Here is a 252631-nt window from a genome sequence, read left to right as displayed (position 1 = left end):
TCCTGGAGCTGGGAATAACACTCCCAGCTTGAAGCATAGGTGTACTCAAGGTACACTACTGAAGTGGTACAGTGTGTTTTAGCCACATAACTCCTGCTAAAATCTGTCAGCATCACATCTGTTTCTGTCCCCACCCCTTCTCCAGTTTTTAGGAGTGAGATTTGAATCTTTCCTCTATCTGCATCCCCTCGTGGCAGTTCCTTTTTTCTCCTCTCTTTTGGGGTGGGGAAAGCTGTTTCATCCCATATGATGAAGGGGGTTGTCCGTCCAGTAAAATGAAAATGTTATGGCATCATGCAGAGACAGATTAAGTGGAGCCTATGTTCATCATATCTTCAGCTTCCTCACATTCCCTCTAAGGATCCACTTTCATCTTCCATTAGCCTCGTATAAATGAACATTTTAAAAACAATGCCACTGGAAAATATAACATACACCTTGTGATATACCGCAGGTTGCTAATTTTATCAGTAAATAGGATCAACCAATCCCTAATCTTGTTTGTTGCACAGTTCTGTTTATTAACATCTATTGGACCAATGTCCATTATACAAAAAACAATTAAATGACTATGATCATTTGTAAGAGAAGTCATTGTGATGAAAAATGAATCACAGGGTCAATGTCTCTGGCTTTCACCCTTAGAACACTAAGTACTTTTGAGGGAACAGTGATCTAAGGGCTGTGAGGTAAGTCAAGTGGGGAATGTTGAAGGGGCTTTCCAGAAGCTGAGTGGGTTGCATGGGGAGTGATGAGGAGAGAGAGGGAGCTGGCAGCCAAGGATGTAGTATGTGGGAGTTAGGTATCTGGAGGTGTTGGGGAGTGAACCAATTACTGGGAAGGGTTAGACTGACTAGATGTCAGTGACAGAAAAGGTTAAAGTGGAAGGAAGGGAACCAACAGCTGGGAGGAGGAAGTTGGACTGGGTTGTTTTTTGAGGGTTGTGGAAAGGTTGGGATGAATGTTAGGGTGGAGGAATGGGAGGTGTCAGCAACTATACACACCCAGTACCTCAGTGCAGTTTACTGACCATGTTTAAGTGTTCTAACAAAAGTACACAAATTAGCTATGTTGTGTGTGTGTGTGTGTGTGTGTACACACATATGGATATATATAGATAATTGTCTTGTAGGTCCAGTTCAAAGCATAGAGCCAAAGAGTCTGAGATTATACACCAACATGTTTAAATACTTCAGCTTCTGCTTGGCAGCTGGAGATCATTATCTTGTGCCAACATCATATTCTCTATGAATAGTTTTGATACTAGCTATTTGTGTGGGAAAAAAACCCTTCTGTTATGGGGGACTTTAATTTGGGAGGAAGTCTTATGCAGCCAGTAGTAAAACTTCACTAGTTTATAAAAATTACAATGATAATTTTATTAACACAAAAGTCGATTGCCTAGAAACCAGTGATCATAACCTGATTACATTCAATATGAGCAAACAGAAGATAGTCTCAACCAGAAATATATATGTTTAGTGCTTCAAAAGGGCTAAAATTATAGCAAAATTGACTGGGAAGAAAAATTTAGACAGAAAAATTTGAATGAAAATTGGAGTTCTTTAAAAAGAATTTATTAGATGTCCAAAAAACTACAATTCCACATTCAGCAAAGAGGACAACTTTGGCTGGTTCCTTGGTGAATGAATACCACAATTAGAAATTAAAAAGCAATAAATAACAAATGGTAAACCAGGGAAAATAGATAGCAAATATATAAAATAGAAGTTATGAAAAACAGAAAATTGATAAGGGAAGCAAAGGATGTTAGGGGAAAATCCATAGTTGGCAGGGCTAAGGGCAGTAATGGGTCTTAGGTATACTAGGAACAAAAGAAATCCTAGCAGTGGTATAGACCCATTACTAGATGGAGATGGTCAAAGTGTTAATAATTGTGGGAAACATATAATAAATATTTCAGTTCTATATTTAGAAAGTATCAGGTCGATGTGCTAGTATCACATGAGGATGATGTACTTTCCATTCCATTGGTAACCGAGATGGATATTAGACAACATATAATAGGAATAAACATTTTTAAATCAGCAGGCCTGGATAACTTGCACCCAAGAGTCCTAAAAAAGTTGGCTGAGGAGACCTCTGGTCTGCTGATGTTCACTTTTATTAAATCTTGGACTACCAGGGAACTCTTCCAAAAGACTGGGAGAATGATAAAATGTGCCAATATTCAAAAAGGGAAAAGCTGCATGAGCTGGGTAATTATAGGTTAGTTAGCCTGACATGAGTCCTATGCAAAAGAGTGGAACAGCTGATAAGAGGATTCAACTCATAAAGAATTAAAGGATAGTAATATAATGTCAATCAATATGAAAATAAGTTTTGTCAAACTTGATTTCATTCTTTTGATATGGTTTTGGTTGATAAAGATAACTACATAGATGTGTTATAGTTAGACTTTTGTAAGGCGTTTGATTTAGTACAGTACAACATTCTGATTTAAAATTTAGCACTACACAATATTAATAGACCACACATTAAATGGATTAAGAACTGGCTAGCTGACAGAGCTCAAAAAATAGTTCTCAATGATCAATCATCAATTCAATGTTTCTAGAAGGTTCTGCACAGACTAGCACTAGGCCTGATGCTATTCAACATTTTCATTAATGATCAGGAAGTAAATATAAAATTACTGCCGATAAAATCAGCAGATGACATAAAGAATGGAAGTGTGGTAAATAATGCTGAGGACAGTGCAGTCATATAGAATGATCTGAATTGCTTGGTAAATTGGGACCATTAAAAATGCATTTTTAATACATCCAAAATTAGACATGTAGGAAAATTAGACATGTAGGAACAAGAAATATAGGCTATATCTACAGAACAGGGAACACAGTGACATAGGCTATGTCTACACTGATGGTGGCAAATTCTATGTCGGCAGATACATTTTTCCCGTTCAATTGAGTGGCAGTGAAGACACGCTCAATCGATCTGGAAGTCGATTTAATAAAACCACCTCCCCCAAAAATGTAGCGCTGCATCAACAGGTATGCATTTCCTGTCGGCACAGCACAGTGGATACGGTGAACTAAACAGAAGTTACGAAGTAAACGGGAGTTACGCAAGCTATTCTGTGTAGCTTGCGTAACTCCCATTGACGGCCGCCAAATTTTGTCAGGCCTCTGAAAGGGGTCAAAGTGGACAAGTAATTCAACAAGAGCTCCCTCTGCAGTGCTGTTGTAAAAAGGGCCAACTATTAATTTCCTTTACTCTATTTCCTCTTTTTTGGAATAAGGAAAAAGCAGTACACTGTAAGGTCTGAAGCCTGGTTTCTTTGGCTAAGCTTAGCCCTTGTTCTTGGTGTAAGCAGTAGTAGTCATATTAGGAGACAAAGCAGCCATAAGCTAAGTAGCATATAGTCACATCGTCACAATCCTGAAATTACATCAAGACAATGTAGTATCAGGCTGTTAAGAAGGTGCTATTGTCCTAATAGTATCTACCACCACTAGATAAAGAAACATATCTTGAAAGGTGTAAAAAAACTGTTTAATAGCATTCTATCTGGCAAGGAATCACTTTTCAATAGTTGTGGTTGTAAAATCTACACTTCTTATTGTTCTTCTTCGAGTGATTGCTCATGTCCATTCCAATATAGGTGAGTATATGCCAGTGTGCACAGTTCCTGGAACCTTTTTCCCCTTAGCAGACCCTGGATGGTCGGCCCTAGTGCCCCCTGGAGCCCTGCACACATGCCACGGTATATGAGGCACTGCCGACCCTACAGCCCCTCAGTTCCTTCTTTCCACCCGTGACAGTTGCATGGAACTAGCCTTGCTCTCTGCAAGTGCCATTCCCCTTTGTTTGAACTCTCTGCTATTTGAGTTAGTTAGTTTTAAGTAGCTGTTAAGTGTAGTTAGATAAGAAGTCCCTGTGGGACTTGGAGTGGCTGGGCCATGCCCCGGTCGCCTAGCTCAAGCTCCCCCTTTCCCCCCAAACGATCGGTGCCTGAAGCGCCTGGGGGAAGGGCACAGGAAAGACAACTGTAAGATATGCAAGGCTTTTAAACCGCAGACTCAGAAGGACTGAGAGATCAGGTTAAAAGCCCTGCTCATGGAGGCAGCGCTCCGCCCGGCATCCGAGTGTCTCCTCGGTGCAGAGTGCGCCGCCAGCACCGGGCTCGACTCAGCACCGAGCAACATCCCCGGTGCCAAAGAAGAAGAGAGCACGCATAGCAAGGACACTCCCCTGCGCCGTCGGTATGGGCAGGGTCGAGTGCAGAGATGCACCAGCCACGGCCCGTCGAGTCTTCTCCGGTGCCTGCATCCCCCGAAGCCTGGGAGTGGGAGAGTGCCCTTGCCAACGCCATCGACACCAGAGGCTTTCTGGCAGCAAGAGCCTTGTTGGCCTGCCTATGCTGCCTCCGCTCCCCCAAATCCCCTGCCAAGAGAGATGGGGCCAGTGTCCTGGAGCAAGCCCGTGTGGGGTCCCCCCGAAGGACGGTGGAGATCCCCGGTACGGGGAGGAAGATCTCCCACCAGACGGCCATTGGGGGTAGAGCGAGATGCTCCCCCAGCAGTCGCTCCAGGTCGGGCATCAAGCCAGCCTGCTTCAACTCGGAATGTAGAGTCTCCCTCTCGGGGCTGACATCGGTACCCAGCACCAGAGGCAGCGCAGGCCAAGAGGCGGCACTGGTCAAAGTCCGCCAGGTGGCGCTTGGACAGCTCCTGTCCCAGATCCCCAGCACCGGGAAGTTTGCCCACACCAAGGTGGCGCAGAACCCAGTCACCGTCGGAGACCTCGGCACCAAGGGACTCATCCCACACCGAAGCGGCGCAGAACCCGGTCGCCATTCGAGGACCCCTCACTGCGCAGTCCCCAACGCAGAACCCGGTCACTGGAGTCAGGCTCGGCACTCGCGGTGACGGAGGCAGTCCTCGTCATCCTCCACGTCAGAGGTGGCGAGAAGACGGTCCCAGCACCTGGGACCAAGGATGGCCACGGCACCGCCGGTCTAGTGGCTCGGGGTCCCACAGGGGGGACAGTCGTTGGGACAGCCGATGCCCCCACAAGGTGTTACAGCAGGTGGCACAGTCAGCCCTAGTTCGGCCCCAGATGGGGGCAGCCAGATGGGACCAGGGCCCCAATCCACCCAGTCAGCAGGGGTGCAGTCCATGCCCCCGGCACAGGAGAAGGCCCATTGACACCGCTCCTTGGACAAGGAGTTGGACCCCACAGAGGGGTGCATCCCTTCAGCAGTCCTCTTCCCCCTCCCTGGACAAGGCAGTCTCCCGGGACCACAGTCTCCTGGGACCACATGGCCACTGGAGGGTTTCAGGGTGCACCAGGAGCTCCTCAAGAGGGTGGCTTCTAACTTCAGACTGGAGGGCAAGGAGTTAGTGGAGGCTGCTGATACCCTCTTCAATGTGCTGGTGGCAGCTACCCCAGTGAGAGTAGCCCTACCAGTCCACGATAGGGTTCTCAAAATTGTTATGGCCTGTGGCAAACCCCTTCCTCGGTCACCCCTATGTCGAGGTCACTGAGAAAAAGTATTATGCCCAGCTGAAGGGTTCGAGTATCTGTTCACTCACCCGGCCCTGGGAACCCTGGTGGTGGACACAGCCAACCTGCAGGACAGGCAAGATCAGCCTTGTTCCATTCCCAAGAACAAAGACAACAGAAAGCTGTGGATTTGTTTGAAAAAAAAAAAAAAAAAAATTCCACAGCAGCCCTGCAGTTTAGGATTGCCAACCATCAGGCCCTCCGGGGGGGATATAATTTTAAATTGTGGGATTCCCTCAGGCGGTTTGCTGAGGCCCTGCCCCAGGACCAGGCCGCAGACTTCACCACCATCCTGGATGAAGGAATCACGGTAGCTAGGGCAGCGCTCCAGATGTCCAGTGATGCTGCTGACTCAGTGGGTAGGGCCATAGCCTCCGCCATTTCCACAAGGAGGTGCTCGTGGCTGCAACCCTCAGGCCTGTCCCAAGAGGTGCAGCGATCAAGCCAGGACCTCCCCCTCGATGGGTCGGCCCTCTTCTCCAATAAGACCAATGCAAAGCAGCACAGTCGGAAGGACTCCGCCAGAGGGTGTGCAAATCTTCCCTGACCTGGATGATTGGCTGGTCAGGGTCAGGTCCAGGTTTCAAGTTCAGAAGAGCGTGCCCCTCCCTCGCTCCATGTGCAGCAGGCTGGGACTGCTCATAAACAAGCAGAAGTCCACACTAACTCCTGTGCAACGCATAGAATTGATTGGGGGCACCCTGGATGCTTCCCGGATCACTGCCTTCCTGCCTCAGCCACGTTTCAAGGCAATGGTCTCTATCATCTCCCAGCCTCACCGATGCCTCACGACAACAGCCAGGCGCTGCCTAGAGCTGTTAGACCACATAGTGGCCTGCATCTAGTGGTTAGCTTCGGTGTACGTGCCGAGCAGACACCCACTGAATTGGGTGGTCACAGTTCTCCTGCCCATCCTAGCCTCCCAAGACTGGTGGAGATCCCCCACGGCAGTGTTGAAGGGCATCCTGTTCAGGGAACTGGTCCCGTCGGTCATCCTAATCTTCGACACCTCAGATGTGGGATGGGGAGCCCACATCAGCCAACCTGAGCACACAAGGGCTCTGGTCGGGGGAGGACAGGTGCCTGCACATCACTGTGAAGGAACTGAGGGCTATTCGCCTAGTGTGCAGGGTGTTTCTCCGATTCCTGACTACGATCCTGTAAAAGTGGAGTGTTCCCCAACGGGACCCATTTGCATCAGCCTGGAACGCGAAGTGCCCAAGGTTCTGCTCGCTCTGGGGTCGCACCGGATCAATTTCTGACGCGTTCCTCACCAACTGGGTGGGGACCCTCATGTACGCGTTCCCGCCCATTCCGCTCCTGCCCATGGTCCTACTGGAAATGAAGAGGAACAGGGCGGACGTCACTCTCATCACTCCGGCCTGGCTGAGACAGCACTGGTTCAGCATGCTGCTGGACCTCTCGATCGCCCCGCCCATGGAGCTCGCTAGGCGGCACGACCTTCTCTCCCAGGACTATGGTCACCTGTTGTACCCGGACCTGGACTCCCTGCACCTCATGGCCTGGAGGCCCTGTGGCTGATGGAGGGAGAGAGAGCCTGCTCGGTGTAGGTCCAGCAACTCCTGCTGCGCAGCAGGAAACCTTCTACACAGGTTGTGTATTGACCTAAGTGGGGACAGTTTACCTGTTGGGCGGAGTCCTGGGCCATTCCGCCCAGCCTTTTGCCTTTGCAGGCGATCCTGGATTACCTGCTCCAGTTAAGGCTCCAGGGTCTGGCGCTGACCTCATTGAAGGTTCACTTGGCAGCCATTTTGGCCTTCCATCAGCTGCGAGAGGGGAAATCGCTTTTCTCTCATTCCATGTCGGTCAGGTTCCTCAAGGGGATGGAAAGGCTTTATTCGCAGGTCCATGACCCGGTGCCTTCCTGGGATCTCAATCTGGTCCTCTCGAGACTCACGGGGCCCCTTTTGAACCCATGGCTTCATGACCTCTGCTCATGCTTTCATGGAAGGTAGCCTTCCTGATGGTCATTACCTCAGCGGGGAGGGTCTCCGAAATTAGGGCCTTGACCTCGGAGCCCCCTTATACAGTATTCTATAACGATAAGGTGCAGTTGAGGCTGCATCCAGCCTTCCTGCCCAAGGTGGTTTCCCAATTTCATTGTAACCAAGATAATTTTCTCCCCGTGTTTTTCCCAAACCACATGGTTTGGAGGAGGAGAGGAGATGGCATTGGCTGGACGTGAGACGAGCCCTGGCCTTCTAAATCGAGCGTACAAAGCCGCTCTGGAAATCGATGCAGCTCTTTGTTGCAGTGGCAGACCTGATGAAAGGATCACCTGTCTCCGCCCAGCACATCTCCGCATGGATGACATCCTGCATCAAGTGCTGCTATGAGCAGGCGAATATGCTGCTTCCAGGTGTCAACACAACGCACTCAACCAGAGCTCAGGCCTCCACTGTGGCCTTCCTGGAGAGGGTGCCCCTGCAGGTCATCAGCAAAGCTGCCACCTGGTCATCGGTGCACACCTTCACATTCCACTATGCCATTGTTCAGCAGGTGAGAGAGGACATGGGTTTCAGCAGAGCCGTGCCAAGGGCAGCTCACTGGTAACTCCTACCCACCTCCAAGGTATTGCTTTTTAATCACCTATATTGGAATGGACATGAGCAATCACTCAAAGGAGAAAACATGGTTACTTACCAGTAACTGTTGTTCTTCGAGATGTGTTGCTCATGTCCATTCCACACCCACCATCCGTTCCCACTGTTGGAGTTGGCAGAAAGAAGGGACTAAGGGGCCGTATGGTCGGCAGTGCCTCATACACTGCTGCCTGTGCGCGGGGTTCCAGGGGACACTAGAGCTGACCCTACAGGGTCTGCTAAGGGGAAAAATGTTCCAGGAACCATGCACGCTGGCATGCAGTCACCTATAGTAGAATGGACATGAGCAACACATCTCGAAGAACATCAGTTACTGGTAAGTAACCATGTTTTTTGTTTTTATGGTACCCAATTCTCTATTGTTTATCTGAATAATTTCTGTCTGGTTCTTTGATTGTTTTATAACTAGCTGTGAAATATTTAAATTAATTAAGGTGGTCAGGTATGATTGATCAAAGAATTATTTTGCAATATATTGGGATTGGTCAAAGAATTATTTTGTAATATGATTGGTTAAGGTACAGCTAAGCAGGACTCATGTTTCACTATATAAACTGAGGTCCAAAAAGAAATTCTTTGGAACCTAACTCCTGGACACAGCCCACAGAGCTGCCAGACCTCAACACCCCTGCCAACCATACTGAGCAGAAGCTGGAGTCCCCAGATGATATAATCCTGATTAGCCACCAGAAGAAGTTTGTCTGCCTTATTGGGAGTGGTGAGCTTATTGGGAGTGTATGCTTAGCGTGTGTATTCTGTTTTGATAATTGTTAATAAATAGAGAATAAAGATATTACTGTGTAATGTTCCTTCACTGGTAAAAGACCACTCAAGACCGAAGAAAATTTTGTCCAGAGCCCTACGAATAGGGAAAGGGTGGTTACTTCAATTAACCAGGTTATGCCTGGAGCCCTATGGACTGGGAAAGAGTGGGGGTGCCTTAACTGGGTTATGCCTTGCGCCTTATTGATTAGGGTAAAGATGGGGTGACCTAGTGTGCGGGTAACAGTATGGGTAGACATGACCTTAGGCTACATTAGAAGAATTGCTGTGGAGCTGATTCTTTTCCACTCCACTCACTGACAGGTCAAAATTCAGCTATTAATTTCCTTTACTCTATTTCCTCCTATTTGGAATAAATAAAAATCAATACTCTCCTCAGCAATTATTTCAGTCAGTACATTAGGAAATGTAATATTCTTATTTATATTGATTAAATGGCAAAAGATATATTTGTTTTAAAGTACCATGGAGAAAACATACAGAAAAATAAAAGACAATCCCCATAAACAAGTTACAGTCAAGATCTGGCACAAGACTAGAAATACAATTTCTGAATACAATATAAAACAATGGGTACAGTCAATAATGGGAGACCCAGGCTTTTCGCAAGGACAAATTGATTCTACAGTATATTCCAAACGTGGGCAAGTTTTGGCCTAAAAAGCTATTTCCAAAAAAGCACAGAAATTGAAGGTTTCACATTCCTACAATAAAGATGCATTTTACACAAACACTGACTGCACAACCTGCAGCTCAGAAGCTACATTTTTACACTTCAGTCCTCACAAAAGTCTATAGTATCTGCATCCTACTGAAAAGTTGAAAGGTTTATACCAGCAGCCTGTAAAATACTAATGAATCTAACTCAATACAACTACATAAGCACTTTTGCCTTTGAAATAAATATTTAAATACAGAAATGAGTCAAAAACAGTGGTTTGAAGCTATAAAACACACTATATTTCCCAGAATAACAAACTTATCCTGACCTGTATCATCCTTAGGAGCTTTATTTCATAAGGTTTAGATGACAGAATATACAAAAAAAAAAAAGAGTACAGCATTTGAAATGAATGTAAATTATAAGAAGCTGCCTTGTTGTTAATGCCATTAACATTTTGTGAAACTGTTATAAAAACTCTATTACTATTGTTAATACTGTCTAAAATAGTAATCCTAAGAACATAGATGAATCCAACAGGATGACAACAACCTGGCTTCACCTGATATGGCTTCACCTGATCTGAATAAACCCCATAATGGAGCAAATCTCAGTGTGTGCAACACAAAACTGTGATCTTTTTGCAAGTAAGTCGGGAAACAATCACTTCTCTCAATTAAACAGCATATGCTTTTGGTCTGGCTTTTTATCTATTTGATATTTGTTATATAGGCACAGATCCACACCCTTACTTATTTAGATTTGTTATTATATAAAGATGTATAATTTCATTTCCTAATTTTATTTTTAATTAAAGAGTTTGAAGGGGGAAATCCTTTCCTGTGGCTTTTTATTGTCTGTTTTTATCTGAGTAATCCAAGAACTAATAGTCTTTATAAGTCAAGCAGCACTGGTATATATCCATTAATACAGAATATAAGAAATTTTTTTTAGTGAGCAAAAGGTATTTTTAACCAGGAAAGGATCTAACTTTAACCTTCCTTAATCCTCTGCTAGCAGTGATGTAACCTACATTAATTAACTATAGATTGAGTGTCTCATTATTTTAATATCCACTCATGCCTTTGTTAACATTTCCTTTTCTTTCCCTCCTTCTGTCTGGTCCAATTGTCTGAATGTTTTCCACCATAGTGCTGAAAGGCAGTGATAGCTATACCTGACTCTTCTGGGGCTGTTGTTAATTGAATAGACAAGTAATTAATCTTGTCATCTTTTTTATATCCCCTCCCCTGACACCTTTATTATTAGTCTTTTCAAATAACAAATACTAAGGGCCAATCCTTTTCCTCTCCCCAGTGCTGCAGTGCTCATGAAGGGGATAAAAGGAGCAAAGATCATGTTGAGGTCCCTAGCCAAGGGGCATTTGTCGTGTGTGACATCCTTTGGCAAACCCTGGGAAAATTCTTGCGGAAGTGAAGGCTGAGTTTAATAGAATGATCAAAGCTACTACCTCAAGGTAAATATTTATAACTTTAAGCATTGTATAAGGATTTCTTTACTATTTTTGAGACTAGTTAAACCTGCTGGTTTCACTTGAGTGATCAGATTACAGAGCTAACAGTAGCTCAGCACTTAATTTAGAAAACATGCACATTCTTGATGATTAAACAAGTTTATTTTAAAAGGGTGTTTCAGATCTGTAGTGATTGGTATTCACAGAAAGCAGATCTCTGATCACGATGGTCTCAATTCCGTCACTTAGGCCCAGATCCTCAAAAGTATTTAGGCTCCTAATTTGGAGCCTAAATACCTTTGAGGGTCCAGCCCTTAATAACCTACATTTTCAAACTGCATGAGCATGATCTAGCAGTCCACTACAAAGGAATAGGCAAGTGGAAGCCATGATGCTTCTGTAGCCTAGCAGGTGTTTGGTTATCAAGAAAATTTCCTAAAATATTTAAAACTGATGCTGAAACTTTTTTTTTGCAGCTTTTAGTAAGGAGCAGAGACATTACTGATCAACGTACATTGTTGAAAGTTAAGCCTTTCCAGATTATTTCCTCATGATGGTTAAGGATGTTTCAGAGGTTATTTACTTACGTGATACATTTCATTAAAAGGGAAGGCTAGTGTAAATGTAAATATTCTGATTCATGCCGTATTGTTCTCTGTACTGAGCCAAGGTCCATTACACAAACAACAGGTTTGTGAGTTCTAGATATTTGCTTTACACATAAAACTGCCACTCTCCTGTTCTTCATGTTGTGGGAAAGTTATCCGTGAGGAGGATTACAATAGGAAGATCCCAACTTGGTACAGTTAGTCCTTTGGGCCCAATCCTGCAAATCCCATTCACTGAAGTAATTTCATTCAAGGCAATGAGGCTACCCAAGTGTGTAAGGATTAGTTATGTAAGTAAGGATTTGCAGGATCAGACTGTTAAATGATACATGTTATGTTCTTATTTAGATCCATTTATTTGGTCAAGTTAGGTGCATGTTGGTTAGGGAAAGGTTGCTTGATTTGTGACATACATCAAATCATGATTATTTTGTAGAGTATTATCTACAGACCAGGAAAACACTTCTCAATCTACAAAACTGCAAACTAAAAGGCAAAGACTTACAGTCATTTTGCTATCTATGTTTAATAGGAGGATAGAATTGCTTTAGCTTGGAAGAGAATATAATGCAAGAGTATAGTTTTGTTCTTGACTTTTAATTAGATTTGGTCCTAGCATATGGCTTTATCAATAATTGGATAATTGCATGAGTTCATGCTAGTGGTTCCTCCTGTGTTTGAGAGCTGTCTCTGTACACTTCCTGCAAATAGACTTTTATTATTAGCAACAACACATCTTTGAACAATATATTTCTTTTTGTATGTCATTAGTTTTATCTGCTGAAGGACTGCAGTGTATTTAAAGGAGTGTTAAGAATGGGCCACAGTTTAAATTAACATTTTCAAATTCACATTTAATTTAGATTGCAAGGGACATTGTCAAAGCATTTAGATCCTGACTGTTAACTTGCTTGTTATATTTGTAAAGATGCTGCTTATTCTATTGGCAGTGGGGAAGGATGGGGATTAAAGTAACCTTTCTAGCACTGAGTAACTTTCTTTTTCTAAAGCATAACCTATAATAAAACGTGCCTGTGCAGCTGGGTTTATTAATAATACTTTGTGGCTACAAACATAGCTAATTCCTGGGCACCCTGCTGCCCTGAGTTAGATACCAAGGTACCGCATGTAGTGCACAATGAGAGTTAAGCACCTAATAAAAGGATTCTCAGTTACAGCAAACCAAATGGGGAGCCACTTAAACTAGTCAGATCGGGAAAGGAATGGGGCTTGGTCCTAAAGCCACAAAGGTATTTAGGCCCTAAATCTGATTGATCCGCGCTTTGCGCACCTGACTGACAGATTGGAGAGAGGCACTTATCTTCACTTGGGATTTGCAGCTGTGAATTCTCCCCTAGAGTTAGGTGCTTTCTAACATTAAATGAGAGAGCCTCAATAGCCCAATGGTTAGAGCACTCAACTTGGATGTAGGAGACCTACATTCAAACTCCTATGCTGCCTGATTTGGTGTGGGGACTTGAACCCAGGTCTCGCACAGCCATGGTGAAGGCTCTAAACACCATTCCTCAGTTGACAGAGAGAATTTTGCTTGGGTATGTACCTTAACTCCATTTCCTGGTTTTCATAAGTTTGAGTTTTTATGAACTTGATGTTCTGTAAGGGCACAAGATGCTGTCTGGGCAACATTAGTTCTGCATTAAGTTTTTGTCAGTGGATTTTGTCTGGTTTTTTGTTTTGTTTTTTAACAGAAAAATAATCATTTATTTGTTTATTTAGGAGTTAGTGATTATTGGTACATGAGTGTTAGGTGCAAGCCTAGCTTCTGATCCTATCCATAAAGCTTAATCCTTTGTTGAATAACATTTTCAATATTGCTTCCCCAAAGGAGTGCTGGGTGCCATGCAAAAGCAATGGTAAGTGTTAGGCAATTTAGACTCTTTGGGGCCCAATCACAGCTATGGTTTGAACCTCAGGTGTGTGCAAAAAAAAAAAAGGTTGGTAGAATCTGTCAGTGTCAAAAAATGCTGCTCTTTTTGGTAGGGGGCTATATCTTAGGAACCCATTGATCAAATGGTCCTAAATTTGGTTAGGTAACTCTGCTCTGCACTTTAATCAGGCATACCAAATTTCAAGGCAATTTGAATAACAGCACTCGGAAGAGTCATCCTTTAAAAAGAAGGGTCTTCTCAACCTTAACTAAGTGGAACTGGTGCTCCCCTATAATGTCCCCTATAATGTTCAGCAAATGCTTGCCTGCATAGTGAAGAACAAAATAAAATCCCTCACTTCGTTTCATCTGCTTTTGCAATGGCAGTATATATGTTAGTGATCATGAAGTAATAACATTCACATTGTGAGCAGCCGTGGCAGTGTTTCAGAATTTCTACTTATTAATGTCACCGTACTTTAGAAGTACTGCAGTTATCCATAAAAACATCACTGTAACAGTGATTCTAATCTAGTGCCAACCTAGAATGTAGCTGTTAATTTAGGGGCAGAGTAAATAGTCTATACAGCAATAACATTGGTGATAATTAGAAAACAACCTCAAATGACAGGCTAATATAATAAATATAGTTTGATTTTAAAAAGAGGTACATGGTAGTTCTGTTCTGTGTAAAACTAGTAAAATAACAAATGAGCATATTTTATTTTTGCATTTAATATAAATATACCAGATAATTAATGAAGGAAAAATACACTGACTAAGACATATAAGTACTTAATAGGAGAAATGCTGATGTGTTATTGATGAAAAAGAGTTAATTTCTGAAACATGAAGAGGACTACCTCAAGAAATTTTTAATTTTTAAAAGATTCTACAATATATTTCTGTCTCTAAAACAAAGGAAAGTTTTTGCAAGAAACACAATTGAACTGCAACTTTTTACAGCCACACCCACATGAAGACTTCTACTCCGCATGTTCTATTGCCTGTATGACAAAATGTTTGATCAGATAAATTAAACTGATACATTAGAAAGACTATGTTGTTAGAAAATATAAATAAGGCTTCTAAAGATAAACACTGGTATGAAGCTCACTGTCTCTGAGATGGACTAATGCTATGTGATATTCCAAGAGATTCCTTAATGAAACACAAACTTTATTAACCTAACATTTGAACAGACCAAAATGTAATTAGTAAACCTGCTGGCTCTAAAGTTAACAAAGCCTGGTTAACATATTAAATCAGGTATACTGTATATGAGGGAGAGACACTGGGTTACTATGAATCCAATTAAGGAAAATTATCTCACTTTCTAATTTATTTTTAATTTGCAGGAATCAACTTGGAAGGCTGTTATATAAAATAATTCAGTGAGGACACTTACCTCCCTGCATCAAGAAGGTCATGGTGTTTGTAGTCCAAAGATCAGTACCATGATTTCCAAATATAAAATCTTAGCAGAGTTGGCAGCAAGAATGGAACTATTTCTACCCTCATTTAACCACACTTGACAAACCAGATCTATTATGACTCAGTGCCCCAGGAACAACTGGACAAGGTTATCTGATACACATTACACCAAGATAAATAAGATTAAAGATCTTATTATATCTCTGGAAACCAAACAAGTGTTCTAATGAGGCTATGTTCCCTCCACATACTCTCCCACCAGTACTGAATATTTTTAACCTTAGTCCCATATTTATATCCTGCATACACATATGTGCACAACTACAAGCTTTTGCTTCTAATATCTTAGCTGTTCTAATCTGTGCTATTTGTCAGAGATGTCTCTTTCCATATTTCCACATTTAATAACTGAACATCTTGCTGTGATCAGTCACATACAAGGGATCTGATTTTACAGTTAAAACAGGACAGACTATCTCACTTCTGTAATGATTGATTACAAGCCTTCCACAATCAGCTTCCTGTACCCACTTGTAATTGCTACCCATCCATAGTGCCATCCTGCTTTTAATTTCAGCACTTGTTCAAATTGTGAGATGCACAGTGAGATCATTTTCTAGTTTACCTTCCTACCTTTGCCTATAAATACAAGGGTAATTTTTTAATATGAGACTCTTTTTGAATCTAGTTTAGAATTGCTCTCTATTCTTCTAACCGTGTCTCCTAAAGATTTGTATATCTAGGAAAATCATCACTTAGCTATCTTACATAGAGATTAATTGCATTGTACACTGTTTACAAGTAGTAGCAGTATCAGCTACTCCATCAATGAGTTTTAATTCTGATCTCATGAGGCTGCTTGTAGAGAGTGAAAGAATAGTTCTGCTACTTCTCCATTCAGTCCTTGGGAAATGACCTTGTCTGAGACAACTGCATTGATACCTTTCTTAGCTAAGGATTAATACCCATATATCTTTTTGTTCTATATTGTGCTAGCTGCTGTACAGTCAGAGTCCTGGTCCATGATTTGGGGCTCCTAGCTGCTATTGTAATACAAGTAATAAACATGGTTCATTTACAATTAAGATTGCTACAGTAAATCTAACTCTTATATACAGCACAAAATGAAAACATTGCAGGTTTGGGTTTTTTTAAACAAAAGCCTAAGCCTTAAGCTACCTTAACAGGTACTTTAAAGCCTTAGCATTCACATATTTTGTTAACAGTGATTGGATAGACCCTCAGCTGGTGTAAATCAGCATTGTTCCATTGACTTTCAATGGAGCTATGCCAATTTACCCCAGCTGAGGATCTGGCCTATACTATTGCTGTGTGAAATTTCATCTTACATATTTCAGTAACAATCTTAGCTCTGACTAGAACTGGTCAAAAAATAAATGGATGTAACTTTTGTGAACATTTTCATGCAATGCTCATCCTTTTCTCTCCCAGCAACTCTTCAGTGAAAAAAATCTCATTGAGATGTTTCAATCAGTTGGCTGAAAAATGAGCTGAAACTTTCACAAACACATCAAAATCTTAATTATGTATTTTTGTGATTGAAATTCAAAAGGGCAAGGGAAAATTTTGTCAAAGTTATGAATTTCAAGACCAGCTATAACTCAGACCCAAAAGACATATTGACAAAAACTTCCAACATGGATGTTTCTAAATTATACACTAGACATGGTCAAATATATACATCTATTAATGATGTAATAGGGCAAAAGAGTTTATCCATATGTCCTGTGGATTGAAGTTAAGGCTGATACTAGCTACCTTGGGAAAGCTTCTCTGGGAAATAAGAGCTATTCAGTGGGGGGTTGAGAATGGCAGCTCCAAGAGGCTCTTTAAGTCAGGAATAGCACTTAACTTGTTTAAAATTGTATAAGTGTAGAAGCAAAAGGCAATCTCCAGCAGTCACTACCGCCCCCCCCCCCCCCCGTTTTGAAAGATGCAGCATGACAATTTCCCCCAGCACCTGCTGCTGGATGCTGCCACACCCCACGCCTTTCCTGGTGAGTCCCCATTTGGGGTAAACAGTGCTCATGGACACACTGGCTAGTCACCCCATTTTGGTTGGAGAACATTAGTGGCAGCATTTTTTCAGACCCTGTAGTAGCACAAAGGATTGGGGGACACTCTCTGTACATTCTTCCCTCCCCTCTCCCATAGGAAGAGCTACAACATGGTTTTTTTTATATTTATAATTGGCATAAGCAAGGATTTTAACATCACTGTTTGTATGAACAAAAATTTCAATCTTTTCTAAAATTTGGCATTAAAATATGCTGTCTTGAGTCCATATAAAGGGTTTGTTGCTGGAATGACACTGTGCAGCCAGTTAGGTATGTCATAATCCTGAAAGCAGAGGTGTATTCCTGCAGAGATCTTTGGCCCTTAATGGAAGTGCTTAGCCCATCCCCTCACACCTCCTGTGAGATTACTTAACAGTGGTGGATCACTAGGGAAAGACCACATCATCCTGATGTTGACAAATACATTTCTAAAAGGAATAGTAATAATAATGAGAAAAATGGGCACATTTAGGGATGAGATAGGCGAGAACAATGCAACTTTCAGTGGTTTTAATTGAAATTCCTGCACTGAATAGGCGAGTAATAGAACAGGGGCAGCACCCTAGTTCCCGTAGATAAATTTGCCATCCTAAAGGGTCCTGGAAATCCCACTGGATGAAATAGAGGACAGATATTTCATTAGTGAAATATTGTCATAGTAACACTCCATCAGTTGCCTATGGAGGGCCAGATTGTGCCTGGCTGCTCCAGAAGTGCTTGAAGGGAAGAGGCAAGAAGGCTTCTCACAGCCTTTGCACCACTTGCAATGGCCAGGAAAGGGACAATGTCAGTGCATGCCTTCCCTCCTCACATCTTTTAGGGAGCATAGTACAGGAAGCTGTCCAGTGTACAGGGGAGAGTATGCTGCCCCAAAGGAATACAAAAGTGTAGCGAGGAGCTCCAGGAAGGCTTCTGTTTCTCTGAGGTACAATTCCTCTCCATGGCTCTGCCCTGCCTCTGTCTCCAATGCAGGTCAACGTTTATAAGTCTCCATGTGGCCCTGAATGAGTAGCAATGCTTGTATAAACAGTGGAGGAAAGAAATGTCTGTGGAGTAGTTAAGAAATTATTCAGGAGTATGGTGCAGTATGTAACTAGAGACAGTAACGGCTATACCCAGTTTTGTACATTACCTTATCCTGATTTATGACATGTCATCTCTATTCTGCTGAATAACTATAGCAACAACCTTTCAGAGTTGTCTCCAGCAATATTTTAATGTTGTTATAAGTAACAATTATTATTATGCAGGCAAAAACTCCTTGTCACTCAATGCATGTGAACTCAACTTTAAAAGTGATTTCATGTTGGTTATTGCCTTTTGACCTTGTATTTTAAGCAGATGGGATGTTCCATAACTGTCCATGTAAAAAGTTAAATTCCAGAGAGTTCAATTAAAAAGAGAAAAAAGACACAGGATTATAAAATGGCAGAGAATTAGTTGCTTTTTTGGTGGTGGTTGTTGTTTTGTTTCTTTGGTTTATTTAAACTGAAATCAGACTGGACATGACTCTTACAAGTTCTAATTTTAATTATCATACTTTTTAAAAGAGTAGGTTACATTTAATAACATTTCTTATTCTGAAACAAAACTTTCCTGTCTTCTCTTAGGAAAGAGCTTAAGAAATCTGTGTGACTATGGGGAACTAAAACTCTCACTTAAAGTCACCCTTGTGGAAGGTTGCTGGGTAATGCAGAGGACTTTAACATCTTTTGAAAACTTGCAGTTGTTGGTACTATTGATTTAATTTAATGAGTGACGTTACTAATTAACGTATTACATGAATGTGTCAGATACACTCCAAATACAGAAATTAATATTGAATCGCTGTATGATGCTATGGTGGATAGGATATACTCTGATAAATTATATATGCCAGCCAATTACAACATAAGCAAAATACTGTTGCTTAAAAATGATTGATTGGGTCTTCCTGTGTATGGCTGTTGGAGAGATTGTCTGGGTTTCTTCCTCACTATCACGTTGAGATATTTGCTACTGAAATTGCATCCATTTACTTTTTTTCCTTTTTTAGTTCCTTCTCCAAATTTTATTGAGCCATCATTGGAGATTTCCTTCATTTTAGTGCTGTTTCTCCTGACTCTGCATAAATTAAGGGTGAAATGGGAACAATGAATCATCACAGCAAAGGAAAAAAGCTTATTGGTAATAAGAAGAGTAAATGAGGCCACAGGGTTCTGCTGTTTCACATTTCTAACAATGCTTTCCTTTCTTGTGTCATTTTCACATTGATCAGTTTAACTGATGTCTCTTTAGACACTAATTGCTGTATTGATTAATCTGAATTGGCTCATCACACTGGTTAGCTTGGGAGAAAAAAAAAATATTCCTAAGAGGTAAAAATGTTAATTGTATTAGTAATTACTTTAAAGCTTTTATCTTACTTTTGCCAATGACCATTTCCATGGAAACAGGAACAGGTACAGCAGCATTTAGCAGAGCTGTTCAGAACTCTTGGCAATATCAGCCATGGCTGAGGTTGGAAGGACAATTATGCAAACTTCACTTACAGATTATATAAAAGTCCTGAAGTTTATAGTGTTTTAACTTAGAAATATAGTAAGGAAATTCATCTTAAGGATGAGACTCTGCCTTCATACGTAGTATGGACCAAATTATGGTCTTGATTTTGCCCTCAGCTGCTTTGCAGGGGGTTCTAAGAGTTGCCTGGCAGACAGGCAGAATTTCTCCTGAGGACTCCGACTCAGCAACAACTTTTCCTGGGGGCTTTTGGGCTGAGTACAGTCGCTACACAACTGTTGGGCCTTGTCTACTAGGAACACCTTTGAAAAATTTCCCACCACAGCTACCAGTTCATCTGGAATTATAAGCAAACTGACTACTTTTATATTTCTGGTAGTTTAACATATCCAGATGATTTGCTCTTTTCTGTCAAGCAGTGACATAAACAATTTAAAGTGCCATCAGTGCAACTGTGGAAACTTCCTAAATATCAAATACCTTTTAGTGTTCTGGACTAAGTCTTTTTTTTTTTTCTTTCATACCCTGCAAAGTTTGTCTGTATTTCCATGCACTGCTTTCACTTGCTCCATGAAGTAGGAATTATTTGGATTCCTCTGACTAGTTATTCAGTAGATGATATTACTGGTCTTTATGAAGTTCCCATGTTTTGTGCAGCAGATTTTGCCATGAATTATGATTTAAGTAAAGCATGGATAAGGGGCAAGGGAGGAGAACTATAGTGCAACTTAACATCTGTTAAGGTGAGCTTTGTACAAATAAGAATACCCCATTCGGACAAGTAAGGCAAGTTGACTGATATATATGATGACTTCATAGACCAGTACATTGAGTTGTGTTAGTAAGATTAAATAGCAGTCATGACTGAATACTCTTTAAGTGTTCCTGGAAGTATCATGGACATTTCTAACTATGTAAGTTATTGCTGAAACATAATTCAAAACAAACATTCCTCTGTGTTTCACCTATAAATGGTGATTAAGTTCTGAGAAGCTCCCTTTAAATCTCAGTCTTGCAGATAGGTGATGGCTTCATGCCTGCTTTAGTACCACATAATGCTGCCATATGTTGTAAGGTTTCATGATTCTTGTTTATTTAAAAGAAAAAATACATTCAATTTATAAAGAATACACCAAACATACCATACAGCAGCTTGGGAGGGGTAGGGGGAAAGAACTGGGTACTCAGCACTTTGAAAATTAGACCACTAATTTAGATACCTAAATAAGGGTTTCGGAGCCTAACTTTAGGCGTCCTTTAAAAAAAAATTCTTGGTTAACAGTACTATCAGGCAACAGCAATATCTTAATTCTAGGCAACTAAAATAAATGACAGAGAAATAAACAGAGGCCTTTTGCCCCTAAAACAAATCTTTCTCTATCCTTCATTCTCTTTTAGGGTGTGGAAATTAATTTCATATCATGAGAAAGCCATCAGGATTTATGGAGCTATATGTTCCCTCCAGCGTTCTTGTCTCTTAATATGTCTAAAGGGATTTAGATCCAGGATTGATGGCCTCAACTTTTTCAGAAAAGAAGAGAAAAGAAGGACTTGCTGGCCAACCAAAACCATTATTGGTAATGGCTCTTATATTTTCCTCTATTTTATCCTAGCAATGTGCTTTGCTGTCTGGTTACATGGATTTAAATCACTCCCTATCGATAGACTAGACAAGGAGAAAAAATTCTGCCCCTGAAGGATTCCCACATTTAATCTACTAGAAAACCTTAAAGGCTATAACATCCTACAAAACCTGTATGGGCTTTTTTGTGTGTTACAGCTTGGTCATACAAATCACATGACCAAACAAAAATGGTTGATAATGGATCAGAAACATTTGTAAGAATGGGAGGGGGAGGGAGAGGTCTTCTACAATCTCATACTCCATCCTCCCATGTTTGGGCTATGTCTACATTACAAAATTAAGTCAACCTCTTTTATGTCGGCATACAGCAACTGCAGTAATTACATTGCTTGTGCGTGTCTACACTTTGCTCCTTGTGTTGGCGGTGCTCATCATCACCAAGTGTTTGTATCATCATTGTGGGGTATTGTGGGAAGGCTCCTGAAAGCCAGTAACAGTCGATGTAAGCAATGCAATGTCTACGCTGATGCTGCATTAATCTAATTATATTGACCTTGACTCTATGTCATTTGTGGAGACAGGAGTTATTAAAGTCAACACAGCAGGACAGTTACGTAAGCAGGAGCAAAATTTAAGTGTAGACACTTCCACAGTTAGGTTGATGTAAACTACCTTGTGTCAACCTAACTCTGCAGTGTAGACCAGACCTCAGCCTTTTACTGTTCTGTTGATGTCCCCACACAACATGACTGAAGAACCATAATTTTACTCCCTTTCTTTCCACTTGTCCTCAGCTCTTTTTCATGCAGTGGTACTTTGGCTGCATACTTTGCTGTCAGAGAAAATATGCCAGGAGACAGAGTAAGCTCAGCTGAGCTGGCCCTTTAAGGAAGCCTTTTGGAAAACCTAAAATCAAGAATATATATATAAACCTGCACAAGAGCAGAGGCAAAAGGCTCCTAAACAGACCTGCTAGAAGACCATCACATCAAAACCCAGCAAATCTTTTAAAATTTTCTTTGCAATTGAGAAACTAGAAAACCAAATAAGATCCCATGATATTATGTAAATTGGGTTTTGGCAGACAGAGGGCCCTGATTCAATCTCTTTCACAGAAAAACTTAAGGAAAAAGCAGTGCACCTGGAGTTGAAGGCTAATCATATATAGTGTGCTTCAGAACAGAAAGTGAATAGAAGGGATAGGAACACTTATCTTTATTGGATTATACAGAAGAAACAATGAGTGCAAAAAAAAGAACATTTTGAAGCAGAAACAAACCCTGCCAATCTTCAGATGTACAATGCAGGCAGGCAAATAATTCCTGTCTTCGGATAAGGAATCTGAAAGTATAAGCTTGAGCATTAGGTTGATCAGAAGCATGTCTGCCATTGAAAATTATTTATGTATAAACTAGAGATGGATCAACTAATTTTGTCTGATTTTTCATTAATTCTAATACCATGATTCTGAAAGTTCAACACAAATTCTTAATTTATTGAGTGTAACTCTTGTTTAGCAGACACTGAAAAAGGACCAGGTAGGGGACAGAGGGGAAAACATGTAATGAAAAAATAGGAAAGACTATAAAAACAAACTACACTGAAAAACTACACTGCAGTGAGCTAATGCCTCTGGTGGGTCCCTGGAGTAAGGGGCTCAAGGAAATAGTGCTGGGGCTGTTGCTCCAGGGAGGGAGCAGAGTTGATCAAAACTGGGAAGCTACCAGGAGCAGGAGTACCAGAAAATTATGGGAAAGGTAGCCCTGAAGTCTGAGGTTATTTGTTTGTAAACCTCTGTAAACCAATAAAGCTCCTTGTGTGGGTGTGACAGTGCATGCTTTGGCGCTGGGGAGAAGCACAGCACAGGTACACAAAGCTATCACACTCTACAGCAGATGCGTCATGTTATATCAATGACATAAGTGCCCACTGGGCAGAACTAGCAATGGAAGGAATGCTTGCTGCTGAAATTGATTTTTCTCCCACATATAGGTGTTGGAACTGGGGGTGCTACCACACCCCCTGGCTTGAAGCACTTTCCATTATATACAGGATTTAGTTTGGTTCAGTGGCTCTCAGAACTCCCACAATAAAAATTATTCCAGCATCCCTGCTTCCACATGTCAAATTTAAGCAGGGTAACCAAGCTGTCTCTGTCAGTCACGTTTCCCATAACATTTAATCAGATATTAGCATGTGATCAGGAAGAGTTTAACTGTTGGTCATAACACTGATGTGATATTACATTATATTTTTAAAAATTGTATTTGTATCACAGTATCACTCAGGGTCCAAAGTGCTAGGCACTCTACAAACACTTAGTAAAAATAGTTGCTGTCCCAAAGATCTTACAAACTAAATGAAGAGAGGAATTATTATTTTTCCCATTGTACAGAAGGGTAATAGGGTACAGATTGATTTAGTGACTTGCACAAGGTCAGTCGTATATCGATCGAGTCCATGGCAGAGCCAGGTTTAGAGCCTAGATCTCCTAAATCTTAGTCCAGTAACTTAACCACAAAACCATCCTTCCTCTATAAAACAAGACCCCAAGTGAGAGACTGTGACTATGGAAGATTGAAAAAAGATTAAAATATTTAAAACTGTCAAAGCAAACATGAAGGTTTATAGTGCGTTATTATTAAACAAACATATCTGACATAGAATAAAAGTACTTCAATGCCAACGTTTTGTTTGTTTTGAAATGCCTCCTTGGTTGTACAGATACAATCAAATGTCAGTTTGTTTGAAAGTTATAACGCCTGACATGTTTTCTTTCAATAGCTCATGTGCCATTAGGACTACCTCTGTAATTAAAATAACTTGTTCCATGAGAGAGCAGAGATCCCCCTGCTTAAAAACACAGCTCTGCTACACTCTAAATTGTTCTGCTTAATGGCATTAGAAGCACTCATTTGTCCTGATCAATGGTTCTGCTGACGTCCTAGGTGCCAACTGAGAGCCAGAACAGGTGGGTCTTCCATAAACAAGAGTTTTAATAGGAAATGTTAAGTCATGCAAATACTGCACCACAGAAAAGATCCTGCATCATGGCACTTCTATTATAAACCCTGTTTTCCTGAGGTTTATGACCTGCCTATATGTAGAATTATTCTACACACAAACATTAACATGGGGCTGAAACAGTGCCAAAAAAACGAACTGCCTAGGGGAAATAGAAATTCACAGTCAAACCCTGTGTTTAAATTAGGGTTTAGGCAAAGCACTGCCCTGAAGATTTGGCTATCCTCCTAAAACAAACTGACCTCAAATCTTTCCTGTGGTTCTGTGCCTGTTGGATTAGGCACTACCAGTTCCTAACCTCTCCCCATCTTCCTTCCTCCCCAGGATATGACTTTCCCAACAGACCTGCTTTTTCCTCCATCATAATCATCCCAGACACACCAGTACCCCCTTACATTTTGAAAGAACTGTTTGCAGAACCCAGTAGCTGTGCCAGCCTCTGATAGTCCCTGGCTCCCACTGAGTTAAAATCTCCAATGGTCTGAAGCAAGTACTATAGATCATGTAAGCCTTAAAGCCTGTGAATTTTGAATTCATTGATAGCTGTAGCCCAATCACAAGGCTGCCAGAGCTGTGTGTGTGTGTGTGTGGGGGGGGGGGGGGAGGTAACTGGATTAATTTGCCCAGCTCTGATTAGCCATACTTCAAACAAACACATGGTACCCTTTTATCCATGAAAATTAATAAAATCTAAAATCTTTCCAAACCCAGCTCTACAATACTGCCCCACTGAACCATTAAACTTATTCCAATGATTTGCAGTTATAGAAGATTTCTAGCACCCAGTGATGATGAAAGAAAACTGAGCCATTCTGACTGTGGCCCTGTCATCTAGTGCTGCAGAGTGAGAGACTGTCTCCAGTCCTCTGGCAACCCAATTCCAGGGGTTTGTATTCATGGCTGGAACAATTCACTGTTTGCTCTGGGCCCTAAAGGAGCAATTGCCAAATGTCAGCACAGGCCTATGGTGTGTTTTACAGCTTTGTCATTGTCTGGTGACTAACTACTAGAAATAGCACTTACACAGTATGTTTCAGTAGCCAGTACTCTTAGGTTGGTGGGGAATCAGTAGATAATGTCTGCTGCTTTCCTCACTATATGAGATCAAGGATTCAGTGACTCAGACGCTCTGGAGAACAATCAGTGACTTGGACTGGGTTTCATACTGACAACCAAGAAACTGAGGTATGTGCATATTGCTCTGTGATTGCCCAGCATAATGGCACTGTTCCTTTGGGATTAGAATGGGAAGGGCTCTTGCTTCTTCCTAATACCGCTATGCTCCTAAAGGTTGACCATGTTAGGGAACAGTAAAATGCTATCTTTATGCAGATGTCTTTATCTTAGCAAAGGACAGGACATTTTCATGATGGAAAATATTTATGGGACTATAGAGGAGCAGGTATATGCTCTACCACGCAAGTCAAACACTAGTCACCAAATTTTCTGACACAGTGTATATAATTTAGAAGCTTGCTTCATTATCCTCATTACTGAGCTACTTGCATGCATAGATGATTCTGCATGACTGGATAAATTCTTGGCACGAAATTTCCTTTCTCCTCTTTCAAGCTATTGCTCTTGATGGTGTTAACTCAAATTACTCTACATATTTGTCTGAGGTTCCTGTAATCTACTTTGGTCTAAACATGTCCTAAAAGTAATTCTTGGCAGATGCATTTTTGTTAAATTTGTTTCTGTTTTGAAAATTAAATATAAAAATTGGGAGGAAAAAATCCAACCATTTTAAAGCAGAAATGGTATAAAAATGGAAAATTTAAGGTTTTCAGAGCTGTTTTAAGTGTAGAGAAGTATGAATATTGTATAAGTAATGCTGTGTTATTATTTCCCTTTAACCATAATGTTTACTACCTCTAAACGATAAGTGACTGCACAATAATTTACAACTAGTACATACCACATAGAAGCATTCTAATTTCAAATTTTAATTATATTTAAAACAGATATTTCTATATACAACTATTATCATACTATCATTGAGATTTTTCATCACAGAAAAGTAGCATTCATCAATTACAAAATATCTCTTTAGAGTCTATGCATCTCCTGTCAGTAAGAGTTCCAAATTTTCAAACTGCTTCAACTGATAACTGTTGCTGTCTACCATTGGTTAGGTACTTATTATTAGGTTATGAATTTCATTTGAAAACTAAATCAATAGAGAATCCCTAACATTGATAAGTACTGCCCAGAACACAAAGACCAATGGTTAAATGAGAAAATTTAACATAATCAGACTAACGCTATCTTGAAGATTTAGAAACCTTAAGTAACTATTTATTTAAACATAATAGCATATAACAAAAGCAAAGTTACCCAGGGATCCATGCATAGTGCTTCTGTGTCTCCTGTATTAAAAGAACCGTAATATTCTCTTTATATTACAAAATTAGTCTCACAACTGATAGCATCAAGTTGTGGTCAGATGGAATTTTGGAAGAGAAGAGAACCCTCTAATAATATCTTTGAGTCAGAGTATGGGATATTCTCATAATGAAAAGCTCATGGGTGATTTGAGACATTGCACATAACTGTTTGGAGGACCAGAGCCTTGGACTGGAAGTCTTTTATGGCAAAAGCACATCTATTAAATGTACTTAACTCATTTTAAGAGACATCACTCAGTTTGTCCCAAAGGTACTTATGTTTCAGACAACTTTAGCATTCCCTCACTTTTATTGATAATTTTTTATCTCTAACATAAATAATTATGAAATGGAAATTATAGGATTTATTTACACCATAGAAATGAATCCCACTGCATTTGAAGTTTCCTGAAACTATAATCTAGACAGGGTCTTGCTATTTATAGCCCTTTTAAATCCTTGGGATAACTTTTGATATTTTCTTAATTTCTGCATATATATGTTTTATCTTGTCTATATAAAATGTCTTGAGGAGCTGTAGGCTAGCTAGTTATTTTCTTTTAATGTGGGGCTACATTGTATGGTTTCAGATGGCTAATACTGTAAGTAAAACAAAATTTTACACTGAAACTAAAACTGATTACATTCAATGTTGCATGGGAACAACAGCCACAGGGAATTTCCCACACCCATCTGTTATTTGAGCTGCATTAGGCAATTCACAACAAACATTGCTAAAGAGTAATCTGCACTAACCAAAGGGTATGGTAACCTTATGTATAAGGAAGGTGCCTGCAAGAGTTCATGGAGAAAAAAAAAGGAAGACACCACTGGGAAATTACCGTCTTGTGATAACATTAGTTAGGATAAAGATGCATTGGTAGATACTGGATAGGAAATCTCAATTGTTCATGTGAGATGAGAAACTTGTCTACGGTGTCACTGTAGTGACACTATGCTGGTGAGTCAAGAGCTACTTTGATTCTAAGCCTCTATTTTTAACTATGGCGGCTGAAGCTTCTCATACTTGGTTCTATCCCAAAGGTGAGTTGTTTTGAAGAAAATGACTTGTATGAACATGAGAAAATTATATTGGTTTCATGGTTTGGAAAAATATGTAAGACCTCTTCCCACTTTGATGACTCCAATGGTTTTATTTAAAAGTTTAAAATTTGGCATAGTTTTTGTTCTCAGTTCGGAATGTGTGCTTTATTAAATTGAGAAGGAGGGGATTAGCTGAGAAAAATATAGGAGCAATGAATAAGTGAAAGTTGTCTAATATATTATTGTCCTAATAAAAGTGCACCTATAGATCTATAGACAAAGTATCTATAATTGGATAGCTGAACATTAGATAGTCAAATATGTAATTCCCATATACATATGAGAATATTAAAATAAACATTTGAAGGCATAGTCAAACTTACTTGCATTTATTTAAATATGATCAATTGCACTTAATTCTCAGTTAAACTACCCTCACCCAAAACCCTTTATTGAACTGAATGGTAATAGTAATGCTGTTGAACTGAAGTGGTAATTGACCTAATAATGATCACCCTCAGGGGAATGGAACTTTTCACCTCCATTGTCTTCAGGTACAGTGCCACAGCTGCAGGAGGGCTCTCCCATTGGTACAGCACTGACTACACGGGGGTTAGGTTGGTATAACTATGTTGCTCAGGAGTGTGGATTTTTCTCACACCCGTGATGCAGTTGGACATAGGTCTGTAGTGCAGACTTGGCCTAGCCTGCATGCTGAAATCAGGTGTAGGCTGGTAGCAACCAGAAGTCATTACTATCTGATGGCTGTTCAATGGCCTACATAAAGAGTTTGGGTTTATTCCAGTTGTTAATGTACATTAATGCATGCCCAGAACCACCATTCCTACTGGCACAATTGATTGCAGCCCTAGCAGAGTGGCCAAGAATTAAATGAGCATGAAAACTTCATCCTTAGAAGTGCTCCCTTCAGAACATGATTAAGGAACATAAGGTGACCAGCATGTGGAAGTCTACCCTGCTGTTCCTAGTGCTGTCTGTCTTGTGGCTCAGCAGAACTTCAGGCTCCAGAATTGTCAATCTGGCATCTTGCATTAGCAACAGATTCACCAAAATATTTTAAAAACTAAGGAAACAAAATGCAAAAACAGTTACTACAACATATTGTTGAGATTTAACATACACAGATGAATAAATGTGACAAACAAATCTGCTAGCCACATTTCACATACACTTGCATGTTACGAAACATTAAAGTTAATAGCATATTCAGTAACAAAATGCTGCTTATGTAGAAAGAGATCAAAAGTTTTGGTGGGAAATACAACTTCTTTCCTAGTTTTGTGTATAATATCCCAAATATAAGATGGCATTATTATTAGCATTTAAGTAGTTTAATAGAACACACTCAAACACAGTTTTTTATTTTTTGGAAACTCCCCATGTGGCACTATGCCATCTTTTCCCCCCTACTCCTCACTAAATATATTGGAAGTAAATGGTACATTGGACTGATAACTAACAAGGCTGTTAAGAGTGTGAAAGAAGAAAAGGCTGGCACAAGCCAGACTGTGATAGGTGTAATTAATATATTATGATGCTGAGCTGCTAACACCCAATGAAACATGTCATTCCAGAATCCAGATTGAGTTTGTCCAAACTGACACATTCCTTAAAAAGAAAAATGAGCCACCACACCCTTCTTGCATTAGCTCTGCCAAAAAGAAGCAGAATAAAATAGTTACACCTTTACCCTAGAAAAAAAGACAAAAAAAACCCCACATGGCGATTGCTGAGTAAGGAAGACAAAGGGCATCAGCAACTAAGAGCTGTTGGTTTGTTTTACACACACGGACCTGAATCAGGCTAAAGGCTGCAGCATTTTGGGTGCAAAGAGAAACTGAAGTGAATGTTTTACACTGACAAAGGCCAAGTTTTTACTCCACCCCTGGTGCTGACACAATTTGTACGGGGGAGGGTGGGGTGCTGAGAGCCATTGAACCATACTGTAAACCCTGTAGATGATGGAAACCACTTCATGCCAGAGGGTTCAGCAGCACCGCCCAGTACCAGCACTATGTTCTGGGCTGCTTCTTTCCCTTTTCAGCCTTCAATCCCCTCCCCCAATCTCACTCCTTTCACGTCTTCTACCTTTTCTTGCCACTCTCTTTTCCCCTCCCCCTCCCCCGCTCCCCCTCCCAGCCGGTTTCACTCAACGCAACTTGCTGAGGCATCGCTGGCGGAGCGCAGTGATTGGCTGGGACTAGGCCGCCCCTCGTGAGGCCCTGGCTCCGGATTGGCTATGTCCCGCCGCCGCGGCGCTCGCCCGCCCGCAGCTCCAGACTTGTTGTCTGGCTCTGGGGTGGGACAGGCGGCTTCCCCCTCCCCTTCCCCTAGCGGCCAGGAGGAGGGAGTGTGAGAGAGGCGCGCCTGCCCCTCCTTTACAGGCGGCGCTGCAGTGTCTCCCCCTGGCTGGGCGGCGGTGCGGCCGCCTTGTGTATTTCTGGCGCCCCTGGCCGGCCCCGGCCGGCGTGCGGGCAGGAGGCGACTCGCATACACGCGGTTCCCTGCTGCGACCGCGGCGGCAGCTCAGGGAACGGCTGGGAAGGAGGCAGGGGGGGGGTGGGATGAGGAAGGAGCTTCTCGCTCTTACCCTCGCGCCCCCAGCGGCGGTTGGCGGCGCGGGCGGGGCTGGGCTGCATGCGGCAGTCGCTATAGGACAATAAAGCAGGCGGGGCGGGTTCGGCGTGCGGACCTGCTGGCCTAGTGCGGGGAGGAGGCAGCCGCCGCCGCCGCCGCCAGGGCCGGGAGACGGGGGTGGAGCGGGTAGGGTAGGGCTGGGCGCCGGGCGTTGCGGACTCGTCGTGTGTGGCTGTGCTCGGGGCAGGGCAGGAAGTGATTCTTCAACTTCAGCGCCGCGGCCGAGGGAATGTGACTCGGTCGCGAGGGACCCGGGGTGCCCCCAGAAGCCGGTGCTGCTTCCCCATCCCCCAGCCTGCTGCGTCCCGGCCGAAAGCGGCTGCATCCGCTCGGCCCACGGGAAGGAAACTTGGTTGGATTTAAAATTCTCCTGGGGGTGGAAAGGCGCCCCGCTGGCTTGGGGCGAAGCTGATTGAGGCACCCGCGATCAAAGGTAAGTAGTGCGGAGGAGGTTTGAGTAAGAAACCTTGCGCCGAGGGGAGGGGAAAGGAAGGAGCTCGCGCTTCATTTTGATATCCTGTTTTTGGCCTTTATTTTTCTTGCTGGGTTGTGTTATCTGCCTGAAATAGCCTGACTCTCCTTTTGTCTCTTCCAATGCTATTTGTGTGAGTGGGATCGTTATTTCCATGGAGGCTGCAAGAAGAATCTGGTGAGATCGAAAGTTTTTAAGCTCCTCAAACACAGAAGTTTCTTTGTTCAGCAGGCTGAGGGATTGAAATGAAACTGCCGGTTTATGCATTTGTGCTTTAAAAAAAAATCGTTCTCTTCAGAAATAGTTACTAAACCTGGCAGCTTAGTTCCTTTCTCTGCAAAGAAGGGCTTGCAAGGGTGCTGCTTTTAATGTTTTTACTTGAAAGAAGTTCAGAGGTTTGTAGATGACTGTTTGCTTTTTTTTTTTTTTTTTAAACCTTACCCCGTCAGGGGTGTTGTTTCATTTCCTCTGGCCATCTGATAAATGCACCCTTTAAAAAGAACTAATCTTATTTTAAAAAATAGGTTCACTTAGCTCTTCCTAAATAAGGTTGCATTATTTTTCTTCTGCTCATCAAGATGAAAAGTTTGGCTACCTATTTCATTATTGGAAAGGAGTTAATTTGTTTAGTTTTACCTTAGCTTTTGGAGTAGGAGACCCAATACTACTCATATTGCATCTCCTTACAGCAGTAATTGATTTCCTGTACAAGAAATATGCCCTAAATGTAGAACCTGTAGAAGTTTTTCCTGATACCGTCCATGTAGAAGAAACGATGGAAAATAGTGTACTTTAATACAAGTTACTGTAAGAATTGACTCTCAAATTCATATGGTATACATTTTGGTAAAAAATTGGGTTATTACTTTAGTTTTCATTGCTTTAGGTAAGGCTCCTCAATCTGTTGGAGGGGAAAGAAAATTCATTGTCTCCATGCAATGTGATATCCTTAACAGATGTTGCAGTATTGCATAATTGTAACTACTGCTTGTTACTTTGTCTTGATTAACTGCCTTGAACAAAAACCTTATTTAACAAAGTTTCTACATGCTGTATCACAACTTGGTTTAAGATGCTTCAAAGAGGCAATTGCCAGATGTTGATTACATTGGAGTTCCGAAACTACCTGAGCTGAGCGAGACCCTCTGCGTTTATGTAGAAAATCATTTAAAGTATTGTGTATATTTCCAAAGAATGCATTAAAGGCCATAACTTGGGACTGGCTTGTATTCCTCTTGGTAGAAACCAGTCTAAATTGTTGTCTTTGTATAACAAATTGGATGGTGGTGTTTTCAGTTATACTGATTGATCACACACCATACCCAATCTAGTTTTAGCAAGATGGAACTGGTGAGTCTGAGAATCAAATATGTTAACTTTTTTGTGTGAACCTTTATAACTAAAGTATATATCAATTTTTACTGTATATATCAATTTTTCAAGAAAGTAAAATACCTACTAACCCCGATCAATTAAATAAGTAGGCAGTTTTGTGTAGGTATGAAACAATTATTCATCTAGCACTGACTGGCTTAGTAATAGTCCTTAGTGGAAAAATGACAAATTTGTGTTGATACAAAATAACTTTTACAAGTGATCTGGTTTACAATTTATATACATATACACAGGCAACAGAAAAGGTTATTATTGGGCATTTGAAAGAACTCAACAAAATAGATGACATTGAACTTCATCTTCCTTATAAGGCTTATACTTGGCAGAAAAGCAATGAAGTCTAAATAGAGTAATCCTTTTACAAAGAGTGGTCACTTTCCAAAGCAGTGCTTCCCAGTAATGACTAGGTTCTAAAGGGGGAAAAAATATAGTAATGCATGACATATTTAGTTGTAAACCACTGTGTTCCTAATTGATGCAATTTTGTTTCTTTTCAGACCTTTTGTTTTTCTGATGATGCATTTGATATTTTTTCAATGCCATGTAGGAGAATAGATCTTTGTATTTGGGGCTGCAATTTTTTAAACTACAGTTTTGTCACCATGGCAGCTACAGATGAGGCCCTTCTTAAATGATGAAAGTGCAGTTCACTACTAGTTACAGCTAGTGGTTATGACATAGAATAGCATTCATTTCATTAGCATGGTTCATTATTAATCTGAGAATTTATTCTTTCTTGCAGCCAATAGTGTTTGAGACTAAAAAAATTACAGGGTAGTCAACTCTTTAAATTGTCAATTTTTGATCAATTCACTTTATAAAATGTTAAATCTGCTGGTTGGTGGGTTGTGTGTGTGTGTGTGTGTGTGTGTGTGTGTGTGTGTGTGTTAACTTGTGCTGTTTCAATTAGTATCTTCAAAAATGTGTTGCTGTCTGAGTGGAATCTTTTAATTTGGTGTGCTACTCCCACTTTCCCCTACCTCAACTGAGTTAGATACGTACAAACCAATAGTCTTATAACACAGCTACTTTAAAATTGAAATGCTAAAAATACAATTATAGTGATGTACAAAATACCACTGTGGTTAGGAGACTAGCCACTAGAACATCACTATTCATATGTTCTCATTTGAGTTATTTAAGTAGATAGATATGTACAAATATTGTATTATAGCCTAGTTCAAGTAGAGCTGACTTAGGGGCTTTTAGGGATGATGAGCTATTAGCAATTTTCATTCAAGTGTTCATAAAATATGGTAGTGTAAGAGTAAATGTATGGTTGTTCCCCACCTGCTCCCCCTTCAATGGCATTCATGCATAGTGTATGACTTTAAGGTAAATAGCAATATTAAACTTTTCCATGGAATAGATTTATTATTTATGCTTTTTTAACATATTAGAGAAGTGGTTCTTAACCTTTCCAAACTACTGTACCCCTGAAGCCTGAGTCCCACCCCCACGGGGCTGAGGCATGTAACTTAGTTTCATGGTGCCCCTGTGGCTCCAGGCAATTGCCTTTCTTGTCACCCCCAATACCAGATCTGCACTTGCGACCCCTCTAAACCCCCAGGTTAAGAAACACTGTATTAGAGGAAGGTTGATGTGATTACTTCCACTCAATTTAATGTAAAAGCATTTTTCTCATTTTTACAACTTTAGACCATTATTGATTTACCTCCTCCCTCTGAAAGTGAAATACTTGAGAAGAGAAAACTTACCCAACAAATTGATTAGAGGGATGTTTCTGTTATTGCAGGGTTGTTTATGCATCTCTTTTTGCTTTTGTGTGAACCTTTAGGAGACTGTATGTTCTTCAGTGAGTCTCCCTTCTGGAATAACCTAATACTTTTGAAGGAAGGTTTGATAGCTTTGGGATGGAAAACTTTTTTCCTATTGACCTGAAAGTAGCTGATCATACCAATGAGAACATGGTACTGACAGCTAACATAAGTGCTTACAGGTGATGTGTTGGATTAAAATGTTCACTATGTGGAAATTGCTATGAATTCAGGGGTTCAGATGAAATAATGTGGTTGATGTTTTTGCCTGGCTAAAATAGTTGAACTGCAGTACAAGTGATGATTTATTTATTTCTATTGTGATAAGTATAAAGAAAAGCAGGGTGTTTATCAGTTATTTTAAAATGTATTCTCAATGATGCTTAGTTCTTTTTGTAGTATTCTTGGGATATCCTTTTATCTCTATTTGTGTGCAGTGTTTTTGCTCCATGGTTACCTACTTTTCAACAGTGTAAAATGTTTAGTTTGTTTTACGACCCTTGAGTTTTAATATAGCTGTTTTTAGCACTTTTTCTCTTCATTTCATCTCTTGTATAGTTTTATTTTTTTTCTGCAAGTAGGGCAGAGGAATATTTCAACACTGAGTTGGTGTTTGCATTTTGCAGATATAGAATGTGTCCAGTAGTTAGGTCTAAACAATTATACAAATCTTTCATACTTCGTTTTAACACTAACACAAATTGTGTTTCAGTTATGGTGGAGGACATCAACATTGTACCTGGTTTCTCTAACATAGTTTAATATGGAAGGCAGATTACAATTTCTAAATCTAGCTAATTTGCAGGGATTTGGTGCTAATCAGCCATTATATTTAGGGATAAATAGTGGCATAAAGTGCTACCTTTTTGCTGAGAATGATGTGAGGTGCCAATGACCCAGCAGGTGCACTTGGAAGCATGGCACCTCAATGAGACAATGTCTCCTGGAGCTCCCTGCCTTTGAGAGGCAGTATGCCTATTGGATCATCCCATAGGTAGGTCAAACATGCATTTAGCTCAGGAATGGCCCTGCTGCCTACTTTTTTATGACCTATGCCTGGGGGACACTAATGGAAAGCAGTAGTTCTCTGGAAAGTGCAGGGACCGAAGCTGTACTCACCCTTTGTATGGCAGGGTGGAGGAGGAACACCTTGTGCCCTGCTGCCTTTTTGTGCATCTATGCCAGGATCAAGCACAATCTGGCCTTTAAAGATCGTCGTTTGAATACTCCTGGAGGATTGGTGAAGTCCCAGGGGACTGGAGAAGGGCAAACATATTATGTCTTTAAAAGGTGTGTGTGTGTGTGGGTGGGGGGGGGGGGGGAGAGAGAGTTGGGGATTTATAGACCAGTCAACTTAACTTCAATAGCTGGAAAGATACTGAAACAAATGATTAAACTATCTTTGAAGCACTTAGAGGATAATAGGGTGATCAGGAATAGTCGGAATGGATTTGTTGAGAACAAATCATGCTAGACTAACCTCATTTCCTTTGACACAGTTATTGACACAGTAGATTGGGGAGGAGAGCAATAGATATGACATATCTTGATTGCTTATTTGGGAATGTCATGAAGGATTTTGTCAAAAGCCTTAATAACAAACTAGGGAAATATGGTCTACATGAAGTTACTAAAGGTGGGTGCATAGTCGGTTGCTAACGACTCTTTGAGCATGGTCTTTCAATGATTCAATGTCAAACTGGGAAGGCATTTCCCAATGAGGTCCTGTTGGTATCTGTTCTGGGGCCAAAACTATTCAATATTCTCATTAATAATTTGGATAATGTAGTGGAGAGTGCTCATAAATTTGTGGATGACACCGAGCTGGGAGGGGTTGAAAGCATTTTGGAGGATAGGATTCAAATTCAAAACAACTTTGACAAATTGGAAAATTGGTCTGGATTCAGTGAGATGAAATTCAGTAAAGACAGGTGGAAGACACTATGCTTAGGAAGGAAAAATCAAATGTACAACTAGAAAATAGGGAATAACTGCCTAGGCAATAGTACTGCAGAAAAGGATTTGGGGTTATAGTGGCACAAATTCACAAATTGAATATGAGCGAAAAATGTGAAGCAATAGTTAAAAAGATTGGTATCATTCTGTGGTGTATTAACAGGAATGTTATCTGTAAGACACAGGAGATAGTTGTCCTACTCTGCTCAGCATTGGTGAGACATAATTTGGAGTACTAAGGCCAATTCTGGCTGTCACACTTTAGAACAATGTGGACAAACTAGAGGGAGACCAGAAGAGAGCAGTAAAAATGATAAAAGGTTTAGAAAAAGTGACCTATGTAGAAGAGTTAAAGAAACTCAGCATGTTTGGTGTTGAGAGAAGAGAGAGGCTGTTGAGGGACCTGATAAGTCTTCAGGTACGTTAAAGGCTGTTATAAAGAAGATAGTAATCGATTGCTCTCCATGCCTACTGATGTTAGGACTGCTTAATCTGCAGCAAGAGAGATTTAGGTTGGGTATCAGGAAAAATGTTTTAACTGTGAAGTACTGGATTGGGCTTCCAAGGCTGGTTGTGGACTCTCCATCATTGGAGGCATTAAATAACAGGTTAGACAAACACCTGTTAAGATCAAGTATGCCTAATCCATTCCCTTCTCAGTGCAGGGCACTGGACTAAATGATCTCTTGACATTTCTTCCAGCCCTACATTCATATGGTTCTATCATTACCCATAGTGTTGTCTTGTCTTCTGCAAACAGGTTCCACTTTAAATGTTGGCTTCCAAAAGCTATTAAGCTTTTGTGAGATGAAAGCTTGTGAGATGAGATATATATTTTGGAATAATCTGTATTGAAGAAGTGAGAAATCCAATTAATTAAAAAAAAATTTTGTATAACCCCTGCATTCCTGTCAAGTTTTGTGGATTTATAATCACACTTACATATTCCCTGATGTTGTATGAAAGACTCTTATGAGCAGAGGAAACAGGAATATTGGCTGTATACAAAGTTGTATAAAAGGCACAAAGGAAACAAATGGGGGGGGGGGGGGATAAAATTTATTCTCTTAATTTCATTTAGTGTTCTTAGGTGTGTCTTGTAATAGTAAAAGGTAAAAGCTACGGTCATAGAGCAGATGTTGAGTCTTGACTGTTGTCCTGTATCTTCATGCTGTTCAGTCCGGAACCTAGGTGGACTTCCTTTCCTTTCCCTTCCCATGCCAGAAATTCCACCAGCAAGGGGAATGTTCTCTGCTGGATAAGAGCCAACATAATGGTGTTATGTTGCCACATCTGTAGCCCCTGTCATATTTGTTTGCCACGAGTGAGGGTTGGAGGGAGGAAATGTGTCCTGAGTGCTATGTGTTTTGGTTATTTTGGAATGCCAGACAGCCCCATAGGGAGATGTTGTAGGCAGCACAGTGGAATTGCAGTGGAATTTAACTGCTAGAAACAGCCTGAAAGGAAATGTATTAAAAACCTCTGTACTGAGCTTTCTTTTCTTTTTAGGTCAAATTACCTGTTTGAAGCACACACTCAAGCTATATTTGTCTTTCTGTAAACTGCTTGATGAACTTTATGCACAAACTGAATACTAGCATTAGTTTTAATGACTCTGAAGTGGTGTGTAATCTCACTAAACTAGGGGTTCTCACAACGAGATTTTTGGTGGCCTCAGTGTGGTGGTGGCCTAACCAGGAGTTGGTGTTTGCTCTGTTAAATTTTCCTAAAATACTTAATTAATTTTAGGAAAAACAAATATATTAACATGTCCAACATACATGCGTTAGTCCTTTGCCTTTTGGGTGCGTTTTTCAGCAGTTAAGTAGTTTTGTGGTGCTTTGATGCTTACTGGTGGTACTCTGGCACCTGCTTGTTGTATTACTTGCTTTTCAGGAAATTTAGTTTCCTTAGCTGATAAGAAGGCAGGAATACTGTTCAGTTGCTTCAGGCCATATCCATGCAGCAAAACAACATTTGTAATAGACTAACACACATGTTGCATTGTTTGGTTCAGTGTCAGATTTGACTGTTGATGTCACTCTGACTACTGAGACAACATGGGAAATGCCTCTATACCCTTCTTGAGGCATCTCACGGGGACTCTCATGAAGCTGTTCAGAGTTGCTTAAAGGATTTACCATTGAAAGCACAGGTAGAATTGACCAAGACAATTAATTGCTTGAACTCTGGTTTGGTACAAATCTAACTTCCTGTGGTAGGCCTGGAGGCTTTACTACCAAAGTGTTTTATTTATTTTATTTTTTTTATGTAATATAGTATCCATCAAAGCCAAATGGGTGGTACTCAGCTTCAGCTCCTCTTGGCATCTGGTTTAGCACCCATTGAAGTTAGTGAAAAGACTCCCACTAGCTTCAGTGGGAATTGGATCAGGGCTCTGAGATGGAGCCTTGATGGAAGAAGCTAAGATAGGAAATATCAGGAGAGCCAGTGGATCTTTGATGTGTTGCTGTGAAACCCCACCACTTCAGGAAGTTTCACAACAAGGTTTATGGAATTCCCCAGCAATTAGTTCTTTTGCAAGGAATTAAAATTATTCAGAAGATATGGTGTATGCTCAGTAATCAAGCTAAATTGCTCCTGATCCTCTGTGAGGCTGCTTTGAAGACACCAGTAAACTCTGCCTGGGGAGTGCTAGGAACTCTTGTTGCAATTAGAACGCTCTTTATGCTAAGTTCAATGCATATATTCCAGGAGCAGACTCTTGGCAAATTAAGTTTAGTTTCAGCACTGGTGCTTCTTGTCCCACACACAGGTATTAATAAAGAACATTTTGTGTTTCCTAGAGTGCATACTACTTTCCTGTCCCCATCCTTCAATTGTCTAGGTGATTCCAGATGTTTGGGGACGGCAGGCTGGCTGAGGATGAGAGTGGTGAGGGTTGCTGCCTGGCACCAGAGGAGTTCCAGTGTCCAAAAAATGTAGAAGTTAGAATTCTGGTTGTCTTGTGCTAGGGATCTGAGACGCAAGCCTGAGAATCGCTGTGAAATTTATACCTACTAAGCAGCTAAAGTACAGATCAGTAGCTTTACTCTTTTAAGTGGTAAATTGCTGTAAAAGGGAAATTACAAGTCTCATTTAAATTTCCTGGAAGATGGGAGGCAAGCTTTAATTTGGAATTTAATTTCAGGGAACATTGAGATCCAAACTGATGCAATTAAACTAGTGGAAATTATAGGCATTTTTTTTCCTTTGAAAACTTCTGTGCAAGTTATGACTCTAATCCTGCAAATGCTTATACATGTATTTAAAATTCCTCATATGCATAAATTGTTTGCAGGATTGGGTCCTATATTTTAACTGATAAAATATTACATCACTCTTAAAATGCAGCTTTTTTGTAACCAGGTTGGTACCAGGATATTAGAGACACAAGATGGACAGAAGTTGGTTCAACAAAAGATACTACCTCTCACATCTTTGTGGTTCTTAATAGTAAGTTGGGTGTGTTTGGTGTAAGTCTTTCATGGGAAAAATGCTCAAAGTACAGGATAGAATATGCAGATTAAAAAATTGCATCGTCCTCTTTCTCACTGCAGTGGGTCACAAGCAAAGATATTGATAGGCCATTGCTAACAGAAGTGAAAATGCAATAAGCCTGTAGGGATTCAGAACACTGGCCTGCCATTTTACACTGGATGCATATAAAAGGTTATACCCAGCTGAGTACTTGTAGTCATGTAAGAAAAGCTAACAGTTACAGGTGGTTAAAACACAGGATATCCTGTCCTGGGTCATTGTGCTGGGCAGTTGGGTTGTCTTGAATTTTTTATCTCACACTGAATATAGTACATCTCTGACCTGGAGCATCAAGGCATCATACAACATGTTGGAATGATGGTTCAGCTGGCTACAAGGAAGGTCTTTAAATAAAAGACACTGACAAATACTCCAGTAGGACTTGCTTTAGACTAGTGTTCCCCTTTCTTCCCTAAACAACTATATCCAATAAAAGGAACAAATGGAAGAGTATTCAAAACAAAAACAAAAAAACTAGAATTTTTTTCTGAAGTCTTTTTTTTCCAATCCATTTTACAGTGATGGGGGAAAAAAAGAAAAATAACTTTTTTTTAATACCAAAAATTACCTTGTTCTGTAGGATGTTGATTGGAAGGAATATGTTTTGAAAACACTGTGGATCCCTTTTAAGGTTTTCTATCTACGGAATTTTAAATGTCACTAATTGAGTGTTTCAGTTTTTAAAAGGAAGAAAACAAAACTCAAGAACCTTGAACTTTGAGTCTGATGGACAAGATCAGAAATGTAAATACAGGAGAAGTAGCTAAAGGATTGTTCAGTTACCTTTTTCTCTAGTACATTGCCTTTTTGCCTTTCTTTGATTGATGAATTATGCAGTTTTGGAATGCTTTTTTGTTAACTTTTATGGAGTCATGCTATCAGAATTATTGTACATTAAACAGTCCTTTTCTTCCGGATTATTCCTAACAGGCTTTTTCAGTTCATAAGCATATAGTGCCAAACTCTATTCTGAAATAATAGAACATAAAAAAAAAAAAAGGGAACTATTAGAAAAGCCAAATAGATCTAGAACTGCAGATAAGTTAACTACCTAAACCTTCCCTTCCTCAATCTATCCCAACAGAGCTAAGCTGCACCATTCCCAGCACCCTAAAATAATGTTCCCAACTTTGTCCTGAACTGAAATTCATTGACAGTGGACCACTGAGCCAGCTCCATCTCATTCCTGTCTGTCTCTACCCCTTTCCCATTTGTGTGTACATTGTTGTACTACCCTACTACTTCTAAGCAAAATTGTATTTGTGCTACTGCATTTGTTTTCTTTAGCAGTGTGAAACTGCCAAAACTCATGCAATTCATGCTGTTTCTGTTGGAGATATGTAGCGATATAGGCATATTCTTCTGTAGGATTTTCCTGCTTTAATCTTGAACGGGTAGGAGAAACATGGAATTCTTGAGATCCTGTGCTATATCTTCTGTCTGACCTTACATTTAAGAAATAATAAAGAAGATTGGTGATATTGTGGTAGCAGTAAGTTGGCATCCTAAGTTTATAGCCTCATTGCTGGAGCAAGTGGAAGGAAGTAATGAGATAGATGGAAATTGTTTTAAACACTCTTCTCCTTCTTCTCCCCCGCCAATAGTCACTTCAGTAGTGAAACATGAAAAACTTTGGTCAAGTATCAGGGGGAAAGCCCCTAAGTTAATACCTTGGGGCTGATAGGTGTTCACCAGTAAGAGTGAAGGTTTAACTGTTTACACACTGGCTTCAGTGAGACTCATCACACAAGTCGATATTTACCAATGTGATTCAACAGTGCTGATATTGGGCCCCTTGTAACAAATGTTTAACACTGTAAGAACCTGCAGATACTATTGCAGAGGATTTTGAATCAAAATTATGTTTAAAGTAGAAATTCAGGGTAAAACAGAGCATACCTGAATTTGGTGTGGCTCACTGCTTGATTCTGAGTCTGCAGTGTCTCCCCCCCCCCCCCCCCCCCCCATATTTATTTTCTCCAGTTCACTGCTGTTATGGTCCCTTATCCCTTTTCTAAACTCTTGCTTGTTCAATAGCCTGTGAGAAGTTGTAGAAGGGACTTAAAATTAATCAGGCGTCTGCTACCCAGAGAGTGAAAGCTGGAGCCCCAAAATTACATCCTAAAAGGAATCCCAGCATTCTTTTCCCTTTTTGGTAAGTTTGGTAATTGCTTTTGGCTAGTAGATATCTAGCTAAATTACACAAGTTCTGCATAGAATAAAATAAAAGTAATGGTAGTCAGAGTACTATAGAAAAAAGAATTGAAACCTAGATTAATTTCAGATTTCTAATGAAGAATGGTAGTGGAGAGAGACATCTGAAATTTAGATTAGGTAACATTAAAAAGCTAAAACTCTGTACAGACATGTCAATGTGTTTTTTAACTACCAGTAAGGAGCAGGCAGGAGCAGAACTGTGAAGGCTGTTGTGAATTCTTTTTCCCTTAATTCTTTCTCTCCCTCTGCTCCACTGCATACACGCAAAAAGGAGGGGTAAAACGTGATCATGATTTCAAGGTTGCACAGGCATCTAGAGCCTGGTCTACACTGGAGAGTTTTGTTGACAAAAGTCAGCTTTGTTGACAAAACAGTGCTGGTATACAAACTAAAATCACCCTCCTTTCCCCCCTGACAAAACTACCCTGTTTTTTCAACAAAATAAAACCACCTCAACCAGAGGTGTAAGGCTTTTGTCGGCATAGCTAGGGCAATGCAGCGTCAGTGTAGACACTGCGTCCCCTTATGGTGGTGGAGGAGCTGTCATTCCCGCTGGGAGCAGGGTGAGAAGCCCCAGCTGCTGCAAGCCCAGGAAGGTTTGTTCCCGACTGTGGGACCAGGCAAGCAGTGGGGTTCCCAGTCTTGCACTGGTTCCCAGTCCCAGCTGGAACTGGCAGCCATGTCAATTTCACAGCTCAGCCATGTAATTGAGGTGGCTGCCCTGGTGGGGAATAGGTGAAGAAGCTTCCTGACTTCTCACCCTGTTCTCAGCTGGGACTGTGAGCCAGCCGCTTGCAGCAGCTCGGGCTTCTTGTCCCTTCCCAGCTGAGAAGCTGGGGATGCTGCTTCCGGGTCCTGCTGGGAGCCAGGGCCAGAAGTCTGGGAGTTTCTCCACCTGCTCCCTGCCTGGGAAGCCATGTCAATTACATGGCTGAGCCCTGAAATTGACATGGCTGCCCTTCTGGGGAAGGAAACTGCTTCCCCCAGCTCCTGGCTGGCTGGGACTGGGGAGAGGAGAAGTCCCTGCGTGGCTGCCCCGGCTGGGATCAAGGAGTGTGTGTTGGGGGAAGCTCCCCACACTGCCCCCTAGGTTTGGTGGAAGTGCTCCTGGTGAAGACACATTCCACTGTCCCAAGGAGAGCAGTGTGAACATCAGCCATGTCAGTAATTATAGCAGTGGCTGTAAGTCAACATAACATGTCTACAGTTAATTTTTTTTTTTTTTAAATTGACAAGGTCTAGGTAACTGATTCTCAGTTTCAGAGCATCTGACCTAATGAACAACATGTTTTGGTGTTGTCTGAAAACGAAACTTACCAATATTATTTTAATTCTGCTGCTTGATCAAGACTTTTAAAAATGGATTTTTATTAAGATTCAAAATCCCTATTTGAGCTCCTAAATAAGTGGACTGATTTTAAAAAGCAGAGTGCCCAGTAAAAACTATTGACTTCCAGGCACACAGTAGCCCACATTAATTATAGGTACCTTATTTTTTAAAAAACAAAACCCTAGCAGATATCTCTTGTCCACCTCTCTCTGAATATTGAATACTGGTGGAAATGGGGGATGTAGAAGCTGAATATTTAATGAAGAAATTGGGAAGATGAACTGGCCCATTACCTTTTGGAAGCCCTGGTTTAAAGGGAAAACTCCACTGATTAAGATACAATAACCAAATATTTATTAAATAACGTGTATATGTAATTTTCAGAAGATTAGAAATACTACTTGTTGCTATTTCAGTACCATCACTCTCAGATGGAAGGTGTCTTCAGGGATGGACATGTTAATAACAATATTGTATTTCTTAGCCCATTTCTACTTTGATAATGTTGAAGTAGGACTGAAGGATTTTTCTCTCTATAGAAAGCACCAGATGTCAGGAAGCTAAAACATTTAGAACAATTATAATTTATTCTTAAGGGTTAACCAAAAAATATTGAAGTTTACAGAAGTTTTGCAACTCTCCTGCTTCCAGTGTTTTTTAATAGGAGGGAGAGACGTTAATCCTACTTACGTATTGTAGTGCTGTCAGGATGGCGGCATCTTGTTCTTTGGCTTTTTCTTATTTGATGCTTAGTTGCTTTTTTTTTTTTTTTTTTTTTGTGACTTGTTATAGTTTTCTTCACAAAGGAAGATTTGTATTACAGTGCAATTTTTCTAATTGTCATATCCTGCATGTCTGCTTGGTTGATTGAATGGTTGCTTGATTTCCTTAAGTAGTGGTATCTTTCTCCACTATCTAAAGAGGCAAAAATACTGGCTGTCTGGAAACCACCATAGAATATATTTGTAATAAAATTACTAGGAGAGCTGCCAAACTATTTTAATGCCAAAACTGCCTAAATGCATTGCAACAGAAATAATGATTTCTATAGCTCTTTATTTTTCATCCTGACCTGAACAGTGCAAAACTGAAGAAAAAATAAGTTTGCACAATGGTATCAAATATAACTAATAACTGCTTTCCTTATATTCTACCAAACCAGCACCCCTCCCTTCCCTGCCCCTTGCACTCCCAGAGATGCCAGCAGGATCCAGGAATGCAGCTATGGGCAAAGCTTGTGCCCCATTGGTGCACAGGCTGTGGCCCTTTAAAACTCCTCCAGAGCACAGCTCCTCCACTCCAGCTCCAGGCCTGTGGCAGCTGCTTCTTGGGCTCTGGACTGACCCTCCTGACGGGGTGGTGGTGAAAACAGCTTCCCTCTCCTAGTGGGGTGGCAGGGGAGTGAAACAGCACTCTTGGCTTACAGGAAACAGTGCAGATCCCAGGCTGCTTCTGTCCTGCATGCCCAAGATGGCAATATAGGCACAGTATAGTATGAGTATTGACCTTTTTTTTTTTCGTTCCTCCGCTGCTGCCTGATTGCTTACTTCCAGTTTCACATGGTGTTTGGTCGACTGGTCAGTTTGTAACTCTGGTGTTTGTATCTTTGAGGTTCTACTGTATTTGGAACAAATGCTGACTCTCAATACGGATATCCACGCAAATGTATGTGAAGAGACAATGTTGGAATCAGCCTTCAAAGCAGAAAGAGACTAATCATCCATAAACTGCTGTAAAGAATGAGTCATCTGGACCAGGAGATATGTATAATTGAATATACAATTAACATAGAGGAAACAAAAGTAGATTGAGCTAAATTAGGAGAGAAAGTATGCTTTAAATTGTAGTTGCTGCCTTGTTTGTCAGGACTTCATGATGTTTTGGGTCCACTACCCAAAACTACATTCACTGGACTTGATTCACTGAATCTCTTTCATGATACTAGTTTTATCAATAAATTCTTGAAGGACTATTTTTAACCTGTAATCTAAGAGTTTTCCATTCCTAAATATCCTCTAGATGGAGTAGTCATTACTTTGTCCTCATTGTCTTTCAGGTTCATGTGAATCTGGGAGATAAGCAGGAAAATGCTTGCTTTTGGCTTTTTGTTTGGCACTCCAAATGACCTGGCAAGCATTAGTAATTGCAGATTATTATGACATTTATGGGTGGATGTGGCAGGGGCCAGAGCAAAAGCTCTAATAGGCAGCATCTTTGTTGTATCTGCAGCTACTCTTAGCTCTGGTCTACACTAACTCCACCTCGACGAGATACTTCGTCTTATGTCGATGTAGTTAGGACAGTTCAGTATCTGTGTAGACACTGTATGCCATTCATTGGCTGTTGGCTGTCTTCCAAGCTGTGAAAGTGACAAGACAGCTGGCTCCAGGCTTCCCAGCTGGGCTGCTGCCAGGTCTCTGCTCCAAGCCAGGCTGCCACCCATGATCTCCACAGGGAGTCCTGCTTCCTCCCAGAGTCCTGGCTCTCTGCTCTCAGCCCTGGACTCTCGGCCCTGGGCAGCTTACCCGCCCCTGCTCCCAGCTGGGAGCAGGAAGGAGTGGAACCTGGGGGCAGTTGGACTCCCAGCCAGGAGCTGCGGAGAGCTGAGAGCCATGGCTCTCAGCCCCATACTGCTGTCTTCAGTTGGTGGAAGCAATACTGTTGAGGATGCACACCAGTTACAGGAGGATAGGTTGTCTTACAGTCACTACAGTAATAACCAAATGTGGATCGACTTAAGATTGTAGTGTAGACATGCCCTTAGTTAACTTAAGCTTGTCCACGTAGTGGGCTTTTTTTTTTTTTTTTTTTTGGTGAGAACCAGTTGTAATATATGTGCACAAACCAGTGCTTAAATACTAATAGAAAATAATCACTTTAGTACTTTCTGAAATGTAATATTGCTTGTTTCCTAAAATTTCGCACTAAACTGATGCACTGCAGATTAGATTAATTATCTTTGGGTAATGTGAATTTACATGAAAACTTCTAATCTATTAAATAGATTTTTCTTGAAGTATCAATTTAAAAGTACAGTTTTAACCATACAGCTCACTGCTGCAGATCATAGCATAGTTTGAGTGGTTTCCTGGTTGTACTGTACAGGGCTGTGTCAAATATTATGAACACAGTTCTCTTCTGTGATGCCACAATATATTAAATAATTGAAACAACACGTAGAAAGAATAAAAATGTTACGTTCTTATGTAAAACAGAGTAGTGTATGTGGGTATTGAAAATAAAATCTGATTTTTTTCCCTCTAATTCAAAAGAATGACATTAAATGAAGGACTTGTTGAGCAACTTTCTCAACACCTAATACTTATTGACTTGACTTTTAGCAGTCTCTTCTTCTGTGTTTTCTTGCTGTTTTTCTTTCCTTTCTTCTAACCTCTATGGTCAAATGAACTAAATTTTTTTGGATGGTTGATGAAACCTCCATAGTTATCTCTAAGGTTTATCTCAGTGGGTATTCCACTAAACTAAACACCAAATGTGTTTGGTAACAAATGTCATCTTTTAAGAATGTAAAGTGGAAAACACTTACTTTCTTTCTGCAGCACAAAAATCCCAAACCAAAAAATCCAGAGTTGTAACAAATAGGAATTGGCAGAAAAGGACACTGTTCTCCGCCCAGCAAACTCTGCAGTTCCTAACAGGCTGTTAAGGCAGTAAAGTAGTAACCATTTATGACTAATATCCCCAAGTAGGGTATAGTAGGATTTCATAATAATAGAGAAACAAGTCCAGGGCAGGATTCTTGCATTATTCTTGCAAATGAAGTTGTATTTGAACTAAGGGATAGTAATTCTTTGAGTTCTCTTAATTGGAAGGTGGTACGACAAACTATATTGACAGGAAAAAACAAGTTTTTCTCTTTGGAAGCTGAAATTTCAACAGTTTTTTCAGTTAGTCATTTTACTGTAGAGCTTGCGTAGCTTTGAAAGTGAAACATCTTAGACTTTTTTTAAGAGCTGTGAAGTGACAAGTGGACAGAGAACATTTTTGCTTTGACAATTCCTTATTTTCACCTTGTCCTTGTTCTCCCCTCCGATCAGTCAGGTGAGGCATATGGAAATATGAAGGTACATTAATGTCCAGTGCATGGTAACTCACTAAAAGCAAGTTTAAGGCCCTCCATGCCACTTCTGCCTTGTGTAAGAGTCATTTCACGCCATATGGACCTATATATTCTCTTTCCTGCTGGATCCTGCCCTCAATGACTTTACTATGCATTGCATTGAAATGTGCCCTCATGCCCACATATGTATCTCCTATCGCCTCTCCCCCGACCTCCACTCACACCCCCACACAGGGACTCACTCGCCCTCCCTAGCAACGCCTCCCAGGGATCCCCCCTCGCGGTGGCATGCCACTGTACCCCCAGACCTCCACCCCCACACATGGACCAATTGCCTTCCCTGACAAGTACCCCCCAGGGACCCTCCTTCCTCAACCTCCCAGGGATCCCCTCCACCATGGATAGCGTCCCCCAACCCACATATCCCCCCGTACGCCACTGTACTCCCCAGACCTCCACCCCCACGCATGGACTCACTCGCCTTCCCTGGCAATGCCTCCCAGAGACGCTCCCGCCACGCTGGATAGCGTTCCCCCCCCCCCCCCCAAACACCCTCCTGCAACCCTCAAGCCCCACACCCCCAGCCCCTCCCACGGGCCACAGCTCATCCTCGATCAGCCCCCATTCCCCCCCACTGCGTGTCATCCCCGGATGCTGTATTGCTGTGCTTTTTGAACCTTGACTATCGCTTTATTGTTTTGTGCTTAAACATTTGCTAATAAAACGTTTTAAATTGTGGCTGTGTGAAAGACGGTAGAGTAGGAGGGGTCAGTTCTATTCTGTGGAGCAGTGGGTGTCTTCATGTTAGTCCTAGATAGACCAACATAGTGCTTTGAAGGCTGGGCAGGGCAGAGACCATGGGGATTAGTATTTCCATGATTTACAGATGGCACATGTGTACTGAAATAGCAGCAGTAGGAGGCTGGCAATGCAGCCTGGCCCCCTGTATCTGAGGTTGTGGGAGGGAGGGGGGGAGATTGGTATTTTTGCTTATGTCTTTAACTATTCCACGACAACTGTGTCACCAGTGAAGACTGGATGTGTGTCCAATCTTAAAAAAAATTCTGTGCTCAATTCTTTGTCGTGGCCCTCTGATCAGCTGGCTCCCAACTTGGCATCATGCCTTTTCTGGAATTACAGCAGTCATCCATGGCTGAGATATGTTTAAATTTGTCTGGTCTTGGCCTGCTTTAGATTAGTCCTTGAAGAAGCTATAGAAAACAAGATTGTGGGAAAACAGAATAATTGCCCTCATTCTGGCTTTTTGCTTTAACCTTTCAATGTGGGGCCTGTCTGTGTTTCGTGCACCAGGTCTCCCTTCACTAGTTGAGTGCAGAGAGGTTGCAGAGCTGCTGTTAATCAGAAGCACATCTGAACCGCTTGATTGTGCCAAGTTTCAGTGCTGCTCACCTTTCTGACTGGGCACGGAAAGCTGTTTTTATTTACTGTCAAGAAGGAATTGTAGGAAGAGCCAGAAGAGGAAGGATGTAGGAGATTTCGCCCACACAAGTACTTTTTGTTGCCCACATAAGTACTTCCTGTGCTGCTTGATAGTCTGCCTCTGCATCAATTCTAAAAAGGTCTCAGATGCACCCCTCCAAGAATTTGTGGTATCCCTTGCCCGTCACTTTGTTATCCAGAGACATGTTTTCTGTCTTTTCTAGAGGTGGCTTCCTTTCTCTTTGCCCCCTTGCCTCTCACCCCTTCTTCAGAGTTATCTCAAGAGACCCTCATAATAATTAATTTTAGTCTCTCTGGTACATAACATTACTCTCATAAACAAGAAGGTGGAAGATAAGGAGGAATGAGGTCTTCCTGTCTTGCTCCAAGAAAAGTACAAAGAGGTGCTACCAGTCGACCCTTTGCTCATTATGGTGGTCAAGGCTAGGCATGTATCACCTGTTTATATTACACAGTGTGTGGAGAAAAGCCCTGCAAATCCATAGGCCGGACTTCAGTTACGATTCATGAAACTTTCTTCCTAAAGCAGGCTTAGTAGAAATTTTGCATTCCAAAATACCCTTAAATTCTAACATCTCCCTCTTAAGTCTGTTAGGCAGGCAGGAAAAGTTCCATACAGAATATTTGTCATTTATGCATCATACTAATGATGACCTATGGCCTTGCCACTCAAGTTTATCATTTTAGGCTAAGAAGTGTGTGTGTGTTTCACTGGAAGATTTGTGTTGATCTGTGCAGTTGGCAAATAAGTGTGTGCTGTGATGAGGGACTGTGTGTGTTTGAGGTTCTGGTATTGTGTGGGTGGCTATGAAGAACTGTGGCTGTTGGGCCAACTAATCCACCATCTGCACAGTCTCCCTCTCGCAACCAATGAAATTGTTGCGTGCAAAACAGATACACAATAATGGTAGTGGTTGGGTTAATTACTGCTGATCTTTACAATGGTCTAGAACTCCTGGCATGGCATAGATACATGCCTTACTGTGTTTTTATCTGTATAATAAGATTCCAGAGTTGTCACTCTCTGTGGTACTCTGAAGCCTAGAATGTCTATTGAATCAGCGTGAAGCGATGGAAACAGCTTCAAGTATGACTGAGAATTCTTTTTGTTCAGAATATCACCAGGTTCAATCATCACTGTGATTTGCGGTCTGTTATGGTTTATGTGGTACACTTACTCACTGCAGGTGGCATCTCTTCCTGGCTGCTCTGGGGAAAAATTCTTCCAGGTCTGATGCCTCCCCTAATGGTTTCTCGACTCATTGCTCTCCTTCTTATTCTGTAGCCCCTTCCTCACTCCAAGAGATGCAGCTTCCTTTTTGTGACATGGCCCTCTGATGAGGTCACAGTGTGGTTCCCCTTCTGGGGTACAGTGTCTCACTGGACCCGCTGTTCAGGCAGTGACACTCCGTCAGTGGCTGGTGTGGTAATCTGGACCTGCTTAGTATAACAGGTTCCATCCCAGGGGCCCTACCACATGCGGTCAAGTCCCCAGCCTTGCTGCTCTCTCCCTGGTCTGCTTCTTATTCTGTGTCCCACAGGCTTTCTTTTCCACCCTTCTTCTGGGTACACCCTTCCCTCAGGCTGAGGCTCCCAGGGGTTCTATTCTTTCCCCTGGATTTCCCCCCTCCCTTGTCATCCTGAGCACCTCATAGGGCCAATTAGTGTGATAGGCCACATTTCTCAGCTTCTTTAACCGTTTCAGGTTTGGTGTGAGGTGAACACCCCATCACACGATGCAGTTTTTAAGTTCTTAGCCATTTTGACTTCATGAATTATGCTGATGTGTACAGCTACATTAAGGCACGTTTCATTGCCATGCCAAGAGTCCTAGACCATTGTGGTATCAGAGGTAATTCAGCTAACCTCCACTCTTAGTCTATAGCTAATATGCATGCAACAGTTTCATTGATTGTATGAGGAAGACTAAATAGATGGTGAATTACTTGGCCCAACTGTGCCATGTGACAACATGAGCTTCCAGCTACTGGTATATAGATGTGTGGCTTGTTAGATTGTAAATTCTTGAGGTTAGGAAATGTGCTGTCAGTTTGTGGACAATGCCTAAAATTTTGTGGTTACTACTGGAAACTCAGCCTTCTGTTTTTTCCACCCCCATTCCTTTCAAACCCTTAAAAGGGGATCATATGATGCAGATCCTAAGTCTCTTATCCACACTGGGGCGATCATTTCAAACTTGCTTGCAGGATCAAACTAGGGGGCCTAAAGCTTATTCAAGAAACTACAGAGGCCAAGAGGTCTGGTTACGAGGAGGGATATATGGCCTATTTTGGTCTTAAAGTGGCTGAACCAGTTTGAAATATCAAGTGTTGAAGATGTAACCTGTCCATTCAAATTTACTAGCCGTAAATGAGAGGACTTCATAGCTTTAGTTAGCTTGAAAAAATGGTTGTTCAAACATGCTTGTCTTCCATAGGCATACTGAAATCCTATCTTGACCTGGTTCCATGGGCCAAACGTTATTTCAGATTCCTCCAGCTCCCTTTACTACTAACAGGGGAGAACTGAAGCATTCATATGGAACAACTTCAAGATCTGGCCTTTCCTCTCTGTACAGACTGCTAAAATTCTCATCTGAGCCCGCATAATTTCATGTGTCTGACTCTAAAAGGACCAATATGATCATCTAGTCTGACCTGCACAATGCAGGCCACAGAATCTCACCCATCCACTCCTATAATAGACCCCTGACCCATGACTGAGTTATTAAAGTTCTCAAATCATGGTTTAGTGACTTTAAGGTACAGAGAATACACCAGCAGGTGAGCCGTGACCCATGTTACAGAGGAAGACGAAAACCCCCCAGAGCCTTTGCCAATCTGCCCTGGGGGAAAATTCCTTCCCGACCCCAAATATGGTGATCAGTTAAACCCTGAGCATGTGGGCAAGACTTACCAGCCAGACACCCAAGAAAAAATTCTCTGTAATAAGTCAGAACCCACCCCGTCTAACATTCCTTCACAGGCCGTTGGCATATGTACCACCAGTAGTCAAAGATCAGTCAATTGCCAAACTAGGCTGTCCCATCATACCATCCTCTCCATAAATTTATCAAGCTCAGTTTGAAGCCAGCTAGGTTTTTTGCCCCCACTGCACCCCTTGGAAGGCTATTCCACAACTTCACTCCTCTGATGGTTAGAAATCTGCATTTAATTTCAAATCTAAACTTCCTGATGGCCAGTTTATATCCATTAGTTCTTGTGTCCACATTGGCACTGAACTAAATAATTCCTCTCCTTCCCTGGTATCTATCCCTCTGATGTATTTATAGAGAGCAATCCTATATCCCCTTAACCTTCTTTTTGTTAGGCTAAACAAGCCAAGCTCTTTGAGTCTCCTCTCAGAAGGCAGGTTTTCCATTCTATGGATCATCCTGGTAGCCCTTCTCTTTATCAGTTCCACTTTGAATTCATCTTTCTTAAACATGGGGGACCAGAAACTGCACACAGTATTCCAGATGAGGTCTCACCAGTGCCTTGCAAAGCAGTACTAACACCTCCCTATCTCTACTGAAAATACCTCATCTGATGCATCCAAGGACAGCATTAACTTTTTTCAGTGCTGTTTCACATTGGTGGCTCATAGTCAACCTGTGATCAACCAATACGCCCAGGTCCTTCTCCTCCTCTGTCACTTCCAACTGATGCATACCCAGCTTATGGCAGAAATTCTTGTTTAGTCCCTAAATGCATGCATGACCTTGCACTTTCCTCTATTAAATTTCATCCTATTGCTATTACTCCAGTTTACAAGGTCATCCAGATCTTCTTGTATGATATCCCGATCCTTCTCTGGATTGGAAGTACATCCCAACTTTGTGTCATGCACAAATTTTATTAGCACATTCCCACTTTTTGTGCCAACTTCAGTAATAAAAAGGTTAAATAAGATTGGTCCCAAGACCGAACTTTGAGGAACTCCACTAGTAACCTCCCTCCAACCTGACAGTTCACTTTTCAGTATGATCCGTTGTAGTCTCCTCTTTGACCAGTTCCTTATCCACCTTTCAATTTTCATATTAATCCCCATCTTTTTCTAATTTAACTAATAATTCCCCATGTGGAACCGTATCAGATGCCTTATTTAAATCTAGGTAAATTAGATCCATTGCATTCCCTTTGTCTAAAAAGTCTGTTATCTTCTCAAAAAAGGAGATCAGGTTGGTCTGGCACAATCTACCTTTTGTAAAGCCATGTTGTATTTTGTCCCAACTACTGTTAACCTCGATGTCCTTAACTACTTTCTCTTTCAAAATTTGTTCCAAGACTTTGCATACTACCGAAATCAAACTAATAGGCCTGTAGTTACCCGGATCATTTTTTCCCCTTTCTTAAAAATAGGAACTATGTTAGCAGTTCTCCAGTCATACAGTACAGCCCCTGAGTTTACAGATTCATTAAAAATCCTTGCTAATGGCCTTGCAATTTCATGTGCTAGTTCCTTTATTCTTGGCTGGAGATTATCCAGCTCTCTCCTCTCCTCTCCTCCTCCTCCTCCTCCCCTGCCTCCCACCTCCCGCCCAATTTAGTTCCATTAAGCTGTTCAAGTTTGGCTTCTACCTCAATGTGGTAATTTCTACCTCCATGTCCTCATTCTCATTAGCCACTCTACCACTATCCTCAAACTCATCATTAGCCTCATTAAAAATGGAGGCGAAGTATTTATTTAGATATTTGGCCATGCCTAGATTATCCTTAACCTCCACCCCATCCTCTGTGCTTAACGGTCCCACTTCTTCTTTCTTTCTTTTCTTCTTATTTATATGGCTGCAGAACCTTTTCCTATCGGTTTGAATTCCCTTTGTAAGGTCCAAATCTACTTGGCTTTTGGCCTTTCTCACTTTATCTCTACATGTTCTAACATCCAAGAGGTAGCTTTCTTGCTGATCCCCATCATCTTCCACTCCTTGTAGGCTTTCTGCTTTCTCTTAATCACCTGTCTGAGATGCTTACTCATCCAGCTTGGTCTACAACTCTTGCCTATGAATTTTTTTCCCCTTGCTTGGGATGCAGGGTTCACATAGTTCCGGTAATTTTGACTTGAAGTAATTCCAAGTCTCCTCCATCTTTAGATCCATGAGTTCTTCAGTCCAGTCCACTTCCCCAACTAATTCCCTTAATTTTTTAAAGTTTGTCTTTTTGAAGTCAAAGACCCAAGTCACATTTTTTTTGTATCCTTCCATTTAGTTCGAATTGAATTAGCTCATGGTTGCTCGAACCAAGGTTGTCCCCTACAACCAGTTTTTCTATGAGGTCCTCACTACTTACCAATACCAAATCTACAGTGGCATCCCCTAGTGCATCTGCTACCTTTCTGGCCTTAACTGCTGCAACTTTGTTCCCCTTCAAGTTCATTCAAAATGCTTCTGCTGAGATCCTCTGGTTTGTTGGTCTGGCCACATCAAATCCCTCTTGGAGTCCCTTCAGTGGCTCTCCTTTCATCTCTGCATCAAGCATAGGCATCTCGTTTTTATACCTTCACAGCTTAGCCCCACCCTACATAACTGATCTAACTGACAATTAGTTTTTAATGCTTTCTTAAAAATGTGTTCGCTATCTACAGCAGGGGCCTTGAATTTGGCCAGATACAGTTCATCCTTTTATATCCCAATCTCTTGGCTGTGTCTTTTGGCCTTTTTTTCCTTTCTCCTTCTGTCCATTGACATTGCTAGTCTGACCTAGAGTCTCCACTAGCAGACAAACGTAGCATGGAAAAACAATTCACTTGTTACTTCTGGTGTGGCATCTTCCAAGGACATCCCATTGGGCATGTACAAACCAATTTTTAGGTGTAGGCAGCACATGACGTTTTTAACTTTGAGGGCAGCTGGTATGAGGCTCAAAAGAGAGAGGAGACTCTAAGGGGTTGGAAACTTGCCATCCAGAAGAGATGCCAGTCTGCTTGACAAAGAGGCTGGATCCATTCAGAACTGGCATTAGTTTTGCCACACCAAAGAAAACAATTTACGGATAAATAGTTTACTCATACTTCATGTGAGAAAATAGATTTAACTCTGGAAGTTAGGCTGCAAACTGCCATAAATTTCAGGGATTGACTTCTGACAAGCAACTCATTCTGGCTGTTACAGGAAGTTCCATTTTTTTAGTGGAATTGATGTATTTCAATATCTCTCCTACTGTTGTTACAGTAACACCAATTATTAGTGTTAACTGAAAAATAAAGATTTTTTGTCTTTAAGTTGTTTTGTGTGCTTGTCAGCACTTTGTGTAAAGTCAGTTAAAATTTCTCCCCTGCACAGTCAATTAGCTAGTCAGTTCCCCTGTTTTACAAAACAACAGGAGAAAGACGCTTTAAAAAAAAATGGAACTATAAGCCTGCAAAAGGACTCCTGGGCACATATAGTAAATGAAACGTCTTAACTTTTTTTTAAAGATTGTCCATTTGAGATGTCAATCACAAAATGTAATCTTTGCTGTGATTATCTTCCGTTAATAGAAATTTAAGAAAAAATAAATTCACCAGGAAAGGTTCTTACAACTAACTATTTTTAACAGTTTTATCTTAAGATATATTTGCTTTTTGTTAAAGTTATACATTTTGGGAGCTTTAGGTGTTCTTGTAGCTAGTAGTCTTAACAGAAATTCCATCGGCCTTCTTACGATATAAAATATCTCCCCACTCCCTCAACCCCTCCTAAAAAGTCAGATATAATGTTATCTGGGCATATAGTCTTCTGTGTATTGCAAAAATATGAAGTTTTTCTTAGCATGGGTGTCTTCCAGTTAAGAAGACCACATCCTGTAAATACCTCTTTACAGTTCTGAACTTAGAATGCATACTGCAGCAATTAACATCTAAATTGCTGGCAAATCACTATCATAATCAACATTGTCTTACCTTTTTCTGGGTATCTGACATAGTTGTGGGTCAGAACATGTCAGTAGGTACTCAGCTATTTGGGCTATTGTATATATGTTCTTATACCACACGTGACCGTAGTGTCCCAGAGCCTTCCATTAATGCATTAGTCACACTCCTTAAGTGTCCTATTACATGTTGTTTGGTGTCTCATTCTCTTCCCAGGGGAGAAGCTTGTGGGATGGAGTTCCTTGTTTCCGTAGGGTTTTGTTTTTGTTTTGTTTAAACAGGTTGCTTACGTATTTGTTAGATCGTGCAAAGTCAAAGAAATGCCCCTGGCACTTGCAATGTAATGTGGTGCAGTTAGTGATCGTCCTCTAGTTTTGTAGTTCATTCCACAGTCTCTGACTGCTCTTGTAGAAAGTTCTCTCCCACACAGATGAGTTCTATTCTTATTTGTTGAGAATTCCATTATTCCAGAAAGTTGACCATGGTCTTCATCCTGTAGCTTTAGGTGTTCTTTTAGCTATCCTGGCCTGGACCACAGAAGAAAGTTAAATACACAAATCTCTTCTTCCCAGAATATTTTAATATTTTGTTTTCATTGTTTTGTTTTTTGAAAATAGCACTTGACTAACACAAATCAGTTCATGACATATTAATTGTTAAATTGTATAATCTAATGTAACCTAAAATAGCATTAAATCAGACTGTAAGATTGTACTTTTACTGTGCATACTGTCACAATACTAAAATATCTGTCCTGACATGACACAGTGCTAGTTGTAGTATGCTGATCACTGAAGTTGCTGCAGCACAGTGAAGGCTGCAGGCTTAGTGGGAATCAGTGTGTTACTGATTGGGATTACTGACACATGGTGACAGTTGTTGGGCTAATGAGGTAATTGGTTTAGTAATGGGGAGAATATATAATTGGGAGGAACCAGAAGTAAGGAGAGAGAGCTGTGGAAGGCTCCTCCTGTTGTATACCTGTGCTATGTTCTGCCCTGTTTGGAAATTGAGGATTAAAAGTAGAAGGAGTAAAAAAGGAACAGACTGTGTGTGGTTTTAACAGGGGGAACCATGAAAACAGACTAGGTAGCACTGCTCACTGGCTAGCTGAAGAAGACCTTGTGACATGACATGACATCAGGCTACTTCCTTGTATTCAGTATTAAAAGTAAATATACAGAATGATGAAATTACAGCTTTCCCTTTAAAGGAGGCTGCATTTAGAAACCATGTGACTGACTTGTTTCAGTGGAGCTCCGTTTTAGAATCAGTTATAGTTTTCTCTCTCCTCAGTTTGTCTTGCACTCCAGTAATCCAAGCTGATGGGTTGGAATGCTCCTGAGCTAAGGAGAGAAGAATTTCAAGATAAAGCTGAATTTCACATCTCCACTTTGTTCTGTTCCCAAACCTCCCGTAATATTCAGAACTCCTGTTAGAAACATAATTTGGGAGAAAACCAAGCATTTAACAATAAAATATTAATTTAAAAAAGCAACATCCTCGAGCATTCCTCACCATGTACCAGGTACACCTTCCCTCAGACTTCATCTCCAAAGGCATCATCTCCACTTGTCACCCATGGTTTTCAGAACCCAAAACTGTGATAATTTAACCTGTTGTCTCCAGATGGTGTCAGGAATAAATCAATGGGGACACAGCTCCTCCGTCTGATAAAAACAAGAGTGCTTTTACCCAAAGTTCATTCTTTGAGTCTCAAGCAAACATATATATGCAAAGGGAATAGGTTGAGAGCATGGTTTTGAGTGGTCAACAGTCAGGCTTCTGGGGGCCCTCCTCCAGCTCAGCAACTGGAGAAGGGATATCGGTCTCTGCCTGGAAGAAAAGTTCTCTTGAGCTGCTCCAAAGTATATTCTTTTACTCAGTCTTTTATAGCTAACTTAAACAAAGCTCATAACGCATAGTGTTCTCATAGTGTGTCACAACTTACTGGGTCACCAATTCTCCTAGCTTCAGCAAATTGCTCATTATCGCTTATCAGCAAAGCATTCCTAGTATTTTTAGTCATAACAATAAAACTCATGTATGAGGGGCACTTCAGAACCAAGGTCAGCTATTGACACACTCCCTTCCATTCTCATGGTGCATTAACTGTCTATCACATCCTCCCATTCTGATTAGCAAAACTGCAATCATGAAGCTGTTTGGCCTCGCCTGTCAGAGTCCTAACAATTATTCCTAGCTTTCTGTGGTATTTGGTTTTCAGTTAACTGTGACTGGCCATGCTAAATGGTTGCAGATAAGTCAAATTCAATTCTTTGGTTACAAACTTACCTTCTGTTTGGAATTCTCTGATGCGCTCTCTCTCTCTCTCTCTGTATGCTAGGCACCACGTTCCATGTGCTCTAGTCTCACCTTACAATCTTCACACGGGCCCTTCCATGTGCAGTGCAGTTTTTGTCCTTTTGAGACTTACCCTTACTGAACTTGGTAGAAGGTCTGAACTGGCTTGGCAGCTGATGCTTGAGAAATTAAAATATTTGCTCCCTGTTGGAAGCAGGCTAGCTGTAATGAGAGTTTGAGTGGTTCTTGAATTAGGAAGTAATGGTTGTGTGTTTTGCTAGTGGAACATAGTCATGAGAGCTTTTGAAACAGTGAACAGCAGCCTCTTGGTGTTTGGCACAAGATGCTGGGAGGAGATGCCCTTCCTGTCCATTGGAGAGGGAAGTTCATGTAATTTTTTTTTTCTTTTCCTTGTGGGAGGAAAGGTCTTACACCAAATTCAAAGGCAAAAGTTCCATGATCACAATGTCACCCATTGTTTCCATTTTTCAATCTCAAAATCAATAGAATATGTGCTAATTCCTAGTTGAAGCCTCCTTTGTGCTGAATGGCAGCTGTTTTCCAAGGGCACTGTAGCCTGGGTTCTTTTCTATATCTTCCTGAGGAACAGACACAAACTGTCACTTCAGGAGTCTATTGTGAAGTAACTAGAGGTTCTCTTTATGATAGTCTTTTGGATTTTCTGGTGCTGCATACTGAAAATGAGTTTCCTTCTGCTTGCAAGTGAGGCTGTCAGACATCTAACTAAGGAGTCAGTTACATCCTAGTAGTGTCACTTATGGATGACTGAGATAATAGCAGGGTTACATCATAAGTTCAGATACCTTGTGGCTTCTAAAGAACTGAGAAACTTATTGTAATGGAACTTGGAGGGCCAGGTGGCCTAGTCATGAAAGCACTTGACTTCTGGTCCCCTGCTTGGTTGGCGTGTCTCAGTCTGTGAGAGAGTGACCCAGGCCCTAACACTTTGCTGGGTCCCAGCTCAGAGTCCTATGTAAGTCAACCCCTGAGTAGGGGACCTCCCAGCGGGGAGACTGTCTCTATTACTCTGGGCTACTTCCTACCACCATGCCTTCAGTTTGAGACATGGGCCCTATAGTACAAGTCCCTGTGGTGGCTTGTCTTTAGTAGCGCTCCCTTGTGGACCTTGGGCGGTGTTCTGCTGTGGTCCCAGGTTCCTTTCGGTGGGGCAGCTGTAAATTTGGTGGGGTTGGAACCCCACAAGGTCTCTACTTCAGTCACCCAGTTATCTTCTAAGTCAGACACTCCTGAGTCTCTTCCACAGTCTCCTTTAGCCAGGGAGATGGTGCTTCTTTCTTGGTCACTGCCTTGGCTGGCAGGCTAGTCACCATTCCCCTCAGGTAAGTAGGGAGGCAGCTAGCTTCTACCTCTTAGCCTGGCTCAATTTGGGGCAGAGTGGACTGATTTAAAGCAAAGCGATTTAAATAATTGATTTAAAGGAAGGCGATTTAAATCACTAAGAGAAAATCATTGATTTAAATCAAGTTTCCCACTGATGTTACTTCAGATTTGCACCATTGTTCAAGAAATATGTGATCACTAAAACATGTTCATTTACAACTCAATACATCATTTTACAACATCTAGGAGGGTATACTTTGTGTAATTTTTTAGCTAGCTTGATTTTTATTAATTTAGGAAATAATACATAATACTCATTACCTGTGTCAGCTGCAGATGCAGCAGCAGTACATTAGGAATGGTAAGAACTAAATCACACCCACAAACACACTAGCACTTATATTTTATTAAACTAAACCTTAAATGTTACATAAATGTTTCACATTTGCAATTGCAGCAGTCTCCTGAGTTGCTGGCTGATGGCTGTCCTTAAACTCATTTTTTTTTTTTTTTTTAATTTTCAAATTTTATTAACTGACAAGTCATCACAACACTAAATGTACGCTGTCCTTTAAACTTCTACAACTAGCTCTCATCTTCCCCACTACCACCGTCATTTTTATTCATAGACTGAAACAGAAATATGAGGTTTTCTGCTTTTCCAACTCACAGTTGATTTCTTAGCTTTGAGTGAATAATACCAAACGATGAAAATATTCTCTCTGCCTGCAGAGAAAGCTACTGCTGTGAAAAGTTGGCTTAGCAACTGAAGGAACTCTGTTTCAAGGTGCTCAGCTAATGATTTCCGCCGATTCAGGGGAGTGACTTTGTTCAAAACATCATCAGTAAACATGTACTGTTTAAATGGTTCCGCTCCATTCCTGAAATTTATGATGACTGGCATAACTGAGACGTGATTTTTGAGATGCCTATGCTATGGCAACATCATCATCTTTGGAAGTTAGGCATCTACCTTTATATCTGTGGCTGAGAATGTTAGCAAGAAAATGAGATGGAGTTAGTGCTTGATCCATTTGCTTCTTTATTGCCTGCAGTTTAACTTTCTGGTGAGGTCTGTCTTTCTTCAATATCTCTTGAAGTGCCTTCCAAATTTCGACAGCATCAGCAATGCAGCAACAATTTCTCTGAAGTTTGTTTAAGGCTATGGATGTAGGCTTCAGTAAGCAGAGTATATCCTCTACATTCCTATTTAATCCAATGTTAAATACTTTGGATGGGATACTTGCATCTATTTTATCATGGTTTTCTTCACAAAGTTTTATGAGAATAGGCTAGTTCTTAATAAATTGTTCAAAACAATCAACCCCAGAATTCCATCCAACATCTTGAGGGAGAATTAGTTTGGATCCTCCTGCTCTCTTCAGTGAAGCTGAAGCATAATGGTTGTTACAGAAGTATTTTGAGACTTCAACACCATTTTCTTTTATTCCTGGAGAAGACATACTTGTCTTTGACTAAAAGATGCATTGAATGGGCACTGCAGCTGAATGTTATTAAAGAGCATCCTTCCATTTCTTCTAAGTATCTTCTCATCTTTTCCACGTTTGCAGCATTGTCTGTGACAAAACTGGCACGTGACAGTTGATTTTTTGTTCACAGTTTAATGAGACTGTAAGTGTAGGTTTAGCATATTTGTGATGTTAATTGTAACATTTTAAAAATGAGATTTAGTATTTTATTCATTTTTAAAAATCAAAAACCGATTTTAAATAAAAAACCTGATCTCTCTCTCTCTCTCTCTCTCTCTCTATATATATATATATATATATATATATATATATATATATATATATATATATATATATATATTATTTTTAAAAAAAAAAATCATTGGTTATTATCCACCCTGGTTTGGGGCTGACTAGCAATCTCCTTTTCTTTCTCTGACAGACCTGGCATTGGCTGCAGGTATAACAGGGTAACAACAGCTGGGCCCAAAGACTCTCTCTTTAACACCTTTCATGCTGGTGGGCAGTTTCTCTGCTTACTCACACTTACGTAGACACCTGAGAACTGCTGTGGAATAACTTGGTAGTCAGTGCTATTTCTTCTGTATTTATTAAGCAACTGTGTTCTGTCAGCAGCAGCAGATCTAGGAAGTCAGTTCACTACTGCCTGCTGTCTGAGGGTATGTCTAAACTAGTGTTTCTCAATTGGTGTTCCGCGGAACTCTGGGGTTCTGCGGGAACACTGTTAGGGTTCCGCGAGCAGCTGTTCTCCGCGCCGCCGGAAAAGGGAAGATGTCTCGGATTTTCCAGCGGAGGGTATCCAGTGTAAGTGTAATTTAAGTAAGAAATGCTGACCTTTGCTTATTTCGACATTTGAAGACTGTTAAGAGTTTGGGGGGTTCCGCAATTATTTATGGAGTTCAAAAGGGTTCCGTGGCCAAATTTAATTGAAACACTGGTCTAAACTGATGTCCTCGAGCCTGGGCTGCAGCCCGGACCCAAGTGGCTGTACCTCAATTAAACAGCCCCGTAGCTGGAGTCCAAGTCAGCTGGCATGGGCCAGCCATGGGTGTCAACTTGCAGTGTTAGACATACTTGGAGGTGCTCCCTAGATCTGCCTCAAACACTACTACTGCTTACCCACTCCAAGCCACTCCCTGGGACTATCTTTGTTCCTGATGGAGACTAGATCTCGGATGTGTTGCCTCTCCAAAGAGTTGGAGGGAAAGGGGGAAGATGGATATGAAACCTGTAAGATTTTGTTTTTACACTAATTCCAAATGGCATCCACGTTCTGCAAAAGTTTGTTTAGATAAGATTGATATTATGCATGCTGTTTTAATCTTTTCCTCTAAGGCTTGCCTTTTTTTATTTTACTACAAGCCCTGAAGTTTTGTACTATTGTCTGGGAATTTCACCTGCTGTTCCAAAGAGGTGAAATAACTTCAGCCTCTAAGAAGAGGTTACAAAGGAATGTTATCTGGATCCTATCCTACTCAGAATCTGTCAAGAGTCTACAGATCAATGTGTCTTCTCCCATAAAGTAGGCCATTTTCAGGGTGTGGCCCTGCACATGACTGTGCTTATCAGTTATTGCCCAAGAACTGAGGTTTAAGAACTGTCAAGTAATAGAGGTGGACAACTCTCCACTCATTGCTGTCGTCGTCGGTCCTGGAGTCTTTCTCCTCAGATTACTCACTCTTGAACTTTCTGTCCCCAGTTCCTTCACTTTCTAGGCATCTCTGAGATGGGCTTTGTTCGGTGTTATGGGGTGGAAAGAACCATTTGTGAAAGGATACCCTCTCAGCATAACTCAGTGCTGTTGAAGTGTGGGGTGCTCTCTCTTCCTGTGTTACTGCCACTCTGTTGAATCCCATGTCTGGTGGGAATGGAGATGAGAGGTGTTGGCAGCCAGTAGACAGTGTTACCATGATATTGCTTAGATGTGCAGCTCAAGACTTACAGCCCACTGTGGGGGAAGGAGGCTGTTGCGCCCTCCAGATCTTGGGCTGTTCTGGAGGCCGGAGGAACCCCTGGCCTACTTTAGATAGTCCTGGGCTGCCCTGGAGGCTGCAGTGCACCTTACAGAGAGGCTTTCAACTGAGTCTTTGGGAGGCAGCCATCTGGTGATCTTCCGCAGTACTTGTGTAACAGGAATCTTTTTTTTTTTTTTTTTTTTTTTTTTTTTCCCCCACTGGCCAGAGATGGGGCTTTTAGGGGCCTTTTATGTAGCTCTGGCCCTTTTATGCAGTGTAAAGGGGCTGGAGTAGGACTGAGGAATCTTGCCCAGTTTGTCTACATTATTTTGTATTTCTTTTTCATATCCATTAATAGTAATTTTTAAGGGAAAAAATTTCAAAACTTAGGTTACAGAAAAACCCAGGGCTCCTCATTAGAGTCTAAATGTGGTATTTATTTCCCTTTGTCAAACATGCCTTAGCACCACTTAAAGTAGCTTTGTTATTTCCCCTCAGTCATTGCAGCATTTTTAATAGCAATCAATTCAGCAAGATGAGTTTGGGAGTTGGCTCTTTCATTGAAATCCTACTACTATATGTTCCAAATTGATAAACATTCTCCCTAAGGTAATCTCTACTGTTCACAGGTGTCAAGAAATAGTGCTACCTTCTTATGCCCATTTGTCTAGGTTGTTGGTCCAGGCCTGTTTCAGAAAAATAAATGTTCAAGTTAGCAAACGTTTTGCTATTTGCATGTCCTGTTTCCTACCTTACTGAACACCTCATTTTGGTTCTGATTAGTCAGTTATACTCTATGCTGCATATCAAAGTGAATAAGGTGATTCTCAGAAAGGATGATGCTCCCTTTTGGAATGCTGGAGGGGAAAAAAAATTCCTTGACATTTAAAGCAAAGAAAATCTCAAAACATTTTGGATGATATTGGATACTGTATCATAACTATTTTATGCTTTTGTCTATTTTTTTTTAAAACAAATTCCTACAAGAACAAATCTAGTTGGGATTCATTGGAATTGGGTGAATTCTTTAGTTAATGGCCTTGAGGAAAGTAGCTCTTTGCATGATTTATGTGAATCACTGCACTCAACTAATGTGACAAAACTTTTAATTCTCTGGGACTGGAATCTGTATTATGGGACAGAGAAAAATAATACTTTCTTCAAAGCAGCAGGATAATGCAGAGCCTCTTAATCAGAGTAGGGGGTCATTATTTTTAAGAGTGCACAACCCAAGCGCATCTGCTGTCATAAAAACATCTTAAAACAGCTAATTGTAATGTCCAGGTAGAAGTGCAAAATGCTTGTCTGCTTTCAGTGAGAAGGGGGGAATGATTGCGAAAGAAGCTCTATACTGAATGTGATAGGCAGCGGCAAGTAGTAATAATGGGGAATTTGATTATTAGAAATACAGATAGCAGGGTTTGTGATGACCAGGAGAATCACATGGTGAATTGCCTCCTGGATGTGAAGGTTGTGGACATTTTGAGACATCTAGATAGATTTATGTGTAGTGCTAGGGAGGAGCTGATGGTGGTGGTACATGCAGGTACCAGTGACATAGGGTAAGGTGAGAGAGAAATCCTGGAGGCCAAATTTAGGCTGCTAGGTAAGAGATTAAAGTCCAGGACCTCCATGGTAGCATTCTCTGAAATTCTTCCAGTTCCACATGGCAGCCAGTTAAATAAGCAGAACTGCAGGGTCCAAATGCATGGATGAGAGAATGATGTAGGGAGGAAAGATGTAGATTTATTAGGTACTTGGGAACCTTTTGGGAGAGGAAGAGCCTATACAGGAAGGATGGACTCCACCTCAACCAAAAATGAACCAGTTTTCTGGCATGTAGAATTAAGAGGTCAGAGAGGAGTTTTTAAACTAAGGGCTAGGGGAAAGCTGACAGTTGTGTAAGAGCACACAGTTTGGACAGACACATCTATTAGTGGAGGATTTATGAAAGAGGATACTCTGAATCCTAATAAAGAGGAGAGGATAAAAGTTGATTAAAGTATGGTAGGAGTTGAAGAGAAACAGTCATGAAAAAGTCTCATTCAGTTCCGTTACATGAAAGTAGACAACTAAATATTGACAAACATACAAGTGCTTGTATACAAATGCAAGAAGTTTTAAATGCTAAGATGGATGAACTTGAGTACTTGGTATTAAATGAGGATATTAATGTAATAGGCATCATAAAACTTGATGGAATGAGATAATCAGCTGTGAAATTGACAAGGCTGCAGCTGCCTTGGTTCGCAGCTGGGTGTGGGTGGAGAAGCAGCCAGCCTTCTCACCCTGCTTACAGTCAGCAGTGGGTGGAGAAGTGCCCGGCCTTCTTGCTCCATTGGAAGCTGAGAGTGGAGACTGACTGCTCAGCTCTCATGGGGGCTTTCTTGTCAAATTCATTGTTGAAATTGACAAAAATGACAGCTCCATAGCTGATGTAAGGGATGCAGTGTCTACATTGACACTGCATTGCCCTAACTAAGCTGACATAAGCCCTACACCTCTTGTTGAGGTGGTTTTATTATGTCGGCATAGCAGGGGCCTTGCATCCATGGGAGGAGCATTTTATAGCTCCACTGTTTAGTCGACAAAAGCTGACTTTTGTTGACAAAACTCTCTAGTGTAGGCCAGCCCTTAGTATTTTTGTTTTCAGTTGACTGCATTTTCGTTAAGCACTGTTACTGGAGGAAAACAATTCTATATGCTCATTAAAAATAAAAACTGAATTTTAACTTTTTTACAGTTCTACGTGGATGGTTATATTGAGGTCATTGCTGCAGCCCTCTGAGTTTGAGATCCAAGTTCAAAAACTGATTCAAGCTGCAATGGTGTGAACTGGAAGAGGTGGAGTGATTCGGGTAGGTAACTGTCTGAATAGACTGGTTGGGGAGAAGGACAACACAAAAGTACATATTTTATTGTTTCAGACTGTCTACACTTGCCACTAAATTTGGCGGCAGTCGATGGGAGGTACGCAAGCTACGTAGAGTATCTCCCGTCGACTTCTTAACTGCTACTTACCGCAGTGTCTTCAGTTAGCTGCGCTGATCAGAAATGCCCTCTAGTAGACGCAGCGTTACTCCATCTGGCGGAGGTGGCTTAATATTTTCAATTTCTGGGTCGATTGAGCAGGTCTCCACTTCCGCTCAATTGATCTGGATAAATCAATTTGCTGGATAAATCAAATTCGCCGCTGTCAGTTTACACATAGCCTGTGACTATCCTGTAGGTAAAGGCATGTACACTAGTGGATATGTCTTCCTCTGCTACTGTTCCTTTCTTGTTCTTCTACCCTCCACAAATCAGTATCAAAAATGTTTCTTTTGAGTCTGCATTGATAACATCTAGGGAAAGTATGTAAGAACTGTTTGAGAAGTGGTGTTCGTAGTCTGGCAAAGAGTTAAATACTGATAGAGATGACCACAGCTGTCTTTAATATTTATAGATACATATGACACTTGATCCTTTGCAACTGCTCAATGCATATGCTGCTATACATTTCAGTAATTTTAAAGTTGTATTTTCTTATTTTCTGAATGCAGGTATTGTAGAGACACAAGGTGGGTGAGGTGATCTGAATTGTTGAACCAACTTCTGTTAGTGGGAGAGACAAGCTCTGGAGGCACACAGCACTCTTCTTCCAGTCTGGGAAAGGTACTCCCAGCAAAATAAAGGGTGGAACAGAGTGTTTAATATAAGTAGTTAGCACATATATTGTAAAGGACCAATGAAGGTAGAGTGGCCTGTTAATACCTTTGCAGTCATAGGACAATAAGAGGGGTTTAGTGGGTTACAGATGATTGTAATAAGCCATAAATCTAGTGTGTACATTCAATCCATGATTTTTAGTGTCTAGCAGAGTAATGAATTTAAGCTCCCAGGCTCGTCTTTTGACGGGGTTGTGCAGGTTTCTTTTGAGGATGAGGACTGACAGGCCAGATATGGAGTTATCACTTTGTGAAAAGTGTTTACCCACAGATGATAATGGTGTTTTTGTCTTTTATCATTTTTCTGTGAGAGTTTATTCGAGAGCATAGTGATTCTTGTTTCACCCAGGGAGTTGTTGTTGGGGCATTTAGTGTACTGGTCTATGGTGAGCTTGCTTATGATGAGGAGCTTGGCGAGGTTGGGGGGTTGCTTGAAGGTCAGAAGAGGGGTTCAGGAAAGATTTCTTTAAGGATGTGGTCCTTACTGAGTATGGGTAGTAATTGTTTGAGACTCCATTTGGGTTTCTCTGTAGGGTGATAGGTGACAATTAGAAGTGTGTGGTTGGAGGGCTTTTATTTCTGTAATACAAGTAGGTTCTCTTGGGGTATTTGGGTGGCCTGTTCCATGATGCAATCTACTTCTCTGGAATAGCATCCTTGTTTGATGAAGGTGATTTTAAGTGTGTTAAGCTGTATATCCTGGACTTTTTCCTTAGCATATTTTGTGGAATCTGGGTGTCTGGCTGTAGATAGAGATTTCTTGGTGTGTTTGGGATGGTGTCTGGTTCTGGGAAGGTAAGTGTGGTGATCCGTGGGTTTCTTGTATATAGTTGAAGCTGACTGTGTTGTCAAGGAAGTTGATAGTGTTGGGAGTGTTCTAGAGAGTTGAATGAATGGGTGGTGGTAGAAATCTGTGAGGAATTTTAAGTCGTCTGTCCAGAGAATGAAAATATCAATGTGTATCCAGGTGTATAATTGGTTTTGTGGTGCATTTGTCAAGAAATTCTTCTTGAGGGTGGCCTGTGAAGTGGCTGGCATGTTGAGGAGTCATCCTAGTATCTATGGCTGTTCCCATGGTTTGGACAGTGAGTGAGTGAGAGAAATATAAAATTGTTTATGGATGAAATGGTTCACAGATCCAGTAACCACCCCAAACACCAAGAAATCTGATATCGTGGAGAAGAATGGCTATCCAGTAAATGGCTGAAAATTTGGTTCTCAGCCTCCTACTCCCCATTTTTTGGAGTCTGAATTGTGCCACATTTGTTGCTCTTATTGTTCATAACAGCAAAGCTGAGATATCTGGCTTCCTGTCTGCTTCTAGGCTCTGAGGATAATAAAAGATGCATAGACAGGTTCACATCAGTTCAATGAATGAAGGGGAAGGGAAATAACCAGAACTATATGCTTATATGTAAGTGTGTGTGTGTGTGTGTGTGTGTGTGTGTGTGTGTGTGTAATATAAATTTATATAAATACATATTAAACAAATTGTGTTTAATTGGAATCTGTTGCATAATTCTTTACGAGACTGCAGTTTATTTGACTTGTTGGGAGCAGAGATGGTGGTGATCTCAGCCTTCTTGGGTAACTCCACCATAGACAGCACATTTTTCCCCACTTCTCATAATTTAATGAACACTAATTTGCTGCTGATAGGATGCACCCTAGGGGGACTCCTAACTCTCTCATCAGGGATTTCACTTGAGTTTGAAACATAATAGTTCACTAGTAAAAACACTTTTATTAAGCATTTTCTTGGTGAAATACCATTTTAGAAATGAAATAACATGCTAATAAATGTGAATTCCCAGCAAGACAATAGTCTTATTGTTAAGTGGCTATAATAAAGAGAAGGTAATGTTGCTTGGATGTTGTGTTAAGACTAGGATTATAGCATGACAGTTAATTTAGGAGGCAGAGACAAAAGTAGTAGTAATGGAAAAGAGAGGTGAGACTATCTTAGAGTATAGCTTTGATGTATTGGGAGAGGAGAGGACATTAGCAATTAAGTTTTAAAACGTGCTCTGTTGCTGGTATGCTTGAGGTTTGGAGCAAACGCTGAAAGACATTGTAGACAAGGAGTTCGAGAGGCAAAGAATCATATTAAAAGGTACAAAGAAGGGCAACAAAAATGGTTAGGTATATGAAACAGCTTCCACATGAGAAGAGATTAAAAAGACTGGGATTGTTCATTTTAGAAAAGAGAAGACTAAGGGGGATATGATAGAGGTCTATAAAATCAGGAATGGTGTAGAGAAACTGAATATAGACTGTTGGTCTGGCCCAGAATGGCCCTTCTTATGTTTGCGAGGAGCCTAGATAACTGCGGAATTAGAAATTCTCATTTGTGAGCATAGATTTGACATAGTTGATATTACTGAAACCTGGTGGGAAGATTTACATGATTGGAATGTTAAAACTGCTGGTTATAACATAATTAGGAAGGATCAAGAAAGTGAGAGAAGTGGCACTCTGTCAAAAATGGCATTACCTGTTTGAGTCACTCTCATCTTGGCAGCAAATGATCTCTAATGGTGCAATGGATCAATTTCCTAACTGAATAAGCACAAGATGGGGTAGTAATTAGCAGGAATGGTCCTAAGCATTTTGCTAGACACGTTGAGAAACATTTTTAGCCCCCGACAACCTCCTGAGTGGCCACACCAAAATAACCCCACAACAACTGACCTATCAGCAGAGTAAAAAAAAAAAAAAAAAAAGAGGCCAAGTGGCACAGCAGTGTGGAATCCTCGGGATTTGGTTTCAAGAAGACTGCCCTGCTCACCCACCCCTAAAATGAGCTTTGTAGTTAATGACTGTGCCAGACCACTGAATCACTCTAAAGCAGCGGATGGCTGGGTGGTACGCGCGCCGCTGAATCCGCCGCCGCCGGAAGGGCCCTCCCACCCGCCCGTGTGAAACCCTGCTGCTGAAAATAGGGAAACGGTGGAAGGGTTTCGGCAGCGGGTATTGTTTCCGCCGCGAAACCCCGCCGCAAATCCCTCCCGCCGCCGCCGTGAAACCCCGCCGCAAGTCCCCTCCCTTTTTTTTTCCCCGAGTGGTACTCGGATCGGGTACAGTCGGGTCAAGTGGTACTTGACCCGACTGTACCTGGCCCGAGTGGTACTCGGGGGGGGGGGGGGGGGGGGAAAGGAAGGTTGAGAACCGCTGCTCTAGAGAACATGTTGACCAGCTCTAAGCAATGTGGGATTTCAATCTGATTTGATGTGTGTTGGAAAATTATAGATTATCATTTCCTAATGTTAGAAGTGTTGCATCCAATGGGGGGATTCTATATTAAACCTCATTTTGGCAAATAAAGAGTACTTGATCACACAACTAAAAATTAGTGGGTGTTTGAGCAAGCAGAATAAAGTCAGACTAGTAAAACTATGTAACTATATCCATATAATGTGCTTTTAAAGATCTAGTTTCACAAAGCTGAAAACAATTCTGAGCCAAATCAGGTGAGGGAGAGAATTTAAAGAGGAAAAAATTTAATGACTGTTGCTAATTTGTGTAAGAACAGTTTACTAAATGCCCCAATCTTATAATTGAGACATGCCAGATTGGTTTAAAAAAATAGCCTGGCTTAGAGGAGAACTGAAAGCAGCTATAAAAATATATATAATAAAGGGAAAAAAGGGAAGTTGGTAGCAATGAATATAAATTTAGAAGCTAGGAATTATAGAAAGCTGATAAGGAAAGTAGAAGGACAGAAGGAGAAATCTTTGGCCAGCAGAGTTGAAAGCAATAAGGAGTTTTAAAAATATATTAGGAATAAAAAGGAGCTTAACAATGGTGTTAGTCCACTACTAGATGGAAATGATAGAGCTGTTAATGTAGAAGAGGTAGAAACATTCAATAAATATTTTGTTTTGGGGTTAGGAAAAAACCCAGATGTATTCGTAGCCTATGATTAAACACTTTCCATTCCAACAGTAACTAAGGAAGATGTGAAGCTACTAAGTTAGATATTTTTTAATTGGTGGGCCTGGATAACTTGCATGAAGGAGTTTTAAGAGTTGGCCAAGAGACTTGCTAGATTAATGTTTGTTTTCAATAAGCCTTGAAACACTGGGGAAGTTCCAGAGGACTGGAAGATAACCATGATCCCTGTGTGTATAAATAGGGGGAATATTGAGTAGGAGTTGGGAGATCATGTTGACTCTGTTTTTGATACTGGTATGACTTCTACTGGAATACTGTTTTATGGAGTGGTGTTGTAGCTGAGTTAGTCCCAGGATACTAGGGAGACAAGGTGGGTGAGGTAATATCTTTTATAGGACCAACTTTTGCTGGTGAGTGAGACAAGCTTTCAGGCTTACGCAGAGCAGATGTTGGTCCAATAAAAGATATTCCCTCATCCACTTTGTCACTGGAATACTCTCTGATTTATAGTGTCAACAATTCAAAAAGGATGAAGTGAGGGTAATTATTAGGGTTAAAGTTCAGTCATGGCTATATTTAGTGAAAGTCAGACACAGGTCATAGGCAATAAACAAAAATGCATGGAAGCTGTGACCTATCCCTGTCTCTTACTAAAAATCCCTGGGAGAGAAGGGAAAAGAGAGTTGCTGGGGCTTGTAGTTACTCCACAGGGCTGTTCCAGCAACCTGGCCAGCCGGTCAGCTGTTTGGCAGTGGCTGTGGGCCTGGCAGCAGCTCCAGCCCTGCCCCAGAGATCCCGGAATGTCATTGAATCCATGACCTCCAGTGACCAAATAGTATCTTTAGTAATTATCTTTTGGAACAACTTTCCAAGGGTTGTGGTGTATTCTCCATCACTGGAAATTGTTAAACCAAGATTGGATGCTTTTCTGAAGCATGGTTGGGCCATGGCAGCTGTCTTGGGCTCAGAGTCCCAGGCAAAGGAACTGTGTACTTGCTGTGTAGACATTTGGGGTTTGGTTTGGAGTCTGGGCTCTAAGACCCTGTGACCCTGCAAGGTGGGAGGGTTTGAGAGCTTGGGCTGCAGTGAGCCCTGTGAACCCAGTCAGGTGACATGGGCCAGCCACAGGTATCTAATTGCAGTGTAGATATAGCCTTTGTGCACTAGGATGAGATTGTGGATTTGCTTCCACAAAAGATACCATTCTGCTTTGCTGTTATATGGGAAGATTTAATTTTGGTTGTGTAGTATACTTTTTAATTTTTTTCTTAAATTTGTTCCTGTCAAACTGCATTTGCATTTTTAGCCCTATAAAAGTGCTATTATAGAGAGTGTGTGTGGGTGGAGAGAGGGTTGTCCGCCAACTCAAATACTGCAGGCCTGATTGCTCATGTGCTTTTTCAGTTGTTAAGGTATATGAATAATCTGTTTAAAATCAAACTATTAGAGAATGTCACGGTTTACTGTTACAAACCTTTTAGGTCTAGAAACATCTGTGACCTGCTTTATCATTAATAAATCTTCGGTGGGTAGAGTAATGAAAAATGATTAATTATTAAACAAGTGTAATCTCTTAATTTTATGCAAACTTGAAAATTTAGGGACAAATTTTGCAGGCATACAGAGTACATAGAGCTTCTTTTGAAGCCATTGAGCCTCTGAGTGAGCATAAGTGTCTTCCTGCACAAAGCTAACTGCAGGATCAGGATGTAAATCCCCTTCCATATGTACTATGCATAAAAATCTTATCTTACCTTATGGTTAATAGATAAAATATAAATGAGGTTTACTTAATTCACTTATATATGGGCATTGCTTGTATCCAGCAAAAGCTCTTTAAAAATAATGAAACACTTTCTTTTTTTCCTGGGGAGGCGGGAACTAAATTTAGCTAAAGAACAACTGAGGGAAAATTAAAGGAAAAAATCTTGTAGTAGCTGCTAATCTTAAGTAAGAAGAAGATTTAAAAATCATATTTAAGAATAAGAAAAATAAGAAAATTGAGATGATTGCTGATGTCCTTTGCACCACCAATCAATTATGAGCAGACCGAATAACAGTATACGGGGAGCTAAAAATCTTTGGCTGTACTCTTCTTTCCCACTAAGCCATCAGTCAATATTGTATTGTCAAATATATTTAATTACTATACATCAATTGTACTAAACGTTTATTTTTTTTATTTTGCAAATGAGAATTTTTTTGAAGGTGCACAGTAGTGGTAATTATATCCATGTTTTTCAAAATAAGATGATAGCACTTGCTCTTTCTACTTGAATGCAGAAGGTTTTGGGGCTCATACTGGTTCTGGCTGAAAAAATTTGAGAATGGAAGCCAACTTCAGATTAATCAGAAAGGGGAAGTAGCACATCCCATCTGTCTTGCCAACTTTGAAAGATGAAATTAAGCATTGTGTGTCACAAAGTTTTACTGAGAAACATTTCCTCTGAATTGGAATGTCAGCAGATCAACAATGGGTCTTCAGCTTGCTTGTACTTGAGGGGGCTGAACCAGACCAGTCCGCTACTGGTAGGATCCAAGTGACCTAGCTTTTGAGTATACTGTGTGGTGTTCTGAGTCTGAGGCTTGTCCAGAAAACCAACAAAGTTTAACCTGACCAAATAGATCTCTCTAGAAGCGTGTTTCCAGGCTTCAGGTTTGAAGTAATATTTTTCTCTTTTCACTAAAACACTGTATTGATGACTGCTCTTCCTAGCATCTTTTAGATTGCACACAAGGCAAACAGAGGAAGGCGAAAGGAAAAATCTGCTTCTCTTCTTTCTCTCTTGTGGAATGGATGGTTGGCAATCTCTGCTTTGTGTGATGATCAGATAGGCCTTTCTTCTGAGAATAAACCAGCCCGGGATTGCCCAAAGCAGTGTGTTCAGGTGCAGAAGCATTCAAGTGCCTCTTCATTTTTCCCTTTTCTGGGGAGAACTATTAGAAGCACAGCACAGACCAGTTGTGGGGTAAGAAATGTCCCATGCTCATTGCTTCTGCTTGCCTCCACACCATTTCTCATGCTTCAAAGTACCAAACGATATAGGAAAGAACTTGAAAGCAACTCAGACCCCATTGAGCATAGGTTTGGCAGTGAAGGGTCTACAGGTGTATATCTATCTGCATGTTCATTTAACAGCTCCTGTCTCACTCTTCAGCAGGGATTTGTACAGCCATTCTTAGCTCGGTCTTCCTCTCTCATTCCACTCACAGGGATTCTTCAGAACTTCTGGGGTTGGAAGTTTCCCTGAGTGCCCTCTGAGCCAAGTCTCTAGCAATGCTCTATAATTGAAATAGTTGTGTCCAGGAGCCATCTCTTCAGGGGTCAGGGCTAGTCCCAGTGCAACTAGCAAAAAAATCCCCACTCAGGTCCCCTAAGCAGAAAGAGGGTTCTAGAGCCCAGAATGTTGGGAAAAACCTTTCGGGAAAACAGGCTAAATCCTAGGGAGGGATTACCCTCTTTTGGGTAACTCTTCAGGGCAATCTCCTTCTCTACAAATCTGGAAGAGATAAAAGAACAAAGACGGAGGCAAACAGAAAAGAGGAGAGCCTCGGTGATTGTGGAGAGGTACTCCTGCTTTCCATACATAGAAAAAGCTGGAAATATTTTTCTTGGCCTCTCAGATCTCTCTAGTCAAGTTGGGGGACAGTAGGGACAAACTGATCAAGACTTAAATTACCAGAAAACAAAGTTAAATCTTCTTGTGGGGACTTCAAGACTCTGCTTCAGAATCCCTGGAACTTAACACCGTGAGGCATAGAAGATCGAGAACATATAACAAGTTATTAATTTAGAATTGCCTTTTGTAGAAATGTAAATAAGCCTTGGATTGTGGTAGAGTAGCTCTAAATTTTATGATAAAAAGGAATCCACACATTTTATCATTGCTTATAAAGCAGGTAGTGAGGAGTTTTGAAGCCAAGCCAAGGTTTAATGTTTATAAATTGTCTGAAGCCATGAGATTAGTCTTCTCAAGTGTAGTGTGATAATACCTCAATGGTAAATGATAATACCTAGATGGTACATGTCTGTTTGAAACACAGTAGAATGAAAAATATTTTTTGGAATGATGTATACAGAGAAAGAAGCACAATCCAGTAGCTGTTGAAGCAAGATAAGAACCTAGTATCAGTCACTACCATTATGACATGCAAACAGGAACTTGTACTTCCTGAAACCTGCCTGTTTTTAATTGTCTGTCTGTTTTTAAAATGCCTTGACACTTTACAGTGTCTCAGTAGTATCTTTCTTTTGTGAGGATCCCTCAGGTTTTAAAGAACCTATTCACATTTTCAGTGGAGAAGCATGGGATCTTATCTCACTAACGCTAAACTCCAAACATTAAACAACTTTTAAGAAATGGAACTATAATAAAATGACGCATTCAAATATGAATTCAAGAATAAGCACACAAGACTACAGTATTCTGTACATATTAATCTGTTTAAATGGGTATTACATTTAAATCTCTATTTAAAGGAAAGTTACGGTTGCAAAGTCAAGTACTCAAAAACTAGGAAATTCTGGAATTAAGATTGCTTTAATTTGGCTCACTTGTGCATATATGATAGTCTTGAATTCCATTATTCATACTGTTCTTTCTTCACATGACGGTTGCCTCATTCGGTGCCCAGGATAGACTGTGCTCACTGAATGGGTAGGTATTAAATTTTTTTTTCTCATTCATTGTTTGATACTTTGCTTTCTTTGCTGCATGTCACGCAAACCTTAACAGAATATGGAATCATCCATTTTCTTATGTCCTCCTTATAGTACTCATCACTATAGTGTGTGAATGCTTCACAAATATTTATCTTTACAACACATGTGGGAGGTAAGGTGATGGTATTTTCTTTTTACAGGCTTAAATTGTGAAAAGTATCCATCAACTTGGGGTCCCCAACTTGAAATGTCAGGGGTCTGATTTTTTTCAGAGTACTTAACATTTTTGGAGCACTTTATATAATCACAGTACAGCTCCAATCAACTTCAGTTGGAGATGTGTATGTTCAGCACTCTTGCAAATAAATCCTCAGGTGTTTCAGATCAGCACCCATTTGGCCATCTGTGAAAATTTTGGCTTAAGTGACTTGCCCAGCATCAGATAAGAACTAGATCATAGTTTCTCAACCCATGGTACGTATGCGAGACACAGGCAGGGGGTACAAAGGGAAAAACAGAGTGAAGGGGAGGCAGGATAGACCGACTTCTGGGAAGCTGGATGGCAGCAGCCTACTTTCCACCCGGTCCCAGCTCCCAGATGGGAGGCGTGTGACAGCCCCCGGCTTCTGGGGGAGGCGGGCAGCAGCCCCCCCACTTCCCTCCGGGTCCCAGTTCCCAGGTAGGAGCCCGGTGGCAGCCCTCCTGCATCTTGCAAGCTGGCCTCACAGCTGGGTGGCAGCCACCCATACCCCGGCTCCGAGCCAAAGGACAGCTTCCAGTGCCCTGACTTGAATATGGGCAGCAGCTGCCTGCCCACATCCCTGCGTCCCAGCCAGTGCGGAAGCCTCCTCTGTCCCAGCTCGGATTGGGTGGCAGTTGCCTACCTTCCGGGCTGGCAGCCAGGCCGCAGCCAGCTGCAGCTTGCCCAGGTGGCAGCCCCTCTCTCTGGCTCAAAGGCCAGTGCCTAGAAAACTTGTAAATTTCACTGCTGTAGATGAGCAGTGAAATTGACAACTATGACAGCCCCAGATTTCACCAGTTATCCTCTCTCTCTCTCTCACACTCACACACACACACCCTCCTTCCCTGTCTCTCTCACCCCTTTCTCCTCTCAAATCTATGGCAAAAAATATGGCGCGGTGCTTTATATTCCCCAGGATTGGCATGCCACTCACTCTCCTAGTTTTGGCCAACATCACCTCTAGCCCAGGTACGTACTTGAGTTGTGCACCCCTGGTGTAAAGGTGGTAACCCCACCCACAGTAGATCTGACATCTGTCATATCACGGCGTTATATACTCAGCCCTTCTTCCAACATATGGCTCACATTAGTCTGTAAATATAAAATCCTGTGGTAAATTGAGTGTTGGGGTCCTTATTAAAATTTTCAGAAGTTAGGAGGTACTTGCTACTTAAAAGGTTAAGAAAAACTGAACTAGATTCTCTGCTACAATTTCTAAGGGTGGCATTCCATTACCTTAATTATGAGACCATCCTCTCTTTTGCTGCAGTCCTTTGCCTCTTTCATTACACACTTTCCAATTTCTGCAACAAATGAGGCTGAATTATTGCAGACAAGTCTCATTAATTCATAGACTTTAAGACCAGAAGGGATCAACATGATCATCTAGTTTGACCTCCTGCACATTGTGGGCCACAGAACCTTCCCCATCCATTCCTGTAATAGGCCCATAACCACTTGCTGAGTTACTGAAGTCCTCAAATCTTTATTAAAAGCTTCCTGTTACAGAGAATCCACCAATTACTTTAATTCAGGCCAGCAAGAAAGGTGAAAACTCCTCATGGTCTCTGCCCGATCTGACCTGGGGTGAAAATTTCTTCCTGACTCCAAATATGGCAATGACTGCAAATATGACCCTGAACATGTGAGTGAAACCCACCAGCTAGACAGATGGGAAATAATTCTTTGTAGTAACTCAGCCCTCCCTATCTGGTGTCCCATATTCAGCTGTTGGAGATATTTGCTAATAGTAGTCACAAATGGGCCATGTGCCATTGTAGGCAACTTCCCCATACTATTACCTCCAGAAACGTATCAAGCTCAGTCTTGAAACACCTTAAGTTTTATTTTTGTCCCACTTTTCCACTTGAAAGGCTGTTTCAGAACTTCACTTCGCTCCTGGTTAGAAACCTTTATCTAAGGGTGTGTCTTCACTGCTGTGGCGGCAGACATCAATTGAGTGGGTCTGTGTAAACCAATTCAGTTGATAGGAGAGTGCTCTTTGGTTGATTGAATTAATCCACCTTCCTGAAAGAAATAAGGCTGTGTTGATGGGCGGGCGTCTCCCGTTGACACAGCCCTGTGAAGACGCCATGTTACGTGAACATAAGTACGTCAATGGGAGATACGCCAGCTATATTACATAGTTTGCATATCTCTCATTGACCAGAACCATAAGTGTAGACCACCCCTAATTTCAAGCCTAAACTTGTTGGTGGCCAGTTTATCCATTTGTTCTTGTGCCAACATTGGCTCTTAACTTAAATAACTCCTCTCCCTGCCTGGTGTTTCTCTCTCTCGTATTTACAGAGTGCAATTGTGTCTCCCCTCAGCCTTTGTCTTGTTACATTAAAGAAGCCGTTTCTTAAGTCTCCTCTTTTTAAGTACGTTCTCCATTCTCTGATCAGTCTAGCAGCTTTTCTCTGCACTTATTCCAGTTTTGAATTCATGTTTCTTAAATATGGGAGACCCGACTTGCACAGAGTATTCCAGATGAGGTCTCACCAGTGCCTTGTACAGTGATAACACTTCCATTTCTCCACTGGAAACACCTTGCCTGAGGTGATACTGTACAACCCTGGTTCATTCCATGGTCACTTACTCATTTTGTACACAGAATGAGGCAGGAATCCTGTGTGAGAGAGAAAATACCATATTTCATCACACAAGAGGATTGATTTTTATTTGGATGGGCTACTTTAATTCTGACATTTCCAATTTTTTGCCTGTTTGGACTTTGCAGTCTTAATGTTTTTAATGTAGTTTTTTAATATGAATATGCCTAGATTAAAAAAAAAAAAAAAAAAAAAAAAAATAACTTGGCATACACAATTCCACCATATGCAAGATAGACCCCCCCAGCTGAGTCATTGGCTGGTCTGGAAACTAGATCTGCAGTACAGATTTCCACCACTTGTATGAATGGAATGTAGTAAGCTGTTAGCATCTACATGGGCCAGACACTAAAAGGGGATAAAACATACTTTGCTAGTGGGTTTCATGGATATTGCTGACTGCAGAGGAGTGTTGGGACTCAGGAGCCTTGGGTTTATTTCCATGTTCTGGTAGGGAGTGTGCTCTGTGGTATCAGACCCTTCTGGACCTCTTTCTGCCCCCCCTAGTGCCCTTGCCTATTACCGTGTCCTCTGCCCACACACGGTTGCGGTCCCTGTCTGCTTATCACAATCTACTCTAGCCCCTGCCTACTCCTCCTCCACTTTTCTGCATCTAGTGAGGCATCTTTCTCCTTCTTCTCTGTACTGTGTGGGTGGCAGCATGGCAAACATTTGAAGAACAGGAAAAGACAGGTGCGATGTCTACACTACCTTGCAGTTCAGACGACGGGGTGTGAACAGCAGTGTATATCGAAGTGCTGTGCTGTAACTCCCCCATGTGGACTCTGCAGGTGTGAATGAAAAGGTTCCTATTTTGAATTAATGTAGTTCACTTCAAATAGGACTACATTACCCATCTGTGGTATATGTTCCGTTGCAAGTTGGCTTTCAAGACCCTTTGTAAAGAGTCAAGGGTGAAGTGTCTTGCGTTAGAAAACAAATTATTGTATTTTGCATCTTTAGTCTTTATATATTTTAAATATTTGTCTGAACAGTTAAAGCTTTTAGGGTTTGCACTTTTTAGAAATGTTGAATTATTATTATTTATTATGGTAACATCTTGCAAGTGGATGCTACTTTCCCAGCCTACTCTAAACCAGACTATAAGGAGTGAGAATTGTTTGATTACAGAGCAGTTAGTCTTCAAACAAATTCGCTCTTCCTGTTTCTGGGTTTAATGAAGTCTTGCACAAAACCATTTTCAAACAACTGTACAGGAAACTGTCCTGGCAAAAGCCTTCCCCTCAGGGCTCCTCCTCACTGCTCGAATATGTTCCACACACACTCATTCTTGGCTCATCATTTTGCTCTCCTGGTCCTCACTTCCTCTCCCACAGACAAGGTAGTTAAGAATCCACCTGCAGCAGTGAGTCAGCACCTATTTAAAACTTTTAGCCAACTCATTTCTTGCTAACAAGGTGGGTGTGTTAGGGAACGTTGCTGTCTTGTTACACATTGCAAAGTCCCTATCAGATTTGGTGCTTTATTGTCATAGGAACTGTACAAACACAATTAAGACACATCCCTGTGCTGGGAAGTTTGCTGTCTAATTTAAGATGAGAAATACATACGAGCATAACCAAACACCTGAGGGGGATGAGGATCATTGTGATAAAATAACATGAGAGAGAAAATGTGGCCAACATTGTTTATTTTTATAGTTTACTTATTTAATATCTACCTATTTATAGTTTTTAAACCTCTATTTCCAATTAAAAGACATTTTTTTGATTACTTCCATTTTCTCCTCGCTTTTTCCTTCCCAAGTTTATTTGCTGTCCTCTTTCCCTAGAGTGGATAAGAATGGATTTATATGGGGAAATTAAAAAAAAATTATTTAAATCAGATTCTTTTATTTAACTTGGATTCTTAGGATTTGGTTATTAAATTATATTTTTCTTTTTAAAAATAAACCTCTTTAATATGAAATCTGAATTTAATACAAAATATATTAAGGCCTAAATTTATAATCTCAAAACATTTAAATAAATATGCTGTTGTATGTTTAATTAAATTCCAGTTACCATTCTAATACACCTTAACATAAATCATGAGCAAATTATTTATCTAGTAAATAAGCCCTATGTCACTTACCATTTTCTAACATACTGAAAAGTACAATAAATAAGAATCTGAAAATATTACGGTGAATAATTGCTTAAATAAATGTAAATAGGTATAGGGTACCCTCCTAGGAAGCAAAAACGTACCAAATCTATTGAAAAGGTTCTATTTAGTTGCAAATCAACATGTTTTAATGGTTAGATCAACCCATGAGAATGCACCTTTCTTTAGAAAAATAACTGAAATTCAAATGGAAAAGTTTATTAAAATCAGTGACTTTAAATTGAGACTTTCCATTTGGTGATTTTTAAAATCCACCCTATCCCCCACGTTCTCAGAAGTACACCTATGGTTAAGTTTGTGGTAGCAACTCGGACACCTGAGGAAAGGTTGATGTTGCAAGTTGCTACTTTTTTGCTGCTCCTCTATGTGCTGCCCAGGGAGAACATTTTAATTACTAGTCTATGTAAGATCAGTTGTAAAGTAGAAAGATATGTTATTCTGAATTGTCAGTCTGTAAACTCAAAATTGCAATCTGTGAACAAGTGGATTTTTTGTCATATACATCATCACCAGTAATAAAGGGTCTGCGAGCCAAATTAGGCCCAGTGATTCTAGAACAACTTCTCTTTTCCCATCAATGAGTTAGCACAAATGTCACTTTGGTACTTAGTAAACAATTATGTTGACTCACAGGGCACAGATTGCAGCTTACTCTTAGTTCTGTTGGTTCTGCTTTTTTATAAAAAAGCAGAATTGTATTTTTTACTATGTTACTAACGTAAGCAGATATGACTTTGAATACATATGGGAAGTAGTTTGGAGTTAGATGGGGTCATTTTTCAGAATAGACCTCCACTTCAGATTGGTGGCAGGGCATTCCTGTGGAAATATCAGACATACTGAAAGCCAGGACTGTACCATAAGAGGAATGGAGACAAGTCTGGTGTAGAAAAGTAACTTTTCAAGTCTATTCAGACAACTGTTTCCTTTGTCTTACCAAAACCCCATACCCTACATTAAAAGAATGTTTAGGTTGCAAAATGCCAGTTTTATGAACTTTCAAATGTCATGACCCATGGGTTTCAAACTTGGGTCTACAAGTTTCATGAGTTAGCTGTGCACCGATCTTCCACATGGCAGCCTGCTGGCAATAGCTTATCTGAGACCCATGAAGTCCAGCCCCAGTTGTGACATGCAGTATCCCATGTACACCCTTAGAGTGTGATTTGTGTATCATTCATGTTCACACTTAGTGTTACTGTATTGTCTAATGCAAAGTGTGTCATGTAAGATGTTTTTGGAATGTTTGTGACATGCTGAACCTTATTGTTATGGTATCATGTTTCCTTCTATGACATACATACATATATGAAACTGTCATATCCCCAAATGTGTGTCTCGTGGCTTGAATAGATGCAGGCAAACACTCACTGAGTGTTCATTGGCATGCATACAGGAACATGGACTGGCCTGAGCACCTTTGAGCACTTTCGCTCAAATAGAAGAAATCATGCCCATTGCCGGACCTGGCCAATCACCTGACTCCAGAGAGTTGAGGAAACTTGTTAAAGGAGAGAGGCATCTTTGTCTCAGGGCTCTCCCTTGGAATCCATGTACATAGCAACATCAAGGATACTGATAACTGCCCAAGGGGGGAGGAGGAGGAAGGGGCTGGCTACAAGAGGCATCGCAGCCAGCTGTTGGTAAACTAACATCACAGACTGAAAAGCTACTGAAATATTAAGCTTAGTTTAGGATGTGAATTACCTTTTAGTTAGTTGTGACCAACTCCTTGATTCATGTTAATCTGATTTGTAATCACTTAAAATCTTTCTGTAGTCAATAAACTAGTTTGTTTTATCTAAACAGTGCCTGTGGATTGTGTGTGTAGAGACTTCACTTAGTGACAGAGCTGGTGCATATCAATTTCTTTGATTGATTGATAAACAAATGTAAACGAGCTTGCTGGATGCCATGTACAGCACTGAACCCTGTAAAATGGCAGTTCCTGGGGTTGCATCTGGGATTGGGGGTGTTTGCTGGTGGTCAGTCCCATGAGTGGCTGGCCAGAAATGCTTCTTCACTGGGCCAGGAGCCAGTTACTTTAGGACTCTGTGCGTGGGCTAACCCAGGACTGGGTGGCTCACACAGTAAAGCAGAGTGAGTTGGGACCCAGGAATGAGGGAGTGGGGTGACACAGCTACACACCAGTCTAGATTGCAGGGGGAGAGCATCAGACCAGTGTGAGTCTCTAGAACAGGAAGCTGTCCTGAATAACTGGGCTCTGGTCTGGACTGCCTGCTTCACTGACGTAATCTGGCACCTTGACTTGTGGTTCTAGACCTGGTTTGTCTCCTGCTGCTGACCCTCTAGTATCCTGACCCAGCCTGGCTCTGGTTCCCTATGAATGGGTCTGATCTCCAGTTTCTCTCGTTTTTGACCTCCCAGTCTCCTGACCCAGCCAACTCTTGATTCCTGTCTTGTGATTGCAGACTCTGGCTCTGACTCTTCGGTCTCTCTGCCCGTGACCTGGCTGTGACCGAATGCTTGATTTTTTTTTTTTCCCAACCAAAATAATGTTGTTTTAATGTAACCTTTTAAATGTAATTTCCAAGTTTTTTTTATTTTAAATAAAACAGGTAAAATGATGTATTTTGCATAGCTATAGCAACCTATCCCAATCCGTGGAATGAATCCTCATTAGCATTTGAACCCTGAGCCTTCAGGACTGTAGCACAGACTGCTACTGCTTGAGCTACAGAGCTAATAACACTAACTGGCAGCAGAAGGCTGCTTTCAGGGGATGGGGGATGTATTTAGGTAAGCCTGGTTTTTGATTCACTCTCCCTGGAACTAGGGAATCTTCTGCCATATGTGTTAAACCAAGAGTGGGGATTGGTTGTTGCTATGTGCTGGATCCCAGAAAGCAGTTTTGAGGAGCCTGGCCTATCTTACTCCCCACATGGAGTGCCCAGATGTGTGTTTAAATGGGTCATTGGGGCCATGTGTTAGGTCCATGGTTTGGGGGTGAGGAGGTGGAGAGCAAGGCTCTCTTCTGTCTCCTTTGCTAAAGATACTTCAATAATTTCCTGGCATTCCCAGTGCAATACAGGGTGGATTAATTTAAATCACATGATTTTAAATCACATGATTTTAAATCAGAAAGCAGGAAACATTAATTTAAACAATCAATTTTAATGTTGTTTTGCTTTTGTACTTTTATGTTCCTAAAGAGAGGTCGATTCACAATGGTTGGTATAATTTGGTACTACTTTCTGCTACCCAGGAGCATATACTATATTCATACACATTTATTTAAGCAATTATATAGCTTAATATACATTTTTCAGATTCTTAATTTTTACATTTTTTATTACAAAATGGTGAGTGACACTTTCCTTAAGTCATAAATTTGTTTACTCACGATCTGTGTCAAACCAAGTAAATAGAAACTGGAATTTATTAAAAAAATGAACAAAACTAGTATTTTAAAATTGTTTATTAAATAAAACTGCCTTAAATGTGCTAGTTATATAAGAAGGAAGTTGAAAGTGCATTAACCGAATTATTAAACAAAGGAAGTACTGTGTGTAGTTAGTGAATTGAGCTGATTTTCTGGTCACTGTCCTTCAAGATTTTAGAACTAATAGTACTCTTTTTTTCTTGCAGCTCATTTTTATTCATAGATTTGAAGAGCAAAACAAGCTTTCCTACTTTTCCTTTTTTTTTTCTTTTTTTCCAATTTTGAATGAATTAGATATTGAGCTAAACTAGTTGAATAAACTGAAATGAAGAAATATTTTCTCTGCACCTGCAGAAGAGGCTACTGCTGTCAAAAGCTGGATTAGCACTGTAGTGAACTCTAGTTCCAGTTGCTTAACTAGTGACTTCTGCCCGTTCATTGGTTTAATTTTCTTTAAACTTTGGTAGCAAACATATACTGCTTAAATATTATTTTTCTTATTTAATTTAAATTATTTTAAATAGATTTTAGTAAACTTAGGCTTTAATATAGGTTGTCATAATTTGAAATTTTTTTTTACATACATTTAAAAAAAAACCTATTTAAATCTTTTTTTTTAATCCACCCTGTTGTAATGTGTGATGATGGTACTGGTACTATTGCTTTGGCAGTGGTTTGAACCGCAGTGGTGTGAGCCCAGCTGTGGAATTTTAGGCTTGCTACTCAAATTTTCCTGGGGAACCCAATTGAGAGAAGAGAATGGTAATAATTAATACTCTATTTCTCATCCAAATCTGCATGGAATTTCGTGGAAGAAAGAGAAGACACTTTTGTAAGTTTAGGGAATTCCCTCTGCCAAATATCAAAGGTCTGTTGCAGACAATGGAGATGTGAGAACAGTTTAAATAAAAGGTTGCAAAAATTCTTCATAATGAAAAGTATTTAGTAACTTATCTGCTTTGTATCTGTATATCTACATCTGTAGCTGTAATAGTATATATAAATATTAACTATCATGCTTTTTACTTTCCATTCTTTGACTCTTGGTCTCTGGTTGGCTGATCTAAGAGGCAATGGCACCTTACTACTAACACGTGGCTTATGTGCAATTTTATACAGTATCATTTTGTCCAAGAAGGTTTAATGAAGTATGGAATGTCATGTCCCTAGTTGTTGTTAATCAGGCTCCTTCAAGTTAACACAAACTAATGACTTCCAAGTAGGTAAGCATTGACTGTGCTTCACTGCACAAAGGAATTTTCCCATTATAATGTAGAAACCTGTATTTGATTGGAAGTGAGGCAGTAGTTAGCTAGCATTTATTCGCTGTAGTAATCCCAAGTAACTTGTTTCAATAAAAAGATTCTTTTGGTATTAATGATGGTTCATGTCTCACTCCCTCTCAGTATCCGGCCCAAGCCAGGGAAGCTAATGATCCAATTCATCCAAATTCATTGATGAATCCTGGTCACATGCTACCGGAGGCACATTGCACATATGCTAAGAAGAATGAGGGTAATGATTCCCTGACTATTGTGAGATGTGACATTGTGTAGCATGATATTTATAGTACAGATTTATTAGCCAACCTGTGATTTACTCAGAAATACTCCCTCAAAACTTGAAAATGGATAGCAATCTGATGATAAATCTTCACGTTTGAGAGACTAAGAAACAGAGTATACAGTAGAACCCCAGAGTTTTGATACCTTGGGAATGGAGGTTGTTCATAACGCTGAAATGTTTGTAAATCTGAACAAAACTTTATGATTGTTCTTCCAAAAGTTTACAACTGAACATTGACTGAATACAGCTTTGAAACTTTACTATGCAGAAGAGAAATGCTGCTTTTAACCATTTTAATTTAAATGAAACAAGCACAGAAACAGTTTCCTTATCATGTCAAATCTTTTTTAAACTTTCCCTTTTTTTTAGTAGTTTAACACAGTATTGTACTGCATTTACTTTTTTTGTCTCTGCTGCCGCCTGACTGTGTGCTTCTGGTTCCAAATGAGGTGTGTGGTTGACTGGTCAGTTCGTAACTCTGAGATTATACTGTGTAATACAAATACAAAGCTGGTTTCTGTTCATGGATTGCTAAGAGGAGATAGGTGCCTCCCTATAGCCCAGACTTAAGTACCTGTCTCTCTGAGGGTGTAGTCTTAGTACACACTCCAGCCATCAGCATCTTCTACTGGCTAGTTTAGGGGGGAGCCGCCTAGCATGCTGGATTTTGTGGATGGCATTCTAAGACTTCTATCTCTCCGCATTCATTGTAAGGGGAGCCTAGATGCCTAACTCAAGCTTTGTGTATTGCAGTGTTGTTCCTGTGACTCCTCATAGCACCTAACTTTGGCTGAGACACTGAGGCCATGTCTACATGTATAACACTAGAGCAGTGCGGTTGTACCGATACAGCTGTGCCGCTTCAGTGTGTCTGGTGAAGATGCTCTATGCCGACAGGAAGAGCTGTCTTGCCAACAGAGCGCTGTGCACACTAGTGCTTATGAAGGTGTAACTTATGTAGTTCGGAGTGGAATATTCATACCCAGAGCAAAGTAAATTTTGCCACCATAGGCAGTATTGTAGACATAGCTTGAGTGTTGCACCACCTAAGCCCCTTTTTGGATCTTGACCTTAATGCATGGTTTCCTGTGGTCTTCCTTTTCATTCAGTGTTCTGTAGAAGCACGTTTATGCCCAGCACCACTTCAGTGCACTTTACAGGTTTAGTAAATGCAATGGATGTTAATTCAGAGAATTGTTTTCATAACGTTGTTCATTATTGCAGGTCATATCCTAATGTCTAAATCTAGACATTGCGTTGGGCATTTGTCTCTTTATATGAAATGAGGAAAAAATGGGGGTAGGAGTGTGTGTGTATAACAATACGTTATACTGTATATGCTTTTGAAATGTTTTCTATCATGTCAGAAATATGCTAATGCAAATATGGTGGTGATTTGGCATCCTCAAAGGAAAAAGCTATGTGTTGATAACTCTTGTATTTTCCATACAGTGATGTGTATATATAGAAGCATTTTTAGGTTTATTAAACAGCTTGATCTTCAGGTCTATAAGGGTGTAATGATATCAAGTTAATTGCTATAAGAACAGTTTTAATTACTTAACATGCAGTTATAAAACTGTAAAATAGCATTAGTGGTTTGTAAATAACTTTGACTGTGTTTGACTTTTTCCAATGCTGCATATTTCAGCAAATGAAAGTATAAATTCAGTTTAAACTTATGAATACTATAGATATACACTAAGAAGAATATTCCTTTTCTCTCTCATCATAGCAGAACAACAAAACAAATTAACAATACTACCAGAATTAGATTTTTCTAAACAGTTGTCATTCCCTCATCTCCTCTCAATATTCATATATACATTTATAGTTTTGCTATCAAGATGATTTTTGGTGGAGGAGATCTGACATATCATATATTTTTTTAATTAGGAAATCCTAAAGGTACAGATTTTATGGGCAGAGTTTGAAGGGATGCTTTTGTTCTATTTGAGTAGGCTGGCCTACACATTCTATATCTTACTTTAGAACATTTTAGTAGTATTCCTGAGAATCATAACTATCCAGTTTGTTGGTATGCCATACTAAATCAATTATTCCTCCTGTGGTAACATTTAACAGGATTATTCCTAGAGTTGATGTCATTGATGATGCTGTAGTATACAAAGAGGTAATCAAGACCCCCACGTTGAATTCTGTTCCCTTTCTACATAGAGAAAAATCAGTGATTTAACTAGATGAAAAGCTCAAAATGGATAGAGACTAAAATTGACTTCATCAAGACTGCATTGCATCTGAATCACAAAATATTGGAAGGCAGCATTTTTAGCACTGAGATGGGACTTTAGGATATTCTTGTACTATGGCTTACTCTGTCACTTATTGTTTGATCATGAACATGTAACTGAACCTTTTTCTGCATTAATTTTACTATGTGTAATAAAGTACATATCTTTTAAAAATGGTTTGAGATCCTAAGATGCAATAGAAGTAAAAAGTATTAAAGGAAGCTGTATTTAGAACACAATCTGTTAAACCATTTTTTAGGAATTATGTAACATACGTGTCTGTGAACAAATCAATCAATTACACCTAATGTTGTAGCAATCACTTTGCAGTTAGGTGTTAGTTGTTAGCTTAAATTTAAAGGAAATTGCTTCCTGTGTCTGGAAAGACATTATTTTAAACCATCAAAATAACTTGAACTTGAACTTTTTATTAGAAACTATTTGATAATTATGGAAACAAGTTAGCTCATTTTGGTAAGATTGCATTTCTGTAGTGCATTTTTTTTAGTGTTTGTTTTCATTATTAGCAAGAGTAATTCTTCTTCAAGAGCTTGCTCATGTCTATTCCTTGCTAGGTGTGTGTATGCTGCATGCACAGTTGCTGGAGATTTTTCACTTAGTGGAAACCATAGGGCCAGCTCTAGTGCCCTCTGGAGCTGTGCCCATATGTGCCAATATAAGGGGCACCACTGGCCTGCCCCCTCTCAATTTCTTCTTACTGCCCATGACGGTTGCTGAAACAACAACTCCTTGCTCTGGCAAGGTTTCTTCCCAGTGGTTTTCGGACTCTTCTTCATTTGTAGTGCTAATAGTTTAGTGTATATAGAAGTCAAGGGACTTCTCATCCCAGGGGCCGGGCATGCCCTGGTTCCCAGGTGTCAAACCCTATGTCTCCTGTGGCAAACCTGTGCTCATGAGTGATCTGCTTGAAGTGCTTGGGGGAATCTCACGTAAAGGACAAGTGTCAAATTTGCCGGGACTTCAAACCCTGCACAAAAAAGGATGAGGACGTCAGGCTAAAGGCTATCCAGATGGACGCTGTCCTCAGACTTGTCTCAGAGCCAAGTTGCTCCAATTCTGCATGAGTACATCGGTGTCTGTACAAGTGCTCCCCACCACTGAACTCTTCTTGGCACCATTTTCCATCCCCAGTGCTGAGGGAAGAAGCACAAAAATCATTATGCTAATAGGGGGGGTCTCCCTATTTCAGAAGATAGACAAGTGGGGAGAGGGACTGAGACCCATGCCAGGCCACTCTGTTATCCCTGGACCCACATCAGCACTGTCTACTTCCCCGAGGGTGTAGAATCTGGTGTAGGACCCTCCACTGACATTGGGAAGCCGCTGCGATACCAGCAATCTGGAGGTTCCATCAACGCCAGAGGCCTTTCAGGTGGGTGGGGACCTTCTCTCTCTTCCAGTCCCTTCAATCCCAACGGAGCACCTGGTGCCCATAGTGTTCAGGAGCAGGAAAGAGTAAGGAGTGCTGGTTATCTTCCTGGCCCCGGGCACCATCCAGGGTCAAGACCCACCTGACTTTGGTGTCCCGATCCCTGGCACGCCACCAATCTCCAGAACCCTGACCCTGTATGGAGGTGGAAGTGGGTACCGCTCCACTATGGTCGCAGGGAGAGGAATCCTCTTCAGAGTCGAAAGGGGAATCCTATATGCCACTGAAAGGCCCCTCAACAGCACCCAGCCTATGCCCCATTGGGCTTTTGTACCTGTCCTCCAGCAGGCACCTGGCTGGTGGGTCACTGGCTGATGCAGTGGTCCTACTGACACCTCAGTACTGGGCCTCCCTTTCACTGCTCATTCTCAGTGGTTTCTGACATGGGTACCCAAGTCCAGGAGATGCCTCCAGAGGACATATTGAGGTGGAGGAAGAGGAAGGAGAGCCTCCTCCTCGACCTCCACAGATGAGACTGTGGTGGGGCCCAGCAACCTATTTCTCCAGGATGATTTCAGGGTCCATCTGGACCTCATGAAGCAGGTCACTTCAAACCTGGGCTTGGAAATGGAGGAGCTCAGAGAGACATTGCCCAGCCTGATAGATACCCTGGCTGCAGCATCTCCAGCCAACGTGGACCTGCCGATTAATGAGGCAGTGATGGGACCAGTTAAGGCCCTAAGACAAACGCCTTTTCTGGCCATCACCTCAAAGAGAGAAGGGCAGAGAGAAAGTATTGTCAGCAAATAGGTTCAACTGTCTGTACTCTTCAGGGTCCCAGGTGGTGTCAGCAGTGAATAAGAGGGACAGGCAGAGCCAATTGAGTGCTATACCAAAACAAAAGGATGCAAAGAAACTGGACCTTTTTTGGAAGAAAAGTTTATTCTATGAGTAGCCTCCAACTAAGTATCACCAATCAGCAGGCTTTGCTGGGGAGTTACAATTTTAATCTATGGGACTTCCTGAATAAATTCAGACTCCTAGCCCCAAGAGTCAAGACAGGAGTTCATGGCCCTCTTGGAAGAGGGTAAGAGCATGGCCAGGACCTCCCTCCAGATAGCTCTGGATGCTGCTGACTTAGCGGCCCGGGTAATGGTTTCAGCAGTCACCATGAGGTGCTCCTCCTGGCTCCAGTCCTTCGGCCTTCCCCATGAAGTCCAACAGACCTCCCGTTTTGAAGGTTCCATCCTCTTCTTGGAGCAGAGGAACATGAGACTTCATGGATTGATGGACTCAAGGGCAACCCTTTGATCCTTAGGCCTGAACACTCTGTCAACCTCCAGGAAGCACTTCAGGCCCCAGCAACCTCCTTGGTTCTTGGGGCCTCCCAGACAAGAGCCCTACAAATGGAAAGGCAGAGGTTATAAATGATGCCAACCATTCCTGTCCACATGAGCCTCCCAGTCGGGGACCCAGAGATACTCTGGTGGGCCCAAACAGGCCTTTTGAAGGTGCGCCCAAAGGCGCTGTACCAGTCACTGCTCCAGATTTGCCTCTTATATTTGGACTGTCTGTCACTCTTCAGCCCGCCTCTCTCATTGCTTTCTGGACCAGGAGACTGGTACGCTGCCCTTGACTTAAAGGACGCATATTTTCACATCTCTATTTTCCCTGGCTACAAGATTTCTCAGGTTTGTGGTGGTTCATCACCACTTCCAATTCACCACCCTGTCCTTTAGCACCATGGATTTTCCGAAAGTGTATGGCTGTTATAGCAGCCTCCCTCTGATGCTGAGGCGTGCAAGTCTATCCTACCTTGACGATTGGCTGCTCAGAGTTTGGTTACAGGCGTGACACAGCATCAGTACATTTTGCGCTACCTTCCAGGCACTGGGCCTGCTGATTAAATGAACAAAAGTAAACTCTGATCCTGGTTCAGACAATGGAATTCATTGGGGCAGTGCTTGACTTGACCAAGGCAAGAGCCTTCCTGCCGGAGGCTCAGTTACAAACTGTTGGACCTCATATCTGTGGTGACGGCTCACCCAAGAACAATGGCATGGGTCTACCTCAAACTATTAGGACACATGGCGGCATGTACATGGTGGTACAGTATGCAAGGCTGCAACTCAGGCACTCGCAGAGGTGGCTGAAGTCAGTCTACTCCCTGAGCAGACACTACTTAAGTTCAGTGCTCACAATCCTGCCTCTGGTCTTTGTTTCCCTCATCTGGCAGAAAGACCCAGGATCAGTAATGAAAGGGGTACTCTTTGCTGCCCATCAAACATCAGTAGTCTTAGTTATGGATGCATCGGACTTAGGGTGGGGAGTCCACTTCGGCAACCTCAAGACCAGGGCCTCTGGTCCCAAGAGGAACTCTCCCTACATATAAATATCAGGGAACTCAGGTCAGTATGCTTAGCTTGCCAGGTGTTCTTTCCCCAGATCTCTGTCATGGTGGTGCATGTCCTAACAGCCAACACCGCATCCATGTTTTACATCAGCAAGCAGGGAAGGGCTCAATCTTCGGCCCTGCAGCTGTGCACCTTCTGCATGGAACACGCCATCCACCTCGAAGCGGCGCATCTCGCAGAAGCCCAAAATGTGCTGGTGGATCACCTCAGCAGAGCCTTTTCCTCTCACCGTGAATGGTCTCTCCACCTGGTGGTCATCAGTGTCATCTTCCAGAGGTGGGGACCACCCCGGGTGGACCTATTTGCCACTAGACAGAACAGGAAATCCATCAGTTCTGCTCTCTGTGCAGGCACAGCAGGGGCTCCCTCTCTGATGCCTTCCTGCTCTTGTGGGTAGACCATCTACTATATGCCTGCCCTCCAATCCCCTTGGTTCACAGAGTTCTCCTAAAGATCAAATGGGACAAGGAAAGGACATCCTGATAGCACCAGCATGGGCGTGCCAGAATTGGTTTGACACGCTCCTGGACCTCTCATGGCAGCACCACTCACACTCCTACTCCACCCAGACCTGATCTCACAAGACCACAGCACCTTGCTTAACCCGAAACTCACCTCATTGCACCTGACTTCCTGGTTGCAGGCCTTTTTGGAGCAGGTTTGGCACGTCTTGCTAGACCGTAGCCCTGGTGGAAGACTTTCTATCTACCTGACTAAGTGGAAACATTCCACAGGTTGGACCTCTGGATGGAATCTCTCCCCATACCGATCTTCTCTGCAGTCCATATTGGACTACCTCCTTTCTTGAAGCATCAAAATGTGGTGCTGTCACCTATTAAGATTCACTTTGGCAGCCATCTCAGCCTTCCATCCCCCAGTGAATGGCAGATCAGTGTTCTGAGATGATGGACAAATTTCTCAAGGGGCTGGAAAGGCTCTCCCTTCAGGTTCATGAACCAACCCCCTCCCCACCATGGGATTTAAATCTGGTCCTATCCAGACTCTCAAGGCCCCCCTTCGAGCCATTAGCATTATGCTTCTTGCTAGTTCTCTCTTGGAAGGTTGCCTTCCTGGTGGTGATCACCTCAGCCAAAAGGGTCTCTGAAATCAGTGCCCTTATATCAACAACCCTACGAGGTGTTCTTCAAGGACAAGGTCAAACTGCGCCCCCATCTGGTCTTCCTTCCAAAAGTGGGGTCACAGTTTCATAACAACTAGGACATCTTTCTACTGGTCGTCTTCGTGAAACCTCACAAATCCGCTAAAAGACGGCAGCCTCATACATTGGATGTTAGGTGGGCCCACACTTTTATATCTTATATTCTCTATAAAATGTGCAGCTTGGTAGATGTTTGCTTTTAGAAATATTCAGTTCAAAGGCACTAATGGACTAACAATTTTATGTTCATAGTTGGGAAGAGAAAGGAAGTGGACAAACTGTCTGTAGTTTTCTTACTAACGTCTGACAGGTAATGTTGACTACCACACTATTCCTAAAAAGTCCTGGTCGGTTAGGTAATATCTTTTATTGGACCAACTTCTGTTGGTAAGAGAAACAAGCTTTCGAGTTACACAGAGCTCTTCTTCAAGTCACTGTGTAGCTTGAAAGCTTGTCTCACTTACCTTGACTATCTAATATCCTGGGACCAACATGGCGGCGACAACACTGTATAGATTATTCCTAGCAAATTTTAAAAATGAAAGGAGTTTTCTACCTGTCAGGACTTGTGTACATTAGGGGTTTTTGCACTAGTTAAGCTATATTGAAGTACCTAACCCAGTACTAACTTTCAAGCTTTGTCTACACTAGTACTTTTGTCGGTAAAACTTCGTTTTTCAGGGGTGTGAAAAAACAGCCTGTGTGGACAGTGCTATGTCAGGGAGAGATGCTGTCCCGCCAACATAGCTACTGTTTCTCATTGGGGATGATTTAATTATGCTGATGGGAGAGCTCTCTAGTCACTGAACATTATGGTACCATGTTCTACACATGATTGATTTATTTGATTTTTAAGATTTCATTAAGTGAAAGGTACTTTAGAATAGAATAAAGAAGTCAGTGTGAGAGAATTCACTTCTGCTTGTCTTCATTTTCAGCCTTCTAATTTATCATAAAATTGGCTCTTTTGGCTAAAATTTCTCAACATTCCTATAAGCTTTAAGGTGAAATTTCGGTGGCGTTTGAACATTTCTTCAGCTATTCTTCAATTATTTATTCATGCCTTTAAAAAATTGTTCAGGGGCTTTTTTTTTTTTTTTTTGGCATTTGCCTAACAAATAATTTTGTTATAAAAGTTCAAACTGCAGCTCATTGAAGAACGTGTGCTTTGGCAAATATGAACAAAGAAACTGACTGAAAAATAGTAGTCTACTGTACGTACCCATTACAGTATCTTTACTGAAGGTCAGCAGAGTTGTTATCCAGATACATGCATGCATATAGATGCATATAGATATATGCATATGTATATTCCTTCTCCTCTTCATCTGGGTGAGCTGCTCCACTGGTGTGGATGGAGACACCCTCAAGGCCACATTTCTAGCTGCAAAAAATACAGTGCATAGAGGTACTAGTGTGAATGTATTCACAAGATAAATGGAAACTTGGTATACTGAATTCACTCCTCTTGATCCACACAAGTTGCAAGCACTACATTCTCACTTCTTGGGATTGATAGAGCACGGCAGCAGTCCCATCCCTGGTGAGTAAAGCTGTTGGGGGAGGGAGAAGTTGGAGATAAAGGAGAGATAAGAGGGGAAGGCATGAATATATGCAAATAGGGCAGTTGAACTGAATAGTGGCACCATTTTCCACAGGCTGTGGTGATTTTTAGCTGATGTGTCACTCCTGATGAGGATGGAAGCGGAAAGGGAACAGTTTCTGGAGGGACCCTGGCTGCAGACTGGGCCATGTGCTGCTAACCTATGTGCTGCAATGGTGTCTGCTGAAGTAATCACTGAGTGGTGTGGGAAATTGTCTTACCGTGGTGGAAGAAATAAGGTAGCCCTCCTCAGAAATCTTTGGCAGAGGATTGCAGAGTACTTCCAGTAAAGTTTCCTCGATATCTTTACAGAGGATTCACTGGACATTCCGGTGCACATAAACAGTATTTCTACGGGAGGATCAGAGCTGTGCCTGCACAGCCTCTTCTCCCCATAGACCCAGGAGATCCAGCTTCCTGTGTACTCCAGGTAGGTGTGCATCTCCATTGTGGAGCTGGCATGGTCAGCTGGACAGTTGCTAGGTGTACTTGAGAGTTGAGAGGTGAGCTCTCCAAGCCAGGTAAACAGGAAATGCAATTTGAAAATTTTGCAGGGCTTTAAAGGGTGGGAGCGGCTTCCTGTGTACCGGCTCTGGGCAGCAGAGTTCAAAACAGTGACCAGAACAGTGAAGGTGGGGCATTGTGGGACACTTCCTGGAGGCCACTAAACTTGATGTAAGTAATAGTGTCTACATTGACTATGTCAACCTAAATGCTACACCACTTGAGGAAGTGGTGTTAAGTCGGCATAGTGGGGCAGTTATATCAGCGGGAGTGAAATTTTAGTGTAGACCCTTCTATAGTTAGGTTAACATAAGCTGCCATACATCGACCTAACTCTGTAGTGTAGACAAGGGCTTAGTTAACTGCTTTACTACAGGCTGTGGTCCAGTTTGTGGTCTTAGTTTTGTGGTGTGAATACTTGTCCACTGGACTGTCAGTGTTAGAGGCACTAATCACTTGCAGATACAGAATGAATTGAGCATAAAGACTGAACTAATATCTCCTATTTTAGAACTGATGCTGACTTGAGATGCACTGGTAGAGTGCATATATAAGGATGCAGTGCTGGTCTCTTTGCTTTACCTTTTTTGTGGATTAATAGGATTTTAATCTTTAAGATTGTCACCCACCTTCCATGAACAATTGATTAACTTAAAAACACAAAAACCTAGAACATTTTGTACATGGTTGCAGGAGGAAACTGTTAGGATGGCTGTGGGAACCATAAATGCATTCATCCTGTTTCATTAATGTAACTACAGTAGTTGTATTTAATTTAATTTGTGTTTTGTGGTTCAAAGGTCAGATGCCATATGAAAGTTCTTTGTGGATTTGTATATTGTCAGTTATATTTGAATATTCCGTAGTGTACAACTAACAACTGATGTATCACTGAACAAACTAGATACTGTTTTCTCTTTACCTTGGGAGGTGTAGTGGATGCGAATATATGTCTTTGTCAGAGTACAGTATCTGCAGAAGTGGTATCTGAGGCTTGGTATTCTGCCAGTAAAAGCATAAGAACAAGCACTTGGGCTGTGACTGTCCCAACATTAAAACTGCCCTCAAATTCACTATCTTCAGTATTCTAGGTGAGATCTAGTTCATTGTAGCTCAGTTGCAAGCAATTTTTTTTTCTTTCGGAACAGAGTCTGACAGTTGTGCCAGATTACAAACTTCAGTTTTTGTGATGTGTACTACAGTAGTTTAGAGATTCGTCTAAGGTCATTGAATTTGTGACCTACTTAGCTGGAATTGAAACAAGATCCTAGGGAGGCCAATGTTCTAGTCACAACTTAATCATTGTATGTCTTGTTCTTGAGCATTGCATCTTGAACACTTCTTTTAATTCCTTAACTCAAAACATGAACTGTGAGAAGAATCAAAACTAAATTTTAAAAACTGTTCTGAGTGGTTTAGGCTGCTTGAGTTCATAGCACTTATACTCAAGTCTCTGTACTGGCCTTCTATTTGTTTTGTGTACAATTCAAAGTGTGTTTAATTCTCTTTAAAACTCTGAGTGGAAACCTGATGGTGTTCTGTGTGGTGGTGTTTCGTTGTGCTTTTCCTTTTTTGTTAGACCACAACTCATCACTTACCTCATGTTAGTTAGAATCAGCTGTGTTTCTTGTTCTTGGTTCTGAAATCTAATCGTTGGAGGGCTCCCATTTTTGGAATTTATTTTCCTAGATGGTCCAACTGGCCAGTCTAACAAACTTCAGGGAATTACGCAAGCATGCTGCTTTTATTTAAAGCTTGAGATTTGGGTTTTCATTTTTTGTTTCTAAGAACTATAAATCTAATTGACATTGTATAATCAAACATCTACTTGTCATGGTTACAGGCCAACTGCTCTTTTTCTGGTATTTGAGTGCACCCCCTCATCTGTTAGGCCTTGTGCTTTACCTCTCCTGGGAAGAAGTCAGCTAATTCTCCCACTTTTAGACAGGGTCCTGGGCTACAGTACCCTGTGGACCAACTTTGCTTATCGTAGAGGTCCAATTGGGTTCACATACCTATGGTTCTTCCCTTTGGGAGCTTGTGAACAGCGGTGAATACAGTGACCCCAAAAAGCCCTCTTAAACATTGTTTTATCTTAACAGTAGGAACAAAGCACAACGTAAGAGAAAAGGTTTTTAAAACAACAAAAGGCCTGTATGCATGTCTCTTACCTAGAGTATCCGCCCCCCTCTTAGTGGGGACCCTGGCACATCTGACTTTACCCCAACCCTGAACTTCTGGAATCCAGATTCACGTTCTTTTCCTGTTTCTGTATGTGAGTGAGTCTTTTTATCTAGTCTTAAGTCTTGTTGCTCTCCTGTGTTTTCTGAGCCTGGTTAAGCTGGTTTGGGTGGCTCAGCAGCAGTCAATGTAGCAACATTCAAGTCAAGGGTCATGGGTGTTTGCTGAAAGGCTGTTTATCTGAGCTATTGTCATCCTTCATGCCTGCATTTTCTGACAGTCTTGCTATTGAAGTCACTCAATATATGCATATAGTAAACCACTCAATAAGGGTCAGACAAACCACAAAATATAGATAAGTTATTACAGAGCAGCTCCAAGTCAGTTATACTACTCACTGTGATGATAGGCATTATTAAAAATGAATTAATAAACTCAAAAGACCACTAAATACTTCCTTGAAAGTTTCAAAAAAATAATTTTGCTTTTGGACTGAGTGCGTAAATGAGACATTTCAGCCAAAGGTGTGTAAGTTTAAAGAAAGTTGTGAAGTTTGGTAAATAGTATTTTAGAATGGAAAGGCCCAGCTTGTCCATACCTTTTGCTAAGATACAGATTTTATTCAGTATCTTTGGCCAACCCTGAGAAGTCTGAGCATGACCAAAAACACTGTTGTGTTCTTTGGCTGAGTTGATGACACAGAGATGCATATTGAAACAGGACAGGTTCAGGAAAGTACTGCTTGGTACTCAATGTGACACACAAGATTGTTACTGGAGCTGGTCAAAAAATGGTAAGGCTTTATTACACACAAAAAATCAAATATGCGGCAAATTTAAAAAAAAATGGGTTTTCATTTATTTGAAATGGTTAATGGAAATTTTTTTTAATCTAGAACATTTTGAGGTTTTTTTTAGATTCTAGGTATTTTACCTTTTCTCCTTTATTTTTGCCCCATTTTGCCATTGAAAAAGTTAATTGAAAGGATAAAACGTTAAAAAATAGAAATAAAAATGAAAATTTACTGGCTTGGGTTCCACTGAAAAAACTAAAATTCCCCCCCCCCCCCCCCCCCCCAAAAAACAAACAAACAAACAAACAAAAAATCAAAAAAAAAAAAAAACAATTCAACTTTCCAGATCAGGGAGAAAGAACAACCTTTTGAAACAAAATAAAATCTTCTTATAAAGACTTTTGACCTGTTCTAGTGTTACACAATCCAACTTCGTGTATTTTGGTGGCATATTGACACCCATATAGTTCAGGGTTGGGAAATGTTAGATTCCTTGGACAGACCTCTGCCACTTGAGCTAATGGAGTAACTGATAGCAGCAGTGGGTTCTCACCCTCTGTGTGGACAAGCAGTTGTCCACAATCTTTTCTGTGCCGCGGCACACCTCAAGCTCCAGGGATCTCTTCTCTCCATTCCCAGCCAGCAGCTGCAGGAGGGGAGCGTAGGGGCAGAGGAGGCAACCTCTTGTTCACCTAGAAGGAGAGGAGGGGGGGGGGGGGGAGAGAGATTGAACTCTGGTTGGTTGTCTGCCCCTGGAGGAGGTGCCGCAGTGAGGCAAATGGCCAATCAAAAGGTGGCTCCCCCCCTTGTTCTCACATGTACTTTTTCAAAAAATTCCGCAGCACACCTGTTTGTGCCTGACGGCACACCAGTGGTTGGGAAACACTGCCCTAGAGGAGAATGGGACACTTTGCCAGTGGGTTTCACAGAAGGTGCTTTGAAGAAAAATATGACTAATGGGGTTTAAGGCTGGTATAGTTGGGGAGAACATCCGCTTGACTGCATGCATTATGATAGGTATAGCGGGGCTAATTTTAAAAGTGAAGATAAGTAGTTTATTTTTGATGTGGCGGAGAAGGAGCTAGTAGAGGGGATGGGAAGAGTGGCTGAAGTGGTCAAAATGACAACCAAAAATTTATCTGGGGATTATAACAAAAATTTCTTAAAGGTTAAATGGAACATTTGAATGGAGAATAGGGTGTACCCTTTTTTAAAAAAAATAATCCAGAGTAAGAGATTTAGGCCAGGTCTAAACTAAAATGTTAAGATGACCGAGCTATGTTGCTATGGAGTGTGAAATATTCACATCCTCAACTAAGGTAGGTAGCTAAATTGATCTAGCCCCTGGTATAAACAGTGCTAGATTGACAGAAGAAAAGAGAGTGTTTCATCAAGGATTGCCATCTCTGAGGTACAAAAACATCTGACATCTGGGATGATCCTGAGCCCATAAAACTGGACAGCTAATGGTGTGAACTGAGCACCCTTACAGATTTCCTGGAAAAAGCTACCTCAAGGGGATGATCCTGGGAAAACCTGGACAAGTGGCAATCTTGCATCCAGCATAGATGATGATGGAATAAAATGAATTAACTTCCTAACTTGAAATGGAGAGTTAAGATTGGCTTAAAAATCATGAATTTTTAAAAATAATTTTTTTTTACCCCTTCTGATTAAAAGCTTTAAAGCCTTTTAAGGCACACATTTTCAGCCCTTTCTCTGCAGCCATGATAATTAGGAATTTTTTAAATATAAAAGTTGGATTTCTCATGGGGCTTCATGACTTCAGAAGTTGGGACTTGAAAAAAAACACCAAATATTGTGGAACTTGTGTTAAAATTGCATGACTTAGCTACACTAGAAAGAGACAGCAATGCTCCAGTCCTCTTCTTCACAGTAAGAGCTTTTTGACCCCATCCTGCACCCATTGTTTGTATGCCATTAGTAGTGGTTCAAGGAGTTGAATAAGAATTAGTGTACACTATATTGTGCTCAGTATCAGCTTGATTTTTCTTGGTATAAAGTCTGGGGAGTGCTGGTTCACCACTCCTAGTTTGAACAGGCAGGTGAGTGGATTTTTCAAGCCCTGAAATTTTACCATAATTTTATGCCGGTTTGGCATATGCTTAGGCTTGTATGAAGGACTGATAAATAGCTTATTCATGTACAGAGAAAGAAATGGATTTTCATATTCCATCTCTTGTTTCTCCATCTAATTGCCATATTCAAATGGAGTAGTAAAATAAAAATTTTGCTGCTGCTTGTAAGATGTTGAAGTATTTACTATTGCAATTGAGATCAGTGGTGGCACTCAGCCTGGATCCCCTTTGGTATAAAAGAGGGGACTACTGGCAGAGTGTTCTCCATAAAGGCCAGCTTCCTTTGGAATTCTTTCTTCTAGCATCCTGTTCTGAAATAGCCCAATTTTGTTTCCCTTGTGAGGTGTGCTCAAAGCTCATGTGCTTGAGTGGGCACAGGTGAAGGGATCAGGTGGTTGAGAAGGGGGATTTCTGTGTGGTGCGATAGCGTGGTGGGGACAGTTCAGCTTAACATGGTTTTTGGACTGGTGAGTGGATGATATCTGGAAGTGTAAGGCGGAAGGAGAAGTATGGCATTCAGTGGCTTGTTAGCTACCTTTACTGTTGCCAACTCGTGATATTTAGATATTTTTGTCAAGTCCCGGCTCCCAGAGTCATCTGATTACATGAGAATTTCAGCTTGCATTTTTCTTGTTGTCGTCTTTTTTTTTTTTTTTTTTTTTTTAAAGTAAGTTTCTGGTCTTCATAGCTGTTTTAGTGAAGCTTGAAAATGTGAACCACAAAGGCTCAAAAGCCAGAAGACAAATACTCAGAATCCATAAATTTATTTTTAAAATGTCATGAGTTCTATGAAAATCTCATGATTTTTGGGCATCTGATTCAGAATTATTTAGGCACTTGGATACTTTGGCAATACTGCCTATGGTAGTGTTTTTTAAATGCATGCCAAGGATGCCCAGTTTCAGATAAGTAACCTTAGGTGTGGAATGCTTTAGATTGAAATAAGTAAAATCTTACTTCTCTATATTAGTATATGGTAAAGTCGCTCTTTTATCCAAATACACTCTTTATATACATTCTGTATATTTGCTTCGAAGGATACTGCAACTAACTTGAACTCGTTGGTGCATAATTGTTGTCAGCTGCAGAAAATGTTTTTTAGCTGACAGTATTAGTCTCTGAGCGAAAGGTAGAAACAAGGTACATGGATCTTTAGAGGTAACTGATCCATGCTCATCCCCGTTGTAGATAAAATTGCCTTTTTTGTTGGACAAGCAAATAATTTAAAATATATAAGAATTCAAGTGAAAAAGATGTGTTTTTTCGCTTGAGGGACATATTTTGATTCAAAAGCTTGCTTATTACAAATTGTTTATTCATCTAGTTTAAAAAAAAAAAAATCTAAAATGTGCCTTGTCCAGCATTTGCTGAGAAGGAATCTGGTAGAAAATTAAATTCTTGTTAAATGCATGGGTGAAGTGTAATCTTGTCATGCTCCATTAATTTCTAGTTATCATGTATGGCTTCTCAAATAGACGTCTTCAGGATCACATGAAGAAAATATTGCTGGTCTAAATCAGTTTATTTGGACAGATGTCTTTCTACATCGTTATAATGAATTCTCAATTTAAAAAAAATAGTGATTGGTACTTGCTAAATATTTTAAAAAATGATAGGTAAGGATTATAGAAGAAACAGTGTAGAAATAATTTAAAATCAGAATTAAAGTAGAGGAGAAAGTGATGTTGCCCTGTACTAAAAGGGTGGTTTTTGGCTACCATTTCTGAAAAACCTTTCAAGTTCCCTTCAGTTTTTCAGACCCCTGTCAGCACAATTTTTTTAAATTAAACTGATTTTTTTAAAAATGACCTGAATGCAAAATAAAATATCTAATACATACAGAAGAACTTTATGCAGGGCATTAACTAAATTTGTTTCTTTTCTTCCACAGAATGTTGGCTTTGAAAAATCTAGGGGAAAAAACGTAACATAGTGGTAAGTATCATGGGGTTTTTTTCCTTTTGAACCAATAGCATTTTATTAAAATACATACACACTTTCGATTCTCATACAGGATTGACCAAATTAATGTATTTTAAGACTTTATGCTACATCAATCCCATGTTGTTGTTCTAAAATATTTTTCCACTGAGAACTGATGCCAAATTTTAAGTTGAAAAATATCTGCTGCGACAGCCAGTAGAAAGATGCATGTTTCAAGGTGATTTAGGCATTGTGTTACTGTCTATGTGAAAGGAGAATATACCAGAAACTAAGGGGGGGAAAACCTGCTCTAGAATTAACTGTCCATTATAAAGTTCACTATATTATCTTAAAATGTTTAAAAAATGGTTTCTGGATGATGAAAATATTTTGTAATGCTTTTAAAAATAGGCTTCTTTAGCTTTTAGAGAAAACAAACAAGCTGCTATAATTGTGGACACTAGATGCTTGGAAGATATTCGACAATTTGCAGTGCTTTCCCTTACCTTAATATCAGAATGGCCATACTGGGTCAGGCCAATGGTCCATTTAGTCCAGTATCCTGTCTTCTGACAGTGGCCAGTGCCAGATGCTTCAAAAGGCATGAATAGAACAGGTTTCATCAAGTAATCCATCCTGTTGGCCATTCCCAGCCTCTGGCAAACAGCAATCCCTGCCTATCCTGGCTAATAGCAGTTGATGGAATTTATCTAATTTTTTTTAACCCTTTTATAGTGTTGACCTTCACAACATCCTCTGGCAAGGAGTTCCACAGGTTGACTGTGTGTTGTGTGAAGAAATGCTTCCTTTTGTTCATTTAAAACCTGCTGCCATTTAATGTGATGGTTTTCCAAGTGGAAGCTAGTTTCCATGGCCCTTTCTAGAAAAAATGAACTATGTGAGAACTAGATGATGATGATAACCACCAACCCACCAGTTAAGGTTGTTTCAGTATCCTAATTAATCAAGTAGTGACAATTTGAGGAGGGTGGGGAAGAAAAAAAGCTAACGTCCCTCAAACTAAACTGAATTAATTTGACCAGAAACACTAAAATGCCCTAATCATAATCACATGGTTATTGTAGGGTGTCATTACTGGTCAGACTTAAGGTTGTTTCATGTACCTTACCTATACATTTCCATACCTGAACAAATTTTGGATTTGTTTTAAGTTTTTACCTTAACTCTGAATTTTGTGGGTTTATAACACTTGTTTTTAGGGTAATTAGAACATCCATATGATGTATTTTAACTTAAATTACTGACTATTATGTGTTCTGAACCTTGAAGTCTATGTTAATGTTGTTTGTCTTGGAATATAACCCAGTATTGCAGCAGGTAGAGATTTAATGGAAACACTGTACGGTGGCTTTTATAAAATTCTAGCTTTAATATGAAATTGTTCGCTAAAATTATCTTCTTGTCATCTCAGTTTAACAAGAAATGGTTATTTAAGTTTACAAAGAAGGGCTGATGGTATCTCACTTATAGTTTTGGCCTGATACTTTAACTAGTAAATGGATACACTTTGTGTATTTAATACTAGTATTTAATTATCCTGAAAACTAGTAGAAATAATTGTTCCAGAGACCAAAAAAAAAGTATTAGGAAAGATAAGTTCCAAAAATCCCTGCTAAGGTGCTGGTGGTGGGGTTTGTTTGTGTGTTGTTTTTATGCACACGTCCTAAATAAAAGTTGTGGATTTGTTCAACTGGTTATCAAAACATGGAGTAATCATTATACCAAATTTATGGGTTGATATGGTTATTTTTTAATAAACAAAATGCATTTTTTAATAAAATGTTGTAAAGCAAGAAAACCTTGTATGACACAATCTCCCTTATTAATAGCTTTTTTATTTCTAACTTGATAAAGACAAGATACATGTATAAGATTTAACTAAAGAAAATCTGAGTAGTCTTTCAGTTTTAAGACTATTTTGTATCTTTAATCTTTTTGTTAATTTTTAATATTAAATTATCATGAAGCTATTTAGAATTCATTTCATGAAACACAGTAGCGAATAGTTATTAGTCTATCAATAACAAATCATAAAATTGCCTTATGCTTGGAGTTCAGGGTACTGTCATGTGATGCACATACAACTTGGCATCTAGACTGAAGATAGAAAATGATTAGCCTCCTTCAGTTTCAGATTTTCATCCTGTTGGATGTCAGATCTTTGGGCCTCTGAAATGACTTTTTCCCTTTATTTTCAATTTTGTAATACTTTTTTCTTCCTTTTTTGTAAATTTGCAATTAGTTACTTTTTCTGTACATACTAATATGGGTGAACTAGATGGCCTGATATTAAATGAGGAGATTGATATAATAGGCACCACGGAAACTTGGTGGAATGAGTATAATCAGTGGGACACGGTAATAGAATACAAAATATATAGAAATGACAGTCAGTTGCGCTGGGTGCAGGAGTGGCACTATATATGAAAGAATGCATATAGTCCAAGTAAAAATCCTAAATGAATCACTGTGTACCATATAATCTGTATGGATAGAAATTCAATGCTTGAACAATAAGAGTATAGCAGTAGGTATATACTACCGACCATCTGACAGGAAGATGACAGTGACTGAAATGTTCAAGAAGATTAGAGAGGCTTTAAGAGTAGAAAACCCAATTATTATGGGGGATTTCAATGATCCTCATATTGACTGGGTATATGTCACCTTGGGAAGGGATGCAGAGAAAATTTTTGACGTCATGAATTACTGCTGCTTGGATCAGCTAGTCCTAGAACCCATGAGGGGGAGAGGCAATTCTTGATATAGTGCTAATTGAAAAACAGAATCTGGTCCAAGAGGTGAATATAGCTAAACTGCTCAGTAATAATGACCATAATGTAATTAAATTTAAAATAATTGTGTGGGAGGCGGGACCCACCAAAGACACGCCCCCCCCCCCCCCATAGTAGAATTTAACTTCAAAAAGGGGAACTATGTAAAAATGAGGAAGCTGGTTAAACAGAAATTAAAAGAAACAGTCAGAAGGGTTAAATGCCTGAAAACTGCATGGAGGTTATTTTTAAAAACACCATAGAGGCTCAAACTAAATGTATACCCTAAATAAAAAACAGCAGTAAGAGAAGCCCCTCTCCACCAAAAAATCACTATGGCTAAACAGCAGAGTAAAGGAGATGGTTAATGGCAACAAAGTGTCCTTTTAAAAATTGGAAGTCAAATCCTAGTGAGGAAAACAGAAAGGAGTGTAAACTCTGGCAAGTCAAGTATAAAAGTGCAATAAGACAGGCCAAGGAAGACTTTGAAGCGCAACTAGCTAAAGGCACACAAACTAACAGCAAAAAATGTAATTACATTAGAAGTGGGAAGCCTGCTGAACAATCACTGGGGCCACTGGATGATAGAGTGGTAAAGGAGCACTCAAAGAAGACTAAGCTAAGTGAATTCTTTGCATTGGTCTTCACTGCAGAGGATGTGAGGGAGATCCTCACATCTGAGCTATTGTTCCAGTTTGAGGTGTCAATAGAGGAAGTTGTGGAACAAATTAAACAATAAGAAGTCACCAGGACCAGATAGCATTCATCCAAGAGTTCTGAAAGAATGTAAATGAAATTGCAGAACTGCTAACTGTGGTACGTAACCTTCAATCAGCCTCCGTATCAGATGACTGGTTAATGCGATGCTGATTTTGTAAAAAAGGCTTCAGGGGCAATCCTGGCAGTTACAGGCTGGTAAGCCTAACTTCAGTACCAGGCAAACTGGTTGAAACTATTAATGAACAATTATCAGACACACAGATGAATATGATATGTTGAGGAAGATTCAACATGACTTTTGTAAAGGGAAATCATGCCACATCAATGTCAGAATTCCTTGAGAGTGTCAACAAGCACGTAGACCTGGGTGATCCAGTTGATATAGTGTTCTTGGACTTTGAGAAACTGATTGACAAGATCCCTCACCAAAGCAAAGTAAGCGGTCATGGAATAAGAGGGAAGGTCCTCTCCTGGATCAGTACGGTCAACAGATTGGAAACAAAGGGTAGGAATAAATGGTCAGTTTTCACAATGAGAAGAGGTAAGTACCAGGGTCCCCCAAGGATATATATTGGGACCAGTACTGTTCAGCATATTCATAAATAATCTGGAAAAGGGGTAAACAGTGAAGTAGCAAAGGTTGCAGACGATACAAAATAGGACTTAAGATAGTTAAGTCCAAAGACGACTACAAAGAATTACAAAGGGACCTCACTAAACTGGGTGACCAGGCAACAGAATGGCTGATGAAATTCAATGTGGATAAATGCAAAATAATAAACACTGGAAAACATAATCTCATGATGAGATCTAAATTATTATCATTCAAGAAAGAGATTTGAGGCCATGTCTACACTACAGAATTATGCCGACCTAAGTTAGGTCTGCATACAGTCATTGCAGTTAATAAATCACTTGTGTGTATGCGCACTTGACTCCTTATGTTGGCGGTGCAGGTTCTCACCAGGAGTGCTTGTATTGATGCAGCACACTATGGGTAGGTATCCCACTGTGCAACTCACTACTTTCCAGCGCAGGGTCTTGCAATGCCTGATGAGGCTGAAATGAATTGGACAGGGGTGACTGGGCACATAGGGTCAACTTCCCATAATAAAATGTTCACCATTCCATAATTTATTCTGCAGCCTGTAATATTTTGCGCCACCTTTTTAAAATTCCACAAACCCATGTATCCCTCCTCGCTGTCTGTCGTCTCTGATGGAATGCCAGATTGCTACCAGTCAGTTGGGAATCACTTTGGAGTCAGGAAACCCACTGCAGGGGGAAATGTGCAGGGAAGTTAATTGCCTCCTGCTATGCAGGATTGTGACTCTGGGCAATGTGCAGGACTTAGTGGATAGTTTTGCAGCAGTGGGGTTCCCAAACTGTGGTGGGGCAATAGATAGCCCTCACAGCCCTATTTTAGCACCAGACCACCTTGCCACAGAAAACATCAACAGAAAGGGCCACTTTTTCTATGGTAATGCAAGTGCTGATAGATCACTTTACCGATGTCAGTGTGGGCTGGTCAAGAAAGGTGCATGATGTGTGCATCTTTATGAATATAGAACTGTTCAGAAAATCATAAGTGGAGACTTTTTTCCCTGACTGGTGGATTATTACTGGGAATATTGAAATGCCAATAATGATCCTCGGAGACCCAGCCTACCGCTGACTCGTGAAGCCATACACTGGTCATGTCGACAGCACCAAGGGGCACTTCAACTACAGGCTGAGCAGATGCAGAATGATAGTTTAAATGTGCCTTTGGTCATTTGAATTGTCACTGGCATTGTTTACTCACAATATCGGACCTCAGTGAAAAAAAAATCCCAATGGTTATCACTGCCTGCTGTGTCCTGCATAATAGCTCTGAAGCAAAGGGGGGAAATTTCGTACGGGGTGGAGGTGGAACGGCTGTCTGCTGAATTTGAACAGCCAGATCCAAGGGCTATAAGAAATTCTTGGCACAGAGCTATACAGTTCACAGAGACTTTGAAAGACCATTTTAATAGTGAGCCAGAGCATACGATAGCAACACAAACCACTCTATCTTTCCTTTCTCTTTTATGGTCCGGAATGAATCTTGTAGTGATTGCTGTATGTGTACAACTCTAATGTTGTTAATGCACCTCTTAATAATATTTGTCTGAGAATGATATTACGGGTTCTATCTTTGAGTGATTGCTCATATGCATTCCAATTAGGTGTGTGCGCGCCCCGTGCACAGATTCCCAGAACCTTTTTTCTTAGCACACCTGCAGGGCCGGGTACGGCGCCCCCGGGAGTGCCGCGCTCATGTCGCGGTATATAGGGCACCAAAAACGTCAAAAAAAAAAAAAAAAAAAAAAAAAAGTCAATTGGTGACTGTGTTAGTTGTTAATTGCCCTTAAGGGCTCCTGCGGAGCCATGCCTGGCTCCACAGGCTTCAAGAGTTGTACTCTTTGCTCCAAACAATTTCCAGTGAGTGACCCTCACGATCGCTGCCTTTGTTGCCTCAGAGAGCAGCACCGAAAAGACAAGTGCCGCATCTGTAAGTCATTTAAGCCCCGTACCCAAAAAGAACGGGACGTGAGACTGAAGGCTTTACTTATGGAGTCCGCGCTGCGCCCAGCCTCCGAGCCGTCGAGATCCCCGGCACTGAGCGTCTCTTTGGTGCAGAATGCGCCTCCGGCAGCGGCACCGAAATCCTCGGTGCCAACTAAGAAGAAGAAGCGGTCGGAGATTCCATCGATGGACTCCTCCCTGCGACCAGCTAAGCAGGGAGCTGTTCCAGAGACACCCCAGCCACGTGCCGTGGAGATTTCTTCGGCACCGGTGTCTCCTCATAGGGAGCCTCCCCCAACTCCTGCGAGTGGGGGAGCGCCCCTACAAGGACCGTCGATGCCGGAAGCGTTCGCCGCGGCAAGGGCCCTCATGGCCTTGCCTATGCCTCCGTCCCCCCCTCGGCTGAGGGACAGGGGACCTGCGTCTCGGGGCAAACCCGCGCTGGGTGGCCCCAGTGGGTGGAGGAAGCACCGCTCCCGATCCTCGCCCAGACTGTCACGGAGGGTGGAGAACTGATCCTTTCCGAGCTCCGACTCTCGGTCATTGAGCGCCGCGGCACCGTGGGCGGTCAAGAGGCCCCAAACTCTGACAAACAAGCTGCAGCGCCGACTCCGGCACCGACCGCAGCTCTGGGTCGAGGACCCCAGTGCGGGAAACAACTCGGCACCGCACCGGCTCGCCTACAGACAGCCCGGGTCACCCTCACAGAGTGACGGCACGGGGCCAGGAGGTTCTGCCAAGTACCTTAGCTACGGCACTGACCACGGCATCGTCATCGGCACTGCCACTATCTGTTGCAGCATCGGCACCCTCCCTGACGGGAAGAGCACCGATACCTCCGGTCTCCTAAGCATTCAGGCACCGTCGTACCCGGTACCGCTGTATCAAACATCGTCGGCACCGATGTTACCGGCACCGTCACAACCGGCACTGATGATCCTGGTACCGACGCGCTCGGCACCAGTGGGACCAGCACCGGCACCGATTCCCTCAGCACTGATGAGACCGGCACCGATTCCCTCAGCACCCATGAGACTGGCGTACTCTACGCTCGATCCTGTCGCGGCACCGAGCGGTGTGGTGTCGGCGGGAAAGGCGCATTCCCGCACAGAGTCCCCGGCGCATAGCCGCAGATACCGCCGTTCACACTCCAGAGGTGGTAAGCGGCGCTATAAAGGTCATGCCATAGACATAGGAGGTCCAGCTCCTCTAGCTGGTCTTCGTCTAGACGGCGCCACAGGCGTAGACACGTCTCCATCTCCTCTTCTTCACGAAGTCGCTCCCCGCCTAAGGGCCATAAGAAGCGGTCCGCGGGCTTGGGCCACCGTGACAGACGTGGGGAGGCCTTCCAGTACCCCATTCCGGGCTGGGCCCAAGGCCCTTGGCAAAGGCCATACTGGGGTCCATGGGGCTCCCATCCGACCCAGGGGGTGGAGTCGCTCCATTCGGGGGTGGTTCAGCCTCCACAACCCCCAATTCAACCAGCTCCGCACGTGCCTTCCGAAGCGGAGTCTGACCCGGAGGAAGGTCCCTCTACAGGGCCCACTCCCTTATTCTCCTCGTCATCCCCAGACGAAGGTACCTCAAGGGATCATAAGTCGCCCCTTTTTGATTTTCGGGCGCATTAGGACCTCCTTAAGAAGGTAGCCAATAATCTGGGTCTACCCCTTAAGGAAATGTCCGAGGAGGACGATCCTCTGTTTGGGCCTTCAGGGTCATCTGGGCCCTCTCGAGTGACCCTACCAGTTCATGATAGGGTCATGAAAATAGTTAAGGCGGTTTGGCAGACACCCTCTTCTGTTCCCCCAACATCTAAGGGAACAGAGAGAAAATATTATGTGCCAAAGGAAAACTTTGAGTTCCTTTATAATCACCCTGCGCCGGGAACTCTAGTAGTGGACGTGGCTAACCAAAAGGACCACCAGCGGGGTCAGGGAAGTACCCCCAAAGACAAGGAGGGGAAAAAATTAGACCTCTTTGGCCGCAGGGTATACTCCACCGCCGCCTTACAATTGAGGGTTGCCAACCACCAGGCCCTTCTGGGGAAATACAAACAGAACTTGTGGGCCTCCCTACACCGCTTAGTTGCAGCACTTCCCCCGGATCAAGCTGCAGACCTGGCCACTGTGGCACAGGAGGGAGAGGCAGTGGCCCAAGCAGCCTTACAATCGGCTAGAGATGCCGCAGACACCGCAGGCAGGGCGATGGCTTCGGCCATCGTCATGCGCCGCTGCTCATGGTTGCAGGCTTCTGGACTGTCCACTGAAGTCCAGCAAGCGATTCAGGACCTGCCATTTGAAGGGTCCGGCCTCTTTTCAGAGAGGACGGATGACAGGCTGCATGCCCTAAAAGACTCTAGGGCCACCCTGAGGTCCCTGGGGTTATACACCTCCCAGACATCGGGACGTCAGTCTCGCCCTCAGCCTCAATGTCGCCCGCCTCCCCCGCCCAGGCCACCTCCTAGGGCCACCCAACCAAGGAGGGGTCGGGAACGGTTTAGAGGGCCCAATCACTGTGACCGGCAGGGTTCTTCGGCGCGGGCGCAGCAGGGTGGCAAGCCTGGATCCGGAAATGGTAATAAACACTTTTGACAGCGGCTTTGAGGTTGGCACTCTTCCTTTTCCCCTGGAAGTTAGCCGACCCTTTGAAAACAGGCTTCAGCCATGCTATCACGCCTGGGAGACAATTACTACGGACCGCTGGGTCCTGGGGGTGGTCCTTAACGGATATGCCCTTCAGCTCACGGCCTTTCCCCCGAATTCTTCTCCTACCCCGTCCCCCTTAGGGGTCCCAGCTCACGAACAGCTCCTCGTGCAAGAGGTTCACTCCCTTTTGCGACTAGGTGCTGTAGAGGCGGTTCCGCGAGGAGAAAGGGGAAGGGATTTCTACTCCAGGTATTTCCTAGTCCCCAAGGCCAAGGGGGGCCTGAGACCTATCCTGGACCTCCGACGCCTGAATAGGTTTATCAGACGAATTAAATTTCACATGGTCTCCTTAGCTTCTATAATTCCTGCCTTAGATCCTGGGGCTTGGTACGCTGCCCTGGATTTGAAGGATGCGTACTTTCACATCTCCATTTTGCCAAGACACAGGAAGTTCCTGAGATTCAGGATCAAGGGAGATCATTATCAATTCACGGCTCTCCCATTTGGCCTGTCCTCGGCTCCTAGGGTTTTTACCAAATGTATGGCGGTGGTGGTGGCCCACCTCCACCGTAATGGGGTACAGATTTTCCCCTACCTGGACGACTGGCTCATCAAGGGCAGATCCAGGATCCATGTACAGAACAGCCTTGAACTGACTTGTGCTGTGTGCACCAGACTGGGGTTGCTCATTAATGAGCAGAAGTCCACACTCACCCCGGTGCAGCGCATAGATTTCATAGGAGCCACCCTAGACACCAATCGCGCAAGAGCCTTCCTCCCACAGCCCCGATTCCAGGCAATGGGTTCCATTATTGCGGACCTTCACAGGTCCCCTACGACAACAGCCAGGCATTGCCTTCAGCTGTTGGGACATATGGCAGCTTCCACGTACGTGGTTAAGCTGGCACGTCTCAAGTGAAGGCCTCTACAGGCTTGGTTAGCTTCGGTCTATACTCCTTCCAGACATTTACTGACCAAGGTGGTCACGGTTCCCCCACAGGTGCTGTCCTCCCTCGAATGGTGGAGGATTCCGAGGGAGGTGCTCAAGGGAGTCCTGTTCAGACCTGACTCCGTCAGTGGTTCTTATCACGGACGCTTCGGATGTGGGATGGGGAGCCCACATCAGCAGAGACCTAGGCACCCAAGGGTTATGGTCTCCGGCAGAGAGAGCCCTGCATATCAACGTTCAAGAGCTCAGAGCAGTCTGGTTGGCCTGCAAGACCTTCCTCAGATTCCTGAGGGGCAGGGTGGTGCAGGTCCTCACAGACAACACCGCAGTCATGTTCTACATGAACAGGCAGGGGGGAGCGCGTTCCTCGGCCCTGTGCCAGGAAGCTATACGTCTGTGGGACTTTGCAGTGAGGCACAACTTTCATTTAGTCGCCTCTCACCTCCCTGGGAGCAGGAACGACGAGGCAGATCGCCTCAGCAGATCGTTCTCACCCCGACACGAGTGGTCATTACACCAGGAGGTAGCGGCTTCGATCTTCCAAGAGTGCAGCGCTCCCCAACTGGACCTGTTCGCGTCATCTTTGAACAGGAAATGCCCGAGATACTGCTCGCTCCAAGGTCGCGAGCCGGGCTCCCTGTCGGACGCTTTCCTAATACAGTGGGTGGGGGGCCTGATGTATGCATTTCCCCCCATTCCGCTCCTCCCTCAAGTTCTGCTCAAAATTAAGAGGGACAGAGCGAACATCATCCTGATTACCCCAGCATGGCCGAGACAGTACTGGTACAGTACCCTGCTCGACCTCTCCATCGCCACTCTGATCACGCTCCCCAGGTGATACGACCTGCTTTCCCAGGACCAGGGGCGCTTGTTGCACCCGGATCTGGACTCCCTCCACCTGACGGCCTGGAGACTCTCTGGCTGACGGAGGGGGAAAGAGCCTGCTCCTTGCAGGTCCAATACATTCTGCTGGGTAGCAGGAAACTCTCCATGCAGATTACATACCGGGCAAAGTGGAGGCACTTTATTGGTTGGGCAGAAGCCAAGGGTATCTCCCCAGACAGCTCGCCCATACAGGTGGTTCTGGAATACCTTCGGCACCTTAAAATTCAAGGCCTAGCCCTGGCCTCCCTGAAGGTACACCTGGCGGCCATCTCGGCCTTCCATCAGCCGACGGAGGCGCGTTCCCTTTTTTCCCACCCCATGTCTGTCAGGTTCCTTAAGGGGGTCAAAAGGGTGTTTCCACAGGTTCGAGACCCCATCCCTCCCTGGGATTTAAACCTGGTCCTCTCCATGCTGACAGGACCTCCCTTCGAGCCCATGGCCACATGCTCCCTATTGGTCCTTTCTTGGAAGGTATCCTTCCTGGTGGCCATTACTTCGTCCAGAAGGGTCTCCGAAATAAGAGCATTGATATCGGAGCCCCCATACACTGTTTTCTATAAAGATAAGGTCAGGCTGTGACCCCGCCCGGCCTTCCTGCCCAAGGTAGTGTCCCAATTCCACTATAATCAAGACATCTTCCTTCCTGTGTTTTTCCCTAAATCACATGGGTCAGCGAATGAGTGGAAGTGGCACTCGCTGGATGTCAGACGGGCCCTGGCATACTACTTGGAGAGAACCAGGCCCTTCCGGAAATCCACGCAATTGTTTGTAGCAGTGGCAGACCGTATGAAGGGCTCTCCCGTCTCCACCCAGCGAATCTCATTATGGATCGTAACCTGTATTAAGACATGTTACGAACGGGCAGGAGTGCCCCTGCCCGGTCCCGTGAGGGCGCATTCGACCAGAGCCCAAGCCTCATCTGCAGCCTTCCTAGAGAGCGTGCCTCTGCAAGACATCTGCAGAGCAGCGATCTGGTCGTCGGTGCATACCTTTACGACCCACTACGCCATTGTGGAACAGGCGAGGGAGGATGCAGCAGTCGGCAGAGCAGTGCTGAAATGAGCTACTCGCCAGTAACTCCTACCCGCCACCAAGAGTATGGCTACTTAATCACCTAATTGGAATGCATATGAGCAATCACTCGAAGATAGAAAACAGGGTTACTTACCAGTAACTGTTGTTCTTCCAGATGTGTTGCTCATATCCATTCCAAACCCGCCCTCTGTCCCTGCTGCCGGAGTCGGCAGAAAGAAGGGACTGGGGACCTGCGGGGCTGGCGGTGCCCTATATACCGCAACATGAGCGCGGCACTCCAGGGGGTGCCGTACCCGGCCCTGCGGGTGTGCTAAGGAAAAAGGTTCCGGGAATCTGTGCACGGGGCGCGCACACACCTAATTGGAATGGATATGAGCAACACATCTCGAAGAATGACAGTTACTGGTAAGTAACCCTGTTTTCTCTGATACAATGCAATACAGGAAATGATTGCTGTCAGACCTGCTCATTGCCAGCCAGCATCTGTTGTGAACTAATAAAGATTAATTTAAAAAAATAGAATTTTATTCTGTAACATGAACCAGGCAAATAAAAAAAACAACATTTAGAATTTAATAAATTAAGAGAACAGAACTTACGAAGAGGAAAGAACAGTCATTTCCATTTCAGATACACATACACTGACTTGTGAAATACATGATTGGTGTATGTGAAGCTGTTATATTCTTTAATGTCCCCCTGGTTGGAGTGGTGAGGGTAATGCACTGATCCCTGGTGCCATGTGGAATATTGGGAGGTGGGGCATATAGGGAGGTACCAATATAGAGTTCTCTTTGTGCTGCAGAGGGAAGCGAGCATGGGATGGTTGAACCTGCATGTCCGCTAGAGTATGCAGCATCTCTATTTGCTCTCTGAGAAGCACAAGCATATCTTGCTATACGTCCATCTTCTTTTCTTGTGCCTTTCTCCTCTCCACTTTATCCTCGCCCATGCTGTCTGCAAGGGCGATCCTCCAGGCCCTGTGCTGATTTTCTGGTGCAGCACTGGCTTGTAGGATCTTTGGGAACATGTTATCTCGAGTCGTCGTCTTTCTCCTCATCTGGCTCAGGCTTTCTGGAGCTGTGGATGGGGAGACCCTGAAGGTTGCAGTGGGAGCAGCTGCAGATACAATACAAAGAGGTACCATTGTCTGTGTATTCATGACAGAAATCGAATCTTAAGATATTAAACTTCCCTTGCTCCCCAAAAGTTGTAAGCACTGCATTATCACTTTTGCTTGGGATTGATAAAACCTGGTGTCGGTCCCATCACCAGCCATGGTGAGTATGGTCCTCCGGGGGTTTGGGACATGAGGAAATAGGTCGCTTGCATGATTCTAGTTGTATAAGGCAATGGAACTGAATACTGACACCATTTTCCACAGGCAGTAGTGATTTTAGTTGATATCTCACTCCTGAAAGTACCAGAGGCAGAGAGCGCACAACTGCTGCTGGCACCCAATGCTGTCCAAGCCCATATGCTACCAGCCTGTGTACTGCAGTGGTGCCCGCTGAAATAATCGATGAATGGCCTGGGAAAGTGTCTTACTGTGGAGGGAGAAATAAGGCAGCGCTCTCCAGAAATCTTCGGCAAAGGATTGCAGAGTACCTCCATGAAAACTTTGAGATTTCTAGAGGATTCGCTAGACATCCCCTTGAACATAAACAAACTGCTCCATTTGACCCCCACTGCCCAACTCTAGAGAGGAATGAAAAGCAGATAACAACATTCTACCTCTCTTGGTTGTTCCAATAGCTCTTCTAATGCAAGTAAAAATGAGCAAATCAAAAGATGTGTCCTGTTACTTTGGGGTAGAACACCCCAAGTAAACAGCATACTTACCAGAGGTTCTTTTCTGCATCGGGCTTGCCTGTGCTTGACTGTTTGGGACTTGTTGGACTGTGACAGAGTTAAAAACAGGTCCTGGCTTGCTGCATAGCTGGATCCTCTGCCCCTTTCCTCCCCATTCTGCTGCTCCTCTTCATCTTCCTCCATCTTCTCCTTGCTGTTCACAGCATGGGCCAGTGACTCTGGCTCCTTTGAAATATCCAAGGTGCTCTTGGGGGTAGTGGTGGAAGTCTCTGCAGAGATGGCAGAGGATGATAGTAGCCGGTTTCCTTGAGCTCACTAAGATACCATTTACTATTTGTCCTAAACCATGAGGATTAATGATGCTGCTCTCTGGAAGAGATTCATTTACAGCATACTAAATATTTTCACAAATTTGTCTCCCTTCACAAACATGCCAGACTTTTATAACCAATATCTGAGCATATTCCACAATAGGCATGTCTCCACTGTGGAAAGAGAGAAGAATAGAACACTCAAGTTTTGTTTTTCATATCATCTCTAAAAATGTGCTGAAGACACGTCTCTGTTTTAGATGCAGCTTTTGAATGCAGATTCCTAAGCACTTTCGTATACTTCCCACGTGTCTTTAAAGACTCAGTGAAGTTAAGTTAATTGAATGGTGCAGAAATGGGAATTTAATACTTCTTCATTTTATTTAATCCAGTGGTTCTCAATTTTTTCCATACAGTGACTCCATTTTACAAAAATTTGAGGTCTCCTATCTAGCCCTGAAAAGTTGGTTGTGACCTCTCTGGACCTGTTCACATGTGTTTTGAGCAGGCTGAGAGGAATGTAACCAAACATACACAAGCGTACCCCACCTTCTCCTTGTGATTTGACTGCTGGCTCTGAAGTTTCATTTTCATCTTTGCTGCTGATGTAAATTGTAAACCCCATTCTTGTTGGGCCTGAAGAAAAGTGTACTCCCAGCAAAGTAGCTCCTGAGTTATGATGTCTTGCTAGAGCATGTGACAGGAAATATGTGACTATGAATAATACAGTGAAACAAGCTATGCATGAAATATTGTCAAATGTACAAAGTAAACAAATTGAGAATACTTTTTTCTATATATTGTTACAATTAACATCTAAAATTACAAGGTACAAAAATTTCTATTAGAAATATGATTTTGAAGCCTATGATGTCCCTTTAAATAGCCAGGAGGGCACAATATTTCTGTTTAATTGCATTCTTAAACATACAGCATTATACTGGGATCCTGTCAGATCTTGCTAGCTGAGCAGAGATGGGGTAGGTCAGTAGTTGGGTAAGTGTTCCAGGGAACACCTGGGCACTATAGGAAGTAGTGGTGATTCATTGGGTGGCATTTTTGCTTGTTAGTTATTACTATATTCATGTCTAAGCTCGGTATTGGAGGCACTTTCTATTTTTCAGATGGAAGCTAAAACACAAGACCTGATGATTTGGGTTTATTACCCTACTTGACTAGCATGGTGAAACTTAATTAGTGAATGTTTCTAAAATATTCAGAGAACTGGGATGAAAGTGCTGTAAAAGTATATGTATTACAACAACTTATTTGAAAAGCTGTTAGTATCATGTTCGATTCAAGGTTTTGATGATATTCACATTTGAATAGGTGAAATTAAGATAGAGATAAAAATGTGGTAATCACTCCCCTTTTGAAAATGTAAACCATCTGAAATGGGTTACTGGTTGTCAGAATTAAAAAAAGCGCTTAGTTTTTTAATAAGCTGCTTCCAGGCTAAGAATTTGGCATACGTATCTTCTTCCTGAAGTGAATTTTTCTGGTTGAATTATCTATCCCCCAAAGTACTGACAAATACTGACCTGTGTCAGTGCTGAAGGTTATCACGGGAATTAGAAAAAATATTAAAGCACATTTTTTTTCTGAGCCAAATATATATATATAAAAATAGGTTGTAGTACTGATTATGACTAATTATGTCATTATGACTAATTTAAAATACATATTCATGCTTTGTGACAACACCATGAGATTTAAGATTCAAATATCTGAAACCATAAAGTTAAAAATGCTATGAATGTAAAATTTACAAAAACAGACTGTGAATTTTGTAGGGCCCTAGATATGATGAAGAAGAAAAAGAGATTATTTGGGTTGAAAAATGGACACTGTTGAAAGTGATAAAGAATGAGAGCCATAACTGGAGTTGAACTTAATGGTTGTGTAGGGAGAGACTATAAATGCTTTAAAAGGTACCATGGCAGCCAGGGATATGGACATCAAAATAAGGAAAGGGGCAAACAATCTTGTAGTGTCCCAGACATATGATTTAGTAGTCATTTAATATATTTTCATTAAGAAAGAAGAGTATCTTAGTAGCATGAGAGTGCAGATAGATTACTTCGTGTTAAACCGAGCTGAGCTGAAGAACAACAAAAATTGTAAGATCATTCCAGAGGAAAGCATTGCAGCTCCACACACAGTTCTTGGCTATGGATACATATTGTACATCAGAAGAAAATGGTGCAAAGCAGTGTAGAAAACCAAATGGTGGAAGCTTAATGAAGTTAGCAAAGAGTTTAAGATGAAAGTGTTGGAAAAGATGTCTTTGGAATCATAGAAATGTAGGGTTTGAGGGGAACTCAAGAGGTCCGGTAGTCCAGCCCCCTGCATTGAGACAGGACCAAGTATACCTGTACCATCCCTGACAGGTGTTTGTCTAACTTTGTTCTTTAAAATTTCCAATTATGGGGATTCCCCAACCTTCCTTGGAAACCCAATTCAATTTAACAATCATAGTTAGAAAGTTTTTCCGAATATTAAATTAAAAGCACATTATTTTATTTCTAGCTCTTATTAAAAAAAAAAAAAAGTCTAGTTAATTTCATTCATTTTCTGTGAACTAAAGCATATTGTTCCTTAGAAAATTAGAAGTTGTTCCTAATATCTAACTTTGCTGCAGACTAAGCCCATTACATATTCTCTTTTATGGGACATGGAGAATTGTCTTCTTTGAGTCATCACAAATTGAATGAGTCACCAGTACTTCAAATATACCACCTTCTCTTATTCAGATACCTAATCCACTTCAGATATTTGCATTTAGTTTAACCTATCCCTACGTTTGTGGATTTACTAAGGGTTCCAGTTACCTCTATATGAAACTGACTACCAAATAATCTTGAAAAACAAAACAAATGGGTGCTTCATGCTGAAATATGCTCACAGGATTACTTAAAACAGAAATATAATTGGTTAATTTTAACAGGCACATTGGTTTAGTTCTAGGAATCAAACTTCTAGCCTGTTTGTTGTATTAATCTGCCCCCAGGACAGAATTCAAGCTATCATATTAATAATAAACTGTTAGCCTTCAGTGATTGCAAAGGGAAGCTTCTGAAAATCAAAAACAACTTACTCCCTGAGTCTAAAGACATTCTGAAAAAATGTGTACTTCCTATTTTAAATGTGGTGTTAGTTTACCATTAGGATTCCGAATTATGACCATGTTTCTTTGGTGACCTTTTTAGCAGACATAGCTAAGGTTTTTATCAGTTGTTTGCATTCAGTGGCAAGTATCATGGAAAAACTGTACTACAATAAGCAATAGAACTCTAGAGTGCTGTCTTGCCTCACTTCTGTTGGTGCATGGGCCTCCTTTCTGACTGAGCCTGTCTAAGGAGGGTGGGGTAGACTGAAACCAATTCTGCTGCTTGCTAGGCTTCCCGGACTTCTGAAGAGAAACAATACTGTGCTTTTCCTTCCTTATTCAGGATCCATATTCTATCTTTGAACTTTAGGCAAACCACTCCTATTTGACATCAGTGGAAGCCGATTGTTTTAATTCGTACAGAAAAAACACTTATTCCTTGCATTTCCCTATACCTCAGAATGGCAATACTTTTATCTGAGATGTTTCCCTCCTCTTTTCTCTTAGGGCTTTTTTACAGTCCATGTTCAGTGTGTGCGCGCTGTGTGCATGGTTGCTGAAGATTTTTCCCTTACTGGTAGCCGTAGGGCTGGCTCTAGTGCCCTCTGGAGCCACGCTCATATGTGCTGGTATAAGTTCCTTCTTACTGCCCATCACAGAGATTGCTGGAACATCTTCCTCCTTTTGCTTCGAGCAAGGCTTCTCCCATTAGTAGTTTGGTTTTGTTCTTCTATAGTTTAGTGTAAATAGATATTATAAATATTAATGTAAATAGTTGTTTAGCGTTAGGTTCCATTAATTAAAGGACTTCGTGCCCAGGGGCCAGACATGTCCTGATCTCCGGGCATTAAACCCTGTGTCTTCTGTGGGAGGCAGATGCCTGTGAGCAACCCACACCCTGACTGCCTAAAGTGTCTGGGGGAGTCTCAGGGAAGAGACAAGTGCCACATCCGTCGGGGATTCAAGCCCTGAACGAGAAAAGAGCAGGACATAAGACTCCGGACTATCCTGATGGAAGCCACCCTCAAACCGGCCTCAGAGCCCAACTGCTCCAATTCAGCTCCTAGTACCTCAGCGTCGGTGAGAAGTTCACTGCTGGTACTGAGCTCTTCCCAGCACCATTTTTCATCGAGGAAAGATTGAGGAAGAGGCACAATAAGCATTAGCTGACAGAGGGCAGTCACTTTCACACCCTAAGGATAAACGGGAAGAGGGAGTGAGACCTGTGCCATGCCACTCTGCTACCCCGGCACCTGCATTGGCACTGTCAACTCTGCAAATAGTGTTGAGTTCAGTGCAGGACCTGTTGCCAACTCTGGGTGACTCCAGTAAACTCATGCTTCCATCAACACCTGAAGCCTTCCAGGCAAGTAGGGGCTTGCTGTCCCTGCCGGTTCCCCTGCACCATTGGAGCTTAGAACACCTTCAAGTACAAGGGAGCATGAGGTGCTGAACACCTTGGTTCTGTGCCCATGGGCAGTTTCCAGGGGGCAAGCCTTGCATGTTACCAATACCCCATTCTCTGGTCCACCATCTGTCCCGGTCACAGCACTGGTCAGCAGAGTGGCACCGTTCCCCAGCTCAGTACCAGTCTCCGCTCTCACAAGGGTCTACACCTTGGCACCAGTCCCTGATGCATCATTGGTTTTTGAGATTGTATCGATCTATGGACCTCTGGTGCCCAATGCAGCCCCCTCCCCCCCTCCCCCCCACCGTGGTCACCACGAGAGAGCTCCTCCTCGGGCACCAAGGAAGAGCTGATGGAGCCTCAGAGACAGGGAAAGCACCTAGTCTACCCACCTATGGGCTCCGGCCTGCTAGCAGGCATGTGGATACCAGGTCGATGGCTCATGCATTGGCCATATGGGTGACTTGGGAGTTTCTCCCAGGTCAAGGACCACCTTCGCATCAGTTGGACTTGATGGCCCCCAGACACAACGTTTATCTTGATTTGTACATAATAAAGGAACAAAGTGGGACATGCCTATTTAAACATTCTATTAAGAATTTCTGGGCAAATTCACTATGAAATAAATGATGTACTTGAGATACATTGATGTTTTCATCCTGTGGACAGACTACTTAAACTCCCTCATAGATTTCCATTACAACTTCAACCACCACCACCCATTCATTCAACTCTCTCTAGAACACTCCCACACTAGTATCAGTTTCCTCAATACGACAATCAGCTTTAACAGTGGAACCCTACAGACAAACTATATACAAGAAACCCACAGATCACCATATCTACCTTCACAGACCCAGTAACCATCCCAAACACACACTCTTATCTAGAGCCAGGCACTCAGATACCACAGAATATGCTCCAAGGAGAAAGTCAGGATATACACCTTCACCTAACAAATCCACTGCACCAGAGAAGTAGATTGCATCATGGGAATGGGTCACTCAAACATCCCGAAAGAACCTGCTTCAATACAGAAATAAAACTCCCTCCAACTGCACACCCCTAGTTGTCACCTACCACTCCACATTGGAACCCATACAAAGTATCACAAACGACTTCAGCCCATACTTGATGGGGATTCCATCCTGAAAGAAATCTTTCCTGAACCCTCTCCTCTGGCTTTCAGACAAGCCCCCCGCCTCTCCAAGTTCATCAGAAGCAAGCTCCCCACAGACCAGAACATACCAATTCAAAATGGCACCGGATTCTGCCTGAATAACAGATGCAAAACTTGCAGACATATCTCCACTGCTACAGTGATCAACACCTCCCTGCTCCCCCACAACACACCTTTCATGATCCATGGTTCCTACACATGCCTATCACAACATATGGTGTGCCTCATCCAGTGCACTAAATGCTCCAATAAGTATGTGGGTGAAACCGTACGCTCTCCAATGAACTGTCAGATCTCATTCTCAAAGGAAATGTACACAACACTTTCAAAAGACGAGCCTGGGAACTTAAATTTATAACTGTGCTGGACACTAAAAATCATGGTCTTAATAAAGACACTGAATTTATGTCTTATTACAACATGTAATTCACTAAACCCCCTTTTTGTCCTATGACTATACAGATGTGTTAATGGGCCACTTCACATTGAATGGTCCCTTTTAGAATATGTATTAACTAGCTATATATTTAAGCTAAACTATTGGGTTCAACCTTGTATTAGCTGTAACAACGAGTACCTTTCCTACAGCTCTGTGTAAGTCAAAGTTGGTCTCTCACCAGCAGAAGTTGGTCCAATAAAAGATATTACCTCACCCACCTTGTCTAATTAAAAAAATAAGTGCACCATTTTCAAGTTAAAGGTAAAGTTATTTGTGGATTATAGATACATTTTTATTGTGTATCAACAAGCTAAAGCTGTTTTCAATTAACATTTTAACCTATAGTACTTCATAGATGTTGGTGACTGCTGTGTCTCTTGTGGAAAATTTGCAATGACATATGGATGATTAGAAATTGGCTGGACAAAGGGAACCTTCCTGGCCTTTAGAAACAATTGTATCATCTCCCTGATATTGCATGTGAGCAAAGTTGTCCTACATAATCCATATATGCATTAAGTGAGAGGGACAACAGAGAGGGGACAAGGCGCATGATTAAATCATGTAGATCTGTTACATCATTGAAAAATGCAGGACTAAAGTCACCCATTGATCATGTGTTTCATTGACTTCACAAAAGCGTTAGATACAATCTGTTATGACCATCTTCAGAGGACACTGGCAGACATGAGGATTCCAAAGCACCTTATTGAACTAATTTTAAATCTCTACTATGATCACAAAGATCACTGTGTGAACAGCAACAGGTAGCAGTAAGTGGTTTTTCTCTGGGCAGAGTGTGAGACAAGTGTGTATTCTGTCCCCAAGCCTTTTCAAGGTACTGGCAGGGTATGAAGCAAGCTGTGGAAGGCTTTGACAAAATGGAAGGATCTGGGGTTTCCAATGGTGGATTCCTCGTAACTGATCGAAGATACACTGAAGATACACTGTAGCTCTTTGCTACAACCACTGATGAAATGTAACAAATGTTGGAGTTTGTAAAAACAGTTAGTAAGGAACATAGACTGAATGTGGCAAAACCCAAAATGCATGGATATTGACAGGATTAACAAAAATAGGATACAAGCAGACATCAGGATTAACAGTCAAGTTGTTGAAGTAAGTAGCAGATGAATTCAGTTATCTGCGGCTATGTCTTCACTGATGCCAGCAAATTCACCGCTGTCAGATCGACTTTTCTGGATCGACTGAGCAGTCAGTGAAGACCCGCTCAGTCGATCCAGAAATCGACATATTAAGACCACCTTCTCCAGTGGCGTAGTGCTGCCTCGACGGGAACGTGGTTCCCGTCGGTGCATTGCAGTGAAGATGGCGCGCAGAACAGAAGCAGAGAAGTCGATGGGAGTTAGGCAAGGTTTTTGTGTAGCTTGTGTAACTCCGCTCGACTGCCACCGAATCGCCGAGGTAAGTGTGAAGACAAGCCCTGGGATCCTACGTATTCAACCAAGGAAACTGTTCCAAAGAAATTGGAAGAAGACTAGGAATGGTTTGCTTCAAAAGTTTGGAAAAACCATGGCATTTCAAAACATGTGACAGTTCATTTGGTGAAAACCTTAACTTTTTCCCATAGTGACTTATGGATGTGAATTGTGGGAAATAAATGCTGCTGACAAGATGAAAACGGAAGCTTTTGAGATGCGGTGGTGGCAGTCCTCGTTCAAACCCCCACACTCCCCTCCCAGTCCCACTCCCCGGAGGAATGTTTGTTGGCAATATTACTGGACTGCTGTTGGAAATCAGCAGGTGTAAATCTATGTACTTTGGACACATTATGTGTAAAGATGGAAATAATCCTAAGAAAATTGTGGAAGAAATGTTGGTGAGTCCATTGTAGTAGGGGATGACCAGTAAGAAGGTGAATAGATTGTGTGCAGCAGATCACTGGAGGTCAGCTGCTGATTGCTTGAAGCTAGCAGTGGATTGAGAAGTTGTCTGAAGTTCTGCTATGTCGTCACAAATATTTAGACATGAATAAATAGATTTTTACTTTTACTGCAGTCCCTGTGCATTGATTAGAGATTTATCTTCATTTATTTTGTTTTAAATAACAAAAAAGATGATTATACAAAGCCCTATTTTAATGCTGCTGGAGTTATGTTGTAATGTGAATTATTCCATAAGGAACTCCGACAGCCTGCTATCTACAAAAGGCTACTTTTGTACCCTTTCATGATAGATGGAAAATTAGGCACTATAAAAGTAGCAACGCTTGTACATGAGTTAAATAAAATTTGGACTGTAAGGCATCCACACAAAATGGGCTCCCGATGAGTGAAGGATAATTTGGAAGATGTAGCAGACTAGATGTTCACAGAATCAAATTTATCATTGAATAAATTCCGAGGTGGATCATAGAATGCAATGATCTTTTGTACCTACAAAAAAAATTGAGTTCATTTTTTCCATCAAACTCTCTTGTCTGGAATGTTGGTTATTTATTTATTTATTTATTTACTTTTAAGTAGTAGAACAAATGCTTAATGCTTTTTTGGCAAAATATGTGTTTTGAAATTTTCCAGACTGCGGGTGGAATTGTAGAAAATGAATAGAATTCCTGTGTTTGAGCACATCTTTTAAAGTGTTTCTTTAAAGTGCAATTTTTGGTGCCCATCATGTTGTAGTTGGATCAATTTATAAAAAAGAAACTGGTTCATTATACTAGGTCCTACTTTTTGAATGAGGGTATAGAATCATAGAAATGTAGGGCTGAAAGGGACCTTGAGGTCATTTTGTCATCCTCAACAGCTGTTTGTCTAACCTGTTCTTTAAAACCTCCAGTGTCAGAGGTTCCACAACCTCCTTAGGAAGCCCAATCCAATACTTAGCTAACCTTATAGTTAGGTTTTCCTAAATTGAAATTTAAAAACACCTCTTATAAGAAATGTCTACTTAATTTTCTAGGAACTAAAGCATAAAGCTCCGGAAAAAGTGAAACTTTGCTATAAGAAGCAGAGGTATCAGTTTGAGATCCTTTTTCTCTTTTAAAAAAAACCCAACTATTACAAATCTAGGGCCTGACTTTCACAACTGCTAAATAGCCATAGTATCCATTTCCTTCTGTAGAAGCTGCAGGTGCTCTGCAGCCCATTAAAAATTCTAAACTTCTAAATTCTAAAATTCTAAACTATGTTGAACACAAGATTTCCATGTATTTAGTGAAAAACTGATTTTAATAATATCTAATAAGCTGTTGAGGTTAAAAAAACAATTAGGCAATTTCTCAAAGTCTAAAGATATTTCAGAAACCTAATTTTTGTTTACAGTGCCTGAAAATGACAACAAAGCGGAACTTGTTTGTGCGGTTCGTGCCATGCCGCTGTCTGCGTGGAGAAGAAGAAACAGTCACTGCACTTGATTATTCTCATTGCAGTCTGGAACAGGTGCCGAAGGAGATATTTACCTTTGAAAAGACCTTGGAAGAACTCTATTTAGATGCAAATCAGATTGAGGAGCTTCCAAAGGTATGGTGTTGTGGTTTTGGGGTTTTTTTTGGTGTGGTATATTATCCCTGTTACTAGACTACATCTATACAGCAATAGAGTAATAAGTCTAAGTCTGTGGTGTCATTGAGGGCCCTGGTATGTGCCTAACTTCCATTTTGAACTCACCAATTTAAACTTCTTGATATGTAACTGAAGATTTTATTATGTTTTGGTTCTTTTCATCTGCTCCATTAATTTTTCAAACATTTGTTTTCTGTATGCACACATACATAGGCAACTGCAATCCAAAACACACACTTCAAGTCGCCATACTTGTTTTGGTACATGCAGAAATTTATTTCTTTTTTAAGAAATCATTCAAATTACTTGAAAGTTTGAGTACAGAAGAACTGGAATGTTGTTCTAGCAATTCAGGTGCACAGTCTGGAATTGTCTTCTGAGTTCAGCACTGATAATACACAGTCTATGGAATAAAGAAAATTGTGATGATGAAGTACAAGTTTAATAGAGAAATTGAATGTAGACACGTAATTGTGTGTGTCAGAGATAATGATTACTTGTACCTTTAAAAAAAAATTACATTAGCTTCAGTTAATATCTAGCAGATTATCTTTAAGAAATGTATCTTACTACCTGTTACTATGACCGTGGTTACAATTGCTTGGACTTCTAATAGTTACAAAAGCTATGAACATGAAAAACAGTCAACCTTTCAAGGAGCCTAGCAAAAGGACATTCGACAACGATCCAGCAGGGTAATGATCAAGTTTTCCATATACTGGTGATGAACCAGTCAGGAAGTTGTTCAGTTTCTTGTTTACCAAAATAGGGTAGTAGCTCACAGTTAATTGAGAGCAGGGGACTTCCGTGGGAGCAGTTTAGCCAACACTACTACTATAAGTCAAGATATTGTTTGTCTACCGTTTAAATTGAGAATTCTCTACCTTTTAAGTAGAAATAGATGTTAATAGCAACTTCATGTTTTACAAATCTTAAAATTGATTAATAAATAATAAGGCCAGAAGGAACCATTATGATGATGTAGTCTCCTGTATGACAGGGCATTGAATTTCTCCAGAATAATTCCTAGAGCATATCTTTTAGAAAAATATTGAATCTTGATTTTTAAATATTTTACATATTGGAGAATCCACCATCACCCTTGGTAAATTGTTCCAATGGTTAATTACTCTCACCATTAACATTTTTTGCCTCCTTTCAAGTCTGAATTTGTCTAGCTTCAACTTCCAGCCATTGGATGGTGTTACACCTTTCTCTACTAAATTGAAGAGCCCGATATTAAATATGGTGGAAGACCATGTCACATAGTGATCTATTGCATACATTTATAGATTCAAAAGGGGACCAGTATATCATCTAGTCTGATCAGTATATCACAGGCAGTTAAATTCACCCAACTACCCTTTTATTACAGCCAATAACTTGTGCTTGACTAATGTGTATCTTCCAACATGGCATCCAGTCTTGATTTTTGAAGACCTCAAGAGATGGAGAATCTACCGCTTTCCTTGGTAGTTTGTTCTAGTGATCAATCACGTTCACTGTTAAACTGGAAATAAGGCACACGTTTTTAACTTGTCTGGCTTCAGCTTTCGTACATTGATTCTTGATATGTCTTTGTCTGCTAGATTGAAGAACCCTTTGGATTTGGTATTTTCTCTCTGTGAAGATACTTCTACATTGTAATCAAGTTGCCTCAATCTTTTTTTTGATAAAATACATAGTTGAGCTCCTGAAGCTCTGACTATAAGGCATTTTATTTGTCTCCCAAATTTGTTTCATGGCTCATCTCAGTACCCTACCAGTTTCTCAATATTCTTTTACAAATGAGGATACCAAAACTGTATGCAGTATTTCAGTATCTGTCTCACCAATGTGAACTGTGAATCATAGACTCGAATATTGAGAAAGGGAAAGATAGAAGGAAACTCAGGAGCATTACATACATGTCAAAAGAACTGACAGAACTGTGAAGTTAGCTCCATAGCATGTCTTCTTTCAGCTAAAGAGAAAAACACCAGAGTTAGAATAAGTCTTTCAAGCTGGGTAGGCCTCTGCCTACCTCAAGCTTACTCAGTCTTTCAAAGCTGGAGCAGATATCTACCTAAGCTAACCTCCCAAAGCTAGATTGATGTGTAAAATTTGAAAGTCACGTATGCTCCTAAGTGCTTAAATCATTTGAAAGTGGGACTTAAGCTCCTAAGTTACTTAAACTTAAAAAAAAAAAAAAAAAAAAATTACCCTGAATTTTTAAGACGAGTGGGGTTTGTGTACCATTGCCGCTTCCCTAGAAGGCTTTGGTCAATCAGCCACATCCACTTGATTCACAGTAGAGTCGTCCTGCTAACAGTAAACACTTAAGCTTCCCAAAACTGCAGAAGAACTCAACTACTAGTACAGCTTCCTGGAGGTCAATCGATTAGGTCAGAGGAAAGCAGAAACCATTCCTGCAAAGCACATCCAGTAGTTGGCTTCTACCTTCCCATTTTCCTTGGAACTGGGAGGACAGCAGTATCAGTTAGCCATACAGCCTTTACACCAGCCAATTTTATGGGGCTCCACATGCCCAATGATGGATCACTGCATTATACAATACAGAAGATGGAAAAACAAAATTTTAAAACCTCTCCTCCACTTCCTGTGCCATGTTTTTTTCATTCTTTTCACATGAATAATTAGATACATTTTAATATGATTTTAAGTCTTGTATAGCTGTTCAAATGCAGGGATGAGCTTTGGAGTACATTGTCTTGCTGGAAGTAGTAAGAAAAAGGCATGGCTCCAAAAGATGTATGCCAACCAAAGCACATATCCAGTATCTTACCAAAGTAAATCTAAACTTATAAAAGCACCAATGATGTAAGCTAGTTGATTTATAACAGGCCCATATTTCTGAAGGAAAGGTACTGTGTCACTACTCAGGCTAGAGTTAATCTCTTGAATAATTCATCTTCCTAATTTACTGACCTGTTTGCTTTGTGTGTTATGTGAACATCAGATTCCTGGGTCTTATTCCATGGCTGGTGATTGAAATAATGGTTTATTAACTGAGTAATGTAAACCGGTGACTTCTCACTCTGACTCCTGGCAGTTGTTGTGACGTTCACTAAAAAGTTAAAGTAAATCTTATCTAGTCTAACCACATTCTCATTGTTTGGCTAGCACTTCGTCAGAATTCTGTTAAACATAGGTGAGGGGGAAATTTTGCAAAAGAGAAGATGATGAGTTGTGACTAATCCACGTTTGTCAGGGACCAAATTTTCAATACCAGTGTTATGCACTATTTGATCAGATGACAAAATTAATCTTTTTAAACAGGTCTTTGGAGGAATTACTGTCCATGGACTATCCCTGATCTACCAGTCATCTCCTATTTGCTATCAAGACATTGACCCTTGCCTCTGATTCTCAGATTATCTTGATTACCCATTTTAAAGTTTTCCAATAGGTATTTTAATGCTTTCTCCCATGTTGGAAGATTTCCGCATTAATTACCTACAAAATCACTTCCTAGTCCTTTGGGTCCCTCCTTAAAACTCTGCTTTGCTGTGATATGTACAGAAACTTTGATAGTATATAGGTAGCCAGAATCCAGTTTAACACGCTGGTCAGCATCATTCCTTTGTTTTTTTCTGCTTCCCCCCTCAACTTCATCTTTTTGCATTTACCAGCTCTCTTGTCTTATAGTTAGATTGAAAGCACTTTGGGGCAGGAGCCATCTGTTCGTTATATATTTGTACAGTGCCTAGCAAAATGAGGCTCTGGTTTTAGGCACTACTGCAATACGAATAATTTTTAAGATTGTTAATGATAATATATACAGATGCTATTGGTTATCTAATCTTTTTAAATCAAACCATGCATATATATGCACAGGGTAATTGTCCTGCTGGTCTTGATGACTTCAAAATGTTAAGTCATTTCTCCCCCCGACTCAGTTAAACTTCTTCAATCTTAACTTTGGGGGAGGGGAAGATAAGGAAGCTACATAATTTAGATTTATTTGAAATACGTTTAGTTCAGATGAGCTTCATCCTTTTGTAAAATAAACACCCACCCATGTGGATGTTAAAGCTTGTGTTCCAAAATGGATTGGTATTATATGGAGACTTCAGTTGTATTTAATTTTGGGAGCAACTGTAGTTGCTGTAGAAGGGTAGAATGTTGTTACTGCTGCCAGGTTGTTACATCTGCTTAGTGCTTTTTGTTTTTGCAGCTCCAGTGTTATCAGCACTAACAGAGAGGTCAGCCTACAAATTTAACAGACCTTGATTTTACTCAAAGAAAGACTGTATCACAATTTGGTTGAAAAGGCACTTGACCAGGTTTATTGACCTTAGGCCACAATTCTAACGACTTACACAACTTGCCCAAGTACATTAACACGAGTGTCCTGTGCAAGGAGCTTCTCAGCAGTAGTTTTTGCTGTTCCTTCAGCCACACGGAAGGTTAAGGCAAGGTACCCTAACATTTATAGACATAGGCAAACAACTGAGATAAACAATTTACATACCACTTTACCTGTTTCATGACATTTGTTTGTAACCTCCCCTTGTTTCTGTTTCTTGTATCTTGGACAAAGCATTTCTATTTATTCTTTTGTCAAACCATCTTATTTCATATTAGATGGGGTGTATTTCTACTAGCCTTTTAAAATATATTTACGTAAATATTTAATGCCTAGTACACTAGCAACAACTTTGCCAAATTTGTGTACTGAACAGTGAACTTGCAATCATTTACTTTAATACTTTAATGTCCTGACTTTGGTTTACAGCCTCTGGTTTAGGCCTAAAATTTTCACCACGCCCAGTGCACCAGGCAGTCTGTCTCTACAGCAGTTGCTTCTGCTTTTTTATTTACAGATTTGAGAATTGTCAGGCATTTTGACTCTGAAAAGTGAATTTTAGTATTCCCCACTACTACGTATTCGCTTGAGTTCATGATTTCTGAAGCACTGGAAAGAGTTTATAGAAAGCATTTAACGTAGGTGTTTGCCATATTTTGCTGTGTCTGGACAGCTATAGCTTTACACTCACACACATTTTGTAATTCACTAAATTTGAAACAAATTGTTTCATGAATATCCTATCTTTCTACTGGGAAGGTCAGAAGTTAAAAAGGACACAAAACAAGTAAAGAAAATTGAAAGATGCTCACAGTCACTCTTTTCTTTGTTTTAATAGCAACTTTTTAGCTGTCAATCCCTGCACAAGCTGAGTTTGCCAGACAATGATCTAACAACATTGCCAGCATCCATTGCAAATCTCATTAATCTCAGGGAACTGGATGTCAGCAAGAATGGTAAGTTATTTTACTTGTTACATTTTGGTGGAATGAAAAGGCCAATGTGAATATACAGAATTACAGAGGCAACTATTATTACTTTCAGAAAATATTTGTCGTACTATTGAATATAAAATCACCAATCTAGGTGACTGTCAAACTCGGTGTGTGGGGAAAAAATGTTGATTTTGTATCTTTGTGGCATTGGTTATTTTATTTTTTTATGCCTCTGAAAATAAACTGTTTAGTTTGAACTTTGATGTTCTGTACAAAAAAAATATACACACACTCACTGCACTACCATGAGTTGACCCATTTATTTTAAGTGGCCTAGTTATAAAGCACATGCATAATTGTTTGTAGGATCGGGGCTGTAAGTAGCAGTCTGAAGTCTGAAACACTGAGATCTGAATCTTGAGACTGGTAACAACAGAGAGAGAATAACCAGGAGCTTGTAATTATCATTGCTGATTTACTGTATATTGTTTCAGCAGTGGATTCCATTTGCTGAATCCAAAAATATAAATGGTTTATTTTGCTTAATATTAGCAAAATTAAATGATATACATAGCTAATTCTTAATGTAAAATGAAATTCAGAAATTTGAATGTTGATAGGATTTTGTGGTTTTTAAAATATAATTTATTTCAAGGGGAATTTTTGGTAAATTGGTAGTTCCATGCTAATGAGAACAAATTCAAACATTTCATATTGTTAGCAGACTTGTTTTTGTTTACAAGAAAAAGTGGTGTGCCTGATCACAAGCTAAATTGCTGCAAAATATAGTACAGTACCACCTCATTAATTCAGTTTAATGATGGGAGACCTATTGCAGTTGAACATACTTTGCCTTAATTAGCCTTTTGGTACAGTGCACAGCCATTAAAAAGAAATTAAATCTAACAGGAAGTGTGATTTACCAAAATCACAGTGAAATTTTCTCATCTTGGATTTATGGTTTTGTTTGCAAATAATTCACAAAAACATTCAAAGCCGGAGCAAAGCACCTTTCCAGAAAATAATGAAAATCCTTTTTGTTATCCACAAGACATTACAGGAAAAGTGCTGTTTTCTGTAAGATTGTTTTCAACCTTGAGACCTCCTAGTATTGTTTAGTAGTGCATTCTTGCTATTGTCTCTAGTTTCTGCTACCAAGCAGCACAATTTCCAGACAATCTTGAAATCCATATTGCAGGTTCCTTGCATATAATTTAATCTGAAGCTTGGCATTCAGAAGTGAATCTTTTCAAAGGGATAAAACTACAGGATATAGAAGGTTTATTATAATATGCAAATATATCCAAATAGGAGGATAAAATTGAGGCATGAAATAAAAGACTAGATACCATCCTGAACATGTACAGACATGTTGTTGTGCATACTTAGCTGGATATGGAAATGTAGGCCTCTGTTTAGTACATGACATATTCTTCTTGAATGTGTCTAATAAAGTCCACAGTTCCAAGGAAAGGAGAGATCCAAATATCAGATTAATCATGTTAGAGTATTCTGTATATTTAAATTAGCTATTTCTGCACAATTCCATAATCTTAGTTGTATCACATTTTTGCTTTATTTGGCCAGTAAGTCCATCCATCCATAAAGTTACAAAAGGGTTCTTCTTAAAATAAATAAATCAATAAAAAAAAATCTGGTTGTGGAAATACCGTTTTTTCTTCTCATTGTCCTTTGTGACCAACTTTATACTTGACTATTTTATTAATTTTCTAATGAACACAGCATTTTTATTGAAATATAGTAACTTGATTGTTATTGCTCTGTTCCTGGTACAAGTGAATTAATAGCGTTAACTAAATAAGATCATCCTTAAACACTTTCACTATGACAAGATTAGTAAATTAAAAGAAATATTTTTCTGTCATAGCCTGAACTGCTGAAAGAAATAACTGTTTCCAGCATAGCAGTTATTAAATGAATCAAAAGGTTTTCTTTGTTTTAGATCCAGTTCTAGCAAATTCCTCAGCTCACATACAAGGGGCAACTGATCAGTTACCAGCTGCAGAGAGTTATCTGTCTAAAATAATGCAATCTTTTAAATAAGCGTACAAAGATCTGCCCAAAGAACATTGATTACTGAGGCATATAAAGTATTTTAAGGAGGCAGTAGCTGTATAATTTGGTATCTCAATAAACTGTGAAGTAACTCTTTTGTATTTTAAATGTTATGGGAGTAGTAGTAGCTACTTCATAGTTAAGATTGAAATTAACTTCCTATAATAAAATCTAATTTTCAATCACTCCTCACAATTTGAACTCATCAACCTCTACACAAACACCCCCCCCTCACCCCCTCCCCAAAATCTTCCTGAAATTTTACATGCTGCATTTTAATCCTTAGATAGACTTTTTCTGGGAAGCTTGGCAAAGGATTTTTTGTCTCCCCTTTCATCCTGGCTGGTGATATAAGGGGTACTAGAGTTCCCTACAAAGTGTCTGATAAATTTGAAGCTGCCCCAGACTTTTCAATTTACCATGTAAAGACAGCAGGGTGGATAAAAATCAATGATTTTTTAAGATAAAACAAAAAAAAATCAGATTTTTTAAATTTAAATTGGATTTTTTCATTTAAATCAGATTTTTTTATTTAAAAAAAATTCAATAAAATACGACATCTCATTTAAAAAATAAGTTACAATTAAATCTCATCACAAACATGCTAAACCTACACTTAGTCTCATAAAAATGAATTAATGACTCTAGTCTGTCCTGCCTAACTACCAGCTTTTGCTTCTTGAAAGTTCTGGGTTTTCAGTTTCTGTTTCTCAGCAGACGAAAGTCACATGTGCAAAGAAAGACACAGGCTGTATAGGATTGTTGTTGTTCTGTGCTTATGTGGTGGTGGAGCTGAGCCAAGCAAGGCACAGGAGTTACTTAAGGCACTGTCTTAAAGACAGAGATACAAAGAACGGAGGCAGAATAGAAAGGAGTGGAGTGAACTGGAAAGAAAAAAGGAAGACATTATTCATTACACACACAGCTTCCTATATTGCCCCACACTTTTGCCCCAGAAAAACTGTCATGGCTTCTGGAAGTAAGAGAGACCCTATCTGGGAATATTTTGAAGAAATTCCTTCCTTGGGTAAAAAAGGAAAACGTGTCAAGTACTTGTTTACTGATGATGTTTGAACAAAGTCACTCCCCTGAATTGGTGGAAATCATTAGCCAGGCACCTTGAAACAGAGTTCTTTCAGTTGCTAAGCCAACTTTTCACAGCAGTACCTTCCTTTTGCAGGCAAAGAGAGAATATTTTCATTGTTTGGTGGTATTCACTCAAAGCTAAGAAATCAACTGGGAGTTGAAAAAGCAGGAAAACTCATATTTCTGTTTCAGTCTATGAATAAAAATGACGGTGGTAGTGGGGAAGATGAGAGCTAGTTGTAGAAGTTTTAAGGACAGCGTACGTTAAGTTTTGTAATGACGTCTGTTAGAGATGTTAAAATTTGAAAATTTAAAAAAAAAATAAAAAAAATTTAAGGACAGCCATCAGCCGGCAACTCAGGAGACTGCTGTAATTGCAAATGTGAAACATTCATGTAACATTTAAGATTTAGTTTAGTAAAATATAAGTACTATTGTGTTTGTGTGAGAGATTTAGTTCTTACCATTCTTAATGTACTGCTGCTGCATCTGCAGCTTGACACAGGTAATGAGTATTATGTACTATTTCCTAAATTAATAAAAATCAAGTTTTCTAAAAAATTACACAAAGTATACCCTTCTGAATGTTGTAAAATGCTGTATTGAGCTGTAAATTAACACGTTTTAGTGATCAGATTTGCACCATTGTTTAAGAAATATGTGAAGACGTATCAGTGGGAAACTTGATTTAAATCAATGATTTTCTCTTGGTCATTTAAGTCATGATTTAAATCGCCTTGATTTAAATCAATCCACCCTGAAAGAAAGGGAGATATTTTCTTTAATTTTCTTTCCCTCTCATTTTCCCTAGCTGCAGTTACTGCAACAGGGGAAGTTCTGTTGTGTCCTCTTTGTACTCTCAAAGCTACTTCCTGGCCATTGGAATAATTCTGTTCTGTCACCCTGTGCCCTTTCTCTCAGCTACTGGGAAAATATGGATCAAGTTCCCATTCTTTTCCTTTTATTTCTCTATTCACCTATTCTCCTAACACTGTAGGCAGCCGAAAAAAAAGTGACTGCATTCTTTTAAATTTTGCTTCATTTACTGTTGCTCCTCAGTCAAGTGTCCCATTGGTAAGTGTTTTCCCCTAAAACCTACATATCAGAGAAATTTCTTAGATTACTAATAAAACTAAATATTAGCTTTTCCAGTATGCAGGAATTTAAATTTGTCTGCTTTTGGAGAGGCATGTTAAACACACACAAATGAAAGGTCGTGTGTCCACACACCCCAGATATCTCTGGACACCTCTGTCGGGGATGCCCAGCAGTGAGGAGGCAGTGGCTCCCCCTGGCAGTGGCAGTCTACATGTCCCTGCAACCGAGGAAAGAGGAAGCAGCAGGGTTGCTGGCTGAGTTCCTCCTCCACTCACCCCTACACAGCGCTGCTGCCTGCTTTGCAGGCTGCCTGCTGAGGTGAGTCAGGGTGGAGGCAGAGGCAATGCGGGAATCCAGCACCAGGGAAGGAGAAGATGCAGGCTGCAACTGTAGGGGGTGGGGGTAGGAGGACATCAGCTGGCAGCCATCTTGCTGCTTCCTCCCTCCCCAGGCTGCAGGGGTGCACACAGATTTTTTTGGGGGGGCATGCCCCTGCTTGCTCCCTCCCCCTTTTGCACGTTACTGCCAGTGATGCAGTTGTGAAGGTGAGAATTTTGTTCCAGTACCAATGGGTAAACCTCAGCCAGGCCCTTGAATACACTTAGATTTCTTCTGGATGCTAAAAGTGTGTCTATTACCTCTACTGAATAACCTCCTCCACTCACCCCTACACAGCGCTGCTGCCGGCTTTGAGGGCTGCCTGCTGAGGTGAGTCAGAGTGGAGGCAGAGGCAATGCGGGAATCCAGCACCAGGGAAGGAGAAGATGCAGGCTCCACATCTTCCAGCTCAGCCATAGCTCCCAAGTCTTGGCTGTTGGGGGGCTGGGAGCCTAGTAGTCCACAGCAGAGCTGGGAACCTTAAAGCTTGGGAGTCAAGGCTCCCAGCTCCATGATAATGAGCCTGGAAATTGAGCCCTCAAGTCAGGGTTCTCTAGATTTTTCAGGCTCCCTTCCGTTTTGCTGAGAGCTGAACCCTGGCTAGAGCCAGGCTCCCAGCTGAGGTGTGGGACTTGCTGCAGGGTGGGTTTGCCCTTGACACATGGACACTGCAAATCCAGGCTCCTGACCAGAGGAAGGAAGTCCATTCAAACCAATTTTTTTCTGCAAATTTTCATTTTCTAATAAACTTGTTTTGATGGAAAATTTCCATCTAGCTGTAATCACAGTGCTGCAAATTTTGTATCACAAACGATGCAGTTTGTTTTTGTGTTTGTATTTAAATTTTATATTGGAACTACGAAAAAGTGGAAACATTTCTATTGGATTGAATTTTTTGTCAAAGATCTTTCTACAAGACCATCTTTGCAACCAGGTATTTTAATGTTTTAAAATAATCGCCTTGACCTGGCAGTCTAGCACTAGTACACCACTGGGATCAGAGTTCAGGACAGTAAGACATTCCTCTGCTCCCTGTTTAATAGTCTGGAAGTATGTCAAGGTAGTGACTCATTTGCTATTTTGTGGGTGTTGCTGATTTGTCTTCAGGGAGGTTGTGCAGAACTTCATTGCTCAGGGAGAGAGAAGCTCAGAAGATTCTTTGTGTTCCTTGCTAACTATCAATCCACCAAAGGGAAGAGAATAATATTTTTAATTACTTTACTATTACCTAATTTAATTCCCAACATTAAAGTGAGCTGCCTCTCAATAGTGATTATAAATGTATACTAAAATTAAAATCACAGTATCTTCAGCAATTAAATTTTGATCTTTATAATCTTAATATAGACCCTCTTTGCTCCATCTAAAGTTCCTCTTTTCAAGTGTTATAGTTATTTTTTCTTAAATATTTCATGTCTTTCTGTCTTGCGTAAAGGTACTGCATAAAGTACATGTCTGGAAAATAAAATTTAAGCTCTGTATGTGGGGAAAAGATGGGATAAAGAAAATGGAATGAATTTCACTACATGAAATGTTAAGTTGAAATTCATTTTGAATGTGGAATTTGAATTAGAATTTCAAAGAAACCCATTCAGATAGTTAGCTATTTATTAATCAAGCGTGTGTTCCAGGACCCAAAGAGATTTCCATAGCACAGAAAAGAAAGTCAGTAAAAATACTGTATAAGTAATTATACCTTAAATGTGGCTTTATTGCATGTTAGAGTATTTGCCCATTTGTAAAGGTATATGTTTTAACTGACTTATTAGTTAGTGTATTAACTATTGAAGTACTAGTGGCTACTTAAAATCAATAATGAAATTCTGTGCTGCTTCTGTAAAGGAGCATGGCACAGGACATGCAGCTCAGCAAAAGTGGGGGGCCAAGGTGGCTTTTAAGTCACCTTTGTGGCCTCCCAATCCTGAACTCTTGTTGAGATCCCTGGAATAACTTAGACAATCCTGTCTAAAATATGGCAGTCTCCCGGGACTGCCCTGTTGGCTTTAATGCTGCTTGGTACTTCGCAATATTGCATCTTGCAGTTCCAGCCCTGTCCCTGCACACCCACTATGCTGGGACTTGAGGTGCTCCTCCGATGGCAGCCTTATTGGCTATCAACCATTATGCCTATACTGAGGGAAATCTTTCCCAGGCCACATGTAGGACTCCTTCATGCTGCTCAGGCTTTTTCATGCTGTGTAAAGAAGTGAATGCGAGGTTGAGGCTCTCACCCCAAAATTGAAATTTCTTCTGCCTGAATCAGCCATAACGTGCTTGGAAAACTTTACTGGTTTTCCTAAATAGTTCTAGCCATGCCAAATCCCATTATATTAGCAATTAAAAATATAATTATGATTATCATCTTGCTCTTTCCCCTACTTCACTTCTGACATTTTATCTGCCGATTGACTCTCCTTGCTAGAGGTAGAAGTGAATGTGCTTGCTCCATTTGGAAGCTGGATCAGTTTGCTACCAGGTGGTTTAAAATCTGGAATTCAAAGTCCAGAATCCTTTGAACTTCTTAAATTAAAATGATCATTTTTTAAAGTAAATTTGTTCTAAAAATAAAATAGAATTTATAATTACCTGTGTTAAGCCTAAACTTGCTACAGTCCATTAAATAAAGAAATATGATGCAGAATAAATTAACCCACCTCATAAAAAGTCAATAAATTCAAGAATGCGTTTTTAATACAATCAAAGGAAAAATCTTTTTTAACTCGCATTTTAGGTGAAGTTTTATAAATATGGCACAGGGTCATGTAATGCATTAAGTATTTCTGTCTTTTTCAGTCTTTAAAACAGTGTGAATACTGCTATTTATTTTTTCTAAATTAATTTATTTGCAGTTTCTGTTCTGCAGGAAAGCCTTTTGCCTTCTTTAGTTTAACATATTTATCTATTAATGAATTGATTAAATAAACGTGTATAGTTACAATGTATTTATCTGGTTAGCAAAAAGAAGTACTGTACCAAATGTAGTGTAAAAGCTGCATTTAGTTGTAAATAATAAATAAGTTTCAATGGTTATACCAACCAATGAGAATGAACCTTGTACAAACAAAAAACATGATTACAGTCAATGATTTAAATCAAGGCTTCCCATTTTTTAATTTAAGTCATTTAAATTGGTAATTCATGTAAAATTTAATTTTAAATCTCTAAGACTAGTATGCCCAAAATTTTATTTACTTGTACCTTCTTTTATGCTTATATATCTGTATAGTCCATGTAATGGTTCCCTCAAAAAACTCAGAAATGTACCTTTTGTCTAAAATAAGAGAATGTCCAATGTTCATGAACAGTCCTGATGGGAGAAACCAGTGTATATGTGCAACAAAGACAAGACAAATCAGTAAGGCGAAAGATACTGTAGAACTTTCAAATAGTGTCTAAAAAAGCTGTGTAAAATTATCAGGTAGGGGTGCTGATTTGAGAAGGGATCTTGATGTCGTTAAGTAAGTCATCACCAGGATAGTGTTTGAATGGTGGATCATTAACGTCATCTACATTCTGGGAGGCAGTCTTACTGGTTTTGCCAAGTGAGGGTAAGCTCAAATAAGAATGGGTGAATCCAGTAGTGACACAGATTTTGTGAATGTCATGGACTTTAAAAAGACTTACAAACTTGCAAAATGTGTATGAATTCCTTTTCTCCATAAATGAAATCTGTGTGTTTAAGGCATAATCAAGTTAGAAAAACGTGTGTTGTGGGTTTATTTGTTTTTAACAAGGGATGCTTGTGCTATGTAAACAATGGTGAGGGGTTCCCCTGAAAGATTTACTTTATATATACTGTTGTTTTTCTGTCTAGTTATTTAAATAAACTCAGATTAGAGTTGGGGTAATTGCTCTATTGTTGTGAAATTACTGTGCCACAGATAAAATATATTGAAACATGCTGTAAAATATGTATTCAGGGTCATTATGAAGCCACCCACCTATTGTGCATGTGTCTGGCAACAGTGGTTTCCCAGTGCCTGCCATGGCACTTCTGTGACAAGTCGCTACCTAATGTAGGCCCAGATTAGCACAGCACTTAAAGTTAGGTAAGTGCTTAAATGCCTTGGTGAATTGGGATCTCATTTTACTTTTATCTGTAATTTTTCCACCCACTAAGAAACAGGTAGTGATTAATTTTGTCACATTGTTCTAATTGATCCATCTGTATTGAATGTTTTAAACATTTTGGTAAAGTAGAATTGTTTTCTTGACAGTGTATAATTGAAGTAACAGAATGGACCAACTCTCATCCTAATAGTCTAATTTTTCATTGAAAAATTGACAATGAATCACACTCATCAAAGAGAGAGAAGAGGGGCATGAGCAGTTAAACTAACACCCAGTTATTGAGGATTTATTTTTATTTATTTTGTATTTTGGTCATGGTTGAATGTTTGTTTGTATAGCATCTAGCCCAAGAAAGCCCTCATGCTAACTGGGATAAACAAAACACAGACCCTGCCATTAAAGAGCCTAGACTAACAGTACCATAAAAACAACATATAAGGAAAATGCTGTCAGTGACATACACTGGATTTCCCCAAGCCATTATCCCTCCCCCCTGGACTGCCCTGGCCCATTTCTCTTTCCAGGGGCCTCACCCAACTGTCTCCATCAGTACCAACCCAGCATGTCCTCCTTCCACTCTGCACATCCCACATTTATTTTACTTTTGTTCTTAGCCCTTCCTATATTCCTATTTACTGCTACTTTTTGGTTTGTTCTAAGGCCTTATGTCTCATTCTTCCTTAAATTTTCCCTTCTGATCAGCAGCAAAACACACTTTATTCCCTTCTACTTTCACATATGTTCAGTTCACAGTTTTGCATGCTGACATCAGAGGTTCTGAAAGCAACCTGAATGTCCTGAGTCTCCCATGCTCTACTGCTGCTGTAGCTGTCATTGCCGCAGTCTCTGCCTTCCTGGTGGAGCAGGAGTAACACATCTTGTCATTGCCAATTACATTACACACGGACTGTGTCTCCATACAGAATACACTTAAGTGTAATTAAATCTTGTTCCGCTCACTTTCAAAACATCATATGCTCATGTTTAGAGAGTAGTAATCTGGATCTGGTCTCTTGTATTATTTTGCATGTGTGGGATAAAGGAACTAATTTAGGATGGGAGTTAAGGAGTTCCTAAATGGTTTCTCAATGACCTTTAAAAGTCTGAGGATTTCATGACCCATGTTGGTGTTTTTTTTAAATTTTTTTTTATTTTTTAAAAATAAATACCAGCTGCATGGTTTTTATAGGGTTTTATTGTAAAATTAGTAAAAACAAAGTTAGTTTTAGTGAAAGGTTTAAGTGACTACTACAAATCTTTCTATGTAAATAAAAATGAGCAATACAATTAGCAAATTGGAGTTAACTGAAATTGAGTTAAGAAATCAACCAATTGATGACAATATGGAATGGATTCAGCAACTGACCAAAGCATTAAATTAACACAATCAGATTTAAATCATAAAGTTAGTATAAAGCTTGATTAATTCTTCTATGTAATATCACTGGAAACTTAAGGTTCTTCCTTGAGTGATGGTCCCTACATGGATTCCATCGTGGGGTGCGTATGCATGCCATGCGCTACAGCCAGAACTGTTGAGAGCAGTGCTTTTTGATCTGCATGTGCATATGCGCCTCCTGAGGTCTATGTGGTCCGCTCGAGGCTTCCTGTGGCTGTGCAGGTCGATAGCCCCTCATTTTCCTCTTACTGCTGCATGGCTAGAGTCAGAATGTCCCTCTTCTCCTCCTTTGACCACGTGCCCTTGGTCATTCTCAGTGAGTGACGAGCACCAGCGATGCTTATACTGTTTGGGTGAGATCCACATAGTCTCACGGTGCTCCATCTGCCGCTCCTTCCATTCGAGAACCCGAGAGGCGAGAGAATTCCAGCTTCAGACATTCTTAATGGAAGAAGCAATGCGTCCATGTGTGCATAAGGAGATGGCAATAACGGAACCGCCAGAGTGCCCAACAGCACCAGCAACTCCTGCGGCTCCAGTGACACTGGCCAAAATGCACTGTAAGAAATATGACCAGGGACACAAGGGCGGATCCCTGAGAGGGACAATCTCTAAATGCTGCGTTCCTTCCCAGAGCCATGTTCAGCCAGGTGAGAAGTTGCATGCAGACTTGGCGGCTCTGGAGCCCAAAAGGGCACAAGCGAATAAGAAGTCAAAACATATTTACAAGCCTGCTACTCTAACTGCCATGTGGACCACGGATGTTCACCGGACCTGGTACCACACACACTAGGCTGCATATTGCTGCTTACCTCCACAGCAGAACTACAGTCAATGGAAGACCCCTCATACAGTGAGACACGTTTCTAGACGGGCCCCATCTCCAGCTGATGAACCACAGTTGCTGTGCCATCCACTGATACCATGATATTTTATTGTTCCACTGGTACCGTTGGCCCCGCAGCCTCTGTCGGCCCCTCTTTTGCACTGACAGCACCAACGCTGTTGGAGCAATCAGACTTCAACTGGTCCTCCGAATCAGAACCACACTTCTCCCTGGAGCGCGCACACAGCCTGCCACACAGCTCTTCTGCGCCCCTACAAGTGCCACCTCAACTACTGTGGTTCAGATATGCACAAGACCCACCAATAAGATCAGACCAGAGGCCTTGCTGGCAGGAATAGGACCCATATGACCGCACCATCAGTATCCAAGGACCAGCGAAGTATGGCAGCACCACTAGTACCAATGGAGCCAATGGGACTGACGGATCTATTGCCTCTATGGGATCATTCTCCTCACCAGACGAGGCCATCATCCTGCCATCTGCATCTTCGCCGGATGATCATGGCCAATACCAGGCTCTCCTAAGGCTCATGGCAACACCCCTAAAATTGGTGGCAGAAGATGTCGCAGAAGCCCAGGATGATTTCCTGGACATTCTTCAGCCATCGGAACCGTCCAGGGTCATGTTGCCAATCCACAGCAATCCTACAACCAGCACAAATAATCTGGCACACTCCAGCATCCTGTGCTCCCAACGCCCAAACATGCGGAATGAAGGTACCTTGTCCCATCAAAGTACACTGACTTCTTATTTGTGCACCCACCGCCTAACTCGGTAGTGGTGCAGGCCACTGTGCAATGAGCCAGGCAGCAGCATCCCAGAGCCACCCCACAGACCAGGCTGCAAAAAAGTTAGACCTTTTCAGCCACAAGGTATATTCATCAGTCGGCATCCAATTCTTCATAGCCAGCTATCAAGCCATACTAGTGAAATTTGACTGTCTTATTCCAAGCTAGTGGAATGCCCAGTCTCCGTACCAGAGGAAAAATGAGCAGCAGTCCAGGCCTTAATGGAGGAAGGGAAACTGTTATCTAAAGTCTCCCTCCAAGCCATAATGGATGCAGCAGATTCATCAGCTCACTCCTTAGCATCCAGACTTATACTGAGACGGGATTCATAGCTACAAACCTCTGGATTTCCCAAAGAAGTCCAGACGACCCTAGAAGATCTGCCGTTTGACAACCAAAAGTTGTTCAGTGATAAAACAAATGAGAGCCTTCACTGCCTGAAGGACTCCAGGGCCACACAGTTCAATCATTGGACCTTTATACATCAGCCCCCACAAGGTTCCAACATCAGCAAACATATTGACCATATTTTGCAGTCCTAAGTATCAACATTCAGTGGGATGGTCAAGAATCTTGTCTTCTGGGAATTAATATCTATAACTTGCTGAGATTCTTTATATTGCCCTTACCAGTGCAGTATGTGGTAGTGCACTAAGCAACATAACTAATGTCTGTCGCGTATTATATGTTCTCTGTATCATTCTCTATCCCAGAAGAGAACTATGTATGCAGTGTATTGTTTTGTATTGGTTTTGGGGGATTTTTATTTTAAATGTACATGTTACTGTGAGTGAGAGAGAAAACAAGGTCAAAGAAGCACTCTTTATACTTGGAGTGGAATGTAGTGAGGTCTGGGATGGTCCTTAGTTCCTGTGGGAGTTCATTCTACATTCTCTGACCAGCCCCCAAGAAAGCTTTGTCTCCTGAACAGACTAGCTTTACCTTTGTGGAAGAAGGTTCCATTGTGCCCAGTGAATGGATTTGTTTACTGTAGTCCTTATAGGATTGCCACCTTTCTAAATGCTGGTGACTAGACTCCTGAGGCCCTGCCTCCTGTCCTGCCTCCCCACTCCCCCAAGGCCTGCCCCTGCCCCACCTCTTCTCTCAAGGCTCTGCCTCTTCCCCGTCCCCCAAGGTCCCCTCTCTGTCATTTGCTCCCCCCTCCATCCCCATGCTTGGTGGATCATCTCAGGGAGCCTGGATGAGCAGGGGCTGGTGCAAGTTTAATGACTTGCTGCCTCCCTCCACCCTTGGCGATCAGACTCTTGGTTCGGATGCCATTTAGGATTGCCAGGTCTGGAAAACCGGACACCTTGCAATCCTAAACTGCACCCGGATATAGAAGCCAAAAGCCAGACTGTCTGGGTAAAATCTGAATAGGTGGCAATCCTGCTTCCCTTCTCTTCCCCTGCTCCATCCCCCTCACCCTGCCCCATCTCCTTTCCTTTCCCCACTGTCCCCTGCCCTATTCCACTCCTCCATCCACTATCCCTTTCTCTTCCATCTACCCATCCCTTTCCCTTCGTCTCCCGCACCCCATCCCCTTTCCTCTCCATACTGTCTCATGGCCCCCTCTCCCCCATTATGGGCGCTCACTGTTGTATAGAAGCAGGACCCAGCACATGGAGAAGCGGGGATGACAATGGGTGCTGCATCCCAGAGCTGCCAGTCTCAGCCTGGGAGAGGAGCCAAGTGAGCCGGTGCACCATTGGAAGGACAGAGCCCCCTTCCCTCACAACAGGCTGAGCAAAGCAAGCCCTGTTCAGCATTTGCGGAAATCAGGGCAGGGGGCAGTGCTCCTCTCAAACTATGCCCATGGCTGGTGTCAGTGATGACCCAGCGCCTATTCTCCCAACCTGTGGCAGCTGGACTTTGTGTCCAGTCAGCAGTGTCATGTCCCCTTTTTGACCAAACTTTCTGGTCGAAAACCAGACTTCTGGCAAACTGTCTTCATCCTGAAACTTGATTTTCATATTTGATGATCGTTTAATAAACACATTGTACAACAAAATAGTTCTCTCAGTTCAGTTTAGCAACTTTTTTCCTTTGATAGGATTATTTTATAGAAGGTCTCTCTGTGGGTAAATAAAAAATTAACCATCTTATTATCTTATAGACATTGTTTATTGTTTGTATTGCAATAGCATCTGCTGTATTAATTTAGATGGAATAAATGGGCCAAAGGCGTTAACACAACCCAGTCATTATCCAACATAAACAGTATTAAACAATGTTCAGAGTTTGGTATACATAGACCTCAGCCTACTTAGTACTATGGCAAACACATCATTAAAAATCCTTTTAGCCTTTTATTGAAATGAAGGAAAAACAATTAAAACATTTTGAATGTATAGTTTCAAATGAGGCTTTCGTTTTAGCAGTTTTTTTTTTTTTTTTTTTTTTTTTTTTGGTTGCCTTTCCTTTGACTGGAGAAACTGTTAGAAGGAGAAACCCCTTTGTTTGACAGTCTCTTGGATGGTATCAAAGATGGTAACGATCCTTTTGGGGAAAAGAGAAGAAGTTAGTTGAGATGGGCTGGAGATGCTGCTGCTACTGCTTTTTTTTAAAATCTAATATTAGAAGGAAAAGCCCCCTTGTTCGACAGTCTCTTAGATGGTAACAAAGGTGGTAATAATTCATCCCAGATAGCGTTTGGGATTCAGCTGGAGCTGGTAGGTATAGTCATGTAATTTAGGTCCCTTTCTTTCTGGCCCATTCTGGCCAGGACATCACTCAATGATCAGGTTGATGAAGATCTGGGGACCTGGGAAATGGTGGAGGTTGCAACCACAGTGGTGAAGCTCAGTCCAGGAGCCTTTGTGTTCTTCCTGGCTGTTCTTGTTGATCTTCCTTGATTCTTTCCTACTTTCCCCACAAAATCTTTCTTTAAAGTCCCCAAAAAGGGAGTTATGGGTGCAATAGCTTCTCCCCTCATTATTTTGTCCACCAATGAGGCCTAATACCTGACATTCCAATTTTGGCTCATTAACTTCTGGCTCCCCATATCTTGGTTTTTAACAAGCATAATTGCAACACAGTCCTTGAATCATAACAACATGGCCATTTTGTTTAGACTAATTCATTTATTCTGTCACTCTTTGGTACCTCTTCTCGTCAACATTTGTTATAGGTTATTGTAACATTTATGTACTTTTACATACTTTTTTACAGTTGAGCTCACAATTTGAGTCAGTCTGTAGGCCCAGTTGTCACAACACATCTAATAGGCCCCAATCAAGGTCAGGCTTCTTTCATGCTGGGCACTACATATATTAAGGGGGAAAAATAGTTACATGCAGTAAAGGACTTCAGGATCAGGTTTACCTTTGGTCTAAAGATGCAAACTTGGTAGTGGGATTGTACTATTAAAAATCCCACTATAAGTACTACAAAAGTTTGCATCTTTTGCTTAGTTTGTCCGTTATAGTTTGATTTTGCAACATGCTTAGTGCTCACAATTCTCATTTCAATTGGAGTTGAGGGTGCTGAGCATCAAGTCCTTCATGTGCAATCAGGAGTACTATATCATCAGTAACCTGATAGGAAGATGTTTTTTTCTTTAGTAACCAGAATTTTATTGGTATCTGTTATGATTAAAATCTCTCAAAATCACTTTGGTGGTGGTGTTAGAGTTACTGCATCTCAACAATACAGCATATGCTGCTTCAGTGTGAGGCCACAAAACATACTAGACATCTATTTAAATCAGATAAAGCCGGTCCTTTACATACAACATTGTTGTGGACCTGTTATAATTGTTCTAGTTGGGTTGGGTTGCTACATGTCATAGTTTGGTGGGGCAGCTCTCAATATATAAATGGACTGGAACATGCCCTGTATGTACAACATGAAGGATACCAAAAATATTTTTGTAGCTGACAAGAGAGCCATGATACAACCTAACAGTATTGACATGTTTGTAGTAAAATGAGGTGAGATGATGGAATTACCTTAGATTTTATGGCAACACTTGAATTTATCGTACAGATCTTAAAATTCCACATTCTTTGTACATATGACTTTAACGCCCTTTTTAATAAGGTGGAACAGAAGAGACCGAAACGTTACAGGCTCTTCTTGATTTTATTTAGTTCCCAAGACTTCTGACATCTGGGCACCATTGAACCGCCTAAGTCCTGAACAGACCCTTTCTGATCTCAGTTGACCTGATGGCAGACTACTTAAACATAAGCATCTTCATGATAAAAGGCTCTTTATGATACTCTCACAATTGTCTAGGTCCTAAAAGAGCATGAATTCTTAATTCAACCTGAGAAGAGAGCTGATGACAATCTAGAATGGTTTCTCTTGGAGGCAAGGATTTCTGAGTTGTTAAGGACAATGGTGACAACATGCCAGATTGGTAGGCTGGGAAGCATTCTTCTTGCGACTCATTCAGAGAACTTTAAACCTGGTTCACCAGAAAAAGACAATTTGATATTACCCTTTCTGAACTAAAGGCTGTTAACTGGGCCATCTGATACCTAGGCCAATTCCTAGGACATCACATTTTAATTTATAAACAATATGGCTGTGGCATGCAAGAGCAGGTAGGAAGGAACAAGATGAGGGATTTTCCTCCATTGGAAACCTCAAACCTTCCTAATCTGGGCAAGAAATCCTTTTTTATCCTTGCATGCCCTCAACATCAGGGGCAAACTCACTGTGTGGCAGACTAGCTAAGCAGGCTGCTGGTTAGATCCAGCGGAGTAGGTTCCACCTTGCTATGAAGAAATTTAGCTAGCCTAAGGTAGAACTCTTTGCATTTAAAAAGTCAAGTGCAAAATACCGATCTATTCTTTGCTTATTTAAAGGATCTAAGAGCAGTAGCCCTGATGCACAATTCCAGTCTTGTTCAAGTACTGCACTTCTGTCTCATATGCCCCTGAGCAAAATGTCCCCCACCCACCTTTTGCTCGCCCTTGTTAAGTCTCTCATACTAGCTTACTGTTTCTAGAAGGCTAGAGCAATGATAAGAACCTTTTTCGTAGTTCATGAAAGAACTAAGAAAATCAAAACAAAAAGTTATTAAAATGTTTGTGTGTAAATTCTGGCCTTAATTTGGAATTGGTAAATGATATGCTTGGGAATGGGGGTTGAGAGAGAAAAAAAGTTTAATTCAACTATGTTTTTTGAAACAGTAGTAGTGGCTTAATTCACAACCACTTGAAGCTATCTACAATTAATTGAAAACTAAAGTACTATATGTAAATAGGTTGATATTTTACTTTTGAAAGCTATATATAATTTATTTTTAAGCCCAGCAAGGTTTGCATTTCTGTTTGCATTAGAGTTCACTAATGCTTGTTTTCCTTTAACGTCTTTCACTGTCTTCTCCTCAAGAGGATCTATTTTAGGTATTCCCAGTTTCTTTTAAAATGTATTACCTGCTAACCCTTACGTTGACATGTTGGATGTGCATAGTTCATAAAAACATTGAAAGCTTTTACAAAGATATATTGAACTGGTTTTTCTTTTGCCCCCCTGTTGTTTATGATAGCAGTAATGTGAGTACGGACTCCTGCAGATGTTAACAATCTGACTAAAGTATTTCCCAATTTATTCCCTTGTTCAAGTACGTGGAACTAAATCTAAGTGTTTTGCTTGCCAGGAGAGATGCCAACTGAGATTTGGCCCCATTTATTTTTCCTGGTGCCATTTCAGATTTGGTTTCTTGAGTTTTCAAAATTTTAAACACATTAATTAATGTGCTGTCTGCACACCACAATGGGAGTAGAAAAGAGAGATTCATACCATTCACAAGTATAGCTAGCTTTGGCATTTTTTGCCATGCCTATGAAATACTTTGCCACTAATCCTCCAGTGCCTTTCCAGCCTCCTCTAAACTTACTGACTACTATCCCATTCTTATTTTGGAATGCTTATTTTGCTTGCCTGAGTAATCCATTGGAGAGGGTCTGCTCCCATGATTAAAGTTTCAGCACATGCTTAACAGTTTGCACAATTGCAGCCTTGGTTTTATATATACAAATTACTATAAGGAGAGTGGCAGCAACCCCTGTATTAAGATTGCCTAACACTTTCTATTATTAAAAAAAATCTTGCAATCTTTCTTTGCCCCCAGGGGGGCGTGGAGGAACATTTCAAGGGGGTGTGACAAGGCCTGGGCCAGCCCCCACGGCGGGGCGGGGAGGGAGCACCACCCAGCCTGCTCTGCCCGGAGCTCTATTCCGGCCTCAGTGCCTGGCCCCTAGCTCAGCCTTGGCTCCTGGTGCCCAGCTGTGGTCTCAGCATCCGGCCACTGGGGCCTGCTGTAGCCCTGCTCCCAACCTTGGCTCCAAACCACAGCCCCTGGCCCTGACTGTGGCCTCGCTCCCAGCTGCAGCTGGGGGAGTGGGGTGAGGGAGTGTGGATAGGGATAACGGGCCGTGGGGTAAAAAGTTTGGGGACCACTATTCTTAACTTAGAAGGTGAGGCATATTTTTGCTTAATTCAGAAATTGTGTAAGCAATTCAAAATATTTTTTGGGAGCTAAATCCTTCCTAACCAGGACTCTCATGGGTAGGCTTGCTGCTCCTTGATGATCTTTGAACCCTTTTTCCACCTGATAGTGTGACTCTCTGGAGCCATTGTCCCTGACTGCCTGCACAGTACAGGCTGCAGAGAGGAGTTAATATTGCTTAGAGCAGCATTAACTCTCACATGGATATCAGTAGGCTCAGAGAAGGCATATTCCAGAGCATGTGGCTTGGCTATTCCTTAGCTCTGCCACTTTCTAGCCCTAGGTTCCTGACCTCAATACTGGAGCAGTCGTTTCTATTGGAGGAAAGAGAGTCTGGCTTAGAAATGCTCATCTGCTTGGTAGGATGTCCTTCCACTTGTATTACTGGATAAGAGCATTAGCCCCGATATTTGTATCAAGATTTAAGAGTGATCTTTGTTATCATATACTAATATTTCTGATTACCTGGAGAATCAGTTGGTATAAAAAGTTTAGTCAAAAATTAAATTTCAATGGAGAAATTCATAGATTAGTAGAATGAATTTAAAAGCCGAGATTAATCAGCATTTGTATTTATAACCTAGTTTTAGGTACTATTGCCATAAGATTTTATATGGGGTTTAAGATAATATAAACTTATTTTAAAATAAAAATACCTGCACAAGGATATAGGAACAATGTGGCATACTACACTGGAAAAGGAAATACAATTTTAATAACAGCCTGATGTTTCTTAATTATAGGATAATAAAAATCCAGATGTATATTGTAAGTGATGCTCTTGGCTAGTGAAAATGGGTTAAAGTGCTATTTTTCCTACTCATGTTGTATTTTATAATACCTGTATTTCATAACATTTTCTTGCCCAAATCTCTGCCAAATTATAATAGGAATTTTGGAAGAGACTGTTGAGATTACAAACACACTGTATAATAGCTGGATTTATGTAGGTTTCTTTGGATTTAGGAGAAGTTGCAAATTTGGAAAATTTTGATCCTTAGCTATACAAAAATTAGCATATCATTTGGCCATAGTATTTGTTTCTAGCAGCAATAATTGGGGAAAAAATTATGTTCTGCTATGTTTATAGATCAAATTGTTGGAAGCTTGTTTAAATACATAGATCATGGAAATTTTTTACTTTTTGATTTGTTGATACACACACCACTTTAGAGGACTAAGCCAGTATTTTAATTTTGAAACTTGTTCATCTGTGTTCTGTTGTTGATTTGCAGTATAGATCAGTTGTCATCATAGGGTCAACACAAGAAAATGTCTTCCATTTACCAGAAGACAAATGTAATGAAAATATAAATAAAATTATGGTAGTTTTTGTTTTAGTCCTCACTTCCACCTCCTGCCTCTATTCTCTATCTCCATCTTTTATTTTCTGGTCTTTATTATTTTTACCAAAACATAATTTTTGTTAACTTGTAACTTTCTTTTAAAAAGTTGTTTAAGTAAAATGTAATGATTAATGATCAGATTACAAATCATTATATAGTTTTTACATAACTACATGTTAAGTATAATAAAAATGTATTTTTCTTCAGAAGGGGCATCAAACTCATTGGATGGATAAAGATAATTTCTTTTTAATTGAGCTCAGTGGGCATGGTATAAACTTAAAATTACATATATGTGATATGGGTACTTTTTGTAATGTTTTTATGAAACCAGTGTGTGCCTCAGTTTCCCCATTGTTACCTAGTGGGTGAAAAGGGACTGTTTGTTCTTGGGGCAGGCTAAGACACAGGTGTGAATGGTACCTAGCTGTCTGGGCCCTTAGATATCAGTGGAATTCTTGAGCATACAATGGCAAATCCAGTTGGCTGGACATGGACAGCTAGTAAACAATGAGCCAGAGACTGCAGAGCCATATCTCCCCAGCTTGAACAAAGGACTGGAGAGATGGGAGTTCGCTGCTGGAGGAGTCAAGGGGCTGCACACTGGGAAGTCTGACTGAGGAAATCATACTGATTAACAGAGGGAAGAGCTTTGGGCTCTGGCTAACCAGAATGTACTCTGCTGTAATGTTCATTTCTCTATGCTAACCAAGGTCTTCCTATGTTCTGTTCCAGTTGACTAATTAAACCCTACTGTCTGACATTGCTGGTTCAATGTCACTGCAGTTGCTTATGCAGATGCATAGCTCCTTAAAATTGCACAACTCTCCCTCAGGGGTCTTTCTCAGGAGTCCTAATGGTCCAGAGGTCCAGTCTAAGGAGGCGGTAAGCCACATGGCTTACCCTGGCGGAGGACTGGGACCCCTATGGAATCTGGCACACTGAAGGGGTCCTCCCAGAGACTGTTTCAAAGCTGGGGCCATAACACTGTTCCTGTGAAACTGGCAGCATTAACATCAATCTACTTCTGAACTACTATTGATATGAATGAGAGGTTTGCCAAAAGTTGAGGGCAGAATCTGGCCTTTATGCACTGTATTTTTAGCTATTTGTTCAATACTTTATTGTTGCATTGAGTCATTCAGTGAGAAAATGTTTACCATACAAAGATTGCCATTTGTTTCTCTTCCTTCCTCACCCTTCTTTCTTTTTCTTTCCCTCTTTCCCTCTCTTTTCTGTTTACCCCTCAGCACTTTCTGCCCTGCAGCAATTATCAATTCCTATCTCTCCATGGGCTTCACTCCTCCTCCTTCCATATTCATTTGGTAACATGTATATATGACTGACACTTGTATTAGAGTCTGACTATGATTGGAAATCAGTTTCCGCATATAGGGTTCAGGAAACATGCCTGGGCACGTTGGTATCTACATTCCCTCCTACTGTCGGACAAGGTGGCGCGACGATATCTGTTGAATGTTCTGCTTCCTTTGTAGCAGAGTGCCAAGCTTGCCTGTCATGGACTCTATCCTCCCAAGTCATTAAGCCCAATCCAGCAGACTGTATGTGCTGAATGATAATGGTGAGGTACTGGGAGGGTAGAGACTGTTGGTATCAGTAGATTGTCCACACAGAATAATTTAATGTGCAGCCTGTGGTGCATAGTAGCAGGATGCACTGGGATGCCACAACCCAAAGAGAGCAAAGGCTGAATGGCTGGAGGGTGGTGCATCTATTCTTCAGTGCCTGCTAACTTGGCTACGTGGCTCCTGCCACTGTCCAAGGAGAGTCCTTTGCCTGGTGCTTAGTGGCTGTTGATCCGTGTTAGGATTCTTTTGCCCACTTAAGTCCTAACAGTTCGCCCTGCTGCCAATGGAAGGTGTACACCTAGATTCACCAGTCCCAGATCCTAATACTAGACATTTAGCCCAGATAAGGACCTGTTGAATAGATGGGGATGGCCTCGGGTGAGGCGCTAGGCAGGGGACTTCCCCTCCCCCATAACATGAGTAGTATTTAAATAGTTAATATTGATATGACCATTGAAGTAGTCTGTTCTTTCAAGATGATCCTGCAATAGGATTTGCCTTTAGCTCTGTGGACTGTTCTTAACCCAAAATGTGTGATAGGGAAAAGAAGAGTGTGTCACAGAGCAGAGGGCCTAATGGATTCTGGTAGGGAGGATTGACTGGAAGGCTGATGGCTGTGTGTCCAGTTGGGCAGTTTTGCATGCATATATATTGTATGCTGTAAATATTAAAAAATATTTTGGTCTAGCCAACAAATATTACATCTTGTCTCACTTACTGATATAAATGAATTTGAGGCTCAGGGTTGTTTGTGTGTGCTGAGGAATTGTAGCCCTCTTCTCTGTGCCTAGGGTTGAGAAACAGGACTGCTAATCTTGCGTTAGGGTGAGCAAGATTACATTGACATTCGAGAGACGTCATTGGACTTTAGTTACCATCCCAGTGATATTAATAGGAGGTGTGTGGGTTTTTTTATAGTGGGATAATTAATCTGCATTAGCAGTCCCATTGTGAAATCCTATTGGAGTCAAAGCACTGTAGTTTTAATGAACTTTTAATGAAAGGTAGCTAGGTGAGGTCAACCCTATATCCCTGTTTGTGATTGGCCTTGCCTCATTTATCTCTGGTAAAACTGCAGTGCCTTGTCTCGGTTAGGATTTTATGGTGGGCTAGTTAATGCATGTTATCCTGTGATTAAAAACTCACTTTTCTGGGCAATGAAAACCTGTCATTGGGTTCAGGCTATTTGCAGAGTTAGGAAGACAACAGCATCAATTACACTTTATTAATATTTGGAAGTTCTCTTTGCAACCAGGAAGGCTTAGAAACTTATTTTTTTATAAGAAATGTTAATATTCTGCGTAATCTGAATATGTCTTGCAGGCCACATAAACATATCGTGTGGCCTTGGTCTATAGTCTGTCTAAATTATGTGGGAGGGAAGGCAATTTGATACTGCAAATGCATATCCATGTAATTGATGACTGAAGGCTGACCCAAAAACTGCAGTTGACTTCAGCAGGCTCTGAATCAGGCTCTTAATCTGCTTTATTGATCCGTGAAAATCACTGTTGCAGAAGTTCTCTAGAGGGTTGATGGGAGCCTTTCCTGATGGACCACAGAATGAAACGTGGAGAAACAAATATTGGGTATCATATGGGTATTGTGAGAGCAGGTAGTGCATGAAAGGATATTTCTCTTATGAAGTAGTCCACAAAATGAAAAAATTGGCGAACCAATGCATTAATTATTAAATGAATTCGTTCTTTTTAAAATGTTTTAAATTAAAAAATTTTCTGCCTGTGATGGAGTCTAATAATGTAACTTAGTCTATTCTTTATTTTACAGGCATACAGGAGTTTCCAGAAAACATCAAAAACTGTAAAGTTTTGGCAATTGTTGAGGCCAGTGTAAATCCAATTTCAAAGTAAGTGTTTTTTTCCCTTCTGATGACAAAAGCCTAACCTTTCTTACCATTTATTGTGTTATATGTCTATATAGTTATACATGGAGCTGGTAGTGCCCTCTATAGCTAAAGTTGCCCAGCAGTTTCCATTATAAAATGCTCTTTTTCAGTTGGTTACAGGTTTGCCAAACTTTAACTGTCCAAGCTGAAATTTTCTAGGCGCGTGTTTGCCTCGCGTTGAGTTTGATTAAAACTTCAGTAAAAGCAATTCAACCATTTCTGAGAACAAGGTTAGAGGAAAAATATATATTTGCCCAGAATTAAAAAACAAACAAAAAATGAATTCTTATGACTGTTTCATTGAGATGCTGTAGTGCCACCCTGCTTTGGAGCAGGGAGTTCAATTTTACCAGGGAAATAGCATGTTCCTGACACCATGCTACCTACTGTTGATATGAAAATTTGTTCAACTTTGTCAAAGTTATAAACCTTTGAAAAATTTCATTTGCCACAGCAAATAAATATAATAATAATTAATGCATAGCAGTAACTTGCGAGTTTGGCCAGTAAATTCTCCAACTTTGGAGTGCCCATGGGGCCCAGCACCCACTGGGAGAGTTGGAGTGATTACCTGTTGGCAGAGTCCAGCAATCAGCTATTTCACCCACAGACTGTGGCAGCAGTTTGTCTTGCACCACAGATTAGCTGTTTGATTTAATCAGGTTAAATCATCACTCAGCTGTGAATTGTTGTTTCCGCTGGGTGGCACCTCCTTGCTCCAGTAGGGCAGGGCTGAGTCATTCTGACCCCCCAGACTCAGAGAGGCAGGGGGCCAACTCTCAAGCCATGCCGCCTTAGGGTTAGACTGGTCGCCATGCTGGATGTTAGCTTGCAGTGCCACCAGCCCCTGTTGCTCCTGGGGGCTGGGGCCACCCCACCTGTAGTGCCTCCCCTTCTCCTACTTGCATTCATTTGTGCCTTCCTCAGCAAAGAGGTGTGCGTGGCTACCGCTCCCAGCCAGGCTCCCTCTGACACCAGGCTATCAGGTAGCAGATAAGTCCCAGAGGGTGCCCGGCTGGGCTAGGACTCTGGGAGGGGAGGTGGTTTGGGGCCTTTGCCTGGAAAATTGGGTGCCCCGAGCCCCAGCAGCAGAACTCCCATGAGTCCCAACTGAAGGGATGTGTGGGGGAAGCCCCAGACCAGAGCCACGGCAGAAGCAGGGCAGGGGGAAGCCCCAAAGTGGGGCGGGCAAAGGCAGCTGGTGAGTGCTGTTGTACCACTGGTGGGGCTAAGACTGGGACTGGAGGAGTGGGGGCACATTTCCCCACTGCCAGGCGGGTGTGAATCCCCGGGGACTGGGACCAGAACCAGGAAGTGAAGAGGATCCCAATCATGCCGCCAGGACTCTCCACCACCCTGCAATTCCGATTGTGGCCTGCTGCCCATTGTCTCTCTCCCCCCCCCCCCCCAGCAGTCCCGACAGCAGGGGCAGTATCCGGGCTGCTGGGGGAGGCTTATGTCTCGGCACAGCCTGCCGTCTTCTGTCCCTGTGCAACTTGGTGGGGGTGGAACCAGTGTAGGGCACCCACTTCCAAAACAAAAAGTCAGCACCTATGCTCTAAAGAGTTCTGCCCTAAGCAGGCCCAAGCCCAGGGCTGCAGGCACTGTACAGGATTTTCCCTGTAATTGCTGCTCCTGGCTGCTACAGGTGTCTGTAGCATTGGAACTAAGAACAGGAAGACTATCTCTGGTGTTCCTTCATCATAGAGGAGGAAGCAGCCTGACTGAAATGCAGAGGGGACAAAAATTAACCCAGAACGGGGAGATGGAATAGATTGAGATAAGGAGCTGAGGCAGGGAAATGAGACCGGGACAAGGAGTTTGAAGGGTTTGATGAGTGAGAAACAGGACTGGTATAGGGACAGGTTGGAGCAGGCGAAGGCAGAAATGGTTAAACTTGGAGGGGAATGGGGCAGAAGAGTCTGTGCCCACAAGAACATACTGCCCTCTGGAATTGAACCCAAGGTTCTTGAGTCTCCACTGTCAGGAAATAGCTATTGATATCTAGATCAGTGGTTTTCAACTTTTATTCATTTGCAGATCTCTAAAAAATGTTGACTGGAGGTGTGGACCCCTTTGGAAATCTTAGACATAGTCTACTGACCCCCAGGGGTCTGTGGACCACAGGTTGAAAACTACTGATCTAGAGGCTGGGCCACACAGAAGATGATGCAACTTACTACTGTGCTTAATTATATTTTTAGCTCACATGGCACAGGCCTATGCTGTGGATTTAAGGGTTTCAACTCTATTGATGAACCATGTGTGTCAGTATGGTTCCACAGGACGGAATTTGTTTTTTTTCAATTTGGTTTTTAAGAAATCTTGCACACAAATAACATTAAAAGCATGTTAAGGTTGCAAAGTCAAGCTCTCAAAAGTAAAGAAAAGTAATCTGTGCAACCTTAATTTGTCCCTCTTGTGCATATGCATTATGATGCAATCTTCACATGATCACACACTTTTTTCCACAGGACCTCTGCCTTTTAGAGTGCAGAGGATGGACAGTGCTCTGGCAATTTACCAGGGTTGTGTAATGAATGAGGCTGCTGTCTGTGGGACCTCTGCTTCATTTGAACAGGATTTGGAAGGAGTGGAGTGAATGAGGCAGATGTGTAGTTAATGATGAAGAGAAAGGATGGTTTTATGGCTGTCAGTTGAATGTTGCCCTAAAAAACTGAATTCTTCTCTGCCTCTGCCACAGAGTTCTTGTGTGATGCTAGGCAAGTCACTTAAACCAAACTTTTCACAGGTGCTCACTCGTGTGTTCCTGGGTTTCTGGGTGCTGGACTTGAGCTCCTTGAATGAGTACTCACAGCTGCAATAGGTCAGAACACAGAGTTATATAATGCTAAGTACAGTAAAAAATTAAGTCCTATGTCTCAAATTGGGCAACCAATATATAAATGGACAGTTCTTCTTTGAGATGTGTTGTTCATGTCCATTTCATGTTAAGTGTGTGCACGCCACATGTACCAATGCCAGAGATTTTTCCCTCAGTGCTATCTGTCAGGCCTGCTCTAGCGCCCCCTGGGGAGGTGCATGTATGCGCCGGTATAACGGGCACTGCCGGACCCCTCATCCTCTCAGTTCCTTCTTACTGCCTGTAATGGTGCTGGAACATCCTCTTGCCTTGCAAGCTCTCCGATCTAGTGATTCTTTATTGTTGTATAGTATATATAGTTATACAGAAATAAGTTTAGTTTACTCTGATTAGTTAGTAGTTGTAGATTCTAGTCCCATGAAGGATGTGGTCCCAGGGATGGGGAATGCCCCCGTTCCCTGGGCTTCAAACCATGCATCTTGCAATAAGCCTATGCCTGTGAATGATCCTCATTAGAGCTGTTTGGAGAAGCTTGGAGCCTTGGAGAAGCTCGCATACATGTGTAGGATTTGCAAGTGATTTAGATTGCATGCGAAAAGAGACAGAGACATTAGACTTAGAGCACTGCTGATGGAAGTGGCTCTTAGACTGGCCTTGGAACCAGGCTGTTCGGACTTGGTGCCAAGTACATCAGCATCAGTGTGGAGTGCCTCTCTGGCATCAAGCTCTTCCCAGGACCAATCTCCATCGCCGGTGCCCAAGAAAAAGCAGAAAAAACAACATACTGGAAGAGGGTGCTCCCTAGTGGCCAGAAAGGACCAGAAGGGAGTGGAGGGGATGAGTCAAGACCTGTATCGGGCTGTTCGTCTTCCCCAGATCTCAGGGTGGCAGCTGCTTTGCCTTCACAGCCTCAAGTTCACCCCCAGCAGTCGGAGCACCCAGCATCTAAGAGTCCCTTTGACACCAGAGGTGTTTCAGGCAGCCAGAGAGTTACTGTCGCTCCCAGTTCTGCCTACACCCTGTGACCATCTTGCAGTCAAGGGCAAAGGGGAAGGAAGACCTCAGCAATCCACAAGCAAGCCAGCTATGAGACCCCCACAGTGGTCCCGAACTCCGTGGCACTATCCCCAGCCCTGAATTGCTGGTACCTCACCAGCGATCTCCATCTCCCCGGCGCTAGTACCCAGACTCTTGGTGCCAGTTTCCGGACCCCCATTATTACTTTCGGACCTAGCCATGTTCCTCAATACTGACAGGAGGAGAAGGCAGGTACAGCACTGCCATGGTCGCCGAAGGATTCCTCCTCAGGGGGCAAGGAGTGGCCCTGCCTAGGAGACAAGGGAACCCTACTTTCGCTCCAGGCTTTGCCACGGGTCCAACAGCAGGTGGTTGGCCGCAGGGATGATAGCTGATGCTCTGGCAATTTTGGAATCCTTGGCCTGCACCGGGATCCCATATCCAGTGACTGTTTTCTGGTGCTTCGGAGAAACCTACTGCAATGGCCTCACATCCATCACTGGACCTGGACTTGGAATCCAATAGCGACACTGAAATGCCAGCAGTAGTGCCTGATGAGGCCACTTCAGCAAAGCAGGAAGAACCAGTTCCTCCCCCCATTTTGGCCTCATCCTAGTCCTCATCGGACGAGGCTGTGGCGAGGCCGTCAAACCCTGTACCCTAGGATGACTTTAGCGCTCACCAAGAGCTTCTAAAGCATGTTGGCTCAAATGTGGGCCAGGAAGCAGAGGAGCTGAAGGAGCCACGTATACTTTGTTCTACATCCCAGCAGTGGTGGCTCCCTCTAAGATGGCCCTTCCTATCCATGACAGGGTTGTCAAATTTAAGTCCCTATGGCAAACCCCGTTCTCTCTGCCCCCTACATCTAAGTGGGCGGAGAAAAAGTACTGTCCCAGGTGTAAGGCGTTGAGTACTTGTATTCCCACCTTTCACCAGGGTCATAGAAGATGAGGGTTGGAAGGGACCTCAGGAGGTCATGTAGTCGAACACCCTGCTCGAAGCAGGACCAACCTCAACTAAATCATCCCAGTCAGGGCTTTGTCAAGCGGCACCTTAAAAACCTCTAAGGATGGAGATTCCACCACCACCTAGGTAACCCATTCCAGTGCTTCACCACTCTCCTAGTGAAAAAGTTTTTCCTAATATCCAACCTAGACATTCTCCACTGCAACTTGAGACCATTGGTCTTAGTTCTGTCATCTACTACCACTGAGAACAGCTTAGCTCCATCCTGCCTGGAACCCCCTTTCAGATAGTTAAAGGCAGACAGCTCAACGCTGAAAAATAATGATGCCAAGAGGCTAGACTTGTTTGGCAGAAAAGTTTGTTTGACTGCCAGTCTGCAGCTGCCTATCCCCAACCAGGAAGCTTTGCTGGGGAGGTACAATTTACAGGGAGGTTAACAACGACAAGTACAGAGTCCTGCAGTTAGAACAGAAGAATCTCATGCACTGCTACAGACTGGGGACCAACTGGCTGAGCAGCAGTTCTCCAGAGAAGGACCTGGAGGTGACAGTGGACAAGAAGCTGGATATGAGTCAACAGTGTGCCCTTGTTGCCAAGAAGGTTAATGCCTTATTGAGCTGCATTAATAGGAGGTCCATAGTCTGATTTCCCCCATGGGACCTCAGCTTGGTCCTGTCAAGGTTCATGGGTCCTACTCTTTGTTACTTCTGTTGTGGAAGGTCATTTTCCTCATTGCAGTTACTTCAGTGAGAAGGGTCTCCAAAATCAAGGCCCTAACTTCAGAAACCCCTTACAGTGTTCTACAAGGATAAAGTCCAGCTGCGCCCTCATCCAGATTTCTTGCCAAAGGTGGTGTTGCAATTCTCTGTCAATCAGGACATCTTCCTGCCTGTCGTCTTTTGGAAGCCTCACAGCACTGATGAGGAAAGGCGGCTGCGTACCTTAGATGTCAGACAAGCCCTGGACTTCTTAATTGAAAGGACTAAACCCTTTTGCAGGTCTACACAGTTGTTCATAGATGTGGCAGACAGGATGAAAGGGCTGCCAGTGTCATCTCAGAGAATCTCCTCCTGGATCACTGCCTGCATCTGAACCTGCTATGAGGAAGCGAAGGTCCCTCCTCCAGCTATTGTGAGAGCCATTCAACAAGAGTGCAGGCATCGTCAGCGGCTTTTCTAGTATAGCTTCCAGTCCAAGACATCTGCAGGGCTGCAACATGGTCATCAATCCATAGCTTCACATCCCACTGTGCCATCACTCAATAGGCCCGTGATGATGCTCGCTTCTGCAGAGCTGTGTTGCATTTGGCACATCTGTGAACTCCTAGCCACCTCCAGAGGTGCTGCTTGAGAGTCACCTAACATAGAATGAATGTGAGCAAGCACTCAAAAGAAAAAATGTTTGTTAATCTTATGTAACTGTTCTTCGAGATGTTGTTTATGTCCATTCCATGACCTACCCTCCTACTCCTCTATCAGAGTTCCAGCAAGAAGGAACTGAGAGGGCAGATGGCCTGGCAGTGCCCCTTATGCCAGCGCATCTGAGCACCACCACAGGGGACACTAGAGCTGGCCCTACAGATATCATTGAGGGGAAAAATCTCGGGTACTGGTGCAAGGGGCATGCACACATCTAACATTGAATGGCATGAGCAACACATTTCGAAGAACTGTTACGAAAGGTTAGCAAATTTTTTTTAATCTTAATGTCTTTGATCCTTACTTCTCCATCTTTAAAATTGGGATTGTACCACCTTATTACACACACAGGAGTGCTGTGAAAATCAGTTCATTGATGTTTGGGAAACACTCAGATACTATAGTGAAGAGTGCCATGGAAGAGCCTATGAAGAGCTCAGTATTCAGAGCAAGGTTTGAATAGTATGCAGTAAATAAGGCATAGAGAGCCACATGTTGAATAATAAGGATAAAACAAGATACTAAATAGCTGCTGGTTCCATGAGCACCATCTGTCCTGTGCACTGAATAAGGCAGGGATCCTGTGTGGGGGAATGATCTTGTTGTTAAAGACCATCTTAATGGATACACATCTGGGAGGTGACTTAGGGTTTCATGGGCAACCTTAATTCTGGCATTTCCTTACTTTTGGGTGTTTGACTTTGCAACCTTGATATTCTTTTAGCATAGGTTTTTGTGTGTAATTATATACGTGCTATCTTTCTCAATAGGTATATACAAAAATTTAAAAAGGATTAATATTTTTAACTGTAATGCATTTTTGTAACCTGAATAAAACACCATTTGAAAATCTATCAAACATGTGCATGCGTCTATATAATTATATAATACTTTATATTTTAATGTGTAAGTATATAATATAATTATTACTAATTAAAAGTGGAAGTAAACTACTAAATTTGTACTAATTGACTGTTAAGATGAGCCATCTGCACCCTTTACTCAATTGAAAACCATGGAACTTGGTATGCATAAGAGCATAAGTGGTGTGAGTTGGATAAAGATAGATAAATAAGTAAATATTTATTGATTATAGTACATATTGCTTTACATTAATGTCAGATTTGGTTATCTTTAAGATTTGAAAGGTTTAGAAGCCTATCTTTTGTCTTTAGATTAAGTTTAAATTGTTCAGGAATGTATGACCTAGATAGCTTATTAGGCTTCCCTTTCACTACTGTAGCGTATTTTTGAAGTCTTGATTTTGGTGCAGTTAAATATGATGTTGCGAGAGGTTTGAAACAGAGCTTTTAATGGAAGCATTGTGTTAACCCTAACCATAGAGAGGCTAATGTTTACCCAAACTTCTGGTGTTTTAAACTACAAATGGTGCAGGAGGCTACAATACCATCTCCTAGGGTGATCAGAGACATGTAGATTCTCAGCTTGCTGGGAACGTTGTTTTTGTTTGTTTGATGTCAAAGTCTTAAATCCTTGAAAATAGGGTTTTTACTGGGTTTTTTAACATATTTCTTAGGCATCTGTATCTATAGCATTTGAATGCCATTACCTACATTTTGTAGAAGTCAACTGTTCTCTGAAGAAGGTGGATAAATCTACAGTCATCTTCCTCATAGATCAGTTGCTTAATTAAAAAGAATCCAGTCTGTCTAGTTTATTTCCTGGGAGCACAAACCATGGACCATTTTGCAAACTCATCTCTAGGATAAGACTTGCCTGAAGTGATATCTCTGGTCTCTGTGGTGAAAAGATTTAGGGTTTGCCCAGTTTCTGAAAGTAGTGCTAGCATAGGTAGGATCGCTGCTGAAAATGACTATCATTCCATTTCTACCCCTAAAAAACAAACAAACAAATGCAAAAAGTGTGACTAGTTTTTCATTAGCCTCAACATCTCCACCGAGTGCATCTTCCACAGTACGATGCATTGCAAGAACAAGCCTTTTGTATACCTTTAGATCATAACCTGCTCATAGTATTGAAAAACAAGGGTCTTGAAACTACTCCTGGAGTGAACAGGTATCCAGCACAGGCTGAGACAACCTTGTAGAAGTGCAGATTAATTTAATTTTAACATGTATATTCATTATGCTATATTCAACAAATTATACTGTGTTGTACAAGAGTACAACCTAATGGCCTATGCTTAATTGAAATAAAAACACTGCCTAAATTTTTTTTTTGTTGATCTAGGCTTCCTGATGGATTTTCCCAACTATTAAACCTAACACAGCTGTACCTGAATGATGCTTTCCTTGAGTTTTTGCCAGCCAATTTTGGCAGGTAAGTTGAAAAGCCTACAGTATTAGTTCATATTCCTTAACTATTCAGCAGAGCTTTTTGCTGCTTGTTAAGCAGGGGGTGCGAGGTAAATCTTCAAGTTTTTCATGTATACGTAACTTAAAATAAACAAAAACCACCAACATCCTCTCTAGTAGATATTCCTGAGTGTTCTATTTCTACCCTTGAGAGAGAACCCTTAGAAAATAACAATTAGATGCTTTTCTCACTTCATGAGGTGAGTCTGTCTGATTTTAAGTATGAGAAACTAATCTTGCTGAAATACAGCTTGATTACCATTTGATTGTTGGAATAGAGCAAAATAATGACTTTGTTTTCAGGAATTCTACTTATGAACATTCTATCCATTTCTCGTTGAAACAGATGTTTTAACACATCTGTAAACTTACGTAAACTAGTGATTCCAGAACTCTAAAGCTTAAGAACCTATAACATATTCACCATCAGTTATTCACAGGAGCAAATTTGCTCTAAATCAAAGTTTTAACATGAGGCAAATACTTATACCCCACCCTTTAAACTCTGGGTTAATTCTTCAATGCAAAAATGGTAGGCTAGTATAGCTAAGAATAAAAATTATTTTTAAGCAAGTACTGTCCTTTCCTTCTTGCTGTTTTGGTTTGGCCACTTCTGCTTTGTTGCTTTCTTTTTTTCTTCCCTATTCTGTCTGACTCTCTCTTTCAACCCCTTTTCCCCTCCGATATCTTCCCAAACTTTTCTTTCAGATTCTAAACCAGCTGAGGATCTGACCCTTTGAGTGCTAGTAACTAGGATCCCATAATCTTAGTTAATTCAATTTAGTAAACAAATGCTTAGAAAAGCACTGAGAGCAGAAGCATAGCACTACTCTTCTACAGCTGTTGGAGTAATTTGATAGACAAGTAGGCACCCCGTGAAAAGCAAGAACAAAAGTAGTCTGTTAGTGATGCATTTACTAGTCATCTGTGACTCATTCTTTTAGGGTTGTTGGTCTAGATCTCTTATATTCATTTCCTGAATTCATTATTTAAAAAATATCAGGTACAATGTACATTACATGTTTTGATTTCAAATAGATTGAGAAGTTCAGTTTTCTTCACTTCACTCTTAGAGGTATGTCTACACTTCAAATTACAGGTGTAAATTCCAGGTTGAGGACATACCTCTGCTAGTTCTAATTGATAGAGTGTGGCCACAGCAGCAGGAGGACCTAGCTATCCCAAGCATGATCCCACCTGAGATTCTAGGTAGACCTTCAAGGTGGCTAGCCCCTCATGCCACCTTGGCTACACTTTATTTTCTGTGTGCTACGCTTCCAGCTTGAAGTGTAGACATTCTGTTACGGCATTCTGGGTATAATTCAGATCAGTAAGGGATTGTGTCACTACTTGTCCTGCAATCCTGTGTGCCCACAATGTTTTGCTGCTGTAGCTCCCAGCCTGGGATACTCCCAGCCAGCCTACCCGTATGCAGGTCACACCCTGAGTGTTTGAGTACCAGACAGCCCTGGTTCAGCAGCTTTGATCCAAACAGCCTGTCTACTGCCCTACAGCCCCACTTCCACCAGCCTTGGTTACAACCAGCAATGGGACCCCAGCATACTCCCAGGCCCAAACTTCCCCAAAGCCGTGTGCCCTTAAGTGTCCAGCCCTCACCCGTGCCACCCAGAGAAATAGTAAGGTTTGTTGCTCCTTTAAAGAGACAAAAGCACATTATAGCTTATTAAAGAAACTGGGGTGAGTACACCCTTCCCTTCAAACACACCACTGAGTTGGTTTATAGTAAAACAATAAAACAAATTTATTAACAAAATATGCATAGGATTAAGTGATGCCAAGTAAAAGAAATAAAAATGGAGATGATTATAAGCAAATAAAAGTGAAAATATGTATCTAAGTCTAAAACTTAATCTGGCAAGGTACAGGCTTTGTTCAAGATGATTTATCTTACCAATCATCCTTCTTTCCTGCCACAGCTGACTTCCCCTTAGTCAGGACATTCCACAGAAGTACAAGATGTTGGGTTCCCTTGTCTTTCTAAATGAAAAAGCTTTACCTAAGCAGGTTTCTCACCTATATTTAATTCCCTACTTGGTTGAAGGACCCATCTTTCTCAGTTTGCAAGAGCTCTGGCTCCTTATGTCTGTCTAGTAATGGATGCCAGAGATGACTTTTGCCCTTGCTTATATCTTCCAAAGTTCAATGAACTTGTTTCAAAAGGCAGTATGATCTCATGCTGTTTTTTCATTTCTGTGGGCTTCCCATCCCTGTGTATGTAAATGGGGTTTCTGTGTTTTGATTCCATCATGGATAATTTACATAGGAGACATCTAAATAGCTGTGATGTTCCCTCCTGTCTGGAAGAGACCTGTGTCTCACTTTGTTTGGACACAAACTGTAAAGCCTAATATCAGTGAGTATTCATAATTCATTATATAATGTTAATGCATACATTTCATGATACTAGTCACTAGTGTGTCATAGATTTTCATAAAAGATCTGTCTATAAACTTTTATAGTACAATAATATTGTATACAATCTATTAATTAAGTTGCTTATCACTTGAGGTTCAGCCCCCCCATCTTTATACAACAGTAAATCTTTGCAATATATTTTTTGAAAAGTAAAACCCAGACCAAGTTTCTCTCTCCTGCTGGGTATAAATGCTATGCTGTCTCTGACCCTGCTTGTTAGCTTGATAGATTTGTTTACCTAATATGTAAATGGGCTTTCATTGTCTCGCCTCATGACCAGGCTAGTCAGAGAAGCAAGTACACATTCCTTTGTCTGGGGCAAACTTCTTTACCAATTCCCCTTGAAGTGTCTGGTTTAAACACATTTTAGTCATAATTCTAGCATATATCCATTACTCTTAATGTACACACATGCATACATTACACAAGAATATTAATTATCAATGAGTTATTAGTTTTCTAAAGACCTGTTACATGACACCTTTTAAAATATAGGTTATAACTAGCGAATTGGTGTACACTGAATTAGTTGGGCCAGCTGAAACTGGATACCAGTGAGCCTCTGGCATTGGGATGCTTTTAGGGTCACACTTCCCACATTACAAAGTTTCAGGAGGGTTAGCTAGTGGCTAACCTGGAGGCAGCGGTCAGAGCCCTCTTTCCTGGACATATTGCATCACCACCATATTTTCTTTCCACTTTATATAGAAGAAGCCTGTTTTGTCATTGTGACCCCTCCCATTCCCAGGGTAGCCACCTGAAAATACGAAGGTCAGGGCAGGTTATAAACGGAGAGCAGATTCTCCCAATACTTGTGGGTGACACTGAAGTCAGGCTTCCCAACCAGCCACAAACTGCACTTCTGAATCCCCACAGAAGCCAGTATACAAATACACACAGCCCCCTTTACTGCATTTCAGCTTCTGGCTCCCAAATCAGCAGTAGGTCCAGTAAAGAGACCAGTTGTTTAATTTTTATGCTCTTTACTAAAAAGGTTCCCTCTGACCCCAAGGGTAAGTTTGGATCTTACCTAAAATACCATGCTGCCAGCCAATCCTTTAGTAACTAAAACTAAAGGTTTATTGTAAAAAGAAATAAACCATAAGAGAAATATTAAAGGGCCAAAGCAAATCAGATACATACAAATGATTGGAAGTCCATATACATCCAGTTTCTGGGAGAATTGTGGAGTTGCAGGCTTGTACAATTCCTCTGGTATACATCCAGTACCTGGATGGGTCTTAGTCCTTCGATTCAGTTGCAAAATGAATTGATCCAGAGGCAGGTATATGTCAGTGACTGAACAGGAACAAAGACAAAATGGTTTCTTTGGCTTGGCCTTATATACCCCCTGGCCTTGGCCATGCTGTCTTGTGGACTGTTACAAGAACTAAAATGGAGTCCAGAGTCACATGGGCCAATCCTGGTAACTCTTCAGGTATGCCTTTAGTTTCTTTCTCGGCCCCTTGCATCCATGAGTGTCTAATGGGCCATTAAGCAGGCTATTGTCCTGCTGCCATCCTATCTGAGGTGTGTCTTATACAGAATAGTTTGAAACACAGCCACATTAAATATGTCCATGACTTCCATTACAGATATAACACGTGAACATAAGTATTGCCATCTTTCTCAGCGCATTACATCCTTTCTAAAAGTACCTGACATGGCATATCTCACATGAATTAATATGATTTTGACATATTGATGTCAAACAATATAACAAATGCTCTTCTCCCCCCTCTCCCCCCCATCTACCCAGCATGACAGTCATCTTTGTCTATTTACAGTTGCCAGGTCATATCAGTGACTATTCGTAATTCCACCTACTGATTAGCTAAGAATTGCACACATCCTGTGCAATTTACTTGTTATCTTGTCACCCTCTCTTCACCCCAGCAGCATACTTGATAATTTCACCCACCTGTTACATTTGTCTTTTAGACTGTCATCTTCTTTGGGCAGGAACTGTCATTTGTCATCTTTGTATATTACCTATCACAATGAGATCCAATGTGATTGAGGCCCATAGGTGGTACTGCAATATAATAATTATAAAAATTTAAAATTAATGGGAATTGGGGTGCAAATCCCATAATAGCTATGAAAATCTCATCCTTGGCTTTTAAAATATACATGTACTGACTTAAAACACCATAATTTCTAGGCTAATAGAGCTGAACAGGAATTATTAATAGATCTTATATCATCAATTTTAAAATATTTTTTAAAAAACAAACCCAGGTTTAAACTGCTGAGTTTAAAGTAAAATTTCCCAACACAAGGTGGGTGAGGTAGCATTTTTTATTGCAGGGATTCTCAAACTTTTTTTGCTGGGATCCCCTTTGAAAATATTTCAAGCTGTGATGACCCCTCCCCACCCTCTTGCCATGTCACCCTTACCAGCATGCAGTGGCTGACAGCTCATGACCCCCTCCCCAAATAATAACCTCATGACTCCCTGAGAGGTCATGACCCCCAGTTTGAGAACCACTGTTCTTTTATTCTTATCTTAACTTTTATTCTGACCTGAAGAAGAGCTCTGTGTGGCCCGAAAGCTTTCCTCTCTCACCAACAAAAGCTCTGACTCAATAAAAGAGTCTCACCCACCTTATCTCTGTCGTGTCTGGGACTGACACAGCTTCAGCTACACTACATGCAGTAGGATTTCCTGTTTAGTAACGTGCTTATTCAGTTACTTAGTTAATTAGTCTTGTGCATAAATAGAATTATGGAAAGAAATTAGATGTTGCAAAACAAGTGAATTTTTTTCAACTGTACTTGTTAGAAATGAGAGCTCAAACTAAAATAAAATGCCCAAAATGTGCTTTAAAAACATTTTTATTTTTGATTTGTGCATTTTGCAGATTTATTGGCACACTTCTTGGGACATTTCTCGGCACACTGATACACATTTAAGCTATTACATTTTTGTAGCAGTAAAGTGTGCTTTTTGAAGTTTTGTAAGCACAGCAGAGCTTTAGCTAGCTCTTAGTCTGAATGTGGAAACAGCGCAAGTATTATGTGATATCTGCTTAATTTATCTGGAGTAAGCATTGTTAAAGGGAGCCGACTGGCTTACATATAGGCTATCTCACTAGTGGTCCCCAAACTTTTTAGGTTGCAGCCCCCCTCTTACCTGTAATGGACTCTGTCTGTGCCCCCCTCTCCTCGGGGCCGGGGACCAGAGCTGCAGCTGGGGCCAGGTCCGGATCTGTGGCTGGGAGTCGGGGACTGGGGCTGCATCTGGGAGCAGGGCTGGAGCAGACCTGGAGTCAGAGAGGGGCTGGGTGGTGCTCCCCACCCCACCCCCTGTGGGGGCTGGCCCAGGTCCCCCTTTGCCCCCTCCCAAATATTCCTCTATGCCTCCCTGGGGCGGGGCATGCCCCACTGTTTGGGGACTGCTGCACTAGCTTGTGCACCAAAGAACACTCTTCCAGCCACAGGATTTCTCCTTTTCTTCAAGGCTTTGGTTTTATTTCTTCAGAATAAACTTGTTTAGCAGAAGTTCAAAACATCCATTGTGACATTTCCTCTGACTTGGAGTCTTCTGCAGTGCTTGTCTACTCCCCACAGGATTACACTTTGCAGACCATCTGCCTGGGAGTCAAGTCAAGGCAAGCCTTTCTGATCGCTTCTCCTTCCTAGCCTGCTGCCCACAGGATTATACTCTTCAGGCCATCTGTCTGAGTCACCTATAAGCTCTATTTTTCCTTCTGCCTCAGGACCTCTTGCCTCCCTTCCCCCGGCAGCTTCCACCCGCAGCTGAGCTCTTGCTCACTTTTATGAGAATCAGTTGATCATCAACTATGGTGTGATTTCTACCCTTACAGCCTCAGGTGAGAAGCAGCTGCTTAGTCATAAGTGGAGCTAGGTCCAACTCCCCTTAAAGGACCAGCCACTGATACTAGCATTTTATTCTAGTCATTTCACTGGTAGCAGTCTACAAAAACATTAAGCTTGGGGCAGGTCATTTAAATCTGATCCAGTGAGGAGCTAGATGCTAAACACACTCAACTCCTATTAAATTGTTAAATTATACAGATTAACTTTCCAACAGACTTCACTGTCTAGTTCTGATTTGAATGGCTGTGCTTTTTAGCTTCACTGCCATAAAGCTCTGCCTTCGGAAAAGCTCGACTCCCATTGAGGTTAGAGTGTTGAGGGAGTCAGCATTTCACACGAATAGGGCATTATGACAATGAAGCTAAATAGGATATTCATTCAGGTCTGAACTACATCTCTTAGAGAGTTATTGTATTTATTTAGTTGGTTCAGATCTTCTGTAAAGAAATGTTTCCTTTCATCAATTATAATATACATTTATTTAAAGGTAGAGGTGGACATTAAGGGTGAACTCTTTTCCGCCACATAAAGCCCTATGTAGGTGGAATGCTGAATGGCTGTGGAGGTGAAAGCCAACCTCTTCAACCCCCAAAACCAGAATCAAGGTGCTGATTTGCTAAGCATCTTCCTCATGCTTACAACTGTGAATGCTATTCCAATCTATGCATAAACACAGATCTACACCTTTAGCCCACCTTCAGAGTGGCCTTTACTCCATCTTATGTAGCAGCAGCGCAGAGACCTTTTCCTGGTGTGTAGGGTGTGTACAAGTAGCCTTTTTTAGCCACTTTAATCAGTGGACTCCCTGCTCAGATACGTTTAATTCTATAGAGATCCTGTGTTTTGTCAACGAAAAGAAAACAGTAAGCAGCCATTTAGCAAGGATTTTATCAACTATTGAAATAGACTAGGATATTACCTCACTCACCTAGTCTCTCTAATATTCTGGGACCAGCACAACTGCAACAATACTTCATATTGAAATAGGAGTCTTGTATGATTACAAAGGAGTCACCTTTTCATTTCTTGACCTTAATGTCTAATTTTGTTTGACCCCACACTTAAATATATTTTGTATATGCTTCTAATTTAAAGCTTTGTTTAAGGCAGATCCGGGATGCTTGAAGAAACATTTTATAAAGTCCTAACTTTCTCCTCTGAATAGTGGAAATTATAGAAAGTAGGCACTCTCAGTACCGACTTTGTTTAGATAAAATCAGATGGTGACATTGATAAGGTGCAAAAAACTATGCTTTCTTCAATTCACTCTTTTACTTTGAATTATTATATACCTCAATTCCAATTTGTATCTAAGGTTTGTACTTAATATAATATACATGTGAAAGTGTTTTGAAACCATTTCTCTTCCTCCAAAGCCTATGGAAAAAATGTGTAAAATAAAACAAAACTTTTCTCTGTTCTTCTTGCCTCCCTGTTCCCAAATTTTGCTTTGAGATGTAAGGCCCTTCCTCTTTAAATATGATCCATAATAATATCATTCAAACTGAGCAATACTTGACATCTGGTAAACACATTACAAATGTAAAGGTTAGTGTGGGTAGAATAAATTGTTAATGTTCACACTACTCTCCATATCTTCCTCAGTCATATGAATCAGATGTCAAAATAGTATTTCTCTCACTGGGCTTCGCTTTGATCTGCAGTAGTTTTTGTTTTTGTTTTCCTTTTAAAAAAAAATACTGTCTGCTTCATGTGGCTCCCCTGTAACTCTATTGGTTGAATACCTCTACTATATAGTGAGATGTTATATTGTTGTATTTGTCCCACTGGAAGCTAGAGCCCTAGCTCTATTTAAAAAAAAGTACAATAATAACTTGGTGTCCAGATCAGCACTTTTCAGTAAAACAGATTCTAGTGTCCCAAGTTGTTTGTTGGCATATAATGGTTTTGGCATATGTCTACATAGCCATCACATTCCCAGCTTCTGATTCATTGTTTTGTAAAGTACTGTGGAATATTTTAAGAATGAAAGGGGCAGAATAAAGTCACATTCCTGTCTACTTTACTCCATTATTTCTTCTATTTTCACTTTTTTCATGAAAAGACGACAGCTGGGAAAACCATTACTTTTTCCACTGCTGGTTCTAAGTGCTGATATGCACTCTAAAGTGTATAAAAATGGAGCTGGTAAAGCAACAGCTGTTGCTCAGGTTTAAGTTTCTTGTTGATAGGTCTGTTACCAAGGAGTGCAGCCTCAGCCTCTGGCACGTATGATCCTTGATGCTTAGCTGTAGACAACCTTCCATGTCTTTTGTAAAGAAGTTAATATGGCAGTGCTGTGAATTCATTTATAATCTTATCTTTCCAGTGTTGCAAAGTTCCTATTTAAAAAAAGGTGGTCCAGTAAAAGATATTATTTCACCCATCTTGTTTTTTAATTTGCCATAAATTTTGTACTTAACACTGCACTGTTAATTTTATGTAAGGATTTTGAAGCATTAATCTTTTAATGTTCTCTTCAGTTTTACTGAAGTGATTTTGCACGACTCAGGCTGCTAAAGAACAGAATGCTGATTATTTCAGCATCCTGCTTTTAATACTGTTTATGGTTTCAAAATATTTTTCTACACTAGAGAACTTGTGACCACGATGAAAAATAAAATGTGTGAATATATAATACATAAAATCATTTTGGAGTGAAAGCGTGGTTGTAATGTGACTTTGTTAGGTGTATCTTCTAGGAAATTGGAATTATATATTTGTGCTGATCAGTTGTATTGTTGCAGGATCTTAAATCTGACAGAAAGGAAATCAGATTTAGCAGAGTTGAACTAACTTTCTGCTAACTCTGGTGCTCTCACAAGGTATTAATATTTAGATTTTTGTGTTTAAAAGTTGAGCTGTAGTATATGCATGGTGCTTAGGGTAACAGTGGGCAAAATAATTCCTGGAATACTCAATTGAGGTAAACAGTTACTCCAGGTATTTGGCCCATTGTTTAAAATGGAATAAAATTATTTTGGCTGTGTGTTAGTTGATCTATAAACATTTTTGTAATGAAACCCCAAGCTCATCTAAAATATTAAAATGAAAAAACTAATTTTAGTAAGACTGAATAAAGTGTGTGTTTTTTGTTTAAAGCTCAGAAACCCAGATGTTGCAGGAGTATTGCACAACTCACTTTTGAGACACGTGTCATGATACTTCCTTTTTTGATTTTATGCATTTTGGATTAATATCTCATAATACATACCACATTTTCTGCTGCAGGGGGAGATTCCATTTCTCAACAGTGCAAGAGGATTTTTCTCTGTTGCCTTCTTGTGCTGAAATAATGTAAAATATATGTTGTGTCCTATGATTTTCAGACACCCCTTCCTTACTTAATATAAGTGGAATACATAGGGACATATATAGATAAGGTTGTCTAAGTGTTTCTGTTTTAAATAGCCATCTCTATTTGATTCCCCTATACCAGTCATGATGCTTGAATTTAGTTCTTCACTGCCAGCAGATGACATAAAACTGTCTTTTGATTACATCATTTCTCCTCTACATATAAAAGGTTTTGTATCTCCCAGAGTGCTGGTGTTTCTCAGTAGGTGGAAGCAGCTGAGGAGATAACTTGAACAAAGGAGAAAATGGAATAAGTCTAAGGAAGGCAACAGAAACAGCTATGTGTCTGTTCTGTCAGTGATTCATATAGCAGGAAACAGTAGTCTGGTAGAGCAGAATGCAGATGAGGTCAAAAGAATAGGAGATTATTTCTAGTGGTATTTTAGGAGATCTATAGATACTGATGTTAGCATGAAGTGGACCTAAGGGCCTTCAAGTCCACTAGGAAGGCAAAGAAATCATTCAATAGGTTCATGAAGTCTTGGGCAAGCAGAACAAATGTTCTAATTGTTAACTGGACTTAGCATATGTATTTCCTGTCCCATGATAGGCAGAATCTTGCAGAAGCTCTTCAGTAGATTTAATTTCATAGCCACAGATTGGCTAAAATTGCCATGGTACTCAGATCTAATGTATATGCCTGATGAAAAACCAATCATTCTGCTTGTCACAAAGGATCTGCTCTGGCAAACTCAATTCTCCTAGAAATCCTAACACACCAGTGCAAATGATCTGGGGGGTATGAGGGAGTCAAACTTTTTTTTTTTTTTTTTAAGGAGGGGGTGGGAGGAGAGGGGAGGCAGTGCTGCCAGATAAGGAATGTCAGCTAAACAGTGGCTCTCAACTTTCCGGACTGCTGTATCCCTTTCAGGAGTCTGATTTGTCTTTTTCACCTCACTTAAAAAACATTGGCTTACAAAATAAGACATACAAATACAAAAGTGATCATAGCACACTATTACTGAAAAATTGCTTACTCTTTCTTATTTTTACCAAAGAATTATAATATAAATCAATTGGAATATAAATATTGTATTCACATTTCGGTGTATATAGAGCAGTATAAACAAGTCATACATAGTCTATGAAATTTTAGTTTGTACTGACTTCTCTAGTGCTTTTTATGTAACCTGTTGTAAAACTAGGCAAATGCGTAGATGAGTTGATGTGCCCCCTGGAAGGCCTCTACCCCTGTGGGGTATGCATACCCCTGGTTGAGACCCACTGTGATAGAGTAATCATCTGAAAACAATTTACAAGAATAAAGAATATTTGTTTCCTCTTTTGGTTCAGGAGAATAAAAATAGTTCCCCCTCAATGTGTAGTTCTGGACATTTTGCAGTTCCTGCAAGCTGGTCAGAATTTGATTTGAATACCCGTTCCATAAAGACATAAAGTAGCTATTACAGTATTATAGGGTGAGGTGGTTTGCTTTTCTGTGCACATCACCCAGATGTAACGAAAGCCGTGAGAAAGCTTTGGGAGGAAAATGATACTATTGTTAATAGGCATTCCAACTCTCCCTTAAATTTGGTTGCTAATATTCAGTGAAACTTAAATTTATTCTCCATGTTCTCATAGCACCTTCTATTGAGCTCCTTAAGTCTGTTTGTCTGTTTACTGCATGTCATGGTCTTAATTTTTATTTTTTTTTTTTGCAGTTACTTCTGATAGAGTCAGGGAACTTTAATACCCTATTCTGTAATGTAGAAGGACTGCCAGCAGGTCATATGCAGGACTCTTGTCCTCATCATCCTGTCTGAATTTAAACCAAAGGCAGTTTCTGCATTTCATCTAGCCTTGTCACTTTTTTCTTAATCCACAGAATTCCAGAAGACATGCTTGAGACCACTTTGAATTTATCTTGGCCATGCAGCTGAGTTCAGAGACTGAGTGGTTATTTATCTTGCACCAAGGCTTTACTGTAGGAAAGGTCAGGCAGCTTCCAAATAGAAAATTTCAAAATGGATTAAAGAGCTGACTAGGAAGGAAATTTGGGAAGGAAGTTCAAGGTGAATTTAAAGGCCACTTGATCAGATGTCTGACATTCTGAAGGTTTATAAGAAAAAGTTGGACAAACACCTGTCGGGGATGGTTTAGGTGTATTTGGTCATGCCTCAGCAAGGGCGGCTGGACTTGATGATTTCTTGAGGTCCCTTCCAGACCTGTGTTTCTATGCTTCTATGATGGGTACTTGTGGGAATAGAGACCAGAATACCTGTTTTAACATAGCTTTTGTATGAAATATACAATATGGTTTAACACATTCCCTGTATCAGAAATTGTTTTTATTTGTTTTCCTTAATCCTGCTGTTTCCCCTCAAATGAACTTTTGTTTTGACATCTCTGGGGAGTTTAAACTAAGAATTGTTTGAAATGCATAAAAAATCTATGGGTAGAGGAAAACAATTGTGCTCAAGCCAGTGCAAATAATCAGAAGAGAGATCCAGTTTAAAAGAAAAAAAAAAAAAAAAAAAGCTAATGAAAAGATTACAATAGTTTTACTGCTTTTGTACAGAATGTATTTGCAGTCTTAAGTGTAATATATTCTTGGTCTTCAAATGATTTTTAGTATTTGTACAACAAGTAACTTTCAATACAATTTCTGTCATAAAGTGTGAGTTTGTCAGAAAATAGAAATGTTTTGCCTTTTAATGGTCAGTCATTCTATCATGTGTTTATATTACAGGTTAACTAAACTCCAGATATTGGAACTTAGAGAAAACCAGTTAAAAATGTTGCCAAAGTAAGTACAGATGGAATATTTAAGGTTCATGCCTGCTTGGTTGTCAGTTTCAGTAATCTCTTAATGAGTTCAAAAATGGATTGAGCCTTAATTGGCCCAGGATCCACCAAAACTTCATGATCAAACCCAAATGATTCAGCCCTCTTGCAGAAACTCTTCCTCCTCCTCATGCTCAGTCTCTTCCTCATCCTGGCTTTCCAAACTAGCTCTTTCTTTCTCTTCTCTAACCCAGGGGACTTCTTGATCTTCTGCCTGAGATACTTCAGATTTTACTGTGTTAATTTTCCCCTTTTCCCCTCAGTCCACTGGGACTGCATCCGAAGAATTGTGCCTTAATCCAACTCTGTGAATGTTATGATTCCAGCTAAAAATATCTTAAATTGTAGTTCATCAGTTTCCCTCTCCAGAAGTCTTGATGAATTTTAGTGTACAACTGCCTTATTCTCTGTGTGTATGTATAATTTTATTTTAGTGGCACAAAATCTTTTTGACATTGCTGTTGAAATGTTTTGTGGATATAATTCAAATTCTAATATTAGATCAATGTATGTGGGATTAATAGATGCTTATTGTTCATAGTGAATGAGAGAATATCATTCACTTGTGTTTGAACAACTTTGATGCTCATGAATAAATTTCTTGCTGATACAATACAACACAGTATAAATCTATGTTCTGTGAAATCTGTTATGCAAGATGTATTTCAAAACACTCACACTAACTATGTTAAATAGATCATGTTTCCAGAGTTGTAAAATGCCTGTTTAGACAACCCCAGACTAAAATTTTAATAGTAAAATTCAACTGCATGCTTTATTTTGTAGATTGTGTGTCACTTCTGTTCCCTGCCTTCACCTCTTAATTTCAGGCAGAGATTGTGGCTTACTTATTCTGCCATGGAACAAACTAACCCAGGAAGCTGACAATGTTGTTACTTCTGTGCTCTGACACTGCCTCTGAGTAATTGAATTTTCCACTTAATCCACATGGTGATCCTACTTAACTAAGACGGTTTGTTTTCATTTGAGATATGTACGAGTAATGGCATACAATTGAAATCCTTTCTTGGACAGAATTGATTGAGGTTTATTTTTGTACATTGTATCTAGAAGGGCATACCTGTCAGCATGTGACAATGACCCCAAAAGGATGGCACTGAAAATATTATTCAGAAAAGGAACTTTAAATGCTGTGGTATTCTTTCATTTGATGTAAAGAATTATTTCTGTAACCTTTAACTTCATGATTCTTATTTCTGGTCTATGTAAACTGACATCCCTCAAAGTTAGGGACATTTGGCAGATAGATACAGTTGAAATGCCAATATATCACTAATTCTCAGACAAAAATGCAGATGGAGTTAAATTTAAGGGTATATATGAGTTCTCCTATGGATAAAAATGATGATAGGAATGTTGTAATGCTTTATAGGTGAAATCCTGCCTCCACTGAAGTCAATGGACATTTTGCGGTTGTCTTAATTGGGGCCAGAATTTTACTCTATACGTGCAAAAATATACTCAGCTTTAACTGCGCAGTCTTGACTAGCGCCTCTATATCTTCCTAGCAACACAGCTCCTGCTGCAACTCTTCCACATCTTCTAGGATCTGATTCAGCAAGGCACTTAAAGCTATTGGTTTTATTTGTGTGTTTAAAGATAACATCATACAAAAGTACTTCGCTGCTTTGGGGCTCTAGAGAGGACCACTCTCTAGATACGATATGGCTAAGGAGGAAACCCAGTATAGCTGCTGAGGCTCTCTATCAGCATCCTGGGTCTACTTTCAGGTGATATAAATAGCAGAGTGGTGCATGGCGCACCTTCAATTACGAAGTGAAGGCAGGGACTATAACATATGTCTAAATTAAAATAAATGTTTTTAAAAGTCCAGATGCATGTTTATAAATGAAGGTGCTTTATAACTGTGGAGAATGTGTTTGGATGAAAAATCAATATAGCACAGGAAAAATTGTAAAGTAGATGCAAAAGGGGAAAATGCTTTATAGGTGCCAATGAGGTATATCCGCCTGAATTAATATTTTGCTATATAGCCTATACAATTTTATTCCTTGTTTTCATGTTTATATTTCTGTATTTTCTCCTTTAGTTTCTTTACACTTATAGGTACTTGTTGATTTTTATTTTTAATCATAGATGTCATTGGACAAATTTATACAGCTAGCATGCCTACTAAATTAGGTTAGAATAAAACATTTAACATTGAAACAAAAAGCATTTGTTAAAGCTATTAATCAAAATGGATAATTAATGTCAAGAAACTAAATTAACCTTATTTTGTGCCATTATATTATTTAGTTTTAAAATGACCCATGTTTAGAGAGTGAAGAATTGGGACTATTAGTGTTTATTAAAAATAGCTCTTCTATTTAAAAAGAAAGCAGTAATACTGAACATGGTACAGACCGCGTATCCGATATATAGCTGAAAGTAAAGACAAATTATTTTTTTATATACAGAAACTGAGAACCTATTTTTCTTTGACTTTTTAAATGTACTTCTTATTGTAAGTGTAACTGTTATTGAAAGTAATGCAGTAATCATTTCCTTAAAAAAGATGCAAATGATTTTTAGGAAGGGTTACTTTTGTATTATTTAGGGCCCATTGCTGCAAACATACACACAGCTTTAGTTACATGTGTATTCCCAGTAAAGTAAATAATATTGCTAGCATATGTAAAGTTACCCATGGGCCTAAGTGTTTGCAGTATTGGGGTCTAGGGCTTAATTAAAACGACCTTATATTAAATTGTTTTTTTGACAAAATTGAAATTTTGATTGTTTTGTGTAATATGAAACATTGTACTCCCTAATACTATCTTGACTATTTAATATTTTAAAACACTTTAATATGACTCACCTAAATCTTGCTTGCTTTTTCAGTTAAAGGAATAGCTGCTTTATGCACAATGACATAATGTTTGAAAATGGAACAAGAAATCAGTCAAAGGAAACATTTATTAGAAATATAAAATAACTTAAGGAACTCTTTTTGTAGTCTTTCAGCTATTGCATTATATATAAGTAAATGTTTGTTTACTTAATTTTTTTAATTCATGTTACTTAAATATAAAAATTGGCACTGAATAAATGAATACATTTCATTTCATTTAGCTGAGGTTAGTCCTGCTCTGAGCAGGGGGTTGGACTAGATGACCTCCTGAGGTCCCTTCCAACTCTGTGATTCTATGAGTGAATTAAAAAGGTTCCCTGTTTAATGTTAGAGTTAAATTTTTTTATGATGCTGTCAGCCTTTGAGGGAAGGGGGAGTGTCAGTCACTCAGCTGTCCGTGATGTTATTTTCTGCCATAGCTGATCCATTATGCAATGCTCACCATTGACGGCAGATAGATAGCCCGCATTCTGGCCATAGGGGATACTTCTACACAGCAATTAAGTACTTGCAGCTGCCCTGGCTCAGCTTACTCCAGGTCGCAGGGTTTGGGCTACAGAGCTGTAAAACTGCTGTGTAGATTTTCCAGCTCAGTTTGGAGCCGGAGCTCTGGGACCCTACCCTGTGAGGTGGGAAGGTCTCAGACCCTGGGCTCCAGCCTGAGCCCAAACATCTACACAGAAATTAGCCCCACAGCCTGAGCCCAAGTCACATGGCCCAGCTGCTGCCATGCAATGGGACCATTATTCAGTGTTTATGTAAGAAGAGAGAACTCTGAAGTGATTGCAATGAGTTGGGGGAGGTGGAAGTAAGTCTCAGTGGAGAGTAGATTTAGGAGTGACTTGGAATGATTGAGATGACCATATTGGTCATAATTTAATTTACAAAAAATAAACCAGATGACACAAGATTACTTGGAGCTCTGACTTCCTTTGTGTGATTTATTCAGCAGGATCATTAGTGTGTGGTTATTCAATTGAACAATGTATGAAAATCTGAGTGTGACTAAGTATCAGTCTATTTTCAGAACTGCATCACTATTTAATGTTGATTAAAAAGATGTATTAGTATGACTACAGGAAGATTGGATGTAACTGGTATTTTCTTAAATCTAATTCCTTATTAATTCCTTCCGTGTGCAGAACCATGAACAGACTGACTCAGCTGGAAAGACTGGACTTAGGAAGTAATGAATTCACAGAAGTGGTGCGTTTTAGCTAAGTAGCAGAGCTTTGAATCTTTTCCTAAATCTTTATCCTTAAATCTATTTTTAATCAACATCAAAATGTAAAAATCAGCTTAAGAGCTATGTTACTGAACAAATGTTGAATATACTTCTTACTGCTTTGTGGAACCTATTTGAAAAATTCTGACTGTGTATTTATTTTCCCTTTTCCTAAAAAAAAACAAAAACAAAACCCCCCAAAACAACCCACTTAATGGTGTGATAGGACTGTGACATTTGGTAGAAGGTGTATTTTAATATGCATTTAAAGTACAGACACAGGGATTCTTTTATTTGGTGACCAAATAATTAAATGTTCCAAGTATTTTGCTTTTCTAGGGTAGACAAACGTAAACTGTAAAGAGGAGTCTTCTATTGATAGTGTTTAAACTATTTGGGCTTATGGGAACTTAAAGTTATTTACTTACTGTTTTGGGTAGTGCCCACAATAGTGTTTTCTTTGGGTTCTCAGACCTTTTCATAGAAAGGACTATCTCCTCTCCCATTCACAATGATGCAGACAAGCACTTTCCCTCTCTTAACAGTAGCATAACGTTTCTGTAGCAACTACAGCAACTGCTTAAACAGAAAAGTAATATTAGGAAAGTATTCAAGGTATTTTTAGCTGTCTTATAATGGAATTTAATAACTGGAAACATGGTGAAGAGCCAACACTGTGATCAGCCAACTCTCTGTGGACCACTAGCAAGTGCTCTGTGGACCATAGTTTGAGAAGTGCTGTACCAGGCACTTCCCTATGCACTACTAGCCTACTACTAAGTAAGTGTACTGAGAATCAGATTACTTAGTTTCTATTCCTAGCTCTGGCAATGATCTCCTTTGTGATTTTACGTCAGCCACTTCATCCTTCTATGCTTCTGTTTTCCCTCCTACCTGGAAAGTTTTAAAGAGTTTGCCTTATTCCATGAAGCTCTTTTGGGACCAAAAAATGTTTGACAATGAATGTTAAATTTCTTAAGGAATCCATTTTAATTCTTCACTCATGAACTAAGTAACAGACTTACCTGGGAATTCTCATAAAATTAATTCTGTACTTGGAGTAAGAACTGTAATTGTAGGAAGAGGATGCTGTATACATCATACATAAAAAGTGATTGAATCCATGTTTTCAGTGCAAAACTCAACTCAGCCTTAACTATTTGGCTGCAGCCAACACCTCCATCATATACTTACTTTGTTCCTTAAAAAACAGAATAAATATTTACAGTGAAGCATATGTAATACATGTGTTTTGTCATATGGTATTGCCTTTCCTTGCTTTTGAGAAAGCATTTGTATTTAAATGGGAAAACAAATTGTTAGATTCTCTTATCTTCAGTATGTCCTCTTTTTAAGGTCTATCTCAAGCTAAGGAGGAAAGTTATAATAGGAGCCCCTAGTTAAAATATTTCCTTCACTGAAGCAATAGTTCATTTATGCCATACACACCTTTTGGTTTGTTTCTACAATGTTAAATAACAGATTTTAAATTCTCCTGGTCTGTCATCTAATAGATTTTAACTGGCTGTTGAATAAATAGCCATGTTCCTCTGTAAAATTAATAGAATGCTTTTAGGCCTCTCAGTATGAAAGTCAATAGGTACATGTAAGATTTTTTAAGGTGTGTTCCAAAAGGCAAACAAACTAAATTTTTTGTAAAGATTGTTTTGAAAATGTTGGTAAAATTCTTACACTGGCTATACAGAAGTTTTGTCAGAGACTTATATTTTGTAAAGTTAGTTATCTGTTTTATATTCCGTGGCCCCCACACAAAGCAAGTATAAATTAAAACTTTGATAAAAATGTTATTAAATAAGACTATTCAAATAGCTGAATTGACTGTTATTTCACTGTTGAATTTAAACAGCTCTTTTGTATCAGATTTTTTAAAATTCTTTTAACAGCCTGAAGTACTTGAACAACTGAGTGGGTTAAAGGAATTTTGGATGGATGGTAATAGACTAACTCTCATCCCTGGGGTATGTCTTTTTGATATTTTAAAAGTATTGTATTTTAACTGTGTGGCAGTACCTATCTTGTCAATTAACTTCTTAAATTAAGACTATTTAAGAGTACCACGAAGCCAGGAGGTTAAGTGTTTTTGCTTAACTAGCTATTTTGAAAGCTCCTGCTAATCTCTTGACAGATAGTTATAAACAGTTCCTTTCAGTAAAAGTAATTGTTCTGTCATTTTAGATTCATACCTAAGCCTCAGTTCCGTAAAAGCTTAGATCCAAATCCTAGCTTTAATTTAGAGGTATCTACATTTTTTTCCTGGGAAGAAATTGTACTTTAGAGAGCAAACTGGAATTCACAAGATATATTTTGGTACATTCTAGTGATTACTGTAGAATATGGCCAATTATTAGTAATCATTTTTTAATATCTCCCATCTGTGTACTTAAGAATTTTGCTATGGATCTGACCCAAAGCCAACTGAAGCCAGTGCACAGGTTTCTATTGCTTGTAATAGGTTTTGGGTCAGGCCCTATATTCTTGAGCTCAGTTATAGTTACGTAGGGTCCATACTGACATCTTATTCCTGTACTAATGAGCCTTAAAATAAATATTATATTTAATATAATTACAGCAAATTGATTATTTTGGAGCTTCACTGCTGATTTTATATTTGGTTATAAAGTTGTACTTCAAAGAATGGTCAATGTGTATTTTGCTTTCAGACTTACAAAGCAGTAGTGCTCTTCTGGCCTACAAGGCTCATAGTCAGTCAACTTTTGTCCACAGTGTTATTCTAGAATCTTATCTATAGGCATCCTTAGTATTTTTTTCCCATTTCAATGAATTATTCTTGGATAAGATTTTTTTTTTAAAAAAAGACTTTCTTCTATACTTCTATAAGTTTGATAAAAACTGTCCATATGTAACATATGGTGATGTCAGCTGGCTTAAGTATTCATAAACAGTTTTGTGTGCTTGAGCCATGCAGTAAAATAAGAAAGTTGAAGTAAAAATATGAAGTTTGTTTTGCTTGTTTAATCCCTCAGCCTAGTCCAATAAATGATTACCTTTGGAGTTGCTTTTTAGGGGAAGGTAGGGTGCAACTCTACAAAAATTGTATGCATCAGTGAGAAAGTTGAGTGCTTGAAGAGCAATAATGCTGCTTTACCTATGATAAATTGACACTTCCACATTACATTAGGTCTAGTCTCTGCTTGTGCTAAATTAAGGAATGATCCTGAACCTAAATCTTCAAATTGGAAGTGTACTTGCAGGTCCAGATACTGAGCTGTAAAATGAATTCATCCTAAAAAGAAACCCCAATAACTGGTTTGCTTACATTTAGACTCTGCGCAGGCATGAATATGATTATATACCACATTCTGATATTTAGATACTTAAAAAATAAATTTGGTAGCATGATATAGTTTGGCTATTTAATATTAAATTACACCAAGATACTAACAATGCTTTGTTTTATCTTCTCCATCAGCATAATACTTTTGAGTAAGTAGATTGTCAGACATAATGGCTTGCTTCATTGATTGAAGTTGCAGAAATAACCCATTTATTTTCCTCACATTTAGTTAATTGGCAGTTTGAAACAGCTGACCTACTTAGATGTTTCTAAAAACAACATTGAAATGGTTGAAGAAGGTGTTTCAGGCTGTGAAAGCCTACAAGACCTGCTGTTATCCAGTAATTCACTTCAGCAACTTCCAGAGTCCATTGGTTTGTATTACCTAATTTATGTTTATTAAAAAAAAAAAAAAAAAAAAAAGGTAACTATAGGAAAAACTTTAGGGAATACAGTTTAGAATGTACCCTGGGCCCAAAATCAAAACACAGTAATCTTAAACTGTTCTATTCATAAATGTGCAAGACATTGGATAAAATCATAATGCATGCTTGAGTAACATTTGGGACTGCAGTTTTATCATGAATTTTGAAAAGCTTTTTGTACGTGAATGACAGTGTTAGCTTAAACTAGAGATGAGAAGTTTATCTTTTCTGTTGGCTGATGTATGATGAGCTCGGAATAAAACTGCATAAACTAATCTGCTTATTCCTCAAGAGAGACACAAGGTTTCCCTACATTTCAGGTAACAGAGAGGATAATGTGGCTTGCCAATAACATTTATTCTTAACTGCAACTTTCTTTATTTGAAGATATTACACTTTTCTTACTTAAATACCCGTTTTTAATTAGATTTTCATTTTACAACAGGTTCACTAAAGAAAGTAACAACACTTAAAATTGATGAAAACCAGTTAATGTATTTGCCAGACTCCATAGGAGGGTAAGTGTTTTACCTGAATAAAGCTTTGCCTTGCTTTTCTGCAAGTTCTTCATTAACTATGATATACTTTCAATGGTATTTATACCTATTCTTGATATGATTGGTTACACTAATCTCTCTTCATCAAGCTAATTTATGATGATGTTAAACAGCAGTCTTCACATCCAACATCTAGTTGGCTGTATGTAATGTTTTTGGGGGAGGTAGTTTGTATTTTCAAGGAACTGAATCCTGCATTCAGAAATTCAGGCATCACTATATATGAGAAATGAAGTGGGATTGTGGGAGAACAAAACAATACAGATATGTTTAGTAAAACATGTAGTCAAATTAAAATGTAGAGGGACATAGTGTATGCAGAAGGTCCCAGTTTCATATTTGTGGCTGCGTGAGTTACCTACTGTAAACATTTCATATAGTTTTTTAAAAATAAACTTAAATTACAGGTATTTTATATGTTCTATTTTAACAATGAGACATAAATTTATTTCCTGGTTAAACAGAGTCCACAAATTAGATAATTTGGGTCAAACCACTCATCTTTTATTGTCATTAGGTATTTACCATTTTAATCAAAAAGTAAATGAAGGTGTCATACTAAAATGATTGGTTCAAAATGTAAATACTGTAGAGAAATAAGACTATTTTTTTAAAAAATGAGTTGACGTATTAAAAACTACAGGTATTCATTCATTCTATTGTGTTGTTTTTGCCTAGCTGTACTGAATTTATTATGTTATGTTTGACCATCAGAATTCATACTTAAGGTGCTTAGGTACGAATTGCAGAGTTTATTTACTGAGAGACATAAGTGAACTAGCTTGTATAAAACGATAAGTTAAATTTGCACCTCTGCCCTGTTTCTTCACCCTTTAAAAATGGTTTGCTTAAGGAGTTCGTCATCTCAGAGACACTGACTGCTTTTTACCTGCTATATTCCTACTTTCTAGGACTAAAAGAAGTCTTTTATCACTTCATCACCATCTGAGCTTGATACTCTTCTGATTCTGGCATGCCTTACTTTGAATGTTTCCATTACCTGGTGTGCTTCAAACAACACTATATAATGCAGTGCACACAAACTTTAAGTGAGGATGCTGGGCCCTAGGACGGAGGTAGCTAGGCTGTCAGCCATTTAGATTTAAGGAATGTATTGGGGTAGCAGAATTTGAAAAATGGGCTGCAGATAGTTGAGAGAGAAAAGTCTATTTTGGCCTGAATACATGAGGAGAGGACATCAATATATTTCAGGTTCAAAAAGCGTCTGAATGTTTTAATGCTTATTTAGGTCTCTGAAGCATTTAAGTTTAATCCATTAATGTAATTGTAAATCAATTTATTCTAATTATAATGAAAATTAATTGTATTAACAATTATATTGTTGTTAAAGCAAGTAAGTTTTTTATGTATATACCAGGTTGATATTTTGAATTTCTTTAACTTTGTTCAGGCTAATATCAGTAGAAGAATTGGATTGTAGTTTCAATGAGATTGAAGCTTTGCCTTCATCTATTGGGCAGCTCACTAACATAAGGACATTTGCTGCAGATCATAATTTTTTAACACAGCTGCCACCAGAGGTATGTTTTTACTCAGAGACAATATTTAATAGGGTTTCTGATTTCCTGGATATTAGACTATATTTTATATATACCTTAATTCTGTTTACTTCGGATACCAAAGTGACAGATTTTGAGTGTATTTTCTGAAAATGGTTTAAAAATTCATTGATGTGCACATACAGTGGCGTTTTAAGTAATTGAAATCCAAGCACTGAAATATTTTGAGGCAAGCTTGGTTTTGCAAAAGTAATGTTTAAATTGTTAGTTCAGAAACAAAATGAAGGAAAAAATAATTACTTTTACTTAATATTATAATGGCATATTCAGCTTCATATTTAAGAACAAAGCAAATAAAATTGTACACACAATAATTTTAATATTAGATGTGTTCATTCTAAGATTGCGAATCAGTTTAAGTAGAGTTGTAAAGCTGAATAATCAATCATATTTATTTTTTCAGATTGGAAACTGGAAAAATGTAACAGTGCTATTTCTGCATTCCAACAAGCTTGAATTTCTCCCTGAGGAAATGGGTGATATGCAGAAATTAAAAGTCATCAATCTAAGTGACAATAGGTTTGTAAATTGCATTCATTTAGTTGGCTATTGCATAAAATGCAGAAGTGTTGCAGAGATTGTAATCTGAATGCAATATGTCTCTGAATTTAAATACGGAGACATTTTGTACAAAATATAATTCTTTTCATTCCACCCTTTCAAAAATGTTCTGATCTTTGTCTTGCGGTTCTTTCTCATCTTAAAGATAAAATAGCACCTTTAATTGGTATTTTATTATCTGTCACAATAATCATCTTACTGCATTTTTTGGGTACTTCTGCATTTTGTAAAAGCTTTTGTGTTCCTTTTCAGTCACTGCCATGGGAGTGACTCAAGAAACAAAACTGCACTATTGCACTTTTTGTTGCTATTGTACTCTTCCAGCTGCATGTGAATCCAGCAGATATGGTGTAGTTAAGCCAGAGTGATTTTTGTGTGTCTTTTCCCTTGTAAGGCACAACTTGATCTCATTCATAATCATTAGCCTTTATTCTTTTGGAATTAAATTTATAAGACTATCCGTATCAATATTTCAGATAAGACTTGAATGTCATATATGTATATACAGTACAAGGCAGGACCCAGAATACTATCACAGTGCGCTGTAAAATAGCTGAATGCATCTCTGCATTTATTAGATCTGGTCAGCAAAATTGTGACAAAACATTTATTTGCTGGAATTTGCCGTTTCATTGAAATTGAAGCATTTCACAGAGGTGGTTTGATTTTGGCAAAGTTCCTCTGGAAATGAGGCAGGATTCCAACGGAACACAGCCCAGTTTCCTGCCAACTTGTGTACCTGGCTCCTCAGCAGCCCACTGTCTCAGAGTTGGGAAATGCAGAAGTTCTAGGGTCTGCAGCTCTGGCAAAGTCCACCATTTGGATTGCCCCATTCGCATTAGTGACAGCATGGAAATTTTGGCGGGTTTGTAGGAAATCGGAATAATGCCAAATTTCAAAAAATTGAAATCCTCCACAAAATGAAATTGCCTTTCTCCATACAGCTCTAGCATGTACTTGAAATTAAACTGTTTGCCCCTCAAATTATTACCCTTCTATATTTATCAAACAATATTTTTTTAAAATGTTTTGCAGTCTTTTCAGAGGTAACAAATATAGTATTGTTTCTGACTAGACCATTAGTCTTGACACCCATGCTTAGATTACATTTTTGCCTTGTATTTTCTGATTTGTTTCTTTCACAGACTGAAGAATTTGCCCTTTAGCTTTACAAAGCTTCAACAGCTGACTGCAATGTGGCTATCAGACAATCAGGTGAACAATATTTTTGATATGTTTATATAATTGATATCTGTCCAAGTTATTCTTAAAAGAAATAGTTAATTTTATGGAATAATCAGTAGGGTAAAAAGTGATAATCCACAAATACACCAAGACAATTGCAGGTTGTAACTTTCTCAGTGCTCATAAACTAAACAGCAGTGCATGTAGTTGGTACATGACTGGGAGACATTCATACTCCTGGCAAACCAACAGTGTTGCTAGTGCAGGTAATTTAGTAGATAACACTCTTTTCTTTGATTCAGTACGAAACCAGTGCCCAGAGTAGTGTTAAAGGGTACTATGGTGCTCGAAATACATTATTTCAGATGAGATATGAAACAGAGGTACCAACCACACTGCTAATTTCAAGATCATTTACATCTTTTGGAAGGCAGGGCACAGAACCTACTGTCCTGATCAAATTCTAGCTTAGAAAATTGTTCTGTTCTATGCACTTCACTGAAGTTTCAAATGGATAATGTACACTCCAGATGTAGAATATTTTGGGACCATGAAACTTTGACCAATGAAACTAGAATGAAACTGAATACTTGTTGTGTATAGATATCCATTGTTTTATGCATCTCTAATAGTCTATTATAGTGTTACGTTTTAGAATTCCCAAGCAAGTATTATAAAATATTCATTTATTTGATGTAACTTTGTTTTGTGTAACTTGTAAAAATCCTTTTCAGAAGAATACGTGGGAATTAATGCCAGACAGATCAGCCTTCAAAATCTAATCTGCATTGTGTAGATAAGCAGCAAATGTTTAGATCTCATTTGTGTGTTCCACATGTATATTCTCATAGTATTTTTTTCTTTCTCAGTCTAAACCGCTCATCCCCCTTCAAAAAGAAGTCGACCCAGAAACACAGAAAACAGTGCTTACTAATTACATGTTCCCACAGCAACCAAGGAGTGAGGATGGTAGGAATTTCTGAATGATTCTTTTTGTCAAAAACACTGATCAGTGAAAGTAAAAATGGAAAGAGTTCAGAGAACATGACTTTCAATATATTAAACTTTTTAGATCTAAAATACAAAGAATAATTTGATGAAAATTTGGAGTCCTTGAAAATTTCTCTGAAGAATGTGAACAATAATGTCTCGGATAGAACTGAGTGAAGCCAGGGATTATTAAATCAGAGCAGGGGAAGAAAGAGGGTACTGAGATTGAATGAGAACCCGGGGAGACTGGGAGTGACAGGGCAAGGACATTAGAACAGAGAAATCAGTAGGAGTGGAGAATAGGGAAGGGGATGGACAGACCTGATGAGGGCCTGGGATGTGAGGTAGGAACTAGGACTGACTGGGCAAAAAGATTGGGGAAAGGATCTGGGGAAAGTGGAGATTGAGTTTGCAGTAGAAGCCCTGGTAGGATTATGAGCTGAAGGTGAGAGGGAAAGACAAGGAAGAGGGGAAGCTGGAGGTGGCTGGGCAAGGAGACTGGGAACTGGGGGGTGAGAGAATGGGAATGGGGGGAAGAGACTTGGACTCAGAGTGTGGAGAGTAGGGCTGCTTGGGCAAGGATACTAACTGGGAAGAGAAATTTGAGGAATGGCGACAAGGACTAACTAGATGAAAAGAATGGGTCTGGGATGAGAAGCTAGGGGTGGAGAAGAAACCATACTGGTGCAGGGACAAGTTGGAGGGATCAGTGCAGAAAAGGGTAGGCTTGTGGGAGGACAAGTAGAAGAATATCTGAGCATTCCAGAGCTTTGAGTGGAACCCTAGATTCCATTCATTTCACCATTTGTCTGCTGTCAGCAAATACCTGTGAAACCTACTGGCCAAAGTGTGTCTCATCCCCCACTAGTACTAGTCCAAAAGAGGATGACAACCTGCTGCTGCTATCAGTTACTACTGTAGCTCAAGTGGCAAAGTTCTGTGCAGTGAATGTAAAAGTTACAACTTTGCTGATGAACCATGTGGTTATCAACATGATGCCACAGGATGGAATTTCAGGGATTTTTTAGTTTGGTTTTTTAAAGAACCTAGGAACTTGCCCACACACAAAAAGTTAAGAGTATTAAGGTTGCAAAGTCAAGTACTCAGAAGTTAGGAAGTGTCCAAATTGAGTAACCTTTGTAACCTCGTGATTTTGCAATCTTCTTTTTTATATATTCTTTATATATGTTCTTTTTTTTATACTTTTACCCCAAATTGTGAGAGTATTATCACAAAAGAAGGATGAGGGGTTGTTCCGACCCCCTGGAAGGAAGCAGAGGAGGGGAGTAAATGCTCTTCCTTGACCCCAAAGCAGTCATGAAGGAGAAAGATGGTGCCCCTCCTCCCCAAATCAATGAAAAAAATCGATTTTTAATGGCATGAAATCTGGTAATATAATAAATCTGTGCCTATGCATGTAGTGGTTCTAGTATTCCCAACCCTGAGTAAGGCCCTAAAAGAGCATGATATTGACTTAAAAATCATAAGATTTTAAAAGGGAGTGTCTCTCTTTATTTGCCTTAAAATTTCTAAGCCCCTTTACTTTATGCTTGGGTCATGTTTTCAACCTTTTTTCTGTAAGTATGAGGGCTAGAAACTTGCTTTTTTGTTTTTTTTAAAATGAAAGATTATATTCCCAAGCACTATTCACATCAGCAGGTAGAACAATGTGATATTTTTCTTGTATTGCAAGACTTGCAATAAAATCGTAAGAGTTAGCAGCAGTTTTGAATATTAAAATGATGGAGAGAACACTGGTGGCAATTAACGCTTTGTTGGCAACATTCCCTGAAAAGTGACTGTAAATATGACAATTTTCTGCTCAACAGATCTGTTTCCTGTGTTTATGCAGAGTCATAGTTAGAGCTCTTCAAAACCATAGTTATTTACTGTAACTCTGCATTTATCATCACCATAAATTTTAGTAACTTCATATTACTACTACTATCTGGATTAGGATATTAATTTCAAATCGTTATTGGTTTCTCATGGCAGTGAAGTTGGAATGAAGTTTGAGTGAATGTCTGTGTCTCCATTTGGACTCACCTGACATTAAATTCATGAGTTGCTATCTTTTGGTGGGAATGACTTATATAATATACGCTTTGGTTAGGATCAGATAGGTTGGTGGAGACCCCTGTCTGGGGTTGCCATCACAAAACCAGGTTTCAAAAAGAACTACTGGTAGAATTTAGAAGATTGAATCCTTGATTTGTTTTTAGGTCGGAAAAAGCTACATAGTAATGCACTCCCAGTGTAGGTTAATCAACTTGAAAGATGTTCTTTAGCTGAAATGTCAACATTTGCCTTATTTATTTAATAGATATAATTTTAATTATCTTGACTATTGAGGGCTACATTTGGGGTCCATTTAATCTAAAAATTATTTTTCTATAGCAAATATAGGAATGTTGAGAAGTTGCTGTTCATGTGAGGAATCTCTTTGTTGCTAATGTGATATATAGGAATGCAGGGGATTTTTGTAGTAAAGTTTGATAAATTAATACCAAACCAGTTTATTAGTATCTGTCATGAACATACATACTACAATAAGTAGTGACAACAAGGTAATAGGGAATTTTTCTTTTTCCTAAAAATAAGAATTAGGCATGTGTTTATCTTAATGTTTTGGGTAGGTTTTTTGTTATTTGTAAGGATCATTAGTAGTAGCAGATGGATATTTGGAAGTCTGGCATATTTGTAGGTAAGTCTTTCATTACTAGAAATATGTAAATCTTAGTAAAATCAGTTGTATTGCCCTATCATCCTCTACTAGACCATATCAGAAAAGCAGCCTGCATAATTTGTTACAGTTGGCAGGCTCAGCTCAGGAGAGTCCCTTTGATGAGAATACTTGAAAACTGAAATACATCTTCAGAGAGGATTTTTTTCTGTAGATTGAAGGTGAAGTTGTCACTATTAAGAGAATACAGGCAAGTTCTCAATGCAATGAGCTGCAAGCATAGCTGATTAGACGATGAAAGGTCTTTAGTTTCTGGTCCTGCTGGTCCTTTACCTTCTCAAGCATGGGTGTAAATACAAACCCTACCTAATAAAAGGAATAAAAAAGAAATGGTTTCTCATATCATTTAATGTGTCCTATATTTATTAGAATTGTGTTTTGTTTTTTATGTAGTTCTGTTCATATCTGATAATGAAAGTTTCAATCCCTCTTTGTGGGAGGAGCAGAGAAAACAGCGTGCTCAGGTGGCATTTGAATGTGATGAAGACAAAGATGAAAGGGAGGCACCACCCAGGGTCAGTATTGCCAACTCCATTTTGAATTCCTGATTATTCCCCTTTACTCTTGCTAATGGCTATCAACTTCTATCTGCACTGATTAATATCTAGTAGTTGAAGAATTAAAAAGAGTCAAACTTATTTTCTTTTCATCCCCCATTTTTTTAAATTATTGAAGGGAAAAGCCTTTTTGATCAGTGGATTTCTCTTTTGTCTGGACAATTAGGATATGTTATTAAAATGGAGCACGTTGTTAAACTGTGAGCTGGTTTAAGGCAATACTGTGCATTACTGGGATACTGCTGCACTATGATGCTTTGAAAAAATTCAGGACAGTAGTTGGAAAGAATCACTGGGATCTCACAGCTATTAAGGACTGTATCTTGAGTATTCTATAAATATAGGCAAAGGAGAAACAGCAACCACTTTAATGAGATAGGATTGGACAGGCTTCTGTGCATGAGATAACATAGTAGAACTGTTTTCTGGGACTAGCTAATTTACCCTCAGTACTGCTGGGTTTATCCAGATATAATTCAAATGGCAAAATAGATGTGCAGGTTTGTTCTGTTAATTCTGTCTTGTTAAATTCATACTTGATTGAAAATTCATGTTTTAAGTGGTTTTGTTGCTCTTATTTTCTTTTACACAGGAGGGTAATCTGAAGAGATATCCAACACCATATCCTGACGAATTAAAGAATATGGTCAAAACGGTTCAAACAATAGTACACAGACTTAAAGATGAAGAAACCACTGAAGATGCTGGCAAAGAGTCAAAGAAAGATGGCCTGCAAGTTTCAGTAAAAGATGTGGGTGTAAAGGTTAGAATCAATTTCCTCTTCCAATTTTGACAGCTATTCCAAAGATCTGGAGTATTATATTGCATAACAATATATTCACTTATTCCTTCTAATTCAATCTTGTTTTCTTGCTGAAATATTTCACAAACATCAAATTAAAGAACATAATCTATGTATTCAGTATTTTAAAAGAACCAGTAATAAATGGGTGCTTTGTGTTAGTGATAGTTGCTGCTCTCTGAAAGACTCTGTTTGGGAAGCAACCCCAGTGACTCACTCCTGAGATCAGTATAATTTAGGCATATCACAAAAGTAGCTTGTTTGATCTTCTGAACAATGGCATCTCCATGCCTTTAAGCATCCCTTATTTGCTGATTCTCAAACTGGAAATCAGAATGATCACAGAGGACTCTGCCTTTCCCCTGTCTTTGATCAGAGGATTTATAGAAAAAGCTGGAAAAGGCAACAATGGCGAAGCATCTAATAAATCCTTCACTGGCCCAAAACATGTTGATTATCTTGGTGGTAACAGTGGTGACAGCTGCTAACTTCTCTCATTGTCAGTGCACCAGTATGTTTTTTGTTGTTTTTTGTTTAATGTGTTCATGTGTCTGCCATTCTAGTCTGCCACTAAGTCAGCAAGAAGGGGAATAAAATAGATTTGTAGGAAAAAAGTTTATAATCAGCTGTTTTAATAATCCAAAAGATATCTCCTCACATTTGCTTTGCAGTCAAAATTATTTTTGAATTTGTATCTGTTTTATGTTGTTGCATGATTTCCCCAAAATATAAAATATTAGCTATAATTATAAAACATTAATAATTGTAAACCTTTCCAGGATAGTTCTCCACTAATCTTTTTTAATTACTCTAGACTTCAGAAGTTGCTTCAGCAAAGAGTAAAACAGAAGACCGAGAGAAATATATGATGGAAAACTGTGTGCAGCAGCCCATTGAACCAGAAGCTGAGCACAGCACTGAAAATTTACTGATGACTGCACATGTTAAAACCTTAGAGAACACGAAAATAATAGTCAACCATGAAGATATGCTTGAGGTATGGCATTATGATGAGCACCATGGCAGTAAAAGAATTGCGTTCATGTCGGATTGAATCTGCTATTCTGAAAAATTATGTTGACAATAGCAGAAAATGCCCATCCATTAGTATTGTGAGCATCTGGGAAGTAAGTATGGTTTTTAACAAAGTAATGCAATGTTTTTCTCACTTCAGATTACTTTGAAATAAGTTTTTGTCTGCATTTTATTGGAGATACAGACTGAAATATATGTGAATTTAAAAAAATCCCACAAAAACCTCACTGATTTAAATGTGTGGTCAAAGCCCAGTCAGAAGGTGCTTATGGTGGTACTGATTTTCTGCTTCCTCTTAACTGTCTCCCCCTTTTTGTTGCATAGGTAGTTGTAGGCACAGCTGTCATTTAGACATCCAAGTATCTGATTTGTGGGAGCAGCTGGAAACTTTGACATTCAAGTGACTTAAATTTTGCTCACACATTTTAAATGTAAAAAGGAGATATGTTTTAAAAAATCTGTGCCACTATGTTTAATACAGACATCTGCACTAAAGAAGGTTTGAATTTAATTTAGCTGTTGTGGGTTTATAAACCTGTAAGCTTTTGGTTAAGATTTAGGCAGAGATCTTGAATTCCTATAATCTTTGTATAGGTGTGTGATGGATGTACACCAAGTAGTCCCCCATCTTTTTCTACTTAGGACCAACTAGAGAGACATGGCATAAATCAATGGAACTCACCACTAAAAAAAATTACCACAAATCACAATTTTTAAACTGTATTTTCCATAGCATAAGTGAAGTTGTATGTGTTTAAATAATGAGCAATATAGTTTGAACATTCTGAGAAGCCACCCTTTGGAAGGACAGCTGCATCTTCTTTCTGAGCAGCACATTCTTCGTTCTAGCAAGCTGCTGCAAATGTTACTGAAAAATGTTATTTTTGACATTAAAAAATAAAAAAGATGATATCAGAGAAATAGGTTGGCTGTTTAACATTTGCAACAGCAACTTTCCAAGCCAGCAGTATACCAATAAGTGAAGGAGATGGAAGGATCCAGTTGATCAGACATTGGAACAAAATTTCTTGCTTCCAATTGGTAACCAGGGTTAAAATAGCATTAGCTCAGTTCTAGCTGAATCCAGGCATCTAAACTTCGTATGCAAATAAGTTCTCCATTTCAAAATTGAAAAGTTGTTCTTCGAGTGTATTCTACTCAGATGTGTGCATGCCCAGTGCAGTGATAAGAGAGAACTTTTCTTAGCAGTACCTGTAGGGGGCGGTGCTCATGCCCTGTGGCCCTTATCCTCTTCCCAGGCTACTTAAGGGCAGAGTCACCCCAAACCCTGTTTGCTACTTCTCACCGTCTGCAGCTCGAGTCCGAACGTTCTCTGTGGTATTTATCTCTCACTTTTCTATCTCAGTTTTCTGGAATTTTGTCATACACGATTAAGTTAGTTTAGCGGTTACCTTACTTTTAGTTTATAGTAAATACTTACTTTGGGATGTCCTTACCAATATTTAAACATTGTCTCCCATGTGGGAAGGCTATTTTCAATAGTGATCCCCACAGATGGTGCTTGTTGTGCCTCAGAGAAGGGCACATTAAAGAAAGGTACTCCATCTGCAAATTGTTTAAGAAAAGAACATAGGTGGCTGAGGTACTTGTGCCTCTAGCTGGCAAGGATACCCAAGACCTCTGCAGATTGTCCGGTCCCTCAGACATTGTCAGAGCTGTAGCAAGCCAATGTTCCTTGGCTAGACTTGGATGCCTTCCCCAGGAAGAAGAGATCATGTCCAAAAAATGGTCTCACAAAACGGACTGCAGCCACTTCAGAGCTTGAGGAGAATAATCTTCCTCTTCCAGGAGGAGTGCAGACCAACACTGTGATTCTTCTGGTACGCAAGATGGAGTTGAGCAGTCTACTTAGTCTTTGAGGTGGCATCAGTGGGATACTAGATCGTTGACTCCAGTACCAGCCGTGGAATGCCCGTTGAGTACAGTACTAATGACATTGGGACTAACTCTTTCCCCACCATTGGTATACCAGGCAACGACAGACCTGCTTTGCCTCCCTGTTCCTAATTCTCCAATTATTCAGGAACATTCTGCTGCCAGGACTACTTTTGTGCAGTCTTCGTTACAACCTACATTGATTGCAGATTTGTCTTAATCATCTCTTCAACACTGCCTAACACTCAGAGTAGGCAGTGTAGGTTGGCCTCTTTATCAGTACCAGGGGGTCTGTCAGCACAGTTACTATCTTCAGTACCAACAATGACTGTGGTGCAGACCACATCCACGGGATCAGTACTAACCCATGCTTCGGTACCATCTTCTGTTTTGATACGAAGTGTGAATGCAGTGCTGCTACCAATCCTCGAAACATTGATTTCTCTACCTGCCTCAGTACTGATGTAGTTGGTGTATTGGGCTTCAGACATGGCTGGATATTTGCTTGCTTCACCTGGGGTGACTTCTCTGTTGCTTTTGATGACTTGGGGTGTTTGTCAGGATTGAGCTCAGTGACATCCTTTCCCTCTCCCTCATCTTTGAGACATCATTCTCAAAGATTGTTGAGACCTCCTATGGATCACGATGGGTATCAAGATTGGCACCGTTCCCGCAGTAGGGACAAGGAATTGATCTCTGGACTTGCTTCTCACCAACCAATTTCATGAAGAGAGAGACCTATATTCCCCTCTTCCTGAGATGTGCAGCTACTACAGCCATGCATTTGGTGAAAATCAGAGGTGCTGAGGAGAGGCCAAAGGGAAGCACTGTGTATTGATAATGGTACCCTGCGACTACAAATCTAAGAAACTTCCCATGGCTCAGGAAAACTGCCACATGGAAATAGGCATCTTGAAAATCAAGAGCAGCAAACTGGAAAAAAGCAGTTGACCATGTCTGGTTCACACTGCATCTCTTTGATCATCTGGGTCTATTTGTAAACAAAGCAAAATCAACTTTTAAACTAATGCAAAAAGTCAAGTTAAGTGGGGCCCTACGACACTCTACAAGTTCAAGGTGTGTCTGCTAAGTGAGCAATTTCAGACAATGCATTGTCTGTGGCTGTCCATCCAGGCTCATTCTTCCATATGATTCACGTATGCCTGAAGTTGTTTGGTCAAATACTTACTTAGACCAGCATGCTTGATTGCATCTTCATTCTCTTCAGGCCTGTTTCAAGTTCGCATATTGCCATCCTCCACAACCATATCAATCGTGCCTCCACAGTAGGTTGGAGAGTACATCTGGGGACTTTGAAAGTTCAAGGACTGTAGACAGATCAGGAAGCTTCTCTTCATATCTGTGTCCTGGAGCTTCAAGCTATTTACAATGTGTGCCAGGTCTTTCAGTCGTGCATCAAAGGCACAGTGGTTCATATACTTACCGACAACGGTACCGCAATGTATTATATGAACAAGCAGGATGGAGCCCACTATAAGCAGCTTTGTCAGCAGATAGTGAAGTTTTGATTGTTCTGTATCAGGAAGAATGCATCATGGCTGCACAATTACAGAGGTACGGGAACTTAGCCAATCACCTCAGCAGGATTTTTCTCTCAGAATTATGAATGGTTTCTGAAGAACAGTGTGTTGTGGTCCAGCTTCAGAGAATGAGGCATTCTGACTATTGACCTGTTGTCTTTCATTGTAAAGAAGTGCCATCAGATTTGTTCTCAAGCGAGCCTCAGTCCAGGTTTCTTGACAGACCCCTTCTACTTGAATTTGGGATCAGTGTTCTGGTATGTCTTCCTCCCCCTCCCAATCATCCTGCAGGTCATTCTCAAACTGAAGTTGGATCATGCCAGACTGATTCTCATTACACCAGCTCGGTTGAGACTGTGTTGATTCTCCAACCTCCTCAGTCTGTTGGTTTGGCCTCCCATATCTTTTTCTTTATCCCAGCCTATTGATCCAGCACTATGGTCAGATTTGGCATCCAATGCTGAGCAATCTGGACCTCGGAATGGCTGCATGGCTAGATGAAGAGGAGCAATGATGTTTGGAAGCTGTTTGACAAGTATTAATAGGAAGACCTCTGGTAAGGCTACTTATTTGGCCAACTGGAAGCGATTTTCAGTTTGGTCGCTAGCTCAGGGATTTCAGCTGATGCTGACTAGCATTCAGGACATTTTGGAATTCCTGTTATACAGTCAGTCTTCTGGTCTGTTGCTCTGTTCCTTGAGGGTTCATTAACAGTGACATCAGCATTTCATCAGGCCCATCCAAAGGAAGCAAATTTTCTTGTACTCCATGGTAGTGAGATTCCTAAGAAACAGTTCCTTGGTGGGACCTTAATACTGGCTTAGCTCCTTTTATGGGGCCTCCATTCAAGCCCCTGGCAACCTGTTTTCTGACCCTTCTGCGCCAGAAGACAGTATTCCTTGTTGCTATAACATTTGCAAGGAGAGTGAGCTACAGGCCTTCATGACTGAGGCCCCATATACCCACTTTTTCATAGACCAAGTGGTGGCCCTACAACCACCTCAAACTTTTTGTCGAAAGTGGTTTTCACCTTATCTAAATGATTTACTTACCAGTGTTCTTTTCTAAACTGCTCTTTAATGCAGATGAAGTGTGATTTCATGTGTTGGATTTGAGATAGTGCTTTGTCATGTTTTTTTTAGCATCCCCTAATTTTTTTTATTCAAATAAGGATCGAATGAAAGGCCAGGTGATCTTTGCACAGACTATTTCCAGGTGAATATCTTCCTGCATTATGACAACATATGAAGTAGCTCAGACATTGTCTCCATGGCAATTAAACACTCATTCAAGGAGAGCTTAAAGTGATGTTGATAGCATTCCTCAGTGATGTTGCAATATTAGATGTTTGCAGGACTGTTACCTGGTCTTCTGTACACCCTTACCAAGCACTGTGCTGTTATCATTGCATCTAAGTCAGATGCAGATTTTGACAAGGCAGTCCTGCAGTCATTGTTTAAGTAGACTCATCTCCTAGGTGACTCTCACATGCAGCACGCTTAGGAGAGGAGACTCTTGAGTGGAATACATGTCTGTAACCATTTGAAGAAAAAGCGTTTTTTACCTATACTGTAACTGTTGTTCTTCGAGATGTGGGTGCAGACATGTATTTTTGGGTGCCCATCCTGTCCCACCTTTCATCCCCTCTGCTTTGGAGTCTCTACTCATCATGTTGGGTGCAAAGGAACTGAAGGGGGCTGAGGTGGCACTTCCCTTAAATAGCCAGCAAAGGAGCTAAGTGCACAGTGTGCAGCATCACATGAGGGGTACTGCTATGTAAAGTTCTTTGGTTTTGGTGCATTGGGCATGCACGCACCTGAGTAGAATTATACATCTGCACTCATATCTCAGAGAATAACTGTTACAGTACAGGTCAGTAACCATTTTATCTGCTGCATTAAAATCTAGGGGAACAGTGATAGAAATAGTGAGTGAGTGACTATCCTAATTACGTTGAAATGCATTTCTGTTTTTGGGAGGCTAAATTGTGTTTGCCTGTCCTCACAATAAGGCTGTGTTCTTCCTTACTGTAGCCAGAGGCACTATGGAATAGAGCTGTTAGTCAGGCTACATCATGGAAGAAGAGCCCCCTGCAACTCCTACCAGAAGTCCTGCAGGTGAAATGTCCTGAAACTCCTAGCAAGAAAAAATCTGAGTCAAAAGATGCTAACTCTGCAGGTTTCAGTTTCCAGACTCTCTACTAGAAGAATTTTGCAGTATTTTTAAGAGAAAACAGCATCCTCTGAAAGAATTGTCTACTTCATAGATGGAGGTGTTTTTTCTTAAAGATCAAACCAATAGCAAAATAAAGAGCTGACTCAGAAAGAATTATGATGCCTTAGCTGCATCTGGGCAAGCTACTATGGTCTTCAATACTTTCTCCAGAATTCTTTTAGCTTGGGGCTGATTAAATAAAAGACAAACTGACATCTGCCTTGCGTAAAATTGGTCAAGCTGGAGCTTTATTTGTTTATACGTCCTTGGGCAAAGTTAAATTTTAATCTCCTTTAAGTTCCTTGGCTTCAGATGTCCCATCTAAAGAGACCTTTTAAAAATATCTCTGGAAAGTGGATGCTTGTGCAACTGGTATTGCCCCTTAAAAGTTTATAGGCATCAATCAAGCTGTTCAGTGAGAAGCTAGAGAAGAAGGCAGCCAAACAATGCAAAAGGAAAAACATATATTTCCTTCTGCTCATCTCACCCTGCTCTCCTCCTGTTCCACCTCTTTACCTTAGAAAGAGGTTGAATTTTCAGCTTCTTAGACTGAACCTTGCTGAAAAGAAGCAGTAAACATTTTTTCTCTCATGTATTCAGCCTTAAAAACAAGATTCAGACCTCAAACTTCCTAGGAAATATCTTCCCTTTTGAATTATAAATCTGAATTCAGTTTACTGCTGCGCCACGCTTTATTTGAAAATATTATTAGATCATAATAGAAGTGACCAGAAAAAGGGGAAAAGATAAGCTGTCAGATTTTGAAATTCTGCAAAATATCCAAAGACTTAGCTAGTTTCTGTTCCTGAAAGAGATGCCAAAGTAGCATCACTAATCATCAACATTAGTTACCCCTTTTTGCCTCAAGACTAACTACATCTCAAAGTAGAGGGCATTCTTAGATGAGAGTTTGAGCCCCTGCCAGCCTACCTATAGGCTTTCCTTACCACACTTTGTTCTGCTAGAGCTGCTGGCTTAGATTTTCAAAAGTCACTTATGATTTTGGATACTTGTGATATTTGGGTACCCATCCTGAGACACCTCAAGTGGTCTGATTTTTAGGAAGTGCTGAGCATCTGCCTTGGTGTTTCAAGTTCAGCAAACAAAAGTGGAGGCATCCAAATCATTAATAACTTTCAGAAACTTAACTATGAGAGATAAGCATTCATTAGTATTTGTAATATCTGGCCTTTCTGTAGGTGGCGATTTTTATAGCATAACTTTTTAAAGCAACCCTCTACAGTTTTACAGCATAAAAGCTATTTGTTTTTCCTTTGGCAGGAGTCAGAAGAACTCTCTTCTGATGAAGAGATGAAAATGGCAGAAATGCGCCCACCGCTGATAGAAACCTCCATTAACCAACCAAAAGTAGTAGCCCTTAGCAATAACAAAAAAGGTTAGATAACAAAACACACAAAAACTATAGCACTGTCATATAATTCTGAAGATTGTTCATTTCTCTATTATTGAGTAAATACCTAGGTATGGCAGAATTTGATTTTTACTTTTTTGTAAATTTGATAGTTAATGTTGATTTATTTTTAACCTTTCCCCCCAATTTTTATAGATTAAAAAAAAAAAAAAAAAAATCAGTTTCACAGCAGTGGGCATTCTGTGTTGCCATAGGGCTGTATCAGCAGGACTGCAGAGAGCTCTTTACATGGCTGGGATTCTGGGTCCCTGTGGGAGAAAAGTGCAGGGGAGGCTGCACTCACTGATAATTATCGATGGATGTATTTTTTTCCATTGATGTCTGTGTATCAGGTAAAATCGATGTTTACTGATGACTGCCAATGTAAATTGAATCCTGCCAAGCCTATTAATATCCCATTTTTGTGTAATAAATGGAAATTTAAACTGCAGAAAAATGGAATTTGTCAAGTGTCTCTTTGTGGGCCCAGACTGGTGCTTGTAAGTCCAAAGCCACTTTCTTCCCTTTTTCTTTCAAGAGGAAACTTCGTGTTATGAAATTTGTTAAAAGAACCAGAATTGGTTCTTTGGAGGATAATTGTTCTAGCCAGGGCAACCATTTTGTCAGAAGAGTAAGGGCAGGTCTAGATGTTTAGGACACCAAATTTTAAAGGCTAGGGAGGAGAGGTTCTTTGCCTATTTTATATATTCTCCTGTGTCAACTAATTCAGTTCCTTTCAGAATAAGAAGCACTTTGGACACACTCTGTAAAGGGATGAGGGCAGTGAGGACCTTAGGGACCTGTAGGGCTTTGCCCTGCTGTAAATCCATGTAACATTCATTCACTCACATGTGGAAGAAGTGTGAAAAAGGGAGATGAACTTGACAGTTAGCAAAGTCTTCTCTGGGATCTGATGTCTGGCTAATAAAATGAGCCAAAAGCTTTTTCTTTTTCCCAGGAGCTAGAAGCCAGGTTGGCAAATGTATTGCTATTGGTTACTGAGTTAGTCTCTTGGAACCAGATTTTCAAAGTTAAGCAAGGTGAATTGTATATGTATGTTTGCCTATGTCTAATTTCTGCATACAAAACCTGATTTGCTCATGCACATGGCTAATTTGGTGCCCACTAGGCCATGCACATAGATGATTTGTACTTGCTCATCAGGTATTTGCATGCATAGGTTAGTCAAGAAAAAATGTGTGCAGGTATACATATCTTACTTCAGAAAATCTGGCCTTTGGCTTTCCTGAAAGTATTACAGAGTTCTGTTTCTGAATTATAGTTAGGCAGAAAAACATGGATGCTCTTTTCTTGCTGTACTTATAAAAACTTTTCTGCAGAACATGACAGTGTTTACAGCACATCCAATGGTTTTAAGATTCATTTTCTTCCAGAATATTTTGTCCAATACAGAGCTGTATTATAACTATATACAGTACGTTGCTGTTTATCCAGATGATCTGGGGGACATGCAAAACTTTTGGATAACCTGGTGTTCAAATAAACTGAAGTGCTGCAATTTCGCTGATATAGAAATATGGGGAATAAATGGAGTAATGATGATGTTTGCTTAATACATTGTACTTTAATAAAGGGTTAAAAAACAACAACAACTAGATTTTATTAAAACCATTGTGGACATAATTCATTTAAATTATTTATCTTTAAAAAAATACCATGACTAATCATGGTCAGTGATGAAGCCTATTGAGACGCTGTTAGTAGGTGATTAACATAGGACAACATGAGAGATTTGGATAACTGGAATTCTATGGTAATGTTAGAAAGCAGCAACTTTGTCTACAGCTATATTACCATTTCACTCACATATGAAGCTGAACACTTTACTTGGAAAAAACCTAATAAGGCTTGTGCGCAATACAAGCACTTGAATGGTTCCTAAAAGCAGAAACATGTGAAACATAATTTGATTGATGGGTTTTGGAAAAGATTATATAATGTAGCATTGGTACTTGGCCAATAAACATCACAGAGTAACAAATTGAATTTCAATAGTAGGCAAGTACTAACTGCACTTAGCCCATTCTTAGCCAATTCTTCCTTAAAAAACAGGAACCATTGCTGACAAAAACAGAAATTCTGTCAGATTATATGAAGCAAAGCTGAACTTTGCAAAGGCAGTTTATTAATATGTTTATAACAATTATTAATGCTAGAGTGTAGCCATTTTAGAGTCTAGAAGAAATTATACTTACTTTTTCTAGTAATAAGCATTACACATGGCTTTAGAGAAGTTAAATATGTGCATGACTAAACTGACAAATTTTATTTCAGATAATAAAGATGCAGATTCCTTATCAGATGAAGCCACCCACAACAGCAATCAGAATAACAGCAATTGTTCTTCTCCTTCTCGAATGTCAGATTCAGTCTCTCTAAATACTGACAGTAGCAACGACACTTCACTGTGCTCTCCGGACAAAGAAACACATAGCTCTGCTATTTCTAAAATCAGGTTTGTGAAACAGTTTATAACAAGGCCATTAGGATACCTGAGCAACTACAATAGAGAAACTTGTTGCTTATCTTTTAATACAAAATTGTTATTACAGTCCAGTCTGATACCTTTATTATTGTTTATTAAATAAATACTTTCCTGTTTTAAAATAATTTTAAATAACAAAATAGGACTTTTATCTTGAAGCGTAACACAGAAGAACTTGATTTTTCTAAAAAACAAAAACAACCTCCCCAGCAAATTTTAATATGCAAGAAACAAACAGTTCTCATCTTCTTAAGTTACACAAATTGGATCCTTTTGAACTTTTATTTTTCTACAGTCTCTAAAGAATACTTCAATCACATCATTTAAAAGTATTCAGAGGAGAGCAAATTGTTTAATGATATAGGTTACAAAAAGTGGTTTGCTTTCCTTAAATATTTAACCTAGGAGTTTAATGGCTAGCTGTCTGTAGTTTAGTAAACAAAACATGGTATAACAAATTAAAATCGAGACATTTTTCTCATGCTACTCTTGTATTTGGAAGTATCCAATCAAAAATATAATTTTAGTTGTTTGTTGCAACAAAAACAACGTAAGTACAACATTGAAACAATAACACTGAACTTTTAAGTGAAATTCTGAAATCAGGGTCTGATTTTGCAACCTCTTGCTAATTCAAAGTTTTTGCTTACATGAATAGTGCAACTTGTCATGCGAGTAAGATTTGCAGGATTAGACCTTTAGTACAGTATGTTTTTATAATGGCAATATAGGAAATTATAAATTGTGGTCAGCAATTTCTTTTGTCTCATAATGCATTCATGGGTGGGACTTTTGCATGATAAGTTGTGTATTATCTGAACCAATATTTAAAAATAGATGAATGCTATTGGCTGCCTCTCTGGTTTTCTCAATGAGCTATCACTTTTTTTCAGGGAAGAAGATGAAAATTTTAATAGCCTTTTGCAAAATGGAGGTGAATTAAACATCACACAAGAAGAAAAAATCAGTGCACAAGAGAAAATTACAAATTTGCCTGAATATGAATTAAGCATTGAAGAGAGATTAGCTCTAATAGAAAAAGATGTTGATATAAACACAGCTACTGAGGAGTCTCACAAATTAGACCAAATTAACATGAACATCAACAAACTCACTAGTGAAGACACAGTGCAGCCAAGTGCTGTGGAAAGATTAAAGACACAGGAAATAGTGTCACTAACGGGCTGTTTAAACAATAACATGAAAGAAGAAACTGAGCACTTGGAAAACAGAAATCAATATCTTAACCTTTGTTCTATAAGTAAGGTGAATGGACATTCTGAGGAAGCACCACCTTCTCCAAGGAAGCCTGAATTAAAGAGAAGTATTCCAGTTGATACCGATTCTTCTGATATGTGTATTTCAAAGAGCACTGAAGATCTGTCCCCACAGCGAAGTGGCCCTGTTGTGAAATCTCACAGTATCACCAACATGGACATTGGTGCTCTAAAAATTTTTGATACTGTCAATGACAATGGATCTCAACAGCCAAACTCAGTGGTAAAATCAACGTCTGCTGGTTCAGATGGAAAAAACATTGTCCGAAGCAAGTCTGCTACTCTACTATATGACCAGCCTTTACAGATATTTCCTGGATCATCGTCGTCTTCTGATTTAGTATCTTGTACAAAAGCTTTGTTCAAGTTTGATTCAAATCATAATCCTGAAGGTGCTAATGTAGTCAGAGGACCAATAGCAAGTGGTGCACAGATGTTCAGTGCACCTCAGTATAATATCCAATATAGCAGCAGTACAACAGCCAAAGACACCTTGTGGCCCACAAAACAAAATGCCCAAATAGAACAAGGAAGCTTACCTCCTCAACGTTTATCTAGGTCAGACAGCACAGAAAGCTCTAATTACATAAAACATTCTGCCAACATGAATTTCTCCAATCATAACAATGTTCGAGCCAATGCAGCATATAATATGCATCAAAGGATGGGTGGAAGACACATAGAAATGTGGGCTATTCCACCGAATGATAGACTTGTTCCTGGGGCAACCAGAAATACTCTTCAGAGACAGAGCAGCGTATCCTCTACAACTTCCATAAATGTTGGTGATACAGGACCTTCAAGGCGTGTTCAGGTTCCTGAAGGGGACTATTTAACATATAGAGATTTGCATTCAATGGGAAGAGCTCCACCAATAACGTCTGGGCAACCGAGACCTCTTTCTGCAAGAACATATAGCATTGATGGTCCAAATGTACCCAGACCTCAGAGTGCTCGCCCTTCAGTGAATGAAATACCAGAAAGAACTATGTCAGTTAGTGACTTTAATTATTCACGGACTAGTCCCACAAAAAGACCAAACCCAAGGGTTAATTCTGAACATTCTTTGTTAGACCCTCCAGGAAAAAGCAAAGTCCCTCATGATTGGCGGGAACAGGTGCTGCGACACATTGAAGCTAAAAAGTTAGAAAAGGTAAAGATTGTTAATTTTTCATCTTTCTGTCATCCTATATTATAAAAAACAAGCTATGTAATCTTAGTTTTGATTAATTTTTCACTTTGCAATGAAAATGTGCTCTGAAACTTCTTAAATAGAACCTGTAAACATTTTTTCAAAAAATGTAGGTATGTGTTGAATGTCAGATGAATATTCATATAACTGATTATGAACTTCCCTTACCTTCCCCTATTCCACCCTGCGCTCTCCACCCCTCTCCCCCAAGTTTTATTTTCATATCATACTTGTTGACCCAGTTCAGCTACCGTAGAATGAATCTTAGAATGATGTTAAAATGTAACATCATACTTCCACCATGGAGCCTTGCTGGATTATAGAGCCAGCTCAGGTAAGTGTTGTTTTTATTGTAGTGTAGTTTTTAAAAAATTATATTAAAATATAATATATTTTGCAAGATGATTGAAAAGTTAATGTCTCTGCAGCTTCAGTTGCACCTGAACACAGAAGGCATACTAAGTACTAATCAGAAATCCAGACTTTTGGAGTTCATTGTGTTTGTCAGAGTCTTGAATGATCTTTTGATGCTTTGAGATAAGGGCATTTAGCCATCTGATCATGGAGATCCCAGCAGATTTGATATGACTGACCATTGGTGACTAAGAAACATGGCTGATATTTCTGCAGCTGCTCTCATGTGGTTTGCTATACCTAGAAGATAAGAGTTGATTGGCAGTGTTGAACAATTACGTGTCATTACCAAGGGATTTGAAGTGAGGATAGCATCTTTCAGGAATGTAATCCTCTATATTGCTCAATGTATATATAAAGTCTCTTGGCAAGATATTTTCTAACTATAGGGCAGAGTGTTGTTGCTATGCTGATGATACACATTTCTTGTCCTTGAAAACACATGGCCTTGGATGACATTGTGAGCCAGATGCATCAAGCTGCTTTATTCTTATCCTCAGGAAGATGAAATCTTGCTGGTGGGTAATGATTATATTAACACTTTCCTCACCTTAGTGTCCCTGCTTATTAAGGGAATTTATTTGAAGATAAGCAAGGTTAAAAATCTTGGTATCACATTCAAGCATGGACATGAAACACAAGTATTTTTTTAAATCTGCACAATTTTTTCAGGCAGTAACCTTTTTTTGTGATAACATCAGAACAGAAACATTAGCCCTCATGACTAAGAACCTTAATTATTGTAATTCCCTGCTTGCATGAATAAATTGTAGATCCTGGCTTCACGCCTTATCTGGGTAGGTATGTGAGCTCTGACATCACTTATGTTTTAAAGTGTGTTTAAAGTGTTTTAAATAGTGCTTTTATTGTGGTGGATCCTTGAATACCCACAGAAATGAAGGACCATCACAGACCTCACCACTTTCTACTCCCAGTGTAAGGTGCATGTCTTCAAACTTGCCTTCTCTTGTGTAAATGCATAGCTGCATGTACATAAGGAATAGAAACAACCCTACCAAAACAGAACCCTAAGATGAGAGAGTGGAAACGCTCTGCCAATAACATCCAGGCAACAGAGACATTTTTCTGCCAGAACCTATGGCATTGATGGTCCAAACGTACCCAGACCTCAGAATGCTCCCACTTCAGTGAACTAAAATTCAGGGAACTATGGTTCAGGGAACTTTGTCAGTTAGTGACTTTACAAATGTTAGACATGGCACCTGATATGTTACTGAAAGACATCAGATACTAGGTAGGTAGTGTAAGAACCAAAGTGTGAAATTTGCAGCTTCTTACAGCTCATCTTTTTCCTCCACATGTTTAAATAAGACCTTAAATTTTTTTCCTAATAGAATGGTATTGTATAATCACTGTTGGATCCTTAATTCTTATCCTTCCCTTCCATCATTCTAGTTTAGTTTGTTGGAATCATGAGGTTTAATTGTTCTTTAACATTTAAAAGGGTGGTTTTGTTTTTTTAAATAATGCTATTAGTTTTTAGCGTGGTTTTTCGTTCAGCGGTCTGAGCAGTGTGGGGATGTGTGAGAGACACACTTTCTCTTCCTCTGTACAGGGAGTGCTTTTATAGGTAACATTTATTTTTGTATTCTTTGGTGCATGATATATCTTTGGGGGAGGAGAGGCAGAGTGAGGACAGCTGGCTTCAGTAGTGTTACTGAGCATGCTTGCTCTGTGTGAGCATGCTCACCACAAGCCAAGCAGGAAATGAGGGGGCAGGGGGAAGACCATGACACCACATGTCTCCCCATGCATCACCACTGTTCTCTGGGCTGACCTCAAGAGATGGCTGGGCCAGTACAATAGTGGGGAATGTGAAAATCCAGTTGTTTGCTGCATGTTTCTCTGTCCCTTTCTATTTAAGGCATTCAGCACATAGCATATAATTCCCGTCCCTTTTTTTTTTTTTTTTTTTTTTTAAAGTTTTGTTTTTCAGATGACTTAAGTTTATGGGAGTCCCATTAACCAGATGTTGGTAGTTTCAGGTGTGGCTTCTGTTTGTAACTCAAAATGGGCTTTTAATTTTGTAGGGAGTTATTTCATATATAGTCTAGTGTTCACTGGGGAAAGAAACTGTATTATTTAATTTAGAAGATAGCTGTCATTGTCGTTATTCCTCCCATAACTGCATTGGTCGTTGGGCACCGTCATTGATAAATGATCAACCAATTGTCTCCACCCTTGACAATTGTTTTTCAGTGCCTGAGTCTCCACGAAGTCCATTCCTGTCCACTCTTTTATGTTTTCAGTCCATCTCATCTTCTGCCTGCCTCTTCTTCTCTTCCCCTGTACTGTCTCTTGGCGGTGCAGATATTGGAAATGATCACAACCTTTTGATGCTAAATTTTTGGCTGTGGCTAAGGAAGATTGTTAGGTCAAAGATCATCAGAACCAAGTTTTATTGAGAGAGAATCAATAACAAGCATTGCACAGTCATTTCAAGCAATGATCGGTGGAAAATTTGCCCCACTGCTTGCTCTGGAGGAAGACGTAGAAACACTGACCAACAATTTTAATGCTGTAATGATGGAGGTAGCAATGGACAACTTGGGAAACACTGTAGGAAGATAAAACCTTGGGTCGCAAATGAATTTGGAAGATCACAAGTACATATTCTTTAACAAACATTCCACAACAAACAAAGGAAATTCATAGATTAAGAGAATCTGTTTTGTTTAAACAGTATAAGGGATGCAGCATAAAAAAAAAATCAGAAAATACAAACTTAAAGCTTTAATTCACATGTTTACACAGTAGTATGGTTAAGGTCACTGTTCATCTTTGCTTTGCATTACTTGACTTTTAGTGATTCATCATTATCACTTATCATTATTTCTATTTAATGATTTTTAGTGAAAGTTTTCATGAATGATTTTTTGTAAGATTCCTACTGAGATTATAAATCCCAGAGTTTCTAAACTTGTTGTTAGAACAAACTTTAAATTTTAAGTCACCAAAGGCTGCCTTAAATCAAAACCAGAAAAGCTAGTTCTTGTTTTGTCTGGGTCTTGGACATTTTCATTTGGTGATATAAAGGGGAAAACATTTCAAACAATAGTTTGCATAATAAGGGTCAAAGGAAAACCCTGATATCAAACAAATAAGATTAATAACTAACTTCAACATAGCAACCAATGTGTATAACCCATTTTAAAGTATGTAAGGCATATTCTGTCATAATTCCTGTCACAACTGAGCAACCTGAAACTATCCAACAAGGAATAAAAATAAAAATGATAGCGAAGACTTTTTGAAGATAGAACTTTTTTTATATAGAGACTTGAATAAAAATGGCTGGATTGTCCATTACACTACATTGCATTTTTTTTTGTAGGTGGAAGAAAGGTGCTTCTTCAGGTGATAGTTCACATGTATTCCACTTTTGGTGTGCCTGCCCCCCATCCACACACAACTGAAATTTTTTTGCAGTGCAGCCATCCTGTGCCCTGCACACACCCTGATGCTCCATAGCCAAGAGTATAAAGCAGTCCCATTCCTCTGTCATGGAGTTGACCAAAACCATCTTTACTTCCTCACCCCAGTCCTGTGAAGAGAGAAGACATAAGGAGCACTGTTTGCATGGCGCTGTCTCTCTAGTTCTGAGCAGATGCAGCCTAAGAGGCAATTCAAGGCCTTGATCAGGTTCTGCTGATGTCTAGCCATTGAGTGGCCACTGACCTGTCTGGGCAAACTCTCCAGGAGTCATTGATATGCCTACAATTGGATCAAAGCACTCACTGAAGTCAGCAGTGCAGGAATGCTCTTCAGACCTTCCAGCACCAGAGTTTGTTCTGATCTAGACTCTGCCTTTGGAACTGAAAACCTCAGCACCGACTGCTTCCAGTCCATATTTGACAATACCAGACATTCTTCCTCTTCCCCCCCTTAAAGTATTCACCTCGGGAACCCATCTTCATGGTATCTACATGGCTCACCATTACTGGGAGACTTGACATTTTCAGATCATCCTGAGTTTCTGTTGCTGTCCTCTACTAATAAACTGTCTGCTCTGGTTCTGAACCTTGCTCTGCAACCACAGGAGCTGTGTGCAGTCCCTTTCAAACACCTGAGAGATCTGCTACACCTGTGGAGGAGATATATTCCTTCTCCTCCTTGGCTTCAGAGGATCAGATGATATGTTGCCTATCTACCTACATCACTCCCAGAACAATGTGACCCTAGCCTGCCTGAAAGGACAATCAAAAACCACTCCCAAAGACAGTCTACAGAGATGTCTGTGTGAGTAGTACCCTGCACGGTACTCACAGTGGCCTGCACTCCCGTTCCAAAATCCCATACATTTGTGGCTCTTCTGGGCCTTGTGGGAGATGGAACCCTGAGAACAGAGTGCAACAGCCCCTCAGGAGATGAAGGCAAGGTCACCTTCACTTTAGAGACCTCAAGAAAGCCACCCTACTCAGCTATCTCCTAATGCAGAGAGTGAACAGGAAGACTTATGGGAAACGGAAGCCAAAATCTCCTCCTCACCACACAAGACCATGGCCTTAGTTGTTCCAACCCAGTCTGACAATTAATAGACTTTCCATTAACTCCTCAGGAGAATGGTTGACATTCTGGAAATTCTGGTCAATATACTGCAAGAGTAATTACATAAACTTCTTGACAGCCTGCATTTATTAGACCCTGGTAGATGGGCAATGCCAATAAATGATGGCTTCTTGGAACCAACTAGAAGACTTTGGCAGACTCCTGCCTCAGAACCATGTACATCTAAAAGAGAACAGACTTGCACTATTATGTCCCCATCAAAAGTTTTGAATATTTCTTTAATTCCCTGACACCAGGCTCTCTGTCCAGGAAAGGTCCAAGAAACAGGGTCCATCTAAAACAACTCCCAGGAAAAAGCCCCTAAATGTTGGACCTCTTTGGTCAGAAGTCATAATTTTCAATTGCCTGCAAAGTGCACTGCAAGTAACCAAGCATTGCTGGCTGATTATGATTTCCTGGCCTGGGACCACATATCTTAATTTGCAGGAGACTCCTGCAGCAGCAAAGAGAGGAGTAAAAATCCCTAGTGCAGGAAGGACAGCTAGTTGCATGGATCTCATTAGAGGTCTCTCTTGACACTTCTGATATGGTGGCCTATAATATAGCTACCGCGGTAATAATGCACAGAGCTTCTGGTTGCAGTCCTTGGGAATATCAATGGTATTTAAAACAACCATGGTGGACCACTTCTTTGAGGACTTTGACCCTTTTAATAAGGACATTGATGAGGTTCTTCATGCCTTGAAGGATTGAAGAGCGACCATGTGCTTCCTGGGCATATACACCCTGGCTCACAGAAAGGAACTGTACAATCCTCAACTCTGTCAGATGCAGCGGTAACCATCCTCATTATTACAGTCAGCAAAGATCTTCCATGCTTGGAGGAAGAAGCAGAGGTTCCAGATGAGGAGACTGTCTCTTCCTCCTCCTCCACTACATACTCCTGCCTCAACCTCAAAACAGTAGGTTTGATGATGTGATTGAGTCTTGCAGATTTTCTCACCTGATCCAAATTTTCTCACCTTTAGGAAATGTTTGTTTGTTTCAGGAGACATGGAACTGGATTATCTTATATCAGTGGATCCTGAAGATTGTGGAGAAAGGATACTCTATCCCATTCTAGACCCTGCCTCTTCATCCCCTCCTCCTGGCCTGGACCCTCATTACAGGATATTGCTCAGGAAGGAAATGGACTCCCTCCTACATCTCAGAGCAGGTGTAGTGCCCTTGGAATTCCCCGGGCACTATGGTGGTGTTTTTTTCCCCTGGATATTTCCTGGTCCCAAAAAAGAGAGGAGGATGGTGCCCTGTCCTGGGCCACCAATAACTCAACAAGTTCAGGATGATGACACTAGCATCCATAATCCTTACTTGATTCTCAAGACTGGTTCACTGCTCTCATCTTACAAGACACACACTTTCATATTGCTATGCTCCTGCCCCACGAGAAATACCTCTCGTTTCTTGTGGGGAAAAGTCTCACTCCCATTTCAGAGTGCTTCCCTTTGGCCTCTGTGTGGCACAGGGTCTTCATCAAGTGCCTGGTGGTTACGGGAACACGTCTGAGAAGGGAAGGAATTCAGATCTACGCTTGCCTCAATGACTGACTGATTTGAGGTCAGTCACCTCAGTACATGAACAACAAACAACTCCATTTGAGTAGTCCTGGATCTTTTTGCCACATTAGCCCTCAATCAGAATGAAGTCAGACTGTAGAGGTCATAGGAGCAGTGTTGAACTCCTCATTGGTGAAGGCTTGTCTGCCCACAGGACAGATTTCTTACCATTCTAAATCTCAGGTGAGATAGCTTCAGTCTCACCTAACAATCTGAAACTCATTGGTCCCATTGTTTCATGCACTTGTGCAATGCAGTTTGCCAGATTTCACCCATATTCCATGCAAAGGTGCTTGAGATCAGCGTATCTACCTGGCAGATACCACACAGACATGCTGTTCAGTTCTCCAGGATGTCCTCTCCTTGATAGATAGACGTGTGCAGCAGAGTGCCCTTCTCTTTATCCCTTCCCATCATAACTAGTGACCGATACTTCTGCAATAGGATGAGAGTTCATCTGCGCCACACCTTTGGATCCAAGGCTTCTGTTCCATCCAGGACATCAATATTCACGTAAATATCCTGGAACTGAGAGCCATTTGGCTGGCATGCAGGGCCTTCTTCCCAGTGCTTTGAGGTGCCACTGTACAGATGCTCACAGATAGCACAGCAAGATACTGTATCAACAAACAGGGATGAGTTCACCTATCATGGTTGTCCCAGGAGGCAAACCACCTTTGAGAATTGTGTATTGGTCACCATGTCACATCAGTAGCATTACATCATCCCGGTCTACAAAACATCTCAGTGGACCAACTCAGTTGTCAGTACTCAGTTAGCCACGAATGATCACTCAGGGACTCCATGCTGTGAGACATCTTTTTGCAGATACGGGCTTCCAGTTTTGGACCTGTTTACATCTGACCAATACAAGTAGCTCAATATGAGGCTCATGTATGCCTACTCCATAATTCCTCTGATACAGAGAGTCCCTGGAAAGATCAGGTAAATTGGGGCTCTAGTAATGAGACTAGTGCAAGCATGGCCACAAACACTTTTAGTTCTCAGACCTCAAAACCTGTTGTCACGGTCCTTGATTATGCTCTCAACACACCCTGAAATGATACACAATCAGATAGAAAAGTCCAGCACCTAAATTGAGCATCTCTCCGTCTCACAGCATGGATGCTGGCTGCTGTATAGCATTTCAAAACACCTGACTTGCAGCAGAAAAGATTCCTCCAGGCTGATCTATGCTACTTAAATTGAAGAGATTCATTATCTGGGAGTTGGAGAATAATTTCACTCCTTTGGAAGCACCAGTGGCTGCCCTCTTGAACTGTCACTTTATCTTAAAGCATTTGGGTCTTTCCATTTGTTCTGTCAAGTGCACTTGGCAGCCAACTCTGACCATGATATTCTGGTGGAAGGCCACATCTTCTCTTATTCAACAATGGCTTGGTTTGTCAAGGTTTTGTATCGTCCATATCTTCTCAGCAGTTAGGAAGATGCTGCCCTCGTGGGACACAGTGTTATCTTAAGAGCTTTGATGGAACTCTTCTAGAGCCAATGACAACCTGTTCCTTGTACTACTTTTCTATAGAGATCTTCCTAGTGGCCATAATATCAGCCTGAAGACTAGAAGAGATTCAGGCCCTTACGGTGGATTAAAGTATTCCACAAGAACTAAGTAACTTTAAAACCTTATCTGAAGATTTTACCCAAAAGTCTTGATTTTCATCTTAACTAGATGATCCGTTTACTTGTTTTCTTTCCCAAATTTTACACCACACAGAGAGAATCTAAATGCTACACCTTCAACGTTGTCAGGTCTCTTTCCTGCTATCTAGGGTCAACCTATCTCCACCCAAATACTGTCAAAATGTGTCTCAGATTGTATTAAGACATGCTATGTGTTGGCTCATTTTGGACCCATTCCACCAGAACTCAGGCCGCCTCTTAAATTTTCCTGTGAGGTGTCCCACTCTTAGAGATTTGCTGAGTGGCTACCTGAAGTTCAGTTCACACCTTCACCCAGCACTATTCCCTGGTGGAGGTCTCTACGTCTGAAGCCTGCTTTGACAGAGCTGTCATGCAGACATTTTTCCAGTAGACTCTAAGCACTACCTCCATTCGAATTATCGCTTGAGTAACCTGAAGTGGAATACATGTGGACAATCATTTGAAGAAAAAAGTTACTTATCCTACAATAATTCTGGCTTTTCAATATGTGTTATGCTAGACACGTGTTTTCCACGACCTGCCCTCCTTTCCTGCTATTGGGGAATCCTTGCCAAATTAGATTTGGCATAAGTGAAGGAGCTGGAAAGTGGATGCGGCCGCCCCATTCTTTATGTCCTTGGCTAAGAAGTGCTCGAGGGCACACAGGTGTGACCACAACAGACACTGCTACTCAAAAAGATTCTGGTGTTGCACACGCACCAGAAGTGGAACACATTGACAACACATCACCAAGAGCCAGTTACTGTACCCACAAAAGCCATTATTTTACTTATAATGTAAACTGCTCACTAGTGGTCACAAAAAGTATTTGATCATGCATGATTTATTATTTTTATTTTATTTTTAGTTTCTTGTAAAGATTGAGCTTCATTCTGTTTAAAAAGCCTTTAATCTTTTTTTTTTTACCAGATTGTCTTTACGTATATGGATTACTAAATGTACTTTACATAATATCAAGATAGTGTTTCTGTATATCTAGTTGAAAGTTCCCTTTTTAAGAAATTAACTGAAACAAATCTCTTTGAATTATGAGACAATACACTGTGTTAGGTGGAAGAGATGGTTTCTATCTATAAAATGTGGTGATGATAAATATCTGCAATAGAGAGAGTGCAAATACTCTGTCTTCAGAGAAACAATTGTGGGGCCCGACTCTACATGTGCATATTTTCTTTTTTATTATTGTTGTGGATTTCTTGGGATTTCACAAGAGGTGTGTTTTGCTTTCAATTCTGATGTCATCAGGAATTGAATGCTCTGCTTTTTATATGTCCCGGCCTCTAGAAGAGGTCTAAGATAACTCTTTACAATCAGCATAGTGTGTCCATTGGGATACTTATTTTTCTCCATATTTGGCATGACGTTGGAAAATACCCTTCTAAATAAAAATAGTCCATGAACTTCTACATTGCTTTATGTAAAATGAATATTGATTGATTAGTTAAACAATAGGGTAAACAATTACACTGAAAAATACCTCTCTTCCCACATTTAAATATAAAATTAGGCCAAAACTTTCAAACATGGGTTTATATAAAGTTAGAATCCTAAATTCATATTCAACATGTAAATAAGTGGCCTAATTCTCAAAGCTGCAAGTGTTCAGTACCTTTGATTTAGATGCTTCAGTATGAATTTAAAAGTCTGATGTTAGGAATCCATGTTTGAAAGTTTTGTCCTAAATTTACTTCCTGGTTTCCCCACCAGTTTAACCAATAAAATTTATTATCACAAATGTGGCCTTCACATATTTTCACCAGTTGATGGGTCCATTAAATGTTTCAAGAAAGGTGAGCAACATTCTGTATTTTGCAGGTTTAGGCCCCAATTCTTCACAAGTTCTTCATGGGCAAATCCCTGTGTGTGCATGCAACCCCACTTGCTTTAGGAATGCTCTGTGAGAGTGCAGGGGTGCACCTGCATGAAATTCTGTGCAGGATTAGGGCCTAATGGCCCAGTATCCAGAGATTCACATACAAAGTGTCAGAGTCCACCTTTGCACAACATGACCGTACTTATTTAGCCTTTTTTAGAACTAGTTGTGGATGTCTTTAAACTTGTACTAAGTAACCAGCAAAATAAGACATTAAGATTGTTTTAACATGGTGAACTTGAGCCCTGTGCAGAAGGCCGGCACAAGGCCTGTGAACCATTTAAATCCCACTTAAGCCCTATTTCTGCATAGAGATGAATTTCACCCACAGTACAACAGCAAGTGCCTTTCATGTGCAACATACATATTTTAAAAATAGTATCAAGCCTTCATATATATATTTATTCACCAACTGTATTTTATGTGCTTTTCCTCATTTAATTGTGATATTAAGAGACTGTAACTGGCCTAATCATGCATAAAGCATGTGCCTAAAACTTTGCAGGATCAGGGCCTGAGGTATGCTTTGACAATGTCAGAGATCATTACCAGTTTATGGGAATCCCACCTTCTCATATCACGTAGCTCTGTCAGTCAATTTGAATTCTAAACTACAGTTTGCCTCTATTTTTCCACTATGCCCAAACTATTGGAACATCAGTTGGTTGTCAAGACAGTTTACAGAATCTAGAAATAAATACATTACCTACTTGTTTAAAAAAAGGGGGGAAGGAGTTAAAAGTAATGTCTGTTACGTTCAAGAAGCATAAGCCCTGGTCCTGCAAACGTTTACATAAAAGTTTAGCTTTACTCACATGAGCAGACTTATTGAGTTCAATAAGACTTCTCACATGACTGAAGTTAAGCACGTGCATAAGTCTTTTGTATTTTCAGGGACTATATCTGTATATTTGTGGCTCTTGTTCTTGATCACTGAGTGAATTTTTGTCTCACTCTGATTTAGTTCCTCTTTTAACAAAGTAGACATACATATCCCCACAGTGTTCTGTAAGACTTCAAACCAAACTTCGTAATATACACTTTTCCTTAAACATAAAAACCAGTTTACAATAAGTTTTCACTGTAACCTTTCAAAATGAAGTAACATTAAATAACACATATCCTTTCAAAATATAACACAAACTACAGGGTTGGGAGTGGACAAAGGAGAACTTCATATATGTTAAATATAGCTGTAAGGATTTCTGAAGTCTTTCTTCCATTAGCAATCAGTTTTAAGTAGTACAAAAGCTAATAAAGGTTAAGTAATATTATAAATTTAAAAAATAATCCCAGAGTAAATAGATTAGGGTGTGCTGATAGAGAGCTGGCTAGATCATCGGGCTCAACGGGTAGTGATCAATGGCTCCATGTCTAGCTGGCAGTCAGTCACAAGCGGAGTGCCCCAGGGGTCGGTCCTGGGGCCGGTTTTGTTCAACATCTTCATTAATGATCTGGAGGATGAGGTAGGTTGCACCCTCAGCAAGTTTGCAGATGACACTAAATTAGGGGGAGTGGTAGATACCCTGGAAGGTAGGGATAGGATACAGAGGGACCTAGACAAATTGGAGGATTGGGGCAAAAGAAATCTGATGAGGTTCAACAAGGACAAGTGCAGAATCCTCCACTTAGGATGGAAGAATCCCATGCACAACTACAGACTGGGGACCGACAGGCTAGGGAGCAGTTCTGCAGAAAAGGACCTGGGAGTTACAGTGGATAAGAAGCTGGATATGAGTCAGCAGTGTGCCCTGGTTGCCAAGAAGGCTAATAGCATATTGGGTTGCTTTAGTAGGAGCATTGCCAGCAGATCGAGGGAACTGATTATTCCCCTCTATTCAGCATTGGTGAGGCTGCATTTGGAGTAGCATGTCCAGTTTTGGGTCCCCTACTACAAAAAAGATGTGGATAAGTTGGACAGCAGAGGGCAAGAAAAATTATTAGGGGGCTGGAGCACAAGACTTATGAGGAGAAGCTGAGGGAACTAGGTTTGTTTAGTCTGCAGAAGAGAAGAATGAGGGGAGATTTGATAGCAGCCTTTAACTACCTGAAAGGGGGTTCCAGAGAGGATGGAGTTAGGCTGTTCTCAATGGTAATAGATGACAGAACAAGGAGCAATAGTCTCAAGTTGCAGTGGGAGAGGACTAGGTTAGATATTAGGAAAAAGTTTTTTACTAGGAGGGTGGTGAAGCATTGGAATGGGTTACCTAGGGAGGTGGTGGAATCTCCATCTTTAGAGGTTTTTAAGTTGCAGATTGGCAAAGCCCTGGTTGGGATGATTCAGCTAAGGCTAGTCCTGCTTTGAGCAGGGGGTTGGACTAGATGACCTCCTGAGGTCCCTTCCAACTCTAACATTCTATGATTCTATGAATCTTACTTCTTGTTCTTCAAGTGATTGCTTATGTCCATTCCACTATAGGTGAGTGCACGCCACCGTGCACAGTTCCTGGAACTTTTTTCCCCTTAGCAGACCCCATAGGGTAAGCTTTGGTGCCCCCTGGAGTCCCATGCACATGCCGCGGTATATGAGGCACTGCCGACCCTACGGCCCCTCAGTTCCTTCTTTCCGCCCGTGACGGTTGCTTGAACTAGCCTTGCTCTTCGCCAGTACCATTCCCCATTGTTTGAACTTTGTTTTTTGTTCTTTTATACCTTAGTTAAGTATTTAAGTAGAGTTAGTTAGATAGAGTAGAAGCCCTGAGGGGCTTAGGGTGGCCGGGCCATGCTTGGGTCACCTGGCTTTAAGCAGTGTGCCTCCTGCGGGAAGGCTTTCCTGCTCAGCGACCCCCGCGATCGCTGCCTTAGGTGCTTAGGGGAAGAACACAGAAAAATGTAAAATCTGCAGGGCTTTCAAACCAAGAACCCAAAAGGACCAAAACGCTCAATTGAAAGCCATGCTGATGGAGGCAGCGCTCTGCCCAGCCTCTGAGCCGACCCAATCCACCTTGGCGCCGAGCATGTCCTCAGTGCAGAGCGCACCCCTGGCGCCAACATTGACCTGACTCCGAGAGGCATCCCCAGCTCCGAGAAAGATAAAGTGGCAGCGCATGGAGCATGAACACTCCCCTGCATTGCTGGCAAGGGCAGGGTCGAGTGCGGGGATGCACCAGCCACAGCTCGTTGAGCCCTCTTTGGTGCCTGCATCTCCGAGTGGGGAGCCTCCCCCGACTCCTGAGAGTGGGGGAGTGCCCCTGCCAGCACTGTCGACACCGGAGGCCTTTCAGGCGGCAAGAGCTCTGATGGCCTTGCCCATGCTGCTTCCGCCCCCCCTCTGCTGAGGGAGAGAGGGCTGGTGTCCCGGGGCAAGCCCACATTGGGTCCCTCCAGAGGGCGGTGGAGACCCCCGGCTGGGGTGGAAGAGTCTCCCGCCGGATGGTCATCGGGGATAGAGCAAGGACGCTCCCCTAACAGTCGCTCCGCGTCTACCTCGTCAAGCAGGTTCCCCCTTTGGCACCAAGGTTGGTCCCCGACACTGGAGGCAGCACACAGAAGGCGGCATCACTCAAGGTCCGCCACACGCCGCGGGGACAGTTCCAGTTCTCGATCCCCAGTACTGAGCAGGTCGCACGCACCAAGGCAGCTCTGTACCGTCGAAGAGCCCAGCATCGAGGGGTTTGCGGCGCAGAAACTGGTCACCCTCAAAGAGCCGGTCAGTGGAGTTGGGTTCGGTACTGTGAAGCTCCCAGCGGCACCGCTCCCGTTCCCCGAAGGGCAAGCGGCACTGAAAGTCGTCGGGGTCGAGAAGGTGTTCGTCGACATCGAGCTCTTCAGAGTGCACCTCTACCCGCCTGCATCAGTCATGGAGACGGAAGCGGTCTTCGTCGTCCTCCACGTTGGGGGCGTCGAACGGGTGGTCTCTGGCACGGAGCGGCACTAGGGGCCGGAAAGGGGCTCGGCACCACTGCTTCAGTGGCTCAGGGTCCCGCTGATGCCCCCACGACACAGCTCAGCTGGTGCTGCAGCCAGCCCCTGGTTGGCCACAGGGGCAATGGCCACAGCAATGACCTTATTGGGGCCCATGAGACTTCCAGATGGGACCGGGGCCATAGTCTGTACTGTCATCAGCGGGTTCAGCCCGTGCCCCCTGCCCTGGAAAAGGGACGTGAGGACCATTCCTTGGATGAGGAATCGGACCCAGGGGAGGGACCCTCCACGGGTGCACCCCATTGTCGGGGGTGGGGAAAGGGGGGAACAGCGACAGGTCACGCCTTGGCAGTCCTCCTCCTCCTCCCCAGACGAGGCAGCCTCCAGGGACCATATGGCGCCGCTGAAAGATTTCAGGGTGCACCAGAGCTGTTTAAGAGGGTGGCCTCTAACTTACAGCTGGAGGTCAAGGAGTTAGAGGAGGAAGAGGATACCCTCTTCAATGTGCTAGGGGCAGATGCGCCAGGAAGGGTGGCTCTACCTGTCCATGACAGGGTCCTTAAAATTGCCAAGGCCCTGTGGCAAACCCTTGCCTCGGTCGCCCCTACATCTAAGGGGATTGAGAAAAAGTACTATGTCCCGGCTGAGGGGTTTGAGTTCCTGTTCACCCACCCTGCCCCGGGAACCCTGGTGGTGGATGCGACCAACTAGCGGGACAGACAAGGTCATCAGGGGTCCACTCCCAAAAACAAGGACAATAAGAAACTGGACTTGTTTGGGAGAAAGGTTTATTCAACGGCAGCCCTACAGTTCAGGATTGCCAACCACCAGGCCCTGCTGGGCAGGTACAGTTTTAACTTATGGGACTCCCTCAGACAGTTCACTGAGGCCTTGCCCCAAGACTAGGCTGCAGACTTCACCACTGTCCTGGACAAAGGGATTACAGTGGCTAGGGTGGCACCACAAACGTCCAGTGATGCAGCAGACTCAGAGAGTAGGGCAGTGGCCTCCACCATCGCCATGAGGCACTGCTCATGGCTGCAGTGCTCAGGGCTGTTGCAGGAGGTGTCCATTGCAGGAGGTGACCCTTTGATGGGTCAGGCCTGTTTTTGGACCAGACCGATGCTTAGCTGCACAGCCTGAAAGATTCCAGGGCCATGCTGCGCTCACTGGGCCTATACATGCCCCAGGCTTCCAGACGGCAGTCACGGCCCCAGACACAGCAGCAACTACGGCCCCCACATAGGCCCTTCCAGCCCCATAGGGGCAGGGACAGAAATAGGGGGTTTAGAAGGCGGAATCAGCCCCCTAGCTCGCCCTCAGCCTCCCAGCAGGGGCCCCCCAAGGGGTCAGGCAATCAAAAGGGGCAGTTTTGATGGTGTGCCTGAGGGTCGCCCCTACTGTCTCCCTGGATCCGCCCTGCCCCTTCCTGGACAGATTAAGACCCTTCTATGTATAATGGGCAAGCATCGTGTCGGACCGTTGGGTCCTCAGGATAGTCCTTCGGAGCTATGCCCTACAATTTGTATCACACCCTATGTCCCTCTTCAGGGACCCCTTTCATGAGCAACTCCTCTTGCAGGAAGTGGTCACCCTCCTCAACCTGGGAGCAGTGGAAATGGTCCCCCAAGACAAAAAGGGGAACGGGCTCTATTCGAGGTACTTCCTCATCCCCAAGGCGAAGTGGGGGTCTGAGACCCATGTTAGACCTGCATCGTCTAAACAAATACTTCAAACAACTCAGGTTTCGCATGGTCTTCCTAGCCTCCATTATTTCTTCTCTGGATCCAGGAGACTGGTATGCTGCCCTCGACTTGAAGGATGCATACTTCCATGTGTCTATCCTCCTCAGCCACAGGCATTTCCTCCATTTCATGGTGACTGGTTCCCATTATCAATTTACAGCCCTGCCCTTTGGCCTCTCGTCGGCCCCCAGGGTGTTCACCAAATGCATGGCAGTAGTGGGTGCCCACCTGAGATACCGAGGTGTGCAGATCTTCCCTTACCTGGACGACTGGTTAATCAAGGGCAGGTCCAGGTCCCATGCGCAAAACAGCGTGACCCTCACTTGCTCTATGTGCAGCTGGCTGGGACTGCTCATAAATGAGCAGATGTCCATGCTAACCACGGGTAGCGCATAGAATTCAATGGGGCCATCCTGGACGCTTCCCAAGCCAGAGCCTTCCTCCCTCAACTATGGTTCGAGGCGATGGCCTCTATCATCGCCCAGCAGCATTGGTGCCCCCCGACAGCAGCCAGGCACTGCCTACGACTGTTAGGCCACATGGTGGCCTGCACGTACGTAGTGAGGCTAGCTTGCCTGCGGCTCAGGCCATTTCAGTCGTGGTTGGCCTCGGCATATGTGCCAAGCAGACACCCCTTGGACAGGGTAGACACAGTTCCCCCGCCAATCCTAGCCTCTCTAAACTGATGGCAGACTCCCAGGGCAGTGATGAGGGGAGTCCCGTTCAGAGACCTGGTTCCGTCGCTCACCCTAATCTCAGATGCCTCTGATGTGGGATGGGGAGCCCACATCAGTGCCAACCTAAGCACTCAGGGGCTCTGGTCGGGGGAGGAGAGGCACCTGCACATCAACGTGAAAGAGCTGAGGACTATTCACCTAGCGTTCAGGGTGTTCCTCCGATTCCTGATGGGCAGGGTGGTGCAGGTGCTAATGGACAACACTGCAGCCATGTTTTATATAAACAGGCAGGGGGGAGTGCGTTCCTTGGCCTGGAAGCCATCCGCCTGTGGGACTTTGCTGTGAGGCACGACTTCCACTTGTCTGCCTCTCATCTCCTGGGGGTGCGGAACAACGAGGTGGATCATCTCAGCAGGTCCTTTCTACCCCGCCATGACTGGTCGTTGTACCTGGAGGTCGTGACTTCGATCTTCCACAAGTGAGGTGTTCCCCAACTGGACTTGTTTGTGTCGTCCTGGAACAAGAAGTGCCCGAGGTTCTGCTCGCTCTGGGGTTGCGAGCCGGGATCAATATCCAACGCGTTCCTCATCGAATGGACGGGGACTCATGTATGTGTTTCCACCCATTCCGCTCCTGCCCAAAGTTCTCTTGAAAATCAAGAGGGACAGGGCAGATGTGGTATTCATTGCCCCAGCCTGGCCGAGACAGCATTGGTTCAGTATGCTGATGGACCTGTCAATCACCCTGCCCGTGGAGCTCCCGAGACGGCTCGACCTTCTCTCCCAGGACCATGGTCGCTTGCTACACCCGGACCTGGACTTCCTGCACCTCACTATCTGGAGGCTCTGTGGCTGACTGGGGGAGAAAGAGCCTGCTCGGCGCAGGTCCAACAAGTCCTGCTGGGCAGCAGAAAACCTTCTAAACAGGTCATGTATCGGGCTAAGTGGAAGCGGTTTACCTGCTGGGTGGAGTGCCGGGGTATTCTGCCAAGCCTCTCTCCTATTCAGGCGATCCTGGAGTACGTGCTTCAACTAAAGCTTCAGTGTCTGGTGTTGGCCTCCCTGAGGGTTCACCTGGCGGCCAATTCGGCCTTCCATCAGCCGCTAGAGGGGAGATCCCTGTTTTCCCATCCCATCTCGGTCACGTTCCTCAAGGGGATGGAGAGGCTTTATCAGCAGGTCTGTGACCTGGTGCCTCCCTGGGATCTCAACCTGGTCCTGTCGAGACTCACGGGGGCCCCCCTTTTGAACCTATGGTTTCATGCCCCCTGCTCATCTTTTCATGGAAGGTAGCCTTCCTGGTGGCCATTACCTCAGCTAGGAGGGTCTCTGAGATTAGGGGCTTGACCTCACAGCCCCCTTATACTGTACTCTATAAGGATACGGTGCAGTTGAGGCTGCATCCAGCCCTCCTGCCCAAGGTGGTTTTCCAATTTCATTATAACCAAAATATTTTTCTCCCCTTGTTTTTCCCCAAACCACACGGTTTGGAGGAGGAGTGAAGATGGCATTCACTTGGACATGAGATGAGCCCTGGCCTACTACATCGAGAGGACAAAGCTGTTCCGGAAATCGACGCAGCTCTTCATTGCAGTGGCGTACCGGATGAAAGGATCACCTGTCTCTACCCAGCACATCTCCTCGTATATCACATCCTGCATCAAGTTCTGCTGCAAGCAGCGAAGGTGCCGCTTCCGGGTGTCATCACAGCACACTCAACCAGAGCTCAGGCCTCCTCTGCGACCTTCCTAGAGAGAGTACCCCTGCAAAGCCGCCACCTGGTCATCGGTGCACACCTTCACGTCCCACTACGCCATCGTCCAGCAGGCGAGAAAGGATGCGGGATTCGGCAGAGCCGTGCTGAGGGCAGCTCACCGGTAACTCCTACCCACCTCCAAGGTATTACTTGTTAATCACATATAGTGGAATGGACATGAGCAATCACTCAAAGAAGAAAACAAGGTTACTTACCAGTAACTGATGTTCTTCGAGATGTGTTGCTCATGTCCATTCCACAAACCACCCTCCGTCCCCGCTGTCGGAGTTGGCAGAAAGAAGGGACTGAGGGGCCGTAGGGTTGGCAGTGCCTCATATACCATGGCATGTGCGTGGGACTCTAGAGGGCACCAGAGCCGACCCTATGGGGAAAAAAAGGGGAAAAAAGTTCTGGGGACTATGCATGGTGGTGTGCACTCACGTATAGTGGAATGGACATGAGCAACACATCTGTAAGAACATTCATTACTGGTAAGTAACCTTGTTTTTTTCCCTTCTGGTAATCCTTTAAGAATTGTTCTTGTTTCTTTCACACAGAAAAGAAAAAAAAAATCCACTTAAAGGAACTTGGTATAATAATGAGAGGCTTCTTAAAAGAAAAAATGACAACAATGAGCCAGAGCCACTTGAACTTAGAATATCATTGCAACTTGCAAGTTTCAGTGTATGATATCTCATTCATATACACAGTAACTCTATGTATTTTTCCAGTCTTAATAAATGTTTCCTTTTTATCTGAATAACATAAGAGTTGAAATTTCTGTGCCATCTTAGAAACAAGGTTTTCAAATGCTGAAGATACTCCTAAATTGAGAAAGAAATGTCTTTATTTTATTTTAAAACTATGCATACTTAGAACCCTAATAAATTATTGCACAGTCTAATGTCAGTTTGGGATTTTTTACACTAGTATACACATGCCATTGTAAAAGTTCCTTGAAAGTTTATTCTAAACTTCCATTAATGATGAAATCACCAAACTCCCTGTATATGAATATAGACTCCAGATACTTTAGGGATAAGGATTTTTGTCTTCAAAAGAGATTACTGTAAAATGCAAAGACTTTTCAAAAAGCCAATCTTAAAGTTAATGTAATTCCAATACAGTAGAATTTCACCTAAATAAATTCTACCAAATCCTATTCATTTCTTCACTTGCAACCCAAATCAGTGAGAGAAAATTCAATCAATCTAGCTCCCAAGGCAAAACGCAGTTTCAGGCTCAAAAGAGAACTAGCTGCTGTTCTTTGAGTAGTGTCCCTTTGAGTGCTGCACATCAGGAAGGGTGCATTCTGTGTACTCTCACTCAGAGATATTTTGTCCATGGGTCTGTGCCTGCACCCTAGACACCCTCGTGCTCTGGTACGACGGTATAAAGCGAGGAAGAGACCCACTGCCATTCCAGTTCTTTCTGAGCTGCCTGTGTCTTGAGACGGAACATTGTGGTGTCTGCTAAGTAGCCTTATGGCTTGCTACACCTCTCAATTAAATTTCTTTATTTTCTTTCTCACTATTTTGTTCTTTACTTTTTGTTTAGCACATCAGGTGCTTTTAAAGCAATTAATTTGCAAACATCTAGAAGATAAGTAACAGTCAGCATGGATTTGTCAAGAACAAATCATGTCAAACCACCCTGATAGCTTTCTTTGACAAGGTAATAAGCCTTGTGGGTAGGGAGGAAGCAGTAGATCTGGTATATCTTGACTTTAGTAAGGTTTTAGATACTGTTTTGCATGACTAGGGAAAAACAATCTAGCTGGAGCTACTATAAGGTGGGTGCAAAACTGTTCCCAGAGAGTAGTTATCCATGGTTCACAGTCAAGCTGGAAGGATATATTAAATGGGGTTCCACAGAGATCAGTTCTGGGTCCAGTGCTGTTCAATATCTTCATCAATGATTTGAAAATGGCATAGAGAGCATATTTATAAGGCTTATGAAGGGTAGGATTAAAATTCAAAATGATCTGGACAAACTAGAGAAATGGTTTGAAGTAAATAGGATGAAATACAATAAGGACAAATGCAAAGTATTCCACTTAGGAAGGAACAATCAGAAGCACACATATGAAATGGGAGATGACTGTCTAGAAGGAGTACTGCGGAAAAGGGATCTTGAGAGGCCATAGTGGATTACAAGATAAATATGAGTCAACAGCATAACACTTGCAAAAAAAGCAAACATCATTCTGGGATGTATTAGCCAGGAGTATTGTAAGCAAGACTCAAGAAATAATTCTTCCGCTCTACTCTGTGCTGATTAGGCCTCAGCTGGAGTATTGTGTCCAGTTTTGGGCACCACATTTCAGGAAATATGTAGACAAATTAGAGAGAATCTAAGAGAAGAGCAACAAAAATGATTAAAGGTCCAGAAAACACGACCTATGAGGTAGGATTGAAAAAATTAGGGTGTTTTAATTTGGAGAAGAGAAGTGAGGGGGGGGACATAACAGTTTGCAAGAACATAAAATGGAAGAAGAAAAATTGTTCTTCTTAGCCACTGAGGATAGGACAAGAAGCAATGGGCTTAAATTGCAGTAAGGGCAGCTTAATTTGGACATTAGGAAAAACATCCTAGCTGTTAGGGTAATTAAGCACTGGAATAAATTGCCTAGGGAGATTGTAGAATTTCCATCATTGGAGATTTTTAAGAGCAGGTTAGACAAACACCTGTCAGGGATGATCTAAATAATACTTAGTCCTGCCATAAGTGCAGGGAACTGGTCAAGATGACCTCTCGAGGTCCCTTTTAGTCTGACAGTTCTATGAATAAGTCTGTACCCTTGCTTTCATCTTAGTTTCTTCAGAATTCCACAAGAACTAAGAAACTCACTTGCCAGTTTTTTATCCCAAGCCGCATTCTTCAAGAGAAGACATGAGACTTCATATGCTGGATGTAAGATGAGCCCTTGTCTTTTACCTAGGTAGGATAGGTCTTTAAGGGCTTCACCCAGGCTTTTATCTCAATTGCAGAATGCATGAAAGAAAAGACAATTTCTGCTCACTGTCTGAATGGGTCACAGGATGTATCCTAACCTGTTCCCTGCCTGCCAGAAGTTTATTGCTCATTCCACCAGGGCTCAATCTACTTCCGTTGCCCTGCTGAGAAATGTACCTTTCCCAGACATCTGCAGAGCAGCCATCTGGTCTTTGATAGACCTCCCCCAGCACTACAGTCTGGTGACTGCTTCCAGAACTGATACAGCCTTCAGTGATGCTCGTCTATGTTCAATATTGAATCAATCTCCTTGGCACCCTCCTCTACAATGGAGGTATTGCTTGAGAATCTCCTGATGTGGAGCACCCATAGGGTGCTACTCAAAAAAGGTGAGGTTATTTACCTTGTACAGTAACTGGAGTTCTTTGAGATGAGTATCCTTGTGGGTGCTCCACTACCTGCCTGTCTTCCCCTCTGCTTCGGTGTCTTTCATGGGACTTTCATGGTTGAGAAGGAACTGGAGTGGTAGTTGGTCCACCCCTCCCCATATGCCCTCATACCAGAGCACAAGGGAGTCTAGGGTGCAGGCATGGACCTACCTGATGAAAACCTATGATTGAGAGACCATGGGTGTGCGCGCATCCTGATGTGGAGCACCCACAGGGGGACACATCTTGAAGAACTCCAGTTACTACACAAGGTAAGTAATGTCTTCTCTCACCAACTCCAAAACACAGGAGAAGATCTGGGTCTTAACATCCCCCAAGAATGCATATGAGCCCAAAAATACACGCTAATTGCCTTCCTCTAAAATGAACTCCTTTAGACTGAATATGACAGGAACAGCTCTGGGGAATAAAAAGGTGCCTTTTTTACAGTTAGTTTTCAGAATACAGCTGCACTTCAAAGCAGTTAAAACGCATGTGCTGTTTCACAAATGTGTAACTGATGTCTACTAAATTTAAAATTTTGGCACATAAAATTTACAGTAGAACTAAACTTGTATATCAGTGTTTGAGTTGTGTACTTGAGTAGATACTAAAGTTGGATTAGGCTAGAGAAAACTAGATTTCATAACTCCCAAATGGCTGACTTTATCAAAGTGTAATTTTGTAGATCATTGTGCCTCTGGATATTTAGGGGTTGGATGGGAGTTTTTTTAATTATTCATAATTAAAATGACTTACTTAAATTAGAAACCGTTTATATCACATATAATCCATATTTAATTTTAATAAGTAAAAAAATGCATTTTCATCTTTGAGGTGGCTTGTACATATTCACACTTGGGATGCATACCCTCTGACAAGAAGCTTCAATAAACTTCTAGAAAAGCAGTGCTCATTGTGACCATGACTGAATGTTTGTAGTCAAGGTTACAAGATGCCAATCAGTCCCCAGATGCCTCAGTTTCTTTCCTTACATGGCTAACTGCAGGTATAGGGAGACTCTTTTGTTAGTTGTAGTTAGACATTAAGGTAAATCTTTGATAAAGTTCTAGGTTAAGTAATTTAAGGTAGTTTATATTCCTGGACTACCTCTAACTCAGTGCTAAGGCATATCCAGTCCAGGCTCCAACTACATGGAGAAGAATAAGGAATGTAAGCAGTACACTTAATGCACCTTTGTCTTCCTGAAATCAGATGCACATAACTGCTGTTTGTGATTTGGAGAAGGAACATTGTCTGGCATGATAGACCTTTATGGCTCAGGCCCAAACAAGGTTTTGTTGTGATGAAGACCCTATGACTCAAACCCTCAAATGGATCTGCCTGTAGGTCAGGATTCCTTTCCCATGCATGGCTAGAATAGGCCTTTCTCTGCTTCAAGTCCCCTAACTTATGTAACTGAAATCTTCAATGCTGAGGTTGACACCTTCACCCAAGTTGGAGGAGCATTCTGGGTCCTGTACCGGAGCTGCTCCAGTGCTGAGAAGGCCAGGTCTGCTGTCTGAGTCTATTGATACTAAGACGTACTCTGTGTCAGAGATTTAAATTATGTCTTCTGCTAGTCGGGAACCAAACAATGCAGCTGGCACAGTCTCCTCAATGCCTCTGCCAAAGCATTCTCTCCTTGGACGTATGGTTGCAGTTTGGCTATCTCCAGATGGAGAGACTAATGGAGTCCTAGGAATTATTGCTGGAATGGTTGCGAGAGACATCCTCAGAACCGGGGATATGCATAAGGGGAGGCAAGCAGGAGCATGGTCTCCCTCCTCCCTCCCCCCTCCCCAAAAAATATCTTCTGGTCTCCCTGCAGCCTGGGGAGGGAGGAAGCAGCAGAGCAGCTGGCTGCCAAGTGAGCTCTTCCTCCCACAACCCTTACAGCTGCATCCTGCTGCTGCTGGAGTCCCACGCATTGCCTCTGCCTCCACTCCTGACTCACCTCGGTGGGTGGTCTGCAAAGCAGGCAGCAGTTCTGGGATGCCAGCAGCAGGGGAAGTAGGAGCAGCAGCTGTAGGGATGGGGGGAGGGTGTTGAGCTGGCAACCAGCTGCCCTGCTACTTCCTCCCTCCTCGGACTGCAGAGACATGGAAAGTGCTGCTTCCATGGGGAGCTGTTGCTTCCTCGCTGCTGGGCATCCCTACCAGAGGTGTCCTGAGAAATCAGAGGGGGGAGACACATGAACCGTGTGTGAGTGAGAGAGAGAGAAACTTGAAACTTATCCCTCCAAAAATGTTCGTTTATATTCCTGCTCAGAACCAAAGTCTCTGATCTGTCCACACACTCTCTGGATCCATAGAAGTTTTCTTGTTGTCTTGTCATTTCTTGAGTATAAGGGGAAGAAGAAACAGATACTTGTGGAGGGGTGTTGGATGTCTTTGCCAGGGGACCTCATGCTTTTGTAGAGAGAGAACAAAATGTCATGGATCCATGAGCATATGAGTGGATCATAGATTTGTATTCAGAGGGTGCACATAGCTACATTGGCAGATTTCCTTTAGTTTCCTAGTGCCCATAAGAAGCCAGCTGAAAAACCTTCTCCTTTCAACTCATTCCTCTGCTTTTCCCAAAGAAATAATATGTAAATACTGTCTTTGCTTAATTGAACTGTTTAACTTGATCATCTTTTGTTACATTTACTATGATTTGTTAGTCAGAAGTGGAGGGAGCAGGATGACATCGATTAGATCATTTTTGGCATATGTATGTGTTGGTACCTCAAGGTCATAATGCTTTCTCCATTAGCTCAGACAACATCAGTGGCCTGCATCTGTAATGTTTCCCTGATAGATATCTTCAGGGCTACCATTTGGACTTTTGCCCACACATTTACACAGCTTTAGTTTTTTTGTCATTTAGATCTCATATTAACTTTGGAAGGGCAATACTTCAGTCCTTGTTTTAATTAGGACTCTTTTCTGGGAGTTGGAATGCTTTGCTAGATTCCTACAAATGGGAATATGTAGAGAGCACCTTAAATAAGAGAGGAATATTTGAAGAAGAAAGGTAACCATGGCTCTCTGCATGTTGCCTCAGCAGATTCACACTATTCACCAGACTTCCCTTTTCCTTTATTATTGTATTCCCAGGCTTAGCAAAATGAAGTAAGACAGTGAGGGACTGTACATCCTCTTATGTCCTTAGTTTCAAACACTTGGTGCTATGAGAAGAACCATGTAGTCCCAATGGGCACTGCTGTTCTAGAAGGCTCCCAATAGTGGCATTGGATGGAGCCTCCCCCAAGTGTGAATATGTAGAGGGAACTCTTTGTAGTGTAGGCAATGTAGTCTGTGGTGACTAGTATGCATTCCAAAAATCACTATTGTATGTGCATTTAAAAACAAAACAAAACAAAAAAAGTATTCACCCATGAGTGGTATAATATCTTAGTCAAATAATAAATTATAAATTTGGAATTTTTTGAGACCTTTTTTTAACTAAAAACAGTCACACAAATTTCATAGACACAAACAAAACTGCATTTCCTGGCTTTTTATGTTTTGCTGAATATCCTTAACATTAAGAATGTAATTTTTTGTACACAAATATTGTAATGCAGTGTTTTTTTGTCTTGCCAAATCTCTACGGGGGCAAGGTGGTAATGCTCTTGCTGCTTTTCTTTCTGAAACGATTGCCAATACTCCAGAGGTCAGTGTTACAAGGTGTACTGTAGTTTAAAAAAAAAAGAAAAAGCCTTCCAAGTATTCTTGAACTTACATTCTCTGTTAGGTCTTTGCTCAATAAATTTGTCAGACTGCATGTTATTTATTTTGTTACTGTTGTGGTGTTGTTAAAAACAAAATTTCTATGGCTGAGGAAATTATCGTTGTTGGACAAGTAATCTTGACAATTGTTGAGACAATGGCTCTGCTGAGAATGAGATAATTTCAGCACAAGTGCATCTTGGCTGTCAGTTTTTCTTTTCCACCAACATATCTATATGATATGTTGGAAATAAAGTATGACAATTTAGATGAGTGAAACATCTATATTGTTTTCCTGAACACAAACATGAGTGGCCTTATTTACATGTAATTTTGTATGTGTACTGCGTTAGGTTGCATGTTGATTTATTGTAAATAAATGTAAATGGAGTGTCACTGAGTTTTGTACTTCATGGTGCCACAGCTAATTCGATTGCATGGTATTTATTTTTTGCATGATATGGAATATACGTCTGTATAAGTCTGTATATAACATGTCCTGTGTTTTATGCATGCTGCACTAATCTCTGTGTTAAATCTGTCCCCTCTTTATTCAGAGCATGCTGTCTAGGTCCTTTAATTCCAATTATGCTGCAGTTAGCAGCTTTCACTATGGCAGCTCTAGGGATCTGCATGGCAGCCAGGGTAGTGTTGCCTTGAGTGTTGCAGACAGAAGAGGTTCTGGTGTGCACGTTGTTCGTGTGAGTACCTACAGTAGGCTATTGCACTATATAAAGGGGGAAAAGGAAACTTGAAATGTGTCCTTGAATCAATCATTAGAGTTTTGTTCCTTTATATGTGGAAAGTACTGTCATAACTATAAAAATAGTTTAAAGACGAGTTCCTAGGCACTGAACCCAAACATGTTAATTGCCTTGAGTTCATATGCTCTATCCTCTTTACAAGGTGATACAACTTACAAAACAAATTGTTTTTCTAATTGGCTTCCCCATGCAGATGGCTGTGAAGCTCTCATATTATTTTCTGTTTTGCCCTCCTCTGTAGCCAGAACTATAGATGATGATCCTTTGTTTCTGAATTTGACCCAGATCTAAAGAAAGCTGAGATGAAGTTTATCCATTTCTTTTTTTAAATTTGGTAAAGTAAGCCATATTTAAAGATGTTTAGAGGGAATCAAGCAAACTATATTAATACATAGGTGGGCAAGAAAGATGAAGGAAGCCTCAACACTAATCTAGCAGAATTAAGTCAACAAAAGACTTGTATTAATCCTGTAAATCCATGCATAGTAACCATGGACATTTGTTCACCTTTCTTGTGAACCACCTGTTATGTGATGCTAACACTTTCAACAGTTGTAATTTTTTTTTAAAGTTGGGGTTAAATTTTATGAGGGTCTCAGTCTTGATTAATAGGATTAAGTTCTCTATGCAAACTCCGATGATATGAGTAGCATCCTTACAAGCAAAACTAAATTCAATAAATTGAGTGATTTATTCTAATCTTTTAAGAAACATTGAGTCATTTTGATAATTTGAAGAAATATTTGCCTATTTTTTCTATCCTGTTTAAAGCATCCCCAGACATCTACCCCAGGAGAGCCAGGCCAAGACGATGTATTCATTTCAGGACAGCAGAACTACTCATCTGGTACACTTAGTCTCAAAGATGTTCCTCCAGACAGCATGAAGAAAGTAGCTGCCCAGGTAATCAATTATATGATACCATATATGGATATATTGTCCTTCACAGAAATTTATATTTGAAACACAGTGCAGTAGGTAGCACTTGGAATTGGTAATTTTGTTTTTAAACCTAAAACAGGAATTGATTTTCACCCAAGTATTCGTGGTGAAATGATAAATATTATGGCCTTAAAAGATCATTCTTGAAATAAGATATCAGCCTATTTTATGACAGCTTCCCTGGGCTGCCCTATGGGTCAAAGCGCTGCCCAGAATCTCCTAAGTGTGTGGCCCTGACTCTGACATGCCCCTACAACCTTGCCTCCAGAACACTCCCTAAGACAGGGCTTGTGAAGGGAGCCTTTGTGGGCAGCTTTATGGTGGAAATCACACTCCAACTAAATATTGAACTTCTTGGCCCTTCTATGCTGCATAAAGGCACCAGAGCAGGGGGATGAGGATCTCATCCTAGAACTGCAGTGACTTCCAGTGTATTTGATCAACAAACAAGGCTTCATTTTGTGTAGTTTGGAATTTGATTAAGAACACTTCTGAAAGATAGATAATAAATCACAAAAAATACAGTTGTAAAAATCAGTTAAACCGCATACTTATCCTAAATTATACTGACAGAAAAAATACATCAAGTAGTTAGATGTTATAAAATAGTTGAATAGCTTATTTTCCCCCTAGATGTCAATTACAAGGTTCTCTCTTCAGTTACAGTCTGAAAAACTTAAATGTTAAGATGGGGTTTTACTTTGAAAAATGATTATGTAACCGTCACTGTTACAGGGCTAGCTGCACCTTGGATCCTTCTCAGTGGTCTCAGAGCAATGAACCTTCAGGTGTTAGGCATCTTACCTTAACCTGTCCTGGGGTGGACTCCTGTGAGTTTCTCACTTTTAGACTAGGTTCCCAGCTACAGCAGTCTGTGTACCAACTGTGATTCCTCTACAGGACCAGTTGAGTTTGGCACCTGTGAGTCTTCCTATCTGAAGGGGATAATACGGTGACTCAAACAGCCTTTTCAAAACAAAGCATTGTTTAATCTTACCAGTAGGAACAAAACATAAACAGAGAAAAGGGTTTGTAACACAGTCAAAAGTCTACTTGCATATCTGTCTCACTTATGGTCTTAGTTAGACCTATCTTATTACAGACGACAACAGTCCCTGTAGTCTGGGTTCACCTTAGCTCAAAACCCCTTCCTGCCACCTTCAAGTAGGACCTTTTTAGGTAAAGCCAAGTTCTTTCTTCCTCCTGTATCTAATTAAAGCAGTTTTGGTGGCTCACCAGGAGATCAGAGAGAGCCCTCAAAGCAATTGTGTTTTTTGCACTGTGTCAGGTACTGGTCATTGTTTCCTGTTTTGCCTATTGTAGCTAACCCATCTTGAATTAACCTCTTGTATACATACAGTAAACATCACAATAACAAACATGAGACATATTAAAATATTACACAACTCCCACTTCCTTCACAGTAACACGAGTACCACCTTATGCAATACACCTATTCCTTGTGCGTTCAGAGTTGATCTACTTAATATGGGCAAAAATAACTTTCTATTCCTGTTAGACGTGACTTCAGGAGTCAATACAGCTAAAAGGAAGTGAGCTGGATCCTATACTTTCTTGTGCATCATCAATGGTTTACTAACTTCCAGCCAGCTACATTTGTGCAAACCCCTTGAAGGCAGTGGGGTTGTACAATTGTAATGGCAGATTTTGGCTTGTATAAACGTTTATTAGAGGTTTGATGCATAAGAAGGAAAGAATCTAACTTGTCTCCCAGTTTTTATTTTTCGTAGATGGCAATTGGAAAAAACATCTTTTTACTTGTAAACTGTACAAATTTGATCTGTAAATAAACAAAATAATACATATTAACCCCACATTGCCATTTTGGCATAACATTCACGCCTGTGTAATATTATTACACTTCTTGTGTATGAATAATTCAGAACGAAATTAATATAAAAATTATATGAATAAAAAATAAAATACTGTATAATTTAACAATGTAAACCAAATGTGATACTATTAGAAGTATCACCAAAAAACACTGGTTGAGATGAATTACAGTGAAACAAGCGTTAAAAAGGAACAGGAAGCTGCCTCACCTGTTCTAGGCGATAAGAGTTCAAAGTTAACTTTGCTTTTCATGCTTGTCTTTGTAAGTTAGTATGGATAATTACAATGAAAATATAATTTAATGGTACGTAGTTTAAAACCGAGGTTTAGTAATGCTCACAAAAACACTATGACCAGTCAAGCATGAGAAATAGTGAGGATTGTTGTTATAAAATGTTATGGTTTAAATATGATTCATGTTTTATTTAGATACCTTTGACAAATGGGCAGATGTGCCAGCCTCCCAGGCCTCAGACAAACTATAGTCAAGTTCATCATCCTCTTCCCCAAGCATCTGTGGCAAGACATCCCTCTAGAGAGCAATTAATTGATTATCTGATGTTGAAAGTTGCCCACCAACCTTCCTATGCCCAGCCTCAGTGTTCTGCCAGGCAAGGCCATGAGACGGCAAAGCAAGAGGTAAGGATAAAATTACATTAATTAAAATCAAGAAGAACGGTTTTTAATAAGTGTTTGAATATATGATTTCTGTCTATTGGTAGCCATAAGTGCAAGACGGTATTTACTGTTAGTACTACTAAATGGGTGATGACAGAAACTATTTAGGAATTTAACTCCAGTGAGAGAGAGCTGTAGCTCACTGGAATTTTGTCATCCCACTCTTAAAAGAAAAATGGTTGCCTGAAATCATATATTCAGTTTGATTTTGATCAGTTTGTTCCCTTTCTTCTGATGGATATTATACAGAAAAATAAACATGTTAAATACTTTTATCAGAAATTGAATATTTTAGTTAGTGTATTTCTGCTGAGACTTGAATTACATCTCCCTTCAACTAAGTGATTATCCATGGCCCGTCATGCTTATACAATAATTAAAATATACAAAAATAATAAAAAAACAAAATACACGTTTGATTCAAGATCATCTAGACTAGTAATACTCATTCAGATAATAAAATAACCAAGACATTTAATAATGCAAAAGCCTGGGGTAGAAAAAGACGAGTTTTGCAGCAAGCCCAGAAAATTAATAAACTTGGGTTCTGACAGACCAAGGTGGGGAAGTAAGTTCCAGAGCCACAGACTGTGGACCAATCATGGAGGGCCATCATCTTTCCACCAGCCCCCTCTCTTTTGAAACAAGGGCTGTTAATTCAGTTGTCTTGAATTTGCCCAGTTGTCTTAACTGCAGTTGTATTGTAATGCTCACTCATGAACCTGTGATGCCTCAAAGATTGCTGTTGGATTTCCACTTGAACAAATTGATGAGTTCGGTAAGCACAGAGATGTTGCTTTTGGAGGTTGCAAATAGGAGAGGACAACGAAGTTTTTGGCTACAAAACTGAGGTCTGGCTATTGTGGAGGTCTTCAAGACCTCTTGTCAATATTTAATAAGTACAGAATTCACAGTGTTCACTAACCATAGTGCTCTGGATTGGTTCCTTACAAAGCACAACCCAGAAGGACACTTGTGGAGATGGAATCACAAACTGTCCAAAAATATATTCACAGTTTACCATAAACCTGGAAAGCAAAATGTGTTTGTGGATTTACTCAGCTAGGTGAGGGCAGTGAGAATAGATTCAGATTTGTCTTGTGAGGACATCTGCCAAGAAAAGCGTCAGGCTCCTGAATTACTTTTGGTGCACCAATATCTCTATCAAAGGATACCCAGCCTGGGGAGATTCAGTATAGTTCAGAAAAGATTATCTATTGATCTGGTATCAACTTGCCGGTATAAGGGTAACAGGATTGTCTTGCCAGCAAGCTTACAGAGAACAGTACTAAAGTATCTTCATGATAATGAAGCAGAAGATACCTTGCTCGGTGCCTTTTCATATCCCAGGTATCTGACAGGTTTTTTGGCTGGGCATAGCTGCAGAAGTTAAAAACTGGGTACTTGCCTGTCAAGAAAGGAAAGCTAGTACTAGCAAGGAGAGGCAAAACTCCTTTAGGGGAAAGGCCTCAACCCAGAAAGCCCTGGGAGTTCATCCAGATTTACTTGAAAAGCCTATTACCAGAAACACCAGCTGAAAGTAGACTTGCTTCTAGTGTATGACACTGTCTCAAAGTATGTGATGGCACAACCACTGAAGGATAAAAGGACTGACAGTTAAGACTGCACTTATGAAATAAGTAGTGTTGCAGTTTAGCCACCAAGCTTCATCTCCAGTGATCAGGGGAAAGAATTTGCGTCACTGTTATTACATAAATGTTGCTGACAACTCCAGATAACCAAGGTGTGAGGAACAATGTTACCCTCCCTACGAATAATAGGAGAGTGTAGAGAATAAACCACATCATTGGTTCCATGCTTAGACTCTTAGTCACTGAAGACCAGTGAGACTAAGATACAAGACACTTTTTTACTCCTGGAGGAATTCTGTGCCACTGGCTGAGTGGGGGTGCAGGGCCACATGGGGACATGTGCAGATAAGGCTGGCTGAAAGGGGAGTAGGAGTGCAAGGATACACGGAGACAGGAGCAGATGTGCCTGACTGAATGGGAGAGGCTAGGGGTCAGCCAGGGTCTGCATGGGGAAGGCTCCCCAACTCCCTAACAATCCCTCCCCCTCCAAAAAATCCTGTTCCATACTTCTCCCATGTATACCCAAACACCCTTCAGGTTCACTTCCAGACTCCTTCCCAGCAAATACTTCGTGCTCCCTCAGCTCCTCTCTTAACTCCTGGCTCCCCCGGACCTCTGCACTGCTTTTGAGGGGTGCACAAAATACATTTGTGTATTGTAGTTTAAACTAATTATTACTCAGTTATGTATTAATGCATCTAGTAAGGAATCTATTTGTCAAACAACATTTCTTGAATCTTTTTTGTTGTCTGCAATGTTACAGACGTACTTGCTGACAGGTATTTTGAAATAAATTACCAAAATAATTAAAACTGGTATGATTATATTGTGTTATTTTGACAAATAAAATGTAGAATTTTGCAGACTTCTTAATTTTTTGGTGCAGAATTTTTAATATACCTCAGTAGGCAGTTCCTTACTCTAGCCATACCCTAGGAAAATCAGATGCTAGACATATAGTTCAGAGCTAAATTTCCCAGATAGGCTGGAAGGCTCCTGATTTCTGGATCCTCTTTCCAATCAGCTGCTCCTATCTCCTGCTGTTACTGGGAAAGCAAGCAGAGTTGTGTGGAGGAGGTGCTGTATACCATGTTTTTGTAATTAGTGTCCTATAGCAGTCCTCCACGACACTAACTCATAGAGACTCCCAGGACTCCTCTGAGACTTGAACCATACAGCCTCTGCCTAGAGCATAGCCCCAACCTGCCCACAGCCGTTAAGATGCGGCAAGAGCACGAGGCAGTATTTTGGATAAAATGGTGGTTAGGCAGTTATTATTCTAGTCATATTTTTATGACCAAAAATGGATTGGGACCACAGAGGTGATGCCTACTATGAATTATGGGGACTGGAAAAAATGGGTGTATGTAGGAACGAGGGGAGCCAGCAAGAGAGAGGAAAGATGGGATTAATTGTGGGAAATCCAAGGAAGAGGAATTATGGGGGAGTTCAATTGGGGTGTACCAGGAAGAAAGAGGGAGTAAGCTGATGTAAATGAGGTAATGCCTATTTGCCAGGTGTGCAAATTAGGGTGTTAAATAATTTGCATAATACCACCATATTCTAGATTTACAGCCTCTGGAGGTACGCTATAGTTTAGTTAAACTATACTAATACACCATAAAACTTGTCTATTATGTTCTGTATTATGTCTTAACATGCTGTTACCAGCAATCATATTTGAGATATGATTATTTCTTTTGAACTGCAGAGTAGGCTCTTAGACTGTTTTTGGTTTTTTGTTAATTTGAAGGCTGTTTAGTACTAATTCAATGAAAGCATCTATATGAATATTAATAAGAGTTGTGAGAGTAAAGTTCACTATTTTTGTTAGTTGGTATTTTGTGGGTATATTGTATGTCTGTTACCATATCCAAAACTTTCTTGTATTAATATTAAAAATGGTAAGAGGAAAAATATTGAGATGGAAGCCAACGGTTTTCAGTGTACGTCTTTTTATTGTTTGGTCATGATTCCAATTATAGTATTTAGACAATATGATACAAGTGATTCAGTATTTTATAGTATGTCTGTTTCTGTGGATCTGAACTTTGGGTGCAGTTCTTTTTACTTTTTGTTAGATTCGAGTGAGAATTGAAAAGGATCCAGAGCTAGGATTTAGTATATCAGGAGGAGTTGGCGGTAGAGGAAACCCATTCAGACCTGATGATGATGTGAGTATTTCATATATATGCACTGTTTAAAATGTTTTTTGCCTTTAAAACTGCTCATAAAATAGGTTTGTTTTACGTGCGGCACTTTAAAGTATAGTAAATGACTTGGCATATATCACATCCTTGGTGCACTAAGCAGTATCTCATACACACTTGTGAGGTTTTTAAATTGGAACTAGACCCACTATACTTAAAGCAAAATAATACTAAACATTTAGAATCGTATTTGTCATCTTCAAAGCACTAAGAGATTTATTAAATGACAAAACTGAAGATGAAAGGTGGTGACCTGCCTACCGGTACGGAGTCAGTGACAAGTAGGATTAGAACTCAGGCTCTGTCTTTCCCAAACACTGCCTTTCCAAACTGGAACAAAGAGGTTATCTCCAGTATTTTTCCCCATAAATGTTGTGTCACTTCCCCATCCATACAACAGATGGAATTAATCTCTCCATGACCATATTTTTTCTTTTTTCTTTTCAACTAGTGGTAGCAATCTTAGCATTAGTATTAATATTATTTATAAAATATCCAAATGTACTATTGTCTATTACTTTTATTTTATAGCACCTAAATGTGTGCTAAGCACTTCACAGGCATATTAGAAAATTCCATACCTCATAGACCTTAGAATCTAAGTATACAAAAAATAAGCAAGGGATGGGGGAAGGGAAGCAAACATATGAGCAAGTCATTTGAAGTAGTGTTTGAAATGCATCATGTTGTCTGACCGTTACAGGGTATTCCTTTCCTTTCATCTCTTTCCCCTATGGAGTCCTTTCTATGTTTTCTCTCCAACCCATGCCCACTCACTCACTACCTAGCTCCAAACCTAACAACTCACTTCCACTGATTTAATCCTTAGTTATCTTCAGTCCTTGCCTGTTAGCTAACTGCTACACAGTCTCTCACAACTAGGTGCCTCTTCCCATATCTTCCTAACAAACTAACCTTATAATGCCACAAGAAATAATTTAGCTGCTTGTGAATGCTTCTTACACAGTATGTTCTGTTAAGCTTGGGCTTTGGTTTCTTTTAAACAATTAAAAGCTAAAGTTGTTGATCATGATTACTTTAGAGTTGTGAGGGAGACTGGCTTACAAAAGTGAGGGAAATGAAGAGTGGAAGGTGAGACTTGTAATAAAGCTGGAGTTTGTGCAGGAGGGAGGCTATAAAAATTGAGGTAACAAGGGATGAAAGTAGTTTGGCCATGTGACAGTAATGAAAGTAGTGGTGGGGACAATCTAGACTGGGTGGATGGCAGGATGTTATAAACATCAAGCATTAAAGATAAGATAACAGTAAATTACTAAGTTTAAAATTATGACGTCTCTTAAATAAGGGGAAAAGGATTAGCCCTGCAGTCTTTACATCCAATACATTTTGACACGTAATATTCATCTGGTATTTTAAACAAAGAGGTTAATTTAAAATTCAGATGGAGAAAAATTTTCCCTTCATTATTCCAATTAATGCAATTCTGCTGTCTTTATTTTCTGAAAAGATTGTAATCATAAAAGATAATAAACCTATTAATTTCAGTATTTCACATTCTCTTCTGTTTGGTATGAAAAAATCAAAGAATGTCTTAAGTTACAATGGTTTGAAGTTGCTTCAATATCTATGGAATAAGATGAGTCAAAATTCTTTTTTTCCTCCTATTTGTTTTTACAGGGTATATTTGTAACCAGGGTTCAGCCTGAAGGACCTGCATCTAAACTGTTGCAGCCTGGAGATAAAATAATTCAGGTACTATAGTTGTTATAAATCAGTTAAATAGTTCTGTTTAATGTACATAGTCCTTGTTTGCATGTTTGTTCTCAGTCAGTGTCTTTCTTTTTTTATGGCTAGTAGTGGAAAACTACATTCAAGCTTAGTACTTAAATTCTTCACATAGTTTTATGAATCTCTTCCAAAAGAAGTGTTAGAAAACCAGTTAGACTCTGTTACATTTGAATATTTTTCAGATATATTAGCACCATGATTATAATGCAGCCTAAAAACAAACAACTTTCAAAAGTAAAAGCACTTTTATGTTGCCTATCAACTACCTAACATAACATAAAGCCACCCAGAATATAAACATGGACTTGACATTGAGCAGCTCCTGCTAAATGATTGCCTGCCTTTGACTGGACTTAAATAGTTCTGTGCAAACTGGTTCCTCCCATTAGTGCTGGGAAACACAACTGGCTTTGGATCTTAAAGGGTACTTAAAGGATACTTCTACTATCAGTGCAGAGAACTTCATAGTTATTATTTATACAGTTGGGTTTTGGGATGTGTGTGTTTGTTTGCAGACATACATAACTGTTGATTAAGACACTTGGGGGATAAGTGAATTACTGTTCTTTATACTGTAAAATCAAATATGTGCACAGAGTAGCCTTCTGTTAGAATGGATAGTTATTCTTGACATTTGTATGGTATTTTAGTAGTTCCATTTTCCTTTTATTGTTTTGCTGGCTACAGGGTGGTTTGGTTTTTATAAAGGAATCCTTGGCTGAAAAAGAGTCGAGGAAATATATGATTTATGTGCTGAAGCGATAATTATAGGTCCTTCTTCGAGTAGTGTCCCTGTGGGTGCTTCACTCTAGGTGTTGGCGTGTCCTCGCGTCCTTGATTGGAGATTTTTGCCAGAAGCGTTTGCCCGGGTTGCACATGCAAGATGGAGATGGCGCAATGCCATCGGCACCCTTTTCAACACGCACGCCCCAACACCCTCAGTTCCTTCTCAAACATCTGTGATCCAAGACGGCGCCCACAACTCGTCAGACTACTCATCAGACAGTTACCTACTAGTTAGTTATAGCATTGGTTTTAGTCAGCTTTCCCCTTTTTTTTTTTTTTTTTTTTTTTTTTTTTTTTGGAGTACTTACCTTCTCTGTAACCCCCCCAAAAAACAAACAAAATATTTTAATTATATTTTTCCTCTCTCTCTCTTCCTCATAGAAGTAAGTTAGATTTCATTTTGTTCCCCTTTGGGAACTGCATCATGCCAGGTTCACCGCGTTTCAAAAGATGCACCTCATGTAGAGACATGATCCCAGCATCTGATGGACTCTCACAATGTGTCAGGTGCTTGAGTGAGGGCGACACAACACAAAAATGTGTCCACTATAAGAACTTAAAAGCCAGAGCCAAATGAGACCACTCTCCAGCTGAAACTTATCCCTATGGAGAAGTCACTTACATCCTCCTCTGATCCTGGACAAGGTAATACTTTGTCAGAGGGAAAAATCTACAAAAAAAAAGCCATTCAACCCTGCTTGGAACTGAGCTGGCCAAGAGAAGGTGGTCACCAGTCAAAGCGGGTACAAGACCTGTTACCAACGTGGCTATTGGTTCCTCTGGTATAGTCAATGTCTTGACACTGAAGGACACTCAATGTTCCGGTGCGGAGTTGAGAGGCAAAAGTAAACAGCCCTCTTCCGATATGGCACTGGCAAAATTAACGGCTCATTAACCGCAGATTAAAATGGCAGTAACCGCCCCAATGTTGACATCAGCACTGAGAGCGTGCATGACACCAAATGTGGCACCAACATGCTTAGTGGTGCCAACACTGACTGAGACACTGACAATGGCACCGACAACAACTACAGCACCGATGGCACCGACAACCACACCAACACCCATCTACACCTCAGCACCTATTTCAAGTGCAGAGCCAGCCCTGACAGTGGTACCGACATCGACACCACTGTGAAAACATACAGAGAAACGGCATCACCACAAACAAGAAGATATACTGTTAACATCCTCACCTAAGTCACCACTATATGTCACGGATACCTCCCCAGTACAGTTCACTCACGATGAAGCCATCTCTCGAATTCCATTTTCCAGCAACAGTGGCGAAGGAGGGGTATTCTCCTCCAAACACTCTTCTCCCACTAGACCTAGCACATAGACAGCCAGACTTAGGTCACAACCCAGACGCCCCACACAGCCATGGTTTGGACCACCAATCCCCTACTACATGCAGTGGCCAGGTTGGGATAACTGGTCTAACTATACCAGATCTTATAGTAGACCCCCAAATCCCCATAGAAAAAGACCCAGATCACCCACAAGGTCTGTCACAACCGGCACCGAACCTCCTGAACCTGCAGAAGAAAGGGAGGAAAGCATAGATCAGGAGACAATGCCACCTGCACACAGCTCATCCTCCTCACCAAAGGAGGTTATAATCCCTCCGCCTCCTACTACTACAGATGACTTTAAGCAGTTTCAAGAAATGTTTAAAAGAGTGGTGGACGATCTAGAAATCCCACTCCAGGAGGTTGCAGAAACACAACACAAACTACTGAAGATCCTCCATACTTAAGCCTCATCAAAAATTGCTCTTCCTATAGATGTGTTCATGGAACCAGCCAATAATATGTGGCAAACACCAGCCACCATCCCCCCCAACCTGCAAAAGGGTGGACAAGAAATACTATGTTCCCGCTAAGTTTCTCTTTACCTACCTGCCACCAAAGTCCCTAGTCATTGAGGAAGCAGACCAGAGGGGTAAGCAGCAGCAGTACAAATCAACTCCGCATGAGGATGGGAAAAGATTATTCAGCAGAAAGGTTTATACATCAGCAACTTTACAGCTATGAGTAGCTAATTATGTAGTGCTCTTATCCAACTACAACCACAACAATTATACAAAGATCTCTGAATTTATTAACAACCATCCTGACAACAAAAAAGAACAATTCCAATCTCTTATAAATGAGGAGCAACTTGTCGTGAGAACTGCGTTGCAAGCCTCTCGATGTCACTGATGCTACCACCAGAACAGTAGCAACTGCCGTGGTTACATGCAGGACTTTAGGGTTCCACTCCACTGTTTTACCTAGACAGTCGCAATCCACCATAGAAGATCTCCCATTCGGCAAGGCGAAGCTCTTCATGGAGAAAACGGATGAAGTCATGCATACAATGAAGGATTTGCGAGCCACGCTGTGCACCCTTGGCGTATATAAACCTGTGATGAGGAGGAAACAATATAGATATCAACCTGACCCTCAAAGATACCAACAATACCAACAGCACAGGCGATACGAACAGTCACGCACTAGACAGAGACCCCAAAAACATCGATAGTCGAACCAATAACCATTGATATCTCAATCGGCACTCTCCAAACCACAATTTTGAATCTTGGTCGAGTGCCTGCACAATCTCCCTCACCATGCAGTGCCAATGACTGCTACAACCACTCTGTTCAAATACTGACTTGCGCCCCTGACATCCCTCATCAACACAGAGGAAGAGGATTCTACTCCCACTACTTCTTAACCCAAAAGAAAACTGGAGGATGGAGCTCTATCTTAGACCTCAGAAGACTGAACAAGTTTGTAAATATACAAAAGCTCAGGTTGGTCACACTGTCTATGATAATATTGGCACTGGAACAGGGGGACTGGTTTGCAGTCCTCGGCCTTCAAGATGCATAGTTTCACGTCACTATCGACCCAGCACACAGAAGATTCTTGAGATTCACATTGGGAACTAATCACTACCAATAAACGGTATTACCTTTGGCCTTTCTACTGCACCGAGGATTTTTTCCAAAATGCTGGCAGTAGTAGCAGGGAAAAGATCACAATATTTCCCTACCTGGACAACTGCTTGATAAAGGTGCACAGTCATCTGCAAGCCATTCAAGCCGTTTGACAAACAAGGTCACTTTTTCAACAGCTGGGACGGATGATAAATAACAAAAAGTCCACTTTCGATCCCGTACAGCAACTAGAATTCAGAGGCGCTCACCTGGATCACGAACAGACAGGGCGTCACCACCAAATGCCAGGTTTGCTACCATAGTAAATCTGGAATCCATAATAAGGAAAAGCCCGACCATGAATGCATGCAAATGTCTACAAATGCTGGGACATATGGTGGCCACCACCTTCACAGTGTAGCATGCATGATTACACATGCGTGACCTATAGCTATGGCTGTCAACAGTTTACAGGCCACACAAGCACTCACTAAACAAAACATTGGTGATGCCAAACAGAGTCAAACAATCACTCAGATGGTGAACTCAATCCGACAACATGATCACAGGGATCCCGTTCACACAGGAAACACCCTCAATCACGATTACACAGAGGCATCCCTAATAGATTGGGGAGTGTACCTACAGAAACACACTGTACAGGAAGGTGGTCGAAAAAGAAATAAATTTACACATAAACCTGTTAGAGCTATGTGCAGTTCGCAATGCATGTATCCACTTTCTACCACTTACAGCAGGCAAAAGGATAAAAATGACAGACCACGTCGCATGCATGTTTTATATCAATTGACAAGAAGGAGCAAGATCCAACTCCCTGTGCGCAGAAGCAATAAAGCTCTGGAACTGGTGCATCTGTTACAACATCGAAATATCAGCCACATACTTACCTAGGAGTCATAAAACCATTGCAGATTTCCTCAGCAGACACTTCACTCACAATCACAAATGGGAGTTGAACAGTGGGATGCTGCAAAATATTTTCCAATAATGGGGTCACCCTACCATTGACCTCTTAGCTACAGCACAGAATTGCAAATGTCCTCACTTCTGTTCACGAGCAGGGTTGGGAACAGGATCAATGGGGGACACATTCCTCATCGACTGGACAATAGATCTCCTTTACGCATTTCCACCCATCCCGCTGATACCCAGAACCATCCACAAAATATGCACAGACAGAGCCAGGGTCATAATGATTGCACCATCATGGCCCAGACAAATATGGTATACTTACTTAATGCAAATGTCAGTGTGCACACCGATTGTGCTTCCATTGTGCAAGAATCTCCTGTCTCAGGACAACTGACAGATTCTCCATCCGGACCTGAGCAAACTTCACCTAACAGCCTGGCTCCTAATTGGTTCCGGCAAGGAGAGCTGAAATGCTCAGAACAAGTGAAACAAATATTATTTAACAATAGAAAACCCGCTATGAGGACAGCTTACCTTCAGAAATGGTGCAGGTTCGCCTCATGATGCAAACAGAAACATGCATCTGCCACGATGGCACTGATTCCAGCCATACTGGATTACCTCCTAAACCTAAAAGAATCAGGTTTATCTATTAGCTCACTTAAAGTCCATCTAGCCGCCATCACCACCTTCCACAGCCAGATTGACAATAAGACGCTTTTTACACATCCAACGGTGAAATGTTTCGTGACTGGTATTCAGAACGTACACCCAGAGATATGAGCTCCCACAATGGGACTTAACCTAGTCTTAAGGACCATTGTTAAACACCATTTGAGCCTTCAGCAATGTGTTCACTAATACATATGTCAATGAAGGTATAATTTCTAGAGGCCATCACAATGGCTTGCCGTATAGGCGAACTCGGAACACTCATGGCCCACCCACCATACAGAATCTTCTATAAGGACCAGGTTACGCTCAGGCCCCACTGAAATTTCCTCCCCAATATCGTATCAGCATTTCATTTAAACCAACTGATTCACCTAGCTATGTTCTGCCCAAAACCCCACAACAATACACAGGATGCGATCTTGCACAAGTTGGATATAAGACGAGCAATTGCTTCCTACTTGGAAGGAATAAAACCATTTAGAAAATCCCTCAAACTTTTTGTATCAATCACAGACCAATCCACAGGTAAAGCCATATCCACACAAAGACTCTCAAAGTGGATTTTAGGTTGCATCCATACATGTTACACACACACACAAGTGCATCAGCATTACAAGGCATCAAAACAATTCCACCAGATCGGTCTCTACGTCCACAGCTTTCTTAAATAATATACCAATCTTAGAAATATGTAGAGCAGCTACCTGGGCCTCTGCCTATACTTTCACGAAACACTATACAATTGGCCAAGCATCCAGATCTGATGCATCAGTAGGACTATCACTACTCTCCTCTATACAACCTACTGACTCTGAAGTCCCTTCTGCCAATTAAGGGTACTGCTCGAGAGTCACTTAGAGTGGAGCACCCACAGGAACACACTCAAAGAAGAGGTTACTTTGTGCAGTAACTGAGGTTCTTTGAGATGTGTCCCCCCGTGAGTGCTCCACTACCCACCCTCATCCCCTATATTTTGGAGTCTAAATTCATGGCTCCATGGTAGAGAAGGAATAGGGGGGAGTCAGGGCGCATGCGCCAAAAAGGGCGCCAACGGCGCTGCGAGACAGGGATGACGCATGCGCGACCCGGATAAGTACTGCTAGCAGAAATCTCTGATCAATGACGTGCCAACACCTAGAGTTGAGCACCCACAGGGGGACACATCTCAAAGAACCTCCGTTACTGCACAAGGTGAGTAACCTTCTCTTTTCTCATTTTTCAGAACTAGTAGGCCATATTTTACTCTGTGATAGGTTTTTGCTATTCATCATGATCCCTTTTTTCTCATGTGAAGTGTAAAGCAGTATCTGGCAGTGGCAGAGTGGAAAATCTGTCCGGAGCTGCTACAGTGCCAGTTACACAGCTTTTGTGTTTTTGTGTCTGAGTGAAGCTTCCCTGAAGCTGCTAAAGAGAAAATCTGTGGTTGTACTCAAATCTGATTATTGCACCTTTGTACACTTACAGTCTGTGTTTCTAAAGCACATGAGCATCTCTGTGTTTGGATGTCTTTAGCCCTGGTCTGGATACAAAGGATGGTCTCAGAATGTTCTTGCTTTCTGAGGAAAACGTGCACTAAACATACGTGTCATAATGTAAAACTTAGGCCTGACTGGTGGCTGCATAGGTTTGTATGTGCTTTGGATATCAGTAGGAAGGTTAAGGTCTGGAACAGGTCCTGTAGTTCTTGGCTTATGAGCAGTTACCTTGCTTCTGCTCTTCACAATGGCAGTCTTCCTGCAGACCACACTCACCTAAGGAGTTATTGCAAGAGTGGGATTTTGCATAATATTTTAAAGACAATATAGCTGCTATGCACCTCATTTATATGACTTACATTTAATTTTCTAATTCCTGCCAGTCCCGTACTCTACCACAGTCCACGCATCTTGAATGCTGCACAATTCTCCTTATTTGGCTGTGGTAGTAAGAAACAGCAAGGCTTGTTCAGCTCAAACATACAAATCTGTTTGGACTGTTAACTTTAATCAAAGATTAAGCTAAATTCTAGGTATAAGTAAGACTAGACAGAGAAGCAGTCAAAAATTGGTTTTAAATCTCCTTTTTTAATGGCTTTTTTATGCCAGTAACATAGTAACATTGCTTTCTGAAGCTGTCTAGCATGATGTTCTAAATACTACCTGTCTTTGGTGATCTTCTTTTTTGGGTGACATCATGATGAAATCCCTCTTTTATTAGACAATTCACTACTTCATTATTAATAATTAGCAATGTGGTAGAAGAAAATGGAGGTGCAGGTAATAGATTTGCAGATGGCTGGGTATGTCTTTATAGAATTGCTTGCTTGCATGATTTTGATATTACTGAGAGGTGATCTGTTCTCTCTCTCTCATTTTGTGAACACTGCTGCTATACTGATGAGGACCGAGAGTCGTCCTAGCTTTGAACAAGGAGTTTGCTACTGGATTTGTTGAGAGGGCAGAACCCACAGAATAATAGCGGAGGATTCCCCAGGAAAAAATGTATTTGCTGGAAATAAAAGACAAATCCCAAAGAAGTGGATTTCAGAAAACTGAAGGATTGCAGAAAACTCAGAGCTCTGGGGGTGGAGATAAGACCTAATTTGCCTGCCTGAAAAATGTATATGGACTGTACTCTTGTTTAAAAATAACTAGAATCTTGAGTATCAGAGTTGTACAGTGGGTATAAAATCCTTCCTCTCCTTCTTTAAAAATAAGTCAGCCTTGACAATCCATCACACATCACATTTCTAGATGCCAAACTGTGGTGCACAATATATTCACTATACTCAGTACACAATATATACTATACTCATTTTTTCTTTGGGGGAGAGGGCACTGTGTTCCATTGATTAGTTTTGTCTAGTGCAGTCAAACTAAGTTAAGTCAAATAGAGATGGGATTTATATGCTTTTTCAGTTCTGATTCCTCCATTTTGGATAGCTGCAAATGTGTCCTCATCTCCAATCTTTGGGGCAAAATTCTTCCACAAATGCTTAAACATGCAGATCATTTCAGTTCCCTATCTTACAATACAGCATTTTTCTGCTAGACCATCAACAATCTAATAAGGTGAAATGCATAGTTGTCTTGCTAAAATTAAAGACAACTTGCTGTTAGTTAATACTCATTAAATTACAAATAACCTGTCATGGGGATGTTGTTAATAAAATATAATTTCCTTCTTAGGCTAATGGATACAGCTTCATCAATATTGATCATGGACAAGCAGTGTCTTTGCTAAAGACTTTTCAGAACACAGTGGAACTCATTATTGTGCGAGAGCTTTCTTCATAAATACTGTGGACAAGGGAAAAAAGCCAGCAAGATTCATCAAAGGACTTGTGGGAAACTGAATATTTTGATTATTTTTATATATGAAAGGAACTTGAAAAAATTATGAAAATTTGTACAGTAATGAAATATTGAACTTGTGGTTATAGGGAAAGAACCACTGTATAGAACATACAGGAAACCATTTTTGACATGCATATGGTGAATAACCCTGGTTACATTTTTAAGCATTATAGCAATCAAGGATCACTCCTCCAAGAACAAACCTGTGTTTTTGTACAGAAGGTAGGTTTATTTTTTGATAATTCATACACATCACTAAACTTTGTGCAAGGCTGTGAGAAGCCTCAGTTGTAGCCAGTGGACAGATGGCAGGGCTGTCTGTTCTGTAGCTGTTTGTTGCCTTTATTTTTATTCACTGGGTATTAATGTGTTATGCTGAAACCACTTCTGTAGATATGGGCAGGAGATTTGAAATGTTGGCTTTGCTATGTGCACATTGTATAGATGAATGGGTAGATGGAAGTTGGTGCTGATTGGGTTAATTTAAAGGCCTAGTAAACAACTATTTGCTATCAATGTCTGGAATCAAGAAAGAAGGAAACATTTGGTTAGTCTGGGAGTGTACGTCTACCAATAGAATAATGCAATAAAAGCGTAATGTCTTCTTTAGAAAGACTATAATTACATTTTTGTGAGCTCTTCAGGATTTGTTCTTATCACTGACTGTCCATTTGCTATGTGTGATTTGAGTTCGGTTATTTTAGTTGCATACACAATTTCTTTAACTGTACAGTGGAGATGTGCCCAGAGATTTTTCTCTGCTGTGGAAATGCCTGGTTTTGTGCAAATGGTAATGCTTCTATCTTCTTTATAATAAGTACTCCATTTTAAACTTATTTATAGATTTTTTTTTTAAATGAAACTCAAATGGCCAGTTTTTAAGATTGTGTTGCCTGTAAAACACACACACACAGTAAATGGGTTAGGAAAGAAGGTTAGGAAAGTCATCTTGATTTTTGTTTGGCCTTGCATTGCCTTGTTAAACTAAAAGGCAACAATACGCATGGAGCTAGGTAACCAAAGCAAGTTTGTGAAACTGTTGATCAGTGATGGAGAATTGCTGTGGGTAAATGTAGAGCAAAGGGATGGGGTACTCGGAACCCACCAGTTTGTAATGATATTTCTTAAAGGGCTGTTCCTACAGGTAACATTAAATGTGAACTAGACACTTCAGAGTCATTAAAGGGTTTCTAACTATATTAATGTAATAGTGATTTACCACAGGCTGCCTTTGTTCCTCATTGTATAAAATATTTGATTATACTTTCATTAATTTTGTTTGACAGAAACATTAACTTTATTTTCTCTTTTTTTCTCCTATGTAATTGAGTAGAGATTGCATAATCTGCAGTGGTAATTAATACATGGTTGTTATGGACCAGGAAAAAGTGCCATAAAAGACCAATAACTGTTTTTAATCAGGGCTAATTATTAGCCTCTCATTGAAGCAATATTCATTTGTTGCAATTCATTTTTAATTAATAAATATAAGTTGGTAGTTTTAAACTGGTAGGAATTGTTTTTTCAACCCATATGTAATAAAATGTTTTTAATAAAGCTAGCAAAAACACCAGCCCCACTTTCATTTTTGGAAAAATGAGCTGGAACAGATAGGAATTATACATAGCTAGCTGAAATAAACAGGCAGTACTTTTTAAATACGTGAACTCCAATATTATTGCACTTCTTTCAAAGCTGTTATCTATTGCTTCTTGTATTGTGTATAGTTCTAATCATTTTAACTGAAACCCTTTAACAACTCTTTGTATATTATAATTTTTAAGTTGATTTTCAGTAATATTTACATAGGAATTGATTTTAATATTAGCACAAGTGTGCTATATTTTGATAAAATTCACTTATTTTCTGTGTGCTGTTAATCTTTACAGAAAAGAACAAAAAGCGTAGCTATGTAATAGCAGGCTTCAGTGTTCCTTTTTTCTAAGACCTTTTTTAATTTCTCTATTTTTTTATTGACAATGCAAAACGATCACATCACATCTTCATTGCTTTTAATCATACTATTTTTAATCACACTCTGCCTTTTAAAGGGAATGCATACAGATAAATCCTAATTTAACTTGACCTAATACATAAACTGTAACTTTGTGTAGGGAAAAGTCCAAAAACCAGAACTGATTCTTTACTGATCTCTGACTTATTTTAACGTTGTATACATTATACAGTAGGCTTAAGTAGATCACTGAGGGGTTATACTGTTGCAAATGCTGTAATATTTTGGTTTAATGTTAGTTTAAAACTTCTATGTTGTGTCAATTAATTTAATTTGTCAGTTTGTGTTTCACAGAAAAATTCTGTTGCCAAAAAACATTTGTGTGACTTTAGTATAAATGTAGGAGTTTAGTACTTTCTGTGGAAATACTTGGCCAAAGTCTGTCTTCAAGAAATTAGCAAATTAACCATGAAATAAAATATTGCTGGTATTGATTTTACAAAGAAAATATTGGAGGTTTTTTTTTTTAAATATGTTAAAAATTGTTGAGGGTTTAAAAAAAAATCAGTCTAGATGTTTTTTGTCAAGTGAAAAGGGAGAGATCTGTTTAATTAATCCATCCAAAATATAGGAGGAGGAGAACCATATCAGTTATTTAACCTATACTTTCAAACAAAAGAATCAAATTCATCAGCAGCATAAGTGTGGAATTAATAAAGTTTGAATCAACTCAATGTACTTTCTCATCACAACAATTCATTAAAGAATCAGTTCAAATGATAATGAAATTTCACACGTATTTATTATGTAAATATTTTTCTGACTTCCTATTTTGGACTGGAGTTTAAAAATGTGTATATACTTGAAAGCATTCAATGAACACGAACAGCAATAAGCAACACACAGAATCAAGCTTTTATGATTGATTTGCTGTACTCCTTTTTTTAGAATTATTTCCTTGTGAGCCGCTATGAAATGTTTTTATTGATCAGCATTTATTCAACATTCCAAATTTTTGTATATAATTAGATTGTTTCTGAGGTAACACACGGATAATAGATAATAAACTAATGCTCTTTAAAGCTGTGTGTAATTGACTTATTTTTAGAAAGTTCTCCAGAATATATTTTTTCTATAGTTTTATATTATTTGCATAATACAGACCTCAATCCTTAATCAAAATTTATTAGTGCAGACTCTCTTGTGCCCACTGGGACTCTGTGTGAGTGCTTAGAGGTCTGCCTTAGTGGATCTTATTGCAGGACTGGGTCAGAATGTGTGAGGACACTTAAATGCTTCATAGATATTTGTACAAAAAAAATACTATTACTATGTGTAGTTCCAATTTTGCTATAACTGTGGCTATGTCCATTGTTGTTCCACTGAGGTTGCTGTTTCCCTTTAACAGACAGAAACTAAGAGTAATTAAGACAAACTTGCTCTACATTGAAACCAACAGGAAAAACGCTGTATTTTGAATTACAGTTTGAGGCTTTAATACTTTTTTAAAATGCAGTTAGAAAAATGTCTTGTTTCCACTTAGGTTTATTTTATATTGCTAGGGAATCTACAGGAATCCCAGAACATGGATAATCAATGGCTCATATCACTAATGTATGGGATGCCTCAGATCTGACTACTCAAGCTTCAACAGCCAAGATGGTGGATGAGGTCAGACAGCAGAGTGAGAGAGAGGATTTTCTGGGGAGCTGTCTGATTTGGAAGTACTGGCCTGAAAGGCCAGGGAAGACAGAAAGCTGGGGCTCACCATTTCTCAGAAGAAGGGAAACACTGGCTTATCTATTTTTATTTGATATTCTTGGATGCCATCTGGCAATAAAATAATAATGTAATTAAGGTTGAAATAAAACCATGTTTAAGCAATTTTTTTCTCATACATGGGTCTTGCATCAATCCAAATAGCTTACTGTGGGGTTGTCCTGTCTCCTATTCCAGAGTAGTTGGTTTTGATTTTTGGCAGTCTCTAATCATGATACCCTAATAGATACTTCAGACCCTCTTACTCCTCTGCAACTGTACTCTGTTCCTCTCTGACAAAACAGTTGTCCTGGGGGAATTTCTCTTCTCACGCATGCCCCCATGTGTCTTGGCTATTGTTTCTTTTTGGCTAGTGGCTGCCTTCCTTTTCTGCCTTTCAAGGAACAGATTTTAAGACTTTTATCTATCACTTTCTTTTTCATAGGGCTTTGTGGGAGCTGCTGCAATTCCTGTGCAGCTAAGACTAAGACTCTGATCTCCTGGTTTGCTCTAGTTACTCAGCAGCTTGCTTACCTTTTCTTCAGCACCTTTTCAAATCCTTCACTTCTGTTTAGCTTGGCTTTCTTGGCATCTGTGTGATGGCCCCATCTGTGGCTATGTTGTCCTTCCCAGATTGGAGGATCTGTCTCCAGAAGCAAGTGAATTCTTGTCATGCAGTTTTCTATTGGCTGGGAGTTAAATTTAGCTTCCAATATGTCATCAGGTGACCTCCAAGTCCTAAAAAAAGGTCAGTACTATTATATTTGTATTACAGTAGCACCTGGAGGCACCCACTGTGATCAGGGCTTTCCTGTACTAGGCACAGTAGGGACGCAGTATGAGACAGTCCCTGCTCCCAAGAGCTTGCAGTCTAAATAGACAAGACAGACAAATGGTGGGAAGAGAAACAAATGCCCAGAGAAGTGCAATGGTTTGCTTAGGGTCATAAAGCAGGTAAGTGGTAGAGTGGGAAAGAAACTAGGTGAAATCCTGGCACCACTGAAGTTAATGGCAAAACTGACATTGACTTTTATGGAATCAGAATTTTACCTCAGGTCTCTTGAGTCCTAGTCCCCAGGGCCTTATACACACATCATGCTGCTTTTCTGACTAATGACCACTATGCTTTTTATGTACAGTTCTGATTACTCGACATGGTGTGGTAGAAGCATGCCAATGACTGTACAGACAGACCCAATTTTGCTTATCCTGTTCCGGAGATTTCAGTTTCCTCTAAAACCCACCAGAGATTTACATGCCATATTTATAGAGCTGAAGACCCAGGGTTCTAGTCTTAGCTCCCCAGGGGAGTGTTAATTGTATGCCAGCACAGTCAGTACAACTCTTCTGCTTGGGGCGTTCAAGGCAAAGTGTGGTCCTATTTTAACAAACTTCCTCCTCAGTGTGAGGTTAAAAAACAAAACCCAACAAAACATAAGCATCATCCTTCTAAGAATTTTCCTCTTCCTGTTTGCAGACACTCCATGTGTGTTTGACTCAGATTCCAGGAGCCTCTTTGACAAAGAGGGTATCAGTTACCATACTGAACAAATTCTATGCACTTTGGTTATCAAGAATTTAAAGAACAAGGACCCTTCCTCTTCTCAAAAGGATCCTTTGAACATGGATATATATCAGTTACACAACTTTCCAGTGCCTCAGTCCGGGAATGAAACTGGATTTTCAGTGG

At 40.8% G+C, this 252631-nt stretch overlaps 1 protein-coding gene and 1 long non-coding RNA gene across 11 annotated transcripts; both read left to right on the top strand.

Annotated features, from left to right (window-relative positions):
• The first annotated feature begins 10627 nt into the window (after positions 1–10627).
• LOC137166930 (uncharacterized) lies at positions 10628–21336 on the top strand. 3 transcript variants are annotated; one of them, XR_010923880.1, is made up of 2 exons: positions 10628–11077; positions 20983–21336. It is a non-coding gene; the product is annotated as an uncharacterized lncRNA (long non-coding RNA). The 3 variants fall into 3 exon arrangements; XR_010923882.1 differs by lacking the exon at positions 10628–11077 and adding an exon at positions 13154–13235; XR_010923881.1 differs by lacking the exon at positions 10628–11077 and adding an exon at positions 19165–19248.
• A 9087-nt stretch (positions 21337–30423) lies between these two features.
• On the top strand, positions 30424–251058 carry ERBIN (erbb2 interacting protein). Of its 8 annotated transcripts, none has more exons than XR_010923878.1 (29): positions 30424–30715; positions 65216–65330; positions 100975–101018; positions 124126–124323; positions 129513–129630; positions 152540–152618; positions 161094–161183; positions 173544–173600; positions 177656–177719; positions 179643–179717; positions 181284–181428; positions 181925–181997; positions 183448–183577; positions 184020–184135; positions 185323–185392; positions 186232–186331; positions 189489–189610; positions 190245–190415; positions 191269–191451; positions 198422–198536; positions 200847–201027; positions 201951–203487; positions 229343–229486; positions 230321–230452; positions 232775–232984; positions 236697–236789; positions 238464–238538; positions 247062–247451; positions 250746–251058. XR_010923878.1 is itself a non-coding variant. In XM_067568850.1 (29 exons), the coding sequence occupies exons 5-29, from the start codon at positions 124135–124137 to the stop codon at positions 247167–247169; spliced, it is 4377 nt and encodes a 1458-aa protein (XP_067424951.1). In that variant the 5' UTR covers positions 30424–30715; positions 65216–65330; positions 74709–74731; positions 100975–101018; positions 124126–124134; the 3' UTR covers positions 247170–248735. The 8 variants fall into 8 exon arrangements, 6 of the variants coding, with proteins under 6 accessions (XP_067424951.1, XP_067424949.1, XP_067424952.1 ...); XR_010923879.1 differs by having other exon boundaries at positions 250727–251058; XM_067568850.1 differs by lacking the exon at positions 250746–251058 and adding an exon at positions 74709–74731 and having other exon boundaries at positions 247062–248735.
• The last annotated feature ends 1573 nt before the right edge of the window (positions 251059–252631 follow it).

The sequence above is a fragment of the Emydura macquarii genome, unplaced genomic scaffold (assembly GCF_026122565.2).
Source record: "Emydura macquarii macquarii isolate MOO-44397 ecotype Brisbane River unplaced genomic scaffold, CSIRO-AGI_Emac_v2 contig_2897, whole genome shotgun sequence".
Classification (NCBI taxonomy): Eukaryota; Metazoa; Chordata; order Testudines; family Chelidae; genus Emydura; species Emydura macquarii.
The sequence above is the reverse complement of the archived record's forward strand: the minus strand, read 5'-3'. Positions and strand labels throughout refer to the sequence as shown.

Bases quoted from the DNA above. Each gene is read 5' to 3' on its own strand.
- ERBIN (XM_067568851.1), top strand. From the start codon at position 124,135: ATGACAACAAAGCGGAACTTGTTTGTGCGGTTCGTGCCATGCCGCTGT. The intron at 186,332-189,488 runs GTAGGAATTTCT...TTTTTTATGTAG, and splicing joins GCAACCAAGGAGTGAGGATG to TTCTGTTCATATCTGATAAT. The intron at 191,452-198,421 runs GTATGGCATTAT...TTCCTTTGGCAG, and splicing joins ACCATGAAGATATGCTTGAG to GAGTCAGAAGAACTCTCTTC.